The sequence below is a fragment of the Aotus nancymaae genome, unplaced genomic scaffold (assembly GCF_030222135.1).
Source record: "Aotus nancymaae isolate 86718 unplaced genomic scaffold, 86718_ANA_hifiasm-v0.15.2.pri h1tg000040l, whole genome shotgun sequence".
In the NCBI taxonomy this organism is placed as follows: Eukaryota; Metazoa; Chordata; class Mammalia; order Primates; family Aotidae; genus Aotus; species Aotus nancymaae.
The window spans coordinates 28,625,740-28,877,873 of NW_026988454.1; the positions used below are offsets into that span (position 1 = coordinate 28,625,740).

The 252,134-nt window shown below is 40.4% G+C and overlaps 3 protein-coding genes, 1 non-coding gene and 3 pseudogenes across 12 annotated transcripts; 4 read left to right on the forward strand and 3 right to left on the reverse strand.

The window, feature by feature from the left end:
* Nucleotides 1-19,823: 19,823 nt before the first annotated feature.
* ABRACL (ABRA C-terminal like) lies at nt 19,824-34,705 on the reverse strand. Of its 2 annotated transcripts, none has more exons than XM_012474529.3 (3): nt 34,513-34,705; nt 29,140-29,206; nt 19,824-20,409 (listed from the first exon to the last, which is right to left on the reverse strand). In XM_012474529.3, exons 2-3 carry the CDS (start codon nt 29,198-29,200, stop codon nt 20,225-20,227), a joined length of 246 nt encoding a protein of 81 aa, XP_012329952.1. In that variant the 5' UTR covers nt 29,201-29,206; nt 34,513-34,705; the 3' UTR covers nt 19,824-20,224. The 2 variants fall into 2 exon arrangements, with proteins under 2 accessions (XP_012329952.1, XP_064216697.1); XM_064360627.1 differs by lacking the exon at nt 34,513-34,705 and adding an exon at nt 29,416-29,490.
* Nucleotides 34,706-51,391: 16,686 nt separating this feature from the next.
* On the forward strand, nt 51,392-51,838 carry LOC110568270 (small ribosomal subunit protein uS8-like; annotated as a pseudogene).
* A 16,206-nt stretch (nt 51,839-68,044) lies between these two features.
* REPS1 (RALBP1 associated Eps domain containing 1) lies at nt 68,045-145,249 on the forward strand. Of its 8 annotated transcripts, none has more exons than XM_012474463.3 (20): nt 68,045-68,782; nt 101,752-101,875; nt 104,790-104,986; nt 105,116-105,269; nt 105,857-105,981; nt 106,465-106,627; nt 106,904-106,967; nt 109,062-109,216; nt 120,917-121,038; nt 124,477-124,557; nt 130,459-130,546; nt 131,286-131,387; nt 133,903-133,975; nt 135,539-135,657; nt 136,812-136,876; nt 138,638-138,823; nt 139,869-139,964; nt 142,389-142,537; nt 143,565-143,670; nt 144,989-145,249. In XM_012474463.3, the coding sequence occupies exons 1-20, from the start codon at nt 68,630-68,632 to the stop codon at nt 145,055-145,057; spliced, it is 2,391 nt and encodes a 796-aa protein (XP_012329886.2). In that variant the 5' UTR covers nt 68,045-68,629; the 3' UTR covers nt 145,058-145,249. The 8 variants fall into 8 exon arrangements, with proteins under 8 accessions (XP_012329886.2, XP_012329888.2, XP_012329891.2 ...); XM_012474465.3 differs by having other exon boundaries at nt 133,906-133,975; XM_012474464.3 differs by having other exon boundaries at nt 68,591-68,782; nt 124,480-124,557.
* A 2,450-nt stretch (nt 145,250-147,699) lies between these two features.
* Nucleotides 147,700-242,647, reverse strand: ECT2L (epithelial cell transforming 2 like). Its single transcript, XM_064360628.1, has 20 exons — nt 242,582-242,647; nt 241,174-241,286; nt 213,923-214,085; nt 206,185-206,437; nt 204,529-204,697; nt 202,297-202,435; nt 197,712-197,877; nt 194,353-194,481; nt 185,412-185,504; nt 183,117-183,299; nt 179,505-179,608; nt 172,735-172,821; nt 168,507-168,721; nt 166,793-166,940; nt 163,718-163,791; nt 163,460-163,616; nt 162,082-162,147; nt 159,973-160,061; nt 149,635-149,807; nt 147,700-147,827 (listed from the first exon to the last, which is right to left on the reverse strand). Exons 1-20 carry the CDS (start codon nt 242,645-242,647, stop codon nt 147,700-147,702), a joined length of 2,715 nt encoding a protein of 904 aa, XP_064216698.1.
* Nucleotides 170,105-170,382, forward strand: LOC105732447 (small ubiquitin-related modifier 2-like; annotated as a pseudogene).
* Nucleotides 189,001-189,107, forward strand: LOC135268515 (U6 spliceosomal RNA). Its single transcript, XR_010336829.1, has one exon. It is a non-coding gene; the product is annotated as a U6 spliceosomal RNA (small nuclear RNA).
* On the reverse strand, nt 198,541-199,653 carry LOC105732445 (large ribosomal subunit protein uL18-like; annotated as a pseudogene).
* Nucleotides 242,648-252,134: the final 9,487 nt, after the last annotated feature.

Here is a 252,134-nt window from a genome sequence, read left to right on the forward strand (position 1 = left end):
TGAGGTCTGGAAACTACCCTTCCTCCAGTTAATCTCTGCAACCTATTCGTCAGTTCTACTCTAAAGCATTATTTTTCTAGTGTAAGGCTTTTATCTCAGACAAAATGCAAACATGATGAAGTTAATACTTGGTAATGTGGCTGTTTACATGTTGCATTATAGGTTCAAATTTTACCATTGTCTGTATCTCTTACTCTACGGTGAAATAAGAGCAAAGGACCTAATCTTTATTCAGCAGATACTTTTTCTACTCTAGTCAATCAAACTTCTGAAGTAGATGTTATTGTTATTATTATCTCCATTTCTACAGAGAAGAAACCCATTTCTAGTGCACATATTCACAGGCTGATGAATTTTCAGTGTGAGCACATGTGTAGCAAGCACTTAGATCAAGGAATGGAATGGGACCAGTACCCCAAAAGTGTACTCAAGTACAACATCGTGTATGTGCATGTGTGCATATAACAATGTATGTATGTATATGAATATACATATATATACATACATATATATACACACATGTATGTATACATATATATACATACATATATATGTATATACATACAGATACCCACAGAAAACTGGCATTTTAACAGGATCCTCAGGTGGTGTAACTGCTACCCAGATCAAGACTGAAAACCCTTCCAGACCAGGCACGATGGCTTACACCTGTCATCCCAAACTTTGGGAGGCTAAGGTGGGAGGATTGCTTGAGCCAGGGAGATTGAAGCTACAGTGAGTCCTGATTGCACCACTGCACTCAGTCTTGAGAGATGGAGTAAGGCTCTGTCTCGAAATAATAATAATAGTTGTTATTATTATTTCCAGCACTCCAGAAAGGTCCCTTGAATCTCTCCTAGTCACTACCTCCTCTCAAAGGTAATCATGATCCTCACTTCCAACAGCAAATATTAGTTTTGCTTGTTTTTATACTATTTATAAACAGAATTATACAGTGGGTGTGCCCGTTTTGGATCCAGCTTCTTTCCCTCAGCCTACATTTTAGGATTCATTTACATTGTTAACATAAAATTGTAGTTCATTAAGCTCAGCCTCAGAGATTGCAAACCATCACTTAAATCGTATAAGTAACTTATTTAACCAAGATCACACAGCTGTAGTAAGCAACAGAGCCAAGATTCCAACCCAGGAGTGTCTTATGCCAAAGTCCATGGCTTCGTTCTGCTGTACCAATGTTTCCCAAAGTAGCAAATGGGAAATAGTTTTAGGAGGTGCATGAGTGAAAATTAATAGTTATGCTTTTCTTTTTTTTCTTTTTTTTTTTTTGAGACGGAATCTTACTCTGTTGCCCAGGCTGGAGTGCAATGGAGTGATCTCGGCTCACTGCAACCTCCGCCTCCCAGCTTCAAGGGATTCTCCTGCCTCAGCCTCCCAAGTAGCTGGGATTATAGCCGCCTGCCACCACGCCTAGCTAATTTGTTTGTTTATTTTGTTTGTTTGTTTGTTTTTGAGATGGAGTCTCGCTCTGTTGCCAGGCTGGAGTGCAGTGGTGTGATCTTGGCTCACTGCAACCTCCACCTCCTGGGTTCAAGTGATTCTCCTGCCTCCACCTCCCAAGTAGCTGGGACTACAGTCAAGTGCCACCACGCCCAACTAACATCTGTATCTTTAGTAGAGACGGTGTTTCACCATGTTGACCAGGATGGTCTTGACCTCTTGACCTAGTGATCCACCTGCCTCAACCTCCCAAAGTGCTGAGATTACAGGCATGAGCCACCACCCTTGGCTAATTTTTGTATTTTTAGTAGAGATGGGGCTTCATCATGCTGGCCAGGCTGGTCTTGAACTCCTGTCCTCAAGTGATCCACCTACCTCATCCTCCCACAGCGCTGGGATTACAGATGTCAGCCACCACGCCTAGCCTTACAGTTCCATTTCTATGAAGTTCAAAAGAGGCAAAACTAATGTGTGTGACAGATAGAAGTGAGAGAGTGATATTCACTGGGAAGGGGCATGAGGGAGCATTCTGGAGCTAAGAAATGTTTTCTATCTTGATACGGGTAATAGTTATCTGTGTGTGTGTGTGTGTGTGTGTGTGTGTGTGTGTGTGTGTGTGCAAGCATATGCCGGGTCATGTGGCTCATGCCTGTAATCCCAGCACTTTGGGAGGCCGAAGTGGGCGGATCATGAGGTCAGGAGTTTGAGACCAGCCTGACCAATATAGTGAAACCCCATCTCTACTAAAAATACAAAATTTAGCCGGGCGTGGTGGTGCGTGCCTGTAATCTCAGCTACTTGGGAGGCTGAGGCAGGAGAACTGCCTGAACCCAGGAGGCGGAGGTTGCAGTGAGTGGAGATCACACCATTGCACTCCAGTCTGGTGACAGAGTGAGACTCCGTCTCAAAAAAAAAAAAAAAAAATCATGGAACTATATACGTAAGACTCGTGCACTTGATCACATATTCTAGAAAAATCAGTACAATTCGAAACAAATAAGTGCATTTCCACTTCTCTTTTAAATTTGTTTTATTTTTTAACTTTTATTTTAGGTTCAGGGGTACATGTGCACGTTTGTCATATAGGCAAACTATGGGGGTGACACGGGGGTTTGGTGTACAGATTTTGTCACCCAGGTGCTAAACATAGCAACAGATAGTTCTTCCTTCTTCTTCTTCTTTTTTTTTTTTAATTGAGAGGGAGTCTCCCTCTTGTTGCCAGGCTGAAGTGCAGTGGGGCGATCTCAGCTCACTGCAACCTCCGCCTACCATGCTCAAGCGATTCTCCTGGCTCAGCCTCCCGAGTGGCTGGTATTACAGGTGCCCGCCACTATTCCCGGCTAATTTTTGTATTTTCAGTAGAGACGGGGTTTCACCATGTTAGCCAGTCTTGTCTAGACTTTCTGACCTCAGGTGATCCGCCCACCTCGGCCTACGAAAGTGCTGGGATAACAAGTGTGAGCCACCATCCCCGGCCTAGATAGTTATTTTTCTGATCCTCTCCCTCATCCCACCCTCCACCCACAAATAGGCCCGGGTGTCTGTTGTTCCCCTCTTTGTGTCCATGTGTTCTCAATATCTAGCTCCCGCTTATATTAAGGTGGAACATGTGGTATTTTGTTTTTTGTTCCTGATTTAATTTGCTAAGGATGATGGCTTGCAGCTCCATCCGTGTTCCTTCAAAGGACATAATCTTGTTCTTTTTTATGACTGTATAGTATAGTATTCCGTGGTGTATATGTACCACGTTTTCTTTATCCAGTCTACCAGTGATGGGCATTTAGGTTGATTCCATGTCTTTGCTATTGTGAGTAGTGCTTCAATGAACATTCACGTGCATGTGTCTCTACGATAGAATGATTTCTATTTCTTTAGATAGATACCCAGTAATAGGACAGCTGGGTCCAACGATAGCTCTGTTTTTAGGTCTTTGAGGAATCACCACCCTGCTTTCCACAATGGTTGAACTGATGTACACTCCCACCAGTAGTGTGCATTTCTTTTTCTCCGCAACCTCACCAGCATCTTTTTTTTTTTTTTAACTTTTTAATAATAGCCATTCTGACTGGTACGAGATGGTATCTCACTGTGGTTTTGATTTACTTTCTCCAACAATTAGTAATATTGAGCATTTTTTTCATATACCTGTTGGCTGCATGTATGTATTCTTTTGAAAAGTGTCTATTCGTGTCCTTTGCCACTTTTTAATGGGGTTGCTTTTTGCTTGTAAATTTGTTTAAGTTCCTTATAGATTCTGGATATTAGACCTTTGTCAGATGCATACTTTGCAAATATTTTCTCCCATTCTATAGGTTGACTGTTTACTCTGTTGATAGTTTCTTTTGCTGTGCAGAAGCTCTTTCATTTAATTAGATCCCATTTATCAATTTTCACTTTTGTTGCTATTGCTTCTGGTGTCTTTGGCATGAAACCTTTGCCAATTCCTATGTCCAGAAGGTATTTCCTAAATTTTCTTCCAGGATTTTAGAGTATTAGATTTCACATTTAAGTCTTTAATACATCTTGAGTTGATTTCCATTCTTAACAAGTGAATCTACTTAATCAAAACCCTAAATAAAGAATACTTCCAGCCAGGCGCGGTGGCTCACGCCTGTAATCCCAGCACTTTGGGAGGCCAAGGTGGGTGGATCATGAGGTCAAGAGATCGAGACCATCCTGGTCAACACGGTGAAACCCCGTCTCTACTAAAAATACAAAAAATTAGCTGGGCATGGTAGTGCGTGCCTGTAATCCCAGCTACTCAGGAGGCTGAGGCAGGAGAATTGTCTGAACCCAGGAGGCGGAGGTTGTGGTGAGCCGAGATCGCGCCATTGCACTCCAGCCTGGGTAACAAGAGCGAAACTCCGTCTCAAAAAAAAAAAAGAATACTTCCAGGGTTCTATAAGTACTATAAGAACTAGGAAGATGAGAGTCACTTTGTAAGAGGTATTTGGGACACATTGCCCTAGACCACAGCAGCCTCTAGCAACAGCAATGCCTGAGAAGGGGAAAGGGGATGTAAACTTGTTTCTCAAAGCATAGTCTAGGGGCCAGCAGTATTGGCATCACGTGGGAGCTTTTTAGACCTGCAGTATGTTGTGGTTCACTTCACACATAGTGAAACAGAACTTCCAGTTTAACAAGCTCCTCAGATGATTCATCTGCCCTGAATGGAAAACAAAGCACTGATAGAGACAGTAGGAAGACTAATTGTTTCGCTTTAGTCGATTTTATCTTCCTAACTGGATTGTAAACTTCTTGTGGACAGCACTGAACAGGATTGGGGCACTCAGACTCCCAGTTATGCTTCTTCCTAGCAGGATAACTTCGGGGTTTACTAGATTCCCTTAGTCTCAGAATATAAAGTGGGAATAATAATAACAGTATCATTATTAACACATACTTCATTGGGTGTTGTAAAGATTAAATAAAATTCTGTTTGTGGCCGGGCGCGGTGGCTCATGCCTGTAATCCCAGCACTTTGGGAGGCCAAGCCAGGCAGATCACAAGGACAAGAGATCGAGACCATCCTGGCCAACATGGTAAAACCCCATCTCTACTAAACATACAAAAATCATCTGGGGGTGGTGGCGTGCACCTGTAATCCCAGCTACTCTGGAGGCTGAGACAGGAGAATCACTTGAACCTTGGAGGCGAAGGTTGCAGTGAGACGAGATCGAGCCACTGTACTCCAGCCTGGCGACAGAGTGAGACTCCATATCAAAAAAAAAAAAAAAAAAAGTTTGTATTTAGTACATTGTCAAGTACATAGTAAAATCTTAATAAATGTTAGCCATTATTATCACCTCCATTCATGATGAATGAGGTGAAGGACATTTGTTCATTTATTCAACAATTTTTATTTAGCACCTAATATGTGCCTGGCATTGTTTTAGTCACTGAAGACACAACTCTGAACAAAACAGACCAAGAAAAGCCCTGCATTGTTGGGGCTCCTGTTCTAGTGTGAAGGGTAGTGGTGTGCAGCACATGGGATCTTCCAGAGAGAAATATAGGAGATTCTCAGGAAAATCTCCTAATTGAGCCTTGAGATATCTGGCATCACTGTGTACTGATTTTTCCTCCCAGATGGGCTGTGACCACCGTTAGTAAAAGAAGTGTGCCAAGATCTTTTCACACCTTCCCTAGAGACGGGCTGCACCAATGAAAGGAAATATAGCACCTGCAAATCTCTGGCTTAAAAATTCTTTTTAAATAAACCCTGCTTGTTCTTTTGATATTTATGTCTCTATAAATAAATTGGGGAAAAATGTCTCCATTTTGTATCTCAAATAAAGAAAAATAATGATAGAATGTCATATGGGCCCATGATTTCTGCCCCAAGGAGGTGATAACAGGGTCCTAATCCTCCCTGCACAGCTGGAACAGTTGCCTAGGTGGGCAGAACCACCCTGTGTTCACTTGCTGTCTAAATAAACCACACCTGCTCAGGAATGAGGCCTATCATAGCTATCCTCCTCTGGAAGAGGGCTGAAAGCAATGCAGGTAATACTGGAATATTTGGCATTTGATTTGATGGGGAATAAAAGGAGAAGAAACTCTTTCACACTTCTCTATCTCTTGCTCTTCTTCAATTTTTGTATTTGAAGGAAACCCGTAGTCTAGCCCAAAATGAAGCGTCATCTTGGATTTTGGTAGATCCTAAAAGGGAGGCTAGTAAGTTGCTCTGGAGGGCCTTTTTATACTCTCTCCTCCCTGCCCGTCACCCCTGTCTCCCATTACATGAGTCACTGCATCAAAAGCCACTGAGAACCCCTAAACCTGTCCAGAAAATCATTCCTGGGCTCAGACCTTCATTCCCAACATTCTTGTCCCTCTCTTCTCATGCTGTCACATTTAGATTTGGGTTGGGTTGAGCCCTGTAGAAAAGCTAACAGCAGGAAATAGTTAGATCTGGAATATAAATAGTCTAGGGCCATCTATGTTTTTGCTCAGTTAACAACCTAGGAATCTAGACTCAAATTCTGGATTCAAGTAACCTCCAATGTCAGACTATCTGGAATACAGGAATTGATATCCTAATTATCTCAATTTGATATTTCCCACCTACCCAGATATCATGCCACTTCTTAGAAACCCAAGCTACAAGGGTTGTGTGCTTCCTTAGCCTCAGACTTACCAGATTCTTGCTTTCTCGCTTTCCCTCCTGCCTCACACTGGTCTATCTGCATGCTTTGCAGTCAAGTCTTCCTGAATCATGACACCTACACTTCCAAGTATTTGATAATAAAAGTGAAGTTAAGACTTTTACAGTAACCTAATAATTTTCAATTTTTTTTTTTTTTTTTTTTTTTGATAGAGACAAGGTCTCACCATGTTGCATATGCTGGTCTTGAACTCCTGGTCTCAAGAAATCCTCTGACCTCGGCATCCCAAAGTGCTGGGATTACAGGCATCAGCCACCACACCCAGCTTAAACATTGTATCTCAAACTATTTGGACCATAATTCATTCAAGTAAGGAAAATGACCCCATTCTCCACCAAGTCCGATTTTTAGTAAGAGAAAGAACTGAGTGATAAAAAGAAACCATCACTCTATAAGCAAATGTAGTCAATTTTCTCTATACATCTACTGTAGCAATAGAGTATGAATTACTTAAATCTCAAGTTCTAGTTTTGGGAAAAATTAGACCCCAAACAGCACTGCTACAAATATGTGTCACTACTTCCAAATGTCTAATCAAACAACCAACAAATTTATAGTACCAAAGCTCAATTCAGTTAGTCATTAAATAGCCACAATGGTAGCAACCGAAAATCATGACCAATTCAAGAAAATGTTGATGATATACCGTTAACAAAGTACTCCTTCAAAAAAGTGTGAGAATTCCAAGCATCATCATTTGCATACGCAATGTAAGCTCCACAACATGTTCACATGTGGTATTGGGAGTCAACCAGACGCGTCAGTAGTCTATTGAATTAAATTCTTCATCAACTCTAATAGTACATTACTTTTAGCTTATAAATAGCTACGTTTAGCAATCCTTAGCTTTCTTAGTAGGTTACTAGTGAGCATCTCTTTGCCCTAAGTAAAATGAAAGTGACTTGTCCCTAAGCACCAAAGAAATACCTGGCATGTTTCGATCAGTTCTGAGCTCCTCAAGAGGACCCTACAGTGGACCCCATTTTGAAAACCATGGTACTAACTTAGAACATGCAAAAGTGATTCCTTGAGGCCACCTGCTGCGCTGTTCCTCCTTTATCTCTGCTCCAAACCTACTACATAAACTCCCCTTTCTTTCTTTCTTTTTTGTTTTTGAGACTGAGTTTCATTGTTTCACTCAGGCTGGAGTGCAGTGGTGGTCCCTCGGCTGACTGCAACCTCCGCCTTCTGGTTTCAAGCAATTTTCCAGCCTCAGCCTCACGAGTAGCTGGGGTTACAGGCGCATGCCACCATGCCTGGCTAATTTTTGTATTTTTGGTATATTTTTGTATTTTAGGTAGAGGCAGGGTTTCACCATGTTGGCCAAGCTGGTCTCAAACTCCTGCCCTCGTGATCTGCCTGCGTCGGCCTCCCAAAGTGCTGGGATTACAGGCGTGAGCCACCGTGCCCGGCCAAACTCCCCTTTCTTAATTTACTATCTAGTTCTCTCTTTGTTATCTAATCTCTCTCAACCCAGAGTTTGAGGCCTCTCTAAACTTCCACTTTTATCCAAATCTACCATTCCTTACTCTTAGTCTTTAATTACCTGGGGAATGTTCTGCTCAACAACAGCCTCATCAGCCAGACCTGTCCGTGGTGGAACCCCCTATCAGCTACAGCACTCCGGGAAAAGAGCTACCATCCTTTCTCCCCCTGCATCATACTCTGTGTGTGTATGGCTCTTGTTCCCTGATATGCACATACCTAAGACTAGATTGTTCTGTATTCACCCCCAAACTTCACTTTTGGCAAAGGTTTATTTTTATTTCTCTAACTATAAAACATTGCTTTCAAAATTCAGCAATAAGAAGAAAGGTTTGTTATTTCATAAAATATAGGAGACATGTGTTACCTTTCTGCAAGAAAGTAGTCATTTATCATCCATTGTATGATAAAAGGTGCCAAAACACCAATAATTAAAAAAAAAAAACTACAGCACACCCCCAATCAACAAAAAATAATTGCCAATCCATATGCCCTCTTGTTATTTCAAGCTGGAAGTAACCACGGCACATGCGCTTCTGATGAGCAAAACAGCAACCTCAGCAACCAAACTCTTCTACCTCATTCATGCTTCCATCCCTCCGTTCATTTACCCATTCGTTCAATAACTGTTTATTAAGCACCTAGTCTTTCTAGCGCTGTTGTAGTCATTGGAGATCGTCAGTAAACAAATAGTCTTTGTAGGATGGACAAAAGTACAGTGAGTTATGAGACAGAGATTTGGCCTTCAAACAAAAATCCACCAAAGGAGAAGCTAATGATTGTAAATTTGTCTCTGAACGTAGTCCCATAACTTTCAGTAACCTTTGTTTCCTCCCCTTGAAGGCTAATGTAGTTAGACCTTGGCCAGTGACTACCTCCTCCATTTATTATAAGTCACCCTCAAGGCTCAGGTTACCTTCAGAACTTCACGAAACATAATAGTAACAATTACAACTCCAGCAACGATTTTTCTACCAAAAGAAATAATAACTAACATTTATTGAGCAATTACTGTATATTAGACATTTAACCCCCACAATAATCCTAAGAGTTAGGAGTAATTATTTTCTCTACTTTATAGATAAGAAGAGAACAAGACTTAGATGTATCCACCATTCCAAGCCAAGGATCTATTTCCTTGATCTGCTCAATGCTTCCTGGCTGGTATGGAGAGTCCTGAATTCTGTGGTTGACTCCAGCTCCAAAAATACTTCATCGCTATCAGGACCCTTTGTACTAATACTCTTTGCTTCTCTCTGCAGCCAGCTGTCAATAAGCTCCTTTTCTTTTGATTACATCAACGGATAATAAATATTGAATATACATGTAGACTGTTTACTATTCTAATGAAATAGTGCATTCCTCAAAGTTAATTTGGTACCTATATAAGAAGATACATAATTGGTACTGAATTGCATGGCAATTAGATAAAGCTATTCCAATAAATTCTGTAATCGGCCCCCAAATAATTGTCTTGTGTTTTTAGTCCCATTTTTTTAAATTGCAAGATCTATTATCTTTCTGCTATCATGTGCAATTTCTTTACCTTTTCTTCCTACGTGTCCTCTTCTTCTGTTTCTTCAGAACACACGTGAAATAAAACATAACGAGCCTAGGTTATATTTGCCAGTGGCCTAAATCCCACATTTCCCAGTGACGAGATCTTCCTGGGTTTCTCCTGGCACACTATGCCTTCTTTCTTGATCCTCATCTCTGCCAGGATGCCCTGGAGGCTGAAGGATTGAGAAACAGCAGAAGTCAGGCAGAGCTTGCCTTGAGAGGGCTACAAATGTTTAGTATGCTGGAGAGTCATGTGACAGTGATCTCCACCACTGATGATGACAAAGTAGAGCTAAAAATGAACTCTGGATTGCCTGCATTTGCCATCTGGGAGTCAACGAGCAAAGAGATTAGAGAAAACATTTTGGACTGCAAAAAGGAAAGAGGTTTTTTAGATAAGTATGGCAAATCAATTATCATTTTAATATTCTCTTTTTCCTGAACAATTTTTAAATGCAGCAAATACATGAAGAAAGTCACAAATTCACAAGGACAAAGAAAATATGTGAGGCAACAATAGCTGATGAGCAACAGCAATAATCTTTTGAAGATAGGAAAGCAGACAGAAGAGCAGGAATAGACTTAAGAAAGCTGCCACCTAAGCACCTACGGCCCAGTGGGAATTGAGCCAGTCTACCCTCACAGAGGCCCGGTGAGGCTCAGAACCCTTGTATCCCTGGTATTTTCAGGGAACCCTGAAGGCAGGAAAAAGGTGTGTGATCAGAATTAGGGGGGTTGGTTGCTCATCTGTACACCGCACTGGTAGACTTTCCCTGGGTCCCATCACCCTTCTCTTGAATCCAGGCAACTCCTCCTCCTCCTGACTACACACAGAGATCATGGTCTCCACAAAAATGGAGAGGAAGTATTTCTATACCAGAGGATTCCAGGTACAGTACACAGCAAGGGTAGGGAGCAAAGCTGCAAACAGAGGAGTGAATAAATTTTGCTGATTGAACAGTAGGGCTCCAGTTTCTTCCCCTATCTGCTTCTAGAATGGCAGCACCCATGAGATACAACCAAGCGGAAATTAGCAGAGCTCTTATCAGAAGAAACTGAATGGCTTCAGAAACAACCCCAAAATCCTACAATTTTGATGTTTGGAATTTCCACGATGAAAAGCTTGCTTACCAACTGATTATCATATAACAAAGCTCACTACTATCTGTTGGCAGAATCTGCCCACCAGTACAGAGCCTCTGATCGGTTTCCTAGTGACTCACTGTTAAATACGAAGAGCTAGTCAAAGATCTCTAGATACTCGAGGAAATACTTCAGCATAAACACACAAAAACAGAGATACAAACAAATAAATTGACAAAAAACGACCTCATTTGAACAGACAGGAGGCAGCAGAAAACATCAATGAAGTCATGATTAATATCCTTAGGGAGATGAAACAAAGTATTATATTCATGAAACGGGAACAGAATGCTATCCTTTAATAAAAGTGATGGAAATGAAAATCCAAAAATGGAATTAACTCTTACTTTTTAACAAAAAAGCAAAGTAAAACTCTTAGAAAAGAAAACAAAAACCACCGCAACAGAGGGAAAACTTCGAATATTAAAGTACCAATTCAGAAGTGCCAACATCCAACTATTAAGAGTTCCAGGGAGAAAAAAGAAGAAGAAACTGGAGAGAAATAAATTATCAAGGAAATAACACAAGAAAACATCCCTAAACTAAAGAACATAAGTTCCATATAAGTAAAAGATAAAAATAAAAGAAAAAAAATGATGCATGCCCAGGTATAATATGGCAGGACATTAGAAGCTAGGGATTAAAAGATTCCAAAATTTCCCACAATTTTTAAAAGCTATATAAAAATGATGAGGAATTAGAATGCTACCTGACTTCTCAGCATTAGCACTGGGAGCTAGTTGACAATGGATTAATCTATGATTGCTCCTTTTTCCTCCTAGAACTTTTCTTTCTCTCTCAAATCTCTTTTCCTCTCTCCCTCTTTTTCCAAGGAGTCATGCTATCCCAGAAGTTGTTGGCAGCTATTTTTTGACCAGGAAGAAGGCCAGACTTAGAAAGAAAGAAAGAAAACATATTACAGATGGCAGAATGGAGAAAGAAGAAAATCAGGATTTTGGGCTAACATCATTGACTTGCATGATCAAATCATCCCCAAGGTCCTCCATCTCTCTCAACATTATATTACGTGTGCCAAATAGTTACTCTATAGCAATTTATGGCCCAGCCTCCCAAGAGGGAATTCATTAGATCAGTGGGAGGTTTAGGATTTTATTTTTGGTTTATATGTTTTCTGTAGATTGAATAAATAATGTACTTTTTATACATAAATAAATGTATTATTATCTTTAAAGTGTAAGTATTAACCTTATGATTAGCAACTCATGTAAAACCTTTGCTAGGCCGGGCACAGTGGCTCATGCCTGTAATTCCTGCACTTTGGGAGGCTGAGATGGGTGGATCACCTGAGGTCAGGAGTTAGAGACCAGCCTGGCCAACAAGATAAAACCCTGTCTCTACTAAAAATACAAAACATTAGCTGGACATGGCGACATGTGCCTGTAATCCCAGCTACTCAGGAGGCTGAGACAGGAGAATCACTTAAACCTGGGAGGCAGAGGTTGCAGTGAGCCAAGATTGTACCACTGCACTCCAGCCTGGGCAACAAGAGCAAAACTCTGTCAAAAAAAAAAAAAAAAAACCCAAGAAACAAAAACAAAACAACAACAACAACAACAAGAACCCTCTACCCTCTGCTAAAGGTAAAATAGCTTTTTGTATTATAGTATGTATTTTATTCATCATGGATACTGTAAGTACATCAAACAGGTGGGGGTGACATTTTTTATTTTTAAAAAGGGTGGTCATATCTTCCAAATTGAAAGTTATTGTCTTCATTTTCTACCATAAATCCCAGAAAACCTCTGAGAAGAGGCTTATTAGAATGCAATCACAATGCTTGCGGGTCCACAGGCACTGTGGAGGCAGCTCAGCTCCCTGATCCTGTTGCAGGAACTCTAGGCCGCCATGTTTTATGCCATTTGCCCACCTCTTCTGTCCCGTAACCACAACCATAACTGATTGGATCAGGAGTAGGCAGCTGACCCAGCCAGTCCTTGGGCTGGTCAATGAGCTGTCAGGCGGCTTGGTGCTAGTTCATATGCAGCGTGAGAAGGAACAGGCAGGGGAGGGGGCTTACGGAGACAAGACAAAGGTGGTAAACTATTAGTTGGCAGAGGTGTTTCCAGGAGGGAGCCTGGGCCATGCAGACATGGGGGCATGACCCAGTGCCAGGCTCCAGCTGGTAGGAATAACATTCATTTGCAACTCTTTCAAGGTTTACAGATAGCAGAGAGCTGGGAACTGAAAAGGGAGTCAACTTCCCAGCTCTTTGTTATTTTATTTGTTTTTTCTCTTTTTCACCCTCCTTCCCATCTGGAGGGGAGGGAAGGGAGGAGGTCAGGAAGCAGGAGGAGGGGAGGGGATCTCCCCTCTCAGGGAGGCCTCACAATCATGGTGGAAGATGAAAGTCACGTCTTACATGGCGGCAGACAAAAGAGAATGAAAGCCAAGTGAAAGGGGTTTCCCCTTATCAAACCATCAGATCTTGTGAGTCTTATTCACTATCATGAGAACAGTATGAGGGAAAATGGCCCCGTGATTCAATTATCTCCCACCAGGTCCCTCCCACAACACGTGGGAATCATGGGAGCTGCAATTCAAGATGAGATTTGGGTGGGAACACAGCCAAACCAAATCAAACTGGATCTGTGAAAAGAATAGAGTGCTGTTAACCAGGGGCCCCCATGCAGTAAAGGCTGGTTCTTCTCCAGAGCCACCTATCAGAATCAGCCTGGGAGATGCTTCTTCATGAAAATACTTGGGCCCCATCCAGATATACTGAATCAGAATCTCCATATTATTTTATTTTATTTTTGAGATAGAGTCTGGCTCTGTCACCCAGGCTGGAGTGCAGTGGCATGATGTCAGCTCACTGCAACCTCCTCCTCCTAGGTTGAAGCAATTTTCCTGCCTCAGCCTCCTGAGTAGCTGGGAATACAGACAATCAGCACCACGCTCAGCTAACTTTTGCATTTTTAGTAGAAATGGGGTTTCACCATATTAGCCAGACTGGTCTGCAACTTCTCATCTCAGGCAATCTGCCCGCCTCAGCCTCTCAAAGTGCTGGGATTACAGGCATGAGCCACCACACCCAGCTGCCACAGTATTTAGATGTTCAAAGAGCTACCAAACCCATTCTGCCACGTTCTGTTTGAGTCCTCAGTCTGTAGAGGTCCTATCATGGTAAATGGCCCTCTGTTGGCTTTCAATGGAGTCCCATACCTTCCTAGTTGTCCTGTATGATGGTTAACTCCTTTTACTTGGCTAAGTCAATCTCCATTCCTTCTAGCCCAAAGTGTCTAACCAAAACATTCCATACAAGGAGGACTACAAAGGAACCTTTTGTTGAGGCTGCTAGAGATAAAAACGACAGGAGAGGAATTTTCAGATAGATCCGTCTTCCATAAAAGTGTGGTTGTTTTAGACTTCTCCTCATAAAAGCCTCCTGAGGAGCTGGTTTTCTTTGAAGAGTTATTTATAATCTTTTTAAAGAAAGTGAAAACCAGAGATTATTTACCTATAAATAAATTAAAGGTACATGCATTTCTCTTGACTTTTTCTATATTTATGAGGCTATAAATTATTCATGCCACAAAGAAGCCAGCTTGTTCCTTTGGCATGACATGTTTGTATATTGTCTGTCAATTCATTGACCTTTTCCTCCTTATTGTCTGGAATTGTAGGAACTGTGCTCAGACACCAGGGAAATCTGGGATATTAGTGTTTCCTTATGACAAATTCCTCAGATCCACATTTCCGTAACTTTTTATTTTTTCTGGCTCATAAATGTTATAACTGCTGTTGATGGTAGAGTCCTGGATTCTGAAATAATTTCCTTTCAAAAGTTAATTTTACATTTTGCCATGGTAGCTTCAGTGACTCAGCCATTGTATTGAAAATGAAATAACAATGTCAGTCATCTTTAAATTATGTTAAATAGGCATTTGTTGAAGCCTCAGTTTATCCAGTTTGGAAATTACCTAATCCATTCCACCTTTTCAGCCCTGCTCAATCATTTGCCCCCTCCTCTTTTCTAATTTTGGCTATTGTAATGGCATATGGACAACTATCAGCTGATGGGAGGAAAAGACAATTGTACCAATATACTAAGTTACCTGGTCTGTAATCTATTTATTTATTTATTTATTTATTTAGACATAGTCTCGCTCTGTTGACAGGCTGGAGTGCAGTGGCACAATCTTGGCTCACTGCAACCTCTGCCTCCTGGGTTCAAGCCATTCTCATGCCTCAGCCTCCCAAGTAGCTGGGACTACAGGGGCACGCCATCATGCCCAGCTAATTTTTGTATTTTTAGTAGAGATGGGGTTTTACCATGTTGGCCAGGATGGTCTTGATCTCTTGACATCATGATCTGCCCACCTCAGCCTCCTAAAGTGCTGGGGTTACAGGCGTGACCCACTGCGCACAGCCATTAATTATTTATTTATATAGAGGCAGAATTTCACTCTGACACCCAGGCTGGTGTGCAGTGGCACAGTCATGGCTCACAGCAACCTTGAATTCCTAGGTATCCATGAAAGCCTCCCAAGTAGTGGAGACTGCAGTGGGTCATACCACCACGCCCAGCTACTTTGTAAAATTTCTTGTAGAGATGGGGTTTTGTTATGTTGTCCAGCCTGGTCTGAACTCTGGCACTCAAGTGATCCTCCTGCCTTGGCCTCCCAAAGTACTGGGATAAGCATGAACCACTGTACTCAGCCAGTAACTTATTTTTAAATTGTAACTCCAGGACACTAAGGTATACTTGGACTTTCTATGATAGGAATGTAAGAAAATTCAAGTATGCACACGTGGTAACTTTAATCAGTTTTCAATGAACAGTCATTCACTATGAAGATGATAAGCTATAATTACACATTGTCTTATATAATCTCAATACACAAAATAGCAATGTTACAGAACTTAATAATTAAAGTTTCTTTATAATTAGTGGTACTTATCAAATTATTTTATAAAAGATTTTTTACAGTTCTTTGTAATTCACCATTATTAAGACATATACTTAGAATTGTTTCTTCTGTCCTAAAGGTTCAAAATAATGTCCCAACCTCCCCTTCTAGCCTCAACTGTTGTTAAGCCTCTTGCCTTCCATACCTCAAATTACTTGCCTTTCTCTGATTTTCTATGCAGTAGCAATGCTACCCCTAAAGTCCTCCCCTATTATTCTGTTGCTTTACAACCTCAGGAAACTTTACTTCATCCATAAAAGCTCCCAGGTCCCCCCAGGAACGATTCATCATCTTTGCACCCATATCCCTATATCATTTACCCAAAGCTTCTTTAACACTATTTGTTAATAATATACAGTACTAATTGGAGCGTTTTGAGGACTAGAATCGAATTTTGTTAGTTCTTATTTTGCTTTGCTTTAGTCTTTCCTAATGCCTAGAACAGTGACTTGAACAAAGTAGATGTTCCATATTTTCATTGCATGAGTAAAGGAGTGTTGGTGTATAACTGTTGATAATCTCCAGCCAACAGTAGCCAATGGCACTTATTACTGAGATAATTAACTGGAACGCAGCTTATGGCCAAGAAAGAGTATTTTCACTGTGAATATAGCTCAAAATAATCAAATCTATGATTTTAAATGTTAAGACCATGATCCAAATAAAAGAACTATCCATGTGTGAAGTTAATACAAAGGACTGATCATCTTGAATCTAAAGGAAAATACATAAAATTGTATCGTGAATATCAATGGTAGACAGAAATGATATTCTGTCAGTTTTCTTAAAATAACTGAACAATCACATGAACATACCTTTTCTGAAGATATTCATTAAATATTAAATAGTGAAGGGCTTGAAACTAAACTTCATGTGATGCTCACCAAGAAGACAGTAAACAAATCATGACAAACTGAGTAACAATTTCAACTTCTATAGACTTTTTAAGAGTCTTTTTGATTACACAAGGTCAGCTGCCTCATAAAATTCCATTAGACCTCTTTGGGCTGTCTATATTGCTTCCATCTAAAGGTTGCTTCAATTTCTCAGCCTAGACTTTTACAAAGCCTGTAGATTGTTTGTCTTTTGTATTTTCTAAGTGCCTGATAATTAAATTTTCAATGTAATGGTAATAAGAGCAGCAGAAGTAGAATTATCTGTACAAACCAAAATTAAGGTGAAAATCAACCATGAGCCATAATTCTCAAGTCTCTGTCCACACTCCTAAGCCTTTACCTGGGTTCTAGAAGAAAATCCTCACCTACTTACTACACATTTCTACCTTAACCACGTCAAGTTCACCATGCCCAGATGACACTCCCTGAAACTAGCCCTCCTTCTACATCCAATTTTCTCACAGAATTTACTTAGAAGCAGGATTTCACTCTGACACCCAGGTTGGCATGCAGTGGCATGATTATGGCTCACATCAGTCTTGAATTCCTAGGTATTCATGAAAGTCTCCCAAGTAGTTGGTCATGCCATCACGCCCAACTAATTGGTTAATTAGTTCATTATTCTCTCAGTCACTGACGGAATGTATAATGGTAGTTTTGACCATCAATTCTCATTTATCTTTTCATTTTCTGGCACATAATTGTAAGGGTTCATTCTTCAAAAGGTCTCTTCTTTATTTTATTTATTATTTTTATTTTTTGATTGATTTTTGAGACAGAGTCTTTCTCTTGTCACCCAGGCTAGAGTGCAATGGCACGATCTCGGCTAACTGCAACTTCCACCTCCCGTATTCAAGCGATTCTCCTGCCTCAGCCTCCCGAGTAGCTGGGATTACAAGTATGCGCCACCACACCCAGCTAATTTTGTATTTTTAGTAGAGACGGGGTTTCTCCATGTTGGTCAGGCTGGTCTCAAACTCCCAACTTCAGGTGATCCACCCGCCTCAGCCTCCCAAAGTGCTGGGATTACAGGCATGAGCCACTGTGCCCAGCCAAAAGGTCTATTTCTACAGCAAACCTATCTTGCTCCCATGTAGCCAGCATCATTTCCTTTGGGAAACTACCCCTTTCTGATTCGAAATGAGTTTGTCAAGCACAGTATCTCACCCCATCCCCACTGAGAAACCAGCATGTGACCTGTGGCCTGTCAGTTCATGGTGTCTCATCCCTTTGGTAAATGCCATTGGTCAAAGGGCTAGGTTTATACTGCAGTGGGACCAATCAGAATTCCCTTCTTGAAATTCATAATTAGATATTAGAATAAATGCTCTCTCTACTAGAATTGCTAATCTAGGAATAAGTGAATTTGCAACTACCAGCAGCATCTTCCCAGCTATATGTGGGGAATCTGTTTAGAGTAGAAAGAGATCAAACCAGAGAAGGCATGAGAGCCAATATGGAAAGACAGAGTTTTGACATTGTTGAGTCCCTGGAGCCAGACAGGCTCAAAGTCTACGCCATCCCTGGAATTGCCAGTTAGATGAGTCAAATTTCAAAATTCAGACTCTGCAAGCTACTTAACCTTTCTGTGCCTCACTTACCTCATCTATAAAATGGAAGGTACATTAGTACCTACCTCACAGAGAGTTATATGAGAATTAGCATTGTAAATGTTCAATAAATATGAGCAATAACCATTAAGTGCCAGTTAATTATTATTTTTTTGAGACAGAGTCTCTCTCTGTTGCCTAGGCTGGAGTACAGTGGCGTGGTCTTGGCTCACTGCAACCTTCACCCCCTAGGTTCAAGTGATTCTCCTGCCTCAGCCTCCTGAGTAGCTGGTATTACAGGCACAAGCCACCATGCCCAGCTAATTTTTTGTATTTTTAGTAGAGACGGGGTTTCGCCATGTTGGCCAGGCTGGTCTTGAACTCCTCGTGATCCACTCCTCTTGGCCTCCCAAAGCACTGGGATTACAGGCATGAGCCACTGTGCCCTGCCACCAGTGAATTCTAATGTTATTTGATCTACTTTGAATTGGGGTCTTGTCACAGCAGAAAGAGTACAGATAAGAGGGCTTCGATTTTAAAAACATGCTTGGAGGTCATTCTTCCCCTGCCTTTGCGTTATCATCACCCCCATGAGATTCCTGGAACAACATTTCAGCTGGCTTGTCTGACCACTTCACACTCTACAATCCACCTGAATCACTAGTGTCAGGACAATCTGCATTAAGCATCACTGTCATCATGGAATGTCCTTGCTCCAATTTCTGTTCAGATTCCTCTTCCTGGTTTCCCAGGTTCCACTTTAATTGTCCAATGAACCACCTCTCTCCCTAGCATTCTGGCCAGCCTGATATCCTGCCTTTTACAAGATCATGCCTTGCCAATTCATGTCCTGCCTTTCCTTCAGTCATCACCCTATCAGTCCATCTTTTTTCTCCTGTAGATAATCAGCTGCAATCATTCCTTGATGCAAGTTCTGCCCCCTCCGTATCTCCCTGGCCATTGTGGCTTTCACTGCTTTTATTCTCCTTTTATTCCAAGTCATCTTAAATTCTGTAACATGCAATCATAGATTATCTCATATTCAGATGGGTGTAACCCAACTAGAATGTGAAGTTTTTAGGTTAGATTTTTTTTGGCATGTCTCCTAACTCAGCAGTAAGCACACAATCAGCCTCAAAATAAATATTTTTGTAGAAAGTCCAACCATAACGCTAACCATTCCTTTTTTTTTTTCTTTTTTTTTTGTAAGACCGAGTCCTGCTCTGTCACCCAGGCTGGAGTGCAGTGGTATGATCTCCACTCACTGCAACCTCCGCCTCCTGGGTTCAAGTTATTCTCGTGCCTCAGACTCCCAAGTAGCAGGCATTACAGATGTGTGCCATCATGCCCGGCTAATTTTTGCATTTTTAGTAGCAACAGGGTTTCACCATGTTGGCCAGGCTGTCTTGAACTCCCGAACTCAGGTGATCTGCTCACCTTGGCCTCCCAAAGTGCTGGGATTACAGATGTGAGCCATTGCACCCAGCCATTCCTGTTACTTAAATTTGGTAGTTTTGAGAGAGTTTGTTTCAGATTAACATAACTTTTACTGTAGTTACCTAATCTTAATTCAAAAACTCAATTCTGAGAAGCACCCAAATACTTAAGTGACAAAATAAGGCAATAAGGCAATTTTAAGACAGTTACATGTCTTTATTACATAAACATTGTAATATTTCTCATAGGAGTTGGTCTTCAGTTTGCTTGTTGCTTTTGCAGAATGTCAAGTATCTACAGAAAATGTCTAATTATTTATGAAACAAACATTCCCCTGTCCCCCCTCCAAAAAATCTCACTCCCTACAATTCTCAACCAGATTCCTGAGAAAAATAATAGGATTTGTTTATTTTATAGTGCCATACATAAATTTTCTCTCAAGATATAAAAAAGGACAGACTTCTAAAACATGAGTCTCCTTTTGTTTACAAAGTTCTATAAAAACACGTTAAGTATGTTCAAATGTTTGTTCTTTCACTTTATATCCAGTTTACCAGAAAGAAAAAATGGCAGTACATCAAGACATGTGAGCCACATTAATCTTGCAGCAATACAATGTCAACATCATCATGAACACCCTGCAGAAGCAGCTCTCCTGGATACGTTACAATCTTCCTTCGTTTTGCGGCTTTGAGAGTTCCTACCAACGCTTCAAAGAGGTTGGCACATTTGTCGTCTTGGAAGAGGACCCCAAATTTCACACTTAACTTTCCATCAGCATCTAATTTGAGAAAAGACATTGTTAGCAAATGCAAAGTCTGTTTCTTACCCTCAAGTATGGCATATTTACAAAGTCTTTACTACACCTCTAACAATGGGCTATCCACGATTACAGTTTAACACTTAACAGTCATAAATTCAACATATTCTTGGTCGGGGGTGGTGACTAACACCTGTAATCCCAGCACTTTGGGAGGCCGAGGCAGGTGGATCACCTGAGTTTGAGACCAGACTGACCGACAAGGAGAAATCCCGTCTCTACTAAATACACAAAATTAGCCAGGTGTCGTGGTGCACGCCTGTAATCCCAGCTACTCAGGAGGCTGAGGCAGAAGAATCACTTGAACCTGAAAGGTGGAGGTTGTGGTGAGCTAAGATCGTGCCATTGCTCTCCAGCCTGGGCAACAAGAGTGAAACTCCATCTCAAAAATGAAACAAAACAAACAAACAAACAAAAAACACATATTATCTTCCCAGACCCAAAAAGTAATGGAATAAATACAACATGTTATACACCTCTTAGCCTTTGGAGTCTCCAGACAAAGACTGAGAACCAAGAAACATTTACAAAAGTTGGAGGCGCTACAGTGCTAATACTGCAGATGGATTTATCTCTATTTTTATTTATTAATTTTATGTGAGTTTTTGAATCAATAAAGACTAAAAATAAAAGAGAAAACCAGGATCAAGAGCAGCGCTTCTCTAAGTGTGTTCTGAACACTCGGAATCCCTAGGGTAGGAGTAGGGGTGCCTTAAAAATGCATAATCATCAATCATTCATCAGGACCACCAAATCTGAATTCCTTGCTAGTAGACTCAGAAATCTGTATTTAATATGAGCCCTAGACTATCTTATTTGGAGGCCAGTTTTGAACATAGACATTGAAAGTTAAGATAGACCAAAAGTGGATCTGCTGCTAAAAATCAATAACCTGAAAACTTGGAGACAAGGGTAATCTGGGAGACACTTCCCTATCCTTGGGTGATTCCTTCAATTACTTGACTGAATCTCTGACCTCTTCCTACCCCTCTACTGCAGGTTCTTCCCTTCCAAAGCTACACCCACTCCCAAGAGGATGATCATCCAGTGAGGGGAGAACCATTCCTTGCCCAAAGGTTCCAGAGTTCCCATGCCCAAAGGCTCTTGAGTTCCCGTGGCTAGAACTTCCAACTGAACGTTTGGCAAACACCTACTGTGGGCATAGCACTGTTAGACACTAGAGGCAGATATAAGGAAGTAGAGAATCACTTTCTAGCTTTCAAAGCAATGACTTCGATTCCCATGGAGAAACAAGAAATATACACATAACAAGTAAAGCAACAGTACAAAGCAGTATGTGGTTGGATGCCAAATGAGTAGCAAAGAAAATACATCCTGGCTGAGTGCAGTGGCTCATGCCTGTAATCCCAGCACTTTGGGAAGCCAAGGTCGGAGGATACCTTGAGCCCAGAAGTTTGAGACCAGCCTGAGCAACATAGTGAGACCGTGTAAAGCTGGGTGTGGTGGAGTGCACCTGTGATCCCAGCTACTCGGCAGGCTGAGGCAGAGGATTTTTTGAGCTGAGGACTTCAAGGCTACAGTGAGCCATGATCACACTAGTGCACTTCGGCCTGGGCAACAGAGTAAACCCTGTCTCAATAAAAAAAGAAGAAAAACACATATATATGTTTTTAAATATATTTTAAATATATATATATTTTATAGTTTGGAGGAGCACAAGACATCTCTGGCAAGAATGGTAAGGAAGACTTCATGGAGGAGGCAGTACCTCTTCTGGACTTTAAAGGAGACAAAAACCTGGAGCTTTTTTCTTTTTCCTCATCTTCATTGTGATGATATACATGGAGCTTTTTGAAAACCTAACAGTCCTCAGTTGAAATCTCTGCCACCTACTAGTTGTCTGGCCTTGGGCGACTTGTTTAAAGCTCCCTAAGCCTTGGCTTCCTCTTGTGTAAAATGGGAACCTGAACATCCTCTTCTCAGTGCTGCCAGGAGACACAGTTGGAAAGCACTCAGCACCGTGCCTGGCATACACTGAGCACTCAGCACCGTGCCTGGCGCACACTGAGCACTCAGCACCCTGCCTGGCACACACTGATCACTCAGCACCGTGCCTGGCACACACTGAGCATCCAGCACTGTACCTGGCACACACTGAGCACCCAGCACCATACCTGGCACACACTGAGCACACCATCAGTGACCAGGGGCTCTGATGTGACTGAGACAAATGGGGAGCGTGTGCAAAGCCACAGGCAAAGCTGAAAACGAGTAAGGTGGCTGAGGGAACAGTGACCAGCATGAGTAGTTTACTTACCTGAAGTATATCATCTAAGATGAGAAGGAGGACGAAAGACGTTGTAAAGGGAAAACAGGGAATCTGACCATGTTTGGCCTGGAAAGCAAAGATGCAGCTCTCGGATTTTTAAACTTCTGCCTGCATGACATGCTGTGTGCAATGGGAACCTGTCACCGATTACAGACAGAAGTGGAGCTGCTGGTAAACTCAGGCAAGGCCTCCGAGCTCTCTGAGTTTCAGGTATTCATCAAATGAGGGTAAAATACATCTCACAGGACTGTTGCAAGGATTAACAGACATAGTAAAGATAAAGCCTTTTATAGAGTGCCCAGCATACAGTAAATTCTCAACTTTGATTAAAATTTTTAAAGGCACCAAAGGCAGAAACCTCGGTATAATCTTGGAGTTCTCATACCCCCTCACCCTCAATCTGACAAATGTTTGGGTGATTCCACCTTCTTTGTGCCTGGTGTAGCTATTGCCTCTCCTCTCCAGTGACAGTTAATCCCCTGGTTCAGGCCTAAGTGTTTCTCACCTGCATCACTGCAAGCTGCTGAGAACTCCGTACCAGCCTCCTTTTCTGCATTTTTGCCTCTCAATACATCCTCCACATGGGTGTGAAAGAAAAAATGTGGAAGAAATTTTATGAGATGCAAAGCTCATTGCTACTCTTCTACTTTAATCCCTCTTTCTTTTTCTTTGAGAAAGGGTCTCAATCTGTTGCCCAGGCTGGAGTGCAGTGGTGTGATCACAGCACACTGCAACCTTGAACTCCTGGACTCAAGAGATGCTCTTGAGCCTTCCAAGCCTCCCACGTAGCTGGGACTACAAGCATGCGCCACCACACCTAATTTATTTTTATTTTTAGTAGAGACGAGGTCTCGAACTCCTGGGCTCAAGCAATCCTCCCACCTTGGCCTCCCAAAGTGCTGGGATTACGGGCGTGAGCTACCTTATCAAGTCTACTTTAATATGTCAATGGCTCCCTATGACTTTCTAAATAAAGGAAACTCCATGGCCCCACAGAAGAGGCTCTTCATCCTCTGGCCTTGCATCCATCGCTTGCCTGGTCTTCTGCCATGTCACTCCATGTACCCTCTGATCCAGTCACAATGAACTGCTCACTGTGCCCAAGATGACATGACAGATCCTGCCTTTGTAACACTGCCCATGTTTAGTTGTCTGCCCAGAAACCCAGACATTTTTTCCTAAATTCTTTTTCTTCAGGAATGAATTCAAATGCCACCTTTTCTACAAGTCCTTCATGAGCCCCTCAGTTGAGTGAATAGCTCTTCTTATAAAACTGAGTATATATCTATCAAAGCACTCACCATCAATTATAGTATTAATAGCTAACATTTATTGAGTACTTGCTATGATCCTAGAACTGTTCAATGCATTTTACAGTCATTAAAATTCACTTAATCTGTATTTCATGGAAGATAAGACACAATTGATTGCAAGAAGTATCATTATTTTATATTATAATTAAACTGCCAATTTAACCATAGCATGCCATGTACTATAAGATGCATTTTTATTTTAGAGATTTTTTTTTTTTTTTAGACAGAGTTTCATTCTTATTGCCCAGGCAGGAGTGGAATGTTGTGGTCTCGGCTCGCTGTAACCTCTGCCTCCCAGGTTCAAGTGATTCTCCTGCCTCAGCCTCCCAAGTAGCTGGGATTACAGGCACTCACCATGAAGTCCAGCTAATTTTTGTATTTTTAGTAAAGGCAGGGTTTCACCTTGTTGGCCAGGCTGGTCTCGAACTCCTGACCTCAGGCAATCTATGCATCTTAGCCTCCCAAAGTGCTGGGATTACAGGCGTGAGCCACTGCACCTGGCCTATTTTAGAGACTTTTTAATCTGGAAGTACCTAGGTACTTCCAGTTTGTCTGTCTTTCAGCTACCTAAAGAGGACCTCAAGGACGGAGATGGAATTTTGTTTATTTTTGCATCGCCAGCACTTGAGCACAAAGGGGAAACTCGAAATATTTGGTGAATGAAAGAATTTAAATATCCAAGTGATCTCTCTCCATTTAATCTTTTTTCACTCTATGAAAAATGAGACGTTAAAGAATTTGACTTTGAATGAAACAGACAAAACAATTCATCAGTTTTCATCTTGAGCTCATATATCATATGTAGATTAAAGCAAAATGACTCCAGATACTACTTCAATAATTAACCATAACATGTCCAAAGATAACACATCTCTCTATATGCTTTCCAACTCAGTAAGTTATCTTTTGCCAGTAATGAGAAAGTCAAGCTGTACTGATGAAGCTGCAAAATTAAAAGTTATTTCCATGCTTATAGAAGTTATGATAATTATCTTAAGTCTTCTAATGTGAAAGCTGCTAATTTTGAAGTGGAATTTCAGTTTGCCTTGCCAGAATGATGACATTCTCTTAGCAGTATAAAGATTAGAATTTAAAAACTAATTGAATATGACCAATAAACGCTAGGCTGACATGGATAAAGAAAACAAAATCCTACAAATCTTTGGAAATATGCCTTTAACACCTAGAATGATCCAAACAATAGCAATGCTCAGCCGGGCCTGCTGGCTTATGCCTGTAATCCCAGCACTTTGGGAGGCCAAGGCGGGTGGATCACATGAGGCTAGGAGTTCGAGACCAATCTGGCCAACATGATGAAACCCTGTCTCTACTAAAAATACAAAAATTAGCCGGGCGTGGTGGTGGATACCTGTAATCCCAGCTACTCAGAAAGCTAAGGCAGGAGAATCACTTGAACCCGGGAGGCGGAGGTTGCAGTGAGCCAAGATCGCGCCACTGCACTCCAGCCTGGGTGACAGAGCAAGACTCTGTCTCAAACAAAAAAAAAAAAGGAAAAAAAAAAGAAAAAAGAAAAAAAACAATAATAATGCTGCCAAGAGTAAGATGATCTCACTGAGCTCAGGAAGAATCAGGAATGTGGGAGGAGGAACCCAAGGAAGGGCATCACTATTGAAAATAAGACTCATCAGGCCTCCATCAAGTGGATGTGGTGAAGAGGGTGGGAGAAAAATTGAGTTAGGGAAGATTGTTGATTTGTTTGATTAGTAAACTAAATATATTATGGCCAGACGAAGTGGTTCACACCTGTAATCCTAGCACTTTTGGGGGACCGAGGCAGGCAGATCACTTGGGGACAGGAGTTTGAGACCAGCCTGACCACCATGGCAAAACCCCGTTTCAACTAAAAATACAAAAATATATTTTTGTATAATATATTATACATAATATATTTAGCCATAATATATTTAGCCAGGTGTGGTGGCGGATGCCTGTAATACCAGCTACCAGGGAGGCTGAGGCATAAGAATCGCCTAAACCCAGGAGACAAGAGGTTACAGCGAGCCAAGATGGTGCCACTGCACTCCAGCCCAGGCGACAGAGCGAGACTCCGTCTCAAAGAAGAAAAAAAGAAACTGAAAAAATTACATTTTCCAATATCTTCTTGGTGTTCTCTGCAAACAACACATTCATTCCCATTCCAAAATCAACTCATGCATTTCCCCCTAAACTGACCTGCCCTACACTTCAAAGTCCGACCTGAGATGCAAGACTTAACTGAGTGCCCCCAACTGCTACAACTTCCAATAACTGATTTTGATGGGACCACACTGCATGTCAGCACTTTATAGTTCAGCATACCATTTCTTTTCGATAATTGCCTCATCAGTTTTTTATTGTTTTTGTTTTGAAACAGGGTCTCACTCTGTCTTCCAGGCTGGAGTGCAATGGCTTGAACATGGCTCACTGCAGCCTTGACCTCCTGAGCTCATGCAATCCTCCTGCCTCAGCCTCCAGTATAGCTGGGACTGCAGTTGCATACCACCATGCCTGGCTAATTTTTTTATTTTTTTGTAGAGACGGGATCCCACTTTGCTGCCCAGGCTGGTCCTGAATTCCTGGGCTTAAACGATCCTCCTACCTTGGCCTCCCGATGTGGTAGGATTACAAGCATGAGCCACGGCACCTGGCCTATGAGATTTTATCTATTTTCATCAACTAAGTAGTAAAATTCTTGAGGAAAAGGAACACACTTTATACCACTCGTACTATGCAGTGATTAGCATATATAGATACTCAATAAGTATTAACTTATATGATTTGACTCACTTGGTTGTTAAGTCCACACCAAATTTAATATGCCTCATTTATCTTTTCTTGGTACATTTTAGTAATGATGACTCAGGTTTGATATAAAGTGACTAAGACAAAAAGGAGGGAGTGGTAGGAAGAATAAAGGCCCCCGAAGATATCCATGTCCCAATCCCTAGAATCTGTGAGTATGTTACCTTACATGGCAAAAGGGACTTTTCAGATGCAATTCAATTAAGGACTCTATAACAGGGAGAGTATCCTAGATTATCTGGGTGAGCCCAGTGTAATCCAAAAAGACCTTAAAACAGAAGAGGGAGGCAGGGCAGGCACAGTGGCTCACACCTGTAATCCCAGCACTTTGGGAGGCTGAGGCAGGTAGATCACTTGAGGCCAGGAATTCAAGACCAGCCTGGCCAACATGGTGAAACGTCTATCTCTTTTTTTGTTTGTTTGTTTGTTTTTGAGACAGAGTCTATCCCTGTTGCCCAAGCTGGAGTGCAATAGTGTGATCTTGGCTCACTGCAGCCTCTGCCTCTCAAGTTCAAACGATTCTCCTGCCTCAGCCTCCTAACTGGGATTACAGGAATGGGCCACCAGGCCTGGCTAATTTTTTTTTTTTTTTTTTTTTTGTATCTTTAGTAGAGACGGGTTTCACCACATTGGCCAGGTTGGTCTCGAAGTCCTGACCTCATGATCTTCCCGCCTCAGCCTCCCAAAGTGCTGGGATTACAGGCATAAGCCACCATGCCCAGCCCATGGAACACCAACTCTATTAAAAATACAAGAAACTAGGCCAGGCACAGTGGCTCACACCTGTAATCCTAGCACTTTGGGAAGTGAGGTGGTTGGATCACCTGAGGTCAGGAGTTTGAGACCAGCCTGGCCAACATGGCGAAACCCCCATCTCTACTAAAAACACAAAAATTAGCCAGGCATGGCGGCAGATGCCTATCATCTCAGCTACTAGGGAGGCTGAGGCAGGAGAATCACTTAAACCCGGGAGGTGGAAGTTGCAGTAAGCCAAGGTCGCACCACTGTACTCCAGCCTGTGTGACAGAGTGAGACTCTGTCTCAAAAGAAATAAATACATAAAACATAAAAGGAAAAAGTGGAGGAGGTCAGAGTGATGCAATGTGTGAACTCAATCAGCTGTTGCTAGCTTTGAAGACAGAGAAAGGGGGCCATGAGCCAAGGCAAGGGAAAGGCAAGGAAACTGATTCCCTCCTGGAACCTATTGAAAGGAGTCCCCTGCCAACACCTTAATCTTACCCCAGCAAGACCCTTGTCAAACTCCTGACCCACAGAACTTTTAAGATATTAAATGTGTTGTTTTCCATCACGAAATTTGTGGCAATCTGTTACAGAAGGAACAGAAAACCATTGCAGAGGACATTTGATATTGATGGCTTAATGGAATTTTCCAAGTGTGTCCTGTTACTTCAAAGGATTTGTGATTCATAAATAGAGCTTTAAGAAGAATCAAACTATAATGACACAAATCTTGAGAGCTTGTGAGATACTTTCTAGAACTGTTTTTCACTCACATGATATAATTTTGAGTTCCATTATCCTAGTTGTTGCTGAATATGTCTATTATTCTTATTATTTTCAAAATGCTCCCCAAATTCTTGCATATCTTGTCTAAGATGTACCAAATACCTAAAGCCACAAGTATTACAGTAATTTTCGTTATGACTTAGGAAGAAGACACTAATATTACCAATTCTGCATGTCACTATCTTCAAGGAAGCTGTCTAGTTATTGCTGAAGAAGAAGAAAATTTTTCTTAAACACTACCTAAAGGTTAATTTATTTTAATTATATGTACTTAAATACCTGATTATATAAAACTCAAGAATCTGGAGAAAATAGACAATTTAGTATAATTTCAAGTCCCTAGTCATCAGAAGTTTGTAAAATGATGACATTTTAGATAAGACGATAAGAAAAAGAAGTTTGTAAGATGATGGCAGAACAAGGCAGAAAACATGAATTTTTATAGTATGACAAGTAAAAATTCAAACATGATTCAATTACCAAATTTCAATGCAGTCAGAAGAAGCTTGGTAATTTGCTTTCTATTGAAAAAATAATGAAATATCTCAATCATTCTCTGCATCAGAATCACAATACCCTGATAGCCCCATGTCTCCAGATGTCACTTCCTGGCTAAGGGCAGTTACCACCTGGGGCTGTGGACAGATTTGCCATACCAGTGTCCTGAAGCCCTGCGTGACCTTCCTAGGCTTCTCCAGCATGCCACTCTCACCAGTTCCAAGGTAAAGCCAGGAGAAATACTCTCTGTTAGATACTTACTTTTTGAACCCAAACGATGGATTTCCTCCACCAAGAGGTTAACCTCATGATCCACATTCATTGCTGCCTGGGAGAGAAAAAAAAAGTGTAAATTATCACCATTACATTCCATTAAGCACATCCAAATCCAAGGGCCCTTTGTCTTGTTCATGTCGCACTTGTCACTATTAATTTACCCTGTCCCTTTTCCTAAAAATATTTGTGTGATGCATGTGACACTGAAGTGTCCCCATTTTCCCTCTACCTTTGTGACCGCCCCCTTAGCTGCCTGCACACCTGTTCTCCATGTCTGTGGAGGAGAATACAGCCATTCTCCTTGCACCCACGATTCACTGTGAGCAGGTGTTCTTCGTGGTACCCTGCTAGGCAAAAATAAAAAAAAAAAGGTGTGTAGCACAGGATCTGCCCTCAGGGAGCTCATCTTCTAAAGGCAGACAAAGGCCTGCGATGAAGAGCAATGTGACAAATACTCTTTGAGTGGTGGGTCCCCAGCATATGGAAGCACAAAGGAGGAAGCAGCAGGAGGCTTCCTGGAGGTCACTGGGGAGAAGTGGACCAGCCAGGCAGGTGAAGGGCACTCTATACAGGAGGAAGTGCATACACAAAGCAAGGAAGCAAAGGAGAAAACGCAGAGCACACTTGAGGCAGGCCTAAGCTAGGGGCTGGGCACCCCAGGACAAACACACACACTCCCTGCCCTTTGGGAGCCTGTAGTCTAGTGCAGGAGGCAGATCAATACAACAATTGTAATACCGTCCCGTCAATGCAATGACATACAGGGGCATCGTGTTCTTCTCTGGGCAGTGCCCAGTAAATCCAATTGCAATAAATAGCTTGCAGTGAAGATCACTCATCTTCAGATAAGGAGGAGTTCAGAACGGAACAGAAGTTGAGCCTTATCTTGGCTCACTGAGTCTTCCACGAGCTGGGTTCTGCACACCGTCCCAGCTTCCTCCACTCCACCCACTTGAACTCTAGGTTGTAGCCACATGGGGCTTTTTAATCTCTCAAATGCCCGCTTGTTCTCTCACCTCCAGCCTTCATACATACTGTGACTTCAACCCAATTAGCTATTCCTTCTTCCAGGGGCTAATTCGCATACATCCTGCTCCAGCTTAAATAGAAGGCTTCCCTGGCCGGGCGCGGTGGCTCACGCCTGTAATCCCAGCTCTTCGGGAGGCTGAGGCAGGCAGATCACAAGGTCAGGAGTTCAAAACCAGCCTGGCCAAGATGGTGAAACCCCATCTCTACTAAAAATACAAAAAACAATTAGCCGGGCGTAGTGGTGGGTGCCTGTAATCCCAGCTACTGAGGAGGCTGAGGCAGGGAATTCCTTGAACCTGGGAGGTGGAGGTTGCCGTTAGCCGAGATCACACCACTGCACTCCAGCCTGGGCAACAGAGAAAGACTCCATCTCAAAAAATAAAAAAAATAAAAGCCTTCCCTGAAACCCTGGAGGAGGAGTTCTCCCTCACTGTGTGTTCCCATAGCACTGTGTACCCCTCCTCGGAATTACATTTCCAGACTTTCACTACTACACAGTAAGCTCTCCTCTGCAGGGATCTGACTGTAATGCTCACTGCTGTATCATGTCTGGAACTAAAAGTAGAGGGTAAAGAAATATTGACCTCATGAACTGAAAAGAACACGCAAAGGCATGAGAGGGATTGGAAGTATACCTACAGGATGTCAGAAAGTACGAGTAACTGGGTAGAAGATACATCGGTTCATTCTGTTTTCAAATCGTACATTTTCCAAATCAACTAAAGGACCAAAAAGGTAGAGTTGTGTGTATGGTTTCCTTTGGCGTGATAATTTGGAAGAAACAACTTTATCCAGATGGATTGTAACTAATCCTTGCTAGCTTTTAAAAACAAGAGTGACACCTATGACTATATACCACCTGCTTACAGGATATTGATTGGGACACTAGATCTTCTATCTGCTAATTATTAAAAGTGCCACTACCATCTGCTCTGTTGCTTGTGTGATTCTAATTTAAGAAGCTTGCATTGCAATAAAATGCAAAATATTCAATTAAAGCCATCTTCATAAAAAATACAAAAATTTATAGTGCTCAAATATTGGGGATTTTGTGCTGGTGAAGTCAAATAATTAATTTCATATAATCTATAACATTATATGCAATTCAAGACATAGTTTAAGAGAAATCTAAACAGCTAGAATATACTCAAGAGTACACAGCCACGATGCTGAAGGCCTGAACACCATGCCATGAGAATAATAGTAGGAAAAAATTATTAACAGCAGTACAATGGGCAGCTATTGTTTTGTCTGCCTGGCACCCATTCCCCATTCTGGCACCAGCAGTCTAAGTCTTGTCTGGATAAAGCCTTTCCCTCCTTATGCTAAATCCACATATCCTGGGTAGGGCCTTATCCTGGGCTCCAGAAGCAGCTCAGGGCCAGAATGATTGGTTGCGGCATGAGGTAGCTAAGCCCATCCAGAACAATGAGGTTCAGCCTTGTGATTTTGCTAGATTATAAAACGACACTCTCCTTCCACTGGGTTCTAAGATATTAGTTTATGGCCCCTGATGTCAATGGCCACCATGTGGGAAGAGCTTGCCAGGAATAAAGCTAACACAAAGAAACGTCCAGCCATACAACAAGGACTTGAGCCCATATATGACCCTTTCCAGCTACATGAACCAACATCTTTCCTCTTTTTGCTTGTGTTGGTTTGATTAAATTTCTATTACTTGCACTCTAAAGAATCTTGATCTATAAAGTTAGCTTAGAGAAGAACTGCTGCTTTAAAAACAAAACAAAAAACTAAAGCTCTTTTTTATGTACTTCTATGAATAATCTTTCTTTGTGTTACTCTGCTGGGTAGGACGGTAACAGAAAGGCAGATTTGAGAGCCATATAAAAAAGTTCTTTAACAATTAAAATTGCCTAACAATGAATAAAGTTTGCACTCTTTTCCTGGAAACATTAATGAAGAAGTAGTAAGGATCTGTGAGGGATGAGGAGGAAATTAGCTTTTGCTGGACAGAGGGAGAATGAAAATGTCCAAAGAAATTAAGGACCTCTCCAATTCTCTGATTCTTGAACCCCTGGAAAGATGTACCTCTTTAACACCTTTCTTCGTTCCTTCTCCCGTCACCAGCAACACACTTCAGACTTAGCTCTCATTGAATAATGAGAATCAAAAGGGAAATCCATCTATTATATATAGCACGCATACTTGCATTATATTAAGCAGACGTACATTCATCTAATTTTAAGCACAGAAGGCAACCAGCATTTCTTTATAATTAATTACATATCAGGTTCCTTATCCATGTTAATTCACGTAATTCTAAGAACCTTGCAAATTCTAAGAACCTTGGCATTTATTTATCCCCATTTTAAGAATAATGTAACAGGGGTTAATACCTCACAATTAAATGCTGTTTCTACCACATCTTGCTGGCTCTTCTTTCCCCCTCTTCCTCTTCCTCTTTTGCCATTATACAAATATGCTAAATATAATAGTAAGTGGTATTTGTATGAAATGTGACATGCTGAGCTCTTACAAACGCAAAACACTTACAAAGCAAGAAAGGCTCCCTGCCCAGAACACTATAAATAGGAAAATAGCAGGTTTAGAAACAATTGCTAGCATACATAATTTGACATGTTTTATTTATTTATTATTTAGGAGGGAGAGGGACTATTGGGGAAAAAATACCGATTGTGACACAATCCGCGAAAGACACGTGGCCTTTTAGGATAAGGACAGAATCCCAGGACTGCAGTGAGCAAGATGAAGAACAATGACGGGGGCAGAGGGATGAAGGAAGGTTGATGGGTACAAATACACAGAAGAAATAAGACCCGGTGTTGCATTGATCAGTGGGGTGACTACAGTTCACATTAACGGATGGTACACTTCCAAGTGGCTAGAAGCAAGTAAGCTGAATGTTCCTAGCGTAAAGAAGAGATAAATGTTTAAAGTCATAGATATCTCAAATACCCTGATTTGATTATATGAATGTAACAAATTCTCACGTGTACCATGAAACTATGTCTAGCTAGGGAAAAAACAAAACAAAACAAAACAAAAACAATGAGAAGAGGTGAGAAGCAGAACAAGTCTAAGGGTAAATGCTTGTGGGTGAGCGGCTGGACCAGAAGACAGGAAAAGGCTCCAGGGAAGGCGAGGCAAATGCCAGCCCGCACTCTAATTGTCGCAGAATCGATTTAGGCTTTGTGCATGGGAATCACAAAGGAAGCAGAATGTCGGAAGACTGGGCAGAACCCGAAACCCACCAACAATACACACTTTAGAATCTATTTAAGGACCCGGAGGGCATTGTTATTTTTCAAAAGTTTGGAGGCAATGCATGGAGGTTTTCGAATGTCCAAGGAAGTAAAGCCTACTGGAACGGGCATCTGTGGGATCAGGAACCAACACACACTAGGGCTGGGCACGTTTTCCCAGCCCGCCTTCGCAATCGCGGACAGGCAGCCGGCGCGGGTCAAAGGATGACTGGGCTCCTTCCTCCCTCCAGGCTGGCGCGCGCTCACTCCGTATCTGGCCATCCTGCTCCCAGATTGGGGTTCTCCTGGTAGAGGGCCCCAACGCTCCTGCCCTGCAGCCCGTCATCACACGGTCACCGCCGGCACCGGTGCAGGGCTGGGGAGCGCAGGGCTAGGGAGCGCCAGGCTGGGCCCCCAGTTGCGGGGCGGCACTGCCAGCGCCCGGGAAGGGCCGCGTCCCGGAAGCCTTTGTCTCCGCAGCTCCCGGCCCGGCGCCGCGAGTCCGCCTCCTCCACGAGACCTGGGCGTCCCGGCGCGCCGCGAGAGCGAGCGCCCAAACCCGGCGACGAAAACGGACCCTGCCCCGGGCTCCACGAGCCCATGGAGTCAGCTCACGACTCCGCACCCCCTGACCTGGAGCGCACAGAGCCGCACCCACCTCCGGCGCTGCAGAGTCCACCGCCCCGAGGCCACCAAGTTCCTCGGGGCAGCCTCTCCCCTGGCCCCCAGCCCGTCCCCACCCAGCTCTGCAGAACTGGCTCCTGAACCACTGCCAAGTGCAAAGCCGACACGTCGCGCCGCGGTAAAAATCGTTCCATTTCTGCCGGCTTCCCAGTCCGCCCCCGGCCGGCGAAACATCACGTGAGCCGAGTGCGGAAGTCGGACCGAGAGGCGTGGGCGTGGGCGGCCCGCGCCCCCCGGGACCCCAGCCCGCGCGGTCTCCGCCCCGCCAGTCGCAGCCTCTGTGCGCCCCCCCCGACCCCCACCCCGGGCCCGGCTCCCACGCAGCCCGCGGTCCCCGGCGGCTGCACCCCGGACACGCACCCCGGACACCCACCCCGTCCGTCCCTGCTACCTAAGCTGCGTCTGCCCGGCGCTCACGCACCTCTCTGCGCCGTTTTCCTTCCTGCGAGAGAACTGGCGCCGCTGGGTTCGGACCCGGCTACCTTCTTCAGTACACCGGGGAGGGTGAGGCCAAGGAAGGAAGTGGCTGAGCTAAGAGAAAGACCGCTGTAGGGGAGGAGCAGGGTAGGGGGAACAGTAAGAGTTTCTGCGCTCAAGAAAGGGGCCGCCCACACTCCCAGGGACAAGCCTATGAGGAGGAAACTCAGGGGAGGAGACGTCCGGGAAAGGGGCTGACTCCAGACAGGTGGCGCGGCGCCCCGGGGTTCCAGGTAAACGGGCCCATAGCCTCGATTACCCCACCTTTCCACCGTGCTGCCAGAGCCAAGGGTCCCCAGGATCTGCATCTGATTCCGGGCGTCTATTTCCTGCAGAATTTCACTCCCAACGAAAGAAACAGAGCCCCCAAATTGGTGAAGGCTGGGGTCTCCTAGAAAGAACGGGGCATTCAGGGGTTCCGGATGCCCGGGGCCTCTAGAAAACTACGACTCATGACTTGAAAATGGTTTAATTCGCAAAACAAAATGCAATCTTGAAAGCCAGTTTATTCGATTGAGAAAAAATTTCACTTGCACATAGCTAGTTGTTGACCTGGGTCAGTATGTTTCTTCCCTTGTTCATTATTTCCTACATTTAACTTCATAATTCAGTCAATTTATTCATACTCCCTTTGTTTTAATCACTGTTATTTTAATATATTCCTGTATGAGAGAGAGATGCTTAGCGTACCCAGAGTCCCTTTGGAAAGGAAACAGTTACCCAAACTATTTCTAGAGCAAGAGTTGCACAAATAACTACAAAAAAACGTTCATTACCCCCTCCTCACCCCCAGCCCAGCTAATTAAATTAAGACGTGACCCAAGAGGCACAATCTTTGAGGTAGTCATCATCCTGTGAGGTGACCTGGAACAAACGGTTCTCATCAAACACAGACTCTGATAATTAGCCAGTTAGACTCTTCCTTGAAATGGAACAGTGGAAAATGCAGAGACGGAGCCATCTGATATAATAGAAAGGTTGGAGCTAAGAAAGGGCAAGGCAGAGGGTCCAAAATGGGCTTCGGGATGCAAAACATCTGAGTAAGCAGAAACCAACAGAATGTAGCAGCAGGTTGGGTGGAGGCACAAGTGGTAGAAGCTAGTCAAAGACAAGCTGAGACCCAGTGGTGGAAGGAGAGCAACAAAGACCTGCTTCCCAGGGGCATGTGAGTGTCCAGTTCCCTGGGCTGCACTGGATCCATCCACTTCCCACGCTGCGTTCTAGTGAACAGTGAACACCTGTTCCTTGGGTGTGACTGAGTGAGTCTCTGTTCTGTAATCTTCAACAAAGGTCTGATTCTTCTAAGTGTCTCATGGCAGATAAAGTTTAAGGTGACTCCAAGATCTTTTAAGGCCTATTTTTTTGAATTTTACTTGTTACCAAAAGGATCGAGGCTTTTTTTTTCTCACCAAAAGGAGGCTGAGAAATTCTAGTTTATATCTTTCGAAGTCGACATAATGCAAAAAAATTATAATTCAAGAAAAATATATTTAGCAATTATCCAAGCAGGACCTAGCTATTTGTGCCTGTGACAGGGATCACAATTCATCAGTCAGATGATAGGAATAATGAATCTGTAGCGTACCACTTCTGTTATGATTAAGCAATTAGTATTGCCCTAACTGCCAACCAAAGAAAAAGAAATAGGTTATTTTACCTAAAGAAGTAAACATCCTTGTTAATATAAACTCACCCAAAAAATACTTCACATACACATATGCTAAACTAAGTATAACACAAGCTTTATGTTCATCCATAAGGAATTACAATTTAAGAAAGTTGTTTTAATAAAAGAAATATTGGCTGGGCGTGGTGGCTCACATCTATAATCCTAGTACTTTGGGAGGCCAAGGTGGGTGGCTCACCTGAGGTCAGGAGTTTGAGACCAGCCTGGCCAACACGGCGAAACCTCATCTTTACTAAAATTACAAAAATTAGCCAGCGTGGTGGCACACGGCTGTAATCCCCACTACTCAGGAGGCTGAGGAAGGAGAATTGCTTGAAGCCAGGAGGTGGTGGTTGCAGTGAGCCGAGGTTGCAGTGAGCTGAGATTGTGCCACTGCACTCCAGCCTGTGCAACAGGAGTGAGACTCCATCTCAAAAATAAAAATAAAAGAAATATTTAAAAATTTTAACTGTTTTTCATATCCAATCCTATTCCTTCGATTTCCATACAGACTTTTGTTATATTTTCTTATTCTCTGAGGAATATCATCATGTACAATGTAAGCAATGTCGAAATTTAACCTAAAAAGAAAATAATAAAATTTATCAAATTAGAGAATATTTAATATCTTTTAAATAAATGTGCCAGCCACAAAGTGCCAATACTAAATGGTGCAAAGTAGCCCTGACATATTCTTTGTCAAACAGAATTGAAAGTAATGTACATTTCAAATATTAAGACAATCCTTATCCATGAATTTAATTGCATAGTATGGACAGCCTGTCCAAAAGAAATAAAATTGTGAACAACACATCCAATTTAAAATTTTCTAGTAGCCACATTTTTTTAAAAAACAGGTGAGATTTATTTTAATAATATGTTTTATTTCACCCAGTGTATCCAAATTACTATCATTTCAACCTGTAATGGATATTTTAAAATTATTAATAAGATTGTACATTTTTTATTTCATACTAAATCTTGTAAGTCTATTCTGTAGTTTACAGTTACCCCACATTTCAGGTATTTGATAGCCTTCTACGGCATGTGGCTAATGTGTTAGACACTGTAGCTATAGACAATTCCAGAATAAAGCATTATATTATATGCTAATACTTTTACTTAAAAATTTATTACGTGTTCCTGGAATGAGAAAAATAACACTATGATATTTAAAGGCTTATGGAAAATCTAAGTCATTATTTTAAAAATGTATTCATCTCCATTGTAATGAATAGAAAAAAACTCTTCTATCCTAAAGAATCTCTAGGATGGCAACTCTATCCTGGGTACATACCTGACAGAACAACGAGATATATCCACCAAGAGACATGTACTAAATATTCACAGCAGCACTGACTGTGCATAATATTTCTTTCTTCTTTTCTTTCTTTCTTTTTTTTTTTTTTTTTTGAGACAAAGTTTTGCTCTTGTTGCCCAGGCTGGAGTGCAGTGGCATGATCTCGGCTCACTGCAACCTCAGCCTCCCAGGTTAAAACGATTCTCCTGCCTCAGCCTCCCGAGTAGTTGGGATTACAGGCATGCACCACCATGTCCAGCTATTCTTTGTATTTTTAGTAGATTCTTTGTACTCTTTGTATTTTTAGTTTTGCCATGTTGGTCAGGCTGGTCTCGAACTCCTGACCTCAGGTGATCCACCTGCCTTGACCTCCCAAAGTGCTGGGATTACAAGGCGTGAGCCACCTCGCCCTAATGTGCATAATATTTCTAAAATACAGCGACTCAATCCCCAAATAACATCAGAATAAATTGATAAATACAGTATATTCATATAATGGGCTGTTATCCACCAAGGAGAACAAACAACTAACAGCTGGACACAACATGATGAATTTCACAAATACAGTGTTGAGTGAAGTGAGCCTGACTATTATTCCTTTACACAAAGTTTTAAACGCAGGTTAAACTGGCCGGGTGCAGTGGCTCACCATTACCAAATGAATACAGTCTTTTAGAATCTTAATTCCAGACTTTTTTTTTTTTTTGAGACAGGGTCTCTGTCACCGAAATTGGAGTGCAATGGCACAATCATAGTTCACTGCAGCCCTGGGCTCAAGCCGTCCTCCTGCCTCAGCCTCCCGAGTAGCTAAGACTACAGGTGCACCACCATGCCTGGCTAATTTTTTATTTTTGGTAGAAATGAGGACTTACTATGTTGCCCAGGCTGGTCTTGAACTCCTGGGCTCAAGCAATGCTCTCACCATGGCCTCCCAAAATGTTCAGATTACAGCATGAGCCACCATGCTTGGCCTCCAGATTCTTTAAAGAGAGAACCTAACTGATCTAGTTTAGATGGATTACTAGTCACACTCCCTTACCCACTGTCAGATCTGCTATGCCCACTACTAGGACTGCTCCTTCCAAAAGAGATGCATGAGATAGTTTCTCTGTGAAGGAGCTATGGGAGAGGAGTCTCCCCTACATATGTCTAACATAGATAACAGCAACTTTATAAGTCTACTTTGTTCAATAAGTAGTTACCAGACCCACATGGATATTTTCTTTTTCATTTCTTTTTAATTTTTTAGAGACAGGGTCTTGTTACATTGCCCAGGTTGGTCTCAAACTCTAGCCTCAAGCGATTCTCCCATCTTAGCCTCCTGAGTAACTGGGACTACAGGTGAGATACATCACAGCTGACTCTAATTTTCACTTACACTTAAATTAGTTAAATGAAACAATATTAAAAATTCAGGTCCAGCTGGGCGCGGTGGCTCACACCTGTAATCCTAGCACTTTGGGAGGCCAAGGCAGGTGGATCACAAGGTTAAGAGATCGAGACCATCCTGGTCAACATGGTGAAACCCCGTCTCTACTAAAAATACAAAAAATTAGCTGGGCATGGTGGTGCGTGCCTGTAATCCCAGCTACTCAGGAGGCTGAGGCAGGAGAATTGCCTGAACCCAGGAGGCGGAGGTTGCGGTGAGCCGAGATTGAGCCATTGCACTCCAGCCTGGGTAACAAAAGCAAAAACTCCATCTCAAAAAAAAAAAAAAATTCAGGTCCTCAGTCACACTAACCACATTTCAAGTGTTCAGTTGCCACAGGGGATTAATGACTGTATTGGATAGCACAGAAATTTTCTACTGTCTCAGAAAGTTCTACTGGACAGAGTTGTTATAGAGAATTAAAAAAAAAAAAAAGTAACAGAAAATCTGGAAAATTGCTAAGAACTCTAAGATGATAACCACTATTTATTTTTCCAATTCATCCACCACTTTCAAATTTACAAATAACCTTTGTTCTAGGCCTTCTAATCTTCTAATAAGAAATCTAAACTATCACCCCAAAATAATCAATCAAAAAGCCACAATCTAGGACAGCCCTGGTCAGTTTGGAACACCTAGTCACCCCACCCGTGGTTCACCCTTCTTTTTTGTAAATGTCTTTCATTCAGTATACAGTCCTTCCACTTTCTTTTTTCTGAGTCTTTGTTGTAGCTCCAGTTAGAGAGGCTACATTATCCTTTACTGAGCTTCGGCCAAATGGTCAGTGCTGCCAGCTGAGAATAAAATGTCCAGATCATTAAATTCAGTCATGAGGGCTTAAGTGCTAGGTGCAAAGAGCAGCCAGACAGGCAGCTGTGGTGATCACAGTGGAGTCAGGGGTCAAGGAGGGCACCAAGAAACACAGTTTCTAACCAAATATCCAAGGTGCTGACTATGGAGTCTACAAAACCTAGAGTGGAAGGGGTTAATGTCACAAAGCATTGCAGTGGCAATTAATCTGACTACCCATTAGGATAACCCACCAAGCTTAAAAAGAAGTACCGAGGGCCAGGCACAGTGGCTCACTCCTGTAATCCCAGCACTTTGGGAGGCCGAGGCTGGTGGATTGCTTGAGTTCAGGAGTTTGAGACCAGCCTAGCTAACATGGTGGAACGCCGTGTCTACTAAAAATACAAAATTTAGCCGGCTTTGTGGCACACATCTGTAGTCCCAGCTACTAGCGAGGCTGAAGCAGGAGAATCACTTGAACCTAGGAGGCGGAGGTTGCAGTGAGCTGTTTCTTCCCTCACTCCTTCACTAGTTCCTTTCCTGCCCTGAGGCCCTAAACAAAGTCCTTGCAGCTCTAAATTTAAGTCTCCCGAGCCCATTCCAGCTTCCTTGTGTCGGAATCACTAGAGAGCTTCTTAGAAATGCAGAATGTTAGGCTGGGCGTGGTGGCTCACGGCTGTAATCCCAGCACTTTGGGAGGTCGAGGCGGGCGGATCACCAGGTCAGGAGTTCGAGACCAGCCTGACCAAAATGGTGAAACCCCGTCTCTACTAAAAATACAAAAATTAGCTTGGCGTGGTGGCATGCGCCTGTAATCCCAGCTACTCAGGAGGCTGCGGCAGGAGCATCACTTGAACCCAGGAGGGAGAGGTTGCAGTGAGCCAAGATGGCGCCACTGCACTCCAGCCTGGGCGACAAAGTTAGATTCCATCTCAAAAAAAAAAGAGAAATACAAAATGTTAGACTTAGAAATACAGAAATCCACATTATATGAAGTGTAAGATGCTCTGTTCTGGGCCACCCTTCAGTCTAATGCTGGGTTAATTTTCTGAAAGTACAGCTTCCAAACCTTCAAAGTATCCACATGGTCTATTAAATCAAATATAAGCTTTTCACTGTCTTTTAAAACCTTCTGCAACTTGACTACTATTACCTTCCAGAGTCCAGACCCTCCAGTGCCGTCTGTGATAAACCGTGGATTTATCAAACTACCCTACATCCTATTCCTACATCTGGTCCAGAGTGTAGTGAGGGCATGGGGTGGAGATCAGTTTTGTTCTGTAAATGTTTATTTAGTCCCTGCTTGCCTTCCTGCCTTTGCTCTGATTGTTCTCTCTGCCTGCTTAGTCCTCCCTTCCCACCCTACCTTCGCCTACTGAAATCCAAGGCCAAACTTGAATGCCAGCTCTGGCATGAAGCTCCATGTGTATGTACAAAGCAGAGGCGACCCAGTCATGCAGGCTGGATGTAGTTCTGTTTGTGTGTGTTCTCGGAAAAATTACAAACCTCTATGGGCCTCAGTTTTCTATTCTAAAAATTAGAGATAATGAAATTTGCTTGCAGAGTTGTTGTAATGGAAAAACAAAATTGTGTTTCTTTTTCTTGGAGATGAAGTTTTACTCTGTTGCCCAAGCTGGAGTACGGTGGCATGATCTCAGCTCACTGCAATCTCTACTTCCCAGGTTCAAGCAATTCTCCTGCCTCAGCCTCCCAAGTAGCTGGAACTACAGGCATGTGCCACCATGCTCGGCAATTTTTGTATTTTTAGTAGAGACAGGGTTTCATTATGTTGGCCAGGCTGGTCTTGAACTCCTGACCTCATGATCCACCAAATCCAAAGTGCTGGGATGACAAGTGCGAGCCACCGGGCCCAGCCAAAATTGTGTTTCTTATTTAATGCATTCTTCCTCATTGCAAAAGGGTTTGAAGAGAAATGAACTAATATACAAAGCATACCCAGACCTGATCCTTTTCCTCCTGCCATCCGCCTTGGTGTCATATGCCCCTCTTGGGATTTTTACAGCACTCTCAACTTCTTTTGGAACAGGTATCTCATGTCCCTTTTTTTTTTTTTTTTTTCGAGATGGAGTCTCCCTCTGTCACCCAAGCTGGAGTGCAGTCACATGGTCTTGGATCATTGCAACCTCTGCCTCCTGGGTTCAAGTGATTCTCCTGCCTTAGCCTCCCATCTCATACCACTTTATGTAATGCAAATGTCACCCTCACCTTGACTGTACTCAAGTTCGTGATTCCATATCCTCTAGGAAGTTCAATGCTCTTCCTTACATTTTTGGAAATTCTTGGGATGTATGTTCTCATGCTTTCTGCTGGTTCTGAGTTCTCTAATTCCAGTTACTTCTCACATTTCACAGTGTTCAACAATTTCCCCAAAAAAATCAACATGGAAGAGCTCCATTTCTTAATTTATTCCCCATATCAGCCTCCCCCTGCCCACCTGATAAAACAACTAGCATTTGGGGCTGAGCTCAGTGGCTCTAACCTGTAATTCCAGCACCTTGGGAGGTCGAAGTGGGCAGATCACCTGAGGTCAGGAGTCCGAGACCAGCCTGGCCAACATGGCGAAAACCTGTCTCTACCAAAAAAAACAAAAATTAGCCGAGTGTGGTGACAGGCCCATGTAATCTGGGCTACTCAGGAGGCTGAGGCAGGAGAATCATTTGCACCCGAGAGGCAGAGGTTGCAAGTGAGCTGAGATCACACCTCTGCACTCCAGCCCGGGCAACAGAGCGAGACTCCATCTCAAAACAAAACAAAACAAAATAAAACAAACAAAAAACTAGCATTTGGCCGTGTGTGGTGAATGTCAGACTTTCCCAAAGGTTTAAGGATGAAGGCAATTTACATTAGAGCAAAACAAACAATTCATAATGAAATATGAGATGTCCTGTTTCAGGCAGGCGCAGTGGCTCACACCTGTAATCCCAGCACTTTGGGAGGCTGAGGTGAGTGAATCTCTTAAACCCAGGAGGTTGAGGTTGCAGTGAGCTGTGATTGCACCACTGTACTCCAGCCTGGGCCATAGAGTGAGAACGTGTCTCAAAAAAAAAGAAGGAAGGAAGGAAGGGAGGGAGGAGGGAGGGGAGGGAGGGGAGGGAGGGGAGGGAGGGAGAAAGTGAGAAAGAAAGAAAGAAAAAGAGAAAGAAAAAAGAAAGAAGGAAAAGAAAGAAAGGAAGAAGAAAGAAAGAGAGCTGTCCTATTTCAAATCCCTTCAGCTGCGCCACCTGTGGACTGGCTCAGGGACCCCACTCCTCCCAGCTCCAGTGTCCTACCTGCTGCCAAGCCCTGTCCTCACCTCTCCCTGTCTGTTTCCAAGTTCCTACTCCTCAGGCCCGGAACCTCCGTTCTCTCCTTCGTTACACAGAGCAATTTAGCTTTCTAGTCCAAAATCCAAAGCCTCATTAATGTGCTCTGCTGGGAAAACAAAAACAAAAAACAAAAAACAAACACTTTTGCCTCTGACCCTTGGGCAGCTTGGAAGACCTAGCAGAGGCTTTATAATTTGTCTTTTTTCTCTTTGTTTCATTTTTCTTTCTTCTTTTTTCTTGCCTGTCTTCAGCACTAAATCTCTATCAGTGAAAGTAAACTTTATAGCAACTGATTTTCTCAGTGATGTGAATTATGACAACCCTCTTAGAAGACAAAGGTGCTAAATGTGTTGTCTTAAAAAACGTTTATTTAAGCTTCTATTGGAACTTGTACCATAGTCATTTCCCCTTAGCAGACTACCGTTCTGACGGTGAACAGTGTCTTATTCATTTGTGTCTTTGCAATACTTGGCCCCATGCCTGGCACGGAGTGGTGCTCAATAACTAGTTGAATAGACTTGAGGCTTGACTATCTAACCTCTTGACCCTTCTCAGAGCTATTCGAAATGAAAGATTAGATGCATAAATCAATTATCAGTCCAGGTGCCATAGCTCACGCCTGCAATCTCAGCACTTTGAAAGGCTGAGGCAGGCAGATCATGAGGTCAGGAGTTCAAGACCAGGCTAGCCAACATAGTGAAACCCCATCTCTACTAAAAATACAAAAATTAGCCGGGCATGGTGACATGCCCCTGTAGTCCCAGCTACTCGGGAGGCTGAGGCAGAAGAATCGATTGAATCCAAGAGGTGGAGCTTGCAGTGAACCGATATTGCACCACTGCCCTCCAGCCTGGGCAACAGGGTGAGACTCCATCTCAAAAAAAAAAAATGTATGAATCAATTATCTTAGCCATTATAGATCAAATATCTTTTTAAATTTTCACCAAAATTTAGACACATTTCTAGGGAAGAGGTAATGTTTTAAAATTTAGTATGTATTGAACACATACAATTATCTGCATTTATATTCCATTTCCATTGTCTTTTTAGTGAGATCAGTGTCTAATATCTCTGCCCATGCTGTCTCTGGATCATACTCAATTGAAGAAGCCACTAAAATTTGGAAAAACTAGTTGTATACATTTTTAATCGGCTAAAGTAGCAAGCAATCACTACAAGTTTTGTTGATATTCTAATTTCCAATATGATGTGAATTTTGAATATCATTAATTGCATGTAAAATCCTTCATAACAGCTGCCTTTTAGCTATCAGTTATTTAGTAAGTGGGTCATAATACACATTTATTAACTCTTTCTGAGAGAAATTACAGAGACAATGGAATTATGGGTTGATATTTTGTGAACATAAATTTAAAGGATCTACAAGAGTAAATTTCTTAGGTCTTTTGGCAGTCTTTTCTATATATTTAATTAAGGGATAAAACAACAAAAACGTGTGGGAGGAACATAGACCACATTCTTTTCTTCTCGGTCTTAGCAGTGTTGATTAAAGCTGTTTAGAGTGTTCTAAATAAGCCCCTGGAATTCTTTGATAGAGATTTTTTTTTTCTAGAACTAAGTCCAATTTCTTCACTGATTTCTTAAACACAACATGGTTTTCATTGCCACAAACTTCCTTAAAATAGCTGATTACCTTCCTTGGGCTTATGAAGTTCAATTGGGTTTACAGGTTATCACTCAAACATTTAGATTTCAATTTAAAAATTCAAACATCTAGATGTTTCTAGATGGCTTTCTCTTCTAAGTATTTAGGTGCCTTTGGGGTGCTCCTTCATACATACACATATCAAGAAGACTGATTAATGTTAAGCAAGTGTATAGAAGATTGTCTTTATTTATTTATCTATTTATTGAGACAAGGTCTTACTCTGTTGCCCAAGCTGGAGTGCAGTGGTGCGATTTCAGCTCACTGCAACCTTTGCTTCCTGGGATTAAGTGATCCTCCCACCTCAGCCTCCTGAGTAGCTGGGACTACAGGTGCATTCCAACACACCCAGTTAATTTTTTTTTTTTTTTTTTTGGTAGAGACAGGGTTTCCGCTATGTTGGCCAGGCTGGTTTCAAACTCCTGGGCTGAAGTGATTCACCCACCTTGGCCTCCCAAAGTGCTGGGATTACAGGTGTGAGCCACTGCACACAGCCAGAAGATTGTATTTGAAACATCAATATTACTATACAGTAAGAACTTCGACTGTATGAAAAGTTATACGTTATCCACCTAGGGTCATCTACGATCTATAAACAGCATTGTCATACGTGCAAAATCAGACCGTTTTCACCAAAGTGGTTTTAATAATCATAGAATTAAAAACAGAATAACTTGGATTTCCTAGTGGTCAATCTAATTCCTAGCACATTAATAAGATTTAAAGCTTATGAGAGAAAAGAAGGAAGATGAGTCAATTAGTCAATTGAATCAGGAAAATGTCAATTAGTCTTATAGTAATGCAAAAATTTAATACTAGTATTTTGGCAGTTCAGTTATATTTTTCAGGGATAATTATAACCATTAAACAACCATTTATTAAACAAATATTTATTGAGTACCTGCTGTAAACTTAATAAGTCACTTTTTCTCCCTAGTAAGGGTTTTTTAGTCTGATATCTAGGACCATTCACTCTCTGGTATCTACTAGATAATGCTTGACCTAAAATTGTCTAAGTCCCTTATTGAATTCTCTCTTCTCAATACTTTACAATGATCTTCAGAAGGTTATGTCAGGCTGTTAAACTATTGTTCTGTCCCTCTCAAAATGCAATTAAAAAATAAAAAAAGAGTAGAGAACCTCTGAGAGCTAGCTAAATCCAAGCTAATTTGCAAACCAATTAAGGCTAGAGATGCCTTGAATATATATGGGGTGAGGCAGCCATTTGTGTGGAGACATCTGATAAATCTTTCTTATGAAAGATCTTCTACTAAGAATACCAGTTGCTGGCTGAGTGCAGTGGTTTATGCCTACAATCCCAGCCCTCTGGGAGGTCAAGGCAGGAGAATTGCTTGAGCCCAGGAGTTTGAGACCAGCCTGGACATCATAATGCAATTCTATCTTTCCAAAAAATTAAGAAAAAAAATTAACCTGGATTGTTGGAGTGCACCTGAATTCCTAGCTACTTGAGAGGCTGAGGTTTGGAAGAGCCCTTGAGCCCAGGAGATCAAAGTTTCAATGAGCCTGGATTGTACTACTGCACTTTAGCATGGGAAACAGAGCAAGACTTCATCTCAAAAAAAAAAAGAATACTGGCTGCCATGCACCTATTTGCATTTCCACAGGCATAGAGTTGGAACTCTGACCATTCCAAAGAGGTCATTTTGTTATCAGTGAGATATCAGTATTATCCTGTGTTAATTATTGTTTTCAGTTACTCTTATAATACTTTTTAATAATCAAAATGTCTATTTAACTATGTTTATAATGAATTATAAATGATTTTAAGTACATAATTATTAATTGATTATATATCATTGTATATTTGCATCAGTTTTATTTGTGGCCCATGATTTTCCAATAAGCCACTGCCAAATGACATATATTGAAAAACACCTCAAATTTGCTGTAATGGTAACATTTAATTCATCATATGCTCCCTCCCAATGGATCTATACTATTGAATTAACTTTCATCATACTTACATACTTACTTATCATTCTTAAATGAAATATAATAACTTACTGTGCTATTTTGCCATTTATAGATATTGTTTTAAGACATATAAAATGTGTAGATGTCTTTATTCCTGCTATAAAGTAAGCTAAATGTTTCAAGCTAAAAGTTTACTGTAGCTTTTTTATTCTCTTCAAGTTTTTATTATCAAAAAGTTTTTTGGTATTTTTCCCAACAAGAAAAAGTAGGTCCAGAGAAGCCGATGCCTTCATCCAACGCTTATGAAACGTTAAAGCACACACTTTGGTGCCCAACAGGCCATTAATAAAATTCCAGCTCTACCACTTAATGTATGTCCTTGGGCTCAATTTCCCATATCCCTCATATATAAAATGGGAATAATAACACCTTCTGTATATGGTATTCGTAAGGCTTAAGTGTACCTTGACCTGCAAAGCAATTATTCAATAAATGGTAGTCATTATTATTGTGTACTTTGTGATTAAATGACAAACCTAACCTCACACCTGTAATCCCAGCACTTAGGGAGGCCAAGGTGGGTGTATTGCTTGAGATCAAGAGTTCGAAATCAACCTGGGCAACATAGTGAGTGAGACCCCTGTCCCTACAAAAAAATTTAAAATTAGCCAGGTGTAGTGGTGTGTGACTGTCGTCTCATCGACTTGGAAGGCTGAGATAGGAGGATTGCAAGAGACAGAGAGGTTGAGGCTGCAGCGAGTCATGATCACGCCGCTATACTATGTGAGAGAGCAATACCCTGTCTCAAAAATAAAATTAAAAAAGATAAACTTTGCCTGCCCAGGCCATGGGAGACACTTGGTCCAGGGTGAGGGGGCCAGGCAGACTGTTAGGGGATTGGTGGGTGGGATTGTTTGTTACAGCCTAGGTCCAACACAGGAAAGTTGGTGCCATGCTCCTTGTACTGACTTGCATGTTTTAGGGATTCAGGAAGCTGAAGGAAATTGCCATGCTGTCACAGCAGGAACTTCTGATCTTACACAGACATGGTAACCCAATTTTCTATTTAGTTAATATGGTGTATATAGGAACCCCCTCGGCCTTCTCTTCAACTGGATGAGACATTCCAGGACTTGCAAAGAGGCCCTTTCAAATAATATCAGGTGCTCTAGGGGATAAGTAAGAATGTGTATTAGCCCACCTTTTTGAGCTCTCATTCTTGTGTGCCAGAGCAGCTTACTCAAAGCCTGGTTTTCTACCTGCACAGCAGAATGCAGGAAGCTCTTCCTCAGAAATTGCTAGAAAGCTAGTATGGATCAGGAAATTAATGAGCATAGTAACTCAAAGGAACTTGACAGGTGGACCCTACAGGTAGGCTTAACTGGAAATGGGGTAGTGGTACAGATAACCTTGACTTTGTCCTCAAGCTCAGGGATAGAGCCTGAATCTCTCCCTTCCCTTTAGGGAAGGAGGGGAGAACTTAGCCTGATTAAGACACTGACCAAGGAGCACAAGGTAAGCTGCGGCTTCACTGGGCAGGAAACACAGAGGCTATAGGAGCAGAAAAAGTCAAAATTATGCAGGATGGCTGATATGGTATGGGTGTGTCCCAACCTAAATCTCAACTTGAGTTGTATCTCCTGGAATTCCATCATGTTGTGGGAGGGACCCAGTGGGAAGTAACTGAATCCTGGGGGCCAGTCTTTCCCATGCTGTTCTCGTGATAGTGAATAAGTCTCATGAGATCTGATGGGTTTATCAGGGGTTTCTGCTTTTGCTTATTCCTCATTTTCTCTTGCCGCTGCCATGTAAGAAGTGCCTCTGAGGCATTGCTTGTCTTTCTTCCTGTTGCCTTTTCTGCCTGGGACACTTTCACAATAGATCTTGATAATTTAGAAATCAGTTTACTAATTAAAAACTGAAAACTTCACTTTCCTTGAGGGAAGGGAGAGCTTAACTCCACATCCTCCCTGACAGTGAGGTGAAACATTGGCATTCCATCTTTCTACTGCAGACAAGCAAGGGAAGACAGGTTTCCATAGGAAGCAGTCTGAAATTTCATAAGCTACTGTAAAATGTTCACATGAAAGGAGATCTAAGGCCTTTAGAGGGGAACCAGACATCCTCAAACCAGGAACAAACCAAGTTAGGACTCAGAGCTGGAAGCAGGGGTGGGGAGCTGCATAGATAGGAAGTGCAACACAGAGAAAAGTTCAATAGCATGCATTTGTCTTCTCCACTGTATTCTAAGTTCCTCAATGGCAGGGATCATGTTATTTGGCCTTCTGTTCTCAGTATCTAGTAGTTATTAACACATAGTATTATGAGCATTGGTATTAGGCAAAAACAATCAGACAAACAAACAAAACACATAATAAATGCTCAATAAATGTTTGTGAAATGAATTAAATTGACCAAACTATTTCCATGGTAGGAATGTATACATATGTTCAAAGCCTCAGGCTGCCTTAAAATTTCTAGCATCTCAGATAACTTTTGGGGATTGAAGAGTTTATTGATATACATTTTATTTATTATTATTATTTTTGAGACAGAGTCACGCTCTGTTGCTCAGGCTAGAGTGCAGTGGTGCAATCTCATCTCACTGCAACCTCCACCTCCCAGGCCAAAGCAATTCTCACGCCTCAGCCTCCTGAGTAGCTAGGATTACAGGCGCACCCCACCATGCCTGGCTAATTTTTGTTTTTTCAGTAAAGACAAGGTTTCACCATGTTGGCCAGTCTGGTCTCGAACTCCTGACCTCAAGTGATCCACCTGCCTCAGCCTTCCAAAGTGTTGAGATTACAGGTGTAAGTCACCTAATAAACATTCATTTACTGTTTCAATACATCTTGAAACATTACTTGGGATTCCCCAACCTTTTGGGGATTCAAAAATGTATTGAAACCTTAAATGAATGTATATCAATGAAGGTCCTGAGAACTAGGAGAAAGACAAAAGGAAATAGGCAGAAAAGTACCTTGGTGTAGAAAAATTAAGTGATGACTGTTTTATTCCAAAGTCTGTGGTCTTTCTTTTTTTTTTTTTGAGACAAAGTCTGACTCTGTTGCCCAGGCTGGAATGCAGTGGCACATTCTCGGCTCACTGCAATCTCCACCTCCCAGGTTCAAGTGATTCTTGGGCCTCAGCCTCCCGAGTAGCTAGGATTATAGGCAACGGGCATTTGCCTTTTAATTCAACTCTACTTGAGCTAACTAGAGCAGAGCTAGAAGTATGGAATAAATAATGCTTATTTCCCCAAAGCATTTTTTTATCGAAATGATGAAGGCAATGGGGCAGAAACTACAAAAAAGAAACTGTCACATAGGTTCTGGGGTCTGACTGGTGTGGAGAATCAATCACTTTGCTAAGGCTCAGTCTGGTCAGCATAAGGATTTGTGTTGTGGGAATATTGTTTTGCTTTTCTCTTTCTTTCATCCTTCTGTCCATTTTTCTCACCCTCTTCCATTTCCCTTTGCTTCCAAGGCCACCTCTAGTTCTAGTCTCCACTTCCCCATCTTCAGTGACCCAATATGAAACGTCATCACTTTAATCTTGTTAACTCTCACATGTCCTGTTTAATCTGTCAGAGTATATATAGATAGTCATCCTGCAGTTCCTTCCGGAAGGAGGAGTCAAAAGATGAAACTGACCTACTTCTCACCATTCCAGGTCTGCGCAGGACAACTTTTCTGTATATTCTAACAGTACTCTGTTTCTCTCTGTTAGACCATGCACCATGACATATTGTAATTACTTGTTTACTTATAGTGAATGTCACCATCATTCGCTTCTCTGCTATTTAAAGGCAAGAAATGGTTTTTTTTAAATCTTCAAATTTAGCAGTGTCTAACATACAGTAAGTATTTAATAAATGATGAGTAAAAGGGATGGGGGAAGAGAGAAGGAGGAAGCAAAGAAAAAAGGAAGGAACAAAGGAGGAGGAAAGAAGTTAGTTGGGAAATTCTGTTCAAAAAAGAGAGTAAAATCCAATACTAGATTTGTGGAAAACAATTACTGATGGGCACTCTTACAATGAAATCACAGTAACTGCTCCTCCGTCTGGTCACTGGAAGTGACCTAATTAGGGAGCATGTCTTGCGTTAGGTGGGAGAGACCAGCATCGTAAGATCACGATATGTTGCAGCCTGCAGAGTAAGGTAGGAAATTTAAGCAATTATTTATTTTTGTTTTTTAAGGTTCCTCAATTCTACAAATACAACCATCAACAACAAACGCTAAGCCGAACTAACCAAATAACAAACATCATTTTGGTTTTCAAGCAACTTAAGGGAAATTTTATTTTTGACTTTGTAGCTGCATTTCTCTATCTCTCTTTCTCTCTTTGCACATAATAATGGTTATCTTGAAGACTGTTTTCCTCACAAATAATCCTTTGAAAATGATTCACTTTAGGCCAGGCACGGTGGCTCACACCTGTAATCCCAGCACTTTGGGAGGCCGAGGCAGGTGGATCATCTGAGGTCAGGAGTTCGAGACCAGCCTCGCCAATATGGCGAAACCCCGGCTCTACTGAAAATACAAAAATAAGCTGGGCATGGTGGCGTGCACCTGTAATCCCAGCTATTTGGGGCTGAGGCAGAAGATCGCTTGAACCTAGGAGTCGGAGGTTGCGGTGAGCGGAGATTGCGCCACTGCGCCCAGCCTGGGCGACTCAGTCTCAAAAAAGAAAAAAAAAAAAAAGAAAGAAAATGATTCACTTTCTCTTTCCTCCATCTTTGGGCGCCGCCACAATAGTGCACATGAATGTCCTGGCTGATGCTCTCAAGAGCATCAACAATGCCGAAAAAAGAGGCAAACGCCAGGTGCTTATTAGGCCGTGCTCCAAAGTCATCTTCCGGTTTCTCACTGTGATAATGAAGCGTGGTTACGTTGGTGAATTTGAAATCATTGATGATCACAGAGCTGGGAAAATTGTTGTGAACCTCACAGGTAGGCTAAACAAGTGTGGCGTGATCAGCCCCAGATTTGATGTGCAACTCAAAGCTCTAGAAAAATGGTAGAATAATCTGCTTCCATCCCGCCAGTTTGGTTTCATTGTACTGACAACCTCAGCTGGCATCATGGACCATGAAGAAGCAAGACAAAAACACACAGGAGGGAAAATCCTGGGATTCTTTTTCTAGGGATGTAATATATATATTTACAAATAAAATGCCTCATGGACAAAAGAAGAAAATGATTCACTTTAAATAAGTAAACTGATTTGTTGAATTAGAAGAGATTTCCACCCTCCCCCCACCCCAAAAATACTTTGGTAAAATAAATAACTTTCTGTCTTTAAATTAAAGTGTTGTTCCAGGAAACATGGGTATTGTGAATCCTGGGGCCAAGGAGACTAAGGATGTTTATTGGCTTCTTATTTGATTGATACCTTGGGTGTCTTTATTGTATGTCCCCTTCTCCCTCCCAATCAAGAAATCATGTAAGCTGATCTCAACCCCTAACCTCCATTGACCCCCATGACATCTGGGAGAAGAGCAAGGAAAAGAGGAAGTGCTGGAGGCTGAGCTATAAGTGAAAGATAGTGTGTTACCTAAATGATTACAAGTTAACAGAAAGATCCTGAGATAGGATTAGTGACAAAATTAAGTTCTACCGGGTTGCTGCTACTGAGGAAGATTATATTTCCTAAAGAAGATTTTTAAAGCTACATAGTGTTTAAAATGTTTGGTCCCATCACATTTATGTACCTGCATCAAAATAATTATTTAAAAAAGACAAGTAGATTTCAAGCACTAAATGCTTACAGGCTGTAACACTTGTTGATAGCACCCAAATTACTAGATGTCATCAGGCTTTCTTCGCGTGGTGGATTTACAGAACAGTAACAACTTAAAGACTAGGAGGAAATAGACATTATAGATGATGATGACATGTTGTAAATAATTGTTTATGTCTTAATAGAGGATCTCCTCTTAGTTGTTTAAATTATTTGAACAATAAGCAAGAACAAATATAAAGAATCCAAATATTCATTGATTATGTTTGTCTTTGATGATAGCTGCCAGCTATTAAACACCAGTTAGATAACAATTTTGACCACACATTATCTCTTTTGCTTACTCTGACCAAATAAGGCATCCCTTTTTACAGAAGAAGAAACTGAGGCTAAGAGAGATTAAACTTGCCCTAATTACTCAGCTAATAATGTCCAGAATCAGGCTTCAAACTAGGTGCATTTTACCTCAAACTAAGACCATTCTGTTTCTCTTTCAACTTGTTGCCTTCTTATTGTTACAGCCAACCAAGATTAATATCCGTTTTTACTTTCCACCGTTTTAGTTTTTAAGATTGCACAGAGACACTGCCAAGAGTCCTTGGAAATTGAAATGTGGACAACAGCAAAGCATGCCATGGATTTAAATGGAAATAGACTTTACAAAGCAAATAACCTATAGCTCTAAGCACCACAAAGTGTTATGAAACACATCACAGTGTAAATATTTTCATGGCGGGATCATGGGGAGTTAAAGAAAATAGTGAAGGTTATAGAAGTGGCACAAAGGTCAGGTTACTTTTTGTTGTTGTTAATAGTTTGATAAGTTTCAGTGTTTGGAGATGATCCTATCCAAGTGCAAAGTTTTTGCTTTCGAAGACACGACTGATGGTAAGCAACATGCCTTTAGCTTTTCCTACTACTACTTCTGCATGTTTCAGTCCCAATATTATAAAGACTAAGAAAAACCACTTTGACTTTTTTCAGGTTAAAACTTCGAAGTCCTGGCCAGGAGTGGTGGCTCAGCCTGTAATCCCAGCACCTTGGGTGGCCAAGGTGGTCTGAATACCTGAGGTTGGGAGTTCAAGACTAGCCTGACCAACATGGAGAAACCCTGTCTGTACTAAAAATACAAAAAATTAGCCGAGTGTGATGGTGCATGCCTGTAATCCCAGCTACTCAGGAGGCTGAGGCACAAAAATTGCTTGAACCTGGAAGGTGAAGGTTGTGGTGAGCCGAGATCACGCCATTGCACTCCAGCCAGGGCAACAAGAGCAAAACTCTGTCTCTAAATAAATAAATGAATAAATATTCAAAGTCCTGAAAGCACACTCAATTGAAAATATTTACAAAGGAAACTTAGAGGAAAACTGCCTTGCATAAAGTAGATCAGTCATAAACATTTGTTGGTTTGATTTTTATTAGAAGGAAAATTATTTTTTTAATTTTTGGTTAATCTCTCCTGATAATTTTATTTATACAAAAAGTTGATTTATTTTTGCTTTACCAACAGTTTCATAAAGGTTTCCATGCCTTTGCTCCTGATGAACCTAGTGCTAATATGAGATCTTAACTTTATCTGGCATTTTCTGTTTCATGATTAAACCACTGATTTACAACTGCAACATCCAAAAAATAATAATTTTATGATTCTCTTTTAGTTAGGTAATAAAAATATATCCCATTAGTAATATAATATAATTTGCCTCATGTGGTTTCTAGAGAATACTGTGGTTTTTCTTAAGTTAATCGTATTGTATCATTTATATTCATGACTTCAGAAGAGGAAAATAAGTAAGATTCATAGTTGAGAACAGAAGACTTGCTACAAAAGGTATAACAAAGCAATAAGCATCTAATGTCAAATAAATGGATGCATTTTATATACAAATATATTTATATAACATGTAATACCTATATATGGTAATATATACAATGCATTTATTAGACATATTTGATTATATGATATATAGCAATACATACATGTATATGGGATGTAATGTGTATCTATTTATATGTATAACACATCCATTTATTTGACATTGTATGTGTATATCTTTTTTTGTATTTTGAACAAATGATGTTAAGAAGGATATTCATTGAAATGTTAATAGAGGTTGCCTGTGGATTATGGGATTACAGGTAATTTTTATTTTTTATTTGCTAAGTTATTTTGAGTTTTTACAATAAACATGTTTATTTTTACAAGAGTAATAGATTTCTCAAAAATAAAAAGCAGAAATTATAATTACAGGTAAGAAATTACATTCCATCCTAAATTCTACATCAATCAAACAGGAAGCATACATTAAACACCTAGACACCATATTGTTCTTTCCAATTTAGAGTCTTTCTTTTTTTTTTTTTTTTTTTTTTTTGAGATGGAGTCTCGCTCTGTTGCCCAGGCTGGAGTGCAGTGGTGCGATCTTGGTTCACTGCAACCTCCACCTCCCAGGTTCAAGCAATTTTCTGCCTCAGCCTCCCGAGTAGCTGGGATTACAGGTGCCTGCCACCACCACACCCAGCTAATTTTTATATTTTTAGTAGAGACTGGGTCTCACCATGTTGGCCAGGCTGGTCTTGGACCCCTGACCTCAAGGGATTCACCTGCCTCAGCCTCCCAAAGTGCTGGGATTACAGGCATGAGCCACTGTGCCTGGCCCCAACTCCAAGTCTTTCTTTATGAGAAAATGCCACAGACAATTAAATAGAAACTATTCTTAGCAATTTACCATCGTGGTGTCTTCCCAAAGCATCATTCTTGATTTGTATAGAAACAAAAATCATCTTTCTGTTTGCATACTTAATTTGTTTATGTAATATTTAATACAATTATAATAATTACAATAATAAGTATAAGAGGCTGGTAAACACCAGCTAACTCAACTAATGGGAGCAGAAGTGTGTAGGTGGCTTAGATGGGGTTTTCCAGGAAATCTGATGGAGATTTGGAGATAGGAGGTTCACTGGTAATTGTCAGGAACAACACTCATAAGGAAGTGAAGAAAGCCCAGCACTGGGCAGAGGGAAAACTAATGTGGTAGCAATGGAGGCCCCCATCAATCCCTGGAAGATCTCTGAAGCTGAAATAACTCTTCGAAGTTGTCCCAAAACAATGCAAGGACCTTGAGGGTCCTAAATCCACTGACTAGTTATTGGATGTGGACTGGCCCTGTGGCAGGGGTATAACTTGAGTTAGACAACTTCCGTCTCCCAAGGGCAATTCCTGGAGAGGGATTCAGCTATGGGTCCTTGACATCTCAACACTTTTTGGCTAAAAATATGAATGGCTCCGTCCTGGCAGGTGTGGTAATGTGGGTTGCATGCCACAGCCAGCAGCCAACACAGCCAGTGCTTACACCACACAGATCCACATGCTTTATAGATTCACCCCATATGGGAACAACTCTTCTAGCATTCTAATTGGTCTCATTTCCCACAGATCCACATGCTTTATATATTCACCCCATATGGGAACAACTCTTCTAGCATTCTAATTGGTCTCATTTCCCGGAAAATTTTACAAGAGGAAGGTTAGTGGAATGAACTACATTTGCCACCCCTGCAGCTCATGGCAAGGCCACATCTGATCCTCATTGTCTCCTTTCTACTTCTCATTCTAGATCCCCCTTGTCCTTAGCCAACACCTCTGCTGCTCTAGGTGGCTCACCTTGCAGGGTGACGCAGACTCTTGACCCCCTGGTGGTCTAAGTCCCTTGTCACCAGGCCCTTCTCAGACTTTGGCAGTTACGCTTATCCATTTACCATCAACACTGAACAGGGGAGTGTTAAAGAAAAAATTATTCAATGACATTTGTTAAAGCACGGTCAGGCAGACTTTATTCGGAACCATTGAGAGAGGCATAGGAACCACTGCAATCAGATTTTGCATTAAGGCAGAGAGATTGGGCTCAACTCCAAATGCAGCATGGGCAAGTGGGAATTTATAGCCAAGGAGCAGGGTGGGGCTCAGTGGAGGGAAATTACTTAGAGGAAACATGAGGGGTCAGGGGGACTCTGGTTCAACCGACTGAACAGGATTCTTGCTGAAGACAGGGCAGGATGATTAGACATCACCTGGGGAGAAAGTAGAAGATGAGGAACAGGATCAGCTTTCCAGGTTGATCAGATTGATCAGGATCCGCTCTCCAGGTTGGTCGGATTTTCCAGGTTGATCGGATATTGAGGGTGGGGGCTTCTTGCTAAACAGACTTGGCAGGTTCTTTGCTAAAACTGGATTTTACAAGGAAGTGCACAGATGGGCCTAGGAGAAGTCTTAGGAGCCTGACTAAAGTTTGGCCGAGCCCAAAATTTTTGTCAAGGGTAATAAGAGATACCCACAATAGATCTCTCCGGTGTTTAACTTATTCTTTCCTGCCTCGATTGTATAAAATAAGTGTATTTCCTTCCTATGAGTAAGTTCAATTACCCTCAGGTGTGCTAATTATTTTGTTTCCCTGCTAAGGAGCCCTTAGTAACTGGACTGCATTTGTGGCTGAAAGTTTAATGGGACTAATAATAAGCCTCATAGTGGAAGCACTCCTCTTTGACAACTAGGACCTCTAGAGGCCCAAAGCCTAGGACTGAGGGGACAAGAAGGGGTCTCCAAGTGGGTCACTCCTAACAAAGGCAAGTGGGGCCAATCTAACTTTCACCCATTGGTTTCCTGTCTCATAGAGAGTCCACTGATCAGGGACATTGTAGCATATACAGTCATTAATTTAGGGTCCTCTCTGGGCAGAGTATCATCTTCAAACTGGCACATAGCTACACCTTCAAAAGATCATTGTATCACTCTCTCTGGTCAGCTGCTTCCGGATGCTATAGTGTGTGAGAGGTCCCGTGGTCACGTGTCCACTGAGCAGCAGAGGTGTTGGCTGAGGGCAAGGGGATCTAGAATGAGAAGAAAAAAGGAGACAACGAGGATGACTTGTGGTCTTGCCATGACCTTCCAAACTGTCTCCTTCCAAGCCCCTGACTACCCAACCACAAACTCTTTGTTACTGTCCCTGGGTTTAAAATATATTCTCATCTTGGGCCACCTCTCATTGATGTGAATGGGGTCTCTTGTTCTGAAGCAATATTACACAGATTTCAGGTTGGTAATATAAACATTCCGGAGAAACACCCTCCCATACTGGTGCTGGCCAAGGCCCGGTGGGCAGAAAAGCAGACATATGCCCAGAATATATTTGATTACAGTAAAGATAAATCAACTTGTCTCCAAGTATCCGATTGGTCTCCTTGAGGAATATGCTGTATCGGGAACTGAACTTGGGTCTCCTTGCTGGCAGGTTGGACATGTGGCCTTGGTAAGTGGGAATCTATGGTGTGGGGTTCATGCGTAGCTTCCATTGCTGCTACAGAAACCATTCAGTCCTGAACCCAGTGTGCCAACTTGGGGGTGGCGGATTGCAGGGGCTGCCTGACAGCAACCGGCCAGGTCATTTTCTCTACTTGGTTGTCTTGCGCCTTCTCTATAGTGGATGTTTTCTGTTGGGTGTGAACATGTAGTACAAAGAGATTCCCACTCCAGTCCCTTCCATAGGCTCAACCGCATGCTTTTCCCCATACATCCTCCTCTCTGATCTTCCAAACTGTCTCCTTCCAAGCCCCTGACCAACTAGCCAAACCCTTTGTTCCTGTCCCTGGGGTTAATGTATATTCTTATCTTGGGCCACTTCTCATACACAAAGTGAATGACTAGGTGCCTTAACTGAAACCCTCCCCCATAAATTTCCCCTCACTAATGTTCTTTAGGCCCTGACACAAGTTGGGCTAACCCAAATTTTAACTCTTCTGTTCTGTAGAAGACACTTCTTTTTTTTTTATTATTGCATTTTAGGTTTTGGGGTACATGTGAAAAACATGCATAGGTGCATATGTGGCAGTGTGATTTGCTGCCTTCCTCCCCTTCACCTATATGTGGCATTTCTCCCCATGCTGTCTCTCCCCAACTCCCCACCCCTCGCTGTCCCCCGCTCCCCTGCAACAGACCCCAGTGTATAGTGTTCCCCTCCCTGTGTCCATGTGTTCTCATTGTTCAACACCCGTCTATGAGTGAGAACATGCGATGTTCGATTTTGTGTTCTTGTGTCAGTTTGCTGAGAATGATGGTTTCCAGGTTCATCCAGAAGACACTTCTAAGTGAATAAAAAGGCAAGCCACAGACGTTAGAAAATACTTGTAAACCACATGTCTGACAAAAAAAAAACTTGTATCAACAATATATAAAGAATTTTCAAAGCCAGGCGTGGTGGCTCATGCCTGTAATCCCAGCACTTTGGGAGGCTGAGGCAGGCAAATTAAGAGGTCAGGAGATCGAGACCATCCTGGCCACCATGGCAAAACCCCGTCTCTACTAAAAATACAAAAAATTAGCTTGGCATAGTGGCATGCACTTGTAGTCCCAGCTACTCAGGAGGCTGAGGCAGGAGAATCGCTTGAACCCAGGAGGCAGAGGCTGCAGTGAGCTGAGATTGTGCCACTACACTCCAGCCTGGGTAACAAAGTGAGACTCTGTCTCAAAAAAAAAAAAAAAAAAAACAAAGAATTTTCAAGACTCAACAATAAAAAAACAAAGAACTCAATACAAGCCAGGCACAGTGGCTCACACCTGTAATTCCAGCACTTTGGGAGGCCAAGGCAGGTGGATCCCTTGAAATCAGGAGTTCAAGACCATCCAGGCCAACATGGTGAAATCTGTCTCTACTAAAAATACAAAAAATTAGCCATGCTTAGTGGTACATGCCTGTAATCCCAGCTACTTGCGAGGTTGAGGTAAGAGAATCTCTTGAACCCAGGAGGCGGAGGTTACAGTGAGCTGAAATTGCACCACTGCACTCCAGCCTGGGTAACAGAGTGAAACATTGTCTCAAAACAAACAACCAAAACCAAACCAAAACAAAACAAATCCGCAATATAAAATGGGAAACAGTTTGAATAGACACTTAACCAAAGAAGATATTCAGATGACAAGTAAGTACGTGAAGTGGTGATCATTTGTCTTAGGGAAACGCAAATTTAAATTACAGTGAGATGCCGCTACACACCTATTAGAATTACATTAGAATGGTTTAAGAGATTGTGGAAAAAACTAAAATTCGGATGTACTTCTGGTGGAAATGCAAAATGGTACAGCCATTTTGAAAAAATAGCGTTTTTTAAATAAACATATGTTAAGCATTCACCAAACAATCCTACTCCTACATATTTTGTTAATAATCACCCCAAATTGGAAGTAACCCCAATGTCCTTTAACTAGTGAATGGATAAACAAACTATAATCGTCCATACAACAGAATACTATTCAGTGCTTAAACTACTGATACAAGTAAGAACATGGAAGAATCTCAAATGCATTAATCTATGTGAAAAAAAATCCAGACTTAAGAGACTGCGTCCTACATGATTCCATGTATGTGACATTTTTGGCAGAAGAATAGGAACAGAAAGCAAATCAGTGGTTGCCGGGGCACTGAGGGTGGAGAGCGGAGCTGAGTACGGAAGGGCAGCACAAAGGAATTGTTTCGGATCACGGAATTCTGTATCTTGATTTTGGTGGTGGCTGCATGACTGTTTGCATTTGTCAAATTTTGCTGTATGTAATTTATTTATCTTAAAAACTGTATTAGAGACTTTCAGGTAAACAGCTGATGCATTTGCTAACAGTAACCAACTAGTTGGTTTTGCCTGAAAACCAGCATTTTAAAATCTGCAGCTATATACTATAGACCACCTGTATTAAAATAGCGTTCTCATTATGTCACTTTTAAAAACTGATATTACTAAAAATGTGTGGGAAAGAAGTTAGACTTGAACTCAAAGGGCCAATGTGTTACATTGTACTTCTTTTCCTTTATATTTGGAAATATAAATTTAAGTTACAGATATAGAAAAAAAATTTCATTCATTGTGAAACTGTTACCACTCAGCCCACCCAGTATTCATCTGGGAACCGAGGAGGCAGCCTCCACCTCTTCAGGCTTCTTGTCTTTTTGAGTTCCTGCTTCCATGGAGGAGGATATATTTGTTCGGAGGGCTCTCACACAGACACATTGCTTTTCTTAGATTGATGATGTCTAGGACTCTGCCTGCATCCAGGGAAGTGTGCCTGCAGGCTGAGGCAGTGGTTGCTGGTAGTAAGGTTCATTCAGTTGCTTCTTAGTAAGCCCATAAGGAAAGGGGTCTGACTTTATTTTTTTTCTTTGGAATGTGTGATTCTTATGACTTTTGGTCTTCAGCTTGGCCTTGGTTGTGAATGAGAAAACTAATCCATGTCCTGTTAACATTAGGAGAGCCTCACAGAGCAATAGAACCACTGGAAGAGTCCCTCTCAAAATCTGACAATGCACATGTTGTGGCCAATTTAGTTATTTGGCCGGGGTAGGGGGTAGGAGTGCATGAAGGAATCAAGGGTGCTAGCAAAGTACCTTGGACATAATGACAACAAGGTCCCTGAACTGTATGATCCCTGAGGACAAGACTATGAAGTTTGTTTTACACGGCCACAAGATGCTCAAAGTACATTTTTGAATACACTAACTATGTGCTGATATTGAGGAGAACCTGAAGGTTATAAGGAGTGTATTAGTTCGTTCTCATGCTGCTAATAAAGACATAACCAAGACTGGGTAATTTATAAAGGAAAGAGGTTTAAATTATTCACAGTTTAGCATGGCTGGGGAGACCTCTGGAAACTTACAGTCATGGCAAAAGGGAAAGCAAACATTTCTTTCTTCACATGGTGGCAGCAAGAAGTGCCAAGCCAAAGGGGAAAAACCCCTTATAAAATCATCAGATCTTGTGAGAACTCACTCACTATCACAAGAACAGCATGGAGGTAACTGCCCCCATGATTCAATTACCTCCCACAGGGTCCCTCCAGCAACATGTGGGGATTATGAGAACTACAATTCTAGATGAGATTTGGGTGGGGACACAGCCAAACCGTATCATTCTGCTGCTGGCCTCTCTCAGATCTCATGTCTTCACATTTCAAAACACAATCATGCCTTTCCAACAGTCTCCCAAAGTCTTAACTCATTCCAACATTAACCCAAAAGTCCACAGTCCAAAGCCTCATCTGAAACAAGGCAAGTCCCTTCTGTCTATGAGCCTGTAAAATCAAAAGCAAGTTAGTTACTTCCTAGATACAATGGGGGTATAAGCATTGGGTAAATATAGTCATTCCAAATGGGAGAAATTGGCCAAAACAAAGGGGCTACAGGCCCCATGCAAGTCCGAAATCCAGAGGGACAGTCAAATCTAAAGCTCCAAAATGATCTCCTTTGACTCCATGTCTCACATCCAGGTCAGGCCGATGCAAGAGGTGAATTCCCATGGTCTTGGGCAGCTCTGCCCCTGTGGCTTTGCAGGGTCCAGCCCCCCTTGTGTCTGCTTTCATGTGCTGGCATCGAGTGTCTGTGGCTTTTCCAGGCACATGGTGCAAGCTGTCAGTGAATCTACCATGCTGGGGTCTGGAGGATGGTGGCCCTCTTCTCACAGCTCCCTTAGACAGTGCCACAGTGGGGTCTCTGTGTGGGGGCTCCCACCCCACATTTCCCTTCTGCACTGCCCTAGCAGAGGTTCTCCATGAGGGCATCACCCCTGCAGCAAAATTCTGCCTGGACATCCAGGCATTTCTATACATCCTCCGAAATCTAGGCAGAGGTTTCCAAACCTCAATTCTTGACTTCTGTGCACCTGCAGGCTCAACACCATGTGAAAGATGCCAAGGCTTGGTTCTTACACCCTCTGAAACCACTGCCTGAGCTGTACCTTGGCCTCTTCTAGCCACGGCTGGAGTGGCTGGGATGCAAGGCACCAAGCCTCTAGGCTGCACACAGCAGGGGCGTCCTAGGCCTGGCACATGAAACCATTTTTTCCTTCTAGGTTTCTGGGCCTGTGATGAGAGGGACTGCTGCAAAGATCTCTCTCATGCCCTAGAGACATGTTCTCCATTGTCTTGGTGATTAACATTCAGCTCCTTGTTACATATGCAAACTTCTTCCCAGGAAATGGGGTTTTCTTTTCTATTGCATCATCAGGCTGCAAATTTTCCAAACTTTTGTGCTCTGTTTCCTCTTGAACACTTTGCCACTTATAAATTTCTTCTGCCAGATGCTTATAAATCATCTCGCTCACATTCAAAGTTCCACAAATCTCTAGGGCAGGGGCAAAATGCCACAAGTCTCTATGCATAGGAAGAGTTACCTTTACTGCAGTTCCCAAAAAGTTCTTCACCTCCATCTGAGACCACCTCAGCCTGGAATTTATTGTCCAGATGACTGTCAGCATTTTGAGCAAAGCCATTCAACAAGTCTCTAGGAAGTTCCAAACTTTCCCACATCTGTGTGCTTAGCCCTCCAAATCTCTAGGAAGTTCTAAACTTTCCCACATTTTCCTATTTTCTTCTGAACCCTCCAAACTTTTCCAACCTCATCCTGTTAGCCAGTTCCAAAGTCACTTCCACATTTTTAGGTATCTTTACCGCAGCACCCCACTCTTTGCAGTACCAATTTATTATATTAGTCTGTTCTCAGGCTGCTAATAAAGACATATCCAAGACTGGGTAGTTTATAAAGGAAAGAGGTTCAGTTCAGCATGGCTGGGGAGGCCACAGGAAACTTACAATCTTGGTGGAAGGGGAAGCAAGCATGTCCTTCTTCACATGGTGGCAGTAAGGAGAAGTGCTGAGCAAAAGGGGAAAAGCCACTTAAAAAACCATAAGAGGTCCTGAGAACTCACTCACTAACAGGAGAACAGCATGGGATAAACTTCCCCCATGATTCTCTTACTGCCCAACAGGTTCTTCCCACAACACATGGGAATTATGGAAACAATTCAATTTGAGATTTGGGGGAGGACACAGACAAACCATATCAAGGAGTATTTTTTTTTTTTTTTGAGATGGAGTCTGTAAGGCCGGTTGCCTCGCTGGGAGCCAAATGGACACACCCTTCTCTCTCCACGCCTGAAAACTACGTCACCATTCTGAGCGCATTACTCAGCATCTGGCCTCTCCACGTGGGCTCCCCACACCCATTTCCGCATTCCAATCTCAGTCCTGCACTCATCAGCAAACTATGCACTCGGCCCCGCCAAAATTTTGAAAAATCCCGCCAAAGACCTGTCCTATGGCAGCTTGCCCCGTACATCCTCAACCAGCCCACTTACCAGTAGCCCAGCTTGGCTGCCAATGGCAGTTCGCCTCGTCCGTGCCCAGTCCCTTCATAACCAATGAGACTACCTCCGCTTTGTTTCCCCCGCAGCCGATCAACTACCTCCACTCCCTATAAAACCCCACACCCCAAGAAGAGAAGTGCGACTTCTTTGGCCCCTTTCCTGGACCATAGAACCTCTCCCGGGAGGTGCATAAATTGGCTTTTAATTTCCTTACTCTGGTCTCCGTTTCCTCATTTAACTCGGCAATAAACCTTACAGAGTCTCACTTTGTTACCCAGGCTGGAGTGCTGTGGTGCTATCTTGGCTTGCTCTGACCTCCACCTCCCGGGTTCAAGCGATTCCCTGCCTGAGCCTCCTGAATAGCTGGGATTACAGGCATACACCACCAGGTCTGGCTAAATTTTTTTTGTATTTTTAGTATAAACAGGGTTTAGCCACGTTGGCCAGGCTGGTCTTGAACTCCTGACCTCAGGTGATCCGCCCACCTAGGCCTTCCAAAGTGTTGGGATTTTACTTTATTTTTCAAAGCTAGCAGTGGGGAAATAGTCAGCTTACACCTCTGGAAACTGTTTCAAAAGTATGGGCTGAAGGCAGAGGTTTAAAAAAGGGAAGCTCGATATGAGAGATGTGCAGGAGTTATGCAGGGAGCAGGGGCTGTGAGTCTTGCTTTAATGGCTATCTTGAGCTATGGTCCACCTAAAAATGCAGGCTGGTGTCAGCTCGCCTGTGGCCAGGCTGCAGATTAACTATTTTGAGGCAATCTTTAAATGGGGGACAATTCTGCAGCTGGGCCTTTGTGCCTAGTTCATTTTAAATTAGCCCCTGGAATTTTTAAGAAGCATACAGTTAGATCAATGTGTATTGGGTAATGGAGTACATTGTGGGAAATGGAAGGGAGTGGAGTTTCAAAGTATGCTTCAAGGCTATATTTTAAGAGTAAAGAGAAAAGGTTTCTACGGTCTGTTTCAAGGTTCCATCTTTAGGCTGGGAAGAAAGGAGAAAAGAAAAAAGGTTTTGTTTTGAAGCGAAACTACTTGGTTACAATACCTCATTTTGCTTAAAATCAGTTTTCAAGTACTTATCCACAATAACATTAATTGAGGACTTACTGTATTGAATGGCTTATCACATCAATGTTGAAATTCACACTTCATTCATTTAACAAATTATTGTTGACACACATTATGTGTCACATACTGGGCTTTGGCACTGTGGCAATGAAGAAATATTTTCCCTCCCTCCCTCCCTCCTTCCGTCTCTTCCTTCCTTTTTCTTTTCTTTTCTTTTTTTTTTTTTTTTTTTTTTGATACAGAGTCTTGCTCTGTTACCCAGGTTGGAGTGCAGTGGTGTGATCACTGCTCACTGCAGCCTCTATTTCCTGGGCTTCAGTGATCCTCCCACCTCAGCATCCCGAGTAGCTGGGACCACAGGTGCACACCATCATGCCTGGCTATTTTTGCATTTTTGGTGGAGATGGTGTTTCACCATTTTACTCAGCCTGGTCTCGAACTCCTGACCTCAAGCAATCCACCCACCTCGGCCTCCCAAAGTGCTGGGATACAGGCATGAGCCACCATGCCTGGCCAAGAAATATTTTCTTAATAACAAACTTAATAAGGAAATAAGAAAGGCAATATAGGGTGGTGATTTTAGAGTTAAGACAGCCTGGAGTTTGAATCCCAGATCCGGATATTTAATAGCAACATGACTTACACAATATTTAACCCATTTTGCCTCAGTTTCCTAATCCGTCAAAGAAAACAACCTAATAGTACCTACTTAATAGGGTTGTGATTAATGTGGTAATTAGTATAAAGTTTTAGAACAATGCCTGAAACTTAGTAAGTATTCAATAGTTATTAGAAATGTAACAGACATATATGTAACGTCAGGTAGTGAAAAGTGTTATAAAGATAAAGAATTCAGGCTGGGTGTGGTGGCTCATACCTGTAATCTCAGCACTTTGGGAGGCTGAGGTGGGTGAGCCCAAGAGTTTGAGACCAGCCTGGGCCACATGGCAAAACTCTGTCTCTACAAAAAACACACACACACAATTTAGCTGGGCATGGTGGCCTGGGCCTGTGGTCCCAGCTACCTGGGAGGCTGAGGTGGGAGAATCACCTGAGCCTGGGAGGTTGAGGCTACAGTGAGCCACGATTATGCCACTGCACTCCAGCCTGGGCGGCAGTGGGAGACCCTGCCTCAAAAGAAAAAAAAAAAGAATTCAGATAAGGGGCTGGTGTGTGGTGGGACTATTTTAGAGCAGCTGTTGTGGGAAGGCTGCTCTGAGGAGGTGACATATGAACAGGGACCTGAAATCATGTGAGTGAATACACCATGCCATAGTTTGTGGAAGGACTATTTTAGATGGCAGAAGCAAAGGCCCTGGGGCAGACAAGAGCTGCAAGGCCTAGCAAAGGTGGCAGAGAAAAAGATGCAAAGACAGTTGTGAGCCAGTCCCTACCTCGTTGTGCTCTTCCCGTTTACACCTTTGGAAGGCAGCTGTCTGGAGGGCTCTGATCACTTTCTGCAGTTGCCCTAAAAGGACATACGAGGGGCTGGCTGTAGCAAACTGAAAGTCTTAGAGATGGAAAATAAGCTTAATGGATAGTATATACTTACCTTTATCAAATGCTAATAGTCAGGTCAGAAGATATTGACAGGTCCACAATCTCTTATCTTTTTTAAAAATAGATAATACGATGCCTGTGACTGTGCACATATTAACATTCCGTGAAGGCCTGGAGTGAAATGAATAAATATTGACACTAAGCGGCATCCACAAAGGCTAGAAATAGCTTCATGCAAGCTTAGCTTAGATTTTGCCTCCAAATGAGGCAGGGCAGGTTTTACTTCCAAAGGGTTACAAAAAAGTCTTTAGGTTTTCAGTGCTCTTTGAATTTGCTATTACCTGTAATAATGTCCTCATATGTGCCATCTATAGGAACCGCACTCTGGGAAACAACTTGTAGAAGACAAAATAAAAACCAAAAATCTGTGTAATTCTGCCTTAGCTACTGTCTTTGAAATATTTTATATTTGCTAAGTGTAATTTCTTAAGATATATATTATTATTATTATTATTATTTTTGAGACTGAGTCTTGTTCTGTCACCAAGGCTGGAGTGTAGAGGCACTTCCTCTGCTCACTGCAACCTCCATCTCCTGGATTCAAGCGATTCTCCCTCAGCCTCCCGAGCAGCTGGGACCGTAGGTGTGTGCCACCACGCCCGGGCTAATTTTCGTATTTTTAGTAGAGACAGGTTTTCACCGTGTTAGCCAGGATGGTCTCGATCTCCTGACCTCGTGATTCGCCCACCTCAGACTCCTAAAGTGCTGGAATTACAGGCGTGAGCCACCGCGCCCGGCGAAGATATTCTACTTGAAATAGCTTAAGAACCCCCTCTCTGAGACAAGTATAGATTAAAAGAGCACCACTCCATGATTTTCATAAAGGAGGAAATAAGGGATGGCAGCCCCTGTGGGCAGCCCGGGCCTACATGAGTTGATAGAGTTGATGATATAAGTGTATAGTATTGCCCGGGCGCGGTCTCTCTCGCCTGTAATCCCAGCACTCTGGGAGTCTGAGGTGGGCGAATCACGAGGTCAGGAGATGGAGACCATTCTGGCTAATACGGTGAAACTCAGTCTTTACTAAAAAATACAAAAAATTAGCCAGGCGTGGTGGCGGACGCCTATAGTCCCAGCTACGCGGGAGGCTAAGTAGGAGAATCGCTTGAACCTGGGAGGCGGAGGTTGCAGTGAGCTGAGATCGTGCCACTGCACTCCAGCCTGGCGACAGAGCGAGACTCCGTCTCAAAAAAAAAAAAAAAAAAAAGTATAGTGTTAAGTTTCGTGACCAGAATGACTTTGTGAACAAAGTGGACAACTTTGCCAGTTTTCCCCTCTACTCAGCGAATTTTGTGTCTCAGGTAAATAGTGGCTTGAAGCACGAATGAGATGAAGCCTTAAAGTTGGTGTCTCTGCATGGAGGGTTCCCGGATAGACTGGATGTCCAGAGTCCTCCAGAGCGGATGGAAATACTGCATTTACCTTCAGTTATACCTGACACCAAAAAGGTACAGATAGAATGGTAATAACCTGAACAAGCCTCCCCTTTCAATCCAATATTTATTTTAGACGCTTAGGACCAGAAGCTGCGAAACATAAAAACTGCAACTCGTATGTATCTAAGTTATCTCGGTCTTAGTGAGCTACTGGCTGTTCTCCGCTGCACCCCGCTTTCCGGGGGTCTTGCTGCCCCGGTCTTCGCGCAGAGGGTGGCGCGGTCATCCCGCCGTCGGGCGCCGGCCACCAGGGGGCGCTGCGGCCCCCTCCCTCTCCCGGGAGCGGCCAAGCCAGCCCGGTGGGTGTTTCTCTCTCCCTCTCGCGCTCTCTCCTCCCGGCCTCACATCCGGGTCTGGAGCGCGGCCGCCGCTGTCACTGTTGGTGCGGGCGCGTCGGGGCCGGGCCGGGGCGCTGTAAATGGCGGCGGAAGGAGGCGGAGCGGTGGCCACGCTTAGCCTAGAGCCTCCGAAACTTTAGGTTCGAAGCCCCACAACTTTCCGGGAAGCGCTGCCGCTCACGAGGCGTGTACAGAAGGGGAAGCTGAGGCGGGAAGTCTGGGGGACTCGGCGGGGAGCCGGGGAGACTCGAACCCGCGGCGGGGGCGGAGTCCGCCAGTGCCTCGCGCCTCCGCAGCCCCCGCCTCTTTCTCCACCCTCTCCGCGGCCGCCGCCGGGGCCGGGGCCGGAGCCGGAGCTACAGCCGCCGCCGCGCTGTGCGCGGACCCCAGGACTGCGCCGGGCCTCGCAGGCGGCGGCGCGCGGAGCTCAGCGGGGCCCTCTCCTCGCGACCTCTGGGCCCTGTTGCTCGGGCGCACCTGGCGCGTGTGAGGCCGGGACCGACGGCTTCGGGAAGCGAGGAGGAGGCCGGGCCACGCACAGCCCCCGCCGGCCCAGGGTCCTGGGGCCGGGCCCCTGGTAGTGCATGCGGGGCGGGGCGGCCGTGAGCCGGAGGCGAAGATGGAAGGCTTAACGCTGAGCGATGCGGAGCAGAAATACTATTCAGATCTCTTCTCCTACTGCGACATTGAGAGCACCAAGAAGGTGGTGGTCAACGGGCGGGTACTGGAGCTGTTCCGGGCCGCGCAGCTGCCCAACGACGTGGTCCTCCAGGTAACGCCTCGTCCGGGGTCGGCGGGCGGCTCAGGCCATCAGTGGCCGGCTTCCGGGAGTGGGAGTGGGAGTGGGCGCCGACTCCTTGGTGCCCGGCGCGGGGCTGGTTCCTCGGGGTCCCTGTTGCGGGCCGGGGCCGCAGGTGCCGGGGCGGCCTGGACTCGCGCCGCGGGCGAGGGAGAGGGGGTCGCCCTTAGAGGACGGAGCTCCTGTAGTGGGGGTCTGAGGAGCTTCAGCCGGTATCCCCCACCACCCTGAGAATCCGTGCTCTACCCTGCAAGAGCTATCTCACGTGAAGGATCTTACGTTGTTAATGTGTATGAATTCTAGAACCTGGTATACACAGAGCTCTTGGGATCCTGCAGAGTAGTGAAATTATCAGTATGGGCAAAAAAAAATTTTTTTTTAATTCTTGAATTAACTGAGAAGACGCGATAAAGTGAGTTTTATAGATTTAGGAATCGAAGAAGCAGGTTTTTTTAAAAAAAAAGGAAGCAAAATTCGTAGGGAGATTTTAAAAAATGTGAACTGGTTAGTAGTTTTACAGGTAGCACCTAGGAACTTGTAGTTTTCTATAGAACATGTGTGTGAGATGAGACTGAACAGTGTTTTTCAACGGGCATTCGAAAGCATTTGTGGAACTTGTGGATTTGGGTTGGGAGATGAGCATTCAACAGCTGGAAGGCAAACGTGCGTGTTTGCCCTAATCTGAAGCTCTGGAGGAGCAAGCCCTATCGGTTTCAAGCCTTCTTTATCATATCTTCTTTTAAAACAGAAGACTTCCTAGAAGTTCTTACCTCATATGTGTGGTGAGCATTAATGCTACTCTGTTTAATGATTCATAGCTGCTAGTAGGAGTCTATCTAAACAGCGTATTGGGAAGAGGTCCCTTTCATCTTTTATACTGATCCAAGCTAGTTATCCACATCTGCAAAACTTAAAGGCACATGTAACAGCGTATGCAGTGGATTGCAGAGCATTGGACCAGGGTTTTGAGGGCTGAATCCTTGACCCTGCTCTGCTGTTAACCAGCAGTGTCACTTGGGATCAGGCACTTTCCCTCTTCAAGCATAAGTATGTTCATCTACAGAATGAAGGCAAGTTTCTTCTAACAAGAATTCTGTGAATATGAAAATGTCCACACATGGGCCTGTTAGAAGTTACATCTGCATTAACTATGACTGAGTTGAACGAGTTCAATCTTTTTACACGTTCTTGTGTTTTATATTGCTTTTTTAAAACCTTGGGAGGAAAAGGTGGGTGTCTTATGTGCCAGTGAAGGGCAGCGAGGAGTCCCAAATTCATCCTGTTGAAAAGAGACAGATAGTAAATATTTCAGGCTTTGCTGGCCGTATATGCTCTCTGTTGCATATTTTTCTTTGTTTTTGTGTTTACAAAACACAAAAATGTGAAACCATTCTTAGCTCTGGGACATATAAAACAGAGTTTGTAGCCTGCTAAAGAAGGGTGCTGGTGGTGTGGGCTGCCTCGTATATAGCTTTGGGGTAGGACTTAAAAGATCTGGTCAGAACATGCTCATTAGTGATACTCTTTTTGCTCCTTTTGAAGAAGTAACAAAACATACCTTCAAGTTAGGATCTAAATAAAATTAAGGAAAAGTCTTCTCTGTTCTATTTTGGTTTGTCTTTGAGATGAGAAAGAGTTGAAATAAAACTGACTAAATCTTTTTAATGATACAAGAAGACTTTAGCACTTTAAATGTAATTTTTAGGACAGACACATTAGCATTAATGAATCCTTACTTGAAACATGTTTAATCCAATGCAAGTTATTTTTATGTTTTCCTCAATTTTACTAACATTCAAAAAATAAATTTCTATTGTCTTTTGGCATAAAGAGCTTAAATATTCAGGGTTTAGTTACAAGTTAGAAACTGCTGGAACTCCCAGAAACAGAACTCTTACAGTAATGTATACTAAATAGCAATCTAGGTATCTTTTTTTTTTTTTTGACATGGAGTTTCACTCTTGTTGCTCAGGCTGGAGTGCAATGGCGTGATCTCAGCTCACTGCAACCTCTGCTTCCTGGGTTCAAGCGATTCTACTGCCTCAGCCTCCTGAGTACCTGGGATTACAGGCACCCACCACTACGCCCGGCTAATTTTGTATTTTTAGTAGAGACAGGGTTTCTTCATGTTGGTCAGGCTGGTCTACCTCCCCACCTTAAGTAATCTGCCCGCCTTGGCCTCCCAAAATGCTGGGATAACAGCCAATTTAGATATCTTAAAGGCAATTTACTTTAAAATTGGTCTAAGATATACAAATAAGAGACAAAAGGAGAATATGTGCTTAATTCCCTTAAGGCAGTTTGGGATTGTCTGAAAACACAGTCCTCTATTGCTTTCTCAGCGGGAAACATTTGAGGCAACTCATATCTAATGCTGCATTCTCTGCTTAACACTGGGCTAGGCATTGCAGGCATCAGAAGAGGAGTAAGAAGCTCTTAAGGATCTTGTGTCAATTATAGGAGTACTCATATATATCATAAGGTAGATTGTATGCCATAGGAGAAGTGCCAAGTGTTATGTAAATACAAAAGAGGTGTGACCAAGAAAGGCTTTTTGACTTAATTGAAATGGACTTTAAATTAGGGTGGAGTGAGGGGAGTGGAATTATGACGGCTTCCAAGCAGAGAAAAAAGTAGAAAGTGTAGGAGACTTCTCAAGGACTAGTGTTTTCAGGATAACGGAACATAGAATTAGAAAGAGGCTATATTAGGAAAGACCTGAAGAAGGGCAGCAGATAAGATATTTCAGCAGGCAATGGAGACCCATTGAAAAATGTTTGAGTGGCGGAGAGGGTAGGGAAGGAGACTCATTGAGTGATCTGGATTGGATACTAGGTCATGGACATCCAACCAGGGTGACAGCAGTAGAACAGAAAGGGAGAGACTGAATATGTTACTGAAGGATTGCTGGGTAGCCACTGTATCAGGTGCTTTGTGGAATAATGTTTAATTGTGGCCAGATTATCAAGGTTGGATGGAGAGCTTTGAACTAATTATGAAGGTAAAAGGGAGTAGTAGATTTCAGAGAAACGACTCATAAGGCAGTGCGTTAGGAGTCCTTTGTCAGGGCCACAGGAGTTAGAGGAATAAAACTGTAGACTTAACTTGGGGGCTGATTTTGTATGGCAGATATGAAGTGAGAAACTAGGCCAGTGATACTAAAACATGGAAATGAGGGTGACAATGGGGAAGGGGCATTTGGCAGTGTCTAGAGACATTTTTGGTTGTCATAACCAGAGGGGAGAGAGCGATTCTACTGGCATCTAGTGAGTAGAGGCCAGAAATGCTAAACACCCTGCAGTGCACAGGACAACCTCCACAAGAATTATGTGCCCAAGATGTCAATAGTGCTGAGACTGAGAAACCCTAACCTGGACTATAGTGGTGGCAGTGGGACAAAAAATTAGATATGGGTTGGGTGTGATGGCACATGCCTGTAATCTCAGCTACTCTGGAGGCTGAGACAAGAGAATCAATTAGAACCTGGGAGGAGGAAGTTGCAGTGAGCCGAGATCATGCCACTGCACTCCATCCTGGGCGACAGAGCAAGACTCTGGTTCTCCGCCTGCCCCCCCCGCCCCAAAAAAAGAGAGATGGTAGAAATTATGAAGGTAAACTTGATAGGCCTGGGTTACTTGGCAGTGTTTTGGTGAGAGTATAATAAGGTAAGGATTACTCGCCATTGGACACCACTCACAATTAGAAAAGGGGCAGAAAGAGGACTTACTTTTTGTTTTTTTGAGACAGTCTCACTCTGTCACCCAGGTTGGAGTGCCCAGGTTGGAGTGCAGTGTTGTGATCTCAGCTCACTGCAGCCTCTGCCTCCCGGGTTCAAGCCATTCTCCTGCCTCAGCCTCCTGAGTAGCTGGGACTACAGGTGCCCACCACCACAGGTGACTAATTTTTGTATTTTAAGTAGAGATGGAGTTTTACCATGTTGGCCAGGATAGTCTCAATCTCCTGACTTTTCGATCTGCCCACCTCGGCCTCCCAAAGTGCTGGGATTGCAGGTATGAGCCACCGTGCCTGGCCCGAGGGCTTACTTTTTTAAAGAGACAATGATGAGTTTGGTTTCTGGCATTTTTAGATGGCAGTTCAAATCTCTTGGAGATAGTTGGAAGTGGGTGGAGATTTATCCACCCTGACTGCTGGTTCTTACAACAGTTCAGGTTTAGGTGTTCAGAGTCTATTCCTCTGTTTTGCTCACCTAAGTGTTTAGGGACAGGAGACAGTGTCACATAGACTAAGCATGCGCATACATATCAGCACCTTGGTTGGTACAGTAATTTTTAGTGTTTGTTAATAAAAGTTAATGAGGGGACTGAGTAATCTGGGAGAATGACCATAAAGAACAAAGAATACTGAGCCCAGAGCCGAACGAGGAAGGAGCTGGCGTTTATCGACTAGCCTATTATGTTCCTTTGACAAGGCAAATCATTTTTATGGAAGAACTCATTTGATCCTTGCAACAACCTTGTGAAGTGGGTATCATTCTTGTTTATTAACTAAGATCTTGATAGCAGAGAAGTTAAATAATTTATTTGTGAATAGTTCGTATCTCTCCCATACCATTATTCATGTCCCAGCTCTTACCTTCACTTCACTGTTTGTGTAGTTTGGGGCAAGGAGAGGAATAAAATTTAATTGGTCTGATTTTGACTTGCCCATAGGTCTTATGAACAGTAGGGATTTTAGAATATTTGATTTTGAGTTATGTATCAACTTCCTTCTTTGCATAGTAAGTAGTTTAATGTATGATGATGTCTTGAAACACAGCCACTTCAGAGAAAGAGGGAGATTTCTTGTAGTTGGTATCCAGGGCACACACAGATACAATTTTTCTTTATTACAACTGTCAGATTTTAAGGTGTGTTCCATTACTCTTGCTTTGGAATAGCAGAGGAAAATCTATTCTGAGTTTGTTTGTTTTTGAAGACAGAATGTCAATAGACAAAGTGAAGGAGTGGATGCTTTGTAAAATTTTCTCCATGCCACATAAGAACAAGACGAGGGGGAGAAAAATCTGGCTCCTAGGATTTAATCACGAGGAATTTTGCTATCTGCTGAGCAAGAAAATATTCAGTGTTGTGGCTTAATAGTCAGCTCTTCGCGAAGCAGTTTATTTTATTTTTTGAAGATTAGGAAAGATATACTCTTACCACACGAATCAGAATGTTTTCTTAGCTTTCACCAAACAGATATTTCTGTTTGGGGAAATCTCTTAACACTTCATACAGACTTTGAATGCATAATAGGTTAATAAAAAGTTCTAGTACTAACTGTTCTTTCATTGATGTTTGTAAGCAATGCACCTTATTAATGAAGCTGAAAATCTTTAGATCATTTGTGTTGAGCAATATCTTGGTAAAATATTTGAATAACACACATAAATTTAATGAGGAAAAGCAACAACAGTGAAACAAAGCATTTTGTTTTTCTCTCAAAACTTGTTTAAATCAATTACAAGATCTGGCATTAGTGATAAGTTTAAAAATAGGAGAGCAGAGCTCATTTGTGTGTTGAAAGTTATAAACTTAATGAATCTCAGGTTTGTTATTCTGGAGTAGTGGTTTTTATTGTGATTTCTGAATCACTAAAATAATTGTAATGAACTACAGAAATAATCTTGCCTTAATCACTTATCTATACACAGTTGAAAAAGATACTGTTTGTGAAAGAAGTCACAGTTAATGTCTTTCTGTAGTGTCCTATTTATTTACTTTTAAAATTTCTGTCTTCTTGAGTTTCTTATGTTAGTTTTAGTCATTTTGTTTATTTGGTTTTTTAATCAATAGCCCAGAGTTAGAGTTTTAGTATATTGGGAATTCATGCCAAACATTTGATGGAGTGACACGAGAGCACGAGAAGCTGGTATGAAGAGCACTAACTGTGGGAGGCAAGTTTCAGTCCTGGCGTTCGCTAACTTTGTGACCCTGAACAAATCACAGAATGTCTGGTTTTGCTATGGGATTGGGTTTTCATGATTTCTGACTCGAATGAGAGTATCTTTGTGTAGGAGTGGCTAATCTATTCCAGCCATACCCCTTAAAAAGTAGCACAGTCTTGTGATTAATTGCTCCACTATCTTGACACTGGAACTAGAGTATTTTACATTCTTTGAGGAACATAAAGAAGAGATAGATACAAGAGGAAACTGATGAAAAGGTCATAAATCCATGGGTGCTTAGTTCTTCAAGGCCATGAGAATTTGAAATGGGTGATAAGACTGGTCATTTCTGATGTTTTCTCTTATATATGTTTTATTTTCTGTAACCTTTTCTATTACAGATGCATCTTCACTCATCTTTTCTCTCTGTGTAAGAGATTTGTCTAATGGAAGTTAAACCATATACCACATTTCATTGAGATTTGATAAATTCTAAGACTAAGGCTCTTTAAAATTAAAAATAACATTTCTTCTCCATTTTGTTTCAAGAATTAGCCATGTATTGAATTTGGGGTCTATCTCATTAAATAATGAAGAATTTATTAGTCTGTCTCTTTTGGGTTGTTGATTCCTTTGAGATTCTGGTGCACATACTGGACATCTGCTAAGAAAACATCATTCCACAGAATTTTGCACTTAATTTGTGGTTTCTAGCCTTCCCCTAATTGAGTCAAGCCTATCTTATGGACTTCTACATTAATTCAGTTTTAAGGAAGAGCAGGCTGACCTGTGAAATGCTAAACATTTCTCTGTCTTAAATTAGTTTTAAATACTTTCAACAAAGACTTCCTTGTGGCTGTTCTTTGTATTGGGGATATATATGCAGTGGTGAAGGATCAAGACATCTTCTCTGACTTGTGCCAGTGTCAGAAAGATCTGGCCAGGCATGGTGGCCCACACTCGTAGTCTCAGCTACTCGAGAGGCAGGAGGATCACTTGAGCCTGGGAAATCGAGGCTGCATTGAGACATAGTAGTGCCACTATACTCTAGCCTGGGCCACAGAGTGAATCTCCAAAAAAGAAAGAGAAAGGAAAAGAACTGTGTACCATAATAGAGAATTATTGGGTGAAGAGGTAATGGGGACCTAGAGGAGGCCTGGATGGGGGTAGGGGAGGAATAAGATGTTTCATATAGAGAGAACTGGGAAGGGCCTGAGGCTGTGAAGAGTGCAGTGTGTTTAAGGAACTGAAAAATGGACAAGAGGGGAGAATAGCAGGGACTGCATAAGGCGGGCCCTTGTACTCAGTGATAAGGAATTTGGATTTTAGTGGAAATATACTAAAAGTTTTTATTTGAGGGTGTAGCATCACCTGAATTATATTTTTAAAGATCACTCTGAATGATATATCAGCAAAAAGAATACTGGGGGCAAATAGAAGAGATAGGCCAGTGAGTATACAGCAGTCAAGGCAGGAGACAGCAGCGGTTTAGATTAGCAAGGTGGCAGTAGGATTGAGAGCAGTGGACGTATCTGAGAATGTTTTGAGGTGGTAGAAATAGGAAGGCATAGTAATGGGTCGGATATGGAATGTAAGGGAGGGGAAAGAACTCAAGGATGTTGCTGGAAGTTGCCACTATTGGATGGTTGAGAGAGGAATGAATTTTGGGGATGTTGTTTCGGTGGGAGGGGTAAGGGTGAATTCAGGAATTTCTTCACCTTTTGTCTATCTTAGTTCTCAGAAGCCTGTGAGGTTGTCGGGTAGGCCTGTTAGAGAGATCTATAAGTCTTGAGGGATTCAGAGATACTTGGCTTAGAGATGTCAGTTTGAAGATTATCACTATATTAGTGATATTTAAGGTAATGAAAATGAATGAAATAATTGAAGAAGAGATTATAAAGAAGAAAGAAAGATTGGCTAGAATTGGAATCCTTAGAAATGCTGAACATTTCTCAAGTTGGGTAAACTGGAAGGCCTCTTGGAAGAAGGCTAAGAAGCCAACAGCCAGGGTAGTACAAATTGGGAATGTGTAATGTACAGTATTATGTTCTAGATGCCAAATAATGCAAGTATTTCAAGGCGGGGGTAGTCAACTGTATTGAGTTTCACTGAGGGGCTGAGAAGATGTAGGCAGGAATGTGGCCATTGGATTTGGCAGCCTGGAGTTTATTAGTAACTTCAGTGAGCCAGTTTCATGGACTAGTGTAGATGGATGCCAGATTTGAGTGGTTTGAGGGATAAACGGTGGCTGAGGAACGAGAGATAGGGTATACAGATAGCTTGTAAAGAATTTTGCCTATGAAGGGGAATAGTACAGTGTGGAAGCTAGAGGTATATGGGAATGTAAAGAAAATATTTCATTTCTTTCTTTTTGAGTGTGAGAAATTCTGCAAAATGATTTTAGTTGTTAGGATTGCTAAGATAAGGAAGGGAGATAAGAAGTCCTTGAGAAAGCAGGAATGGTCAGGATCCTGACTGCACAGAATCCTTTGATTTAACAGTTTTAACAGTAGCGAATAAAGAACATGGTTACAGAGGCAAGTAGGAATATAGATTTAGTGAGCAGAATATAGATTTAGTGGGAGGATGTTCTGGGCTAATGGCTTTTATTTTTTCCTACAGACTGAGGCAAGATTAACAGTTTAGTAGTGACATAAAAATCTTAATATGAAAGTAAGAAAAAGTACATTCACATAAGCTTCAAAGAGGCTTAACATACTTAGGAATAAACTTAAGAGTCACCAAGATTTTTATATTAAAAACTACAAAACAGGGATAGGCACAGTGACTTATGCCTGTATTCCTAGCACTTTGTGAGGTCGAGGCGGGCAGATCACTTGAGCCCAGGAGTTTGAAACCAGTCTGGGCAACATAGGGAGACCCCTGCCTATAAAAAAGATGAAATAAATTAGCTGTGTGTGGTGGTGTGCACCTGTAGTTCCAGCTACTCGGGAGGCTGAGGCAGGAGGGTGGCCTAAGCCTGGGAGGCAGAGGTCAGAGAGACCTGACATTGCACCAATGGACTCCAGCCTGGGCAGCAGAGCGAGACTATGTCTCAAAAAAAAAAAAAAAAAGAAAAGAAAGAAGTAATTGGACTTTATTAAACATTTTAAAAACTTTTACACTTCAGAGGATACTTAAGAAAGTGTGAAAAGAAAAGCCACGGACTGGGGAGAAATATTTTCATATTATTAACATCGTAAAGGTCTTTAGAATACATTTTAAAAATCTTACACTTACTTATAAAGGGAAAAAACATTAAGAATAGGTAAAAGCTCATTCTTAGGCTTAAGCGGTTAAATAGGTATTTCACCAAATACAATAATAAGAATGACCAATAAGCTATATGAAAAGATGTCAACATCATTAGTTATTAGGGAAATGCAAATTAAATCACAGTGATATACTATCACACACTGACCAGAATGGCTATATTTTAAAAGACTGACAATACCTAGTATTTATATTGTTGAGAAACTGGAACCCTTAGGCACTTCTCTCGGGAATGTAAATGGCACAGCCACTATGGAAAGCAGTTTGGCTTTTTCTTAAAAAGTTAGGGCGAGTTGACTCACGCCTGTAATCCCAGCTCTTTGGAAGGCCGAGGTGGGTGGATCACGAGGTCAGGAGTTTGAGACCAGCCTGGCCCAAATGGTGAAACCTCGTCTCTACTAAAAAGACAAAAAAAAAATTACAAAAAGTTAAGCATAAATTTGGTATTTCCACTTTTAGGAATCTGCCCAAGAGAAATGAAAATACATGTACAAATAAAGAATGGTATGTACATGTCTGTTAGCATTATTCATAATAGTCAAAAACTGGAAAACAATTCAAATATCCATCAAATGGTGTTTGAATACATAAAATATGGAATACTGTTCTGCAGTAAAAAGGAACAAATTAGTGATAAATGTTATAACAAACATCAATGTCAAAAACATGGCTCTGGGCAACATAGCAAGACCCCATCTCAAAAATTAATTAATAAAATTAGCTGAGTGTGATGGCACCCGCATACAGTTCCAGCTACTCTTGGAAGGCTGAGGAAAGAGGATATCTTAAGCCCAGGTGTTTGAGGCCGCAGTGAGCTGGGCTCATGCCACTGCAGTCCAGCCTGGGTGACACAGCAAGACCTTATCTGTAATAACAACATACTAACAGTCAAGCCAAATACAAAAGAGTATGTATTGTGTGGTTACATTTATATGGACTGTAGAGATATAGCAGACTAGTGGATGCCTGAGGCCAGAGCAAGAGCAACAGGTCTGGAGGAAAATACTTGGGTCATAGAAAAAATTCTGAAATTAGATTGTAGTGATAGTGCTCTATACACTCTATAATTTTCTTAAAACTCAATGAATTGTTCATGTACCATGGTTGAATTTTATGTTGTATAAATTATACCTCAGAGCTACAAATTAAAATTATAAAATAGTCATCTTGGAGAATGTAAAGGTTGAGAGTGGTGCAGAATGGCCTGTGTACTGCTTATACAATTTTAATTACAAAACTTCAACATAATGTAATCTGGCATTTGATAAGGAACTTAAGTTTTGAAAGATGATATACTGATAGATTTTTATGTGTAGAGGAGATTCCTAGATCTCCTTTTCCAAGATTCATTAGAACTGACTATTAGAACTGACTATATTTACATGAAGCGTCAGGCTAACGTTTATTCACTGTTCTATGTGAAGGGGGCTGCTCTGCATACCTTATATGTGTTAACTTATTTTACAAGTACATTATTTGTTGACCTTAGAAGGGGCTAAAAATAATATGATTTAGAATGAAGACCAGTTTCCATCTACTGACCTTGGGTGGTATGCTGAATTTATGTACACTTAACTCAGATATCTTGATTAACATTATGGGAAATTACAGAAATATAATACCTCAGAAAATAATGCGAGTTTGAAGTGGTCATGCCTGACAAATAATAATTTTAATGAAATAGCGTTTTCAGTCTACAGGACTATTTTGGGTTGCTTTGTCCACTGGAATAATCACTGTCACTATCATAAATCTTTTTGTGGGCTATTCTCATGTTACTTAAAGGGATTGATTTGGTGTCTTTGTATTTTGAAATAGCTGTAGTCAATCTGGGTTTGCATAAGTAGCTAGATATTGGGCCAGTTTTTACAATTATAATAGCATGTTCCTTTGACGAAAACAAAAAAAAACAGTTGTATAGAGTGATTATTGCTGCTTTTTGCCCATGGGTTATATAAAATGTGACATGTGGAAATAGAAATAGCTATATCCTTGAAACAAGAAATCATTGTCTAGAAACTTAAGAGTATACTAGTTTTTCTTGGTGTCTCATTTGTGACTAGAAGGATCAGAGGTTTGTCTTCAGAGTGTTTATTGATACTGTATATTATTAATAACTGATTTAGAAGAATGCATATTTTTTTCTAAAGCACTTCATTATATTCCATAGAGAAGTAATTACAACACCCTAGTAATTTTCTGTGTCAGCAAGTATTGAGTTTAGTCAAAATAGCATAGACTAGAATATGACAGCTCCAGATTTTGAATCTCCAGTTGGTATGTACTAATTTCTCACCCTTTGCATGTACTTAACCTCTCTTGAGTTCCGCAGCTGTAAACTGAAGCTAGTATCATTTTTGAAGTAGTTTTTTTTTTTTGAGACAGAGTCTTGCTCTGTTTCCTAGGCTGGAGTGCAATGGCGCAATCTCGGCTCACTGCAATCTCCGCTTCCCGGGTTCAAGCGATTCTCCTCACTCAGCCTCCCAAGTAGCTGGGATTACAGGCGCCTGCCACCGCACCCCGCTAATTTTTATATTTTTTAGTAGAGATACGGTTTCGCCACGTTGGCCAGGCTGGTCTCGAACTCCTGACCTCAGACAATCCACCTGCCTCAGCCATTTCTGAAGTTTTAATAATACCAAACTGATAGTGCCTGGTTTTTAGAAGGTGATCAAGTAAGTTTCACTCACTCAAGCTCTACTGTATATGAGAAAACTCAGAATTCGTAGAATCTTGGCTTTAGTACTAGAGAAAATTGTCTGTTTTTCTTCAAACCTAGCTTTATACCTTTTTGTTGTTCTTGTTGTGTGAACTTGATAATGCTTTCCCAACCAACCCTTTGATTCTGTCAGTAAGCCTTTTGTTTTGTCCTTTTACTGGATAATTAATTTGAGGGTTTGCTCTCTTGAAGTGAAGTTTACCACTAGAGGACTCAAAGAATGATTCTGAGGTTTTGAGCCTGCAGAATGGTGATGCCATTAACATGGAAATAAAGAAGCAGAGGGCAGGGTGAGGGGTTTGGGGAGAAGATAATGTGGTGGATTTTAGATGTGCCATGTGATGCCATGTTCATTCCTTCTGGGCAGCAGAGTTAGGTGGGCATTTGAAAGTTTGAGAGTGGCAGCTGTGTGGCTTTAGAAGCATGTGCAGACTTGGTGGTTCCTGAAAGAGGCCATACACTAAAAATCAGGAATGCAAGCTTAAATTTTTTTTTTTTTTTTTTTTTTCGAGACAGGATCTTACTCTGTCACCCAGCCTGGAGTGCAGTGGCATGGCATGATTACTGCTCACTGCAGCCTCGACCTCCCAGGCTCAAGGGATACTCTCACCTCAGCTTCCCCAAGTAGCTAGGATTATAGGCACATACCACATGCCCAGCTAATTTTTGTATTTTTTAGCTGTTAAACTCCTGGACTCAAGTGAGGATTACAGGTGTGAACCACCACGTCCAGCTTTAACTTCTTCATATTTGAAATGTCCTTTCAGAGTTAATACTAAATTAACTCTAAAATTGTCCCAGAGATTTAGGTTTCTGTTTTCACTTCAGACCCCAGGAGTTTTCTGAAACTTTTCTTGAAACTGTTAGGAAGGACTTGTGGGTGTGGAAATACAATATCTCTTCACCTGAAATTAGGCCAGCCTCTAAAGACTTGAATCTTGCATGTTAAACCCCAAAGACACCTTACATTTTAAACCCAAAACACATTTGCACATTTAATGTAAGAGGTTTTAGCTATTTGTAGGAGCAACCCCTAAACACCTGGACACATAGTAATTGTATGTAGCTGAGGAGTGAGCCTAGGAGCTGAAGAATCTAGCCTACCTCTTGACATCAGCATCTCATTGCAGCTTTGTGATTTGCATTTAACACAGAATCTCATTTAATTCTGGTAATGAGTGTGCCAGATATTGTTATCTCTATTTCATTAATAGGAAAATGTGTGTTCTTATGATACTCAAGAATTGGTAGATTCTTGATGATTTATAGACAGATTCCTTGAGATTTAGTTATCCTGTGGCATTGCTGTACCATTTGTTAAGGGGATGGTCCCATTGAATTCCTGTTCTCCATATAGTCAGAATTTGTTTTCAATTTACTGTCCTCTAATTAGACCTTTAATTAATTCAACAAACACCATTAAACACCTGCTGTGCCACAGGGTATGCATGAAGGGCACTGAGTATTCAGAGATGAGTGAAGACACGGTTCCTGCCCTACTGGAAAACCGAATCTTCTAAGCTCCAAGAATCTAGCAGGGGTCACTGTACCTGTCTGGTTCATGACTGTGTTCCTGGCACATTGTCAGTAGTGAATATTTGTTGAATGATTGAACATGATTTATCTTTTTTCCCCCAAAAATATGTTTGCTTATCTCTAACCTTAATATACATTGCCAGCCAATTCAAATGATAGTGATAATTAATGCTGATATAGTGCCTACTGTATCAGCATTGTTTGTGGCTGATACAGTGGATACAGTTTATTATCCCTATTTTTAAAATGACACAAGATAAGTAACTTTTCTAAGATTTCACAGCTAGTAAGTGGTAGAGCTGGGATTTAAATAGTCCTGCTTTTAACTACTACACTCTGTTTCATGGAGGCTTAAGAGTGAAAGTCAGATTACTTTCTGAGAAGCTTGTGTATTACGCCTTCAACAATGTTTATATTCAGACTTTGACCGATTCCCAGTAGAATTTTGTTTTACAGTCTCTACATTATTGCTCAGGGTTTATTAAACTTACTGTATTTTATTCTTGGGATCCAGAACTAATCCTTCCTATGATGAATTCTTTTCTATATTAAGATATTTACAGACTAATTCATTTTACAGTCCTTTGGTTTCCTTTATAATTTTTATCAAAGGCTTACTTATCTAAATGTGAATCATCAAGTTATATCTCTAGAATGTTGTATCATCTTTCATGGAATTAGAAAGGTCTTTGAAATAATTTTTAAACTTTCACATAAAATACCGTATGTTTTTTTGTTTTTTAGTTTGACATCCTACTTGAACTTTTTCCTGATCATCTCAACCAGATAACCCCTCCTTCTGTAGTCTTCCAACAGTGTTCTGTATGTTTGTACTTGTATACAATCTGTACTTTAAGTTATTCTTCCTGTGTATGTGTTTCCTTTGATAGGTGGCAAACAACTTAAGGGCAAGTTTTAACACTGATGGATCCTAGCCTAGCCTCTTCATTTTATCATACCAGTTAAAAAATTCCAAATGATAAATTAATGAGTTTTTTTGAATAGTAGAGAAACTCTGAGACCAGATTGCGCAGTGCTTTCAATTAGACTGAATATTCTCGTTAATACTTTTAAAGTTGGTCAGGTGACACTAGTCAAATACACCGACCATGCATGCTAATAACTTTTTTTTTTTTTTGAGATGGAGTTTTGCTCTTGTTGCCCAGGCTGGATGGAGTGCAGTGGCATGATCTCGGCTCATCGCAGATTCACGGCAACCTTGCCTCCCTGGTTCAAGCTATTCTCCTACCTCAGCCTACCGAGTAGCTGGGATTACAGGCATGTACCACCACGCCTGGCTAATTTTCTGTTTTTAGTAGAGGCAGGGTTTCTCCATATTGGTCAGGCTGGTCTCAAACTCTCAACCTCAGGGGATCCGCCTGCGTCGACCTCCAAAGGTGCTGAGTTACAGGCGTGAGCCACCATGCCCAGCTGCATGCTAATAACTTTAAGGAATTGTTAGATCAAGGCTGTTCTCTTTTTTATTTTATTTTATTTTTTTTAGTGGTATCATGGACTTTAGTAGTAAATTCATGAGTTTCTCTGCCCTGCAGAGGCATAATTTTCCATTGTTGAACTTGACAGTGAGCAAGTAGTGGTAGACAGGCATGTTATTTAAATAAGAAAACAGGTCAGTGGAGTTTCTCGTTTAATTTAGTTAACTCTGGTGATACAGAGAGCATTTCAAATCTGAGTGGTCGTACCTAACCAGCCCTAAAAGCTTCTACCAACCCACTGCTACATGTCACTGGCTTCTTGCTGATTCTTCTCCTAGTAGGAACTTTGTGTTCCATCCCAGCAAATCTGTTTTTCTGTTTCTCACACAGCTTACTTGTTCTTTATCTGTTCTTTTTCATCATGTTACTTCCCTCATCTGCAGGAGTCTCTCCTTACTTCCATGCTTATTCCTCCCCCCCTTTTCAAAACATGGCTTAATTGACTTTTGTAGGTTTTGGAAATTCATTTGAACAACTTCACTCTCACTGAGATTAATTTCCTTCCTGCCTGTCCTTTTATATGTGTTTTGCACCGTATTGATTTTTGTTCATTTATGCTATTGCTTGGCATGTTTATGCCATTGCTTGGCTTCTTCTCTAGTATATCTATATCCCAGCAATATTATAAGCGAGTTGTGAATAAAACTCAGGATTCTTTCCTTTCATGATGTGCAGAACAGCAAAAACACATAATAGATGTTTAGAAAACATAGGCAACTTTTTAGGGCAAGCCATTTGCTTAGCCCTGCTTTGCTGTGCATTCATAGATGTGATTGGGATGATGACTTAAGAAGGCAGTTCTGGGCTCCTCACTCAGGGAAGTGAAAAGTGGGGGTAGTGAAGCTTAAAGCCTTGGATGTTCCACTGCCTAGCATTATGAGTACTCTCTCTCCACCCCAATCAACATTCTGGGCATGAGAAGAGAAGGAGGCAGTAAGAACAGGAACAATAGCACAGAATTCTCTGAGCTCTGACTTTGCTGTTTTGCTGACAAGACATTGCTGCTTTCCCCTTCCTCCCTTTCAGGATCTTTTTACCTTATCTACCCCCACTTTTAAAATATATAGCAGAGTAATTGTAAGAAAATTTTTAAAAACTGGGAATTTATTGGCAACTAAAAAAAAAATAAATTATGGTAAAATCTGGATGCCTTGGCACTATAGCATATACTCTTTTTCATAAAATTTAACAAAGCACAACTTCTACAGAGTTCCAGTGTGCCTGGCTGCAAGTGGAGGCCCACAGTCAATTTAGAAATGAGGGTGCTGGGTTGGCACTCACAGGATTTCACACATTCCCTAGCACAGGCACTGAGACATGCCACGTCAGAATTACAGATCGTACCACTTGTCATTATCTCATAGGAATAGTAGAAACTGCGGATCTTAAACCTTTGAAAGCTAATGGCCCACTGTATTCTCTGCCTTCATTCAGAACACTGAAGATTTAATGGCTGGCAGAAGGGAGCTTATGGTTAGATTTTCTGTTTACTATCCACAGTTTAGAACCCTGAGAGATAGAAATCTTTTACTTCCCTAAGTACATTTCCCTCTAAGATTTGATTCTGGAGTGGATCCAAATGTAATGTTTCTCACTAGCACCTAACAAATGGCAAAAAGGGAATTGTCATAGTTACTAAATGTATTGCATCATGGTTTTTCCTTTTTGCTTCTGGTGTTATTCATTTGACCTTGCACACCCATCTAGCTGCCTTCCTATTTTCTCTTTCCTTTTACTGCCAAATAACAAATGACCTGATTTCTTCTCCACTGCCTGTACCCTGGCCTATTCTCTTTAAGCACTAGTAATCTGACTTTTATTTTTATTTGCTTATTTATCTTTTGAGATAGGGTCTTTCTCTGTCATGCAAGCTGGAGTGCAGTGGCACATGATCTTGGCTCACTGCAGCTCTATCCCCTGAGCTCAAGTGATCCTCCCACTTCAGCCTCTTGAGTAGCTGGGACTACAGGTGTGTACCACCACACCCAGCCTTCTTCTGGTGTTTTTATTAGAGACAGGGTTTCGCCATGTTGGCCAGGCTGGCCTCGAACTCCTCCACTGAAAAGCAATCTGCCTGCCTTGGCCTCCCAAATTGCTGGGATTTTAGGCATGAGCCACTGTGCTTGGTGTAATTTAACTTTTATATCTCCCCTTTTTTTAAAAAAAAGATATTCTTAAAGTTCATTTTTATTCTAATCACCAAATCCAGTGACCTTTTCTTAGGTCTTATTTTGTTATATCACTTTCCTTGCAATTGGCAATGAATCACTTTCCTTGCAATTGGCAATGAATCACTTCTTGGTGGATATTGTCTCTTCTTGTTCATCACGGTGCTGAAATATTGTCTTTAACAGCCTGATTGTCTTCCTGCTGTCTTGTTTGGAGTTAACTTTGACTCATCCTTTCCATTTATCTAACTTACAAAGTTTTCCAGTTTCTCTTTGAAAGGTCTTAGCCAATCATTCTTTTCTGTTCTTAGTGTTGCTCTTATCCCAGCTCTGAATGCCTTGTTGATAAACTACTGTAGTGGCCTCCTAAATCTTAACAAGCTTTTCTGTAATTACTAAAGAATAGATTAGTGAATTAAAAATTATATGATACTCTTTAGTAGTGTTCAGTGAAAATGAACGTGGCATTTAGAGCCTTCACCATCTAGCTCCAGCGTACCACTTAGCCACCACTGTAGTCCTTGCATTGCCCAGTTGACACCCTGAATTGGATGGCCTCTTTTGTTTTGACTGATCAAAAACCTGCCCATTCTTTAAGGTCTAGAGATTAGGTACTTACTAAAAAAAAAATCCTAACCCACAGTAACCTCTCTTTAATTCTTATAGTGGCCAAGTGCTAATTATATAGTACCTACAATTGGCCAGGCATCGAGCTATTTGACATATATTTAACTTTACATTTAGAGATAGGTATTATTTCAGTTTTTCAACTGAGAAACCTGAAGCTCCAGAGAGGCTACATGTGCAACATGAGCTAGGATTCAAATTCAGTTTTATGTAATGGCAAAACTTGTGCTCAGATTCCCAGCTATTTTGATGCTTAATATTACAGCCTTGCTGGGTACAGTGGCCCACGCCTGTAATCCCAGCACTTTGGGAAGCTGAGGCAGGAGGATCACTTGAGCCCAGGAGTTTGAGACCAGTCTCAGCAACATAGTGAGACCCCTCTCTCTACCAAAAAAAAAATACAAAAATTGGCTGGGTGCAGTGGCGCGTGCCTGTTAGCTACTCAGGAGGCTAAGGCAGGAGGATTGCTTGAACCCAGGAGGTTGAGGATGCAGTGAGCCAAGATCGTGCCACTGCACTCCAGCCTGGAAGACAGATCTGGGAGACAGAGTGAGACCTATCTCAAAAAACAAAAAAATTACAGCTTTATATCATAAATTGTGTGTTTTTTGCAGCTAGAACAGAAAGTTCTCGAGGAAAAGAGTTGTATGTTAAAATTTTGTTTTGGTCCTAGGGCCAGGTATATATTTTCAACATTGTATGTTAGTACTTAAGAGGAGAAGATTTTGATGAGATGTTTTTATAATGCTACTAAGTATAATAACCAGTCTGCCACTCAGTGTTAACACATTCTATACAATATTGAGAATACATGAAAGACTGCAGATATGGCTGCATACTTAAATCAAGGAGAGGCAGTAGAGCAGCCTTATGTTTTGTTCCCCAAGTGTGAGATGTGTACCCAACAAGACGTGAATGCACGTAGTGAAGAAGCTGTTCTCTTTTTTGTTGTTTTTCACATCTGATTATTTATGGAGAAAGTTTCAGCTTGGAACTAGTAGATTTTTTTTTAAACACTGTTCTCATATTATTTGCTCTCTTCTTTTAATAAAGGACAGGTAGGCTGTGATGTGGCTGTAAGCACATTAGCAGACAGTAGTATTTGGCTGAAATTACAGTTTTGTTTTCATTGAATATATTATTTTTTTGATCTCTATTTCAAGTGAAATAGAATTTTCCATTTATACATCATACAAAGTTTCTTTTAGAATAAGTTTATTAATCTAAAGCATCTCATTTAAAGAAAAAATACTAAATACGTAATGGTGCAAGGAGTTCATGAACATGGCAGAATTTGTGGAAGTAGTACCAGACTGTGCTAGTATTGTATACTGGACTGCCAAGTAGTTTCACTTAAGAGTGCCCTTTGAGTAGCAATAAAAATTACTGATTTTTTAAAAACTTGACCCTAAGCATACATCTTTTTGTTTTTTTTTTTGAGACAGAGTTTCACTCTTGTTACTCAGGCTGGAGTGCAATGGCACGATCTCGGCTCACCGCAACCTCTGCCTCCTGGGTTCAGGCAATTCTCCTGCCTCAGCCTCCTGAGTAGCTGGGATTACAGGCACGTGCCACCATGCCCAGCTAATTTTTTGTATTAGTAGAGACGGGGTTTCACCATGTTGACCAGGATGGTCTCGATCTCTTGACCTCGTGATCCACCCGCCTCGGCCTCCCAAAGTGCTGGGATTACAGGCGTGAGCCACCGCGCCCGGCCGCATACATCTTTTTAATACTTGTGTCATAAAATGCTAAGTGTGCATAAACCACTTTGGTTCCATAATGCCTATCTTGAGAGGTACTTATATTATTGTTTATGTTGAGAGCTAAAGTAACCACTTTTTTCATGAACATCATTTTTCTTGAAAGAATAGCTGACTTAGGTATTGGGCAGATAGTTTCTTGAAAATGAAGGAAGTGGGACTGCAGTTTAAGGTAAACAACTGATGCTCTTTGTAGCTAATGATAAAATTCAAGCTTTCCAATGAAAATTATAATTTTAAAGAACAAGTATCTGCTACCATGTACAGATACTTCCCAATACTTAATGACTTTTCTGGTGAGATCAGTGGTGATATTAACAAATGTGATATTTAAAATATTTTATAAGCAAAATATGTCACATTTAGAAAAGTTTGTTGATGTGGTGTTGGATTTTACATTGAAGCTAACCTTTAAGTAACTGCCACTTGTTGAATTTTGATGTAGTGTCAAAGAATAATTATCAAAATTACCTAAAAAGCTGTCTAAATACTCCTTTTCCAGCATGAATCTGTGTGAAGTGTGAATTTTCCTCTACACTTTAAACAAGCAGCATATCACAATAAATTGAATACAAAGGCAGATATGAGAACCTTAACTAAGCTAGACATTAAGGAAATTAGCACATTTGTGAAATAATACATTCTTCTCAGTTAGTTTTTTTTTTAATTTTTGGAAAACAGTTATTTGTATAAAACTATGTTATATGTGATAGGATTATTGTTTCACATGAATTTATGGATACGTTTTTTATTTCCCATTTTAAATTCTCATATGGTAATATTAATAAATATAACCCACAAAAACAAAAACTTAAAGGGGTTTTCAATAGTTTTTTTAAAGCATGTATAAGGGATCCTGAGGCCAAAATTACTAAGAATCACTGCTCTAGAGTCTACAACATTGAATCCCAAAGTGTTTTATGTAGAGCATCTGATACATGGACCACTGGCTCTAAAGCATTTTTGTAGGTATTAAACCACAAGGAGGTTTGTTTCTAGATGGTAGGATTTTTTTTTTTTAATTACCTCTTATGGGCTAAAAATGCATTCTGAAATCTCCAGAGAGGCTGTTATATACCTCAACTTACTTGACTGCAGAACCTTTAACTGAACTGGTGTTGTTTAGAATACGTTTTGAAACTACTACTCCATAAGCAAGCCATGGTTGAAGTTCTGTGTAGCTATGTCTTGGAGGCATGTGGGAACAGGGAGTCTTCAGACTACCCCAGCATTGAACCCTAACTCTGCTGCTTACTAGCCTCAGTTTTCTTTCCAATGAACTGGGGATAATGCTAGCTGACATTAGAGGATTGTTCTGAGCATTAAGTTGAATAACAAGTATAAACACTCCTAATAATAGGTTCTTGCTGTAATTGTTTTCTCCTTTATTGTAGATGTGAATCTTCATTACAACAATTCCCGTGTTACTTAAGCTAGTGAGTCAGAATTGTGGGGCCTAGTCTAACAAGTTAGTAGAACAATAGAAGTTATAGTGATTGGCTAGCCAGTGTTGTACTTTTATAGGCAGGTCAAACCAGGCTTTTAAGCCTCCAAACAATGTAGCATCCCCACTGACCCAATTCCATTTACACTGAAGAATTTTTACAAAAATGAAAGCAGTAGAATAAACTTCTCATTTTTAACCTGTTAATAACTGAATAGGGAAGATCCTAATTTTTATTACATTTTATATTAAATTCATTCATAAAATTTCATTTTGGAGAGGATATTGGCTGCTTATCTCAGTATTATGTATAGTTCCAGTGCATTCGTCATTGTGTCTTTTGAGGTTTTTTGTTTTGTGATTCAGCTCATGGATTCAGGTGCCTACATGTAATTGGGCGTCTACTTGACTTTGGTCTTTTCTCACCTGGAATAAGAAGTAACTTCCTTGTACCTTTATTGTTCTTAGCATTACCTAAAGCCTCATTATGAGCATAGGAATAGAGAGCCTCCCTGTGCACTTAACTACTCTTGCTGTCACTATGTGCTAGGCACTGTGGAAAATAAAAACATGCTTCAGGACTTTTTGAGGGTACTTCCTCTGAGGAAGCCGATGTTATCCTGGCAGAAAGACCAGGTACAGCATGTCATGGTGAAAAAAGAAAGGCATACATTTGAATTATAACTCTGCCCTCCATTGGGTCCTCTGGCCATAGGTGAGTTACTTTTCTCTTTTTCCCTCTGTAAAATGATAATACCAATTCTACTCCATTATTTTTAAGAATTAGACGGGAATACCTTGAGTGTTTAGCATTGTGTATGCTTGATAAATGTTGACCTCCCCCCATAATTGTATATTTGGAAGTAAACATAGATGCTCATGTAATCTGCTCCTTGGAGAATTCTTTGGGTCCTTATAAAAGAACTATTCTTGTTTTATAGTATTAAAAACTTATTTCTGTTTCTAAGCCTATGGCATACAAGGCAAAAGGGCAACAACTAGAGACTGCTGATAGAGCGAAAAATGATAGTTTGGCAACAAGAAAAAAGTCACATTATTACAAAGAACAAAACAAAAACTCTGTTAATAGTGTTAATTATGTGAAAGAGAAACATTCTACTTTTTTTTAAAGGCCCTGAATACATAATTGCAGTATAGAACAATGTACTAATATGTTTCCAAAATCTGCATTGTCAAAAATATATATGCTTTTATTCTCACTCATAAGTGGGAGTTTAACCCTGAGAACACTGGACACAGGGAGGGGACCAATACACACCAGGGCCTGTTGGGGATTGGAGGGTGAGGGAAGGGAACTTAGAGGACGAGTCAACAGGTGCAGCAAGTCACCATGGCACACATATACCTACGTGACAAACCTGCATGTTCTGCACATGTATCCTGGAACTTAAAGTAAAAATGGCTTTCATAAAAATAATTTCTGCTCATGGTTTTAAAAAAATCAAATAGGTCACAAGAACTTACAATAAAAAGCAATGTCCTCTACCGTCCCCTTTCCTTAATGTTTCCTGCAAAAAGCACTTCAAAGTTACTAAACTCTTTCTTCAGTAATTACTTCCATATCTCTTAAAACCCCAATTTATCTAGGTTATAGACATTATCCAAATATAAACAATAAATGAAGATTTCATTCAAGTTACTTCTCTGTATTCCCTCAAATTTCATGTCAGGTTCTCTGTTACTTTGGAAACTTTCCTTACTTCTCATCCTGTTAACACTTTTCTAAGTTAAGAATGTGAACCAATGCGTTTTCCTTTCACCTTTCTTATACTTCTCCCTCTTGGTTTCTTAGCAGTACTTTCACATATTTAATATTAATAACATTTATATTGTTCTGTAACCATAATTAATAAATATGTTTTGACTTCAGGTTGAATCTAAAAGTTGAAAATGAACCAATAAAATTCATGCGCTGACTATATAAGTATTTTCACAGCAGAGCCAAGTATTCAGTATTGTACTATGAGTACAGCTTTTCCCCTGGGGTTTCTTAACTGTCTTTCCTTTTTTTCTCAGTATTTGCCTTAATAGCCGTTGAGTTCTTTCCTTTTCCTGAAAGCTTCCTCCTGGAGACTTCTGGCATTGTACTTTGATCCGGACTAGTTGCTTTGTAGACCGTTGCATAGCTGACATCCTGCAACTTTATTTCTTTGTTTTCTTGGCATGTCTCTACTTTTTCCTGGATGCTCCATCTTCACATTTTGCTGAATGACATCCTTCAGTCCAAGAATGGGTTCATAGGAGATAAACTTTTAAAAATTTCTGGCTGGTTGAAAGTGTCCATTCTTTCCATGATCTTGATGATAGTTTGGATATAGAATTCTAGGTTGAAAACTATTTTTTTCTTTGAAACTTCTAGATATTGCTTTATTGTTTTCTAATATTCAGTGTTACTGCTAAGTCTATTGAAATTTCTTTCTCTCACTGCTATTCTGGATCCTTTTAGGATCTTTGTTTTCTCCTTGCTGTTCTGAAGTTCACAGTTATGTGTTTAGGAATTTTTTTCCCATTGGGTTGAACACTCAATGGAGCTTTACAATCTGAAAACATGTGTCCTTTAGCTTTGAGCAAAACCTCTTACTTTAATTATTTACTCTTCTGTTTTCTCTATATTCTTTGTAGACCTTATTTTAATTAAAATTTGGTCCTAGATGAAATTTTTTTTTGTATTTTTTCTAATTTACCTTTAATCTTCCTACTTCTGGAGACGTTTTTCTCATTTTTATCGTCTAATACTTCTGTTGAGCTTTGTATAGTTCAAGATATCTTGTTCTCTGATTGTTCTTTTAATGTAGTATCTTGTTCTCCTTTTACGAATGGAGTGTTTTCTAAAATCTGTCAGAGGCTACACTAGAGTATTAAGGTTCTTTCCGTGTGTGTGTGTGTGTGTGTGTGTGTTTGTTTTCTGTTTGTAAATTTGGCAGTCCATTTTAACTTTATAGGCTTTCCCTAGGTGCTTATTGATCTTTGGTAAGCTGTTCATATTTAAAGATGAGGCAATAGAAAAACTGACTTAAGTTCTGTGTACTTGGGTGTAGCTTATCTTTTTTCAAAGGGGTGGGAAATAGCTTCTTAAAAGGCAGTCTTACTTTAGGTGGGCTGGGTCAGCTGCTGATTCTTAATTTGGATTGGTAAATTTTGGAAAGACTTAACAGGGGCAACAGCAGCTGTCTATACCAGCTGTCCTAGTTTTTCTCTAGTATTTCATTCTTTTAGATACATTTCCAGTGCTTGTTTGTCTGTTTGCTTTTGTTTGGAGGGTTGGGTCTGGTTGCTAGTATCTGTGAGCAGCAGTAGAGATGTGGACCTTCATTCTCTGTCCCAGTCCCATCCCTAATCATACCTAGCATTTCTGGGTGAGTCTGGATTTTGTTGGGCATATTGGTTTTTCTCCATGAGTATTCTTGGCACTCATTTCTTCCACCTTACTTCATTAGTCATTATTCTGTTTTCTAATTGCAAGAGTTTATTGAAATTTTCTGTCAGCTAACTTCCCCTTTATTATTGTAGGTTTATTCCCTTACTGCCATTTTAATGAGAGTCCTGAAAGGACAGCAAGTAAAATCCTGGGCTCAGAGTGTCGTCTTAAACCAGAAGTTGCAAATACTTAGGAAGACATGAGAGCATCCTATTATTTTAGAAGGCTTTCCATCAGAAGTTATAGCATTCATCTTAGTGCTTACAGGCATTAACTCTTGGCTCTCAAGAAAATGTGGTTTTCAAGAACGACTTAGTCTTTGAAGTTTCTGACTATATAAAGTCCACTATGATCAGGGGAGTAAATGGAAAGTAATAATGATATTTCTGGACCAGATACTTGTTGAAGTGTTTTATTGAATACAGTTTTCATTGAATGCTCACAGCAACTGAATGAGATAGTGTATTATATTATTTTCCTCAGTTAACATATGAGGAAACTGAGGCACAGTAAAGTTGAGTTCTTGCTCAAGTACTATATGAATGGCATAAACCATAATTTTCTAGCTGTGTTGATCTGTACAGGTGTTACATGAACTACAGTCTGTCTTTTTTCCTAGAAGTTAGTGGCTTTTTGGTAAATATTGTGGAATGAAACATTTAGAAAAGAAGTCAATACTGACTTCTCTAGGCTGATATTCCTTGGTAAAGCCAGTAAAGTTAAGGAAAACATTAACTTCCCTCTCAGACCACACAGCCTTTACTTTAAGTTTAACCAGGATTTAAGATGTAATTGTCACTCATAGTTTTTAGTACTTCACTGTTATTTACTCACACACACACACACACACAAACACACAAACACACACTTAAAAAAAAGACAGGGTTTCATTCTGTTGCCCAGGCTGAGCTCCTGGGCTCAAGTGATCTTCCCACCTCAGCTTCCCCAGTAGCTAGCACTACAGATATGCCATCACACCCAGCACACACACACACACACACACACACACACATGTGTATGTATATATATGTGTGTATATATGTACATATGTGTGTGTGTGTATGTATGTATGTATTGTAGAAACAAGATCTCACCACATTGCCCTGGCTGATCTTGAAATGGTCGCCTCAAGCAATCCTCCTGCCTCAGCCTCTCAAAATATTGGGATTACAGGTGTGAGCCATCATACCTGGTGGACTATATTATATATTTAAAGCATATTCCATTTCTAGAGATTTGTTCTATAGTTGTACAAGTGCACAAAGATTAAGTTTACGATATTATTTGTAATAGAACGCTGGAAAAAACTAAATATCCATCAGTAGGGGATTGGTTAATTTGTAATAGGCACATCCATCCACACGACAAAATGTTTTATTAAAAAATGAGATGTATGTGTGTTAGAAACAAATTTTCCGTGCTACAAAAGAAATAGCACTTGAACATAAATCTTTTCAGCAAGGCAAATTTACTTCTATAGAAGAGTGCATCTTGTGGATGGAGCAGTGGTGAGAGCACCATGAACAAAGGAAAGCAGAGGTTTTTATTCCTAATGCAGTGGGTTTCCACTACTCTGTCTTGTTTCCATTGGCTGGAACTGGACCACACAATGGCTGATTTGAAGGGTTCAGGGAGGGGGTTATACTGGCAGGAAGGACAGTTTCGGAGGGAGGAACTGTTGCAGCAGGAGGAGTAATTGGCAGAGTGAGTGGAATGTGAGTCCTATAGATGCAGACTGGCGGGGAAGTTGCTTACTGGGACCAGGGCAGGGAGACACAGAGTAAGGAAGTCTGGCCTTGAAAGCAGGAAACAAAGAACAAGGAAACTTAAACAAGCTAAACCTTTGAAGAACTTCTTACCGTATTTAACAATGTGGATATGGAAAGATCTTTGAGTAATATATGAAAAAATCATATACAGTGACCCTGCTTGTGTAAGATTTATGTATTATGTGTGCTTGCGTGTTTGTATACATGTAGAAAAAAATTAGAATATATGAAAGGAAGTGTTACTTTAAGTTTACCAATGTGGTGGCTTTATTAAAAGTTGATTTCAGATTTATATTGCATAGCTAATAGGATACCTTGGGATTAAAAAGTTAACCTGTCTTATGTAATCACCTTTTTAGAATTTTATTTAAAAGAATTGGTCAATAATTGTACATATTCTGGGATACATAGTGATGTTTCAAATATATAATGTGAGCTTGTCCAGCCTGCAGCCCAACACAAATTTGTAAACTTTTTTAAAACATTGTAAGATGTTTTTAAATCTCATCAGCTGTCATTAGTTTTAGTGTATTTTATATGTGGCCCAAGACAGTTCTTCTTCCAATGTGGCCCAGGGAAGCCAAAAGATTGGACACCCCTAATAATAATGTATAGTGATAAAATCAGGGTAATTAGCATATCCATCATCTCAAACATTTATCATTTCTTTGTGTTAGGAACGTTCAATATCCTCCTTCTAGCTATGTGAAACTATATATTATTAACTGTGGACATCCTAGAGTGGTAGACGTTATTCTTCCCTTCTGTCTACCCTTCCCAGCCTCTGTTTTCCTTATTACTTCTATGAGATCAACTGTTTTTTTTTAAACTTCCATATATGAGTTTAACTTTCTGTAACTGGCTTTTATTTCACCTAACATAATGTCCTCCAGTTCCATCCATATTGCTATGAATGACAGGATTTCATTCTTTTTTATGGCTGAATAGTATTCCATGGTGTGTATTATATAGCATATTTTCTGTATCCATTCATCTATTGTTGGACACCTGGGTTAATTTCATATCTTGGCTCTTGTGAATAGTGCCACAGTAAACATGGGCGTGCAGTGTCTCTCTGACATAATGATTTCCTTTCCTTTGGATAAATTCTCAGTAGTAGGATTGCTGGATCATATGGTAGTTCTATTCATAGCTTTTTGAGGGACCTCATAGTGTTCTTCAACTAGTTTGCATTCCTTCCAACAGAATGAGTTCCCTTTTTTCTGCATCCTTGCCAGCATTTGGTTTTATTGTTTGTTTTTTTGATAATAGCCAACCTACTTGGGGTGAGATGGTACCTCATTGTGGTTTTGATTTGCATTTCCCTGATGATTAGTAGTGGTGAGCATTTTTTCATATATTTGTTGACTGTGTGTCTGACTTCCTTTGAGAAATGTCTTTTGAGATCATTCGCCTATTTTTAAATCAGATTTTTTTTTTTTTTTTTTTTTTTTTTTTTGCTTTTGAGGTATTTCAGCTCCTTATATATTTTAGGTATTAATCTCCTGTTGGATGGTTAGTGTCCAGATACTTTCTCCCTTTCTGTAGTTTGTCTTTTACTCTGTTGATTGCATTCTTTGCTGTGCAGAAGTTTGATACAATCCCATTTGTTTATTTTTGTTTTTGTTGCCTCTGCTTTCGAGATCGTTTTATAAAATATTTGCCCACACTGATGTACTGAAGCATTTCCTATGTGTTTTCTTCTAGTAGTTTTATTATTTTGGATGTTATATTTAGGTATTTGTCCATTTTGGGTTGATTTTTATATAGGGTGCGAGGTAGGCATTTAATTTCATTCATATATTATATAATTCATATGGATATCCAGTTTTCCCAGCACTGTTTATTGAAGAGGCTGTCCTTTCCTCAATGAGTGTTCCTGGTACCTTTGTCAAAAATCAATTGGCTGTAGGCTGAGGGCAGTGGCTCATGCCTGTAAACCCAGCACTTCGGGAGGTTGAGGCAGGCAGATCACTTGAGATCAGGTCAAGACCAGCCTGGCCAACTTGGTGAGACTCCATCTCTACTAAAAATACAAAAATTAGCCAGGTGTGTTGGTAGATGCCTGTAATCCCAGCTAATCAGGAAGCTGAGACAGGAGAATCACTTGAACCTGGTGGGGGTGTTGGGGCGGAGGTTGCAGTGAGCCTAGATCATGCCATTGCACTCCATCCTGGGAAACAAGAGTGAAGCTCTGTCTCAAGAAATATACATATTAGTTGGCTGTAGATATGTAGATTAATTTCTGGGTTCTCTTTTCTGTTCCATTCATCTGCGTGTCTGTTTCTATGCCTGTATCATGCTGTTTTGGTTACAAGAGCTTCATCGTATATTTTGAGTTCTGGTAGTGCGACACCTTCAGCTTTGTTCTTTTTGTAGGACTGCTTTGGCTATTTGGGGTCTTCTGTGTTTCCATACAAATGTTAGGATTTTTTTTTTCTCTGAAGAATGTCTTTGGTATTTTGATAGAAATTGCATTAAATCTGTAGATTGCTTTAGATAGTATTCTCATCTGAACAATACTAATTTTTCAATTCATGAGCATAGGATGTTTTTTCATTTGCTTGTATCCTTTTCATTTTCTTTTGTCAGTGTTTTGAAGTTTTCCCTGTAGACATCTTTCACCTACTTGGTTAAATTTTTCCTAAGTTTGTGGGGTTTTTTGTAGCTATTGTAAATGGTGTTGTCGTTTTGATTTCTTTTTAAGCTACTTTGTGGTTTGTGTATAGAAATACTACTGATTTTTGTATGTTGGTTTTGTATCTTGCAACTTTACTGAATTTGTTTATCAGATCTGAGAGTTTTTTGGTAGTCTTTAGATTTTTCCATTTATATAAGATCATTTCATCTGCAAACAGGGACAGTTTGACTTCTTCCTTTCTAACAGTTTGAATGTCCTTTCTTTCTTTCTCTTACCTAGCTGCCCTTGCTTGGAGAATTGTTACGTCTGATGGGGAATGTAGGGACTTTTAATTCTATATCCTTAACTACCATTTCATTTATTTTACCTGAGCATGTACATTTTATAATGTTTATAAAACAAAGCATGATAGTTTTCAGTAATTATCAGTATTATAGCAGCAATCACTAACTGGCCTTTGGTGATTTAGATTTCCTTGGTGAGTTAGAAGTCTAATGGGAGCAGTTTGGGAATCTGTATCCTAACAGATGTTTCAGGTGGTCGCCATGGTCAGATAACTGTACTAGAGAAAGAGTGAACTGCATAATTAAGTGAAATGCATAATTAAGATTAAGAAGAAGTTATCATAGAAAGGAAATTTAAAAAATGAGACTGCTTTGAATGATGCTCAACTAAGAAATTATAAAATTTGGAGATGATAAATGATTCTCTAGGAAATTATCAAATCTTAGAGATAGAAAATCTAGTTTATTTCAAATAGAATGGAAGAAACTGAGAAACATATGAGAGCTATTGCCTCATCTGTATCACAGATGAATTACTTCAAATCATCATGAAACACGTTAATTCCTAATCTATTTAAAGTATATCAGAGCAGAGAGAAAAAAGTAGTTTGCTAGTTCTGCTGAAAAAGCCAATATTACACCAACTCCAAAGCACGGCAAAGATTATATATGCTTTAAAATTTAATTGTTCTAAGATTGTGGTTAAAATATTTTATAAATATTATTTGAAAAGTCATACACCATGTCTAAATGAAATTCATTCCAGGAATCAAAGAATGGTTCTGTGTTAGGAAATCTATTAATGTAATTACTAATATCAATGGACCAGAGAAAAATTATGATATTTAGTTTTCTGCCCAAAATCAAGATATGATAAAATTAACATCTTTATGTGGTTTTTGAAAATATAAAATCCAAAACAAGAGTCTTAAAAGAACAGAAGTAGCTTAATAGTTTCTTTAACAAAGGTGTTGGCAGAGTGTTAGCCAGTATCATGCTTAATGATAAAACACTAGAAATGATCTTGTTAAAGTTTGGAACAAGACCATAAATCAGTTGCTGCCCCATATAAAATCTCAGTTTATTCTGACAAATGATTCTTAGGATTATTTAGAAGAATAAGTATATGAGAGAAATTTTTAAACGGGAAAAAAATTGAGGGGTGGACTAATCCTATCAGATATTTAAATATTTTGAAGCTAAAGTAACTAAAACACTGGTTACAGGTCCAGGAATAGCATACAAAACTGTAACATAAGGAGCCCAGAAATAAGCACATATAAATATAGGAGTGACTTTTCAAGTTAATGGAGAAAAGGTGAATTTTTTAATAAATGATCAACTTTTTGTTTTTTGTTGGTGGGAGGGAGACAGAGTCTTGCTCTGTTCCCCAAGCTGAAGTGAAGTAGCACCATCATAGCTCACTGCAGCCTCGCTAGAGCTCCTAGGCAAAAGTGATCGTCCCACCTCAGCCTCCTGAGTAGTTGGGACTACAGGCATGTGTCACCACATCCAGCTACTTTTAAATTTAATTTAGTTTTTTATATAGGTGAGATCTCACCATGTTGCCGGGCTGGTCTTGAACTCTTGGCCTCAAGCAGTCCTCCTACCTTGGCCTTCAGAGTGTTGGGATTACAGGCATGAGCCACTGCACCTGGCCTCAGTAGTTAGCTATTGAGGAGGATCAAAAGGATACCTAATTTGCTTCTCATTCCAATTCCAGTTTGGTCAGACTTGTATGTTTTCAGTATTAATCATAGACATTCTAGAAGAAAATGTGTATAAAGACCTTTCTAAGTACAGCAAACCCAAAAGTCCTAAAGGGGTAAATGACAAACTTGTATAAAAATTGGTAAATTCTGTACCACCAAAACAGCTTTTTATGAAAAACAGATAATTTGGAAAGCAATATATACAATATGATCTGGCTTCTGCCTAAGTCATCCATCATCTCCATACACACACTTAGAGCTACATTCCAGTCTTTCCTTCCTGAGAGTGCTCAGTAAATAGTCATTGATTAAATGAATTAATTCCATGACAGTTTGCAGGTCAACATCTATAATGTAATAAAACTTTTTTTTTTTTCTGGAGACACAGTTTCAGCCTGTCACCTGATCTGGAGGGCAGTGACGCTATCTTGGCTCACTGCAACCTCCACCTCCAGGGTTCAAGTGAACCTCCCACCTCAGCCTCCTAAGTAGTTGGAATTACTAGTGCGCACCACCACACCTGGCTAATTTTGTATTCTTAGTAGAGTTGGGTTTCACTGTGTTGACCAGACTGGTCCTGCACTCTTGACCTCAAGTGATCTGCCTTCCTTGGCCTCCCAAAGTGCTGTGATTACACGTGTGAGCCACTGCCCCTGGCCATAATAAAACTTCTTAAAATGAATAAAGACTAACAATCCATTTAAAATTGGGCAAGTCAGGAAAAGAAATGCAAATGACTAACAAATAATAAAACTTTTAATAAATACCAATTAAAACAGCATTGAGATTCTGTCTCCCTTCTTGAACACTACCTCCTCATTTCTATCCATTTCCCTGATATCTTCCTGAAATGTCAACAAACTACATACTGTGATCTCCTTTTAGGTCTTCCCTTTGTCTAGCATATACCTGGCATATATTAGATGCATTGTTATGTAAACAGAAGAATCTAAGATGTGTAATGATCCTATAAGAGGTGTCAAGTGGGAAGAAAATAGTAGAGGATTGGGGTTGTGTAGTGTAGCCTTCCTTTTTTAATTGTCATATTCCTCATAGTTCCCTTAATGGTATTAACCTGCCTCTTTATTCTCTTTGCCCTTTTAAATTTCTTCAGAAGAACGTGCCCCTTAGTGGCAGGAACAGGAACTTATTCCAGTGCTGGTCAGTCAGCAAAAACGACTCTTTTTGTACATGTAAACAAATGGTTATTATTGTTGTGATACAACAACTTAATCATTAATAGGTGCTTTTTTTTTTTTGGAAGTTCTATGAATACTTTTCTTCAGACTTAATACCACAGCATCTCAGATACCTTATCTTCCTTTGAATGTTTTGGAAAAATAGACTAAAACTGCTTTCTCTATACACAAAGTAGTATTATTTGAAACAATGCAACAGGGATACCTAGTGCTTATTTTAAGATAAGATTGTCATATCTGCATAGTAGAAATCTCCAGCTTTTAGAGTTATAATTTTGTAATCTGAAATCCTCTTTTTTTGAGTCTAATATTTACTTGTGCTAGCAAGTCTAGAAATGCTTGTTGAAAGACTGGAATGATTAATGTAGATCCTTGAACACTTTCATGCTTAAAAAAAAGACAAATTTTGTTTGTTTTAAAGAGTAGTGGAACCATATTAAATACATTTGGAAAATAAAAGGGAAACATCCGACTCTTAATCTCACCTAAAAAACTGTGATAGACTTTAATAGTTTCCAAATTTGTATTTATGTGGTAAAAATTATACATCTTTCTTTTCTTCCCTACTCGATATATCCTTAGCATTTTACCATGTTGTTATATCATTTAAAGGCTACCACTTTAAATGGCTGCATAATAGACTCTTAGTCACATGGTCCTATTTTATGTGCAGTGCTTATGAAGAAGAGTGGGTGGTACGTTGTTTCTTTAAGAATGTGACTCATAACAAAAAATAATTATTTTAAGAAAATTGCTGATCATATGGATTTTGATAAGTAGGAAAATGGTGACCTTCTTATTGTAAAGCAGTGACTTTTTGTTTCTAAACATATGAACCTGAAATTTGAGGAAGTTAGTTGTCAGTTGAAAGAATTATACCATCTATTAGATATTTTGAGAAGTTCCAAACAAGTTGGGTAGCTGCTTATTTTTGAAGGGAGAATTTTGTCGTGAATCTTAATGTTAACATTGTGTTCTTTTATAGATCATGGAGCTTTGTGGTGCAACAAGACTTGGTTATTTTGGAAGAAGTCAGTTCTACATTGCTTTGAAACTTGTAGCTGTTGCCCAGTCTGGTTTCCCTTTAAGAGTGGAAAGTATAAATACAGGTAAATATGGAGTACACTAGTAACTGAAAGAAAATAGGCTTCTATTACAAATGAAGTCAAGTCAATAGATCTCTTGTGTCTTTCTGGTCTTATAATGGCTTGTGTGACCTTGAGTGAAGTGTCATGACTTTATTTCCACTACCTTGCATTTCTCACTTGAAAACATTAGAAAAATACGTCTGTTGGCCGGGTGCAGTGGCTCATGCCTGTAATCCCAGCACTTTGGGAGGCTGAAGCAGGTGGATCATTGGAGGTCAGGAGTTTGAGACCAGCCTGACCAAAATGTGAAACCTCGTCTCCACTAAAAATACAAAATTAGCCAGGTATGGTGGCATATACCTGTAATCCCAGCTGCAGGCTCAGGCAAGGGAATTGCTTGAACCTGGGAGGTGGAGGTTGCAGTGATCCGAGATGCTCCATTGCACTCCACCCTGGGCAACAGCAAAACTCTGTCACAAAAAAAAAAAGTCTATCTTCTATTATGGCATAGTATATGTACTTCATCCATATTTGACTATATTCACTGTTGAAATGGCAATTTTTTTAAGAATTACTAAAAGTTGTTTAAAAGTATTTTAGGTGAATAGTTTTATTAAGGTAAATAATAAATTATAGCTACCATCTTCGTATATAGCTTCCCTATTTTCTTCATTTCTAGTAAAATAACATTATACTTTGTATTTTTTTGTTTGGGAAGGCTTTGGAGGCTCCAGTTAAAATAAAGAAGTAACGGGTAACCTAAACTTTCTGGTTGATAGAGACAGTATTAAAATATTGGCAGACTAAAATCTAGATATAGACATCTGACCACATTACAAATTTGTATAAGTTTATTTTTACACTGCTATAAAGAAATCCTTGAGACTGGGTAATGTATAAACAAAAGAGGTTTAATTGACTCACTTCCACATGGCTCAGGAGGCCACAGGAAACTTTCCTACAATAACAAGAGAGGTTTAATTGACTCATGTCCACATGGCTTGGGAGGCCACAGGAAACCTACAATCATGGCAGAAGGTGGAGGGAAAGCAAGGCACATCTTACACTGCCTCAGGAGATAGAGAGAGAGAGAGAGAGAGAGAGAGAGCGTGAGAGAGCGAGAGCGAGTGCGTGCGCAAGGGGGAACTGCTACAGACATTTAAACTATCAGATCTCATGAGAACTCACTCTCACGGGAAACCACCCGCCATGATCTAATCACCTCCCATGTGGGAATTACAATTCGAGATGAGATTTGGGTGGGAACACAGAGCCAAACCATATCAAAGTATTATATCAGATAATTTGTTTTTCAAGTATTTAGTGGCTCATTCATGTGAAAGAAGATAGAAATTCTATAAAGATAGGCATTTAAATGCAGGGGGTTCTTTTGTTTTCATAGAGTAAAGGGGAAAGACAAAAATTAAGATTTTTAAAATCTGTGAATTACAGAAAAATTTTTGTAAAAATTCTGTAAATAACGTAATTTGTAGAAATAGTTTTAAGTACCATTTTAATTTATTGGTCAACGGAGGTTTTCATTGTGGACCTCTAGTTTGCCACACATCATTCTTCTAGTGTTGGGAGTTTACATTCTTTTTAGGTAATTTTGAATTCTTTTACATGTATATTAAATAAGCTTAATAGTTTCCCTCCTTCATATGGAGGTTCTAAAGAGAGACGAAGGTAATCATGTAATGGAGGTAAGTACGCTTTTTATTTTTATTTTTTTTTTGGGACGGAATTTCACTCTCGTTACCCAGGCTGGAGTGCAATGGCGCGATCTCGGCTCACCGCAACCTCCGCCTCCTGGATTCAGGCAATTCTTCTGCCTCAGCCTCAAGTAGCTGGGATTACAGGCACGCGCCACCATGCCCAGCTAATTTTTTGTATTTTTAGTAGAGACGGGGTTTCACCATGTTGACCAGGATGGTCTCGATCTCTTGACCTCCTGATCCACCCGCCTTGGCCTCCCAAAGTGCTGGGATTACAGGCGTGAGCCACCACGCCCGGTCCCAAGTACGCTTTCCTCTGAAATAATTCTGCACCTGTATTTGTTCTGGGCTAAAAGTATGGCTCAACGATTTACTTGCAAAGAATTTCTCAGTCTTTCATCTTTCTCCTGTATTTGAAATTGAATGTAGAATATCTGACTATAGGAGAGCCATAAGCCAGACTACAGTGGATAGATAGAATACTCTGTACTATGTTTTTGGTAGGTGAACAGTAAGATATGTTTAGGAATTTCTGCCATGAAAATTTGTAAATCTAGTCTCAGACTTAGTGACATTTCTGTGTTTTACTTAGAGCTCTAAAATCTTACTTTAGAGGCCCAGTGTGAGTAGAAGCAGCCTAGGCTTTGGGGTCTAACTGATCTAGGTTTATATCCTAACTGTCAGTCACTACGAGCATGAGCTTGGCATCACAGAGTCTCAGTTTCCTTATCTGTAAATAGGGATTTTGCAAGGGTACTATGGTTACGAGGTGAAATAAATATTCAATGACAAGTATAGGACCAAACATACATAAATATTTAATGTAGCTATTTTTATTATGCATTAGAAGGATCTTGGCATCATTAGAAGGACCTTGGCATCACGGAGCCTCAGTTTCCTTATCTGTAAATAAGGGCTTGGCAGGGGTACTGTGGTTACTAGGTGAAATAAATATTCAATGATAAGTATAGGGCCAAACATATGTAGACATTTAATGTAGCTATTGTTACCACTCATTAGAAGGGCAATTTGGTTTTATTACTTCTTTATAGGTAAGAGTCTCCCTAAATAATGTAAGGGAGATGATGGTCCAAATTTTGTGCCTGTTGTTTCTGTATCCATTTTTACAAAAATTCTAATATCTAATTCATGTCTTACTTTAGTTTTTAATGTATGTGTCCTTTTTTATTTTAAAGTAATAATTGTTTTTTGGTTAACAGTAAAGGACCTTCCTCTGCCAAGATTTGTTGCTTCAAAGAATGAACAAGAATCTCGCCATGCAGCCTCATATTCTTCAGATTCTGAAAATCAAGGGTCATATTCTGGTGTAATTCCCCCACCACCTGGCAGGGGGCAAGTGAAAAAGGGATCCATAACCCATGATACGGTTCAGCCTCGTACATCTGCAGATGCACAGGTAATCACATGCATGTAAATATTAGCAGTAGATGCCCTCTGCAAATGCTTACACTAAAACATTTATTGCAACCTTAATAATTAAAATGTCTCCTTAAAATTAAAATTTTAAAATAATATTCTTTTCTAGGAACCTGCATCCCCAGTAGTTTCACCACAGCAGTCTCCACCAACTTCTCCACACACATGGAGAAAGCACAGCCGTCATCCCAGCGGTGGGAATAGTGAGAGGCCTCTTGCAGGATCTGGGCCATTTTGGTCTCCCTTTGGTGAAGCACAGTCAGGTATTTAGCGATTGATTGATTGATTGATTAGAGTGTCATTGTGTTGCCCAGGCTGGTCTTGCACCCCTGGGTTCAAATGATCCTCCTGCCTTAGCCTCCTGAGTAGGTGGGGATTATAGGCTTGTGCCACAGAACCTGGCTTAGAGATTTTTTTTAAGTAACAATTATTTAGGATTGTAAATTGAAGGAAACTTGATAATACTTCTTCAAGAGTGGCCTCCAAGACAGTTTTTAATTGTAAGTTAAGTTAAATAGAAGCAGAAACCAACTATGGAAATTTTTAAGTGGATACATTGCTTTGAAAAGTGGTAATTGCATTTATGGATACCAGATTCTCTAAAGGTGTAAAACAAATAATTATTCTCCAGAATATTTTGTATATATTACATAAATTTTATTAGTATTGACAAGGAGAGCACAAAATGATTGAAAAGATTTAAATGAGGTATAATTTGTATTTGAACAGAAAAGATTCCATTTTGGAAATTGTTAGATTTCTTCAGAGTTAGAGTTTGAAAGAAAACTTCCTGGTAATGTAAGTTTTTTCTTCAAACATGAGTCAGCATGTTTACCCATTCTCCTTATAGGTTCTTCTGCTGGTGATGCAGTGTGGTCAGGGCATTCCCCACCTCCACCTCAAGAAAACTGGGTCAGTTTTGCAGATACTCCACCAACCAGTACTCTTTTAACCATGCATCCTGCTTCTGTCCAGGTGTGACATTTTATTGGTATTGCATTTTTATTTGCTTCATTCAAAGTATTGCTGCATTCATTGTTTTTATATTTTGCTGTTGCAGATTTTATAAATGCAAATTCACTCATTTATTTAAAAAAAGCAAAATTCTGCTCTGTGCATTTGAAGTCTGTTATCATTGGAATGTTTCAGCTGATTTTATTTCTGTTTCTGATTTCCTAGTGAAGTTTTGAAAGGTTTCTGCATCTGGAAATATATTTGCTTGGCTTTCTTAGCACATTTTCATAACTTTCTGTTGCTTACATAATTGCTATCATTCTACACATTTCTATAATCATTGCAAAAACATATCCAATAATCTGATTGTAACAAATATGTGGTTTTACATTTTAAATGTCCACAAAAAGCAAGTTTTACTTTCAAAGATAAATAACCTAGCAATCTTGGTCCATATAGTCATGTAGGTAGATACTGTACTGAGGAAAAAATGTTTCATTACAGGACCAGACAACAGTACGAACTGTAGCATCAGCTACAACTGCCATTGAAATTCGTAGGCAATCCAGTAGTTATGATGATCCCTGGAAAATAACAGATGAACAAAGACAGTATTATGTAAATCAGTTTAAAACCATTCAGCCTGATCTAAACGGATTTATTCCAGGTGAGTTTTTGAAAACAGAAGTTCTTCTAGATGGGACAGGACAAAGTCTCAATTTCATAATCCCAAAGACATTGTTTTATTGGTCATAGATTTTAATTACACAAGATAATTATCAAATAATTTTCTAAAAATTTATAATCACTGGGGACCAGAAACATTACATATTCACATATTAAAAATATCTTTCCCCAATTGAAAAAGTCTAAGACTCTTATATTCTGTTCATGGATCCATAAGTTTAGAATAACATTAAACAACACTGTTTTAATATTTCAGGATCTGCAGCTAAAGAGTTTTTTACAAAATCAAAACTTCCTATTCTTGAACTTTCTCATATTTGGTAAGTGTGGTATATCATTAGTTGGGTAACTGGGTTGCTTCTAAGGAGTTTCTAATAGATAGATTTTAGTACCTTAAAAAATAAACGACTAACCCCTTCTAGAATCCTGTCAAAGAACTTAGTATTGCCTTACAATAGCCAGCTTCTCTCTTATTCTGCCGAAAAAGAAATAAGTGATACTGATAAAGTAGTACTTCATAAAGAGCTAGAATTCTTTAAGCTGCATCAGGTGTTTTTTTGTTGCTAGCATAATGTGTGAGATAAAAGTTAGTTTGCACATACATGGTTATATTATCCCATTTGGTTTTTTGTCAAGTTAAATAAGTCCTATACCATGCCATAAGATTAGGAATGGTGTTAGCTTCCATTTAAACAGAGACTGAGAATAGCTGTGTTGGAATATTGTTGGAATTGGCCATAGAACACAAAGTGCAATCATGAAAAAAGCAACTGGGGCTGGATACAATGGCTCACGCCTGTAATCTTAGCACTTTGGGAGGCTGAGGCAGGCAGATTGCGTGAGCCCAGGAGTTTGAGAGTAGCCTGGGCAACGTGGTGAAACCCTGTCTCTACTAACAATACAAAAAATTAGCTGGATGTGGTGGCACATGCCTGTAATCCAACTGTTGGGGAGACTGAGGCATGAGAATCACTTAAACCTGTTAGGTGGAGGTTGCAGTAAACTAAGATTGTGCCACTTCACTCCAGCCAGGGTGACAGAATGAGACTGTCTCAAAAAAGAAAAAGGCTGGGTGTGGTGACTCACGCCTGTAATTCCTGCACTTTGAGAGGCAGAGGCACACGGATTGCTTGAGCCCAAGAGTTCAAGACCAGCCTGAGCAACGTGGCGAAACCCCGTCTCTACAAAAAATAAAATTAGCAAGATTTGGTGGTGCACGCCTGTAGTCCTGGCTACTTAGGAGGCTTACGTGGGAGGATTGCTTGAGTCCAGCAGGCAGAGTTTGCAGTAAGCTGAGATCATGCCACAGCACTCTAGCCTGGGCTACGGAGCAAGACTCTGTCTCAAAAACAAATAAATGGTTATCAGATAAATATAAATGTTAATTCCACTGTATATCAATGTATTTCTCTATATTCTAAATCATTTTTAATAGGTTTTTGGTACCGTAACATGCTGTAGTACGAGGTAGGTAGATAACACCTAAAACTGAAAACTCAAAAACTAGTAATATTATGTATGCTATTTATAATTTAAGGCAATAAAGACAAAAGTCGTTGTCTGTGTAGCTAGGAAAGGGTATAGACAGCAAGGTGGAGAGGCTGTATTTTTATTTTAAGCCTTGCAGTTCTACTCAATTATTTAAAGTACGTACATATTGGCCAGGTGCAGTGGTTTACACCTGTAATCCCAACACTTTGGGTAACTGAGGTGGGTGGATCACTTGAGGTCTGTAGTTCGAGACCAGCCTGGCCAACATGGTGAAAACCCATCTGTACTAAAAATATAAAAATTAGCCAGGTGTGGTGGTGCATGCCTATAATTCCAGCTACTCGGGAGGCTGAAGCAAGGAAATCGCTTGAACCCAGGAAGTGGAGGTTGCAGTGAGCAGAGATTGCACCATTGCACTCCAACCTGGGCCATAGCAAGACTCCGTTTAAAAGTTGGCATTGTAAATAAAACAACCTGCAAAAAAAAATAATAAAAATGAAAAATGAGATAAAGTATATACATATTGAATTTTGATAACATAAAAACATTTTAAAAATGTCACTAACTTACTACATATGCCTTCTAAAAATGCATGTGAGTTATAGGTCATTCTTTTTGGTGACCTTAATTATTGGGGCCACTTTTTAGAGAATTTCGAACACACAGGAAAGTTTTAAGAAAAGCACTATGAACACTCATATGCCACCACCTAGATTCTGCAGTTAACATTTTGCTACATTTGCTGTATTACACATCTTTTCATGTATGGGATTTTTAGAATTACTGACTTTTTACACTTTCTCATGGAAAATATTTCTCTTGCGTTTTTTCTTTTTCTTTTTCTTTCTTTTTTTTTTTTTTTTTGAGAAATAAAAGGATCCAAAGCGGAATGTGATTATATTCACAATAAACTTATCTTCTAGGGAACTCTCAGACTTTGATAAAGATGGTGCATTGACACTGGATGAGTTTTGTGCTGCTTTTCATCTGGTGGTTGCTAGGAAGAATGGCTATGATTTACCAGAAAAACTTCCTGAAAGCTTAATGCCCAAACTGATTGATTTGGAAGATTCAGCAGGTAAGATTGGGAGCTGAAGAAAGCTATTTGCATGCCTTGATAAATAATGATGCTTGATTCTGAAAGAATAGAATAGAGGTCAACCTTAGCTTAACAGCTTAGATATTTCATCAAGTGTACATAGATTTGTCATCAGAATAGGCTATATGGCTAAACTTGGATTTGTCTTATTCAGTCTACTTTAAAAAAATAAAGATAAGTAATATGTACCACTATTTCACCTTTATACTTTATGCTGAGATTTGAAGAGCCTTTCATTGTCTTACTTTGCTATTCTTTAATTGTGATATAGATTGTATCAAGTGGGTAAAGTAGCCCATCTTCATTATAAACATTTTTCTCTTTAACACATCTTAATTTGTTGAGGGGAAATTACTTGGTTCATCATTAGACCTTTATAGCTGTGAGCATTTTCCTTTAAAATGCCAAGCTCTCTTCTGCAGACTCTAAAGAAATCTGGACTTTTTGTGTTTGATTTTAGACAATGCTGTGTTGTTAATAAGAATGCTAAATGTTCATATTTATTGGGACCTTTTTTTACATGTGTGAGACCGAGTCTTACTCTGTTTCCAGACTGGAGTGCAGTGGTGAGATGCTGGCCCACTGCAACCTCCGCCTCCTGGGTTTAAGTGATTCTCCTGCCTCAGCCTCCTGAGTAGCTGGGACTACGGGTGTGTGCCACCACACCCAGCTAATTTTTGTAATTTTAGTAGTGATGGGATTTCACCATGTTAGCCAGGATGGTCTCGATCCTTTGACCTTGTGATTCGCCCTCCTCGGCCTCCCAAAGTGCTGGGATTACCATGCCCGGCCTGGACCTTTCTTTAAAAAGAAAAAGAAAATCAGGGCCTAAAAATTAGTAAATTTTTCTTAAATTCTGAGCGAATAAAAGGATATCTAATGTTTAATTCTTAATGAGCCTAATTAAAATAAATTATTGTCTTCAGTGTTTCTGTCTGAACTCTCTTTTGGATATGATGATGGAAGAAATTTTATACTTTTAAAGGGGAAGTTAAAATAGAATTTGGCTCTGAAAGGGGCATTTATCTATCAGGCAGTATTTAAAAATGTACATGGTCTGACTTAGTTGTCTAAATTACACAGAAGGAATCAGATGCATGAATTTACTGTCACAAAGAGAACAGTCTCATTGGAGTCCACAATCTGAATGTTCTTCTAGTTTTGCTGATTTTGCCTGTGACTTTGGGCAAGTTCTGATCATTTACTGTATTTTCCCCTTCTGTTTCTCCACCTGAAATGTGAATTTGATGCCATTCACATTTCAGGACCTGAATTGCACACTGATGTTCTATCAACCAGTAGGTTGATTCTAAAAATACAGCATTGATTTTAATTTTTTAAGCAAATTTTTCTTTGAGAATCCTAGGATTTTGGAATCATTTCAGGTAGTTGTGAAGTGTCATCCTCTAACTTGAGCTGAAAGCTAAGTGTCTTTATCAGGTAATTTTGCTTCAAAGTACTTTGATTTACCTACGTAAGAAAAAATAACAACTTCTTTGTTGTTTACGCTATGATAGTAACCAAAAGAAGAAAATGTGGTAACTTCACACTTTCAGTATCACTGATTTAAAAATTGGACTTGTACCTACAGCTTTTATATGACTTCAAGCCTTTGAAGACTGATAGCATAATAATATAAGAAAATAATTTAAACAAAGTTTAATCTGTTGTAGGTGATTTTGTAGAGGCTTGTCTGATTCTGTTGTCTGTTATATTCATTGATGAATCTGGCTTTTGCATATATTTAATGGGTTTCTTTTTCCTTTATTTAATTTAAATAAAAATCAAGTTCTTTGTAAATTTGATCTATAAGGTTGATGGTTCAAGAAGTTTTTTTCTGGACATTTCTCTTTTTGTCTAATTTTACACCTGTTATATCTGTTTAACAAAGAGAGACTGATTTTATTGCCTGTTTATATCTGTGTACTATTGTTCTAAATATAATTTGAAATGTATCACAGTCCCAGATTGTTTTTTCCCCCTCCCAACATATGGTTTTCTGACCAAACTTACTGTAAACATTGGGATCACACAGTATTACATTGAAATCTGCTTTACATATTTACAAATGATAAATTTTGGAATTCTGTTGATTCTGGGATGAGCCAATATAAATTATCATTTTTCTTTCACCTATCATAAACCTGAGATTCACATGACAAAAAGTCCTTTGAGTATAGAAATTATCTTGTGACACTGTGAGTCAGTCATAAAAATCATTGTAAAAATAGCTGTGTTTTTAAAGGTCACAGTTAAGAGGATAACACTCAAATAGTTTCTTTTGACTGATAATATAATTTATCGTAAATATTCCCTCTGTGGAGCCTTCCTGACCATGGCAGAGGCAGTTTCTCTCTTTTCTGATCTCTCATAGCATCTTCTACATGCTAATTACTGAAACGTACCACACTAACTCCTGTTTTTTCCCCCCTCTTTCTGTCACTATACTCTGAATTCCTTGAAACAAGGGAAATGTATCCTATTTATTGTAGTATGCTCAAAACCTATCACCTTGCCAGGCACTGCACTAATATTGGATGAATTAATTCTACATGTGTGCCATTTTCAAAGAAAGGTATCTTTCTTGACATTTTTCTACCTTTGAAAATATAGCAATTTGTTATCCTAAATTTATGATGTTGGGACATACTAAAGCATTAGTTCTACAAATATTCTGTACTTACATTTTAACTCTTAAAGGCAAATAGATGGTGAGCAGTGGTCACTTGAGTTACAACTCCTTGGAGTAACATGCTAGGCTTTCTATAGACATGAAAACATGAGTGGGTAAATGTGCATTTTTTCCAAAATTACTTGAACAGGTATACAGGGTTAAATCATAGATAAAATAGAACTATTAAGGATTACAGGTAGAAGTGCTTCTGTAGACCTGAATTGGAATATTTAATAAATAACATCAGCACTGAATTTGGCAGCTAAAATAAATAGAAAGGGAAACTTGATTTTTGTTGTCTTATAGAAGAAAGCATATAAAAATTCATCTGCAGAATGAGCTTTCTGAAGCTGAATTGAAGAATATTTATCTTTTTAAGAATGTTTATCTTCTTAAAAAAAAAAAAAGAAGAAGAAGAAGATTGGCCAGGTGCTGTGGCTCACACCTGTAATCTCAGCACTTTGGGAGGCCGAGGCAGGTGGATCACGAGGTCAGGAGATTGAGACCTTCCTGGCTAACACGGTGGTGAAACCCCCATCTCTACTAAAAATACAAAAAATTAACTGGTCGCAGTGGCAGGTGCCTATAGTCCCAGCTACTTGGAAAGCTGAGGCAGGAGAATCGCTTGAATCGAGGAGGCGGAGGTTGCAGTGAGCCGAGATGGCACTACTGCACTCCAGCCTGGGTGGCAGAGCATGACTCCATCTCAAAATAATAAATAAATAAATAATAAAAGATTAAGATGACCTGCTACAAACAGGTTGAGGTGCTATACATTTTAATGTCCAAAGAATCTTCTCCTTTGAAGCACAGTTGCAATCTTACATGGACTTTGTGATTGTTTGATACGTATCTTTCTCTCAAACTAGACTAGAGCCTTCTAGGAAGGTAAGAACTGGATCAGTTTTGTTCATTGTATCTCAGTGCCTGGCAAGGTGCAAATTGAATATAGGAATAGACAGACATTCAGATTGTTGAAATGATTAAGTGACTGAGCCAATGATTTCTAACTATTTTCTAACTCTACACCACACTGCTAACAAATGCAACTTGGCAATCTCTGTTGGAGATGCTGAAAGAAGGAAAGGGATGTGAGTTCCTTGTCTACATCTCCTTCTGCACGATCACTACTTTACACAGTAGATTTAGGCACATGTTTCATTGTTGTTTATAAGGTGCATTGCATGGATCCACAATCTCTCAAAGTATTTCCAACATAAATTTTTTTTAAGCCAGAGAAGAGAATTCTTGGGTCTTTCCATGAATAGTTTACTAGAAATCATGTAAATTCAGATTTGAGACTACCTTGGTGCAAGTAAATTACTGTTGAGAGTTTCTCTTACATTCATCCATAAATTTTTATCATATATATAAAGACCTACACACAGGTATTGGTGTATATACAGATACAATCATACTATACATCCATTATTTTTTTTTCTTATAATGTTGGACATGTTTTTACTTATAATTGATGCATTTTGGCCATGTCCCCACCCAGATCTCATCTTGAATTCTCACGTGTTGTGGGAGAGACCTGGTGGGAGGTAATTGAATTATGGGGGCAGGTCTTTACCATGATGTTCTCGTGGTAGTAAATAAGTCTCACAAGATCTGATGGTATTATAAAGGGAGTTGCCCTGAATAAGCTCTCTCTTTGCCTGCTGCCGTCCATGTAAGATATGACTTACTCCTCCTTGCCTTCCGCTATGATTGTGAGGCCTCCCTAGCCAAGTAACTGTAAGTCTGTTAAACCTCTTTCTTTTGTAAATTGCCCAGTCTTGGGTATGCCTTTATCAGCAGAGTGAAAATGGACTAATACAATAATATATAGAGCTATCACATTTATCATTCAAGGTATTCCATAATACGATGTGTACCTTAATTTAACCATTTCTTATTGATAGATTTTGGGATTGTTTTCTGGCTTTGCCTTTAAAACACTGCTGCAGTGAATATGCTTTTTAATATATATGTATATATATACCTATCTTTGTTTTGAATAAATAACCCAGAATCTTTGCTTTTGAAAATTCATTATCCAGGTACCTTTAATTGCAGAGGAAAAAATAATGAAAATATGTACTAATACTTGTCATTAACTTTCTAATTAAGAAATTACTTCTCAAGCCACCCCTCTACTCCAGACATACTCTGTCCCTGTCTGTCTTCCCCCTGCCCCCCATCTCTTTCTGTTATGTGGCATTTCTTTCCAGATATCCGGGTATTGTAGCTGATAAATCAGTACAGTTGAATTACAGATATTAGTAAAGATGCACCATTTAATGAAATTGGTCAGAGTAAATAGAATTCAAATCCTGACAAAGACGTTGACAAGTAAGGGCAGATAATACTTGAAGGGCAAAAGCTCTATGAGGATGATGACAATAGTGGAGGCTTTAAAAGATTACAGTTTTGGCCGGGCATAGTGGCTCCCAGTAGCACTTTGGTAGGCCAAGGTGGGAGGATCACTGGAGGCCAGGAGTTCGAGGTTATAGTGAGCTACAATCCACCACTGCACTTTAGCCTAGGTGACAAAGTGAGACCCTGTCTCAAAAAAAAAAAAAAAGATTATGATTTCAGATTCAGTGGATTAGTAAATGTCCTTGGGAATAATTAATGATACTCATAATTATTTTTTACAGAAGTGACCTTTTTCCTTTGCAGCTGTGCTGTGAAAGTCAAAAGTGAACGAAAGATGAACGTCTCTGTCTCCCTCTGTTAGAAAGAGAACTCCATGGGATTGGGATTCTTGTCTTGCTCAGTACGAGATCTCGAGAGTTTGGAACCCTATAGGCCCTCAGTAAATGTTCACTGATCCAATTAGTGCTTTTTAATTTTGCCACAAAATTATATCCCCCAAAAAAGTAGCATTATCTTTCCTTTTTCTTTCCCCCTGAGACAAAGTCTTGCTCTGTTTCCCAGACTGAAGTGCTGTGGCACGATCTCGGCTCACTGCAACCTCTGCCTCCCAGTTCAAGCAGTTCTCCTACCTCAGTCTCCCAAGGCATGCACCACCACGCCTGGCTAATTTAGTAGACATGGGGTTTCACCATGTTGGCCAGGCTGGTCTCGAACTCCTGACCTTGTGATCCGCCTGCCTTAGCCTCCCAAAGTGTTGGGATTACAGGCATGAGCCACTATGCCCAACCTTTATCTTTCATTCTTTGTTCTTTATGCTCCATTTCCACTATTTTCTCTGTAAGTTTTTAAGATAAAGCTCCAATTAACTCTTTTTCTCCTTATAGAATTCTAGTTTTTATTTTGAATGAATTAACTTTAAATGGATTTTTTTTCCCCATGTTTACCTGTCTTTGGATAATGGGAACCTCCTATATATTGTAGGTAATATTCTTTGAACTGTAAAAGTTGAGTCAGATGTTGATCAGTACTCTAAGAAGTCAGCAAGTTCAGTTTAATTAGAATTTTGAGTGAATAGTTTTGTTTCTTTTCAAACCTTGTTGGACACATTTTTACTTTGTTTTTTTTTTAAACCTTTGGTTTTAATTGAAAACAGTCTTCTACATAGACCCTCTTTTAAGGTGGTCTTACTCAGTAAGTTTCCATTTTGTGAAGTGTTGGGGAAAAGTGGAGTTCATTTTGGAAATAAAACTTACTAGTTTTTTGATGCATATAATATTCAAGAAAAAACAAAGCGTATCTTAAATGTTGTCTTTCTGCATATGCGTTGCTATGCCTGTCTTTTAAATATGAATGAAAAAGTTACCATTTGTAGTTTTCCTTGAAGACTTAAAATTTATCCACACTTGTTTGTTTTTTATTTTACATATTTTTTTTCTTAGAAGAATAATACTCTTTAAACAAAAGTTACTTTTGCCTTTATGAAGTTATTTAATGAGGTTGGAACATTGAACCTTCATTATTGAATAACTTCCTAGATTTGTTTGCTGCTTAAAGCAAAATAAGTTCTTTTTTTTTTTTTTGAGATGGAGTTTCGCTCTGGTTACCCAGGCTGGAGTGCAATGGCGCGATCTTGGCTCACTGCAACCTCCGCCTCCTGGGTTCAGGCAATTCTCCTGCCTCAGCCTCCTGAGTAGCTGGGATTACAGGCACGCGCCACCATGCCCAGCTAATTTTTTGTATTAGTAGAGACAGGATTTCACCATGTTGACCAGGATGGTCTCGATCTCTTGACCTTGTGATCCACCCGCCTCGGCCTCCCAAGGTGCTGGGATTACAGGCTCGAGCCGCCGCGCCCGGCCGCAAAATAAGTTTTAAACTGTAAGACTTTAAGGAAGTACATATATTTCTATAAGATTAAAAACAGCTGGCAATCAACTTTTGAGATAATTTTTTTAGTATATCACGTATGATACTAAGAAAATAGGAGAAATTTAGGATGCGTAGGTTGCAAGGGTAGAATAAAACTAAAGCTCTTTGAAAAAGAGATTGTTTAGCAGGTACACTGTACTGAATTGAGTCTAGGAACTTTCCAGATTCTTTGAAAGGATGGAGAAGTGAAAACTTCCAGTGTTTGAAAACTTTAGAATAAACGTAGAATAAGCCATAGATCAGTGTGATCATACTGGGTTGTCTCTTTCAGACACACTTTTATACGTGGAAATACTTTTTGCATAACAGCCCTTTTGGGGTTAACTTTAACGAATAATTTAGGCTCATGCTCTTCTTTTTCAGCCCTGATGCTCTGATGATGTCAGGGGCAGAGCAGAACCCACAGGAGGGAGGCAGGGTTGACACAGTGTTCCAGCAGGAGGCTAGGTTGGAACACTGCATCAGGTAAGAGTAAAACTACACCCCTGCCTCCGGAAAAATACAGTCTTAAAGACTAACATTTGTGTGTGGGCAGGAAGCTCTTTGTTGGAGTACTTACGTGGAGCAGAGTTGAAGGAGGTATAGCTTATTTCCAGACTGAATGGTTGTCCACAGACTTTTGGTTTCTAGAACATAGGAAAGAAGCAATATGTAATTTTGCTAATTTATCCCAGAAATAATTTTTGGATGTTCTAGGACAGTAATTTTTCAAACTTTTAAATCATTTTTTGTTTGGTTGGTTTTTTTTGTTGTTTTTTGTTTCAATGTGGAACAATCTTTTAAATCTTAAAACTCCTTTAAACATTCATAAAAATTGTGGACCCCAAGAGCCTTTGTTTACATGGTTAACTCTATCAATAGTTACATTACTAGAAATTAAAACTGATTAATTTGTATGTTTTTACTTTATGTAATAAAGTAAATCTATTACATATTGGCATAAATACTTTTAGGAAAATAACTGTATTCTTCCAAGATTAAAGAAAAAATTATAAAAGGGGTGGCATTATTTTATATTTTTGCAAATTTCTTTTACATCTGGCTTAATAGAAGACAACTAAATTGTCATATTTGCTTCCACATTGTCTGTTGGATATGTTGTTTTCTTTGAGGTATATCAGGGGTCTAAAAACTAAGGCCTATGGGATAGATCCAGCCTACTGCCCATTTTTGATTAGCCTATAAGCTAAGAATTTTTTTTAACTGTGGAAAAGAAAAGAAGAGTAATATTTTATTACACATTGAAAATTGTATGAAATTCAAATTTCAATGTCTATAAAAATTGTATTCAAACACAGCAGTGCTCATCGTTTATGAATTGTTTAGGACTGCCTTTGCACCATAATGGTGGAGTTGGATTGTTGCAACAGGTACCTTACAGCCATAAAACCTAAAATAGTTACTATCCGGCCTTAAGTAGAAAAAAGTTTCCAAATAAAATCTAGCCCACACAATAAAAGAAAGGACTGTTTCATGGCTTTGTCAGATGATGTAGATATTCTTAGGTGCTACATCAAAGCACAAAGGTACTTTCTTAAAGCTTAGTTGCAGTGTGGAAGCTGAAGCCACTTAAGGCGTTTTTGTACAGTTACTTGGTTTTATGCAGTAATGCATTGAGTCTTTGTAAAATATCAGTTCGTTGAGTTATACACATCTTTCAGATGTTGATGTATTTTGTTATAAAATATTTAAGTGTATTTGCTGATTTCATAACCTATCTTATCAAAGAAGCCTTTAAGTGTTGGAAGCTCTTGAGATTATGGACATGGATATACATTTTCAAAAATTTTCAGTTTTACCTTGAAAGCTTGAACGTTGTCATTAGTAAACATTAGAAACAAATACTGAAAACGATTCTTTCCTTGAAATGACAAGCTCACTTCGTTCGTTTTTAAGAAAATACCTGCTCAATACCCAAGTCTGAATTATTATAATCAGCTATTCTTTCAGGAAAAATGGTATTCCATGAAAAAAGTGGCTTGTTCAGCTTACAACTGAATCACACAAGTACTTTTCTGTGAGACAACCATTTTACTTTTTTATGCAGCAGAAATGCTGTGTATATAATTTCCCATTTTGAAATATAGAGGAAGATGTGTTTTTAGGGCTGAGATTTAATAAAATTAATTTTTACTGCTTCATGAACATTCATCAGTGAGATCAGCATGCATGTTTATTTTCATTTATTTATATTTAATACTTATATATGTGGGGGGATAGGAAATACAATAACTCTAAGTGAGGAGTACAATAACTATATTTTGTTGCCACTGTATTTAGTGCAAATGTCAACATGGGAAAAGCATTATTACAAGAATAATTTTGACTTTTCAGATCTCTAAAAGAGTCTTGGGGACTCTCAGGGAGGAGTCTATGGTCCACAGTTTGAGGACCACAACTCTTGGAAAATAACTGTATTGGAATAGTTATAAAGTACAATTATTTGGATGACTGGCAATTCATTTCTTAGCTTCAAGTGGCTAGACCCACTGCAGCTTTGTACCAGTGAACCAGAAATATTCCCGAAATCTGTCCCAAATTGTAAGTGCCCTAAGGTGGGGGTGTGGTACAGCCTGGCCCTAAATTTATCAGTAGAAGAAATCATGAGAACCATGAACTTGAAAGCCCAATCAGGACCTCCAGATTGCCCTAAGATTGATGTTTAAAAATAAAGTAATAAGCCGGGCGCCGTGGCTCACGCCTGTAATCCCAGCACTTTGGGAGGCCGAGGCGGGTGGATCACGAGGTCAAGAGTTCGAGACCATCCTGGTCAACATGGTGAAACCCCGTCTCTACTAAAAATACAAAAAATTAAGTGGGCATGGTGGTGCGTGCCTGTAATCCCAGCTACTCAGGAGGCTGAGGCAGGAGAATTGCCTGAACCCAGGAGGCGGAGGTTGCGGTGAGCCGAGATCGTGCCATTGCACTCCAGCCTGGGTAACAAGAGCGAAACCCCGTCTCAAAAAAAATAAAAATAAAAAAAATAAAGTAATAGAGTTGTGCTTTAAATAAGTTCTTTTGAGTATTAGTCATCCTGTAGCTAATACTGTTTTAATTCTGATTATTTTTATTTTCTTCAATATTCATCTGCTTTGGGGAATCCCTTAAAGATACTTCTTTATTATTCTTCTAGTAGACTTTCAGTAAATTGTCAAATTTATAGATACTGTCCTCCTTTCCCCTTGTTACCACTGGGGATAAAGGTTCATAATTTTTTCCCCCACTGAAAACTATCCAGTGAGGAATTTGCTACTACTATTTATCCTAAATAATTTTTTTGTAAGTTCTTCTCTAAGAACTTTGAGTTGAGGTCTTCATAGGATAATATCTGAAGGCTTCCTACCTCTGTACTACCCGGAAGCTTCTATTGAGAAGATACAGGACTTAAGAAAGAAGTAATTTATGATCTTAGAAAGCAAAAATTAGATGACAATTCTGGACTGCAGACTAGAACTTGCAATTTGGTATAATTATAAAAGTGTAACGTCTGGGTAAGTAAAAAGGAAATATTTTGAGGGAGGCATGTAACAATAGGCAGAAGGGACATTTTGAGAACTTTTTCAACTATCAGTACTTAATTGTGGTTCCAGGAAGATGGCAGTAAAGGAGAATGAATTTAGATAAAAGAGAATACACAAGGCAGCTGATTCAGTAAATATATGAGTGCTCCTATGTATTAAGTCCTGTGTTAGGCACTAAAACTTAAAGAGTTTACTAATGAATAGACTGAAATGTTGAAAGCTATACATTGCTAGGTTATATGGCTGAGAATTTAGGAATCTGAAGTATAGTGCTAACAATTAATGGCAGCTTTCTGATGGAGAAACTCAGGTGCTGTTTTATTCAACTTGCCCGTGATCAGACAGTGATATTGGAATGGTGTAACTATGCTTAAAAGTAGAATATGATACCTCAAAATACTTCAAAAACCATTTTGAAATAGTATCATGGATTTGTAACTATCTCAGTTAAGTCTGTAAGTGCCAGTGATGTGAATGATAAAAGTTAAGTTTCATACGGGCTTATTGACTTTGCTTTTTTCCTGTGGCTGGGGACTCTCCTTTTGCTGTGTTCCTTGCAAGTATGTGCTGCTTTTTGTTAACAAGGGAGATTTGTAGAGAAAATGTGAGTGAATTAGTATAAATCAGCATATTCCAGGCGAATACTGAGGGATTCTATTTGATGAAAAGTATGTGTGTCTGGAAAAAAAATGATTTAAACAAAGCTTATTTACTTTGAGACATCACAAGTCTTGATATACAAATGTGCGTACGGATGCTCCAACAGAGAATTATATTGTTTCCCCAAACTTATTTGAGCAGAAAACCTAATTTTTCAAAGCCACCTTACTGATTAGTATTCCATGGAGTAGCATGCACTTTGGAAACTGGTATAAGTCTATTTCTCTTATCAGAAATCTTTAAAGCATGTGACCTATTACACTATTATTATGTATAACCTTTTTCTATTTATTTCTAAATAAAATAGGTTTTATTTTCATGAAAAGCTGTGGTTTCAGGTAGACCATAAGTAGCAGGAATAAGTAGTGTCTGATTGTTAAAATGCTAACTCTGAGAACATAAGGAAAGGAGATTTAGATTATATATTACTACTTGTGAAAGTCATCTTTTAGCTTTTTTAAATAAGTAAATATGCCTAAAATAAACTACAGTGTATTCTTTATAGAGAATTTCTCTATTTTTAAATTGCAGATGTTGGGGATCAGCCAGGCGAGGTAGGTTATTCAGGCTCTCCTGCCGAAGCTCCTCCAAGCAAGTCACCATCGATGCCGTCACTAAACCAGACTTGGCCTGAGCTGAATCAGAGCAGTGAGGTTAGCAAAGCTTTCCTTTTCTTTCATTAAAAGTAACTCTTTTAAGGTAAGATGTTCCAAAGAGGGTGATTTCAATCTATATCTGCATGCATAATTGAAAGAAGACCGTATCAATTATACTATGATAAATGTTAGTAATTATGTGACTTTTTTGAGGTTTTCAAAGTATATATTCTGTCATTTGATTTCCACCACTTCTCCCCATTAAAATCTTGTGAGTTTAAAGAGGCAGATTCAGAAAGTTTAACCATCAAAAGGTTAAACTTGGCCAAGATCTCATATCCAGTGAGGGACAAGAGCTAAGATTTGAACGTAAGTCCTTTGATACCTAATGAACTGCCACATCCACTATGTCACACTGCCTTCTCAGTCCTGTAAACAAGGTATGTAATGATACATTTGGAATCTTAGCACTGGAAATGATAAGAGAAGTGACTAATTCAGTTTCCATGTGAAGAAAATATGTTTTACAAACCCAAAGCTCTGTATAATTAGTTTTATTCAATATAGAATGTTTCACCATATTAAATGTGTTAAAGATGTATCATATATGACCAAGCACAGTATGCAAAATGGAATTTGGGACAAATGCAGTGTTCCCCAATTTTTTGGAACTCCATTATCTAAAATAACAAAAGAGCCACTGATTAGAATAAGTGAAGAGGACCTGAGGCCCTGCCTCCCCGAAAATACCTGCTTAGGCCCCATTGTAAAATTTTAGTGCTCTGGAGAACTCCATTTGGAAACCACTGCTCTAGCGTATTAGAGCAGTTTTCTTTGTGAACAAGTTACATTTTTTTCCTTAAGCTTTTTTTTTTCTTTTTGTAGCATGTAGGAAATGCTAAAAATATAAAAGTTTGTTCACTTTCAGGAAGAAGTTCTAAGCTTCTGTCCTTTCCACGTCTTAAAAGTGCTGGATTAAAGAGCATGCTAGTTATTAATAATTTTGGATAGTTGGAAAACAAAAGTAACTAGTGGTTTTACACTGCTTCCTGCTTTATGACATAATCAGAGCCAAGATACTTGTGTCTGAGACATTATAACATCACACCATCCATTCTACCATTGGATGCAAAACCATCAACATAAGTGTTTTTCTAGATGAGGGGATTAAACCTTGAAAGAATTTGCTAATAGAGAGGGTTTATGGAAAGTAAGGTAATTGTTCTTGAGACACTACTATTTATGCTGCATCTATTTATTTTCTTGTCATTTTTTAAAAAACAGTATTACATTAAAAGAATATTTTTATTCTATTGATATCAGTTTGTAAATAAAAGCAATTCTTTCTGAAGCATCTCAGATCTAAAGCCCATGTTCATTCTAAATAAAATCACATGTGATCATTAGAGAGTAGAGATGGAAGTCCCTTCTAAATTCAGATTTTAGTAGTTGCATTTTCCCTACTGAAATATTCATATCAAGTTCATAGTATTCGGTAATGATGTCATGAATAGCATAATTTTTTTCTATGTGTGAAAAATCAAAATACTTTTTATAATATTTCTAAAAATATCTAGTTAGGATATGGAATTTAGGTTACATTTTAATTGTCTTCCACAAAGCACTAGTAATCTTTCAACATAGATTTATTCCGCACTTGTGGTTATGGATGAGACAGTACAGGAGATGACACTGATAATCTCTAACCTTTATGGAGCACTTTTGATATGTCAGTTTTGTTTTTTAAAAAAAAGACAAACTATGTATATTAACTCCATTAGTCCTCTGAACAATCCTATGCAGTAGATAATTGTGATATAGCTGGAGAAACTGAAGCACAGAGAAGTTATGTAACTTGCCCAAGTTTGCACAGCATAACTGGGATTCCAGTAGCCTGGTTCCACAGCTGTGAGCCCTTAAAAATTAAGTCATGAAGATGATAGAGAGTGTCCCTTTGTCCTCCAGGTAGCTTACATGCAGTCTTGTGAAACTAAAACTTCATGCCACCCAAATGAAGTAAACAAGTAAATACCTTCTTTTTGGCAAGAATCTTCTATATCTAAACTTTTCTCCACAGTTAGATAATTAGGATTTTAAAATTTGCTTCTGTGTCCCTGTAACAATAATTATTGAGGAAAAAACTAATTATATTAAGAGATACTGATAAGTCACTTTGCTGAAGTGATGCCACATGATAAAAGTAATTATTGTGGGATTTTTAATTCACGAAATACTTTGAATGCAATAATATTTCTCAGAATATTTTAATTTTCATATGAAAACTGATCTGTAGGAAAAATTGTTGAATTACTGTGTTAGCCATTTATGTAGGTAATTTTCGCCAGTGTGCTCATTTGCTAATATTTCATTTTTACGTATCTTCTAAACTTAAATGCCACTATTTTAAATAGTAAGTTGAACTTTGAAGCATAAATATATATTCTTTCCCAAAGAGGATTTTGGTTTATGGGGTAGTTTTGTCTTTGTGTGAATATTCGTGTGTATACATTGTATGTGTGTAGATGTTTTTTCCTCTTTAGAGGATAACTGATAATTCTTAAGAATCAGATTTAAATGATAATTTTAATACAATTTTCATGTAAAAATTCTATACCATTTTATTACTAAGATCTCTAAAACAAATGGAATTTACTATCATTAATATTGACTTATCACTCCACCTGTTTTAAGAGGTATGATTTTTTTGTGTGTGTACCTCTTTTAGAAGAGTAGTATTTCATATCAAAATACATTTTCTGTATATAACTCATGCTCAGATGCTTGATTTGCTCTCATTGTGGCCGCATTCTGATTTTTCTAGCATGGGGTGGGGAGTGGGGAAGTGGGGGTGCCTGATTGGCAGTTCTGTCTTGTGGTCTGGCATGGCCCTGTTTGTAGTGCTGTTTGCCGGGGTTGACTTGCTACAGATTGACATAAGCTCAACATAATTAATTCCAGAATTCTTTGCATTTTATCTCAATTATATTTTATTAAATATACATACGTGTAAAATATATGCACGTACATAATAGAATCATCTTTCAGGGGTCGCACTGGCAAGTCACACTGACTTGCTTTGTTTTGACCAAAACTTTGATTCATTAGGATCATAAAATCAGTACATTAACATTTGAATGTTCAAAGAAGGATTTGATGCCTCTTTAACATTTTTACTTGGTAAATGTTTATATCACTTAGACTTTGTTCCTGTATTGTGTTTTATTTTAATTCTGTAAAGCTTTATATCTCTTCCATAGAGATTGCAATAAATTATGACTATACTTTTGATTGTGAAGCTCCTCACCTTACATTACGAGTTGACTCAGAATAGATAAATATAAAATGTTGATGGAAAAATAGAAATTACGGAATTTTGTTAAACCTGTGAAACACAACTTGCAGTGCAACCTCTGAATTACTTTGCTAAATCTTCTCCAGTGATCTTTTACTCCATCTTTCTCATCATGCTGACTTGTCTCTCCTCTGTCTGTTCAGCAGTGGGAGACATTTAGTGAACGCTCTTCAAGCTCACAAACTCTGACCCAATTTGATTCTAACATTGCACCAGCTGATCCTGTAAGTCAATCACTTAGCTTGCTTGTTTGAGATTAATTTTATTAACCCAAATTTCCATTCATTATCGTTTTTAGCTGATATGCATGTTTCAGTGGAGTACTTAGAGGGACGTGTCAGCAGGCTTTTCAGTTTTGTGTGCTTAATGGTGGGAAAAACATTTTTTGCCATTCCGTTTTTCCAGTTATTTTGTTGAGAGAAAACAACATTTTTAAAATCTGGTACATGTGTCTAGAAAAGCATTTTTTGTGACAATCTATTTGGTTAACCTTGTCATTTGCTAATTAACTATATATTTTATATACATACTATTTATTTCAGTGTAGTGACAATTTATGTAAATACTATTTTATTTGTATACTTACATATCATGTAATATGTACTACATATGTAACTATTTATGCAATGTCATCTTTTATTTTGACATGCCAAATGACATAGCTTTTATTTAATTAGTATGTTGAGTTCTGTTAGAGAGAATCAAGTTCAGCAATACAAGATGTTGGTCAAAATTCCCCTTTTGCAAAGGAGCCTCTGTCTTGTCTTCTTGTGGTTTAGTGTGTTGCTTTGAAAATGCTACAAAGTTCACATCCTGATTTAAAAAAAAAAAAATTCTGTCTCCATAGAGTTAATTTTATATATGCTCCACCTGTCCCTTGGGGTTTTTGAAAACCTTAGCTGTTAATCGTTCTTCTCCCTGTTCACTTCTCTGCTTCTTCTTTTTCTTTTTCTTTCTTTTCCTTTAAAGACAAGGACATGCTAATAAGCACTTTCCAAAAAGAAAAGAGGGAGTAAGTAGGAAGTGAAGAAGAGTGTAAAGGCAGAATTTTAAAAATGAGCTGAGTAGAAAGATATGGAAAAAATGACATAAGACATTCTTTTTAGATGTTTCTGATCAGAGAGAGCCAGCATTTATTAATTAAATGTAAAAATGGTCTTGTCATTTTTGAAGAAATGGCATTTAAAGTATCTTCAACAGTTTGAATTAATGGGCCTTTGATGTGTGTTTGTTTGTGTTTGTATTTTGAGACTGAGTGCAGTCTCAAGACTGTTGCCCAGGCTGGAGTGCAGTGGTGAGATCTCAGCTCACTGCAATCCTGGCCTCCCAGGTTCAACCGATTCTCCTACCTCAGCCTCCTGAGTAGCTGGGACTACAAGCACCCATCACCAAGCTGGCTATGTTTTTTTTGGTTTGTTTGTTTGTTTTTAAGTAGAGGTGGGGTTTCACCGTGTTGGCCAGGCTGGTCTCAAACTCCTGACCTCAAATGATCCACCCACCTTGGCTTCCCAAAGTGCTGGGATTATAGGTGTGAGCCACCACCTCCAGCCTGATGTGTTTTGTCATTGTAAAGAATTTATATGAAATATAGAGGCTGCTGTTGTATTTATTGAATTCAAGCAGATTTATATGAAATATAGAGGCTGCTGTTGTATTTATTGAATTCAAGCAGATAATATGTTTTTAAAATGTTTATTTTATAGTCTATTAAGTATTCAAGGACCAATTGATATGTAGATTATCTCTGCCTTTTGCTTCTCATTTCTTGCCACATTTAAGGCATTAATTTTTTATTTTAATCTCTGAAAAATGTAGGAGGAAATACAGGGCAGTACTTGAAAACTTTGCTGCTACTGGCAGCTATAATTAAGATCTCTTAGGATATGACAAGTTCTGTAAACTAAAAGTTTTGCCTTTATGTTTTTCTTTTTAAGTTTAAAGTTTTACCTTTAAACTTTAAGTTTTGCTTCTCTATATTATTCCTGTCTCATTATTATACAGTTAATATGAAAGTACTTTATATGGGAAGGAAGGTTTGATGTGACAATAAAGAACGATTCAATAACCCAAAAAAATAGTGACAATAATCACTCATAGTATTATGATTCTTTCTCAGGCCAGGCAAGAACATTATGTATAAAAATCTAGAACTCAGAAACAAAATAAATCGACCTATGACTGACAAGAAATGTATACAAATAGTTGTTTGAATAGCAGTGATATTCTCCATACTTCTTGGAAATAATATCCCAGTTTAGGAATGCCAGCTCTATATTTAAAATTATGTGGCTCAGTACTTTGCTTTGTTACCTCTAGTGTGTCAGGAGGCTTTAGGAAAATAGGGTGGTTAATTTGTGTTTAAAACTTCAATTTAGACCTCTGAACTTGATAAATAAAGTTGTCATTCTTAAATATTTATATTTATAATCTAATATCTAGAAATATCTTATTTCTTTTATGGTGGCAAACTTAAATCTGAACTTTGTTTCCCAACCAGTATTCTTACTTCAAATTTTCAGTTAGAAGAGTAGCCTGCTTTTTGTTCTACATTGTCTAAGTTTCTTAACCTGCAATACTTACCTGAAGTATTGCCCATCTACAGATCCACACAGACTATAGCCACAATCCCACATGATCCTTTGCAAGGCTTCATAGAAGTGAGGATTATAAGTAAGTCAATAAGGCACTTTCAGATTAGGAGGGAATCATCTGGCCAGGGGAAGGGAGGAACTACACTTCTAATAGGAATTTAACATTTCTTAGAGTATGGGAAATATTTAACGGACTGTTAAAAAGAAACCAAATTATAATAATTAGTCATTTGCTCAGTAAAAGTCCGTAAAAGGTTCCAAACTGGTCTGTAACATTTAGAGACAGCCACTACACAGTGCAGTGACCCCATTTGCAAACCAGATGGTTAGTTATTAAGCTTTCATAGTTCTGATGAAATTGAGATTCTGATGGTCTTGTTTCGAGAAACTTGATCTCTTTTCTTGAACTGCTTGTCAGTTAATAGCCTTTGATAGAATCTGCTTCTGCTAGGGTATACATGAATCGAAACACTAGGAAAATTGTAGATGTATGAGAAGTGTAACGTATTAGTTTTTGCCATGATTTATTGTACTGCAAGTATATGAAAATGCTAGTTAACATTCCCAGCTGTTCCAGGCTTTATAAATCTGATTTTATGTACACGTATACATACATAGAATACAGATTAGATGAATGTTATGAATTAAAGCATCTATAAAGTTTTCCTGTTTTTAATTCCTAATTTGCTTTGTATTTGGAATAAGAACTTATTTTCTCATGAACCATCATATTTTCCTCCTTTGATCTTGCCTTATAAAGGTAAATTATGATTTTCATAATTGTTATTTCTGATACTAAATGTAAATTAAGAAAATAGTAGAGTTGCTCCTAAAGCTATGTTTTTATAACCAAAATATATCTTAATATCATAAGGCATTCTTACAAATATTTTACTGAGAATGACTCATTATTATATGATAAATCTAAACTTCCATCTATAATGTTAATACTATTTGTAACTATAATTTTAGAGTTGTAGGGCAAATGTTAAGTTGATTGGTTAAGTACATGAACCCTGTCTAGATTCTCCCAGAGGAAAGAAATTACTTTAAATGAACTTGTTAGTATAATAGATGTAAAGAATTTGTTATAAATTGTTAGAATTCAGAGATTATGAGCATAAGCTAAGAAAATGTGTCAGATAGGAGAGGGTATGCTGGAACTTAACTTTCTCTAGCAAGAGAGCTTGGTGTTAGCACAGTACTGTCTCACCAAAACAGTTTCCAACTTAAACTTAAAGGACAGTATCCTCCTCACTAAATTATAAACTTAATTCATTGCTAATATTCAAAATTGGCCAGGTGCAGTGGCTTATGCCTGTAATCCCAGCACTTTGGGGCACCAAGGCAGGTGCATCACAAGGTCAGGAGATTGAGACCATCCTGGCCAACATGGTAAAACCCCGTCTCTACTAAAAATACAAAAATTAGCTGGGCAAGGTGGTGCGTGCCTGTAGTCCTAGCCACTTGGGAGGCTGAGGTAAGACAATCACTTGAACCAGGGAATCGGAGGTTGCAGTGAGCCGAGATCGCGCCATTGCACTCAGCTTGGTGACAGAGCGAGAGACTCTGTCTCAAAAATATATATATATTCAAAATTTAGGACCTCAAGTTCAGTCTTTAGTAGCAGCACATACAGAGTGTGAACTGACCCCTCATAGAAGGAGCTGAGCCCCCTTGGTGATGTTTCTCAGCCAGTCTATTGCTGTTAAGCCAGATGCTTCATCTGGTCTGGTTTCTCCCCTGGGAGTCTCAGTCCCCAGGACCAGGCCTATCTGTGTCCCAGGCACACCTCCCTTTGCCTTCTTTTTCTGGCAGGCTACCATTGTCTTCATTCTCTCATCCTTGCTTTTGTGCTTTCATTCTTTTCAAGTCTTTACTGTCAGTTCCTTTACTCCTCTAACTAGACTAGATTCTCATGAAGTTTAGAAATTTTAGCTGTATTACAGTCATGAAAAAGGTTTAAGAACAGTATTAGCGTGTTAGAATGAGAGTTTTACTTGTTCTGCTTTAAAAAAAATGGATTCCTTTGTGGCAGTTTGATGCTAAATTTTGAGACAATCAAATTTAACCACTTTGAACTAATCTGTAGGAAGTATGTATTGTGCCTACTATTGCAATGTAATAGGCATCTCATTAACTCTGTGTTATAGGTTTAAAAAGGTGTCAAATTTTCTTGAGCAGTTTACTAAAAATGAGTTTTCAGTCTCTTAGTTCTTGGGTTCTCATGAAATAGTTTAACATCAAGGCTCACATTTGCATAATTTTATCATATAATTCCTCACTCCCCTCACCCCCCATCCTAATAGAATGTTACTCTGTCACCCAGGCTGGAGTGCAGTGGCACAATCTCGGCTCACTGCAACCTCCACCTCCTGGGTTCAAGCAATTTTTCTGCCTCAGCCTCCTGAATAGCTAGGAATACAGGTACCCACCACCACACCCGGCTAAATTTTGTATTTTTAGTAGAGACAGGGTTTCACCGTGTTGGCCAGGCTGGTCTTGAACTCCTGACCTCGTGATCTGCTCACCTCAGCCTCCCAAAGTGCCAGGATTACAGGCATGAACCATCGCACCCAGCCCATTCCTCACTTATGAATGTTGTCTTGAACTGTGTTTTTATAAGAGCATTTTTAAAATGTAAATCTTTCTCTCTCTCTCTCACACACACACACACACACACACACACACACACACACTTTTTGAGATGGAGTCTAGCTTTGTCACCTAGGCTGGAGTGAGGTGGCATGATCACAGCTCACTCCAGGTTCTACTTCCCAGGCTCAGCGATCCTCCTACCTGGCAGGGCACAGTGGCTCATTCCTATAATCCCAGCACTTTGGGAAGCCGAGACGGGCAGATCATGAAGTCAGAGGTTCTAGATCAGCCTGGCCAGCATGGTGAAACCCCGTCCCTACTAAAAATACGAAAATTAGTTGGGCGTGGTGGTGGGCTACTATAATTCCAGTTACTCAGGAGGGTGAGGCAGGAAAATCGCTTGAACCCAGGAGGCACAGGTTGCAGTGAGCTGAGATCATGCCATTGCATTTCAGCCTGGGCGACAGAGCGGACTCTGTTTCAAAAAAAAAGAAAAAGGATTCTCCTACTTTAGCATCCTGAGTAGCTGGGACTGTAAGTCATGGGCCATGCCCAGATAATTTTTATATTTTTTGAATAGACAGAATTTCACTGTGTTGCTTAGGGATTATCTGGGCTGAAGTGATTCTCCTGCCTTGGCCCCCCAAAGTACTGGCATTACAAGTGTGAGACTCTGTGCCCAGCCTTCACATAAATCTTTAATCATTCCATTTAAAATGTGGTTTTTTAAAATTAAACAGATTGTTAGGCATGTATAGTGAGCTTGATTTTTAAATACAGTTTTAGAGCTTTTAACTTAACTTATTTTCATGCCTGCCTTAGTGTAAATGGGAAAGCCTGTCCACTGGTTTTAACAGTTTTGTTAGTTTTGATTATTGCATGGCATTAGCTTGACACTTTAATACAAATTCTGTATTTCCTCACATTTGTCTCTAGGATACTGCTATTGTTCATCCAGTTCCCATTCGTATGACTCCAAGCAAAATCCACATGCAGGAAATGGAACTTAAAAGAACTGGCAGTGGTAAGTAAGGAAGCTGTTGCTGGTTTGTATTTTAGTTTTGCAGCAAACTAAAATACATAAGTAATTATTCTGTTAAGGTACAAATTTATTTCATCATTGCTTATTTTTTAAGCTAGTACTTTATACAATTAAGTATATTTTCATGCATATTTATTTATGTTGCAGTTTTTAAAGGGAATTTGTTAATTTTAAATTATAAAGTTTTAAAATAAGGGCATTTGAAAATGTGACATTTCTAATACCCTGTGGGTTTTTATGGTCACCCTTGTAAATTTACATTTAAAATATGTTAAAACTTGAACTGAAGAGATACATGTTAAAATACATTTTGGCTTTGAAATTATATATTTTGCTTGAACTCTTGGAATGTCTCATTGTAGATGAAATGTTTTAGGGTTTCTCAAACATAGATTTATTTTCTGTATAAGTCAGCATTATAAATTAATTTATTTTATAGCTTATATATGTAGTGTTTAAGTAAGTGTGCTACAGGAATAAAATTAAGTGTGAACATGCAAATAAACTTTCATTATAAACTAGTTTCTATTATGGCAGAAAACAAAATTCTAAATAAACAATTTTACATTTGTTTTTATTAAAAATATTATTTTGTCTTACATTTTATGGATTTACCTGCCAGTTCTTTGGATATTTAAATTAAGTCTTATAGTCTGAGCTTTATGAATTTATCGATTCAAATACCTATATGTTATATTTTTACCTATTACTTCTCTATTAGATCATACAAATCCCACTAGCCCATTACTTGTGAAACCATCTGACCTTTCAGAAGAAAATAAGATAAATTCATCAGTGAAATTTGCTTCTGGTAATACTGTAGGTAAGTGAAGTATTACATCTTCCATTTGAAGTTTACCAAATCTGGATTTAGAGGCTATTTCAGATGTGTACCCATTTAATACTGTCTTCACTAGATAAAGTAGAGGAGAGTGACCCCTTTTGAACAGTTTGTCCTATCGATGAATAAATGGTTGCCCATTGACACCTGCTTCAAGGCAGGCCTCGTATTTGCCATCACTTTCAGTGTAGCCAGGTTTGGTCTTACGGCTCTTCCCCAGTGAGTTCCTTCCTTTTCTTTCTCACAAGAAATTCTATGTACATTCATTCAGCCAGTGTTAATTGGATACAATATGCCAGGATCTGTTCTAGGTATTGGGGATTTAACAGTAAAAAAGTCTTTGCTGCTATAGAGTTTACATTCTGTATGGGAGATAAAAGGGGGATAAAATATAACTCATATTAGAAAGTAATTAATATTGCGAATAAACATAAATCCGGGGAAGTGTAGGAGGAGTGCCGTTTTAAATAGGATGGTCAAGGAAGGCCTTACCAAAAAATGTCATTTGAGTGGACTTGAAGGAGATGAATTCAGCTGTGTGAATTCAGAAGGAAAATCAAGGCACAGCAAGCACCAAATGTAGAGTAGGGACTGCTTCTACTAGAATAGCAAACAAATACCTGGAATAGAATTGGTTGGCAAGTTTGGCAGGGAAAGGTAGCAGTGGTAGAACAGTAACAGGAGGCAGTGTCAGACTTTCTTTGACTTAGTGAGAGGAAAAGCCAATCAAAGGTTTGAATGGAGTAGTGACATGATCTGAGCCTCCTTTTTAATTGGGTCACTCTGGCCGTCCTAATGATAATAGGCCAGAAGAAGGCAAGAGAAACAGCATGCAATTTAGGGGATGGGGTAATCAGGCAAGTGAAGATGGTGACAGCTTGGTGTCTAGGGTGCAAGCAGTGGAAGTGCTGAGAAGTGGCTGGACTCTGGCTATATTGTGTATCTTGTGTAGGAAAAGACCTCAGGAGTAGTTGCTTTTACCTGTGTGATACAGGATGTAAGAGGGAGAGGAGTCAAGGGTGATTCCGGGGTTTTTGGCCTGGACAACAGGGAAATGAGGAAAACTGATAGCAGGTTTGTAGGGGAAAAAATCAAGTTCAGTTTTAGATACATTAAACTTGAGGTGCCTATTAAAATATCCAGATGGGAATATGTTCATTTTAATGTCATTCTTATATCAACTAGATGATTCTGTGATTTACAAGAAAAAGGAAAGAGATACATATTGAAATAAAACTAAAATAATCCCTTCAGCTTATGACTTTTGAACTTATGTAGTAATATTCCTTCAGATTGTCCCTAGAGTTTCTATTTTAAAATTTCTTTTTTCTGTCACAACTCTTAGTCTATTTCTGGGATTCTCATCTGCTTCATAAGACTTTGAGGAAACTGAAAATGAATGTTTCCTCTGCAGAAAAATATGGTTTCCTTGGCTAATTTCATAAATTTTATTATTGTATAAGCACATTTTATTCCCATGTCAAATTTTTAATTTTCACATTAACAATTTTAAAATTACTTTTCTTTATTTAAAATATTTCTAATTTGTTCTTTAAAAGTGACCTTTTTGTCCATTACAAAAGTAACTTATTATTTATTCTATAAATGTGTAACTGAGAAAAATGAAATAATCATATTCTCTCTATTCCATTAAAGTCTATGGTTAACAGATTCATTGTTAAGGTTAGTTTTCATTCTGCACATACAGAAATTATGTTTGTATGTAATGTGAACTTGTAATACAGTCATCCCTCAATATGTGTAGGGAATTGGTTCCAGGACCCTCATGGATACCAAAATCTGTGAATGCTCAACTCTCTGATGTGTAGAATGGTGGTATAGTATTTGCATGTAGCCTATGCACATGCAAATTTAAATCATCTCTAGACTACTTATAATACCTAATACAATGTAAATAGTTGTTTTATTGGGCCAAGTATGGTGGCTCACACCCTATAATCCTAGCACTTGGGAAGTCAAGGCAGGAGGATTGCTTAAATTCATAAGTTAGAGCACAGCAAGACCTCATTTCTACCAAAAAACAAACAAAAACACACACATATGCACACTGTATTTGAAAAAAAAATTGTCATACTGTATGGTTTTTTATTTTGTGTTATTTTTATTGTTGTATTGTTACTTTATTTTCTGTCTGCGGTTGGTTGAATCCTCAACTGTGGAATCTACAGATACATACCACAGATTTGGAGGGCCAGATTGTATATATACCATTTTGTGACTTATTTGGAATATTTCTGCATCATTAAGTATTATTTTTTCTAGACTATAACTTGCTTTGTCTACTGTGTAAATATGCCATGATTTATTTGATTCGTAGTTTTTACAGTTAATAACAACTGGAATGAACTGTTAGCCTACTAGCCAATCTTTGACTATCTCTGGCTTGAAACAGCATATCAGTTATATTTGTTTGGAGTAGATAGAGCAAAAAGTAAAGAAATGATTATTATTAAATAGGACATATCCCATTTATCAGCAGATGGTTACAGTAGTTCAGACTCTTTTACTTCTGACCCAGAACAGATCGGGAGCAATGTAACTCGTCAAAGGTCAGTATTTCTGTCAATGAAAAGCATGTTAAAATATCTTGCTGCATTTTAATGTTTAAAACTATTTAGAACCAAGCACAAATGATTTTGTTCTCTTAAAGCTGTTAGGTTACTTTTCGATTTATGTAAAAGACAGTAATTTTGATCCTTTCCAACTTGAATAGAAAAGAAAAAGAACCCTGATTTTCTAAGTAGTATTTTGTGGAAGGTCTAAAAAGAGGTGATAACTTCTTGGTGATAGAAGTTTTATATAGTCCTTTTTGTACCTAAACAGTGAGAGTCTATTAAGTAATACATGTATAACCTTATGGCAAGTACCAAAAGAATTCTGTGTTTTAAAACACCATCCAAAAGCACAGACCCAGTGGTGGGCCACCTTGAAGTTCTGTGTTACATAATAACCTTTCAGACACAAACAAGAAAGGGGTGGGATAGAGTGGAGGATGGCAAGAGATTTGTCTCCAAGGGCTTTACCATCTTTTAAAAGCTGTGTGCAAGACAGAAGCATCTTTCTCTTCTCACATTTTGCACGTGGTAAGTATCATTTTGCTGTACGCCTGGAGAATGTTGCGAGGATGCAGATTCTCCAGAGAGCTTAGAGTCAGAAGACTGCTTGTCTTCCTTTCTGAGTCTTCTTGTAGTTCTTCCTGTGTTTCTTAGCATTCTCAGTAATCTTGGATTTTACTCTGCTATTTATTCCCATATGTGAAGATCAGATTACCAGAGTCCTTGAGACTCTTTTCAGAATATGAAAGACTTTGGTAGCAAAGAAGTGAGTCTCTAGGATGAGTTGAGTTTGAGTATAGTCACCTCTAAAATGAGATGACCTATGCAGACACGTGAAGGGGTATTTCAACTTACTAAACTCCAGACCTTAATAGATTGAAAGCTAACCATTCCTGAAAGTAGATTTTCTCTTTTTATAATTAGTTTTTCAGACTATTACTACCTTTAATTGAATGGGAAAGCATTACACTAAATATGTAGTCTATTATGGTATCATGTTGACAACTAAGTTTCTTTTCAAAATTTTGAGGCTGGGCACGGTGGCTCACACCTGTAATCCTAGCACTTTGGGAGGCTGAGGTGGGCAGATCACCTGAGGTCAGGAGTTCGAAACCAGCTGGCCAAGATGGTGAAACCGTATCTCTACTAAAAATACAGAAATAAGCCGGGCGTGGTGGCAGACACCTGTAATCCCAGCTACTCTGGCGGCTGAAGCAGGAGAATTGCTTGAACCCAGGAGGCAGAGGTTGCCGTGAGCTGAGATCACGCCACTGTACTCCAGCCTAGACAACAGAGACTGTCTTGGGGAAAAAAAAAAGATTTTTTTGAAATTTTGCATATAACTTTATTTTAAAAATTATTTGCCATATAAAATAATCAGTTGTTTAGGGTACATCATAAACAGTGCTATCTTAATTTATTGTAACACTTACATACCTACTTGAGAAAATGTCATGCTAATAAGATCCTTTGCTGCTTAGCCAAGTTTGAATGCTTAAAAAGAAAAAAGCTCCAGTATCAGTAGTATGACCAATTATGATGGGGTGAATTTTTCAGGTCTCATTCAGGAACGTCGCCTGATAACACTGCACCACCACCTCCCCCTCCAAGGCCACAGCCCTCTCATTCTAGATCATCATCTTTAGATATGAATCGGACCTTTACAGCCACCACAGGTAGGGGCTAGAGAACCATAATACACATGATCATTTAATTTTAAAGTTAATCCAAGACACATACACATTTTATTTTTGTTTCTCTTAATATGTCTTTTAAAAAATATTTATCTGGCTGGGTGTGGTTGCTCATGCCTTTAGTCTCAGCACTTTGAGAGGCAGGCAGATCACTTGAGGTCAAGAGTTCGAGATCAGCCTGGCCAACATGGTGAAACTCCATCTCTACTAAAAATAACAAAAATTAGCCCGGTGTGGTGATGCACATCTGTGGTTCCAGCTACTCGGGAGGCTGAGGTGGGAGGATCCCTTGAACCTGGGAGGCAGAGGTTGCAGTGAGCCAAGATTGCATCATTGCACTCCAGCCTGGGCGACAGAGTGAGACCCTGTCTCAAAAAAAAGAAAAAATTATCTGAAGATAAATTTTGGATTAAAAAGATAGCAGACAAGAGGCAGTTTTTTTTCTTAATGACTACTTAAACTGTGTTTGAATACAAATGATGAAGATGGGAACCTGAGAGATGTCACAGGAAATTTTGAAAGAACGACGTTGTAATATCAAGAGGGGAAAACTGATAGGTCTCAATTTGGCTGATGAAGAAGAAGAGTCATAACTTACCTCAGGTTTTCAGTTTTTGGAGAGCTGGCAGTATTGTTATTACATTAGTTAAAATAGAAAAGTTAGGGCAGAGGATGATGATATGTTTTAGTCACTGTGAGTTTAGAGTGGTGAGGAAAAGGCTAAATAACACCATTGGCTAAGGAAGATTGGTGTATTATTTGGAATTTATTTACATACAAATGGGAGAGTGAAGTGTTAAGTGAAAGGGAAAATTTGGAAGTTTTCGTTTGATACCTGAAAGCAGTCAGAGATATGGGAAGAAAATCAAGATTGTATGCTATCACTGAAACAGGCAGGAGTATGCCAGGAGGGCTTTATGTAATAGAGGTAAGAAGCAAAACGAGATCTGATGAAACGCTGTGGGATTTGGTCTTTGGGTTACATATAGACTGTGTAACCAGATAGTATCTGTCTTCCAATACTTACCAGACATTCTTAGAAATCTTTATCATGTAGTCACATTCATTCAGCCTATTTCTTCTATTAACGAAGTGATTATACAGTTACTAAAAAGAAGACTTTTGTATTCATGCAGGACAACAACAGGCTGGAGTTGTTGCCCATCCTCCTGCAGTGCCTCCAAGACCACAGCCCTCACAGGTAATTCTCCAAGGTATTTATTACTAAATGTCCCATGATCAGTTTGTCTGCTAGGTCTTTAATTCTATTCTCAAATTATTTGGAAGGTCAGGAATGATCTGATGGCAATCCTTAATGAGCATTTAGTTCAGTGAGGCTAATTATTATTTTGAAAGATACACATTTCAAGAATGATCTCAGTTATTTTTTTGAAGGAAACTTAAAAGTGAAACAAATGATAATGTCTTGACAGAGAAGGGTTTAGTGGAAACAACAATGGGTTGGGAGATAGGAGATATCCATTAACGTCCTGGGTCTAGCAGTGGCTCACAAAATAACTTCACTGGGCTGGGTGCAGTGGCTCACACCTGTAATTGCAACATTTTGGGAGGCTGAGGCAGTAGGATTTCTCAAGCCCAGGAGTTGCAGACCAGCCTGGGCAACATAGTGAGACTCCGTCTCTAAAAACAACAACAAAATACTTAATTAACTGGGCATAGTGGTGTACACCTGTAGTCCCAATTGCTTGAGAGGCTGAGATGGGAGGATCTCTTGAGCCTAGGAGGCTGCAATAAGCTGTGATTGCACCACTGCACTCCAGCCTGGGTGACAGACTGAGACCCTATCTCAAAACAAAACAAAATACCCCAAAATAACCTCACTGCATCTCTCTGGATGTGTTACTACATGAGTTAAGGAAGTATAATGACCTCTGCATCCCTTCCAGGTCAAAATTACAGTGCTGTAGTAGACCTATTTATAAAATGCTTTGGGACAGCCTTAGTGGCTAAAGTTAAGGATCACATCATATGAAAAATGAAGGAAGTGAGATTTAGCAGGGACTTGAAAGATAAAGTGAAATTTACTGGGGAGAAGGCATTCCAAACCGAAGGTGTGACATCCAGAAAGCCATGGAGGTATGTGTTAAGCCTGGTATATTCCTCAGGGGAAAACAAATTAGTTCAGCACAACAGGAGTAGATGTGTGGAGTGATGGGAAATGAAACTAGAGAGGGAGGGAGGAGGCAGAGCATCTCCCATATCATAGTAAAAAGGATAGAGTTTTTCTTAGAGGGGAAGAATTTTTAAAGGGAAGAGACTTCAAATTTATTTTTTAGTATACTTTACTTCCTTTGCCATAAATCATCTCACACTCTATTTTAATTTCTTAGATACTTATTATTTTATTCTGCTATGGACTGTCAGCTTTATTAGGATGTGAGTGGGCCTTACTTGTCTTGTTCACAAGTAGATATTCAGTAAACAAATTTTTAGACTGAAGATGTAGCAGCCTTGGTCTGGCAAAGGATTGGTAGATGAAGTGAAGGGAAGTGCTCTGACATGTTAAGAGAATAGTTAGAATAGTGTTTTTCACACTTTAAAAGAGCAACCTTTTTAAGAAACATAGTGAAACATTAAAAAAAAAATTAAGGAATAAACTATTGTGCATTAGCCCAATTAAGAAAAAAAATACTTGCAAGTGGAGAGTGACGGTAGGGCCAGACCCACCCTCTCCTTCAGTGTACGTTCTTTGCAATAAATTAATTTTTGAAAAAATATCTTTTTATTGGAGGTTATCTTAAATTTTTTTTAGTGTCTTAACTTTTCACTTATGGTTTAATCATTTATTTAGAGCTAAAGTTTACTGTAATACACCTCTCTGAACTTACAGATAATAAAACAGGGCATCTTTATATACTAAATTTTCAAAGAGAAGAAGAGTACTCTGTGACACCGATAGGCTGATAAAATGTGTGTTTCTCTGTTCTGAACCATTGCACAGGCTCCTGGTCCCGCTGTGCATCGCCCAGTGGATGCCGATGGCCTCATGACTCACACTAGTACCTCACCTCAGCAGATACCAGAGCAACCAAATTTTGCAGATTTCAGCCAGTTTGAAGTATTTGCTGCATCAAATGTAAATGAAGAACAAGATGATGAAGCCGAGAAACATCCAGAAGTCCTGCCGGTCAGTTTTCAAGGGCTTGGCTAATTTTCTGCAGGCAGTCTCTTCCCATACCATGTGCTGTCAACCTAGCAGATATTAAAGGGGACATCAGTAAAATATTCCCTAGGTCGGTGCTTCTCACCTTTTTTATTGGCCTCCAATATCTGCTGGTTGTAGTGTAATGCTTACTAAGTATCAGAGTCTGGTGGGGTGGGGGATTGTTACCACATGAAAAGATACCACAACCTGGCCATTGCTAAAACACTGCTTTGGGGATTTCCGTCTTAATGCTAAGCATCTGACTGCATGATTTGGTGAAGATTTCCATGTGATAAGAGGCCATGGTTACCATAGCTCCACTCATTGCAACTTTTTCCCAAGGATAATTTCTCTAGACATAACTTATTTTTCTAATTATAACTTAAACTAGAACTAAATCTTAGCCAGACTTCCAATTGAAGCATTTAAAATTTGTATGAGAGTAAGTTACTACAGGATACCAAAATTTAGTATTCACAGTGTTCTAGGAGATTCTATTGTAGTTCCAATGGCAAGAACTTCTCTAGGAATCTCTGACTTAAATCACTGAACATAAATACGGAGTTGGAGAAACCAGAGGAATGCTGAAATCTCCGTTATATAGCTCATAGCCATGGAAAATTTCCTACTAGCTCCCTTTTCAAACCTTCAACTTTCTGCCAGGCCCATTAGGGGACTGGGCTGCATCTAGGAGGGTTGGGGTGGGCATGTAGAGGTGTGCAGAGGGTACCGGACTCACTCCCCTGGGTGGATGCCTCCCCTCTCCCAACCATGAGGACTTACCAGACTAACCACTTAGAGATTCAGTGCAGTAGCTGCATCATCACCATGTCCTCCTCTCCCTTACACCTCTATTACCTGCCCTCCCCTCTGCCTTTCAGCATCAGAGAAAGATAATTTAATAAGGTTCCTTCAAGTTCCTTATCATCTCAGATTTCTTAACATTTTGCTCCGATTTGTTACATATTCTACATTTATGCATAATTATGTTATATATAATTAATAGTGATAACATATTCATTTCTAGGTTGAAAAAGCTTCTGATCCTGCAAGTTCTCTTCGAGTTGCCAAAACAGATAGTAAAACTGAAGAAAAGACAGCTGCTAGTGCTCCTGCCAATGTGGTATGCAAAATGTCTTTTATAATAATAATCTTGTACATCATAGGTTATGTGAAATAATGAAATAAGGTCAATCAGAAATCATCTAATCCATTTCTCTGCCTTTACCTCTAGGATAGTCAGTCTAACTCAGAACAAAGTCTGCCTATTTAATGGAGATGATATTCTGTAATCTTACGTTAAATATTTGTCACAGGCTCTCAGAATTTAAGTGGTTATCACATTCTTCCCCCTATATAAAGTAGGACTTCTTTATAGGTGAAATGCGGTTTCTTTTATTGCAGTGTTGAATATTATAGAGGAAAATTATCAACCCTCTAAGGTTATTGTTATTCTCTGTGCTAACTTTTTCTTTAACTGTTGTAGGGAAAATTTTTCCCCAACATTTTATTATGAAAACGTTTAAGCATACAGAAAAATTGAAGCAATTTTTTATTGTATATCAGTAAATCCACTACCTTATATACCATTATTATTTTATTATATTTGCTTTACTTCATATCTCTCCATGCCTTCCATTCATCTGTCAATCCTTATCTGTTTTATGTATGTGTTAGCCCGTCTGCATTGCTATAAAGGAATAGGTGAGGCTGGGTAATTTGTAAAGAAAAAAGACGTTATGCCAGGCACAGTGGCTCACACCTGTAATCCCAGCACTTTGGAGGCTAAGGCAGATGGATCACTTGAGCTCAGGAGTTCAAGACCAGCCTGGGCAACACGGCAAAACCCTGTCTCTACAAAAAGTAAAACAATTAGCCAGGTGTGGTGGTGCGTGCCTATAGTTCCAGCTACTCGGGAGGCTGAAGTTGGGGGATTGCTTGAGCCTGGGAGGTGGAGGTTGCAGTGAGTTGAGATAGTGTCCTACACTCCAGCCTGGGTGACAGAGTGAGACCCTGTCTCAAAAAAAAGCAAAGTTTATTTTGCCTCATGGTTCCGCAGACTATACGGGAAGCTTGGTGGCAGCATCTGCTTCTTGTGAAGACTCAGGAAACTTAGAATCATGGCAGAAGGCAAAGTGGGAGCAAATGTGTCACATGGCGATAGAGGGAGCAAGGAGAGGTGCCAGGCTCTTTTAAACAGCCAGCTCTTGCATGAACTCAGAGTGAGAACTCATTCATTACTGTGAGAAGGGCACCAAGCCATTCACAAGGAATCTACTTCCATGACCCAAAGACCTCCCACTAGGCCCACCTCCAGCATTAGAGGTCACATTTCAACATGAGGTTTGGAGGGGACAAATACCTAAATTATATCATTGTACTTCAGATTGCAACTATCAGCACATTTTCCCCTTGAGGGAATAATTTTGGTAACTTTTTTTTTCCTGTTATCTAGACATTCCAGTAGGTATAAAAACAGCATGTGTTTCTGAAGTGCTTAAATTCTGCTTTCTGGACACTCTCTGTGTATTAGTCCATTTTCACACTGCAATAAAGATACCACCTGAGACTGGGTAATTTATAAACAAAAGAGATTTAACTGACTCACAGTTCTGCATGGCTGGGGAGGCCTCAGGAAATTGACAATCATGGCGGAAGGTAAAGGGGAAGCAGGTGGCAGGATAGAGAAAGAGCGAGGAAGTGCCTCACTTTAAAACCATTAGCTCTCTTGAGAACTCCCTCACTCTCATAAGAACAGCATAGGGGAAACCACCCATGACCCATCACCTCCTTCCAGGTCCTTCCCTTGACACATGGAGATTTCACTTTGAGGTGAGATTTGGGGACGCAGAGCCTAACTGTATCACTGTGTTGTATTACATTAGTAGTCCTGTAAGTTTTTAAGTAAAGAACTTTTATTTTTTATCAACTCACAGCAACAAATTAAAAATAGCACTTAACTAAAGAGATGGTTTTTATTTAAGTAAAAACCAAGTAAATGCCAAAACACCATTTTTTATTCTGTTGGGGCAGATTCATAATCTCCAACAAAATGTCAATTCATTTTCAAAAGTTACAATTACTGTGCATATTAGTAGTGATGCTTTTTTTTTTTTTTAAAGAATTGCCTAGCTTTCCATTACTTTATAATGTCAATATATTCATTAAGATGTATGTTAGTATTTTTGAGTAAGAAATCCTGTGGTGATAATGGATAGATATTTCTGGAGACTGCCTTTGTTTATTGTTGAACAGGATTCTGTATCATATTTATGTTAAAACTGAATGTTACAGTCTTGCATCAATATGTTACTCTAAAAAAATTTATATTGCAGGTACATTCATGATTGTGGTGTCAACTAGAAACATCCTTTCCCATTGTAATTTAAGTTGGTTCTTGCCGCAAATACATGGCTTTAAAGTAGGACAAGTAACTTTGATTTTCCAAGAGCAAATGGCTTAAAGAAAGCAAATGGTGTTGCAAAGTGCTAACTAACTATGAATGTCTTCAGAAGTGCTCATTATTAATGGAATTCTTGTCTTAAAGAGCAAAGGCACAACACCTCTTGCTCCACCACCTAAACCTGTTCGAAGAAGATTAAAATCAGAAGATGAATTAAGGCCAGAAGTTGATGAACATACACAAAAGATGGGTGTCTTAGCTGCTGTTCTTGCATCACAACCTTCTATTCCCAGGTAATCAAAGCTATTCCTAGACACATTTAATTACTGGGAAGAAAAAGCACAGCAATTAAAAATAATCAAATGGGCCGGGCATGGTGGCTCACGCCTGTAATCCCAGCACTTTGGGAGGCCGAGCTGGGCGGATCATTTGTGGTTAGGAGTTGGAGACCAGCCTGACTAACATAGTGAAACCCCATCTCTACTAAAAATACAAGAAAATTAGCCAGGTGTGGTGGTGCACACCTGTAGTCCCAGCTACTTGGGAGGCTGAGGCAGGAGAATTGCTTGAACCCAGGATGCAGAGGTTGCAGTGAGCTGATATCGTGCCACTGCACTCTAGCCTGGGCAACAGAGCAAGACTCCGTCTAGAAAATAATAATAATAACAATAATCAGACTGAAAGAAATTATGATCAGACTAGTTCTTTAGTTAAGCAGAACCTTGTCATGTATGGGTAGGTATTCTTCCCATTTTTCCCGCTTTATTAAATTTAATTCCAATTCCATTTTAACACCCTGTTTCAAACCCTGTAGCAGTACATTTTTTAAACTTGATAGTTTATAGTAAAACTGGTGTTATGGTGTTCTAGATCAGGAATCAGCAAGTTAAGTCTTACAGGCCAAATTTGCCCTATGCCCTATTTTTGTGTAGCCCATGAGCTAAGAATGACTTGTTCTTTTTTGTAGAAGAGAGAAGAAAGAATAGAAGAGAAAAAATAAAAAACTAGAATACGAGACAGAAACTCTGTGGCCCACAGAGCCTGAAATATTTACTATCTGGTCTTTTACAGAAAAGGTTTGCCAATACCTACTTTAGACTCTTTTTCTTAAATTCAGGTGATTCTACAGAAGAGTAATTTATTTAGTAATTTATTTTTTGGTTTATCGCTGCAACTGAGCAAGTGAGGTTGAGATATACTAGTAAGGAAAAAGATGCTCCTTTTAACTTTTTATGTTTAAAAATATATCAGGGAGGAATAGAGAGGATTTAAGATAAGAAACGAAGGTTATGGGTTTTTTTGCCTTCTTTGTCTTCTCAGATCTATTGGGAAAGATAAGAAAGCTATTCAGGCATCAATTAGACGCAATAAGGAAACCAACACAGTTTTGGCCAGATTGAATAGTGAATTGCAGCAACAGTTAAAGGTAATACAGTTTCTGAATCTTTATAATGTTCCTTATCTTAGTAAAGAAACCTAAAGAGAAGAAATGTGACTTCAGATAACCTCCAAGATCACATACATGGTTCTCCACTCTAATTTTCTAAATGCTTTGACTATAGTTAGTTTACCTGCCCTACCCCCCTCCTTTTTTTTTTTTTTTTTTTTTTTTTATTAAGAAATCTTGCTCTGTCACCCTGCAGCCTGGGTTCAAGCTCAAACTGTCCTCCCACCTCAGCCTCCTGAGTAGCTGGGATTACAGGCGTGAGCCATTGCATCCAGGTTGTAGTTTGTCCTTTTATCAAAGACAACTCAGATTCCATTAAAGAGATTTAAACAGATCTAAAGAAGAGAGATGGCAGCAATTTCAATCATCTTGCATGTGGAAAGAGAAAAGGCAAGCTTATCATCTAATACCTGAGAGGAATGTGTGTATTTTCTATTAACTGTGATTTCTTTGCATCCCTAGAAATAAAATTACTCCTACTTACTCCTTCCTTATTGGGTCAAAAAAAAAAATTACTCCCAGAATCACTTATGGTTCCCCAACATTATTAGGTACTCATGTCTCATCAAAAAAAAAAAAAAAAAAAAAGTGGTTCTCAAACCTTAATGCATATATAGGTAACCTGGGGTAATGTATGTCTTTCTGAACCAGAGAAAACCATTAAAATAAGTATATAGAAACTATTTTGAAAAATTCCTTTTTTATTACTTCTGAGAACAGAAAATAGGAAGTAAGGTACAAAATAGAAAGAGGTAGTTCTGGTTAAAATAAGATACTGTCAGTATGATAGAGAAAACAAAAAAAGTAAGTTAGAATTTGGTGGCTGACTAGAAAGACTGTCCAAAATCAGCATTGATTTAAAATTCTGAATGCAGAGTTACTCTTTGTGAAACTAAAGCTCAAAATGAGATCTAGGAGTCAATATAGCCAGATGTCATCACTAAGGAAAAGAAGCTATATTAACAAATTCGTGTACAGTTAATTCAGGGGGCAGGCTTATTGCAAAATTCAGTTGTTAATACCCATTTGTTGCAAACATTGACTTTTCTAGTAACTAGACATTCTATTACCCTGCTTTATGTAATAAAATCTTTGAAATTACCAGGATCTTTTTTTAATATTAAAAACATATAAAGAATCTACCTTTCTAAAGTGACGTATACTTTTAAAATACGAATAAGCTCTCCCTTAGTCTTCTTGACAAATTTAAATTGCTTTCTTGAAGCAGAGATATTGTTAGATATTCCTTCATTTTTATATACTTTGAAACATAACTTGGCCTTTGCCTCTTTTTCAGGATGTTCTTGAGGAGAGAATTTCCCTGGAAGTTCAACTGGAACAACTTCGACCATTCTCTCACCTATAAGCCAATTGCCGTTAACTGTGAACATAGTCATTTTTAAGTGATTTTGGGTTCAAAGCCAATTTGGAGACCCAAACATTCAGCTCATTGCTTAATTCAACATTAAATTTTATGATTCTGTTTTGCCCTATATGTTCACCATTGTATTTAAGTATCTTTTATTTTTTAATTTCAACAATAAAAAGGTCAGGATGACGTTTTCTGGAGGGTATATTGTGTTTGTTGGGACACCCACCTTTTCTGTTCCATAGCATCCAGGATACATAATATTTCTATGGCTAAAACCACACACCGATTTGATTTATAGAATGGGCTCATTTACATCTCAGTCACATACTCAGAAATAAATTGTCAATTTGTCCTCTTTTATGTTTAATATTTTACATAAAGCATCTGTATTCCATAAAAAGTCTTTTAAAAGTTTCCCATTTAATTTTTTATTTTAAAGAATTATATTGGATAAGGCAGTTTTCACCATAAGCTAATTTACTCTCTGCAGTAATATGCATTCTTCACGAATCGTGGTTCTTCAGGCCTCTTTTACTTGTCAACTTGTGACAAATATAAACATGTTAGATTTTATATTTTCCTTGTGGAAATGTGATCAACTTCATCAGTAACTTAGAACTATTTTATGTGAGATTGAATAATTCATTAGTCTTGTAAACTTATGAAATAGGTATGAATGAATAATGACCTTTCTTAATTATTTTTAAGTATTGTTTTAAAACTTCTAAGGATATCGATTATTCACAAAATAAAGGGGAATTCCTTAAGATTTCTAGTTTACCTTCAGCCATCTTGTCATTCTTTTGCTATATAGACAAGTTTTTCCTATTAATGAGTTTCTGGAGTATGCCTTATTCAGGACAATACACTGTTTTAGATTTTGTTTAATATTATATATACATTTTGACCCATTGCTAACAGCAGATATTTCCTTTAAGATTTATTCTGTCTATAGAATCATAGATGTTGAACTACATGGATATATCTATTTACAGAATCAGAAGTGTGGTTTTACACAAATAAAACAGCATAATATTTTAACTTTTGTTCATTTTTTAAATAAGCATTTAAAGTTTTAAGAAATAGAGGATTTTGTATTTTCATTTCCGAAAGAAAAAATGTTTAAATACTGTAGGTTCACTATCCTGAACTGTACCAATAGACTGTATTACTATAAACAACAATATGAAGAACAAAGGAAACTGACAACCTTAAGCTTCCAAGATTAATGTAATTTTTATCTAGCAATATCTAGGTAGAAATATACATCAGCTAAAGTTTCCAAGTGGCTATCAGTATGCCTTTATTTGTTAAATAATCAGTTTAAAGGCCCAGGAAATTACTCAATACCTATTTTGCTGTTTCTTTGTTTTAAAAGAAACATTTTTACAGCTACATTTCATTACAAGCAAGCTTTGCTGTTTCCATTTATTTTTGTTTTTTAAAAGTTGCTTTTTAAAAATAGCCTTCTAATGTAACAATGTCAAAAATATTTTTAAAGCTTCTTAGTCTTGTAATAAATAACACAAAAATTATAGAAAAATTTTTAGTACTTTGTAGTGGTATATCTTTAATGTGCTCTAGAGGAGTACATTCATACTAAGGATATGTATGACGAGTTTTTGAGTAAATTGCCATTTGTATTTCTTACCTTTTTTTTTTGGAGACAGAGGTTCACTTGTCACCCAGGCTGGAGTGCAATGGTGCAATCTCAGCACACTACAACCTCTGCCTCCTGGGTTCAAGCAATTCTCCTGCCTGCCTCTGCCTCCCAAGTAGCTGGGGCTACAGGTGTGTACCACTATGCCTGGCTAAGTTTTTGTATTTTTAGTAGAGATAAGGTTTCACCATGTTGGCCAGGCAGAACTCCTGACCATAGGTGGTCCACCCACCTCAGCCTCCCAAAGTGCTGGGATTATAGGCATGAGCCACTGCGTCCGGCCTCGTGTGTGTGTGTGTGTGTGTGTGTGTGTGCGTGTGTGTGTGTGGCGATCTCAGGTCTCCAGAACTTCTGCCTCCCAGGTTCAAGTAGTTCTACTGCCTCTAGCTGGGATTACAGGAATGCGCCACTACATCCAGCTAATTTTGCATTTTTTGTAGAGACTGGGTTTCTCCATGTTGTTCAGGATAGTCTCGAACTCCTGACCTCAGGGGATCTGCCTGCCTCAGCCTCCCAAAGTGCTGGAATTACAGGTGTCAGCCACCACGCCTGGCCCTGTTATCCATATCTTAATTTCATGAAAATACTAAAAATGGTAAATCACCAACAAAATATTTTTCTAGACTGATCACTTAAGAAACACTTTAATTCTGCTTTTTTCATTAGATCAGAAAACAAAGCTTTACACAATGTGCTTGCTCTGTCTTAGGTTTCGTCACACCAGATTACTCTAAATAATATTACCCGTGAAATATAGCTACCAACAGAAGTAGTTCAAAATTTTGGACTCAAAGTGTTCTTATCCATTCTTCATAAGTGAGCACAAATGATAAAGTTTCAAAGTTGAAAGGATCCTGTGGGTCATCTTGATCCATGCCAGTTATTCTGTTTCTTACTGGATATTTTGGAACAGAAAATACATGTTGTCTGTCTTTGCTGGGGAGAATTGGTACCCTTGATGTTTTCAAGTTCAGTCTCACTTCTCCATCCTACTTTTGATTGCATTTTGAATTACTGACAGCCATAGGAACTTATCGTCCTCTGCTTCTGTAGCACAAATCCATTTATATTTTGGACCTTGAAGAATAAATGCATTCTTGACATCTGTAAAAGCATTTGAGGTATACTAATTAATCTTTGCAGGTAAAATCAAAATGAGAAAAAAGATTTTTTTTTTTTTACTTTTTTTTTTTTTTAAATGGGGTTTCACCATGATGGCCAGGCTGATCTTGAACTCCTGACCTCAGGTGATCCACCCACCTCAGCTTCCCAAAGTGCTAGGATTACAGGCGTGAGCCACTGCGACTGGCCGAGAAAAAATTTTAATAATCACCATCTTTAAGAATTTTTTAAAAGCTAAAAAGAAATACATATCTAATGTAGAATATAACTTCCTAAAATTACTGAATAATTCGAATACAATGTAAAATAATGTCTTTATATTACAGTTACTGTAATAGCAATTATTTTAAAAACTAAAGGATAGTTGATACGATGATAGAATGTTGTTTAATTACTTGTCTCAACTACTCCAGAAAGAACTGAAATCAGTAACAGTCTTTACTGATAGTTATTATAAATCAAGATGCTAAGAGCTAGACTAGACGACCTCAGTATGAGAGCCAGTGACAGAATCAAGCCAACTACCTAGTTGAATGCCCACTATTAGATTACATAACACTGTTTTGACACAGCTCGTAGCTGATTGTTATGGTGGGAGGGGTACTGAAGGAGACATGTTTCGTACACTAACCATACCCAATGATTATAGGTAACTAAGCCTTTTTAACCTGGGTTTGTTTTCTAGGTGATGATAATTTTTTCTCAGGCTCAGATTTGGAATAGGGCTGAAGCCATTGGGAAATAGCCCTTTTATTTAGTTTGGTATTTCTCTAAGGTCTTGGGTTCCAGCTTTAACCTTAGGACATGAGAATGAGAGATGTTACATTCAGATTGTCTTGCCTAAGAAATATAGGACTAAGATATAGATCCTTTTAAACTTGGGAAGTAAAGTATAGGATAATAACTATAAATATGTACAATAGGGTTTAAGTAGAATATCATTTTCATGACAAATTATATTTCTATTGGAATTACTGTGAGTGAAATTAATTTACTAAGCATCCTTTGCATATCTGTTGATTCATTTATTTAACTCCCAAGTTAGATGCAAACTTAAGGAAAAAAAGGTATGTGTCAAATATGTAATAATCATTTAATCCTAGTAGAATGGGAAAGCAATAAAAATTTAAAATATGCTTTTAGACTGTAGCATCTTCAGACAGTATAGAATAGTGGTTAAGAGCTCCAGATCTTCAAAGAACTCACAGTAGTGTGGAGCCTCGCTTCCCTTTGTGATTTTTGAAAGCTGTTTTCCTGCCTGGGCACGGTGGCTCACTCCTGTAATCCCAGCACTTTGGGAGGCTGAGACAGGCAGATCACCTGAGGTTGAGAGTTCGATATCAGCCTGACCAACATGGAAAAACCCTGTCTCTACTAAAAATACAAAATTAGGTGGGCATGGTGGCCCATGCCTGTAATCCCAGCTACTCAGGAGGCTGAGGCAGGAGAATCACTTGAACCCTGGAGGTGGAAGTTGCAGTGAGCCAAGATTGTGCCATTGCACTCCAGCCTGAGCAACAAGAACAAAACTCTATCTCAAAAAAAAAAAAAAAAAAGGGGGGGGGGGGGCGACTGTCTTCCTAAAGTGCAAGACTGAATGCCAGAAGCCCTGTCTTTAACTATTTCAGAGGTAGATGAAAGTTTACATTGCTTAATGAAATTCTAATATTGGGGGAATTATTTGCATCCTGGTAAATTATAATTCCAGTTCTTTTTCTACTTTTCTATTAATGAGCTTTACATTATGTAGCTTTTTGAAGGTATCTCTTGGAAGGAAAAGAATACATACACTTGGAATCTGGAATATTTTCTATGAGTAACCTATGAAGGGCCACTGATGCAATGAACTGGTAGGTTGTTTTTGAAGTCCTCTCAAATGGAGTATGAGATGTGCCTCGACTAGAAATGAGCAGTGCATCATTGAAGAGGAAAAGGCTGAGATCGCGGATGTGTTCATAGAGCCTGTGTTAAAATGGAGAAGGTGCAGTTTTAATACATACATAGGTGCTTTGTTACATAGTTAATCATCTTGAAATTGATAGTCAAGGCTTTTACCTCACTACTGACATTTTGAATGACTGGTTGAAGTTCTCAGTATAGTATTCCTTCTGATGTGATTTGCCCCTCCTGTGTCTCTGAGGTCAGTACTATGGGCCTTCAGGGCTCCTGGTGGAGTACTTTGAGTTTGTCCATGGAACAAGTATTTCATAATCCATGTGGGAAAAATGAACACTGACTTTCCCTTCTTTATGAAATGATTTATTTGATATCTGTGCTGTTAAATTTTTGTCAATGTTGGTATTTTGAAATACTTGGGCAATCTGAAGAAATTAAGTATTTGTTTCCCTTTTTTTTTTTTTTAATAGCTGGAGTCTCACTCTTGTCACCCAGGCTGGACTGCGGTGATGTGATCTTAGCTCACTGCATCCTCCACCTCCCTCAAGCAATTCTGCCTCAGCCTCCTGAGTAGCTGGGATTACAGGCACATACCACCACACTCAGCTGATTTTTGTATTTTCAGTAGAGATGAGGTTTTACCATGTTGGCCAGGCTGGTCTCAAACTCCTGACCTTTTTGTTTCACCTTTAAGGATAACAAGACTGGGCGCAGTGGCTCACTGTAATCCTAGCACTTTGGGAGGCTGAGGCAGTCGGATTACAAGGTCAGGAGTTCCAAGACTAGCCTGGCCAACATAGTGAAACCCCATCTCTACCAAAAATACAAAAATTGGCAGGCATGCTGGTGCACATCTGTAGTCCCAGCTACTTGGGAGGCTGAGGCAAGAGAATCACTTGAACTGGGAGGCGGAGGTTGCAATGAGTCGAGATTGCACCACTATACTCCAGCCTGGGCAACAGATTGAGACTCCATTCCCCCATCCCCGCCCACCCCGCAAAAAAAGGGATAACAAGTTGGAGTAGAGAGAAAGATAAGAACTGATGTGGCATGAAGTGTATTAATAGAAGGGAGAAAAAAGCATTTAGCTACTATGTAGAAGTAAATATAAAAATTTTACTTTTGATTAAAAAGTAGCAGATAACCCAATACAGTTCATCAATTTGAAAGGTAAAAATTAAACAGTTCTTTGTTTTCACTGAGGTTGCTACCATGGTCAACTGTAGGCGTTATTTATCAAGAGGCAAAATTTGGTGTCCTCAACCTCCCATCTATTATCCTCTTTGCTTTTCTGTCATTGGAGCCTGATTGCTGTGTTTAGCAGACCTCACTGTACTCTAGTATGGGTTATCTGTCCTGTAGGAGTGTTCCTGTTAGCTCTCCCCAAAGGGATCTACAGTCAGTTAGCAGAATGTGCATTGGAGAAAATGTTCCTAGGCTTCTCAAGGATACTAGACTTTGATCTAGAATTGATTCATTTTGGGGACCCCAAATGCCACTGTGATCCACCAGGCTAGTGTGATAAACAGTTTTGACTCAGGTCAACTCACAGTGGAGCTGATGGCCTGCTATTATCCATGTACTGAAACTTTTTTTTTTTTAGGCAGTTTCACTCTTTGCCCAAGCTGGAGTAGGGTGCTTTTCACATTTACTGATATCTTGTAAGAAATATTGTTCTAGATCAAGTCAATAGGTTCTTCTGAGAATAAAGGAGTGAATAGAACTAAGGATGAGAAAGAGAGGAAGCAAGAAAGGCAGGAGGTGTGTGATGGGCAGTATGTGGTGAGTGGCCGTTTTGAATAGGCAAAAGAATTCTACCATGATTGCTTTTTTGGGGGAAGGGGGAGCAAAATATATGTATACACATATATATAAATATATATATATATATTAACCCATAATAATTATTTCTCCTGTCATAAAAGTTTAGAAAACTGGGCCGGGCACGGTAGCTCATGCCTGTAATCCCAGCACTTTGGGAGGCCGAGGTGGGTAGATCACAAGGTCAGGAGATCAAGAACATCTTGGCCAACATGGTGAAACCCTGTCTCTACTAAAAATACAAAAATTAGGTGGGGGACATATGCCTGTAGTCCCAGCTGTTCTGGAGGCTGAGGCTGGAGAATCGTTTGAACCTGGGAGGTGGAGGTTACAGTGAGCTAAGATTGCACCACTGCAGTCCAGCCTGGGCAAAAAGAGCGAAACTCTATTTCAAAAAAAAAAAAAAAAGTTTAGATAACTGTTTAAATCTGTAATAGAACTTTGCTGTATCCGAATTATCAGGGAATATGCTAACAGAGTGGTTTGAAAAAGTAGCATTTAAAAAGGTACTTGCTTTGGTAAATTGATGTTCAGTTTTTTCCTTTGGAAGGGACAACACCTATATTAGAGGCAAATGACAGAGAATTCCAGTTTTGTGACCCACTTGGACCTGATAGATGGTTGGCTCAGGAAAGGCTGGAGCAGCCACACTAACTGGAGCTTAGAATTGAGCCTTTTGTAATCTGAGGACATGAGTGAGGGAAAGAAACACACAAAGAGGTTGTTATTTCAATCTGTTTCTGAGAGGGCTATTTTATATATGATTTTTATCTGGAAAAAAAAACTTTTCAAAAGCCGTTTACTGAATTAAGCCCCTCAAGATCTCCAACCATTTTTATCCACAGACAACACCAGAAACTCTAAAAATTTAGCAGTTCCTCTAGATAGGCAAAAGCTAATACAGTCATCCCTTGATACCCATGGGGAATATGTTCCAGGACCTCTTGAAAATACCAAAATCTGAGGATGCTTGGTATTTGCATATAACCTGCATATTATCTCTAAATTACTTATGGTATCTAATACTACATAAATACTTATACTATATTGGGGTTTTGTTTTTTTAATTGTATTTGTTTATTTTTTAATGTTTTCCATCCTCAGTGGAACCCATCAGTGCGGAGCCTGCAGATAAGGCTGTAATTTCACCTTTAGTGTTGACATAATGGAGCAGCTGAAGTGGCCCCTACTAGAGTTTCAGAAATCTGCCTCTGCTCACACTCAGAACCAACTCCAGTGGTGGGTTTTGTTCTGAACTTGAATAGAGTTTCTTTACCTACTTACAAATAGATTCAGTGATTCCACAAAATGGAACACAGCTACTATAATGTAAATTCTTAACTCCATTCTAGAAGTGTTTTGTTATTGTTATTAAACTACTGTATTAGCCAGCCCAAGAGACACAGAAAGGCAGGAAGTACCCAATTTATATAAATATATAAAACTTTAAAAGAAAGTTTTAGGCTGGGCATGGTGGCTCACACCTGTAATTCCAGCATTTTGGGAGGCCAAGGTGGGCAGATCATGAGGTCAGGAGTTCGAGACTAGTCTGGCCAAAATGGTGAAACTCCATCTCTACTAAAAATACAAAACTGAGCCGGGTGTGGTGGCACGTGGCTGTAGTCCCAGCTACCTGGGAGGCTTAGGCAGGAGAATCACTTGAACCCAGGAGGCGGAGGTTGCAGTGAGTGGAGATCGCACCATTGCACTCCAGCCTGGGCAACAAGAGTGAAACTCTGTCTCAAAAAAAAATATTACAGTACATGGACAACAGCAGGTCATCAGCTCCACTGTGAGTTGACCTGAGTCAAAACTGTTTTATCACCTAGCCTGGTGGATCACAGTGGCATTTGGGGTCCCCAAAATGTGTCAATTCTGGACCAAAGTCTAGTATCCCTGAGAAACCTGGATACATTTTCTCCAATGCTAAATCACTGTAGATCCCTTTGGGGAGAGCTAAGAGGAAAGTTTACAGTATGTCTTTTTGGCAGTATAATAGGGTATTTCCCCAAGGAAAATTAGTCTGGGAAGTCGATGGCTCTATTTGATGATCAAGGCCAGGCCTGTATTTACCAGTCCTGAAGGCACCACTTTTGTACCTTTGGTAAGACTCCACTGGAAGAAAAAAAGCATGCTTAAAAGTCAGCAAGTTTTGGCCACGTGCAGTGTCTTACTCCTGTAATCCCAGCACTTTAGGAGGCCGAGTTGGAAGTATCTGGGCCCAGGAGTTCAAGACCAGCCTGGACAGCATGGCAAGACCCCATCTCATTAAGAAAAAAAAAATCGTCAAGTTTAAAATCACAGACATGAAAATCAGTGTTTATGAAAAAAACAATACAGAAGTTCCAAGATACATAATATATTTAAAATGCTTGAAATAATGGCCCATGTCCCCAGAGGAACAAATTGCCCTCTGAATTTCCCAGCTCTTAAAATGACTGTATGACTTCATCTCTATTTTAAATTTTTTTCATTTAGAATGCAAACACTCATTCTTTCTGTGTCATAGGTCTTGTTTTTGGTATTTGTGGCCAGGTGCAATGGCTCACGCATGGCCAAGATGGGTAGAGGCCAGGAGTTTGAGATGAGCCTGGCCAACATGGTGAAACACCATCTCTACTAAAAATAAAAAGAAGTTAGCTGGGCGTGGTGGCACATCCGTGTACTGCCAGCTATTTTGGAATGCTGAGGCACAAGAATCGCTTGAACCCGGGAGGCAGAGGTTGCAGTGAGCCGAGATCGCACCACTGCACTCCAGCTGGGTGACAGAGCACGACTCTGTTTCAGAAAAAGAAAAGATATTTGTTTAGTAACTGTTACTATGTTAGTGAGATTATTATGAGGAAGGCTTGGTTCACCTTTCTACCTTCTGGTCTAATCACAGGAAACACCACTGCCTGTGCACTGAGATACCTGGTTCTAAATTCCAGACCAGCACTTATTCTGACTAGGCAACTTAAGCCAGATTCCCCACCCATAACGTGGTTCCTGTCCTACCTGCCTTATCAGGTAATTGTAATTAAATTTATCAAATGAGAGAAGTTAACATATATGGTAAAGATTAAAGCCTTATATAAGTTGGTACTGTATGTATAAATACAAGCAGAGTATGTTTAAGTAAAAATTCCTGGTAGAAATCACGGGGATGGTATTCCTTGAGTGTTACATGATTTTCTAAAATGACAGAAAACAAGGTTGCAGGCTAAGTATTGGGTGATAGCTTTTGGAATATGAGCCTGTTTGCATTTACCTAATTTCAAAAAAAATTTTTTTTCACCCTGTAGAGATAGGGTCTTACTATGTTGCCTAGGCTGGTCTAGAACTCCTGGCCTCAGGTGATCCTCCCACCTGAGCCTCCCAAAGTGCTGAGATTACAGGAACAAGCCACCACACCCAGCCAATTAATTTGAAATTATATTTAAATTTATTAGCAAATAATATAACCGTAATCACTGAGACAGTGTTGTTGACCTAAAAGGAAGAAGCTGAGGCAAAATCAATATAAGGAGAGTTTAGTTGGGCTAAGCTTGGGGACTGCAGCCCTGGAGCATAAATTCAGTTACCAGGAGTATACCCTCCAATAAGTAGCATTTACAAGTGGATTTTTAAAGAAGAGGCAGTTCCAGAGTTTATCAAGATTTTACACTAGCACAAGCTGTTGATTGACTATAATTGTTCTTTGTCCACAAATTCCAGGAATGTGAAGATAATGGATGAGGCAGCCCAGGAACAGTTGCCCCCAGGCAGGCATGGCTGGGAGGTGTGACTGAAGTCCTGTACTATTGTCTCTCTGGGCCTCTCATAGCTCAGAGCAGTGCCTATTTAAATATAAAGGTACCTCACAATCAGAGTGTAAAATAATTTTGGATTATCCTAAATCTTCAAAGTACTCTCATTTGCTGTCCAAATACTGAAGACAGAAGTCTGATTTCTAATAACTAGACCTCCAGCTTCCAATCCACATGTAAAGAGGTTGGAAGTTGTAGGCTGGATGCTATGGCTCACACCTGTAATCCCAGCACTTTGGGATGCCAAGGCGAGTGGATCACAAGGTCAAGAGATCAAGACCATCCTGGCCAACATGGTGAAACCCTATCTCTACTAAAAATACAAAAATTAGCTGGGTGTGGTGGTGGGTGCCTGTAGTCCCAGCTACTCAGGAGGTTGAAGCAGGAGAATCGCTTGAACCCTGGAGGCAGAAGTTGCAGTGATTCGAGATTGTGCCACTGCACTCCAGCCTGGTGACAGAGCAAGACTTCGCCTCAGAAAAACAAAAAATAAATAAAAATGAAAAAACACACACCAGCACTTTGGGAGGCCAAGGCAGGTGGATGATTTGAGGTCAGGAGTTCGAGATCAGCCTGGCCAACATGGTGAAACCCCATCTCTACTGAAATTTAAAAAATCAGCCAACATAATGGTGTGTGCCTGTAATCCCAGCTACCCAAGAGCCCGAGGCAGGAGAATTGCTGGAACCCAGGAGGCAGAGGCTGCAGTGAGCTTAGATCACACCACTGCACTCCAGCCTGGGTGACAGAGGCTGCTTTCAAAAAAAAATTATCAGGGGTGCTAAGAAGCAAAATACACAGACTGAAGAGACAGGGCAAGCATCAAAACCAGACTCAGATATAGTAGAGGTTTTGGAATTATTCAGACCAGAAACTTAAGGGCTTTAATGGAAAAAGTGGACAACATACAAGAACAGATAGGTAATGTAAGAATAGAGACCAAAACTCTTAAGAAAGAAAAGGTAATACCAGAAATAAATATAACAGAAATGAATGCCTTTGGTAGGCTCATTAATGCACTGGACACAGCTGAGGAAAGAATCAGTGAGCTTGAAGATATGTCAGTAGAAACTTCCCAAGCTGAAAATCAGAGAGAAAAAAGACCAGGGACAAAGTAGGGGTAACGGGTAGGGACCACCAGAGAAAGGAACAGAATATCCAGGTAATAGGGACAGTTACAAAAGGCAAATCATATGCATAATGGGAATACCAGATGAAGAAGAAAGAGAAGAAATATTTGGAGTAATAATGACTGGAGATTTTACAAAATAATTGACAGGAGGCCGGGCGTGGTGGCTCAAGCCTGTAATCCCAGCACTTTGGGAGGCCGAGGCGGGTGGATCACGAGGTCAGGAGATCGAGACCATCCTGGTCAACATGGTGAAACCCCGTCTCTACTAATGTACAAAAAATTAGCTGGGCATGGTGGCGCGTGCCTGTAGTCCCAGCTACTCAGAAGGCTGAGGCAGGAGAATTGCCTGAACCCAGGAGGCGGAGGTTGCGGTGAGCCGAGATCGCGCCATTGCACTCCAGCCTGGGTAACGAGCGAAACTCCGTCTCAAAATAAATAAATAAATAAATAAATAATAATAATTGACAGGAAACCATAGGTCCAGGAAGGTCAAAGAACATTAAGCAGGATAAATACTTCCCCCCACCCCCAAAAAGAAAAAAACTATACCTAGGCCTAATACATTCAGATGTAGAAAATAAAAGACAAAGAGAAAATATTTGTCATTTCAGAGAATAAAAAAACAAAACCCCAACTTACAACAAAAAGTCAAACTCTGTAAAATAAACAGGTTTATTCTGAGCCAAATACGAGTGACCAGGGCCTGAGTCACAGTCTCAAGAAGTCCTGAGAAAATGTGCCCAAGGTGGTTGGGTTACAGCTTGATTTTATACATTTTAGGGAGACAGAAGTAACAGGCAGACATCAATTAATACATGTAAGGTATACATTCATTCGTTCCAGAAAGATGGGACAACTTGAAGTAAGGGCTTTCAGGTCATGGGCAGATTCAAAAGCTTTTTTGATTAGTAATGGGTTGAAAGAGTTATTATCTAAAGGTCTGGAATCAGTGTTGAAAGGAGTGTCTGGCTTTAGATAAGGGATCGTGGAGACTAACGTTCTTATGTAGATGAAGGCTCCAGGTAGCAGGCTTCAGGAAGAATAGATGGTAAATGTCTCTTATCAGACCTTAGTAGATACCTTACTTTTAGTTGAATCTCTCCTGGATCAGAAAAAGACCTGGAAAGAGGAGATTCTCTACAGAATGGAGATTTTCTCCAAAAGAGATGACTTTTCAGAGCCATTTCAAAATATGTCAGAGAAATATATTTTGAGGTAAAATACTCTGATTTATTTCAGGGTCTGTTATCTGTCATGTGATACTATACTAGAGTTGGGTTGGAATTTGGTATCTTATTTCTACAGGGAGTTCATTTTGTCTTTGTTCATTAAGATCTTTGTTTTAATGTTAATATTGGTCAGTTGTGCCTGAATTCTTTTTTTTTTTTTTTCCTAGGCGGGGAAGCAGGGGAAGGATGGGGGAGGGGAGCTCCTGAATTCTTAAGGGAGGAGAATATAATGAGGCATGTCCAATCCCCACTTCCTATGATGGCCTGAACTAGTTTTTCAGGTTTACTTTGGAATTCTCTTGGCCCAGAGGAGTCCATTCAGTCGGCTGGGGAGACTTAGAATTTTATGGTTGGTTTACATTACCTATAGAGGAACAAGAATAAAAATTACACTGGACTTCTCTTCAGAAACCATGTAAGTTAAGAAAAGTGTGGAATGAAATAAGCAACGTGTTAAAAGAAAAAAAACCCAGCAACCTAGAATTCTGTATCCAACCAAATTTCCTTCAAACATGAAGAATAAATTTTTTACACACAAAAAAATTGAGGAAATTTATTGCCAATAGACCTTAGTTAGAACATTAAGAAAGGTTAAAAGAAGTTCTGCAGAGAGAAGGAAAATGATATAGAAAATCAAACTGACATAAAGAAAGGAAGGGTGTTTGAGAAGGAATACACAAATGTAGAATAATAATCAAAAACTGGAATTATCATAGAATGTCTTCTACCAAACCAGCATGTTTAGAATTGAGTTTGGTAGCTAGTTTGTTTCCATCATCGTAGCTCTATTCTATTGCTACTAACCAAAAAAACAAGATCAAAGAAAACAAAAATGTCATGACAATGAGAAAAGTGACACATTGTGTGATTTGATTTTCATTTAAGATCTTGTCTAGGTGAAGATGGAGGTGAGGGGACTGATTTCTTCCACCTACTCTGCTATCCTTGCCTTTGAGGAACATTTATTCAAATATTCATTGAAATAAATCAATTTTTATTACATTTATTGGAGTTGAACAAATTAGTTAATTCCTCTCCCTTTGATTGCTGTTTGTTGAGTCACTCTGTCATTAATACTGAAAATCAAACTTATGTAAAGACAGGAAGAATGTTTGAGAATAGGATTTTATTCTGTTAATTGTTTTGTTATTTATTTTATTTCTATTATTATTTTATTCATAGTTTGATGAACAGTTTTCTAAAGCAGAGATTATTCACACACTGTGGCCCACCCCTGTTTCTGTAAATGAGGTTTAATTGGAACATAGTCATGTTTGTTCATTTAGATCTTGTACTGTTTATGAATAGTGTATTACTTGTTACGTGTTGTGTCATTGATATAGCTGCTTTTGTTTTAAAATAGCAAAGTTGGGTAGTTACCACAGGCATCATTTGGCCAGCAAAATCTGAAATATTTACTACGTGAACCTCTATAGAAAAGTTTGCCCATCCTTGTTCTAAAGCAGTAAAGGGGATACTAATTTATAAAAATCAGCATCCTTCCATCTTTTTTTCTTATGCTACTCTGAGCATTGTACAAACTAGCCTAAGGTCATTTTAAAAACTGACCTCAGTAACTCAAGTCTGAGGATAATAAATTGGTTCTCTTTTTCTTACAGTTGAGCAGATCATTGGTGTTAAAATCCCACAACACTTGGAGCTTACCAAAGTAGAAAAGTGGCCAGGTGTGGTGGCTTATGCCTGTAATCACAGCACTTTGGGAGGCTGAGGTGGGTGGTCCACTTGAGATCAGGCGTTTGAGACCAACCTGGCCAACACGGTGAAACCCTGTCTCTACTAAAAATACAAAAATTAGCTGGTTGTGGTGGTGAGTGCCTGTAATCCCACTACTTGGGAGGCTGAGGCAGGAGAATTGCTTGGAGGTGGAGGTTGCAGTGAGCCCAGATTGCACCACAGCACTCCAGCCTGGGCAGCAGTGAGTAAGACTCCATCTCAAAAAAAAAATAAAAAAATAAAAAAAGTGACCAACCTTCGGAATGCCTGCTTATGTGGAGTTTGTGGTTCTGGCAGGAACAATTTATTTCTCCCATTCTACCCAGCAGCTGGCTAGAATGTGAACATGGTGATAAAATACCCTACAGTATCCCCGAGGGAGTTGTTTGTAACTTTTCAGTCCAATGCATAGATTTATCTCAAACCTACTGTGTCAGACATTGTACTGAATGCGGTGCTGCAGGATGAGTAAGACAGTCATTGCTTGTAAGGTGTTCACAGCCTTAGGATAGTTAACTGCTGTTTACCTTAAAGAGAAACTTATTTCTTCATCACAGCAATGAAGTTGGGCTACATCTTGGACCCTAATCAGATATCTGTTTACTTCTGATAGAGTCTATAAAATCAAAAACAAAATTAGAAGCACATATAAATTTCTTTTAAATAAAAAAATCTCACTACTACGAATCATTTTATATCCCATAATATGCAAATGTTAACTAAAACACAGTTCAAGTATGAAGACGTTAATGTTTTCACTGTTTATGAAACAGGCTTTCTTAGAATACTGACAAAGAAAACTATATTTAAGGGAAAAAATTTTTTTCAAAGTTTTAAAACTACTGAATTTATAGTTTTAGTTGTAAGTCCTTTCCTTTGTTGGTGGGGGATGGTAAGTGCTTTCCTAATATCAAAAACAAAGTTAGGGGTTGGGGGATAAGAAGGGAGTTATTGGCCAGGCGCAGTGGCTCACGCCTGTAATCCCAGCACTTTGGGAGGCTGAGATGGGCGGATGACGAGGTCAAGAGATCAAGACCATCCTGGCCAACATGGTGAAACACCGTCTCTACTAAACATACAAAAATTAGCCAGGCATGGTGGCACGCGCCTGTAGTCCCAGCTACTCGGGAGGCTGAGGCAGGAGAATTGCTTGAACCCAGGAGGTGGAGGTTGCAGTGAGCTGAGATCACGTCAGTGCACTCCAGCCTGAGGCAGCAGAACAAGACCCTGTCTCAAAAAAAAAAAAAAAAAGAAGGGAGTTATTAAGAAAAAGAAGTGATCAGGCTTAGTAGCTCATGCCTTTAATCCCAGCACTTTGGGAGGCTGAAGCAGGTGGATCACCTGAGCTCAGGAGTTGGAGACCAGTCTGGCCAACATAGTGAAACCCTGTCTTTATTAAAAATACAAAAAAATCAGCTGGGTGTGGTGGTGTGCACCTGTAGTCCCAGCTATTTGGGAGACTGAGGCAGGAGAATTGCTTGAACCCTGGAGGCGGAAGTTGCAGTGAGCCGAGATCATGCCACTGCACTCCAGCCTGGGCAACAAAGTTGAGACTCCATCTCAAAAAGATAAAAGAAAAGGAAAAGAAGTGAACGAATTGGTATGGAATAAGAAGTCAAGCCTTTATATTGATCTAGTCATGGGGATGATCTCTTGGTGTGAACAGTGATTCAGATAGAGAGTTTTATAGACTCTGAGAATTCCAAGAATTTGGATCTTTGCAATCCAATCAACCTCAATTATCTTTCCCTATAAAATGTGCATGCCAAAATTATGACAAAACAACTTCATCTTGCTTCCCCAATTTGACCAAATAAAAATAACATTTCTAATCGATTGATACTTTAATTCAGCATAACTCACACCCTGAGCTCCTCCTATGTGCCAGACACAAGAAGGCATGTAAATCATAGCTCACACATGATGGAGCTCCTAGTTTCGTGAATAAAGGATTGCAGTAAAATGTAACAGGGTTATTCAGGATGCAAAATCCCTAGGAAGAAGCTGCTCACAGATGGAAATGCTGGGGGAAACTTTGTAAAGGAGATGATGATTGAACTAGATTTTTATAGAATGAATAGGAGTTTAGCCAGTGGAATAGTAAAGGCAATTTCAGAGAAGAAAGAGTATGTGCAAAGCCCAGATGTGTGAGGAGAGGTTAACATTAGAGAATCATGAGTAGATCTGTGTGGCATGGTTATAAGGAAGTCAGAAACTGTAAGTGATAAGGGAGGGTGGGGCCAGATGATATTCTATAGGTTAACAGGTAGCTAACACAGGCCTTCTACAGCTTCTTCAGATACCATCAGTGTGCAGAATCCTGCACCAGGTACTATATACAGGGAGATAGAAAACAAGTAGAACACATGGCCCCTTTCCTCAAAGGGCATCGTGATTACAGTAGTAAAGGAGCAAACAATGCTGAAAAGTTATGGGATCCGGGCAAGCTCACTGTGCCTCTTTTTATAAAGCAACCTTGCAGATAAGAGTATGAAATGGAAGAGCATGGTAGTGCCTGGCACATAGCAGGCATTCCACAAATGGTAGCTGCCTTGGGATCTGTAGGTCTTCTTTTGCCAATGACTGGAAGTTGTATTCATGAACATGAGATATAGCAAGTTCCTAAGAATACATACAGGGCATCCCCAGATGGTTCTCTGTATAGCTGACAGATGATCCTTCATATTGATGTTTTGTTTCATCTAGGGAAGGAAAGTACTTTTAGGCAAACTTAAAATTGTGACATTTTTATTCATAAAAGAAATAGATTAAAATATTTTGTGACACTTGATATAGGACTTGGTATTTTCACATGTCATAATAGAAAGTTTCAAATTTCTGGGCCAGGTGTGGTGACTCACACCTGTAATCCCAGCACTTTGGGAGGCCGAGGTGGATGGATAGCTTGAGCTCAAGATTTCAAGACCATCCTGGGCAACATGGTGAAAACCTGTCTCTACGGAAAAAAACAAAAAACCCAAGCATGGGGGCATGTGCCTGTGATCCCAGCTACACGGGGGCTGAGATGGGAGGATTGCTTGTACCAGGGAGGCAGAGGTTGCAGTGAGCCAAGATCGTACCACTATACTCAAACCTTGGTAACAGAGCCAGACCCTATCTATCTCAAAAAAAAAAAAATCCAATTTTTTTGTACCCAGCGTTTTGAAACAATGGCAAGTGACAAAACTGTATGCAAAAAAGTATCTTCACGGAAAAAATGTGTTAGTAGTTTTTTACATTCAGCCCAGATGCCTGTTTACAGTATGCACAATAAAATGATATTTTCAGAATGATAGTACTGTACTCCAAAGTACTTAATTACTTCCTTAGAGAATAATTATGACCATTGTACTCACTAAGGCAGGAAAGCTAATTAATGCATTGAAAGTACTTTGAGAAACAAAGGATTCTATTTTTTTGCCTTTTAGTTATGTAAAAAAAAAATCAGTCCAAGTATTTCATTCTTCAAACTTACATAAAAATTTTATTGTAGGCTGGGCACAGTGGCTCATGCCTGTAATCACAACACTTTAGGAGGCTGAGGCGGGTGGATCACAAGGTTAGGAGATCAAGACCATCCTAGCCAACATGATGAAACCATGTCTCTACTAAAAATACAAAAAAATTAGCTGAGCATGGTGGTGTGTGCATGTAGTCCCAGCTACTTGGGAGGCAGAAGCAGGAGAATTGCTTGAATGCAGGATGCAGAGGTTGCAGTGAGCCAAGATCGCACCACTGTACTCCAGCCTGGTGACAGAGTGAGACTCCATCTCAGAAAAAAAAAAAAAAAAAAAAATTGTACAAAGATCTGAAAACATTGTCTCATGTTGCTTGGCTTAGAATAGATGCCCTTAGTGTTGGAAATCACTGAACCCAACTATTGATTTAGCATTAAAAGGATGAAAGACTTCAAAGCAAAGAACACCACAAGATAAGGTATCTAGGATCTCTGATGGGAGTACCACAAAAGCACTGTAACATTTTTAAGGACACAGATTCTTATCAGCAACCAACCTGATCTATATAAGCTTTATATTTTTTGATTTGGTCAATTGCAGTGGTCAAGTCCCCACGGTCAACATGCTCAGCAGGAGTATGAAGCCTGACAGCATAGAGAAGATTAAGGTATTCTTCAAATCTTCGTGATGGGTACAGCAGCAGCTCTGGCAGACTGTACAAGGCATAGAGAAGAGAACTCTGGTCTCTGAAGGCCCAAGAATCCCCCCTCTGGGGGCGTGGGGGGGACCTGCTCTGCTTTCCCTCAGAACATACCTCAGCATTTTGGTAGCAATAGTCTTATCATGCCTCTTCAGGAAAGTTCGGAAGGCTGGTATCATTTCTCTGCACTAAAAGATGAGGGTTATATTATCAAAACTTTATGAGATAGTTGTAAAGTCCACTGTTCCACTGAGCAAGTGTGATCTATGGAATGCCTGAAGCAAAAGGGCAACATCTATGTCTAACCAGTTAAACTATTAGTAGTGCCATTGGTGTCTTCCTAATAAGAATGTGTGTTAATTATACATAGACCCAACCCTATCCATTGAACTTAATCAGCATAGACAAATAAGAACGTACTTTACAAACAGGTGGCCCTGGATTTGAATTAGAATACATTGAGTATATAACCTTGTCAAATTACTTAACTTTTCTGAGCCTCAGCTTTCTCATCTGTAACATGGATACCATTTCTTTTTTTTTTTTTTTTTTTTTTTGAGACAGAGTTTTGCTCGTTACCCAGGCTGGAGTGCAATGGCGCGATCTCGGCTCACCGCAACCTCCGCCTCCTGGGTTCAGGCAATTCTCCTGCCTCAGCCTCCTGAGTAGCTGGGATTACAGGCACGCACCACCATGTCCAGCTAATTTTTTTGTATTTTTAGTAGAGACGGGGTTTCACCATGTTGACCAAGATGGTCTTGATCTCTTGACCTCGTGATCCACCCGCCTCGGCTTCCCAAAGTGCTGGGATTACAGGCGTGAGCCACCACGCCTGGCCCGTATACCATTTCTAATGCTTGTGGTGTGGGGAAAAAAAAATCCTACCCATAAAGTGCCTGTCACACAGTAAATGTTATTTCAGTATAGTAAGAGCTTAACTATTAATGGTATTCACTTTTAATATTTCTGTTAATTATGTTTTCCATAGTAATGTTTATTATAAGGTGTTCCACTGTCTTAATATCTGTTTTGGTTTGTTTGTTTTTGAGACAGAGTCTCGCTCTGTCATCCAGGCTGGAGTGCAGTGCGCGATCTTGGCTCACTGCAACCTCTGCCTCCCAGATTCAAGTGATTATCCTGCCTCAGCCTCCCAAGCAGCTGGGATTACAGGTGCCCACCACCATGCCTGGCTAATTTTGTATTTTTAGTAGAGACAGGGTTTTGCCGTGTTGGCCAGGCTGGTTTTGAACTCCTGACCTCAGGTGATCTGCCTGCTTCAGCATCCCAAAGTGCTGGGATGACAGGCGTGAGCCACCACCAAGCCCAGCCTTAATAACTATTTTATTTTACTTTTATTTTTATTTTCTTTGGTGCTGTGACTCAGATACGCTTAATATCTGTTTTAAAAGGTATTCATTTATCACTATTAGAACACCTCTGAAGTTACCTTTTTTTTCCATGCCTAAAAGATGTCGACAATCAATCCTAACTTCTAGAAATCAAATATTCACTGATTTCATTCTCAGACGTTTGGCTAAGACCAAGTAAGTATTCATGGATTAGACCAAGTAAATATTCATGGATTTCAGTCATATTAATATCTAACATTGGCTGGCATGGTGGTTTACCTCTGTAATCCTAGCACTTTAGGAGGCAGAGTTAGGTGGATTGCTTGAGTTTAAGACCAGCCTGGGCAACATGGTGTAACCCCATCTCTATAAAAATTACAAAAAAATTTGCCTGGTGTGGTGGCACACACCTGTAATCCTATCTACTTGGGAGGCTGAGGTGGGAGGATCACCTGAGTCTAGGGAAGTCGAGGCTGCAGTGAGCTGTGATCATACCACTGCACTTCAGCCTAGGTAACAGAGGGAGACCCTGTCTCAAAAAAAACCCACAACCAAATAGCTAAGATTTAAGCTAAGTTGTTTGCACACACTGTGCTAGTGAAATAGGCATCATTATCTGTAGCTTTAAAAATTCAGGCACCAGTTTGTCCCTGATACCATGTGATGCTTTGCTCCAATTCTTGTCTTCAAAGTCAGTTCTAAGAAATTACCTTATTTATGTAACTTTTGAATCATCAAGTAGTCCAGCAGTGACTAGACTCCCTGGGTGGGGTGGAAGGAGTACTACAAAGGAAGCTGTCCAAGGGCAGGAGCCCTCCAGAGGCCTCCCAGCCCGCAGGCCTTTCCTGCAGGGCCTCAGTGAAGACAAGGTCACAGTGGACTCTGGCAGAAGTGTGCTGCCATGTGACAAGGTAGCCTTTTGTAGGCTTTGAATACCAACTGAGGAGGGAAGAAAGAGGGATTTTATTCCCATCAGAAGATATCCCAACAAGAGCAGCAAGTGGTACAGAAGGGAATTGCATATTCCTGCTCAGATTAAATAATGGCAGAAATTAGCTGGGTACGGTGACTCACACCTATAATCTCAACACTTTGGGAGGCTGAGGCGGGCAAATCACCTGAGATCAGGAGTTCAAGACTAGCCTCACTAACATGGAGAAACCCCGTCTCTACTAATAATACAAAAATTAGCTGGGCATGGTAGCATATGCCTGTAATCCCCACTACTTGGGAGGCTGAGGCACGAGAATCACTTGAACCCAGGAGGCGGAGGTTGCGGTGAGCCGATTGCACCATTGCACCCCAACCTGGGCAACAAGAGTAAAACTCCATCTCAAAAATAAATAAGTAACGGCAGAAATCGCAACAAAGAAAACTCTTAATAATTTACTCTCTAGGAAATGTAAGACCAAGATGCTTCTTACTTCATAGTGACACTTCATAAATTGATTGTTCTTCCAAGAAAAATGTGGATAATTAATTTATTTTCTACATGAGAGAGTGAACTTGTCAAGGACACACAGTATTGTGTAGCAGAGTGGATTCCAAGCTCAATTGTTGAGCATTTCCTGTAAACTGAAGGTATCTGCTCAGGTGAAAGCCCGGGAAATTGTATGAGGATTAGTTCAGTTCAAGAACCAATTACTGGCAATACTGTGTGGCAAATATTGTGCTAGCCCCTAAGTCAGGGCTCCTGTCCTCAGAGGTCACAGTATATGGAAAGAGAGCTGGGAGCTAAGAGCAGAGAAGCCTTTCTTATTAACGCTAGTCTTTTGGGTCCCATGCATAACTTCATTTCTAGCTCAGATCTCATAGAATGATGGGATTGAAACTCATTTACCTTTTCAATAGTTTTCAGAATGACAGGGTAATTGTTGAAGAAATTGGTATATGTGTTCAATTGGTTTCCAAACTTTGTGACTATTTCTCCCATACAGTGAGCTGGGCCCCATTCCTGCAGTCTGTCTCTCAGGTTATCTAGAAACTGCCTGTGGTGTGAGAAGAGCATAAGTATGAAATATTAATTTGTGACAACTTATAAACCCAAATATCCATTGTCATTAGTGCAAGCATTTTCAGCCTAGTCCTTTACACTAGGGTTTTGGTCAAGTCATTTCTTCTTATCACAGAAAAGTGCAGATTTGACAGGAAAGGGGAACTGGGACAGGAAGGAGTAGGTTGGCTGGCTAGAATCCTGCCTCTTTACCTCAATTCCTTGAGTCAGAACCACACACTGGCCACAATACAGCTGCTGCCTAACGTCCCATTCTCTTGTCTCCAGATAGGCAGGTGGGTGAAAGCTCTTACAGTATTTAGAGGAGAGGGCTCCACTGTCTTCAACAGCTGAATGCCATAACCCCTGCTTGGCCCATTTCCCCATGGCTCTAAGAAAATCCCTCATTCATCCATCACAGGCCGTGAACACTGGAGGAGGCCTAGTTTAACCTCTTCACTTGGTAGGAGCTGGGGCCCTTTGAGAAGAAGGAACTTGTTCCAAGTTACCTAGAGAATTACCATCACAGAAGCACATATTCAGGTTGCCTTCCTTTACCACAGGCAGAAATGATCACTTATCTCTCTCATGTTATGCACTTGAAAATATGTTGTTATTAAACTGACTCCCAGACTTGGGCTTTCTAAGCTAAGTGTCCTGTTGGCTTAATCCCATTAAAGCTTTCTGTTTTTTTCTCATTGCTTAACTGAACATTGCTGATTAAGAGCGAACATATGGCTTTCCTCCTTCCTGCTGTCTTTTGCATGGAGAGTCTGTTGGTTACAGAAAGGGTTCCCAACCCCCGGGCCATGGACCAGTACTGGTCTGTGGCCTGTTAGGGACCAGGCTGCATAGCAGGAGGTGAGTGGCGGTTGAGAGAGCAAAGCTTCATTGATATTTACAACTGCTCCCTATTACTTGCATTACTGCCTGAGCTCCACCTCCTGTCAGATCAGCAGTGGCATTAGATTCTCACAGGAGTGTAAACACTATTGTGAACTGCAGATTCGAGGGATCTAGGTTATGTGGTCCTTATGAGAATCTAATGCCTGATGATCTGTCACTGTCTCCCACCACCCCAAGATGAGACCATCTAGTTGCAGGAAAACAAGCTCAGGGCTCCCACTGGTTTACATTATGAGTTGTATAATTATTTCATTATATATTATAATGTAATAATAATAGAAATAAAGTACACAATAAATGTAATGTGCTTGAATCATCCTGAAATCATTCCCCCCACCCCTGGTCTGTGTAAATATTATCTTCCACGAAACTGGTTCCTGGTGCCAAAAAGTTTGGGGACCACTGGGTTATAAAATGCCTAGGTCCTGAACTCCACTCCCTGCACCATGGCTATGAACGGGGGGAAGGGCTGTCCTTGGGAATCAATACTGCTGGCAGCCCAGTAGATAATGTAATGAGGATCTCTCCACTGTAATCAGGGTCCCCAAGAGGGGCAGAAAAATCACTGCACCTCCAGACCACTTTTGAAACAACAAAGCATGGGCTCTTCTCAGCGCACAGTGAATATTTTTAAAAATACATATTCAGGGTTTACCTGTTGAGATTTAAAATCTGCAGAATATCAGAGAAGAGGATCTGGATATTGGCAGCACTCAGAATTGCTCTGTTTGATGACAGTGCTGCTTTCAGTGGTGTGACATAAACATCTCTCACAATTTCCAGCATCTGCACGTATTTTCTCTCACTCTGTAAGAGTTCCCTGACAACTCTGGTTCGCTTTTCTGCTGAGTCCTTCTGGAGCATTCTCTCCTGTAGAGAAGCATTAAGAACTCATAGAAGCAGCACAGTGATTCTTCTCAGGCTTACAGCCTCAAGAAGCCTGAAAGTCAGTGATAGAGAAGTGGAAGTGCTGAGCAGTCAGGCAGCTACTTGGAGATCCCCTTTTGCTGGTTTGTGCTATGCAGGTTGAAGGGGACTTCACAGGGGGCTGTGGAGGACCCCACTGTCCATCACTTATCCCCAGGATGGCCAAAGAACCCCTCACATCAGGCCAGCCTGATGCCCAAGTGGAGAGGAGATTTTTAATCTTGGATATAAAGGAAGGCAGTTTGAAACTTTATTTTTATCCATCTGTCCATCCAAATCCATAATAGGTGTCTTATGCTGGTGCTGGCCATGTAATGATGGGAACAAGACAGAGTCCTGTCTTCATGGAGGTTACAGTCTAGTGAGGAAGCCTTTGGCTTGTCTACCCTTGTTTATTTTCCTATTTCTTCTTCCCAGTAGTGTTTTATTGATTATCCTGCAGACAGAAGAACTGAAATGAGCTAGCCCTCTGCTGCAGTTTGAATGTCTCCCTTCCAAAATTCAGGTGTTGCCAATGTGATAGTATTAAGAAGTGGAGCCATGAAAAGGTAACTGGGTCATGAGGACTCCTTCATGAATGGGATCAGGTACCCTTATAAAGGGGCTTGGCAGAGGGAGTTGGTCCTCTCTTGCCTTCCACCATGTGAGGACTCCAAGAGAAGGCCCCTGACAGATGCCAGCACCTTGATCTTGGACTTCCCAGACTCCATAGAGAATTTCTGTTCTTTGTAAATTACCCAGTCTCAAGTATTCTGTTGCAACAGCAAGAACCAGTGAAGACGCCTTCTCATTATTAGCTAATTTGCTTCCCCAACTGACATATGAAAAAACTGAAGCATATGCTCCTCTTTTAGTATTAGGATCTAACTTCAGTATTAAGGATAGGCTTTGAGCTATAAGCCCGTCTCTCCTGTCTAGCCGGGTTGCCAGATGTACCACTTTCCTATGTTTCCAACTCTTGTTTTATTTTTTAATGCAGAGGCAAAAACCATACACTGGCCTAAAGAAATTCCATACTCTGATGTTGTGTGTGCTATGTTCATATAGAGAGATAAATTTTTATTGCTGATACTGGGCAATTTTTTACTTTTATCTGTATAATTCAAAGGCTATAAAATGAGCATCTTTATACCAGAAAATTTATAATACCTAAATTTCAAAAACATAATGTCCTTCAATTTGAGCCTAGAATAATTAATATTTTCCCTCCAGCCCTAAGTATACCCCACACTGCTCCCAGTAAAATATGACAATACTGCTGCTGTCACTCCTGGTGCTACTTGTGTGCTCATTCAGTGTGGACCTGAGGTGACTCCAGCACTCACCATGGCGAACAAAAAGCTCAAGGAAGGAGTCAGAACTGCCCACATTAATTTTAAGGTGGTGGGCAGGATGGCTCCTTGGTGCAATTTAAGATTAACATACATACATCACTTAGTAAACTAATGAAAGCCTATTGGGAATAACAGGGCTTATCAACAGGGCGGATCAGATTCCAATTTGTCAGATGGCCAATCAATGAAACAGACACACCTGCATAGTTGGAACTGGAGGCTGAAGATACAATTGATGTGTTTCAGCAGCAGACGGGAGGGATCCACTAAAAAGAGAACCTGCTACTTTAGGCAAGAAGCTCTTCTTACAGACCAAGAGTGCATTCTCAACTAGAGAACTGCTATTTGATTCCACTACATCCTATCTATGACAGTATAGTTCTCTCTATTCTTTCATTTCCTTCCCTATTCCTTTATTGTACATAAGGTAACTGATGAATGTGCACAAGCATTTTTTTAAAAATTAGTGGCCAATGGTATGTGTTGATCAATGTCAAATGGAGCTGAGAAGGGGAAAAAGGCTTCTGTGAAAAGACCTCCTTGTCCAGGCACAGTGGCTCACGCCTGTGATCTCAGCACTTTGGGAGGCCAAGGTGGGCAGATAACTTGAGGTCAGGAGTTCGAGACGCCCGACCAACATGATGCAATCCCATCTCTAATAAAAATACAAAACTTAGCTGGGCATGGTAGCACACACCTGTAATCCCAGCTACTCAGGAGGCTGAGGCAGGGGAATCACTTGAACCTGGGAGGTGGAGGTTGCAGTGAGCTGAGATCATGCCACTGCACTCCAGCCTGGGGCGACAGAGTGAGACTCCCTCTCAAAAAAAAAAAAGCCTCCTTTCTCCCTCCATGCCATGCTGATTCAGCTGTTATCTTTTACATTCCAATCTGTTATTTTGCTCTCACTGTTTTAACAACAGCAATAACGTATACATATATATAAATCCTTGCATACTTTGTTCGATTGGAGAATGCTAATGTTTCTCATTTATCATGGTAACACAAACGGCAATTTTATAGCATTTTCATACATACCTCTTATATGTAGGGCAATCTGTCTTTAAGTGAGGATCAATTAGTGGATAAAAGTGATTCCCAGATAGTTTTTCCTTCAAGTAAAACACCCTGTTGTTTAAATAAGTGTCTTGTTTAAAATGAAAAAAATGTGTAATGCTATGTGAGCTTCACCGAGATGAATTAACCATAATTTCATTCACTGGAATTATAATGTAAAAATAAGAGGCAAATGAGAACTCACTGTATTTGAAATGTTATAAATGCACTCTCTTTTTTTTTTCTTTTTTTTTTTGGAGACAGGGTATCCCTCTGTCACCCAGGCTGAAGTGCAGTGGTGCAGTCATTGTTCACTGCAGTCTCGACCTCCTGGGCTTAAGCAATCCTCCTGCCTCAGCCACCAGAATAGCCACCACAACAGGCTAATTTTTGTATTTTTCTTTTTTGTAGAGACAGAGTTTTGCCATGTTGCCCAGGCTCGATGAACCCGCCTTGGCCACCCAAAGTGCTGGGATTACAACCATGAGCTACCAAACTCTTGTTTATTTTCCAAACACATGGTCTGAATAGAATACCTATTTAGACATATCTAATGAAGTAACCACTTAGCAGTTGGCTTACAGTTCATATATTTTTAAATATTGTATGTGTATTTCTGTATGTATATATTTTTAAATATTGGAGTTATCCAACATTTATAATCATTTTGAACTAAGGTTTTCATTGTCAAGCCTTTTGTTGTTATCTTAAAGCCACTGTCAGGTATTATTACCGGCAGATGAGAAACTCTCATATTCACTGCTCGATGGAAACACGCTCTTCCTTGGTGTTCCTAGGGATGGGTTTGGGGTGAGTGAACACGCATGTCCTCGGGTTCACAGCCTGCACTGTCTGCAGCAGATGGACACAGCCAGGATGTCTGGGGCCGGGGTAGAGCCCCAAGTCTGAGCTCAGGGCTGTAGGACTTAAGATTTGTCTTGCCCAATTGTCTGGCCTTAGGGAAAACATTTAACTTTTTCTTCCCCCATGTAACTTTTCTTAACTCTAGTTCTTTGTAATGTGGCTAGAATATCTCCTTTATAGGATTCTGAGAATGAAAGGTGATGATAAATGTGTTTGTGTGTTGAAGAAAATAAAACCACATGCAGCCGTGGATGACACAGGATGGGACGAGCCTCTGCTGAGGCAGCAGCTTCCTCCACACTTTACACAGAAAGATGGAGCCTTAGACATTGGATTCATTAGACTCAACTTCTCAAGTCAGACTGTAAGTTGCTAGATTAATTAGAAACTGTGAGCCTTTGTCCATGTGCCATTTCTTTAAAAGGCATCCTAGTATCATCCAGGAAAGTCAGGGAGTAACACACAGATTGGCTTTGCTCCAATATGTTATACTGCTGTCCTTGTGGCTCAACTTTTCAATCTGGGGCTTATTTAAAAGAAAAGTCTGCCGGCTGAATTCTCCCTAATTATATTTGAGGGTTTTTTTAATCCCCCAAAGAGAAATTTTCAAGGAAAATGAAGAACTAACCAGAATAAAGGCTGAAATTTCATCGTCAGGAGCAAAACCAATGGTAAATTTACATTATGTAATAATTAGCTTACCAGATTAATCAGTGCTTCAAAATTTAAATCATTTTTGCTGAGTCTTGACTTTGTGTCCCGAGAATTGTCTTCTACACCATTTCTTTCCTGAAGATTGAATGGAAACTTGGTTATTGCAGGCAGGTCTTGGCAACTCTGAAAACTCAACACTGTGCTCACAGGAGGCCCTCAGAAGCTATCTGCCTTCAGCCCCAGCCACAATGTTCCCTGACACAATGAGTTCAGTGCTTGCAAATGGGATGCCACTCTTAAATTAAATTTTATGTTTTTTAAAAATAGCCTTTGCTTCCTTTGAAGAACATTATACTTGAGAACTAAATTCAGTGAAGCTCCCTCTTCCCTGGGGGCCGGGAGAGTGATGGTGTGCCGGGGCTCCTCCCAGGCTTAGAGGCTCACATACATTCTTGGGTAACAGGCTTCTTTTCTTTTTCTTTTTCTTGAGACAGAGTCTCGCTCTGTCGCCCAGGCTGGAGTGCAGTGGCACAATCTCGGCTCACTGCAACCTCCACCTCCTGGGTTCAAGCGATTCTCCTGCCTCAGCCTCCTGAGTAGCTGGCTTACAGGCACCTGCTACCATGCCCTGCTAATTTTTATATTTTTAGTAGAGATGGGGTTTTGCCATGTTGGCCAGGCTGGTCTAGATCTCCTGACCTGAGGTAATCTGCTCGGCCTCCCAAAGTGCTGGGATGACAGGCATGGGCCGCCACACCCAGCCGAGTAACAGGTTTCTGCCTGAGCTCTGCTCTGTTCCTTCTCAGTTGAGGGCAAATAGGTTATTTTATTTTTAAGATGCCAGAAGGAAAAGCTCACAAAACTCACTCTTTTTTTTTCACCAAGTGAAAATGTGTCATAAACAGTTCACATACCCTTTCTAGACCTGCACATTTAAATAAGTCTTTACCTTGTTAACTATTCTTGCTGTGGCCTTGCTAAAACTTAGCCCATTTTTCAAAAAAGCCCTCCTTCCCTACCCCTGCTGCCTGCAGCACCCCAGGGTCCATGCTAGCAAGGAGCAATGTCCTGGTCCTATGGTTATGTTGAGGGATGATGATGGTTAGTGGTTGTTACTGCTGCCTTCCTAATCAAAGATGAAACTATTAGTGGCAACCCTCAGATGTCTAGGGATTTGGCTGGAAGAATAACTTCAATTTGTAACCAAGACTCCTTTTATCTTATTTTACCCAGGCAAAAACGATTTTTTTTTTGGAGATGCCACATTGCTATGGCAGCCTGAGCCTCTGCAGAAGAGCCCTGATCTGCAAAGCTGCTGCCAGCGAGCTCTAGTCCTAGATGGCAGGAGGTCATGCCTGACCCCAAGTGCTTCATGTCTGCTCCAGGGAGTCTTCTAATGATTTGTTTTGTCCTCTGCACTTGTGGCTGTCTCAGACCAGCCTGGCATGTATCCATAAGTACGGCTTGGGCAAGGGGAGGAAATCTACTTTGTTTTGTCTTGTTTTGTTTTGAGACAGGGTCTCACTCTTTCACCCATGCTGGAGTGCAGTGGTGCAATATTAGCTCACTGCAGCCTCGACCTCCCACCTCAGCCTCCCAAGTAGCTGGGACTATAGGCACAAGCCACCATGCCTGGCTAATTTTGTTCATTTCTTTTAGAGACGAGGTCTCATTATGTTGCCCAAGCTGATCTCATTTTCAAGTGATCCTCCTGCCTTGGGATCCCAAAGTGATGGGATTACAGGCATGAGCCACTGTGCCCAGCCAGTATATTGCACTCCAGCCTGATGGAGTGAGGCTGTCTCAAAAAACAAAAAATAAAAACTCTCAGTTTGGGCCAAGATTAGGATAACCCAAACAGTACAGAATTGTATTGTGAATCTCACAGATAAGGGAGCCATCTTTCTCTGGGAGATCACCTGACTGCACAGGCTCACATGAAAATTTATGCATTAAAATCCAGGTGTCAGCATGGACCCCAGACCACACCTTCACTATTTTAGAACCTGCTCGCTTACAATTGGGCTTTGTTTCACATTCTGGCTCAGCAGCAACTTACTTTTTAAACTATATTTTTTTCCTTTGTGGAGAGGACATTGATTTGGCATAGTAATTTTGTTTGAACCTAAAACTGCCAAGTTCATTCATTTTATATTATATGTTTAATTGCCAGAATTGCTACAGCTTAATTTTAGATTCAGATGCTATCTCTTACTTGTTTTTATGGATGAATTCAGAGAAAGTAACAGGGCAGAAACTTTGGACATTTATAAGACAACTATTATTTTGGGTTGATGTGTCTTTGCCTTGGCTCCCCAGGATGTATGAAGAAGACCATAAAAAAATAAGCTCGCAGAACCAGGCTTTGATCACATGTTAGGAATTGCTCTCTAGGCAGACACTGTTTTCCAGAGACGTTCTAGTCATTGCTGATGCTTCTGCCAGCAAACACTCAGCTGCCTAGATTAAGGGGACAGAAATAGTTGTGAAAATGACAGGTAGAGTTCAGGAACAACTATAATTCTGGCTACCAGCCATCAGCATGTTTGCATGGTATCAGTGTAAACATTATAGGCAGACAAAGATCAAGAGTAAATAATGATTGGGCAACAAGATGATAGGTAGGTAGGTGGATGGATAGATACATGGATGGAGACACACACACACACACACACACGCCTCTCTGGAAGGGTTTTGTTGTTGTTGTTGTTTGTTTTTTTAAGCGTGAGTTTTGCTCTCGTTGCCTGGGCTGGAATGCAATGGCGCAATCTTGGCTCACTGCAACCTCCACCTCCTGGGTTCAAGTGATTCTCCTGCCTCAGTCTCCTAAGTAGCTGGGATTCCAGGCACCCACCACCATACCCGGCTAATTTTTGTATTTTTAGTAGGGATAAGGTTTCACCATGTTGACCAGGCTGCTCTTGAATTCCTGACCTCAGGTGATCCGCCCACATCAGCCTCCTAAAGTGCTAGGATTACAGGCATGAGCCACCACACCTGGCTGAAGGGTCGTTAAAACAATTACCTCAGAGAAGTTTTTACTTTCCCCTCTTTTGTCTCCTGAGTCTTCTGAATTAATATCCAGTTTTAAGAATAAACCCTGATGTAAGGAAAATCAGCTTTTCTATTTTTATCCTAATTCAACACTGACATTTAGCTGTGGTTTTTACCTAAGCTCTCTAGTGTTAAATTGTAGAGAACCAAATGAGAATCTAATATATATTTTTTCCTAATTCGATTTAAAAAAAAATCAAAGAAATTTCCAGGCATTAAGGAGTTTTACATTTCTCCAGTTTTATTACAGGCAGACAGTGGAGCAATAGAGGGCCTGCTTTCCAGCAATGAGCAACTTTAAGCCCACATTTCATGCATCATTATTATTATTATTATTTTAGACGGAGTCTCACTCTTGTAGCCCAGGCTGGAGTGCAGTGGCGCAATCTTGGCTCACCACAACCTCTGCCTCCCAGGTTCAAGCAATTCTCCTGCCTCAGCCTCCCGAGTAGCTGGGATTACAGGGATGTGCCACCACGCCCAGCTAATTTTTTGTATTTTTAGTAGAGACAGGGTTTCTACACATTGATCAGGCTGATCTCAAACTCCCAACCTCAGGTGATCCACCTGCCTCGGCTTCCCAAAGTGCTGTGATTACAGGTGTGAGCCACTGCACTCGGCCATTTCATGCATTATTTTTTGAACATGATTAGCTGTTCAGGTCAACAGCCTGTTAAAAAGATTTCATTCAGTGTGAATTTTATTTGGCAGAGGAAATCGAGGAACGTCCAGGAATGAAAGTGTCTCACTGGGCACGGTGGCTCAACCCATAAATGGCAAAGCAAAATGCAAATTTCTAACATTCTCCCATAATCCAATAGTGTTACTCGAGTTAACATGGTGTAATTTTATGCTTTTAAGTGACTTAAATGTTACTCATATTACAAAACTACGAAACACTCTTTGTTTTGAGACAGAGTCTCGCTCTGTCGCCTGGGCTGGAGTGCAGTGGCTCGATCTTGGCTCATTGCAACCTCCACCCAGGCTGGAGTACAGTGGCATGATTTTGGCTCACTACAACCTCCAACTCCCTGGTTCAAGCAATTCTCCTGACTTAGCCACCTGAGTAGCTGGGATTACAGGTGCATGCCAGTATGCCTGGCTAATTTTTGTGTTTTTAGTAGAGACGGGGTTTCACCATGTTGGCCAGGCTGGTCTTGAGCTCCTCATCTTGTGATCTGCCCGCCTCAGCCTCCCAAAATGCTGGGATTACAGATGTGAGCCACTGCACCTGGCTGAAACACCCTTTATAATAATACTTCATGAAAACAAAATTCTTAGGAGAAATGGTACATTAAATCTTCCCAGTAGAGCTCATATTATGGTTTATGAATTTCTTCATCACGTGTCTAACTCTACAGAAAAGCAATGGCATAAAAATTCAGCAGCATCTTTACCTTCATCAATAAGCCGAATGCTGTCTTTGGGTCACATTTTGTTGGAATAACATTTCCTTCAAAATCTTTGATCTTTTTACCACATTTCTTCAGCAGAAAATATGACAAAAATTCCAGAGGTTTGTCCTAAAAAAATGCCACCCCCCCAAGAAAAATTCCTGTTTAAAACATTCATCTGAAATACAGGTGTCAATAGTGCAGCAGAAGAGAGAAGAGACTTTTTAGCGGATTTTAGCTTTCTACTTAACTAATTTACGTGTCCAGAAAACAAAGTGACTAGTACTCAATTCGAGTCAGTACACAAGACTTTCTAGTTAATCTCATATTCCAGTTACCATACAATCGTCCCCATCCAGTTAAGACACCAGAGTCTGATAGGAGGGTCTCTCAAGATCTTTGGAACCAAAGTGGCCCACACCAACCTCTTGGCCAAATGAGGAAAGGGGACAGGCAGGATCTTGTTGTCTTTCATGGGAAAGAAGAAGGCCTGGGAGAGAGGCTGCAGTAGCAGAATTGCTGGAAAAAACATGCTGGGGCTCTCAAATTTGGTTCCCTCTCAGGCTACAGGTTTGAGCACCATCCAAATTATATCATACCTGGTTATTTTTAAATAATTAGCTGGAAATAAGTACACTGAACCTACAGCAAGCACATTGAGTAATCCTTTGTTGTTTTGGGAGACAGTGCAGGGGCATCTCTGTGAATATCCCTGCTCTAGATTTTTTTTTTTTTTTTTTTTTGAGACAAATTCCACTCTTGTTGCCCGGGCTGAAGTGTAATGGCATGATCTCAGGTCACTGCAACCTCCGCCTCCCGGGTTCAAGTGATTCTTCTGCCTCAGCCTCCCGAGTAGCTGGGATTGCAGCCATGTGCCACCACGCCTGGCTAATTTTGTATTTTTAATAGAGATGGGGTTTCTTCATGTTGGTCAGGCTGGTCTCGAACTCCCAACCTCAGGTGACCTGCCCCCCTTGGCCTCCCAAAGTGCTGAGATTACAGGAGTGAGCCACCACGCCTGGCCTATCCCTGTTCATTTTATCAGCAAGGCTCACCAAAGGCTGCCTGAGTCTCACTGCAGAGCTGAGACTTCACAGAAGACAAACTACAGCTAATGCAGCTTCGCAGCCACACCCAGTGCAGGACAGCTAAGCCCAGAGATGCCTGGTGCAGACGCAGACCCAGGAAGCCACGTTGAAGCAGGAGCAGATACTCAATGATAAGGAGAGAGAGATGTGTGCAGAGACAATGTTAAATTCACCCACAAAGTAGAATTATCATGGTGGAAAAGAAAGATTTGAGAACCTCCTTGAGAATTCCTTGGAAAACTAGAGAATTTAGATTATTGAATATGTTAACATCAACCCTATCTCCATCTTATTCCTGACTTCCCTCAGATAGAGAGCTGCTTGCTGCATTTTCTTTTCTCTTCTTTTTTTTTTTTTTTGAGACAAGAGTCTCGCTCTGTCACCCAGTCTAGAGTGCAGTGGCGCAATCTTGGTTCACTGCGATCGCCGCCTCCCAGGTTCAAGGGATTCTCCTGCCTCAGCCCCCCGAGTAGCTGGGATTACAGGTGTCTGCCATCACGCCCAGCTAATTTTTGTATTTTTAGTAGAGACAGGGTTTCACCATGTTGGCCGGGATAGTCTCCAACTCCTGACCTCAAGTGATCCATGTGCCTCGGCCTTCCAAAGTGCTGGGATTATAGGCGTGAGCCCCGTGACCCCGCCACATCACAGTTTTCCTGTAGCTATGCTGGCCTCTTTGGGGCTGGGAGAGCTGTCTGGAGCCTGGACTCTCCTCACCGTTTTCTGAAATGTGGACTGACCTTAATGAGAGAGTACCTTGGATCTGCGTCTGATGAAATTGTTTCATGGGGCTTCTCCTACAGCCATCCCCAACTGAATGACTGATTTGCTTCTTTCTGTTCTGTTGTGTTCTCGTTCCCTTCCTCTCTCATCTAGCCCCCTTTCCCTTCATCTTTTCACATCGGGGTCACACTTTCTCAGGCTTCTCCTCAAACTAGGAATTGATTTCACTGTTGAATAAAGTTTATGTGAAATATAAAGCCACTAACATGTTTTAAATATAAAAAAGTCACTTCTGACTGAAATTAAGCACAAGACAGAAAACAGGGCACAACGTAATAAACTTGAAATCACCTAGAAGATTTTCTTACTTGTCCGTTTTGTGTACTTAACACATCTTGGGCCAAGAATCTCTCAGTGGCTGTTATTAGAAACTGATGTAATTTATCTGAGGGATTGTGCCTGAAAGGGATAAACTGGTCAAAAAAATTAATAATAACTGCAAACAGAATTGATTTACATGTTGGTTTTTGTAGTTTACTTTCTTCAAAGAAACACTTACAGAATCTTCTTTTGACAGCTCCATCAGCCCATCTGCCAGAGCTTGTGCCATCTCTTGGTTGTTCAGAATGTCACTCATACCCATGGTGTCAAACATAAACTGCCCTGTCAATAGAAGGCCACATGCCCTGTCATCAATTTATGGAAGAAATGTGATTTAAAAACAACAACAACTTGGTCCTCACAATTCCTTTTTTTTTTTTTTTTTGAGGCAGGGTCTTACTCTGTTGCTCAGGCTGGGGTGCAGTGGCAAAATGATAGCTCACTGCAGCCTTGATTCCCTGAGCTCAAGTGATCCTCCCACCTCAGCTTCTCAAGTAACTGGAACTACAGGCATGCACCACCATGCCTGCTTAATTTTTTTTTTTTTTTTGAGATTGAGTCTCATTCTTGTCACCCAGGCCGGAGTGCAGTGGTGCTATCTGGGCTCACTGCAACCTCCGCCTCTCAGGTTCAAGCAATTCTTCTGCCTCAGCCTCCCAAGTAGCCATGCCTGGCTAATTTTTTTTTTTTTTTTTTTTTTTTTTTTTGTAGTTTTAACAGAGATGGGGTTTCATCATGTTGGCTAGGCTGGTCTCAAACTCCTGACCTCAAGTGATCTACCAACCTCGTCCTCCCAAAATGTTGGGATTACAGGCATGAGCCACTGCGCCTGGCCAATTTTTTTTAACTTTTTGTAGAGATGGGGTCTTTCTATGTTTCCCAGGCTGGTCTCAAACTCTTGGCCTCAAGCAATCTGCCCACCTCAGCCTCCCAAAGCATTGGGACTACAGACATGAGCCACCATACTGGACCCACAGTTGTTTTTAGTGGATAAAAATGCAAAGAATAGCAGTTAAAAGTTCTATTACACCATGAAGATTTCTACTATGATAAAATATACAATGAACCAAAGTAATTTAAATGTCTAGCATATAAAAAGTGCCCACTCTGGCAAAGCTGATATTGAATGAAATGTATAAATTGGACAATAAGGAGAGAACATGAGAAAAGGAGCTCAGTAAGTTTAAATGTTAGACTCTCGATCCTACCAAAAGTTCCTCTATATTCCCCTTTATCTTTGCTCTCAAACAATTTTTTTTTTTTTAATTGAGACAGGATATCACTCTGTCACCCAGGCTGGAATGCAGTGACGCAATCTTGGCTTACTGCAACCTCTTCCTCCCCGGCTCAAGCAATTCTCATGCTTCAGTCTCCTCGGTAGCACGTGTCACCGTGTCCAGCTAACTTTTATATTTTTCTGTGGAGACAGTGTTTTGCCACGTTGCCCAGGCTGGTCTCAAACTCCTGAGCCACCTATCTCGGCTTCCCAAAGTGCTGGGATTACAGGCATGATCCACCATACCAGGCTTCAAATATATAAATATTTTAAAGTCCAAAGTAAATAACATGCAAACATACATACACAGAAATCTGTTAATTTTTAAAATATTTTTAACTCCATGCGGTTATATAAAAAATTGTTTTTCCATTGACTTCTCATTGTCTACATATATTATATTGGGGAAGCTGAGGCAGTAAGATAGCTCGAACTTGAGTTCTAGGCTGCAGTGAGCTATGACTGTGCTGCTGCACTCCAGCCTGGGTGACAGAGTGAGAGCCTGTCTCTAAAAAAAACAAAACACACAAAATTATATCTTTAAAAAGTTTACCTTTCCAATTTTCTTTCTAGTCCTTATTATCTTTGAAAGAACTAGGAGAGCCAGGTGCGGTGGCTCATGCCTGTAATCCCAGCACTTTGAGAGGCCGAGGCAGGTGATCACTTGAGGTCAGGAGTTCGAGACCAACCTGGCCAACGTGACGAAACCCCATCTCTACTAAAAATACAAAAATTAGGCCAGGCACCAGTGGCTTGTGCCTGTAATCCTAGCACTTTGGGAGGCCAAGGCGGGTGGATCACTTCAGGTCAGGAGTTCGAGACCAGCCTGGCCAACATGGTGAAACTCCGCCTCCACTAGAAATACAGAGACTAGCAGTGTGTGGTGGTGGACGCCTGTAATCCCAGCTACTTGGAAGGCTGAGGCAGGAGAACTGCTTGAACCTGGAAGGCAGAGGTTGCAGTGAGCCGAGATTGCACCACTGCACTGCAGCCTGGGCAACAGAGCGAGACTCTGTTTAAAAAAAAAATTAGCCTGGTGTGGTGGTGCGTGCCTGTAATTCCAGTTACTCAGGAGGCTGAGGTAGGAGAATCCCTTGAACCCAGGAGGTGGAAAAATTCTAGTGGGAAAAGTACAGTAAGCCGAGATCACACCATTGCACTCCAGCCTAGGGGACAAGAGAGAAACTCCGTCTCAAAAAAGAAAAAAACAAAAAAACACAAAGAACTAGGAGAAATAATTTCTCCCTGTTTATAACTTCATAACTATTTTTAAATAATGGTTGAACACCTCCTAAATGTGACAGAGTGGGTAGGACAAATTAGCAGGAAGGCAAATCCCTGTTTTGGAGGCATTTATGTAAAGAGATGTAGGACATACATTGACAGCTAAGATATCTGCATGCACGCTTGTGTGTTGCAGCTGTTGTGTAGATGGTAACTATGTAAACAGACCTTAAATATGGAACTGGGCAGAGGGAAAGAAGAAAGGCATAGATACAGGATGATTTGATTGATATGGTGTTTTAGTCAGGTGGAAAGTATTAGGGGAAAAATTGAATAGATATTAATAGTTGCAGATGAGAAAAAGAAAAACTTTTTACCCAGAGGGTGAAATATACTTAATTTTAAAGAATGGACTACTTTAGTAAAGATGCAAAGTTGAGGCAGTAAGTTGTTTTCAAAGGGCTCTGCTGTGGTCATTCATTCGATCATGGGGATGGGGTGTGAATGGAAAAATTCATTCAGCCATGTCCAGTAGGCTCAGCAAAGGCCCATGGAACCCATCACTAAATTATATATTTTAGATAGAAAATAAATATAACTTAAATTGTAGAAGAATTTATGTAGTAAGTGCTGGGGTTTAAGAGGTGCTTAACTTTTAGAGCAAATTCTAGTGGGAAAAATACACAGCTCTCTGGCTTAGCAAACAGCAAATTGTGTCTAGGCAAATAATTGACAAACAAGAATTAATAAGGTGGTAAAATTTTTTTTTTTTATTGAGCCACAGTATTACTCTGTTGCCCAGGCTGGAGTGCAGTGGCACCGTATTTGCTCACTGCAACCTCCGTCTCCTGGGTTCAAGCAATTCTCCTGCCTTAGCTTCCCAAGTATCTGGGATTACAGGTGTCCACCACTACACCCAACTTATATATAAATTTTAGTAGAGACAGGGTTTCACCACATTGGCCAGGCTGGTCTTGAACTCTTGACCTCAGGTGATCCGCCTGCCTCGGCCTCCCGAAGTTCTGGAATTACAGGCGTGAGCCACAGCGCCCAGCTCAAGGTGGTAAAATTTTAAAATAAGAACCAGCTTCAGCATTTTGAACCTGAATATATTTGTTCTTAGGGGGTATTCATTATATTTGAAATGCAATGTGAGCAGCCTAGGAGATAAAGTTTTACTGAAATGTTCAAGAGTTAAATTTTACTTGCGCCATAACTAAACTTGTATTCACTCGGGATATGAAGGCAACTTCATAATTAACCTGCAACAGAAGTAGCAGGACTGCTTACCTATCATCCGGCCACTGATGCTCTTCTGCAGTTCCTTGAAGAGAGGACACAACTGCTTCCTGACCCCTTTCAAGGTGTCTTCTAGGTAGTCTGTGAAGCTGGACCATGTCTGTAGCTTCGATTCGCTGAAGTAGATGGAAGACGGGGCCTTTCCCCATTGGGCTCCCAGCCAATCACTAAGAACTGACATGATTTTCTTCTGTTATTCCTGCAGGCTTGAGCTCAAATGAAAGAATTCTATGTCTTGTTTAAAGTACAACAGAAACTTGGTTGCATTTTTATTGAGTTTATTATCGTTTCTCATTAGAAGACTAAGACAAACACCCATCCTCTGTTTTCAAAGGTACAGTTAGAAACTCAAAAAGGATTCAATGAATCATTTCAAATGCATTTCTACTCTTTGATAGATGAGGCTGACGTATCCCATTCAAAGTTTAAAAAAACAGCTGCTGGACTGTGCATTGGGAAGCTGGGCAGTCATCTAAGGAAGAATGCACTGCTTTACGTTTCCAGTCTAAAAGTGAAAACACAGGAAATCCCATGGTACACGGCTTCCCCATTAAACCATTGAAAGGCAACCCTGTCACAGCCAAATCTGTATCTTTCTTAAATTATGTCAAACTGCTACCTTGCTGTACAAATCATCTATGTGACTATAGCAGGTGCTACAGAAAGTTTCTCTTCTTAAAAAGCAATTACTGCTGAGGCGGGCAGATCACAAGGTCAGGAGATTGCGATCCTGGCTAACACAATGAAAGCTGTCTCTACTAAAAATGCAAAAAATTAGCCAGGTGTGGTGGCACACACCTGTAGTCCTAGCTACTTGGGAGGCTGAAGCAGGAGAATCGCTTGAACCTGGGAGGCAGAAGTTGCCATGAGCCGAGAGACTCCGTCTCAAAAAAAAAAAAGCAATTATTGGATGATGCAGTGGTATGTTAAATTTGATTTTCTGTCCTGGATGGAGAGAGAGCTTTGTTTGCTTTGTTTCCTCTACTTTTTATAGAGGAAAAGATAGACGTGAAAAGCTTCATAACAGGTTTTTGTTTGAGACCAAGTCTTGCTCTGTCACCCAGGCTGGAGTATAGTGGCGTGATCTCGACTCATGGCAACGTCTGCCTCCCGAGTTCAAGCGATTCTCGTGCCTCAGCCTCCCCAATAGCTGGGATTACAGATGTGTGCCACTACTGCCCGGCTAAATTTTGTATTTTTAGTAGACACGGGGTTTCACCATGTTGGCCAGGCTGGTCTTGAATTCCTGACCTCAGATGATCTCCCAAAGTGCTGAGATTATAGGTGTGAGCCACTGCATCTGGCCACAACATTTTTTTTCTAAATAAGGAGAATGAGAAGAAGAGAGGAGGAAAGGAGGATGAACAGGAGAAAGGGAAGGCAGAGGAGGAGAAAAAGAAGAAAACTCTGTCCCCTATTACCAGCAACAGTGTCTACGCCCTGCTATGCTCTGCAAGGCCAGTTCCTCTCTCCACAGAGCCAAATATGCTATCATTTGGTGATATTTCTATATTAACTAAAATTAGCAAGTGACCTCTGCTTCAAAACTATATTAGGTCAATGCACTTTGTTATATCTACAAAGAATCTTTTCCGTAACCAGTTTCACAATCGTACCTGTTTTCCCAAATTCTAAAAGGCCCTTGGCATTTGGGAGTAGAGAAGCAATGATTTATACAGTTTCTGCATCCCTCTCAGCCCTCGTTGATAGGAATCAAGGGTCTGTTCAAGGGGAAAATGACTGGCCTCAGTGTAACAAAGCAATTTGGTTCTCTTATTGGTCAGCCCATGTTACATTTTAATCCAAATTTGCAGTGTTAGTATCTAAATGAAAGTTTGCTTTCAGGTGTATTTTCTCTGATCATTTTTCCTCGCAGATAATGCTACTGAAATGGAAACTAGGCGAGCCTCTTTGCCATCTCTTCGTAGCTACAATTTATTTTTCCAAATAATACCATATTGACTATATTTTACTAAGAAAAGTTATTCTTTGTACTTATTCTTTTTCTAGATTAGCAACTTTGCTTAACTGTTAAAGACTATGTTTTCAACAGAGTTTTTGCAAATGATGGTTTGAGGCAAATATGTACAATAAATAATCTAAGCAAATGACTGAATGATATGAGATTACCTAGTTTGGGAAGTAATGGCGTTCCTTCAGGGGAGGAATGAAAGGGAATAATAATAATATCAGCCGTACCAGTACTATTGACTGGATTTTGTCCTTTGGTGGTCCTGGAGCTGGCCTGTGTTATTGGACGTGGCCGTCAGCTCCCGTAACACTTACTGTGCTGGTAGGAGCCAGTCGCAATCCCAGTGGGGGCCGTGAAGAACGTGCCAGTTAGTTGAGACAGCTGAGAAAGAACTTCAGTTCCTGCCTCTGCATAGTCAAAAATACTTTCGTTAGCTTACTCATATGTTTTGCCATGGAACATGATATAATTTGGATATCTGTTCCCTCCAAATCTCATGTTGAAATTGAATCCCCAGTGTCGGAGGTGGGGCCGGCAGGTGGTATTTGGATCATGGGGTCAGATCCTTCCTGAATGGCTAGTGCCATCCCCTTAGTGATGAGTGAGTTCTCACCCTGAGTTCACACAACATCTGGTTGTTTAAAAGTGTGTGGCACCTCCTCCCTCTCTCGCTCCCGCTCTTGCCATGTGACACACCAGCTGCCCCTTCACCTTCTGCCATGATTATAAGCTCCCTGAGGCCTCACCAGAAGCCAAGCAGATGCCAGTGCTGTGGTTACTACACAGCCTGAAGAACCCTGAAGTAATTAAAACTCTTTTCTTTATAAATTGCCCACCCTCAGGTATTTCTTTATAGCACTACAAAAACAGACTAATACAGAACAGTTAAATATTACTTAGGGGCACTAGAGAGATGGTCAAGAAAGGCCACTAGCAGCTCATCTTCTATTCAGATCTCTCCACTGAACAGTTCATGAACACTTTATAGTTCACCCCTAAATACTGAAGGTGGAACAGTCTGAGGACTAAACAACAGGATGCGGAAGGAGGACGTGGAGTTTGAACTGGGGCTTATTCCAGATTTGGAATACTCAGCCTAAAGATAGAGAAAAATCTATATATATTTACTAAAATAGTCTCACTTAAAGGAGGAGTCTCATTGTAAGAGGACAGATTTTAAAAGATTAAACATAGGATGGAATATGATGGTTAAAATTTAGCCCCTTCCATGGGCAAAGACTTCATGACTAAAACACCAAAAGCAATTGCAACAAAAGCTGGAATTCACAAGTGGGATCTAATTAAACTAAAGAGCTTCTGCACAGCAAAAGAAACTATCATCAGAGTGAACAGGAAACCTACAGAATGGGAGAAAATTTTTGCAATCTACCCATCTGACACACGTCTAATATTACAAGGAACTTAAACAAATTTATAAGAAAAAACCAATCACATCAAAAAGTGGGCAAAGGATGTGAACAGACACTTCTCAAAAGAAGACATTTATGTCAGTAACAAACATGAAAAAAAAGCTCATCATCACTGGTCGTTAGAGAAATGCAAATCAAAACCACAATAAGACACCATCTCATACCAGTTAGAATGGTGATTATTAAAAAGTCAGGAAACAACAGATGCTGGCGAGGCTGTGGAGTAATAGGAATGCTTTTACACTGTTGCTGGGAGTGTAAATTAGTTCAACCATTGTGCAAGATAGTGTGGCGATTCCTCAAAGATCTAGAACCACAAGTACCATTTGACACCACAATCCCATTACTGGGTATATACCCAAAGGATTATAAAGCATTCTACTATAAAGATGCGTGAACATGCATGTTTGTTGCAGCACAATTTACAATAGCGAAGACTTGGAACCAACCTAAATGCCCGTCAATGATAGACTAGATAAAGAAAATGTGGCACATATGCACCATGGAATACTAGGCAGCCATAAAAAACAATGAGTCCATGTCCTTTGCAGGGACATGGATGAAGCTAGAAACCATCATCCTCAGCAAACTAATACAGGAACAGAAAATCAAACACCGCATGTTCTCACTCATAAGTGGGAGTTGAGCAATGAGAACACATGGATACACAGAGGGGAACATCATACACTGGGGCCTGTTGTGGGGTGGGGAGAAAGGGGAGAGAGAGCATTAGGACAAATAGCTAATGCATGCAGGGCTTAAAACCTAGATGATGGGTTGATAGGTGTAGCAAACCACCATGGCACATGTATACCTACGTAACAAACCTACACACACTGCACTTGTAACCAGGAACTTAAAGTTAAAAAAAAAAAAAAAAAGCCCCTTCAGTGACACAACATATAGATTGAATTATTAATTCAGCATACAGATTGAATTACTTGGAATGAAATGGGTAATATATTTTAACTATTTGTGGTCCAAGAATAAATAGATACTCCGAAATGCTTCAATTACTGCATGAAACAGCATGACAGCAGCTGAAAGTTTGGATGTCTCTCACTTACTGATGTCTATAGTACTTTCATTGACAAATTAATCAATGGAATCAAATAGAGAGTCCAAAGGTGAACTTACACATACATAATTGATAGATTTCAACAAAGGTGCAAATGAAATTCATCGGAAAAAGGATAGTAGTTATAAGGAATGGTGATGAAACAATTAGCCATATGTTAAAAAAAAAAACCACCTTTATCTATATCTCATATATTACATTTAAAAAATAGTCAAGTGGATCACAGACTTAAAAGTCAAACTTAAAACTATAAATCATTTAGAAAAAACATAGGAGAAAATCTTAGTGGCCTTTGGTTAGGTAAATAGATTTTAGATATGATGTAAAAGCATGATCTATACAGGAAAACTTGACATGTTTGATTTCATCAAAATTAAGAACTATGCTTCAGGCCAGGTGCAGTGGCTTATGTCTGTAATCTCAGCACTTTAGGAGGCTGAGGTGGGCAGATCACCTGAGGTGAGGGGTTCAAGACCAGCCTGGCCAACATGCTGAAACCCTGTCTCTAAAAATACAAAAAAATTGGCCAGACATGGTGGCAGGCACCTGTAATCCTGTAATCCCAGCTACTCAGGAGGCTGAAGCAGGAGAATCACTTGAACCCAGGAGGCAGAGGTTGCAGTGAGCCGAGATCACACCATTGCACTCTAGCCTGGGCAACAAGAGTGAAACTCCACCTCAGAAAAAGGAACTGTGCTTTAAAAGAAACTCTTCAGTGAAGGAAAATATGTCATAGACTGGAGAAAACATTTGCAAATTACTTATCCAGTAAATATAAAAAACTTTCAAAATCTAAATAAGAAAACAACTTAGTTTTTAAGATGGGCAAAAGAAGGAGGTTGCAGTGAGCCAAGATTGTGCCATTGCACTCCAGCCTGGGTAACAAAAGCGAAACTCCGTCTCAAGAAAAAAAAAAAAAAAGGAAAACCACAATGAGATACCACCACACACCCACCTGAATGGCTAAAATTAAAAAGATTGACCATACCAAGTGTTAGAATGACAGGCAACTGGAGTTCTCAGATACTGCCTGTGAAAATGTAAAAAGGTAAAGTCACTTTGGAAATCAGTTTAGCTGGTGTTTTTATAAAGTTAAACATACACCTACATATAACCTTGCCACTCTACGCCCAGGAATTCATCCAAGAGAAATGAAAGCATAAGTTCATAGCAGCTTTATTTGTAAAAGCAGAAACCAGAAAGAGCTCAAATATCTATCAACAAATTAATGGATAAATAAATTGTGGTATATGTGTACAATGTAATAATTCCCAGTAGTAAAAAGGAGATATTGATACATACATCAGATGGCTAAATCTAAAATAATGATTGAGTGAAGAAAGTCAGACAGAGAATACATACTGTATGATGCCATTTATAGAAGACTCTAGGCCAGTGCTCACTTTGGCAGCACATATACTAAAATTGGAACAATACAGAGAAGATTAGTATGGCCTCTGTCCAAGCATGACATGCAAATTGTTGAATTATTCCGTATTAAAAAAGAAAAAAGGAAGGCCAAGCGTGGTGGCTCGCACCTGTATTCCCAGCACTTTGGGAGGCCGAGGCAGCCAGTTCACGAGGTCAGGTGATTGAGATCATCCTGGCCAACATGGTGAAATCCTGTCTCTACTAAAAATACAAAATTAGCTGGGTGTGGTGGTGCGTGCCTGTAATCCCAGCTACTTGGGAGGCTGAGGCAGAAGAATTGCTTGAACCTAGGAGGTGGAGGTTGCAGTGAGCTGAGATCGTGCCATTGCACTCCAGCCTGGGCAACAAGAATAAAACTCCATCTCAGAGAAAAAAAAAAGGAAGAAAGAAAAAAAAAAGGAAAATCAGGTGGGATGGTGCATACCTGTGATCCCACCAGGCTGAGGAAGGAGAATTGCTTGAGCCTACGAGCTCAAGACCAGCCTGGGAAACCTAGGGAGACCCTGTCTCTACTAAAAAAAAAAAATTAGCTGGGCGTGGTGTTGTGTGCCTGCAGTCCCAGCCACTCAGGAGGCTGAGGTGGGAGGATCGCTCGACCCCAGGAAGTTGAGGCGGCACTGAGCTGTGATTTCACCACTGCACCCCAGCCTGGGCAACAAAGCAGACCCTGTCTCAAAAAAAAAAAAAAAAAAAAAAAAAAAGGAAAATTCTAGAAGATGAAAACTAATATATGTGAAATAAGAAATATCAGTGGTTGCTCAGTTTGGGGGTGGGGAGAAGCAGGAGAGAGAAATTACAGAATTACAGAATGGCATGAGGAAATTTTGAGATTAATGAATATGTTCATTTTCTGGATTTTTTTAATGGTCTCATGGGGTAGGCATATATGTGTCAAAATTTAGTCAATTGTACACTTTAATTATGTACAGTTTATTGTATATTAATTATACTTAAATAATGCTGTTTAAAAATGTTTTTAATGCCAAAAAGAATAAATCTTAGATTCTTAGATTTTTGGCTTATGCAATAACTGTTGAATGATGATATTTTTACTGAGGAATTTGGGTAAGGGCTAGGTTTGGTGCTGGGGAGGCAATCAAGGGTTTGATTTAACTTTGAGATGTCTATTAGACATGAAAATTAAACATCCACCATGAAGGTGGTAAGTGGGAATTCGATATGAATCTGCAGCTCAGAGATTTCAGCATTGGAGACGTAAATTTGGGAGTCCTCAGCATATGAATTATGTGTACAGTCGTTGATATGGTTTGGCTGTGTCCCCACCCAAGATCTCATCTTGAATTGTAATAATCCTCACGTGTCAAGGGTGGGACCAGGTGGAGATAATTTCATTAAGGGGCACTCTCCCCCGTCCTCTTCTTGTGATAGTGAGTGAGTTCTCACGAGATCTGATGGTTTTATAAGTGGCTTCCTCCTTTGCTGGGCTCTCATTCTTCTCCCGCCTGCCACCACGTGAAGAAGGGCGTATTTGCTTCCCCTTTCGCCGTTATTGTGAATTTCCTGAGGCTTTCCAGCCATGCAGAACTGTGAGTCAATTAAATCTCTTTCCTTTATAAATTACCCAGTCTCAGGCAGTTATTTATAGCAGTGTGAGAATGGACTAATACACATAGGAAAATGAGACTGGCTAGTGGGGAGAGTGCATGTGTGGAAAAGGAGCGAGGCTAGGATCAAGCCCTGGGGAATATTTAAGGATCTTGCAGAGAAAGAAGAGCCTGCAAAGGAGACTGAGAAGAGGGCACTGGGGCAGGAGGAAACAGGGAGAGGGTGGTGTTAGGGACACCAAGAGAACGAGCATTTCCAGAAGGGGCTTTCCTCTGCATCAGATGCTTCCAAGAAGTCAAAGGTCAAAGTGAGGTGGGAATGGAGCAGGGACCACCGGATTTGAGCACATGGAAGTCACTTACAGTCTTCCAAAAGCAGTGTCAGTAGAGACAAACCAGTAGGAGGAGCTTGAGGAGAGAGTGGGAGGTAAGGAAGGAAGGCCTAGAAGCAGCAGCAGCAACATCACCTGGAAACTTGTTAGGAAAATTCTTCAGGCCCACTCCAGACTTAACTGAGTCTGAAACTCGAGGTGGGACCCAGCAATGTGTAGTTTAACCAACCCTCCAGTGATATGGCTGCATGCTCAAGTCTTGTCCAATTAAAAAGCGGTGAGGGAAAGTTTATTGTCCTTTTTCTTTTTTTAAAGACGGGAGATACTACAGGTGTTCCTGATTTGATAGAAACAACCCAATAAAGAGAGAAATGAGGCCACAGGAGAGGATTGGATGTAGAGAAGTGTGGAGAAGATGAAAGGCAATGGGATAGATTCCAAGTGCAGCATCTCAACTTGTTTGAGCAGGGGTGCTTCTTCCCTCTGGGCAGAAGGGAAGACAGAGAATAAAAAGTAAGAGGTGGAGCTGGTGGTGAACTGGATGATGGGAGGACAGTTAGGGCGTTTCCATGTGATTCAGTTTTCCCAGGGAAGTAAGAGGTGAGGTCAAAGCTGAGAGACAGAGTTATTTAAAGACCGTCTAAAGAAAAGAGATAAAATTGTCATCTCTAAGAGTGTGAAAATGAATTTACCAAGGAAATGTGGTAGGATGGTCATCAGTGTTGCATCAGAATTTGACAGTTATGTCACCAAAGTAAAGTTAGACCAATCAGAGCAGTTGTATCACTTATTCCAACAGTCTTTAGCTGCTCTAGTACCCACAGGTGTAGCCTGTGCAGAGCTGTGTTTTAACCAATGCTGGGATTTAGCCAAAAAACGGAGAAAAGGAAGTTCAGATTCTTTGCCAGGGAATGGTGATAAAGTTGGGCCATTAAATCCAAGTTTAACAAGGGAGCAAAAAATGAAGATGTGGTGATAGACAGTGAAAAAGTTGGAGTGTGTAGACTGAAGGTCTTAGGCAAGGAACTGCTATAGTGGGGTTATTTGAGTACATGATTTGAAAATGGTTCTCAAAGATAAATGCTTGAAATCAAGATTTTAGGGGTAATACAGCTACTGGGCTGACAAGCCTAAGAGGGATGCCCGAAGCGGTGGAAAAGAGGTATTTGGACTGAGAAGTCAGTGATCTCTGATGCATCCAGGTAGATATTACATTTGATGAGAATTTTGGGGCCCAGAATGGCGACAGGAAGTCTATTTTTTGAGTGTCATTAAGTTTCACTTGAGACGATTTTTATGTCACCAAACCCACTGTTCTTTTCTTCCTTTATTCTTATTCTGCCTTCAATACTTTCCCAAGTCCTTTCTTCTACTCCACTTAAAATATTTGCTTTGTCCTTATTATAAAAGTAATATTAGTTCATTACAGGAAATTGAGGCAAACAAAAAAAATTTTAAAAGGGAGAAAAAAAGAAAGGAAAACTCACTTATAAGTGAGTTTTCGACAACTAGTGTCGGTACCTTGGTATACATCCTTCCAAATCTTTTTCTATAAATACATACACCACCTCACACATATGCATGTTTTAAACAGCAAGATCACACCATCCACACTCTTTATAACCTAGTCTTTGAAAACCAATTTCGAAAGTAGAAAAAACATAAAACACATCTAGAAACAGATGTTGTTAATATTTTGGTATATTTCCTCCTACATTTTTCTAGGCATTTTTTTTTTCCTGAGGCGGAGTCTCACTCTGTCACCCAGGCTGGAGTGCAGTGACACAATCTCGGCTCACTACAGACTCCACCTCCCAGGTTCAAGCAATTCTCCTGTCTCAGCCTCCCAAGTAGCTGGGATTACAGGTGCCCACCACCATGCCTGGCTATTTTCTTCTATTTTTAGTAGAGATGGGGTTTTGCCATATTGGCCAGGCTAGTCTCAAACTCCTAAACTCAGTTGATCCTCCCACCTCGGCCTCCCAAAGTGCTAGGATTACAGGTGTGAGCCACCGTGCCTGGCCAGCATATTTTCTACACAGCTGAGATTTAAGAAATATATATTTGTATATAAATATAATTGGAATCACTTGGTAAAATTATTTACACATTTAAAAAAATTCTTTCCCATCCTTTTTTGTTTTTTCCTGTCCCCTGGTTGAAGCCTGCCAGGGCCTTGCTTTGCACATGTTGAACAGTCCAGTGAAATTTGAGGAGTAGAAAGAATTTTAAAACTCACAGTTCCCCAAGGAATGGCTAACAACAACAACAAAAAGAAAACAGTGTGAGAAAATTTAATTTCACACTCCCCCGCTCTGCCTGGTAAAACATCGCCCGTGAATGCAGAACTTTTATTGAATAGATCTCCGAAGAGTGAATTTGACTTAATGCTGCTGGAGTTTCTCTTCAAGCCTAGAAATCAACTTTGAATCACAGTTGCTGATCCTAGACAGGCAGGCACTTATAAAATGATATCAGCAACCTCAGTCATCATTAGCCATACTCATCTTTACAAAGCACTTCACTACTTTTAATATTATCTAAGAATTTACACTATTTTTAGTATTTAAATATTTATGCCATCTTGATTTTCACCTTAGCGTATTTAAGATACGCTAAGGTTGGCTGGGCGTGGTGGCTCAAGTGTAATCCCAGCACTTTGGGAGGCTGAGGTGGGTGGATCACAAGGTCAGGAGTTCGAGACCAGCCTGGCCAGCACAGTGAAACCCCGTCTCTACTAAATATACAAAAAATTTGCCAGGCATGGTGGTGTGCACCTGTAGTCCCAGCTACTTGAGAGGCTGAAGCAGGAGAATTGCTTGAACCTGGGAAGCGGAGGTTGCAGTGAGCCAAGTTTGTGCCACTGCACTCCAACCTGGGTGACAGAGTGAGACTTCATCTCAAAAGAAAAAAAAAAAAAAGATACACTAAGGTACTGTTTGTTCCAAATTTCATATGAGCAAATGGAGGTCCACAAGTTTGCCTAATGCCACAAAGCTAAACAATGACATGGATGGGACTCAAGTTCAGGTTCTTGGTCACCAAAGTTCATGCCTACTCCAGGTTCAGAAGGCAGCAGGGGGTGTTTTCTTAGATTGAATGATTATGGTTCCTATGATGGTCAGGCACCTTCCCTTATATCCTGGAGGCTGGTTTTACTGTGTTTTCCAGGATAAATATAAATCATGCTGCTGAGTCTTGCCATTTAGGGACTGTATTTCTGCAGACACAGGTCACTCTCATCACTATCCCTCACTCCTACATTCCTGAAATACCTGGATATGGGAAGTATAAAGAAAAAAGAAATTGAAGAGCGAAATGTGACTGAATCATTTGGCCCAGGGGCACTTCAGTAATCCACAACACGTCCTCATGAAGTGGCATTGGCCGCTGTCTCTCTATAAGGTGTCTGAGCTGACCTGATGCTCCAAGGGGCGCGAAGAAGTCCACGTGGCCCCCTTCTTCTTCAGTGGCCACGTAGCTTCCTAATTTCTCCCAGAAATCTCTCACTTCAGGCTTCAGTAAATTTTTAACACCAATTTTATACCCTGAGGAAAAAAAATCAAAATGTCATGTTAGTTTGTGACATAATCCTGAACAGAAATTATTAGCAGTTTGTGAAAATGTAAGCACAAAATCGAAACACCATCTGCCTTAAGACCAAGATACCCGAGGCACCTCTGCTTCCTTCTGCACCATCTTTCACATCCTGGGTACATTGGACACTGTGCACTCAGGATTACGACACTGCATTTCTCCCTCCGCTATGCAGCAGGGTAAGATACCACGCGCATGCAGGGTTTAGGGTGGCTGGCCAGAAAGTGCTGGGATTTTGCTACCAAGTTCCAAAGTAGAAATGTTTCCCATGATTGTCAATCAAAAAATAAGTAGTGCAGAGCAGAAGTAAGCCTCCCAGAGATGGTAAACATCAATGGAAACTCTCCTTTTCTCTCACTTCCCGACAATTCTGTGTGATGATTCCACTAAGCTGCATGGGTGTGGACCCATTTCTAAAGGAGTCCTGGAAACTCCACAATCCTAGCCTCCGGTGATGAAATGAAAACAGGCACAGAATTCTGGTGTTTCACTCCCTCCCACTGGGAAGTCTAGATATTTTCTAAATAGCTAGAAAGGACTTTTTCATGTGACAGAGTAGCAAACTTTGTTTTGATGATAATTATAAAGCAAAAGCTTTTGGGAAACCACCACAATTATATCGAAGGAAACTGGTTGTTTGAGGTATTTTGTTATTGTTACTGCTGCTTAAAAAAACAGAATAAGGACCGGGCACGGTGGCTCACGCCTGTAATCCCAGCACTTTAGGAGGCTGAGGCGGGTGGATCACAAGGTCAGGAGTTCAAGACCAGCCTGGACAATATGATGAAACCCCATCTCTACTAAAAATATAAAAATCAGCTGAGCGTCGTGGCACACGCCTGTAGTCCCAGCTACTCGGGAGGCTGAGGCAAAAGAATTGCTTGAACCAAGGAGGTGGAGACTGCAGTGAGCCGAGATTGTGCCACTGCACTCCAGCCTGGGCAACAGAGCGAGACTCCATCTCAAAAAAACAAAACAAAACAAAACAAAAAACCAGAATAGAGAAAAGGCAGAGTTTGAAAACTTTCTTACCTGGAGACCATAAAGGCAGAGATCAAGAAACCCTAATAGGACATTCCACATGAGATAAACTTACTCCCACTGTATAAACTTGCCAATATCTCTGCACCATTTAGAGAAGAGTTACCATGTAATTAATTGTAAATTTAAACCCCAGATAAGTAGTATCTGTGCTTTACTTTGAGAGGACATAGAAAACTGATCTGGAACACAACTTGCCCCAGGCAAAGGTAAGCTAAACAAGGAAAACAGAAGTAAGGTTAAGTGAAACAAAAGGCAATTCATTTCTGCCAATGAGAAATTTCACTGAAACTTTCCCAGTACATGAAGTCCCAGCCACAGAGATGGCAAGTTGATGGGTGACTCAGGGACTCACTCTGCCATTTTGCTGGTTTACTCCAGCCATATCCGGGACCAGCTTATTCCTTCTCTCCCCTCATCCCACAATGATGGAAGATTTCATTTGAGTAAGTTTTAAAACAATTTTACTTTAAGTATAAAAAAGGAAGAATGCAAGTTATAAGAAAAAAATAGAAACTAATACTTCTAAAACATTCGTCATCTCTTTCCCCCAAAAAAGGGTAACAATTGAGGTTTGTTTTGGGAGGGGGGGTTGGTGGATATATATATATATATATATATATATATATTTTAGATAGGGTTTTTCTCTGTAGCCCAGGCTGGAGTGCAGAGGCTCAATGGCTCACTGCAACCTCCGCCCCCCTCCCCCTCCCGCCCCGGTATCCAGGGATCCTCCCACCTCAGCCTTCCAAGGAGTAGCTGGGACTACAGATGTGTGCCACCAAAGCCAGCTACTTTTTTTGTATTTTTTGTAGAGACAGGGTTTTGCCATGTTGTCCAAGCTGGTATGGGTTCCTGGGCTCAAGAGAGCCACCTACCTCAGCCTCCCAAAATGTTGGGATTGCAGGTGTGAGCCACCATGCTCCGCCCCATTGAGGTGTTTGATAGCTGCCCTGTAACAAGGTGCTGGTATCAGCCATTCCTTTCCTTTGTAGTGTAAGTCAAGTAGGAATATAATAAATGTTGTTAGTATGCACCAATTTATAGATCTTGGTATTTACTATTAAAATTGCTGTACTTCCATCAAACTTAAAACTTTTCTGTATCAAAGCATACAATCAACAGAGTGAAAACAAAGCCTATGGAATGGGAGAAAGTATTTGCAAGTCATATATTTGATAATGAGTTAATATCTGGAATATATGAACTCCTATAACTCAACAGTGAAAAAACTCAACTCAATTTTTAAAAATGTGCAAAGGACTTGAATAGACATTTCTCTAAAGAAGATGTCCAAATGGCCAACAAGCATATGAAAAGATGCTTGACATCACTAATCATCGGATAAATGCAAATCAAAACCACAATGAGATACTACATCCATTAGAATGGCTACTATTTTAAAAAGAAGGCCAGGCACGGTGGCTCACATCTGTAATCCCAGCACGTTGGGGGCTGAGATGGAAGGATTGCTTGAGGCTAGGAGTTCCAGACCAGCCTGGGCAATATAGTAGAACCCCACCTCTAAAAAATAAAAATAGAAATTAGCTTGATATGATTGTATGCATCAGCTGCTCAGGACACTGAGGACAAATCACTTGAGCTCAGGAGTTTGAGGCTGCAGTGAGCTATGATCACACCAGTGCACTTCACGTTGGGCAACAGAGCGAGACTCTGTCTCCAAAAAGAAAAAAAACAACCAACAGGCTGGGTGTGGTGGTTCACGCCTGTAATCCCAGCACTTTGGGAGGCTAAGGCAGGAGAATCACTTGAGCCCAGGAGTTTGAGACCAGCATGGGCAACATGGAAAAACCCCATCTCTACAAAAAATACAAAAATTAGCTCATTGTGATGGCACACGCCTGTGGTCCCAGCTGCTCAGGAGGCTGAAGTAGGTAGATCACTTGAACCTGGAAAGTCCAGGCTTCAGTGAGCCATGGTCACACCACTGCACTCCAGCCTGGGTGATAGAGCAAGACCCTGAATCAAAAAAGAAAAAAAAGCTTCACTTTGTTCATAAAGCCCAAATCAATACATCTTAGCAACTTGGAACTGAAACAGTCCTCCAAAAGTCACACTGTGGACAAACACTGCATAGCACGAAGTTGCATGGTTGTTTGTCAGCAATCCCCAGGCCTACCTTGGACTAAATTGATTTCTCTGCTATCTCCATCGCTAAATATTCCCATGCTCTGTGTCTTCTGCCCATCCAGAGCTTTTTCTATGAGATAAAGCAGGCTCTCCAAGGTTACGCTGTGTTCGTATACCACAGAAATGACACCAGCCTTCACGCTCTCCACTACCATCTGGAAAATGAAACCAAAGCTGTAGGAGCTGAGACTCACTGTTTTAGAATATTTATTAGTGAAAGAAATAGAATGGATACAAAATATGCCATGATTTCTAAAGAATTTTCAGAAATTATGGAAGAAGATAAGCTTCCTCCTTCCTTGGTTTCTATTAAAATTAGTTTATTTCTAATTATAAGAGGAGAAAATTAAGTACACATGTAACTCCACTCAGAGATAAATACTATTAACAGTTTAGGCCAGGCGCAGTGGCTCATGCCTGTAATCCTAGCACTCTGGGAGGCTGAGGTGGTCAGATCACAAAGTCAAGAGATCGAGACCATCCTGGCCAACACGGTGAAACCCCGTCTCTACTAAAAATACAAAAATTAGCTGGGTGTGGTGGCACGTGCCTGTAATCCCAGCTACTCAGGAAGCTGAGGCAGGAGAATCACTGAGCCTGGGATGTGGAGGTTGCAGTGAGCTGAGAGGGCACCACCACTGCACTCCAGCCTGGGTGGCAGAGAGAGACTCCATCTCAAAAAAAAAAATCAGATTATTTTCTTCCAACCTTTTTATCTTTGTGTACACCATGCACAAAGACATATAAATAACCTTTTCTTTTTGCTGTCCATAGTTTACTGTCTTTATCTGAAAAATCCTCATAGAAAATTGTTTGGTTTAGCTCTCAGCAGCCCGCTCCTGAGCTCTGAGAAAGCTTGCCGCCTTTAGAGCTACCCGGTCTTTCTTCTGAGCAAGGGACATTTTGCGCCGGTTCCACCTCTTCTCTTTAACTTCTTTCTCGGGCTTCTTTTCATAGACTGGATTCCCTCGTATGGCAGCATGAGCTTTCTTATACATCTCCTCCATCATGTCTGGAGTTACGCTGTTCTTTATGCATTAAGAGAACTGTTTCTTGTAAGCATCTTCATCTTCCATTAAGTAGCGCATGTAATCTGCAACATTCTGGCCCATGATATGCTTCTGGTGTATTTCTGCATTAAATTTCCTGCTTTCAGAATCATAACCAGAGAATCGTTTGGTACTGTGAGTGTTAGACAAGCCTCCATCCACAGCTCCCTTCAGGGTGCCAAAATTATTGCCAGTGGTAGTTCTGGCAAGGCCTGCATCCTAATAGCAGATAAAGGCACCTGGCTGACCATCAGCGCTTTCCACATTGTATTCATCACCAGTTACCTCCACTTGGCCTTCATAGATCTTGTCCATGCCAAGCCTATTGAGAAGACTGCGGGCCAGCAGCAGGCCAGTACAATATGCTGCAGCAGAATTTGTCAGGCCAACCTTCATACCATATTTTGGCAGTTCGTGTGCATATGCTGCGCAGACTATCCCCCTCTATATGGGAATAAGCAATATGACAAATGATATCTCTGTTTGTTACATGAATTATCCTATATTTGGGTGTGTTGCATTTATTTTTATCTTGTATCACCAAGTGTTTCCCAGCATAGTAATCACTTTTACCCTCTGGTCGTCTTCTAAATTTCACATGGTATCCTTAAAGTAGGCCTTATTCTTTTTTTTTTTTTTTTGAGATGGAGTTTCGCTCTTGTTGCCCAGGCTGGAGAGCAATGGCTCAATCTCAGCTCACCGCAACCTCCACCTCCCGGGTTCAAGCGATTCTCCTGCCTCAGCCTCCCGAGTAGCTGGGATTACAGGTGTGTGCCACCACGCCCAGCTAATTTTTGTATTTTTAGTAGAGACGGGGTTTCACCATGTTGACCAGGATGGTCTCAATCTCTTGACCTCATGAACAACTTCAACAAACCCCATCCTGCACAACTAGACCTGTATACGCTGTTCGACAGAGACCTACCTGCAGGCCCAGCAGTGCTAGTGGGCAGAAAGGATAAATAACTTTTAAAAAGTAATAGAAGCCATAACGGTGGCTCACACCTGTAATCCCAGCACTCTGAGAGGCCAAGGCTGGCAGATCACTTGAGCTCAGGAGTTTGAGACCAACCTGGGCAACATGGTGAAACCCCAGTCTCTATGAAAAATACAAAAATTAGGTGGGTGTGGTGGTGGCGGCGTTCGCCTGTAGTCCCAGCAATCCTCCTGCCTTGGCCTCCCAGCATGTTGGGATTATAGGTGTGAGCCACCATACCCAGCCAGCGTGATGCACTGTTAAGCACTGGGAAACTAAGGCCCACATGGAGATCAAGGCTCTGATCTTGCTTTCATGTGGATCCACTGAGCTCACCAGTTGTCAGTGATTAGAGCTGACTCCTAGATGCCCAGAAGAAGTGAGTTCATATCTTGAAAGGAGCCATTTTGTTACAAATAGAAACTTTTCTAAGTAAATGTCCCTATGTGTGCATATTAATACATACAGGTACACGTATATACATACATATACACCCACATATATAAATAGTATTGTCCTCCAAGGTCTTCTTTGTACTTCCTTTAAATTTATATTATTCATATTAAAATTAAAATCTATAACTTCATATTATTCATATAAAATTAAAATCTATAACTTCATTATAGAGAAAGCATATTTTAGTTTAATGGTACCTTAATTAAATCATAAAACAGGATTTCTGAAATTCTTCTTTTGTGAGATGGTGGTTATATAGTACTATTAAATTATTTGAGAATTCCAGAGAAGTTTTAAAGTAATTCTTAATCAGCATGCTCCTTTTTTGGATTAAGGGCAACAAATTCAAAAATGTATTGGACATGCACACTGATAGGTGTGGCTTTGCATTCCCACCCAAATCTCATCTTGATTTGTAATCCCCATCATCCCCATGTGTCAAGGGAGGGAACTGGTGGGAGGTGATTAGATCATGAGGGCAGTTTCCCCCATGCTGTTCTCGTGACACTGAATGAGTTTTCATGAGTTCTGATGGTTTCATAAGTGTCTGGCATTTCTCTTGCTCATTCTCTCTCCTGCTGTCATATGAAGAAGATCCTTGCTTCCCCTTAGCCTTCTGCCATGATTGTAAGTTTCCTGAGGCCTCCCTAGCCATGTGAAACTGTGAGTCAATTAAATCTCCTTTATAAATTACCCAGTCTTGAGTATTTATTTATAGAAGTGCGAGAACAGACTAATACACAGACACATTCACAAACGCTCAGACAGAGATCCACACGTAGCATCAATGGGTGAAGCTAAGAGTGTTGAAATTTTAGGATTTTAGGTTCTAGTGTTTGAAACTTTAACACTTGAGTAAGTTGTCACCTCTCAAAAGGCTTCAGTTAAAAGTCTGAGCCTTTAATACTTTTCCAAATAATTTTGATTTATGATTATCTTCATTAATTCTGACTTTAAAAACTATTTCGGGTCTATACATTTTCACTTAGATGATTTATGTTTACTTTATTTAATTTTTTAATTTTATTTTAGACTGTCTCACTCTGTCACCCAGGCTGGAGTGCAGTAGCCTGATCTTAGGTCAATGCAACCTCCGCCTCCCAGGTTCAAGCAATTCTCATGCCTCAGCCTCCTCAGTAGCTGGGACTACAGGCCTGTGCCACCACACTTAGCTATTTTTTTTGTACTTTTAGTAGAGATGGGGTTTGGCCATGTTGGCCAGGCTGGTTTTGAACTCCTGACCTCAGGTGATCCACCTACCTTGACCTCTCAAAGTGCTGGGATTACAGACGTGAGCCACTGCGCCTAGGCTTTAATTTTCTGTTTTCTTTTTTTAAAATTTGTTATTTATTTATTTATTTTTTAATTTTGTTATAGACGGGGTTTCACCATGTTGGTCAGGCTGGTCTTGAGCTCCTGACTTCAGGTGATCCGCCCGCCTTGGCCTACAAAGTGCTTGGATTACAGGTATGAGCCAATACGCCCAGCCTAAAATGAAAATTTTTCTTCTTCTTTTTTTTTTTTTTTTTTTAAGAGAGTCTTGCTCTGTCACCAGGCACTAGGCTGGAGTGCAGTGGCACGATCTCAGCTCACTGCAACCTCCACCTCCCGAGTTCAAGCAATTCCCCTGCCTCAGCCTCCTGAGTAGCTGGGACTACAGGCACGTGCCACCACACCCAGCTAATTTTTGTATTTTTAGTAGAGACAGGATTTCACCATGTTGGCCAGGATGGTCTCGATCTCTTGGCCTTGTGATCCGCCCTCCTCGGCCTCCCAAAGTGCTGGGATTACAGGCATGAGCCACCGTGCCGGCTTTTTTTTTTTTTTTAATAGAGTCTCACTCTGCTGCCCAGGCTAGGCTGGAGTGCGGTGGTGTGATCACAGCTCACTGCAGTCTCCGCCTCCTGGGCTCCAGTGATCCTCCCACTTCAATCTCCCAAGTAGCTGGGACTACCGGTATGTGCCACCACACCTGGCTTGATTTTCCTTTTAGAAGTTGAATAATTTTTCATACACATGGTGGCCAAAAGACTGTCACACATCCTCTAGTCTAGAACCAATCAGGACAGGACTAGTCTCATAACATACTCTACCTCATATGCAGGAATCCGAGAGGATATTAATATGAAGTGTGGCCGGAGAGCATATGAAGAGCTGTCATCGTTTTTATACACTCCATGCCTATTTTTCTTTGATAATAAAGGGTAGGAATGGCTTCCAGAAATATTGCTTCTAAGGAGAAAAAGGAAATACATGAAGTTTTAATTTTCTTTTACCTTGAGTTTTGGTGAGTGAGCAGCGTATGTGCTCTGGGCATCAGCTCTACTCTACAAGGCATGTGGCCTCCATGCCTTAGCTTCTCCCTGTGTTTTGAGGGGCCAGTAGCAAATGGAGCTCCTGGGTCGGGTAGGCCAAATCTGCTCTCTGAGCCTCTCTTCTGCCACATGTGGGATGCAACAGTCTCTTGGAACTTACTTAGCTCTTATTGGGCATTTAAATGAATGTAATGACATATTTGGGGGTTCAAAAGATATTTAAAAAGTAGCTGAGAGATTCTGAATTTCCTTCTAGGCCTCAGTTTTTCCTGAATAATCTCTTCATACACACACACACACACACACACACACTCTCTCTCTCACATATACACTTTTTATGTGTGTGTGTATACACTTCGTGTGTGTGTGTGTGTATGGTCCCAGCTACTCAGGAGTGTATATATAGAAATATATATATATATATATATATATATTTCTATATATATATATATAAAATATATATATATATTTCTATATATATATATATATATATATATATATATTTCTATATATATATATATTAAGTGACAGGGTCCTGCTCTGTCACCCAGGCTGGAGTGCAGTTGTGTGATCACAGCTCTCTATAGCCTCAACCTCCCAGGCTCAAGCAATCTTTCCCATCTCAGCCTCCCAGGTAGCTGGGACCACAGGTGTGTGCCATTACACCCAGCTATTTTTTATTTTTTATAGAGATGGGGTCTCACCATATTGCCTAGGCTGGTCTCCAACTCCTGAGTTCAAGTGATCCTCCCACCTCGGCCTTGCAAAGTGCTGGGAATATAGGCTGAGCCACCATGCCTGGCTTCTTAAAATTCTTTAGGTGCCTTGGACAAGTAAATGTACGTGCACACATTCACAAATGTTCAGACACATAGAGATCCTATGTAGCATCAGTGGGTGAAGTTGAAAGACTGTTGGAATTTTAGAGTTTTAGGTTCTAGTGTTTGACACTTTGACATGTGGGTAAGTCATGTCACCTCTCTAGGCCTCAGGTTCCTCATTTGAAACATAGGTGAGTGAGATTACATGATCTCTAGAATCCAAAGTTAAAAGTTAAAAAGAAATTCTAAGTAGATGCACAATTGTGATGGTTATGAGAGTCAGATGGAATTGAATTTCCGGTAATTTCACTGCATAGTATGATTTGGTAACTGAATGCAGCTGATGTTTCTCTATTTTGGGTAATAAAATTATATTTGTACATACAAATATAAATGGAAGTTATATTTGGATACCATTTGGATACTCTTACTTCATAAAAAACACTTGTGGAAAAACGCAATTTTTGCTCAATCACTTTATTCAGAAAATATACTACATCCACAATATAGCTTCATTGCAGAGTTGAGAATATGTGAAGTCAGGCTCAGTGGCATGCATGTAATTGCAGCTACCTGGGAGGCCAGTGGGAGGATCGCTTGAGCCTACAAGTTTGACACCAGCCTGAGCAATGTGGCAAGACCTTATCTCAAAAATAAACAAACAAAAAGAATATTTAAAACGTAAGTTTTGGATGTTATATGTTTACCTCTTCAGAAAGCATGTTGAAGACCACTGTTCTAGAAAATTAATTATCTCAGCTAGGTGTGGCGGCTCATGCCTGTAATCCTAGCACTTTGGGAGGCCGAGGCGGGTGGATCACAAGGTCAGGAGATCAAGACCATCCTGGCTAACATGGTGAAACCCCATCTCTAGTAAAAATACAAAAATTAGCTGGGTGTGTTAGCACATGCCTGTAATCCTAGCTACTTAGGAGGCTGAGGCAGTAGAATTGCTTGAACCAGGGAGTTGGAGGTTGCAGTGAGCCGAGATAGCTCCACTGCACTCCAGCCTGGGTGATAGAACAAAACTCCGTCTCAAAAAAAAAACAGAAGAAAATTAATTATCTCTACCAATATTTCACAGGATATGAGCCACACAAGATTTCTGCATGTTAGCTAAATTATTGTAGAATGAATTATTGGTATCAGGGGATGGTGCTGAGCCTTCAGTAGATGGAATTTTACTTACTGCTTGGGCAAGGTTTCTAACGATGTCAAAACAAGCTGTTTCTCCAAAGCTTCATGTGATCCTGCTCGCTCCCTTACAGTCTGGGAGAGGCGTGGTTGGCATCTGGGCTTTAGCACGCTAGAGCGGCCCGTTCCACTCACCCAAGGGGGTCGAACTTTGAATAACTCCTCTGAAAAACAAAGAGCAGCAGCGGGGCTGGTTACTTCATACTTCTCCCAGCCAAGTCCACACAGAAAAAGGCATCAGAAATAAAGCTGTACCAGGGCAAGGTTCCAAATGGCAATAATTATAGCCATTTTCACACGCTCGGTTTGGATTTCTCATCCTTTGAGCACTGTGGCTGCGAGCTACCAGTCATTTCAGGTCAAGAAACAAAGCTCAGAGAACAAGTAACTCTTTTCTTGTGGAGACCAGTTAATCAATTGATAAGTGTCACATTCATTTGTGCCCTTTTTCTTGTCTTCAAGCAATTTCCTATGTATCACAATCTCACCAGAGGGTGAATTAATGGGAGGAAGGCATGGGAGAACTCAAATCAATTTTGCCGTTTTCTTTTATGTGCTGCGTAAAGCATAAGGCCTAGCCAAGGCTGGGCGTTGTGGCTCACATCTGTAATCCCAGCACCTTGGGAGGCCAGGGTGGGTGGGTCACTGGAGCCCAGGAGTTCAGGACCAGCATGGTGAAACCCCATCTCTACTAAAAATACAACAAATTAGCAGGGCATGGTGGTGTGCACCTGTGGTCCCAGATACTCGGGAGGCTGAGGTGGAGGATCACTTGAGCCTCAGAAGTTGAGGCTGCAGTGAGCCAGCAATCACGTCACTGCACAGCCTGGGTGACAGAGTGAGACCCTGTTTCAAAAAAAATAAAAAATAAAAAAGGGGCTTAACTGAAAGAGAGAGGCTTTAAAAAGATAGAGGAAATGGCTGGGTGTGGTGGCTCACACCTGTAATCCCAGCACTTTGGGAGGTTGAGGCGGATGTATCGTCTGAGGTCAGGAGTTCAAGACCAGCCTGGCCAACGTGGTGAAACCTTGTCTCTACTAAAACTACAAAAATTAGTTGGGCGAGGTGGCACATGCCTATTATCCCAGCTACTCGGGAGGCTGAGGCAGGAGAATAGCTTAGACCTGGGAAGCGGAGGCTGTGGTGAGCCGAGATTGCACCATTGCACTGTAGCCTGGGTGAGACTTTGTCTCAAAAAAAAAAAAAAAAAAAAAAAAAAAGGGGAAAGAGCTGTCTTCTCTTTCCTCTCTTTTTTAAATGCCATTTTTCCTGCTTCCATTCTTATTTTCATTTCTCCTCCTCCTTTCACCACTCCCAATTCCTCTGTTTTGGACCTATTTATTAGCTTTTTGCCCATGTTCAAACATCTTTCCCCTCCTTGTTTTTGGTCTTATGAGCCTCAGAGGAGCCAGAATAGCAATGGAGGCACTGATATTTCACCTTATTTTGTCTGAAATCTGTTTTTCTGTTTTTCTTGTCAATTAACTTGAAATACACAATAAAAAAGAGCTCATTCTGAAAATACTTTAAAGATTGCCACCCACAGAGTATTCTGAAAGATACAGCTGCCTTCCTCTGTGGGAATCTGTATGTGAATCCATTTGTTTCTACAATATTTATATAAGACACAAAGTTTTAAAATGCTACTTACTCCTACGTAGTGCAATTTTCTCCCAAATTCTTTTCCTTAGGCACTTTTCTCTGTGTCTCTCCAGTAGTTCCTCATCTTCTGTTTTGGGTTCGTTCAGCGTCCCGTAAGTAGCAGCAGCCTCCCTGGGTGTCAGCCAGTCTAAGTGGGACACACAAGCGATGTAATGGCGCTTCCAAGCACCATACTCGTTATCTGTTGGAGTATAGGGCAGAAACCATCCGAACTTGATGCATTTGGGCATCCATAAGCAATCCTTCAGAAACAAGAGGAAGAGGAGTCACAAATTGTTTTCAGACAGTTTTCCAGCAATAATATTTTCAGGTACACAGATACCTTTTTCATTACACTGAGATTTCTGGTACTAAAATCTCCTCTGTGCAAATTTGTATGCAAATTCATTTGTTTCTACAATGTTTATATAAGATACAAGGTTTTATTTATTTATTTTTTGAGATGGAGTCCCACTCCATCACCCAGGCTGGAGTGCAGTGGTGCAATCTCAGCTCACTACAACCTCTGCCTTCCGAGTTCAAGCAATTCTCTTGCCTCAGCCTCCCAAGTATCTGTGATTACACTTACGTGCTACCACCCCTGGCTAATTTTTTTTTTTTTTTTTTTGAGACAGAGTCGCGCTTTGTCACCAGGCTGGAGTGCAGTGGCATGATCTTGGCTCACTGCAACCTCCAACTCCCTGGTTCAAGTGATTCTCCTGCCTCGGCCTCCAAGTAGCTGGGATTACAGGCATGCACCACCACACCCAGCTAATTTTTGTATTTTTAGTAGAAATGGGGTTTCACCATGTTGGCCAGGATGGTCTTGGTCTCCTGACTTCGTGATCTGCCCACCTTGGTCTCCCAAAGTGCTGGGATTACAGGCATGAGCCACTGCGCCTGGCCATATTTTTATATTTTTAGTAGAGACGGAGTTTCGCCATGTTGGCCAGGCTGGTCTGGAACTCCTGACCTCAGGTGATCCACCCACTTCAGCCTTCCAAAGTGCTAGGATTACAGGTGTGAGTCACTGTGCCTGGCCAGAAACAAGGTTTTTATTTATATAATTTAATTTTATATATATATATTTTTTTTTGAGACAGAGTCGCGCTCTGTCACCAGACTGGAGTGCGGTGACGCAATCTTGGCTCACTGCTACCTCTGCCTCCTGGGTTCAAGCAATTCTCTTGCCTCAGCCTCCTGAGTAGCTGGGATTACAGATACCCACCACCATGCCTGGCTAATTTTTTTTTTTTTTTTTTTTTTTAGTAGAGACAGGATTTCACCGTGTTGGCCAGGATAGTTTCGATCTCTTGATCTGACCTTGATCTGCCTGCCTCGGCCTCCCAAAATGCTGGGATTACAGGCATGAGCCACCACATCCAGCCCAGATACAAGGTTTTTAAATGCTGTTACTGACTTACTATCTGAACTTGACTTTGAAGAAGCATACCTTGTTCCACAGGAAAAATAGTATTTGATGAATATATATATTATATGTGAATGTATGTATTAGTCATCGTTGTTAAACTTATCCAATATTCCAATTGCATTTGGTTACATTAACACTAGATTCTGATAATTTAGCTTCTAGCAATAGTGGAATAGTTTATTTCAGATTAACCCTCTCATTGACAATAATTTTGACTGAACCATACAATATTGCCAGTATGCAACCATTTTGACATATGAAGACAGAAAATTTCATGTGATTTGATCTAACAAAATATCTAGACCAACTATAATAAAAACAGTTATTTGAAGGCTATATTATAGAGCTATCAATGCAATAAGGACTTGTTCAACCAAGACCCTGGAAAGAAGGGAAACCCAGAGAAGTAAGAGCCTGATATTTGACATCAATTTTTATTTCAAAGCATTTGTCAGTTCCAAAGTAAAGCTTGTTATCCTGAGAAGCAGAACAGAAAGTTATGACTAAAAGACTTAGATGCTAAAAAAGAATCTTGGGCATTCTTACAGGGAAGAGAGGACACAAATGGAAATTTAGGGCCCATTAAGGAGAGCCTTGGTAATCATACCAGCTTTCAGCTGAGATTCTTTTCTGTTTTGGGAGGCCAACGTGGGCAGATCACGAGGTCAGAAGATCAAGACCATCCTGGCTAACATGGTAAAACCCTGTCTCTACTAAAAATACAAAAAATTAGCCAGGCATGGTGGTGCATGCCTGTCATCCCGGCTACTCGGGAGGCCAAAGCAGGAGAATCACTTGACCCCAGGAGGCAGAGGTTGTAGTGAGCTGAGATCATGCCATTGCACTCCAGCCTGGGCAACAGAGCAAGACTCTGTCTTGAATTTAAAAAAAAAAAAAATTATTTTCAGGAAGGATAATACTGAATTAGACAACTCTCACAAAGTCTGAAGCCAGCTTTGAAATATCTCATTCCTTGACTGGATTTGTATGATCTGTTCCTAGCAGTTAGGCCAGAAGCAAAAGGAAATTCTAGAGGAAGATAACATCACCCAGAGACTCAAAGGATTACATCAATTTTGTAAACTCAGTATCTGGTACTCAATCAAAATCAACTAGAACACACAATAGACAAGGATCTTTTGTTTCTTCTTTTTGGTTTTTAGTAACTGCAGAGAGATCCTCAGGTAATCCAAATGTTGTAATTACCAGATATGAACTTTGGGGAAATAAATACTCTATAATTAATATATCTAAAATAAATGACTAGGTGGAAAATTTTAGCAAAAGAATTAAATCAATATCCTAAAACTGAGAAATATATTAACTGGAATGTATAACTCAGTGGGTGGGTTTAAGATCATATTAGAATCTAGCGAAAGAAATAGTAAACCAAAAGATAGGTCCAAAGAAAACCCAGACTGAAATAGTGAAGGTCACAGAAATGAAAAATGTGTATAAAAGAATATGAAAGTTATGGGACATGGTGAATCTTTCCAACCTATAAGTATTAGAATCCTAGGAGAAAGAGAACGGGACAGAATCAATATGAAGAAATAACATCTGAGAACGTTTCAAAACTGATGAAAGACATTAAGTCTCAGACTCAAAAATCACTGCAAAACACAAAACAAGATAGATGCGCACACACACACACACAGGCACACACACGCCCCTAGGTATATCACAACGGCATTACTGAAAATTAAAGAAAGAGTCTGAAAAGCAGCTAGAGATGTTAGAAATGTTACCTTTAAAGGATCAACAATAAAACTTCTGACTTCTCAAGAAAAAAACCAATGGAATATTTTCAAAGTTCTGTTAAAAAATTAGGTGCCAACCTAGAATTCAAATTTCTTATTAAAATATCCTCTAAGTATGAAGATGAAATACTTTCAGACACACAACTAAGAGAATTTATCAGCAGCACACTTGCACTAGAGGTAATATGAAATAGAATGCAAAAGAAAAATGATCCCAAATGGAAACTCAGAGATGCAGGAACAGAAGAAAAGGAGCTACAGAAAAAATAAAACTATGGTTACATATAAATATTGACTACATAAGTCAATAGTAATAAAGATTTGTGAGATATGTGTTTGTGTTGTTTATTTTATACACTTAATCCTTGAACAATGGTTTGAACTGCATGGGTGCATTTGTACACAGTTTCTTCCATTCTGCCACCCCCAAGACTGCAAGACCAACCCCTCCTCTTCCTCAGCCTACTCAACGTGAAGATAAGGATGAAGATTTTTACAGTGATCCACTTCCACTTAACAGTAAATATATTTTATGAATTTTTAAATAAATCTCTGTTCTCTAGCTTGCCATATTGAAGAATACAGTATATGATACATATATCATACAAAATGTGGGTTAATTGACTGTTAGTGTTATCAGTAAGTCTTCTGGTCAACAGTAGGCTATCAGTAGTTATTAGTATATATAAAATAAAAAATTTTTTAATAAAAAATGCACAGAAACTGAGAGGAGGGTAAATGAATTTAAAGGGTTCTATGCTCCTTGCATTGTCTTCGAAATGGTAAGATAATATTAATATAAGGCTATATGTTGTAATCTCTATGGTAAGATATTAATACAAGGGTATATGTTGTAATCTCTATGGTAACCATGAAAGAACTGTTTTTTATTTTTATTTATTGCATTTTAGGTTTTGGGGTACATGTGAAAAACATGCAAGGTTGTTGCATAGGTGCATACGTGGCAGTGTGATTTGCTGCCTTCCTCCCCTTCACCTATATGTGGCATTTCTCCCCATGCTATCTCTCCCTGACTCCCCACCCCCTGCTGTCCCCCCAACTCCCCCCCAACAGACCCCAGTGTATAGTGCTCCCCTCCCTGTGTCCATGTGTTCCCATTGTTCAATACCCATCTATGAGTGAGAACATGCGATGTTTGATTTTGTGTTCTTGTGTCAGTTTGCTGAGAATGATGGTTTCCAGGTTTGTCCATGTCCCTACAAAGGACGCGAACTCATCATTTTTGATGGCTGCATAATATTCCATGGTGTATATGTGCCACATTTTTCCTGTCCAGTCTATCATCGATGGGCATTTGGGTTGGTTCCAGGTCTTTGCTATTGTAAACTGTGCTGCAATGAACATTCGCGTGCATGTGTCCTTATAATAGAGCGATTTATAATCCTTTGGATATATGCCCAGTAATAGGATTGCTGGGTCAAATGGAATTTCTATTTCTAGGTTCTTGAGGAATTGCCACACTGTCTTCCACAATGGTTGAACTAATTTACACTCCCACCAAGAGTGTAAAAGTGTTCCTATTTCTCCACATCCTCTCCAGCATCTGTTGTCTCCAGATTTTTTAATGATCGCCATTCTAACTGGCGTGAGATGGTATCTCAATGTAGTTTTGAGTTGCATTTCTCTAATGACCAGTGATGATGAGCATTTTTTCATATGCTTGTTGGCCTCATGTATGTCTTCTTTTGTAAAGTATCTGTTCATATCCTTCACCCATTTTTGAATGGGCTTGTTTGTTTTTTTCTTGTAAATCTGTTTTAGTTCGTTGTAAATTCTGGATATCAGCCCTTTGTCAGATGGGTAGGCTGCAAAAATTTTTTCCCATTCTGTTGGTTGCCGATTCACTCTATTGACTGTTTCTTTCGCCGTGCAGAAGCTGTGGAGTTTGATTAGGTCCCATTTGTCTATTTTGGCTTTTGTTGCCAATGCTTTTGGTGTTTTGGTCATAAAGTCCTTGCCTATGCCTATGTCCTGAATGGTTTTGCCTAGGTTTCCTTCTAGGGTTTTTATGGTGTTAGGTCTTACGTTTACGTCTTTAATCCATCTGGAGTCAATTTTAGTGTAAGGTGTCAGGAAGGGGTCCAGTTTCTGCTTTCTGCATATGGCTAGCCAGTTTTCCCAACACCACTTATTAAACAGGGAATCCTTTCCCCATTGCTTGTTTTTATCAGGTTTGTCAAAGATTGGATGGTTGTAGATATATTGTGTTGCCTCCGACGCCTCTGTTCTGTTCCATTGGTCTATATCTCTGTTTTGGTACCAGTACCATGCTGTTTTGATTACTGTAGCCTTGTAGTAGAGTTTGATGTCCAGTAGTGTGATGCCTCCCTCTTTGTTCTTTTTGCTTAGAATTGACTTGGCTATGCGGGCTCTCTTTTGTTTCCATATGAAGTTTAAGGTGGTTTTTTCCAGTTCTGTGAAGAAGGTCATTGGTAGCTTGATGGGGATAGCGTTGAATCTGTAAATTACTTTGGGCAGTATGGCCATTTTCACGATATTGATTCTTCCTAACCATGAACATGGAAGGTTTCTCCATGTGTTTGTGTCCTCTCTTATTTCGTTGAGCAGTGGTTTGTAGTTCTCCTTGAAGAGGTCCTTTATGTTCCTTGTTAGTTGTATTCCTAGGTATTTTATTCTCTTTGTAGCAATTGTGAATGGCAGTTCGTTTTTGATTTGGCTCTCTTTAAGTCTGTTATTGGTGTATAGGAATGCTTGTGATTTTTGCACATTGATTTTGTATCCTGAGACTTTGCTGAAGTTGCTTATCAGTTTCAGGAGATTTTGGGCTGAGATGATGGGGTCTTCTAGATATACAATCATGTCGTCTGCAAATAGAGACAATTTGACTTCCTCCTTTCCTAATTGAATACGCTTTATTTCTTTTTCTTGCCTGATTGCTCTGGCTAGAACTTCCAGTACTATATTGAATAGGAGTGGTGAGAGAGGGCATCCTTGTCTAGTGCCAGATTTCAAAGGGAATGCTTCCAGTTTTTGCCCATTCAGTATGATATTGGCTGTTGGTTTGTCGTAAATAGCTTTTATTATTTTGAGATACGTTCCGTCGATACCTAGTTTATTGAGTGTTTTTAGCATAAAAGGCTGTTGAATTTTGTCGAAGGCCTTCTCTGCATCAATTGAGATAATCATGTGGTTTTTGTCTTTGGTTCTGTTTATGTGGTGAATTACATTTATAGACTTGCGTATATTAAACCAGCCTTGCATCCCCGGGATGAATCCAGAACTGTTAAAAGAATCTATAACAATTTTTAAAAAAATTTAATTCATGCAAAGGAAGACAGGTAGAGGGAAAATAACATAAATAGGACAAACAAAAAATAGTAAAAGGATGAATTAAGCACATATGTATCAGTGTTAACAGAAGCATAAACAGACTAGGCCAGGCACAGTGGCTCACACCTGTAATCCCAGCACTTTGGGAGGCCGAGGTGGGTGGATCTCTTGAGCCCAGGAGTTCACCAGCCTGGCCAACATGGCAAAACTCCATCTCTACTAAAAATACAAAAATTAGCTGTGTGTTGTGGTGCATATCTATAATTCCAACTACTTGGGAGGCTGAGGTGGGAGGATCACTTGAGCCTGGGAGGCAGAGGTTGCAGTGAGCCAGATAGCACTTCTGCATTCCAGCCTGGGCAATAGAATGAGATCCTGTCTCAGAAAAAAGTATGTGTATCATTACATTTTTAAAAATATTTTACAAGAAAATGAAGAAACAAAGACACCAGAGGCAGAATTAATGGCAAAGGACGTTGATTTTAAACAGCTGCTGCTGTTAACAGCTTTCAACTGCTGTGAACCGATCTCAATGTACGTTCTTTAACATGTTAGACAGTAAGGGATCAGTTGAGGCAGTGGTCAGGTAGCAGTTTCTAGAGCTGAGTTATTAGAGATAAAATAATATACAAAACCTAAAGCATAAATAATTTTTCATGAAGAATAGTGAACTTTTTTAACCAAGATAAAATGTTCTCTAAATAATTATTCTGAGTATTTAAAGATTATTTTTTTGAGACGGAGTCTTGCTCTGTCACTCAGGCTGGAGTGCAGTGGCGCCATCTCGGCTCACTGCAACCTCCACCTCCCGGGTTGAAGCAATTCTCCTGCCTCAGCCTCCCAAATAATTGGGATTACAGGTGCCTGCCACTGCGCCTAGCTAATTTTTGTATTTTTAGTAGAGACAGGGTTTCACCATCTTGGCCAGGCTGGCCTCAAACTCCTGACCTTGTGATCCACCTGCCTCAGCCTCCCAAAGTGTTTGGATTACAGGCCTGAGCCACCACACCTGACTAAAGATTTTTTAAAGTAACATGAGTTTTTGGACTAGTCTATGTTCCTTCTTTATTTTCAGAAATACATTATTGTTTTTCACTTATCCCCATTTTTTCTCTCAAGGGTAAGTTAATGATGGATCGGGTACCCTCAGCTATTGTCTTCAGGGAAGGGAGCTACCCCGGTACCCTCGTTACAGATTACAGTTGTACTCGTGCCCTATTACTAGGAAGTGACAAGTAGTAAACCTGTTCAGTTAAAAACTTCCAGGCCCAGCTGACTTGGGCGGCTGCACACAGATCTTTGGGACTCAGAAAGGAAAAGACGTATAGAGAAATGAAGCGTGGTAACACTGTAGAGAAATCCACTTCGGCCACTTGCTTCCTTTCTGAAAACCAGTCTTGGACAAACCTAAAAAGAAAGAGAAATTTAGTTTGGAAAACTAATGTCTAAAATTGACTAAAAAGCCAGCATAAATATTGGTCGTTGTTCTCCAAAGTTATACCTATAAAAAATAATTAAATCCCAAAAAAACATAAATCTATATTTTAGAAAATATATTCAGGCTGGGTACAGTGGCTCATGCCTGTAATCCCAACACTTTGGGAGGCCAAGGCAGGCAGATCACTTGAGGTCAGGAGTTCAAGACTAGCCTGGCCAACATGGTGAAACTCCGTCTCTACTAAAAATACGAAAAAAATCAGCCGGGCATGGTGGTACATGCCTGTGGTCCCAGCTACTCGGGAGGCTGAGGCAGGAGAATCACTTGAACCTGGGAGGCTGAGTTTGTAGTGAGCCAAGATCACGCAACTGCACTCCAGCCTGGGCAACAAAGTGAGACTCCATCTCAAAAAAAAAAAATTGTATTCACTTTGAATGATTCATTATAAAAATGAAGACAAATAAGAATATCTAAAATTCACAGGAATAAAAAAATCTCGGAGTAAATCTAGTTTGCTGTGATTTTCAAGAGAAAAGCCTATAAAACCTTTTCACTATCAATTTAAAACAACTCAAGATTTTTAATGGAGTTGAAATTCAAAGCAAAGATATATTCACTGAGATTTTCTTGTGTGTGTATTTTTTTTTTTTGAGACCAGTGCTCCTAGAATAAATTTCTTTTTCCTTTTAAGTGGCTGCTTCTATTACAAGACTAAATTCTCTTCCCCACTGGAGCTAACACACTATATTATGTGATTTATTTAATCCTCCTTTTGACACAAAGCTGGCGGCATTCTGAAATGCCAGTCATTTCTCCTGATTGGGTAGCAGGTATAGAAGAGACTGCTCTAGTATGCTAGTCTAGTCTGGAAGAGTCTAACTAGTCTGCTGTTATGGGTCAGTAACAGGGTTTGCTCAGCCTGGCGTGGCCACAGGAGGAGTGTGGAGACACTCAGTAGGGCAGTAGCCATGTGCAGAAGGGGAGAAAAAGAGGTGGTGGCTTCTGAATGGCTGGAAGATTGGTTGTTTACAGGGGTTAGGGAAGGAAAAATCTAAAGATTGTGGGAGCCAGGTTTCTCACTTGTGGAAAAAGGATCTACAAACATGTAAAGGAGGAAGGCTAACACTAATCTAGATGGAGTTGGAGAGAAATTGGAGATATCACTGTAAAATCTCATGTTTTAAAATATGTATATAAATGAATGATATACAAATAGAGAGAGATGGCTGTATATGTACACGTGTGTACATGTATTTCATCTTCACTTAGGGCACCTAAAAGCAATGACATCCCAGAAGCAATGAACACACCATCAACTCAGATCTTGGTTTCTCAATTCCATTCCCTAATAAAATAAGCCAGAGCAGGCCAGGCGTGGTGGCCTGCACCTATAATCCCAGCAGTTTGGGAGGCTGAGGCGGGTGGATCACGAGGTCAGGAGTTTGAGACCAGCCTGACTAACATGGTGAAACACTGTCTCTACTAAAAAATACAAAAATTAGCGAGATGTGGTGGCACATGCCTGTAATCCCAGCTACTCAGGAGGCTGAGGCAGGAGAATTGCTTGAACCTGGGAGGTGGAGGTTGCAGTGAGCCGAGATTGCACCATTACACTCCAGCCTGGGCAACAAGAGTGAAACTCCATCTCAAAAAAATAATAATAATAAGCCAGAGCTTACTGGAGAAATGGCTGATGCCAGGGCAGGGGTAAGGAAAGTATAAGACGGGTCTGGAACATCTTGGGACACCAGAAAATAAGGAAATACTTAAAGAATCATGGACATACTAAAAGAATACAGAAGCCAATTTATTAATTAAGTTGCTCCCACTGGCAAAATATGGAATAATTTGGGTATCAAATAATTAATGTAATATAGCCTATTGAATAAAATAGGCATCCCTGAGTCTATACTGATATAAACATACCTATGAATGAATAAATAAGTAAGTAGGGGAGAAGGAAAACTATCTCACAAAATACCAATTAATACATGCAAAAGGAATTAAGAAATTAGGAAATCACTGCTTGGAGGCCATCATAGTAATAACTGCTTCAAATAAGAATTATCAATGAGTGGCTCATGCCTGTCATCCCAGCACTCGGGGAGGCAAGGTGGGTGGATCACCTGAGGTCAGGAGTTTGAGAGCAGCCTGGCCAATGTGATGAAACCCCATCTCTACTAAAAATACAAAAGTTAGTCGGGCGTGGTAGTGCGTGCTTGTAATCCCAGCTACTCAGGAGGCTGAGGCAGGAGAATCACTTGAACCCAGGGAGCAGAGGTTGCAATGAGCAAAGATTGTGCCACTGCACTCCAGCCTGGGTGACAAGAGCAAAACTCCATCTAAAAAAAAAATCAATGAATGCTAAAATAGGGGTGAAGGCTTGATAAGAAACAGAATATTTACATAGATTAAAATAGTTTTTGATTACTTTAAAATTAATCAAATACTTTTAAGTTGTTTATCAAATATAAATTAAGTACACAATACTTAATAATTATCTTAAAGGATATAGTCATCACCAGCTATGGGACAAATTGACACGCTATGTCCCCCGGTATGGTCCACTGAGAAGAGTACAGCATCATTTCCAGGCTATTCCTGCCAAGGCGGTATAACCTGAACATAATCTTGAGGAAGCATCACCCAACCAGAAATCGGGGGTCATTCGACAAAGCAGCAGGCTTGTGCTCTTCTAAAGTGTCAAGTCATCAGAGGCAAGGAAATCCTGAGCATTTGCTCCACATCAAAGGCAGATCTAGAGACATGGAAACTAAATACAGTAGATAACCCTGGGCGGAATTCTGGACCAAAAAGAAAAGGGTGGCCATAAAGGACATTGCTGGAGCAATCAGGAATATGGGAATGAAGTCTGCGGGTAGATGTAGTATTGTATCAGTGCTGATTTCTGGTAATGCTGGATATACATTGATTTTTCAGCAGCGTGTCCTTGTGTTTTAGGAAACACACGTTGACATACTTAAAGTAATCGGTGTCACGTTTGTAATGTACTCTCAAGTGATTCTAAATAATAAGGCAAAAATGATAAAATGTTAGCTATTAAACTGTTAACAGTTTTTTTCTTTGAGACAGAGCCTGGCTCTGTTGCCCAGGCGGGAAGTGCAGTAGCACGATCTCAGCTTACTGCAACCTCCGCCTCCCAGGCACAAGCAATTCTCCTACTTCAGCCTCCCAAATTGCTGGGACTACAGGCGTGTACCACCATACCCGGCTAATTTTTTTGTATTTTTAGTAGAGATGGGGTTTCACCATGTTGTCCAGGCTGGTCTTGAACTCTTTAGCTCAAGTGATCTGCCTGCCTTCGCCTCCCAAAGTGCTGGGATTGTGGGTGTGAGCCACTGTGCCTGGCCATAACTACTAAAATGTTAACTAAATGGGGAAGTCCAGATGAAAGGGATAAAAACATTATGTGTACTATTCTTCCAATTTTTCTGTAAGTTAAAAATTATTGCAAAATGAAAAGTTTTTCTTTTTTAAGTGGCTAAAATAATTTTTAGGCCAGGTGTGGTGGCTCATGCTGTAATCCCAAGACTTTGGGAGGCCAAGGCAGGCAGAGCATGAGGTCAGGAGTTCAAGACCAGCCTGGCCAATAAGGTGAAACCCTGTCTCTACTAAAGATACAAAAAATTAGCCAGGCTTGGTGGCGCACACCTATAATCCCAGCTACTCAGGAGGCTGAGGCAGGAGAATTGCTTGAACCCAGGAGGCGGAGGTTGCAGTGAGCTGGGATTGCACCATTGCAGTCCAGCCTGGGTAAGAAAGTGAGACTCTGTCTCAAAAAAAAAAAAAGAAAAGAAAAGAAAACATTTTTTTTTAAGTTTGCTTTAGTTCCAAGTTTTAACGATTGCTGATTTATTTTCTGTGTTCTTCCTCCCCTGGCCTTACGTCACTGCTCTTTTTTGATCCCTGTCCATGTAGCCTTGTCACATTCTGAGACAAAACAGAGTGGCCTAAAATGAACCTGTTGACATGCTGGTGTGAGGAGAGAGAGAGGGAGAGAGAGAGAGAGTGTGTGTGTGTGTGTGAGTGTGTGTGTAAATGGGGGCAAAGAATGGAGTGGGGCCTGTACGGGTAGCATGTAGTATCCACAGACAGAAGTGTCACTTGATCTTGTCAGTATCAACGATAAAGCACAGGTAATAACTGTCATTTCCTTAGATAGAGATTAACATCCAAGCTGAACCAGACTGTGACAATGCCAAGAACAGTTAATCTCTAGTGAATTACTGTCCTCATTGCCTGAGGTAGACTTCAGGGGCATTTTGCTAACCTTTGAGATAAGTTTTACTCTCATTTACTTGGAATTATAAGATAGATTTATAAAAGAAGAGGCAAAACAGAAATGTTTCCAGCCTCCTTTCCAAAGAAGGGTCCCAGCAGCTTTAGATTTTCGTGTCTCTTCTCTTCCCACCCTACAGCATCTATTGTTCCATCCCCACAGAGCAAAGGAGAAGAACTGAATATGAATTACTTCCAAAAGTAAACTGCAGTTATACATATTTTATATTTGTTCCTATTCTATGCTGCTACAAGGACACATTTGAGTATAATGAATCTTAAGAAGGAAGGAAAATGCTTCAGTCACATTAAAAAAACACCTCCATACATGAGCAGCAGAACTAAGGTAGGGTAGTCTGTAGCAATGACATTGCAGGGCTCATCACATTTTAGTTAATGTTGCAAAGTAAGAAATCCGTGAACAGAAATGACAACATGTAAGGAGACAATGAACGAAATGTGCTTTGCTCATTTATTGTGACGGGGATAGTTTCATTTAAATAATTCATGATAATGCTTTGCAGTGTGCCACTGAATGTACAACGTGTACTTTGCAAAAATAACAAAGCTTAGTAATATGGGACTTGAATTTAATTCTCTGCTCTTAAATTTCTGATAAGAAGTAGAATGAGGCTGCCAAAATTGTGATGAAAATGACTAGAGAACAGCTTGGAGAGAGGCCTGTGGAGGGGAGAGTGGATCTGGCAGAGGTCCCTGTTTTCCGGTTGCCTAGGTAGCACCTCTAAGGCTTGTCTGGTGGCTTCTTTGCAAACACTTTATGGCTCAGTCAGGGTCTGTGGTGCTGTTCATCCCCCAGTTTCAGTCCCTGGTGCATGGTGTTTTGTTTTTTTTTTTCAATTAGTTAATTAACTATTTTTGAGACAGAATCTTGCTGTGTTACCCAGGTTGGAGTGCCATGACACAATCTCTGCTCACTGCAACCTCTGCCTCCTGGGGCCTGGCTAATTTTTGTATTTTTAGTAGAGATGGGGTTTTGCCATGTTGGCCAGGCTGGTCTTGAACTCCTGACCTCAGGTGATCCCCTGGTGCATGTTTTAATGGGGCTGAAAGGAGATGACACAGGGCAAGGGCATCCATAGGTATTTGTGCAACTCCTGAGTTGCATAAAAAGGAAGAGAAGTTGGCAAATGACAAATACCAATGGCCATACAAATGTGCCTTTGGATCCAACAATTTGTCTTCTAGGAGTTTTTCCTAAAACAATGATTAAAGATATGTCTAAGGATTTAGATAAAGGATGTTTTTCTAAGGGTTGTTTATAGTAGCAAAAGGTAGGGAAAACAAGCTAAATGTCTGAGATAAGTAATGGCATATCTATAAAATCTAATCTTCCTAGAAATCAGTAGACTGAGCTGAAAGGGGAATCTATGTGATATGGTTTGGCTGTGCATCCCCACCCAAATCTCATCTCTAATTGTAATCTCCATAATCCCCATGTGTCAAGGGAGGGACCTGGGGGTGGGTGAGTGGATCGTGGAGGTGGTCTCCCCCATACTGTTCTTGTGATAGTGAGTTCTCACGAGATCTGATGGTTTTATTGGCATTAGACAGTTCCTCCTTCACACACACTCTCTCTCTCTCTCTCTCTCTCTCTCTCTCTCTGCCTGCCACCATGTAAGATGTGCCTGCTTCCCCTTCCATTCCATCATGATTGTAAGTTTCCTGAGGCCTCCCCACCCATGCGAACACTGAGTCAATTAATGCTTTTTTCTTTATAAATTTTCCAGTCTTGGGCAGTTCTTTATAGCAGTGTGAAAATGGACTAATATGCTATGAACTAATTTCAAACGGCTAAAAGTGCTGGGATTATAAAGCATAATCTCTTCAAAAGGAATAGTAATGAAAAAAAGGAAGCAGCAAGTTATAGAAATTTTTTTAAAAACACTAGGACAGTAAGTGGGAGCTGAAATTGAGAATTTCATAGGATAATTGGGCCCAGTCTTGATGATTAGTGCTAAACTTTCCTACTGAAAAGAGTTCAGACCTTGCACGGAAGAAGCAAGGAAGCATACCTTCTCCTGGGCTGCTAAAGAAAAGGGAGACTTAGGGGAAATCAGAACAGGCCTGCACCTTGCATAGGCTTTAGTCCATATCAAATCTTCTGGCACATTAGAGACCCTGGGCTACCACAGAAACATAAAAACTGGTGAGAAAATAAGAAATCTGAAGGGTTCCCAGAGAGGAAGGTATAAATGTGAACCATCCTGTGTGCCTCCACAACCCAGGGCAGCATCCTCCCCACGGAAAATAACCTCAGATTAAAACACCATAAGGGAGGGTCAGCAAATGAAATAAACAAGGGATCTGTCACCTCAAGAGGTGAAGGTAATGAAATAATCCAAGAGATTTTAACACAAACATGCTGAAAATACTCAAAGAGAAATCAAGGTAGTAACAGGAGTGAATGTTTAAAATGTTCATTTGGAAAAGAAGAACAAACAGACATTTGAAGTAAAAAATACATAGTTTTTGAAATTAAAAGAAAACTGAATGAATTGGATAATAAACTTAGAACCAAAGGAGGGAAAACTAGAGACTCTTAAGCAAAATCTGTACCATCAAATATTACAAAGTCATTAAAAATAATAAAAAATTGAAGACATTTCACTTGGTTTCATGCACTATTATCCATATGAGAGCTTTATGCAGCATACAAAGTTTCTGAAATATCTGGCAAATTTTGTATCTATGCACATACGTGTCTTCTCTGGGGAGATTTATAGTTTTTGGTAGAGTTCGAATACCTCTTTTCAAAGAGCTCATGACCCAAAATTGTTTAAGAACTAAATTGGTATGTGCATGTTTGCTGTGGTTGTACAGTTCATTGATTCACTTATTAAATCAACATTATTTTGAATCCCTTCTTATATTCTGGGGTTATGATAAGACAAAAAAGAAAACAAAAAATGGCACAATTCCTGCCTTTATGGAGCCTACAGTATGGTTAGGAAGACAGCTCCAATTTCTTAAAAAGTCTAATAAATGTAAAATTACAACAGTAGTTAATCTTCTAAAGAAAAAGTACATGTGTGGAAAGGCTTCCCTGCAGGAGCCAGGTGGGTTAAAGGCAACTGGGAGAAGAGGGCAGTGGAGGTAGAAGAGCCTCCTATGTAGACAGCAATGTCAAGGGCAAAGGCAGCATGGCATCCCTGAGGAGCTGGAAGAAGATGAGTTGGGCTAAAGCACCAGGAACTGGAGAAAGAGGAATAGAGAAAGCTGAAGGAGTGGGTAGAGCCATATCCCTGCAGGGCCTTAGATGCCATGTTAAAGGTTACAATTTTTAAGCTAAAAATGTTAAATGGGCATGATGACATGGTCGCAATGCCATTTGAGAAGCCAACACTGGCTGTACAGGGAGGGGTGAGGGAGTCCAAAGTGATGGGGAGACCAATTAGAAGGCCATGGCCATAGACCAGGCCAGAGATAATGGTGGACTGGCCTAAGGGGGTATTGATAGAGATGCAGAAAATTGAACACACATCAGAGATATTGGGGGTAAATCAAGAAGTGGCTGTTAGATGACTCTTGGGTTTCTAACTTTTGAAACTGGATGGCTGGTGGTACCATTTATTAAAATAGAGAATATAGTCACATTTTCCTACGATGATTATGTATACTTGTACATGTTGGTTTTGAGGTGTTTTCAAGACATCCAAAATTAAATGTCAAGCGGCTGGATATATAATTAGGAACTCAAAGGCAATGTCTGGACAAGAGATAAAAACTACCTGATCACTGTTACAGAAATATTAAATAAAAGCCTGGGTATGGATTAAGTGTTCCACAGAGAGAGCAGAGTGAAAAGAGAAGCAGAGTTCGCACAGGATGGAGGAATGCCCACATTTAACAAGTAGAGGATTTGTCATTAAATAAGGAACATGGAAAGGACAGGACTGAGAGGTAGGAGGAAGCCAGGTGAATCTTCTGTCATGGCATTCACAGGAAGATTGTTATTTTGAGGAATGAGTACTTGATCACACTGAAAACTGCAGAAAGGACAAGCAAGATAACTGAAAAAAATCCAAGAGTGCTTTGGATTCAGCCATATGGACTTTTAGGATGGGGTGAGTGGTGAGTTGAAACTGAGGATCTGGGGACAGTCTCTGCAGATGACTCTAGAGCAGGGGTATGGCTCATGGACTATATCCATGTATTTTTGACATCCTTTTTTTGCAAAATGTTATTGGAACACAGTCACATCCATTTGCTTACATATCGCCTATGGCTGACTTCATACTGTGTCGGTTAAGTTAAGTAGTTGCAGCAGGGATCACACAGCCCACGAAGCCTAAGATTGCTGCTCTCTGGCCCTTTAGAAAAAGCTTGTCCAGCCCTGTTGTAGAGAGGTTTGAAAAGAGGGAACAGAGCATAGAACGCAGTGGTAGAAGATAGATTTTTTGAACATACCTTGTTTTCTAGAGGTGACTCCTGTAACTATAGGTCTTTAATTAAGAAACAAAATTGAATTTGATAACAGTAATCCCTAAAATTTAAAAGCAAAAGGAAACAAACCTAATTGTGTATTGCGTTAGTTGCATAACCGTACAGATTGGAATTATTCCATTTTAAAACACACAAATTTGACTCACATCCCTAAATGTGGCATACCTTAAGGACGGCAAGAACTGCAAACATTATTTTTAACTGATTTCGGTAATGATATTGGGAATGGTAGTGATAGTTTTGTTATTTTGGGAATGTTGTGCATGTGTTATGGAACAAAGAAAAGCAGTAATTATGTTAATGTCATTGGGAACCAAGATTTCCTATGTGAGAGAAAGGAGATAGGGATGTGATACAGACAGGTTCAATACAAATCCTGTTGACTTGAATTTAAATCGAGAGTATGGATCTGAACTCATGATGCGTTGTCACTTTTTTAAAAAAGTTTTTTCTAATTCTGCATATTAAGAATTCCTAGCAACTATGAACAGCCTTGTAAGATACTTATAAGAGTGCTTTATTAGGGCAATACCTAATACTAAATATTATTTCCCACCAAAAGGAACCAGGGCTCCTTGGAGAAATGGTGATCTCAAGTCTGAGGCAGGAAAAGGATAAGACAAGCCCAGAAGATTTTATCACACCAGAAAGAAAAGAAATTATTAGAAACCAGCAGGTGTGGTGGCTCATGCTCTGTAATCCTAGCACTTTGGGAGGTCAAGGTGGGGAAATCATTTGAGGCCAGGCGTTTGAGACCAGTCTGGGCAACATAGTGTGAGACTCACATCTCTACAAAAAAATTTTTTAAAAAAACTTAGCCAGCACCCTAGCCTGAGTGACAGAGTGAGATTCTGTCTCAAAATAGAAGAAGAGAAATGGACGCATGTCAAAAGAACTCAAGAGTTATCTTGAGGAGCCTCCCCTGGCCAGGAACAGGACAATTTGAATACCAATAAGAAAATAACTGAAATGGATGGAAACGTAACAAGATACTTAAGTTCATGAGTTTATAATACTACAAAGAACTCAGTGATCAATTTTGGAGGATGACATAAAACCAAGTTATTGGTTAGAAAATTGATAAAGAAAATTAATATGTATCTCTCCTGTATGAACTGTATCTCGGGAAAGCGACTCGTTAATAAAAGAAAGTTTCTCTTTATAGCAGTATTCAAATTAGTAAACAAAAAAAGAATGACAAGGTAGTAGGTCGACGTTTTGCAACCCCTAATGAAACAGTAAACTCATGCAAAGATTGTCAACGGCAGCTAACAGCATACAGAAAAACCACTGGAAATTGCCAGCTTCTGAAAGAAGAACAAAACACCACCTTTGAAGTATTCTTATCAAAAAAATCAAACCTGAATTTAATCAGGCCTCAAACTACCAATTTTCAGGAAATGCAAGAGGCAGAAGGCTGCAATCAGCAAAATGCAGACTATGGGAAACTACAGGACAAAAGAGAAAGGAAAAAGAGGGAAGAAAACCTATATATTAAAAGAAATTTAGAAGTCATATTAATTGCAATGTGTAAACCTTACTGGGTCCTAATTTAAATAAATTATTATTATTTTGAGACGGAGTCTCACTCTATCACCAGGCTGGAGTGCAGTGGTACAATCTTAGCTCACTGCAACCTCTGCCTCCTGGGTTCAAGCAATTTTCCTGCCTTAGCCTCCCGAGTAGTTGGGATTACAGGCATGCGCCACCACACCCAGCTAATTTTTGTATTTTTAGTAGAGACCAGATTTCACCATGTTGGCCAGGATGGTCTTGATCTCTTGACCTTGTGATCCACTCACCTTGGCCTCCCAAAATGCTGGGCTTACAAGCATGAGCCACCACGCCCGGCCTTAAATAAATTATTTTTAAGTAAGAAGTTATAAGATCATTGAGGAAAAGTGATTACTGACTAGACATTTGATGATACTAAGAAATTATTGTTAATTTTTTTCAGGCTATTAATGCAATTGTGATTAGATTTTTTTAAATAGTCCATTTAAAAAAAGATATGTACTAGAATATTAAGGTATAAAATGACATGATGTGTGTAGAGTTTCTTTAAAATAATCCAGGGAGCTGAGCATGGTGGCTTATGCCTGTAATCCTAGCACTTTGGGAGGCAGAGGCAGGCAGATTACTTGAGGTCAGGAGTTCGAGACAAGCCTGGTCAACATGGTGAAACCCTGACTCTACTAAAAATACAAAAATTACTGGGTGTAATGGCACATGCCTGCCCAGCTTCTTGGGAGGCTGACAGGCAGGAGGACTGCTTGAACCTGGGAGGCGGAGGTTGCAGTGAGCCAAGATTGTGCTGCTGCACTCTAGCCTTTGGGACAGAGTGAGACTCCATCTCAAAAAAACAATAACAACAAAAATAATCCAGGGTATATGAGGTGGTTACAACTTTGGGAAAATAGATGAAATAATATGAACCATGAGCTGATCATTGTTAAAAATAGGTCCTGAATATACAGGGTCCCTTATATCGTTTGTATATGTGTTAGGTCCTTTTTGTGTTGCTATAATGAAGTACCTGAGGCCAGGTGCGGTGGCTCATGCCTGTAATCCCAGCGCTTTGGGAGGCCGCGGTGGGTGAATCACCTGAGGTCAGGAGTTCAAGACCAGCCTGGTCAACATGGCGAAACCCCATCTCTAGTAAAAATGCAAAAATTAACCAGCTGTGGTGGCACGTGACTGTAGTCCCAGCTACTCAGGAGGCTGAAGCAGGAGATTGTCTTGGCTATGCGGGCTCTTTTTTTGGCTCCATATGAAATTTAAGGTGTTTTTTTCCAATTCTGTGAAGAAAGTCCATGGTAGCTTGATGGGGATAGCACTGAATCTATAAATTACTTTGGGCAGTATGGCCATTTTCACAAGATTGATTCTTTCTAACCGTGAGCATGGAATGTTTTTCCATTTGTTTTTGTCTTCTCTTATTTCCTTGAGCAGTGGTTTATACTTCTCCTTGAAGAGGTCCTCCACATCCCTTGTTAGTTGTATTCCTTGATATTTTATTCTGTTTGTAGCAATTGTGAATGGGAGTTCACTCATTATTTGGCTCTCTGTCTGTTATTGGTGTATAGGAACGCCTGTGATTTTTGCACATTGATTTTGTATCCTGAGACTTTGCTGAAGTTGCTTATCAGCTTAAGGAGATTTTGGGCTGAGATGATGGGGTCTTCTAAATATACAATTATGTCATCTGCAAATAGAGACATTTTGACTTCATCTTTTCCTAACTGAATACCCTTTATTTCTTTTTCTTGCATGATTGCCCTGGCCAGAATTTACAATACTATGTTGAATAGGAGTGGTGAGAGAGGGAGTGGTAAGAGAGGGCATCCTTGTCTTGTGCTGGTTTTCAAAGTGAATGCTTCCAGTTTTTGCCCATCCAGTATGATATTGGCTGTGAGTTTGTGATATAGCTCTTATTATTTTGAGATACGTTCCATCAATACCTAGTTTATTGAGAGTTTTTAGCAAAAAGGGCTGTTGAATTTTGTCAAAGGCCTTCTCTGCATCTATTGAGATAATTATGTGGTTTTTGTCTTTGGTTCTGTTTATGTGATGGATTACATTTATTAATTTGCATATGTTGAACCAGCCTTGCATCCCAGGGATGAAGCTTACTTGATCATGGTGAATAAGCTTTTTGATATGCTGTTGGATTTGGTTTGCCAGTATTTTACTGGATTTTTGCATTGATGTTCCTCAGGGATATTGGCCTGAAATTTTCTTTTTTAGTTGTGTCTCTACCAGGTTTTGGTATCAGGATGATGTTGGCCTCATAAAATTAGTTAGGAAGGATTCCTTCTTTTTCTGTTGTTTGGAATAGTTTCAGAAGGAATGGTACCACCTCCTCTTTGTACCTCTGGTAGAATTCAGCTGTGAACCCATCTGATCCTGGACTTTTTTTGGTTGGTAGGCTATTAATTGCTGTCTCAATTTCAGACCTTGTTATTGGTCTATTCAGGGATTCAACTTCTTCCTGGTTTAGTCTTGGGAGGGTGTATGTGTCCATGAATTCATCTATTTCTTCTAGATTTTCTGGTTTATTTGCATAGAGGTGTTTATAGTATTCTCTGATGGTAGTTTGTATTTCTGTGGGATGGGTGGTGATATCCCCTTTATCATTTTTTATTGCATCTATTTGATTCTTTTCTCTATTTTTCTTTATTAGTCTAGCTAGCAGTCTACCTATTTTGTTGATCTTTTCAGAAAAGCAGCTCCTGGATTCATTGATTTTTTTTGGAGGGTTTTTCAAGTCTCTATCTCCTTCAGTTCTCCTCTGATCTTAGCTATTTCTTATCCTCTGCTAACTTTTGAATTTGTTTGGTTTTGCTTCTCTAGTTCTTTTAATTGTGATGTTAGAATGTTGATTTTAGATTTTTCCTCCTTTCTTTTGTGGGCGTTTAGTGCTATAAATTTCCCTCTACACACTGCTTTAAATGTGTCCCAGAGATTCTGGTGCGTTATGTCTTTGTTCTCATTGGTTTCAAAGAACATCTTTATTTCTGCCTTCATTTCATTATTTATCCAGTATTCATTCAGGAGCAGATTGTTCAGTTTCCATGTAGTTGTGCAGTTTTGAGTGAGTTTCTTAATCCTGAGTTCTAATTTAATTGCACTGTGGTCTGAGAGACAGTTTGTTTTGATTTCTGTTCTTTTGCATTTGCCAAGGAGTGTTTTACTTCCAATTATGTGGTCAATTTTAGGATAAATGTGATGTAGTGCTGTGAAGAATGTATATTCTGTTGATTTGGGGTGGAGAGTTCTGTAGATGTCTGTTAGGTCCACTTGGTCCAGATCTGAGTTCAAGTCCTTGATATCCTTGTTAATTTTCTGTCTCATTGATCTGTCCAATATTGACAGTTGGGTGTTAAATTCTCCCACTATTTTGTGGAGTCTAAGTCTCTCTGTAGGTCTCTAAGAACTTGCTTTATGAATCTTGGTGCTCCTGTATTGGGGGCATATATACTTAGGATAGTTAGCTCTTCTTGTTTCATAGATCCATTTACCATTATTTAATGCCTTTCTTTGTCTCTCTTGATTTTTGTTGGCTTAAAGTCTATTTTATCAGAGACTAGGATTACAGCCCCTCCTTTTTTTTGCTTTCCATTTGCTTGGTAAATCTTCCTCCATCCCTTTATTTTGAGCCTATGTGTGTGTTTGCATGTGAGATGGGTCTCCTGAATACAGCACATTGGTGGGTCTTGACTCTTTATTCAATTTGCTGGTCTGTGTCTTTAATTGGGGCATTTAATCCATTTACATTTAAGGTTAATATTGCTATGTGTGAATTTGATCCTGTCATTTTGATGCTAGCTGGTTGTTTTGCCCGTTGGTTGATGCAGTTTCTTCATTGTGTCGATGCTCTTTACCATTTGGTATGTTTTTGCAGTGGCTGGTACCGATTGTTCCTTTCCATGTTTAGTGCTTCCTTCAGGAGCTCTTGTAAGGCAGACCTGGTGGTGATGAAATCTCTCAGCAGTTGCTTGTCTGTAAAGGATTTTATTTCTCCTTCACTTATAAAGCTTAGTTTGGCTGGATATGAAATTCTGGGTTGAAAATTCTTTCCTTTAAGGATGTTGAATATTGGCCCCCACTCTCTTCTAGCTTGTAGGGTTTCTGGCAAGAGATCTGCTGTGAGTCTGATGGGCTTCCCTGTGTGGGTAACCCGACCTTTCTCTCTGGCTGCCCTTAGCAATTTTTGCTTCACTTCAACCCTGGTGAATCTGACGATTATGTGTCTTGGGGTTGCTCTTCTTGAGGATTATCTTTGTGGTGTTCTCCGTATCTCCTGAATTTGAATGTTGGCCTGCCTTGCTAGGTTGGAGAAGTTTTCCTGGATAATATCCTGAAGAGTGTTTTCCAACTTGGTTTCATTCACCCCATCACTTTCAGGTATACCAATCAAAGGTAGATTTGGTCTTTTCATGTAATCCCGTATTTCTTGGAGGATTTATCCATTTCTTTTCACTCTTTTTTTAATAATCTTGTCTTCTCACTTTATTTCATTGAGTTGATCTTCAATCTCTGATATCTTTTCTTCTACTTGATCAATTCAGCTATTAAAACTTGTGTATGCTTCACGAAGTTCTCTTGTGTTTTTCAGCTCCATTAAGTCATTTATGTTCTTCTCTATGCTGTTTCTTCTGATTAGCATTTCATACAACCTTTTCTCAAGGTTCTTAGCTTCCTTGAATTGGGTTAGAACATGCTCCTTTAGCTTGGAGAAGTTTGTTATTACCCACTTTCTGAAGCCTGCTTCTGTCAATTCATCATACTCATTCTCCATCCAGTTTTGTTCTCTTGCTGGTAAGGAGTTGTGATTCCTTGGAGGAGAAGAGGCATTCTGGTTTTTGGAATTCTCAGCCTTTTTGTGCTGGTTTCTTCCCATCTTCGTGGCTTTACCTACCTTTGGTCTTTGAAGTTGGTGACCTTTGGATGGGGTCTCTGAGTGGACGTCCTTTCTGTTGATGTTGCAACTATTTAGTTCTGTTCGTTATCTTTCTTTATAACAGTGAGGCCCCTCTGCTGCAGGTCTGCTGGAGTTTGCTGGAAGTTCACTCCAGACCATGTTTGCATGGGAATCACCAGTGGGGGCTGCAGAACAGCAAAGATTGCTGCCCGTTCCTTCCTCTGCCCGTTCGTCCCAGAAGGGTACCTGCCAAATGCCAGCCAGAGCTCTCTTGTATGAGGTGTCTGTCGGCCCCCTACTGGAAGGTGTCTTTTAGTTAGGATACACAGGGGTCAGTGAGCCACTTGAGGAAGCAGTCTGTCCCTTATCAGAGCTCAAACACTGTGCTGGAAGATCTGTTGCTCTCTTCAGAGCTGTGAGGCAGGGACATTTAAGTCTGCTGAAGCTTTGCCTAGGTGCTCTGTCCCAGGAAGGTGGGGGCTTTATTTATAAGTCCCTGATGTGCTGATGCCTTTTTTCTGAGATGCACTGCCTAGCAGGAGGGAGTCTATGCCCTGCCCTGCAGAGGTCTTGCTGAGCTGCCATGGGCTGCACCCAGTTCGAACTTCCTGGCGACTTTGTTTACACTGTGATGTTAAAACTGCCTACTTGAGCCTCAGCAATGGCAGATGCTCCTCCTGGCACTGATCTTGAACCTCCCAGGTTGAGCTCAGACTGCTTTGCTGGCTGCGAGAATTTCAAGCCAGTGGATCTTGGCTTGCTGGTCTTCATGGGGGTGGGACCCGCCAAGCCAGATCACTTGGCTCTCTGGCTTCAGCCACCTTTCCAGGGGAGTGAACAGTTCTGTCTTGCTGGCATTCCAGGTGCCACTGGGGTATGAAAAAAACTGCTGCAGCTAGTTTGGTGTCTTCCCAAATGGCTGCCCAGTTTTGTGCTAGAAACCCAGGGCCTGGGTGTTGTAGGCACTGGAGGGAATCTCCTGGTCTGGACGTTGTGACTACCATAGGAAATGCACAGTATCTGGGCCGGAGTGCAGGGGACAGTCCCTAATGGCTTCCCATGGCTAGGAGAGGGAGTTCCCCAGCCCTTTGCACTTCCCAGGTGAGGTCATGCCCCACCCTGCTTCAGTTCGTCCTCCTTGGGCTGCATCCACTGTCCAACCAGTTCCAATGAGATAAACCAGGTACCTCAGTTGGAAATGTGGAGATCACCCGCCTTCCGCATTGATCTTGCTCAGAGCTGTGCACTGGAACTGTTCTTATTTGGCCATCTTGCCAGCAATCTTCTTTTCCTTTTTTTTTTTTTTGAGATGGAGTCTTGCTCTGTCATCCAGGCTGGAGTACAGTGACATGATCTTAGCTCACTGCAACCTCCACCTCCTGGGTTCAAGTGATCCTCCTGCCTCAGCCTCCCAAGTAGCTGGGATTACAGGTATGTGCTACCATTGCCTGGCTAATATTTTTGTATTTTTAGTAGAGATGGGGTTTCACCATGTTGGCCAGGTTGATCTCAAATGATCTGGCCGCCTTGGCCTCCCAAAGTGCTGAGATAACAGGTGTGAGCCACCGTGCCCAGCCTTAACTGTATTTTCTAATGCTTCTACAAAAGCCTGGTATTGGTGTTGAGCAGGCAAAGAAGAACCAAGGCTCTCTCACATGCTGTCACCTCCAGATAGAATAGTCATTCTCCAAGTCTTGGCTTGTCTGACTCCTACTCATCCTCCAGCGTAAATATCCCATCCTCAGGGCAGCTTCCCCTGACCCTCTGGACTAGGTGAGGTCCCATTACTTTTCCTTTGTCAATTCTCCCAGTCATAGCTATTTCTGTGATATGTCAGGCTAGCCAGGCCGGCCTTGGATCATGGGAATTGAAGTATAATGCACGCACGCAGACATATTGTTGTTGCATAATTGCAGTTTGACTTCCTATGTGTGATACTTCAGAGTAACCTAGGGCCAATGAGGTGATGTGGTTTTAGTGGGTAGAGCCAGAAATAGCTGGAACTAGTATGGTGGGTCAGAGTATGGTGGCTGGTGAAAGCTATTTTGGCAACAACACAGGCAACCAGATCAGGTGCTGATCGTGGAGTTTTAGGGTGACATGGCTAGGGTACAGCCAGAGTCTCCCCACCTCAACAAGCCAACCATTCCTGCTGCCCAAACACGTCCCTATGGCAGGCTGACTGACACTGAGCACTCGTGCTTCATGCCATCTCATACCCTTGGCTGAAACCTGTGTCCTTTACACTTGATGTGCACTACAGTGTAATCTAAGCGCTGTTTTTGTGTTTTTATTCTTGCTGACTCAGTCCTTTAACAGACTCCACTTTTTTTTTTTTTCAAAGACAGGGTCTCTGGCTCTGTCACTCAGGCTGGAGTGTAATCGTACAATCTTGGTTCACTGCAACCTCTGCCTCCCGGGCTCAGGCAATCCCCCTGCATCAGCCTCCTGAATAGCTGGGACTACAGGCATATGCCACAGCACCCAGCAATTTTTGCATTTTTTAGTAGGGACGAGGTTTCACCATGTTGCCCAGGCTGGTCTCGAACTCCTGAGCCTCAGCCTCCCAAAGTGCTAAGATTACAGATGTGAGCCACTGTGCCCGGCCTCCTTCACCATGTAATGTCTGTCTCCACTCCTGTCTTCTTCACTGCTCTGTCCTTGGCAACTGGCAGAGTGCTTGCAGCCTGGCTGGGACTAAATAAATGTGTATAAACTAAAATAAAAAATGAAAAAAGAATAGAAGTTGAAAAATAGAAAATCACTGCTTATTTAAGTTTCCTGTTGCTGCTCTAACAAATTTGTACACAAAGTGACAAAAAATATAGTGGCTTAAAACAACACAGATTGATTTTCTTATGGTTCTGGAGGTCGGAAGTCTCAAGTCATTTCTCTGGGCTACAGTCAGCCCCTGTGCCTTTTCCTGCTCCTGGCAGCTGCCTGCCTTCTTCCTTGGCTTGTGGCCTCTTCCTCCATCTTCAAAACCAGCAGTGGAGGCTCTTTGGTCTCCCCATCAAGGGGCTAGAAGCTTTGATGTCTGGCTGCTTCCAGGATTCACCCCTTTCCTATCTTAGTTTTATTATACTAAAATATCACTGCAGTGAACAGGACCTTTTCACTCTGTCACTGTTGAATCCCAGGCACCCAGAACTGTGCTTGGTCCATGGTTGGCTCTCTGTCAGTATTTATTCAATGCTAAGTAAATAAACTAGCTTTTGTCATGCTTCATTTATTTACCCTTCTGTAGGTGAAATAACCCCAACTTTTATTTGGCGGTGCACATAATTCTAAAGAAGCTCACACCACAGCTCTGAAAAGCACATGATTAAGGTACAGGCCACTCCCCGGCCACAGCAAGTGGCCAGAAGTAGGCATGGACTTAAGCACATCTAATCAGAGTAAACCCCAAACAAATTTTTTTTTCTCTTCTGGACACATCTGAGGGAATGGCAGGATAAAGCTGTGGCTACAGAGGCAGAGCAGAGGCACAGAAAGAAACAAGCCATTGGTTTCACTACAGAACCACTGCAAGAAGCTTCCACTGCAGGAAGACCCATGTCTGGAGTTTTCAATGATGTGAGAATAAGATGTTTCCTTCATTATTCATGCCAACCTTCAGGCTGCCCACAGTGAAACGCATTCTAAAGCCAGTAAGTAGCATCACAATTGCAAGATGAAAAAGGCACCCACAGAACTGGAACAAATCATTTCATTTCACCACACTGAGACTAGAAGGGACAAGATAGCTCATGTGGTCTGTATTCCTGATTCCAAGGAGGAGTAGAATCAAGTGATGGAAGAAGCCTTGGGGCTTTCGGGTCACCCACGCCTGTGTCTGACCCTTGGCTGTACACCAGATTACCTGGGGAGTTTTGTAAAAACAGCTTCCTCCACCCCATTCCATTGTGTTGAGCCAAAATCTCCATTGCTCATTATCTGTTTCACAAACTCCAAGTGATTCCAAGGGACCATCCCTTCGCAACAGCTATGAACTTGACTTCCCATTGGTAGGAGGTCGAAGCATAGCAGATCCTAATGCTAATACCAATGTCAAATTCAAAGCACTGAATGTACATGTCATGATCTTAGAGGCAGGTACAACTCATTTCTGAATCACTTCATTGAACTCCCCAATTTTTGTTTGTTCTGTTTTTGTTTTTGTTTTTGTTTTGAGACTGAGTTTGACTCTTGTTGCCCAGGCCGGAGTGCAATGGCATGATCTCAGCTCACTGCAACCTCGGCCTCCCGGTTCAAACAATTCTCCTGCCTCAGCCTCCCAAGTAGCTGGGATTACAGGTGCCCACCACCATGCCTGGCTATTTTTTGTATTTTTAGTAGAGAAAGGGTTTCACTATGTTGGCCAGGCTGGTCTTGAATTCTTGACCTCAGGTGATCTGCCCGCCTTGGCCTCCCAATGTGCTGGGATTACAGGCGTGAGACACTGCGCCTGGCCTTGAAGTCCCAAATTAATGAAATATCTGGGCTATGCATGAGAGTCTGAAGGCCTTTCTCCTGTGTTAAAAGGAATGTTTCACTGCTTTTCTTTTTTCCTTCCTGGTTCTCAGATAAAATTTGGAGAGCTAAGATGATCAGAGAAGTGACTACTAGATATATGGACTGTTATGGACCATTTTCAACCCATTTTTCTTCCTTTCACTGCAAACAATTAAGGGCAGCCTCAGAGTTAGCAAATTGGAGGAATCAGTGATGCCATCCAGGGCCGAGGATTTTTTTTATGTTTTCATTTCGCCATCTTCAACAGTTTGCTTTGGTCCTCAGGCTTGTCCCAAAATAGTTCTCAAATAACTAACTGCTGTGAGCGTTGGTCTTCACATAACAGTGACCACTGCTAGCAGCCTGGAAGAGAAGATGTTCTTCCTCAAATCTTTTTAAAGTTTCTTTCAGCAAGAAGAAAACTCTCCACCCTTATGTCTACTTGGGCAGAATTAATATCTGTATGCCCTTTCCTAAACCAGACACCATCCAGGGGAGGCAATGATCATGATGAATTCAGTCCAACCCTGACCCACCCTTGGTAGGGTGGGGTAACCAGCCACCCCTGAAGCACAGAATACCTGGTGGTGGGGGGAAACAGGGCTTTTGTCAGGGAGAAGGAGAGGAATGTGGAATGGCTTGGCTGGGCCGGTAATCAACAGTGTCTAACCCTGTAAGCAGGAATTGAAGAAAGACAAGGGGAGAGATTTCTCCAGCCACCTTGAATTAAATAATGAAAACTCAAATGAAGCAAAGTATTTAGTAGTCTCCTATATTCTAACACTTGGATTTTTTTGTTTGTTTGTTTTTTGAGACTAAGTCTCGCTCTGTTGCCCAGGCTGGAGTGCAATGGCGTGATCTCACCTCCCATGTTCAAGCAATTCTCCTGCCTCAACCTCCCTAGTAGCCTGGGATTAGAGGTGCCTGCCACCATGCCTGGCTAATTTATTTTTTAATTAAAACTTGGAATATTTTTTAAAACTCCTTCCTCTTAGAGAGCTACCAAATGAAAATTATTTTCTGATTATCTTTTTGTCATTTTTGGAATTAGAACTGCTTTAGATATCTGAATTCATTCAACAAGTATTTATTGAGTGACTGCTATGTGCTTGGTATGGCTCTAAGAGCTAGAGATGAAAAGAGTCACCAAAGTCTTTGCTGTCATGGAGCCCTGATTCTAGTGGGTTAGGCAGACAGCAAATAAACAAGTCCTGCATGGCACATAGTGTGAGATGGTGCCAAGCACTAGACAGAGAAGCTTAACATGAGAAAGGCGGAGAGAGCAGCTCCACGCACTCACAAAATGAGAGTGAGAACTTCAAGCCTGCATTGGACAACGTTGCCTGATATAGGCCAATAATCTTCCCTCCATCCACACAATCAAAGAGCTTTGGCTTTTACTTTCTCATTTCCTTTTAAAACTTAATAATTTTCTTTTTGAGCATCATTCACCTCTAAAAACCATCCTAATTGCAAATGCTAATATTTCATATGGTTTTCCTTAACCAACCCACCTGGGTAGAAGGGCAGGAACATGTGCCGAATACTGCACTAAGGGGAGGGAAGTCAGGGTGCTCGAATTTCCAGACTTGCCTTGGATATTTAGAAAACAGTCATTTTAGATACAAGTATACACTTTCGCTTTGAATACTCCCCTCTCCTGTCTGACAAAGATTCTCTGCTTGACCAAACTTTAGTCAGGCTTCTGAAACTTCTCCGTGGCCCACCTATGCACTCCCTTATAAAATTCAGTTTTAGTAAAGAGCCTGGCTAAGTCAGTTTAGGAAGAACCCCCTGCCCTTTATCTTATCAGGTTCCTCATCCTCCACCCTTCCCCAGGTGCTGTCTGAGCACCCTGGCCTGTCTTCAGCAAGAGTCCTGTTGGGTCAGTATATCCAGATCCCTGCTTGCCCCTGATGTTTCCTCGAGTAATTTTCCATCCACTGAGCCCCACCCTGCTCCTTGGCTATCCATTCTGACTTGCCCATGCTGCATTTGGAGTTGAGCCCAATCTCTCTCCCCTGACCCCAGGCAGCAGTCCCATACCCAGCTCCATGGTTCTGAGTAACAACTACCTTGACTGTCTTCAGCAAGTTTCATTTGATGTTTTTTTACCTTTTATTTTGTTTTGTTTTGTTTTGAGACAGAGTCTTTTCCTTATTTATTTATTTATTTATTTATTTATTTATTTTTTAAGACAGGGTTTCACCATGTTGGTCAGGCTGGTCTTGAACCCAACCTCAGGTGATCCACTTGCCTTGGCCTCCAAAGTGCTTGGATTACAGGTGTGAGCCACCACGCCCGGCCTTGAGACAGAGTCTTGCTCTGTCCCCTAGGCTGGAGTGCAGTGGCGTGATCTCGGCTCACTACAACCTCCACCTCCCAGGTTCAAGAGATTCTCCTGCTTCAGCCTCCCAAGTAGCTGGGATTACAGGCACGTGCCACCATGACTAGCTAATTTTTGTATTTTTAGTAGAGAGGGGGTTTTACCATGTTGGCAGGATGGTCTCGATCTCTTGACCTCATGATCCACCCGCCTCGGCCTCTCAAAGTGCTGGGATTACAGGCGTGAGCCACCACACCTGGCCGATGTTTCTTTTCTTTAACATCTTCACCATCTCCACACAGAAATACCCTCCTTTTAAATGGACATTCAGTAACTGTGTTTACTGTTCTGTTTCAGTAACTGTGTTTACTATACTGAACTGTGCTGTTCTGTGTTTAAAATTAACCTAGGAGTATGTTGTCTCTGAAAAACTGCACATCAGATTGCCTCACAGATCACAGCTGAGGCAGGTGTCCTCAAGTGAGCTCTCACAGGCTGCTTGGGGAGAAGGGAAGGGGTTACTGCACTGGGAGTGGGAGCTGTTCTCTCTTAATACACATGGGTGGATATATTTTTATTCCATCCAACCCCATTTCCAGTCTGCTTTGATGGAGACGGGTGACGAGCGAATCCCTCATGGGCTGTTTATGATCACACACACACACGTGAGCGCACACACGCGCACACGCACTTACATACCAAGATCAATGCATCCCCCGCTAGGGAAAGCAGTTGTATGAATGCTGCCCCACCCAGGAAAGCTGCAAGTTTGAGCAGCTCTGCCTCTGGAACCAAAGGCCTTTGTATGAGGAATTATCAGGCACTAAGCAGAGGCAATTCCAAACCGGTCCCACCAGTGTGGCAAGGAGACTGATTCAGACTCCTCAGAGGTTTCTCCAAGTAAAACAGACACAAGCAGCCCAGTTTCCTTTAAGGAGTCATAGGAAAGGTCAGCCTAGTCAAGCGATAGGGGAAAGACATCACTGGGAACCTTTAGTCATGTGGACGTGGGGCCATAACATACCAGGGAAAAGCCACGATTGAGGTATAAAAGTTGCTGGGCACGAGAGACAAGCAGAGGCTTCCCAGGAGAAGGGACATTTAAGTTGTGGTGAGAAGGAGAATTTGCTAGAAGGATGGTTTAAGAAGCTGAACCTTTAAAAAATGTCTTAAATATCATATAATTCCATTTAGGACATCATCTTAAAACTTAATAGGGAATATTTATTAGGACAGAAAAGAAACTCTAAGATATTTGAGTATATCTCATAGAAATTAAGACATTTTTAAAGAAAATTGTGAGAACAGTTCCCACCAATATTGCAATACCCTGTTTATAACTGACTGAATTAAAATTATTTGGAAATTATAAAACATCTAAAACAATGGCTTCTCTACCTTGAAAGAAAAAGTACTGAAAGAAAGGTATTGCACGAATATAGCCTAGTTTACGTAGAAAGATTTCAAGCATTCAAATAATACTAATTTCTTTCATTTTTTAACAAGCTTATTTACAGTTATTGGGTAAGTGAGACTACAGGAATAAATGATTCAAAAGAAATGCCTAAGGGCCAGGCGTGGTGGCTCATGCCTATAATCCCAGCACTTTGGGAGGCCAAAGTGGGCAGATCACAAGGTCAGGAGTCCTAGACCAGCCTGGCCAATATGGTGAAACCCTATCTCTACTAAAAATATAAAAATTAGCCAAGTGTGGTGGTGCATGCCTATAGTCCCAGCTACTTGGGAGGCTGAGGCAGGAGAATCGCTTGAACCTGGGAGGCAGAGGTTGCAGTGAGCTGAGATCGTACCACTGCACTCCAGCATGGGTGACAGAGCAAGACTCCATCTCGGAAAAAAAAAACTTCATAATTAAAAATCGATTGCACTACCATTGGACCCAGCAATTTCACTCCTGTATGTATATGTAAGAGAAATAAAAACATCCCTTTGCAAAAACATGGACACAGATGTTCATAGCAGCATTATTTATACTAATTATTTACAATAACTATTGTAAATAAAGATGGGAAACAGCCTGCATGTACATCAACTGATGAATAGATAAATATGGAATATCCATACAATAGGATGTTTGGCAATTAAAAGGAAAGAAGTACTGTTACATGCTACAAAATGCGTGAACCTTGAGAACATTATAATATTGCGAAAGAAGCCAGTCGCAAAAGACCACATACTGTATAATTTCATTTATATGAAAAGTCCAGAAGAGACAAATTTATAGAGACAGAAAGTAGACTCATGTTTGCCCAGATCTAGAGGAACGGAGCTGGGCGGTTACTGTTAATGGCTATGGGGGTTCTTCGTCTGGTGATGAAAATGGTCTAACCTTAACATGTGGTGATGACCACACAACTATGTACTAGAACCACTGAATTGTACCTGTAAATGGATGTTTTTTATTGTATGTGAGTTAGATCTCAAAGATGTTTAAAGGCAAGTTGATTGCATTAACTTTCATGGAACTATGAAATACAATCGTCTGCTCTCTGAAGAAATGCTGCTGTCATCAAAAAAAAAAAAAAGGCAAAGTACTTTCACTGAACAGATTAGTTTTATATTTTTGTCTCCCAGAAAAAAGAATTCAGTTACCACAAAAGGATGCCATTTCCAGCTACAAAATGTCAGGCCTAATGTTACGGGGCTTCAAAGTTTGCCAAGATCTCTAATGACCTCCAGTGGTCATGACTGACATTGCCGGGTTTATGATACACAAGCCTAGAACACGATGCACAAAGTTAATAAATGTGAAGTCTGGTCTGTGATTTTCTTATCTTGAAAGCTGCAAAGCTGAAGCAAAAGGAAACCTCGCCAATGACTATCATAAAATGTCCCTTCTCCCTGATTTTTCAACATTGACGGAAGGTCCTGTTTATCTGTGCCCTGTCTTTGTAGCCTCTTTCAACAGAGCCAGGAAGATGCCTGTCTCCTTCCAGTGACGACAATCTGCTTTGCTATGTGCACTTGGCTCTTGAAAAACAACAACAAAAGTTTCGCTTTGTACCCACAGATGCAGGAGTAGCTGACAGGTGGAGAGAAGAGAAAAAAATGGCTGATCAAAAAGGATCGGAAGGAAAATGTGTAAGAAAGAACAAGAAGCAAGTATTGCAAGATAAAATAAGCCAATTCGATCAGGCACAACTCTCAGATACTTTCGGTAGCTGTCGAAGACATCCAAAGGTTCGCCTCCCCTGCAACCTCACCACCAAGTTCTAGTAAAAGCACCTAACACCAAATGATGCCAAACCTAGAGTTTTTCTAAACAAACATTAGTAAATACGCCCAAACAACTTCATACAGTCTCCTCTGCGGCATGATGAAGTCCCAGCTCTCTCTCCTCTGGGTAAAAGATTTATTCAGTTGAGGAAGGACGATGTTTCAGAAATAGTATTCTATTATTATTACCCTTGTTGTTGGTCTCAGGCTACCAGAAATCCTCCAGACTAACATAGGCTATTTATTTAGCATTGAAGGCTAGAAAACCATCCTGCCACGTACCCGCTACCAGCCTGGCTGGATTCTTCAGCCACACCCAGGCAAGCTGGAGGGCTCTCTAGAATCTTTCAGTCAGTCCATACATACCTTGAATACCTTTAATTTCACAAAAGAGAATTCGTTTCTAACATTCATCTGGCTAGTTAACAAGCCACTGCTTGTTTTGAGAATAATGTCTGATATTTGTTATGCTAGTTAGCAAAGTATCTGATAACAACTCAGGTATTACGACCTTCCAATCTGGAGCTGGCTGATGACCCCTAGGGTATATTCATTACTGACCGGAACACAGGCTGCCCTGGGTGTAACTTCAACTCACAGATGTCATACTCGTCTATGCTGAGTGTTTTAAAGTAAATTACAGGTCGGGCACAGTGGCTCATGCCTGTAATCCCAGCCCTTTGGAAGGCTGAGGCGGGCAGATCACCTGAGGTCAGGTGTTCGAGAACAGTCTGACCATCATGGAGACACCCCATCTCTACTAAAAATACAAAATTAGCCAGACGTGGTGACACATGCCTGTGCTCTCAGCTACTTGGGAGGCTGAAGCAGGAGAATTGCTTGAACCCGGGAGGCAGAGGTTGCAGTAAGTTGAGATCGCACCATTGCACTCCAGCCTGGGCAACAAGAGTGAAACTCTGTCTCAAATAAATAAATAAATAAAAATAAAATCAATTACGTAACATGAGGGAAGGATGAGAATAAGAAAGAATGAGAAAAAGAACCCTCCTGGCAATCCTTGACTATGGCTGTGTAAGTCTTGCCCATATTCCTAAATGTTTCAACCACTGTCACTTGTCATTATATATTTTTAGATCCATCTATTCATTTAATGATTGATGCCTACCTATGTCCCAGACATCCATATGCAATATATTGTCTGTCTGATGGTTCCAAGGGAAATTTAATATGCTAACAGAATGTTAAAAATTCACTGGCTGAAGCCACTGAGTTTTTGCCAACATGAAACAGTCACACCATGATATGAAAGTGTTAAATCGGCCAGGTGTGGTGTCTCACGTGTCCCACCATGATATGAAAGTGTTAAATCGGCCAGGTGTGGTGTCTCAAGTGTCCCAGCACTTTGGGAGGCTGATGCGGGGGGATCACGAGGTCAGGAGACTGAGATCATCCTGGCCAACACAGTGAAACCCCATCTCTACTAAAATACAAAAAATGCTCCGGGCTAATGGTGGTGTGCGCCTGTAGTTGCAGCTACTTAGGAGGCTGAGGCAGGAGAATTGCTTAAACCTGGGAGGTAAAGATTGCAGTGAGCCAGGATCACGCCACTGTACTCCAGCCTGGTGACAGAGCGAGACTCCATCTCAAAAAAAAAAAAAGTGTTAAATCACCCCCACTGCTGCACTTCAGCCTCAAGGAGGAAGCAGGCACTGGGGGAGTCTGTTTATAAACCTTAAAATATCGATCACTTTTTTTTTTCTAAGAACAAAAAAGAAAATCTCTTAAAGGTTATATAAACATTTATATATGGTTTCTTTAAGAATCAATGATAATTACATAATTAGGCTACATTTACCTTAATTGTGATTTAGTGCATCGTAAAAAAATCGCGAATAAGAATTCTTGACGTTGCTTGTTAGTCCAGAGGTCAAACCAATGACTTATAAGAGCCACTCTTTCCTGAAAGAGCTATAAGGGGGAGAGGAGGAAGTGACATTTTGCTGTACAGTTCAACATGTTTTTAATTGCTAAGCAATCTTTAGACAATGTACCAGCAATCTTACAGCTAATATTTGCAGAGTGCATTACAGTTCACAAAGCTCTTTCACAGATAGAAAGCTCTCGCCTTTCAGGTTAAATTTTTAACCCAGGGATACTGACAGGCCCAGGCTTGCTGGGAGGGCTGGTGGGAAAGGCTGGCAGGGATGTAATTATAGAGGGGCCCAAGAAGGACCTCTAGAAAACAAAGAGGTAATGATTCCTGGATCTTGTTTCTACCTAGGCTAATGTGGCCTAGAGAAACAGAGTCCATACATTTCATCCGGAACACATTGGCCGGGCGCGGTGGCTCACACCTGTAATCCCAGCACTTTAGGAGGCCCAGGTTGGCAGATCACCTGAGGTCAGGCAACAAGAGTGAAACTCTGTCTCAAAAAAAAAGGAAACATATACGGGCTACACTCATTTGATTGTGAAAACAGGACCATCTGAGGTAGGTATAACTTCACTAACCCACAACCCTGGATCTTCATAGTACCCACCAAGATGAAAGTTAAGTATTGCTAAATAGCCAACAGAGACAGGCTGTCTCTAGGGAAGAAATACATTAAGGACCAGAATCCTGCAAGCCTGGGTTTCAGTCCAGCTTTGCTCAGATAGAGATAACAAATTCATTGTTATTTTCATAGGTCAGGCTTTAGTCGCAGCTGGGTCTAGTCTCCTTCCTCGGTAAATGAGGCTGAACTCACAAGAACACCCACGAGAGCTCTGAGCACCCAGTTCACCTTCTCTATTGCCAGAGCCACCATAGGCCATTAAATGACAACTTCCTGAATTACCTTAAAATGGGAGTGGCATCCCCAGGCCACGTGGAACCATCCAGTTGGCACAGGAGGGAAGAGGGATTACAGAAATGCCCAGGAACACAGGCATCAACAGTCCCAGCCTCCACCACCAAAAGCACACCCTTCCCGTCTCCTCCCCTGTCTATAGCAGCCATGTCTGGGAGGTCTCTATTTTATCCCTGGAGGTACTGAGTGAAAACAGAGGCCATCTGGAGCGTCCCTTAAGGTAGGAGATGAGGACTGGGGTGAGAAGAGACTGTCTTTGGGACAAAGTTAGGTTTATTTTTGTTTAAACTGACTCAAAAGCTAAATTCTCTAGAGAGTTTTTCTTTAAAAAATATGGCAGCATGAGATCCAATGTATCACAGTAAAATTAACCTTCCAAATTAAACTTGTTCTATTCTAAAATATGTAACTTACCTGTCTATTTAATGACTTGTTGTTAAAAGGCGTCCAGGCACTAAATCTCGTGTGGAAGCTCTCCATTTCTGGGGTTCTCCAGAAAGAATCCCCAGCTGACATCTCAGCAAATTTTCTTCCGCTTCTAGAAACTACAGGTTTATTTCAATAGGTGTGCAATTAAAATCACCTAGAAATATCCAATATGTTAATGTCCTTATAGGAATTACATAATTATAGAAATTCACATACAACATATAGATATACAGAGATTATAACAATTCATGTGTGTGTGTGTGTGTGTATATATATGTATATATAATAAACCATACAAATATATACAAAAATCCCCTGAACTTCAAATCATCGCAATTATTCTATTCTTGCATACTTTAGCCCACATCTGAAATCTCACTTCTGTTGCTCAGACTGGAGTGCAGTGGCGCAATCTTGGCTCACTGCAACCTCTCCTCCTGGGTTCAATCCATTCTCCAGCCTTAGCTTCTCAAGTAGCTGGGATTACAGGTGTGAACCACCATGCTTGGCTAATTTTTGTATTTTTAATACAGATGAGATTTTGCCGTGTTAGCCAGCTGGTCTCGAACTCCTTGACCTCAACCGATTGCCCACCTTGGCCTCTTAAAGTGCTGGGGTTACAGGCAAGAGCCACTGTGTCTGTCCAAAAGCAAGAATTTGAAGTGCTGGAAGATGACATTCCACCTGCCCATCTTTTCAGGGCAGAGGTCAAAGAGGATATAAAGAAAAACAAAATAGGCTAATGTATTATTTATTGCTGCAAAGCCAATTACTCCAAAAAATTTCAGCTTAAAATAACAAACACTTTTTCAAAGCTTCTGTGGTTCAAGAATCCAGGCACAGTTTAGGGGAGTACTGTCTTAGCCTAATAGGCCTGCCATAACAAACTACCGCAGACTGGGTGACTTGAACAGAAATTTATTTTCTCACAGTTCTAAAGGCTGTAATTCCAAGATTAAGATGTCAGTAGCGTTGGTTTGGGGAGGCTTCTCTCCTGGCCGCCTTCACACTGTGTGCTCACGTGGCCTTTCTTCCTCATGCATGCAGAAACAGAGATCTCTGGTGTTTCTTATTCTTTCTGCTTCTCCTTTTCCTTCTTTTGAGACAGTGTCTCGCTTCTGTTGTTCAGACTGGAGTGCAGTAGGGCAATCATAGCTTACTGAGCTGGGTGCAGTGGCTCACGCCTGTGATCCCAGCACTTTGGAAGGCTGAGGTGGATGGATGACTTGAGGCCAGGAGTTTGAGACCAGCCTGGCCAACATGATGAAACCCCATCTCTACTAAAAATACAAAAATTAGGGCCAGGCACAGTGGCTCATGCTTGTAATCCCAGTACTTTGGGAGGCTGAGGCAGGTGGATCACCTGAGGTCAGGAGTTCGAGACCAGCCTGGCCAACCTGGTGAAACCCCATCTCTACTAAAAATAAAAACATTAGCCGGGGATGGTGGTGGGCTCCTGTAATCCCAGCTACTCGGGAGGCTGAGGCAGAAGAATCACTTGAACCTGGGAGGCAGAGGTTGCAGTGAGCTGAGATCATGCCCTTGCATTCTGGCCTGGGCAATGAAGTGAGGCCCCATCTCAAAATAAATAAATAAAAAATAAATTATCTGGGCATAGTGGCACATGCCTGTAATTCTAGCTACTTGGGAGGCTGAGGCAGGAGAATCACTTGAATAGGGAGTGGAGGTTGCAGTGAGCCATGATCATGCCACTGCACTCCAGCCCTGGGTGACAGCGGGACTCCATCTAAAAAAAAAAATCATAGCTTGCTGTAACCTTAAACTTTTGGGCTCAAGGGTTCTTCCTACCTCGGCTTCCCAAAACACTGGGATTACAGATGTGTGCTGCACCAGTTGGCCGGGCGCAGTGGCTCATGCCTGTAATCCCAGCACTTTGGGAGGCCGAGGCAGGCAGATCACGAGGTCAAGAGATTGAGACCATCTTGACCAACATGGTAAAACCGGTCTCTACTAAAAATATAAAAATTAGCTGGGTGTGGTGACATGCACCTGTAGTCCCAGCTACTCGAGAGGCTGAGGCAGGAGAATTGCTTGAACCGGGAGACACAGGTTGCAGTGAGCCGAGATCGTGCCACTGCACTCCAGCCTGGCACCTGGCAACAGAGACTCTGTCTCAAAAAAAAAAAAAAAAAGGACACCAGTCCTCTCAGATTAAAACCCCATGACCTTATTTAACCTTTATTATTTCCTCGTAGGCACTATCTGCAAATACAATAATATTAGAGGTTAAGGTTATAACATGAATTTGTGTGAAGAGGGGATACAATTCAGTTCATAACCAGTACCTCTGTGTCAAGGGCTCTTAGAAGGCTATGGTCAAGGTGTTTGCGGGGATCACAGTCTCACTGAAGGCCCTGCAGCTCATTCGTGTAGTCGTTGGCAGGATTTCATTCCTCATCCTCACTGAGGATGGCAGTGCTCACCAGCTGTTGGCTGGAGGCCTCCCTTGCCTTCTCTGCTACATGGCCTTCTCCATAGGGCAGCTCCCATGGCAGCAGGCTTCCATCACAGTGAGCAAATGAGAAAGCAAGAGAGGGTACAGCAGAGGGAAGCCGCAGTTTCTTTGTAACCTAACCTCAGAAGTGACATTTCATCACTTTCGCTATGTACTGTTGGTTAAAAGCAAGTCACCAGGTCCAGCCCACATTCAAGGGGAGAGGATCAGATGAAGCATGAATAGTAATAGAACCTATCATAGTTTACCATTTGGATCAGTTCCCTTCCTTTCCCACATGCAGAACATACTCACACATTTTTAAGGAAAACAACCCCAAAGTTCCATCTCATCAATATTTTTAGCACAGAATTCATGAGCTAAGAATGATTCACAGGAGTCTCTCTGTAGATACAGATGTAGCTCCCTTCGATCCAAATATCTTTGAACTAAAAAATAAGTTTTCTGGTCCTTGCCTCTGTAAACAATATAAATCATGGTAGAACAGGGACAGACAACTGCAATAGATAGTCCCATTCTTAAAGGATGACATATTCAACGATTCATAACAATCCTGAAATGCAGCTACAGAAGGCTGGGGCCCAGTGATCATTTTGTCTCCCACAATCACATTCTCTTTTAGACCATGCCAGTGATTCCCTTGACGATGCCACTTCTCAAAATATATCCCAAATTACGTATTTAATTCTAAGCAGTGCTATGTGTCACAATTGTTTAGAGACATTTTTGGAGTGTCTCTCTCTAAAGATGGAAGCCTCTCTAAAGTTAACTACAGATATTTTGAGCCTATCAGGCTTCCTTAGAAAAAGCCAAATTCTAAGTCTTTCTTCCCTGAGATGTTTTTCCAGCTGAAAGTGTTTGCTGGGCACCACCTTGTTTCATTCAGAGCTTCTAACAATGGTGTGACAACCACACTTTTGACTTGGTCCTTGCCAATAAGCAGAGTTTTCAGCATCATTTAATGCTCAAAGTCCTTCTCAGTCTTTTCTTTACTAGTTGAAGATGTGAATCAGTTATTCCTTCCAACTGTGCAAATCCCTGAGTTTTGAGGCCCTCTCTAAATTCTTTTACATTCCTGATTGCAAACTAGTCAAATATTTTCTGAGCTCCTCTATTTCTTCTAGTACTTTGGCAAATGTGGCCTGTAGAATAAACTCATTCTAATAACATTTATTTTCTACCTCTTTGCATAAAGTACAAGCTCATTAGGTATATGATAGGCCCTTTAATCTACTCCAGGCTATAGTTTTACAAATTTTTCCCACTTTATAACATGGATTGCCATCTTTTCAGGTCTTCAACAATTTCATGCTGCCAGATTGGATGTTAATGCCACATAATTTAGAATGTGTTGCTGTTGTTACGGCAACATCCTACTCCTAGAACCAATTTCTGTATCTACCAAACGTTCAAGGAAGAAATGACACTACACTTACACAAAATCTTCCAGAGAATAGAAAAAGAGGGAATGATTCCCAAGTTCTTTGATGAAGTTGGTATAAACTTTATATAATCTTAACACCAAAACTTAAGGACTTTACAGGAAAGAATTATTACAAGTATATTACCATAAATATGGATGCAAAAATCCTACCAAATATTAGAACACAAAACTCTGCAATATATATAAAAGATCATATATCACCACCAAGTTGGATTTATGTAAATTTTGTTTGACATTGCAAAATCAATGTACTTCTCATCATGAACAAAAGAAAAAGGAGAGAAAATTATATGATAATCTCAGTATATACAAAGAATTTTTGTTTGTTTGTTTGTTTAGACGGGATCTTGCTCTGTTACCCAGGCTGGAATACAGTGGCTTGATCTTCGCTCATTGCAGCCTCAACCTCCTGGGTTCAAGCAAGCCTCCCACCTCAGCCTCAGCTGGGACCACAGGCATGCACCACTGTGCCTTGGCCTCCCAAAGTGCTGGGATTTCAGGGAAGAGCCTTGCAGCTGGCCCAAAAAGTGTTTTTGATAAACCTCAATACCCCTTGATGACAAAAAGATCTCAGCAAACCAGGACGAGAAGGGAACTTCCTAATCTGAATAAGGGCAAATAAAATAACCTATAGCAGACATGACAGTAATCGTAAAATGGTAAAACTTTCTCTCCATTCACTACCACTATCTTTATTTAACATTGTTCTGGAGGGTCTTTCTGATGTGATAAACCAATAAAATAAAATGTATAATTTTTTTTTTGAAAAAAAGGTCAGGGGCGATGGCTCTCGCCTATAATCCCAGCACTGTGGGAGGCCAAGGCAGGTGGATTACTTGAGGCCAGGAGTTTAAAATGAGCCTGGCCAATATAGCAAAACCCCATCTCTACTAAAAATAGAAAAACATAGCTGGGCATGGTGGTGCATGCCTGTAGTCCCAGCTATTCAGGAGGCTGAGGCAGCAGAATTTCTTGAACCCAGGAGGCAAAGGTTGCAGTGAGTCGAGATCAAGCCACTGCAATCCAGGCTGGGTGACGAAGTGAGACACTGCCTCAAAAAAAAAAAAAAAAAAAAAGGGAAAAAAGTAAATTGTCATCATGTATTAATAACATAATTGTATGTAGAAAAGATTAAAGAATTTACAGATAAATTGACAGATTTTATAAACAAGCTTGGCAAGGTCGCTGCACACTAGGCTTCCATACAGAAATCAATTGTTTTTCTGTATACTAGCAACATTTAATAAGCAATAATATATCATTTATAATAGCATTTCAAAATCCAATATAGGCAGAGGCAGGAGGGTTGCTTGAGTCTGAGAATTTGAGACTAGCCTGTGCAACGTAGCAAGACCATGTGTCTACAAAAAAATTTTTTTTTAATTAGCCAAGAATGATGGTGCATGCCTGTAGTCCCACCTACTCTGGAGGCTGTGGTGGGAGGATCACTTGAGTCCTGGAGGTTGAAGTTGCACTGAGCTGTTATCTTGCCCCTCCACTCCAGCCTGGGCAACCAAATGAGACCCTATCTTGAAAAAAACAAAAATTAAAAACAAAATTTGATAAAAATCAAGGTGGGACAAGTATTCCACACAGAATACTAAAAATTTTATCCCGGGAAAATTTTTAAAGATCTAAAGAAGTGTATACATCTGGGAAGATATTGATTCTTCTAAGTTAATCAATTACTCAATACAATCTCATGAAAACCCAAGGTGTAGTGTGTGTATGTGTGTGTGTACATGGCTGTGTGTGTGTTTGACAAACTGATCATAAAATGCGTGGACAAATGTAAAGAGTCAAGACTAGCAAAGACAACTTTAAAAAGAACAAAGTGGTTGGACGTACTCTACTTGATATCAGGACTTACTTTTCATAAAGCTAGTGTAAATAACAGCATGAGATATTGGCACAAGAATAAACAAACCAATGGAATAGAGCAATTAGTCCAGAAATACTCACATACATATGGACACTCGACCTATGACAAGGGTGGCACTGCAGAGCAGTGGGATAGATGACTCCAGTCAGTAACACATGGGGTAGAACGAGTGCCCAGCTGAGCCCAGTTGTCCCTCAGAACCATAAGAAATAATAAATGATTGTTGTTTGAAGCCATTAAATTTAGGGATGGTTTGTTATCCAGCAATAACAAAAAATTGGTACCTGGAAGTAGATTATTGCCATAATATAACTTAAAACATATGACACTGACGTTGGGACTGGGCAAGTGGAAATTAAAAGGGTGTAGAGGAGACAGTTTAGTGGAGTTTAGAAAAGCAGTGACATTGTTACGAAAGGCTAGTGAGATGACCGGCATTACGTAGCAGTGGAAAGTTTAGTAACACTGTTACCTGCACTAATGTGGAGGATAGAAAATGTGTCAATGAATTTATAGACATGGCTAAAGAAATTGTGAGCAGAATATAGAAAGTGCTGATTAGAGACCAGGCGTGGTGGCTTATATATGTAGTCCCAGAACTTTGGGAGGCTGAGGTGGGCAGATCATGAGGTCAGGAGATTGAGACCATCCTGGCTAACATGGTGAAACCCCATCTCTACCAAAAATACAAAAAATTAGCCAGGTATGGTGGCAGTTACCTGTAATCCCAGCTACTCATGAGGCTGAGGCAGGAAATCACTTGAACTTGGGAGGCGGAGGTTGCTGTGAGCAGAGATCACACCACTGCACTCTAGTCTGGGTGACAGAGTGAGACTCCATCTCAAAGAGAAAAAAAAAAGAAAGTGCTGATTGGCTTCTTTAGTTGTCCAAAGTGAGAGACATGAATTAATCTGAAAAATCTATTTAGTTTTGGGGCAAATTTTAGTGATAAAGAATACCTAGGCCAGGTGCGATGGCTCATGCCTATAATCCTAGCACTTTGGGAGGCTGAGGCAGGTGAATTGCTTGAGCTCAGGAGTTTGAGACAAGCCTGGGCAACATGGCAAAACCCTGCCACTACAAAAAATACAACAATTAGTGGAGAAAAAAAAAAAAGAAAAAAAAAATTACCTCTGGGACAGCAAGAACAACCTTCCTCTTTCTCTTCTTCCTCAGCCCACTCAACATGAAAATGATGAGGATGAAGACCTTTACGGTGATTCACTTCCACTTAATGAACAGTGAATATATTTTCTCTTCCTTCTGATTTTCTTAACAACATTTTCTTTTCTCTACTTTATTGAGTGAATACAGTATATAATACACATAACATATATTATGTGTTAATCTACTGTGTTATTAGTAAGACTTCCAGTCAATAGTAGGCTATTAGTAGCTATGTTTTGGGGGAGTCAAAAGTTACACGTATCCAGGCACAGTGGCTCACGACTGTAATCCCAGCACTTTGGGTAGCTGAGGTGGGCGGAACGCGAGGTCAGGAGTTCGAGACCAGTCTGGCCAACATGGCGAAACCCCATCTCTACCAAAAGTACAAAAATTAGCCAGGCGTGGTGGTGGGCACCTGTAATCCCAGCTGATTGAGAGGCTGAGGCAGGAGAATTGCTTGAATCTGGGAGGTGGAGGTGGCAGTGAGCCGAGATTGCACCACTGCACTCCAGCCTGGGAGACAGAGTGAGACTTCATCTCAAAAAAAAAGCATGAATTTTCAGCTGTACAGGGAATCTGTGCCCCAAACCCCTACACTGGTCCAGGGTCAACTGTAAGAGAGTTTCAAAGAATCTGAAAGTCTTTGTCCCACAGCACCCTGATCCACAGCCCACCTATGGATATAGTTTTTGTCTAATATAATAAATTACAATTAGATACATACAAAGCCCATAAAATTGTCAAGAGGCTTGTTCTCATGAAAGCATGGCCAGCTTGAAATAAGAAGGACCAAGAAATTTTGAAATATAAAGTATCTGAGCCACCATTTTAAGCCGAGTGTCGAGGGAAACAGATAACGTGTCTTTTGAGCCCAGAGGTCTCCAGATTGAGAGGAGTTATGAACAAGAAGCCTCATTTGCAACGGGACCTGATAGAGATCACAAGACTGGGCTTCAAGCCTCATACCATAATTGGAAGACACTGGTGGTGTCTTGGTGTGAAGTAAATGTATTCTGTGTGCTGCCAGTGTGAATTGTGGCCAGAGGGAGGAACACAGCATATTGTCTGTGCACATGCCCAGGAACAATTGCTCCCATCCCTGTACCCATAGACCAGTTCTCCATCAAGAGGTAAAGTCTGTTATTCTCCCTCTCCTTGAATCTGCACTAGCACTGGCTTGTTTTAACCAATGGATGTTGCGGAAGTGACGATGTGTGACTTCTGGACATGGACCTTAAGAAGACTTGCAACTTCTATTTTTGCACTCTTGGAATCCAGCTGTCATGTAAATAAGCCTGGGCTGGAATACTGGATGACAAGAGACCATATGGAGAGAGCCTGAGTCAGCCCCCAGCTGTTTCAGCCACCTCCGTCAAAGCCCCAGATGTGCAAATGAAGTCATCTTGGATATTTCAGTTCCAACCAAGCTCCCAGGTAAGTGCAGCCACGTGAATCACCCAAACTCCCAACATACAAAGCAGAAGGACTGCCCAACTGAGGCCAGGCAACCCATAGAATTGTGAAAAATAACACGTGATTCCTATTTCAAGCTACTAACCTTTGGAATGGTTTGTTATCCAGAACAGACTGACAGTGCCACGTGTTGGTAAGCATCCAGAGTTCTCACATACAGCTGGTGAAAGTGCAAATTGGTGTATGTACTTTCAAAAACTATTTGGCATTATTTCCTGAAGAATGCCAAACTTGATCCAACCGAAAAAAAGGATACATATGGACTGAAATATATCACCAAGAATATGCACAGCTGCACTGGATAGTTCCCAACTGGAGAGAACCCAAGCATCCACCAATAGTCCAGTGGAGAAATCTACTGTCATGCATTCATGTGATAGAACACTATACATCAATGCAATCAACAGTCTGCTGCTACACAAAACAGTAAGGATGAGTCACACACAGAGCACATTACACAGAGGAAGCTGGGAACAAAATAATGCATATGGCATCGGTTCATTTACCGAAGTTCTACCCTGTAGTGTTAGACGTCAATATAGGGTTTACGTGTGGGGAGGAAAGAGAGCGTAACGATTGGGAGGGGAATCAAGAGCTGATTCCATATGCTGGTGCTGACCGAGAAAGGGAGCCCTAGACTCCCCTGCATGCTGTGATTCATTGAATGCTACACTTATGATCCGCATGTTTTGCTACATCCTGTATTTCATCAAGAAGTTTATAAAATGATATCATTTACAATAACATCAAGTTCTATTAAGTACCTAGAAAAAAATTAAAAAGGGCAAACTTTATGAAGAAAATTATAAAACTTTATTGAAAAATATTTTTAAAGTCCTAAATAAATGGAGAGATACATTTTACTCATGGATTAGAGGACTCAGTGGAGTGAAGAGATTAACTCTCTCAACTTGATCTACAGATTCAACTCAATCTGAGTAACAAATTGTGGGGGGTGTGTGTGTGAGTGTGTGTGTGTGAGGGGAGCATAAAACTTCAAAGCTGATTCTAAAATACTGATGGAACTTTAAAGGGCCAAAACCAGTCAAGGTAGTCTGGATAAACAAGGAAGGGAGACGTGTTTCTAGATATCAAG

Excerpts from the sequence above, each read along its gene's own strand:
- ABRACL (XM_012474529.3), bottom strand. The coding sequence starts at position 29,200 with ATGAATGTGGATCATGAGGTTAACCTCTTGGTGGAGGAAATCCATCGT. Across the intron at positions 20,410-29,139 it reads CCATCGTTTGGGTTCAAAAA|ATGCTGATGGAAAGTTAAGT; the intron begins GTAAGTATCTAA and ends TTCTCAAATTAG.
- REPS1 (XM_012474463.3), top strand. The coding sequence starts at position 68,630 with ATGGAAGGCTTAACGCTGAGCGATGCGGAGCAGAAATACTATTCAGAT. Across the intron at positions 121,039-124,476 it reads AGCTGAATCAGAGCAGTGAG|CAGTGGGAGACATTTAGTGA; the intron begins GTTAGCAAAGCT and ends CTGTCTGTTCAG. Across the intron at positions 131,388-133,902 it reads TGCTTCTGGTAATACTGTAG|CAGATGGTTACAGTAGTTCA; the intron begins GTAAGTGAAGTA and ends CCCATTTATCAG.
- ECT2L (XM_064360628.1), bottom strand. The coding sequence starts at position 242,647 with ATGGAGAGCTTCCACACGAGATTTAGTGCCTGGACGCCTTTTAACAAC. Across the intron at positions 214,086-241,173 it reads TGCACTAAATCACAATTAAG|GTTTGTCCAAGACTGGTTTT; the intron begins GTAAATGTAGCC and ends CTTTCTTTTTAG. Across the intron at positions 194,482-197,711 it reads AGAAATCAATTTAGTCCAAG|GGTATAAAATTGGTGTTAAA; the intron begins GTAGGCCTGGGG and ends TTTTTTCCTCAG.